Source organism: Eumetopias jubatus, unplaced genomic scaffold (assembly GCF_037043125.1).
Source record: "Eumetopias jubatus isolate StellerSeaLion01/CBP00866 unplaced genomic scaffold, mEumJub1_p1.0 scaffold_13, whole genome shotgun sequence".
Classification (NCBI taxonomy): Eukaryota; Metazoa; Chordata; class Mammalia; order Carnivora; family Otariidae; genus Eumetopias; species Eumetopias jubatus.
The window spans coordinates 12,926,062-13,205,113 of NW_028274819.1; the positions used below are offsets into that span (position 1 = coordinate 12,926,062).

Genomic DNA, 279,052 nt, shown 5'->3' on the forward strand with positions numbered 1-279,052 from the left:
TTGTTCCCCCTGGTGGTTAGAGAAAAATTTTTAACACCGCAGAATCTTGTTTTAAAATATTACCCAGAAGCCCGATTTAATAAAGCAGTTAGAAGCAAAGCTGTTAAAATGTGTAGGTGAACTGGTGTATTTTCTGTTCAGCCCCTCTCCCATCCTTGTGCCTGCTCAGGAGGCACCAGCACAGAACCCTACGTCTCCATGGTGGTTTTGAAACCCGTTTGCCTGTGTAAGACAGGAAAAGAACTTCATAACCCAAGCCCCACTGCTGCCGCCGCCACCCCCCTTGCTAGTCCTATTTCTTGTTGCTATTTACATGTCCCCATGCCTCGGCTACCTGGAACAATTAGCTCCCAAATTGGTTATCACCATTAAAAAACAAAAACAAAATCTTATTATGGGGAACTACAAAGAAACATAAGAATCAAGTAGAATATTATAACAAACCTCCATATACCTAGTCCAGCTTCAGCAGTTATCAGCTCAGACAATCTTATTTCATTTATACCTCCCCTCTACTCTTGCCTCATCCTACTTAGAAGCAAATTCCTCATAACATTTCATCCATTAAAATTTCATCGCATTGCTCAAAGTGACAAGAAATTAATTATAACCCACAATACCACTGTCACATCTGAAAAACAATAATAACCCCCTTGGTAGTATCAAGTATCCGGTGTTCAAATTTCTAATTATCTTCACAAAATATCATCTTTATATCAGGATCCAAATTAAGACTCACATATTGAGATGAACTGATGACTTTCTTTTCATCTGTAGGTATCCTTTCATCATTGTTCCTTATTAAATCATTATATCATTTTATAATGTTATCATTATAAATTGGGTCACTTGTTTTATAATTCCCCCATTTTGCTAATTGCATCCCCCTGGTATAGTTTAACACTTCCTCCATCCTCTGTACTTCTTATAATAATTGGATCTAGAGATTTGATTAGATTTAGGATATTTTTTTTCAGAACCAGTCTGCAGATAGTGTCTGAGTGGCTCTCTTTTGATGTTAGCAGCTGTTCATGCTCAATGCCCAAGATCTAGTTATTAAGGATTACAAAGTGATGATATTCTACTTTGATCACTCTGTCATTTATTAGATGAAATGTTTCTATAAAGAGAAACTTCCCCTCACCTAGGATACCCAGTGAACCATATTCCTTTTACACTTCTGTACTTCAGCACATTACACTTGACCTGCATGACTTCACATCTTCTCCAGTTGGTGGCATCCTAGATATCCTTTGAAACCAACCTAAATCACCACCTCAGTGAAGCCTTGCCCTCCTTCCCAGCAGTTTACCCCCCTTATAATGCTAGAAAGTCATCATTATAATAATGCTTATCTCATTAACTCAAATTTAATGCCTCCATCCCTAGGACTGGAACTCCTCAAAGACAGGAATGGCTTTTGGTTATAAAATAGTTATTGAACAAATACTTCCAGGATTAGTGAAATACTAATGGAGTCGGGATTTAAGTTTAGAAAAGTATCATTTCAGTGACATTATACAGAATGCAAGTTACAAAGCAACTGACTGGCAATGAGGTAACCATCACTGGAATGAGAATTTCTAGAATTCAAGACACTCTACAAGAAGTAAAGATGAAGTCAGAGCTGAGTTACCAAGTGTCCGTGGTCAGACATTATTAACCAGGCCAAGAGAGGAGCGCTCGAAGCCTGTCTTCTCAAAAGTACAGAGAAGACATGGTAAGAATCAGAATCAAGTGGGCCCAGGGTCCTAGGAATTCCATCAGTAGCGAGTCAGAAGCAGGCTGCAGCCTTCACATGGCTGGCCAGCCCTCAAAGCCAACTATGTCCTACTTTCTGTCTCTGCACTCAAATCATACCTGGAGATGGCAGGCAGAGCAGCTCCTCTCTTCAAATGAAATCCAAGTAAAAAAGTCAAAAGTCAAAACCCTCCATGTGTTCTGAGGGATGGAGAGGGTGCGATGCGTAGCATCTCTGCCCAGGGGCACAGAGCAGTAGGAAGCTTATTTTCAAATCCTCTGGGGAGGTGGGGTGATGAGGTGGAGAGGCTGAACCACTGAGAGAGGGACAGGCTGAGGGGAGGTCTGCTCACCCTAGCCATAGGATCATGGGCACCCAATCTCCTGAGGAATTGGACGGTTGGGTTCCATTTTAGCCCAGAAGCAGGAATGTGCCAGGGTCTAAATAACATTATGGCAGACTTATAGAAGTAAACTGGCCAATCATGAGGAAAGCAAGGGAGACCTAGATGTAGTGGAAAGATGTCCATGACATATTTTTATGGGAAAACACAAATCACAGAACAATTATGTAGAGCATGCATACATTAATTCCATTAGAAAGAAATATATCTTGTGTAAGCACATACAGAAAGACATCTGGAAGAATATGCAACAAATTGTTAGTAGTTATGCCCGAGGAGTGACATAAAAGGGAGTGAAGAGTTTTAGCTCAATAATCTGCTGTATTAAATTTTTTTTTTGGGGGGGAAGCTATATAAGCTTTTATCATTTAAACCAAGATTTAAAAAAAAAAAATCAATGTATGTGGCAGGATGGGGTTAAGGTATATGCTGCTGAATGTGCATGCCCTCTTGCAGGTGGAGATGCCTGGTGGTGATGGGCTCTGCCAGGAGAGGACACCCATTCATCTCTTCTATCACAGGTGGAGTCCATGAACCCCTAAATTCAGCACCCGCTATGCTCTGTGCTTGGTGTTTTACTTCTACTCATAGCTGGAGAACTGCCCTGCAAGGACAAGTCTCCAGCCTGCTGGTCCCATCTGATCCCTGAAAGCATGGGGTGATGTGGCAGGAAGTCTACTGTAACAGTGTGAGCCACAGGGTAAGGGCCCTGGATGGAAAGAGTAGAGGATGGATGTGTGTTCCCAGGTCAGTCCTGCCGGTCCTCGGAGATCCCTATCTGGAGTGAGCTGGGAATCTCGGCTCTGCAGGGAAGACTTGCTACAAGGGCAACCTCCCGTGAAGTAGCTTCCTTCTATTAGTCACAGGATGGAAGATGGCTTCACTCTATGGGCTATGCTCACCACTCTTAAAATGACAAAATTCTGAGCAGGGAGACATAGAACTAGAGATTTGTGATTCTTAATAGGCTACCAGGTAGTGCAGGTCTGGAGTAGCAGCAACCAGAGATATAGTGGAAGAGAAATGAAGAGGGAAAGCAAAGAAAGAGAGGGATCAAGGGGCAAGCAAGAGAGGAGTAGAGATAAGATAGGACAATCACGTACATGGATAGAAGTATGAAGAATCTGAGTTATTGCCCATTTTGTCCAACTGATACAGTGGTCCTTCAGGATACTGAACCTTAGTTTTACATCAGAGGGAGGAAGAGTTAAAAGATTGGATCCATGCCCTCTAGGGTTCCAAGACTCCAGACCCCAAACCTCAGACCAAGATCCAAACAAACACTAAAGGAAAATCAGAAGAAAAACAAATATATCATCCAAAGATGAAAGATCAAAGCAAACCCTACTGATTGCTGCAAGTTACTTCTCCTCATTGGAAGCCATGCAGGCTTTTTTTTTTTTTTTAATGATTTATTTATTTGAGAGAGAAAGTGCAGGGGAAGGGGCAGAGGGAGAATCCTCAAGCAGACTCCCCGGTGAGTGCAGAGCCTGATGGCACTCCATCTCACAACCCGGAGATCTTGACCTGAGCCGAAGTCAAGAGTCAGATGCTCAACAGACTGAGCCGCCCAGGTGCCTTTAAAAGAGAAGTGTTCCTAACCCAAACAGTTCTCTAGTTTCAAGCCCCTAGTGACATCATTCTAGGAAACAGATTTTCCAGACCTTATTTTAGTCTTTTTCAGGATCTCCCTTCCCTTCCTAAATATTGATGTGACTCCAGAGTTGGAATCTAAACCCTCTGCTCTTCTCAAATGAACACTCCTTGACCCATAGCTTAGATACCCCCATGGCTTAAAGTCTGACTTACAGGTTAACCTATATATTGATAATCAATAATTCTGTATTGCATATTTGAAAGTTGCTAAGGGATCTTACAAGTCCTCATCACAAGAAAAAAAAATTTTGCAACTATGCATGGTGATGGATATTAACTATTTATTGTGATGATCATTTCACAATGTATACAAATATCGAATAATGATATTGTACACCTGAAACTAATGTTATGTGTCAATTATACCTCAATAAAAAAATGGACAAAAAACTATGGGATTTAGAATCCAACAAATCCGGTCAAAGTCTGACTTTTGTCACTGTGTAACCAAAGTCAAGTTATTTAACTGCTCTAAGATTTCATTTCTTCATCTGTAAGATGGGGATGATCAGAGTTGTAGTAAATATTAAAGAATAATGCACATGAAGCCTTTAGCACAAAGGTTGGTCCCAAACATTTGCTATTACTATCTATGTTCATGTCATTCCCCATCTTACAGGGTTGATATGAAGATTAAATGATAATATACTCAAAGAATTCAACATCTCAGAAATAGAAAGCACTAAATATTAGCTATTCTTACCACCATTACCAAACAGACCTAAAATTGATAAACTTTTGTCTCTACACTATGGTCTAGTCTAAGCCACCATCTCTTGCCTTGAGTCTTGCAGCTCCTTCTAACTGGTCATCTTGTCTTTACCTTCCACACCATTCTCCGTAGCTAGTGACCTGGTCACTTCACTGCTGAAAACTCTATGCTCTCAGGATAGTTTACCACAAGTGCCTTGAGGACAAGTGTGTGTGGTCACTGCAACATCTCTATCACCAGCCTAGGACCTAGCATACAGCAAATACGTGTAGCTTCTCTTTTCTGATTAAGGTTCTTTATTCATTTTAATTTCATAAAATCTTTGCCTTGAAAAGTAACAGTAAAAAATATACCAAGATACCTAGACAAAAGCACTGACTTCCATCTAGTTACTATACTCATTTTTCTGTTGAATTCCTACACTGCTTGAATTCTTTATTTTAATTCCAATTAGTTTACAGTGCCTTATTAGTTTCAGGTGTACAACATACTGATTCCACACTTCCATACAACACCCAATGCTCATCACAAGCCCACTCCTTAATCCCCATCACCTATTTCACCCCTCCCCCCTACAGCCCCCCACACAGGTATTTTTACTCATTCTTTCCCTTGAATCCCTTCGTATCTCTCACGGATTCTGTATGAAAAGTACGTCTCAAGGTTTCAGACATACAGAAATACTGTGGTACCTCTGGTTCAGAGAAGTCTATGTGTCACAAGCACCACCAGCTTTAAGGGACACGTCCACCTGGGCCTGTGGCAGAGTAGTCTCTAAGCGCTTACTGTGAATTCTGTAAGGTTCATTCCTAAAGGTCCTCACATCTAGAATAGGGCTGGGACCAAAGAGTCCTAAGTACCCAGTGAGTGACTACCGCTGGCTTTTCCTCAACCAGAGACTGGACATGTGCACCATTTGCTTGTTATTTGGGTTGCCCTTGAAATCATCCCTGAAGTAGTTGGACAAAATAACTGAGCAGAGCAGTCACACAGCTAAACATAGATTATATATACATATATGTAGAAGACAGGTACCTGGTGATTGATAGAATAACAATACAGAAATAGTCTATGTGCCCACACTGTTCTAAGTGCAATTACATCATCTCATTTAATCTTCATAATGACCCTACTGGTAGGTATTATTATCCCCATTTTACATATGATGAAAGACACCAAAGGCTTAAGAAATTTGCCCAAGGTCTCACAGCTAAGTAGCAGAATAAGGACTTCGGACTCAGGCAGTCTGGTTCCAGAGCCTGAGTTTAGGTGCTCAGTTCTTTTATATATATTATCATTCTGAATCATCTCAAAAACCTGTAAGCCAAATTTCAGAGGTATTAACCCCAACAAAGAGAAAATAAATGATTAAAGCAATAGGCACTTGACAAGACATTAGCACATCTTGGTCTCATAGAAAATCTTTGCATTCCATTGCAGGTGCACATGCTTTAAGTGGATCAAAGAGAAAGAAATGTATATTACAAATATGTGTCACAGGGGTGCCTGGGTGGCTCAGTCATTAAGTGTCTGCCTTTGGCTCAGGTCATGATCCCAGGGTCCTGGGATTGAGCCCCGCATTGGGCTCCCTCTGCTTCTCCCTCTCCCACTACCCCTGCTTTTGTTTCCTCTCTGGCTGTGTCTCTGTCAAATAAATAAATAAAATCTTTAAAAAAAACAAAGCAAAACAAGTATGTTACAGAGATTTATCAACAACCCAAAATTTGAACCAACATCCCTGAGTCCTACACCCCTTAGAGCCCAGGAAATATCTAAGACCCAGAGATGAGGCTAGAAGAGTCCAGTGCAGGGCACTTGGGTGGCACAGTCGGTTAAGCATCTGACTTGGGTTCAGGTCATGCTCTCAGGATCCTGGGATCGAGTCCCGCATCAGGCTCCCTGCTTAGTGGGGAGTCTGCTTCTCCCTCTGCCTCTGCTCCTCCCAACCCATGCGTGCTAATGAAAAAGACTGGGGGGCGGGGAAGAGTCCCGTGCTCCCCCTTGACCTTTTCTAACCTAGAACCGGCAGTACCCACCAAAAGGTACATCTCCCTCATGTCAGAGAGGCAGCCTCCAGCCTTAGCCCAGCCCTACTCTTGAGTCGAGCCCTATTAGGATAGGGTGAGGCCACTCAGGCAAAGACTTTGTACTCAAGGGATCAGCAACTAAGTCAACAAAATATGAAAATACTCTGTCTTGACCTTCTGTCTTTAGGTCAGACTGACCAACTCACATACCAGCCAGCAAATAATCATTTAAATTTTAACTTCAATTTAATGGAAATTGCTTGAATCTATTCTTTTCCCCTTCTTACACTTCACTCATTACTCTTTCCCTACACATATCTACTTTGTTGACCACACACTATATGCCCCAGGGCTTTGAAATAGAGGTAGGCTCTTTACCTCCTAAGAATGGTTTGGAACTTAGATGTTCTATTCTTCAGCTATTTAGCTAATATGCACAGTTCCACACAAGTCTTATCTTTCCCCCTAAATGTAAGAACATGAAAATTAGTGCTGTAATCACCCCCAACTGACATGCTATTGTCCAGTATTTTCATTCCGGTCCATATCCCCCCTCACAAATTACATACTGCTCTAAGTTAATGCTTTCTTACTTTTACCAACATTTACCAGTCTTTTAGTGTCCTTTCTTGAATCTGGTTTGCCATTTGAGATCATTTTCCTTCTGCCTCAAGAACATCCTGTAGATTTTACCTTTTCTGAGAGGCAAACCCTGCCTTTGTCTGAAAATGTTAAGTTTAGCCCCCAAGTGTCATTTTCCATGATAACAGTTTTGTTCTCAACAGGATGAATGGTAAGAATTCCAGGTTTCTGGCTTTCATTGTTGACGCTGAGAAGTTACCCACTGGGCTATTTTCTACAGTTTTCCCTCTAGCTGCTCAAGATTTTAAGTCTTCTGCATTTCACCCTGTCTCTAGAAATGAATTGCTTTTTTTGTCTTGACTGGAATTCATTGGGATTCCTCAATCTGAGGTCTGGTGCTTTTCACCAAATCTGAATAATCAGCCATCCTGTCTTTGGATATTGCCTCTTCCTGTAATTTCCTCCTGGAGCTTCAGATAATGTGCATTACATCTTACTCTCTCGTCCCAACCTCAACATCATTGCTATTCTCCCTTCTTCCTTCTTCTTTCTTGTGTGTATTCATGCTGGATAATTTGTTGAGAACTATATTCCATTTCACTAGTAGCCCTTCAACTTCTCCAACCTATTTCATCTAAGTTTTTAGTTCAACTTTGTCTTTTTCCTAATTGAAAACGACTTTTTTCAAATCCGGATTGTTGTCCTCTCTTATTTTCAAACTTTCGTTTATAATCAAACGTTATTTCATTACAATCTGTGTGACAATGCCAACATCTCAAGTATTTAAGGATCAGCCTCTGTTTCTTTCTGTCCATCCTTTTCACTCATGGGGCCTTATTTCTTTGTGCATCATCATTTTGGAGCAGGACTGCTCATTTGCCTTAGGAGTATCTCTATGGAACTGAAGCATTACAGGGATTGGATTTGCTTCTGGAAATCACCTGGAGGCATGGCCAACTAAGTGCCACTTTAAATTCCACACTTACAATTTTTTTGGACCACACAGGCAGTGCACAGAAATTTGTACTGAAAACCCACAGAGAGCCATCTTGTGGTTATGAATTCTCAGGGAAGATACTGTACGTCTTTTTCCTCCCACCTAGCACCATGGTTGAGACAAGTACATTCCTTGCTGCTCCCTTCTATACAGTTCTTGTTTACCTTGACACTAAGGGTATTCCAGCTTTACCTGGAGTCACCTGCAAAACTCATTTCCTGTTTCCCATACCCTGTATAGTCACTAAAATAGATGCTTAAAGTCTGCTGAGTTTCGCAAAAACTCTGGGTAAAAGCTAGCTTTTAGCAATTGCTTACTTCTTAGGATTCCAGTTTTCATTTCATTTTGAAGATTCATAGATTTCTTATTTTTATGCTTGTTCATCAATGTGTTCTTAAGTATTATTTATAAATACATTTACCCAGCATCTTGCTTGTTTCTGCTGAAATGACATTTCAGATTATCTAATCCACCAAATGCCAACAGAAGCCTGAGCTAGTCCCAGCTATACGCACTACACTCCGCCCACCCTTGCTTCTGACAAGAGGTTATAAAAAGCCCCAGAGTCCAAAGTTCACAAAAGACCAGTGCTAACCTTCCCTTGCCTTAAATGTGAGGGGAAAAAAGGCGGGAAGACAAGAGCAGAGTTAAGTCCCTCACACAACTTCACCACAGATAACCCATACTTTTCCTCAGGCACAACCACCTTAGGGCATTCAGACTGTGCCCATTAACACTAGAGTATCTGAGGAAAGACAGCAAGGTAGTATTCCCTTCTACATCCTCACTGGAAGAACTTGTCCTTTTCAACAACAGAGATGTATACAGAGAGAAATGCAGCACTTTTTCCTCAGCTAAAAATAAAACACCATGCTTACAATAATGTTTATGGCTCTTACAATGTATACTAACAAGTTTAAAGCTCTTGACTCAGTCCACTTGTGGATAGCTGGCCCTGGTCACTTCAGACCACATGAAGAGGAGAAAAACTAAGTCAGGATTATGATAATGCAGACAGACCAAAATGATTATTTTCATGCTTTCCCTACCTCACTTTCTCCAGCTTTCTCTCATCCATGTCTGCCTCTAACTTCCAGGTGGGTCAGCTGAATAACTAATGCTTTAAGTGACTGTCAGACAACAGGAAAGTCAGAAGTCATAGGTGATGTGTAAAAGAAATCCCCTCCTACAATGTCTTTTCTTACTTTTTTTTCTGCTTTCTTGAGGTAGCCTGTCTTTGGGGAGTGATTTTAGTTTCCAGACACACCTCCTTGGCTTTGGCCAATGGGGCCACATGCTCCCCAGTCCAGGTACCCTTTGTAGCCAAAAGTGACACACTCGTCAAAGTCAGCAGCTCCAGAAGGTTCTCTCTGCACTACCAGGCCCCCTATCAAGGACTAGCCTCACCTCTCAGCAGCCTAGACGTTATCTGTAGGACACGACTTGTTAAGATAAGAAGTCTTTCCTACCTTCACACCAGCCTATCACAATTACCTCCAATTCGACTGTAAGCAATTCATTCCTTTGAAATGAAGTTTTCTCTATGAATTCTCCCTTACTATGATTATCATCACAACCACCACGGAACTAGTAATAGTGCCAGTGGAGTGGGAGACAGTCACCCCAGATTCCAGTTTGAGGCTAGAACCTTAAGCGAGTCATTAACCAGATTGGGGTCTCAAGTTGCAAATAACTGACCACAGGCATCAGAATAACCTAGATGACTTATCAGGATTTCAGATTCCTGAGTCGCTTTTATTCAGTTTTTGGAAATCGAACATAGGGATCTGCATTTTTCAAGCTTCCCAGGTAATTCTTGTGCACTTGTTCAGATCCAAAAGGTGAGGTCTAGTTGGTCTGTTAAGTTTATCCATGGAAATACCAAGATGAATCTCTGCCATCCTATACTTCAGATAAAAAGACAAAATTGAGAAATAATGATCTAGAAAGGCTGGTTGGTCCTTAGTTCTTCCTGGGGGAGATATTTCCACTTTGTAACGAAGTACTTTAAGTTCAGCAAGAAAGAACAAGTGTCCAAGTGAGGTCATAGCTTTGAGCTGCCAGAAAGTATGTCACAGAAGGACCCAATAGAGCTATTTCACAAACATGTTTAAAAGAAAAAAAGAAAAGCCTCACTAAGATAGAAGAGTTGGTGGAGCATCATCTATAACCACTCCCAGAAAACAACTCAGGCTCTAAAGGGTCAAGGAGTACATCAGCAAATCTTGACAAAATCCACAGGATTCCTAAAGTTGGTCTTAGCAGGAGGTACCAATAGGCTTCAAAAGCATTTCTAAATTAGTGTCAGGACACTTAAGAGATATAGGGGATTTACAGATCATTCTGTTTAACACCTTATTTTAGGTAGGGGCAGAGAGGAGAAATGTTTTTAAAAGCCCACAAATCAGGGCACCTGGCTGGCTCAGTTGGTGGAGCAAGCAACTCTTGATCTTGGAGTCATAAGTTTAAGCCCCATGTTGGGTTAGAGCTTAAAAAAATAAAAAACCACAGATCTTAACCACATAGGATTCTCATGGATTGTAAAGAGAAAGTGTCCATGTTTCATTCTCTAACCCTAACATCCACAACGCCTAGCACATAGAAGATGCTCAGTAAATATTTATTTAATGAAACAAATGGACCAACCCAGGGAGGGGGGAGAAGTGTAAGATTTGTTTATAGCTCATTATCAGTGGATAATAAATATAACAGAAATAAAGACTATTCACCAGTAGCCTGGTTCTTCCACAGAGCTAGAAAACCATCTCAAGTGAAGCTACCAAACCTCTTTGGAAAGCAAACTCTCATAGCTTTTTGGCACTGTTGATTCATCCTTCTAGTCTAAAACTACAACTGTTTAGACACAAGCTTTAAAAGGGACCAGCTACAATGCTTAGATTTCCTCACTAGCCCGAGAAAGTTTTCATACCCAAGACCTAGTTCAAACAAAATTGAGACATGACCATCATCAGAAGCTATAGATTTTTAATCTAAAGACTGGGCATACAGCAAACATTTTACATAAATTCTTGAGTTTTTTAATTATATAACAGGAAATAGGGGCCCCAGAAAAATAAGTCTCTTTCCACAGGTCTTAATCCTTGGCCTCTGCAGTAAAGACAATCTCTAGCAACCCTACAAGTGTTGGCTACCCATCCATATTACTGGTAGGACACAACAGCAGGTCTAGGTCTGTCCCTTGTCTTCTTACTAAAGGATTACGGATAGCCTGAAAAGCAACACTGTGGCCCAGTATTCAGTACTTATATACATGAGCCTTTTAATTACACATTTTCTTATTATAGGAGGGCAGCTGGAGTTGGTTCTAGTCATAAATGTTCAATGTTCAAGAGGGCCATGTATTGCAATGGGCTTTGTTCAACATTCATTTTATCAAATGTTGCAAAAGAATTCCAGTTGACTAAGAAAGTCATTAATTCCATATACTTCAGTTTCCTATCTCTAAGTGAGCAGTAAGTTTCCTGTGCTCTACTTAGCCATATTTCATTTTTAAGAATCTTAAGAAGAAAAATGTTTCACATGTAATTAAAAAGAGCGTTGCTTGGTAAGAGTTGGGACTGAGCTCACAATAAATCCATCCTGGTACAACCCCCTTCTGGCTGCTCTGGAGAGAAGGACACGGATATACATAAGGAAGTAACCAAGATGAAAAGGAGAGATGAGATACAGCTTAAAGTGAAGAAATGACACAGACCCCCCACATACACACTTTAAAAACTTTATTTATATAAAAAACTCATTTGTTTTTAAAAGCATTAACAAGAGAGAAAGAAAAACAGGAAAGGTATGGAGCAGAAGACATGCCCCTTAGTAGTGTTCGGTGGGGAGGTGGGATTTTTGGTTCTCTGGAATTGAATGTTTAGTGTTTTTATAAACAAAAAAGAAAAAAAAACTAGTTAAAGGTCCCCAAAAGCCCATGGCTGTTCTATTACCCACACCCCACCAAGAAAAAGAGCACCAGGAAAAGAGCAGAAGAGGACCAGAGAAACCAAGAGTGGAGCCAGGTCCAGATGGGGGCAATTTCCCCTGTGCAGTATGTTCTTAGGGTCAAAGAGGGGAAAAGGCTCCTTTTTGCCAGAAAAGGAGTGGGAAGAAATCGGAGGGGGAAAAAGGGTAAATAAGGGATTCTAATGCATAGAGGAAGGGAAGAGGGGTGGGTTGTGCACTTTTCTCCTACCCCATAGCCTCGATATATAAGGGGAGGTGGGGAGAGAAGGATAAAGATTTCCAGTTGCATTGAACAGAGCCTTTAGATTAAGGGGAGGAGTAAACGGCAAAAAAGGAGAAGGGTTAAAAAAAAACAAAAACAAAACCCAACCAGCATAGCAGCTGATTCCTCTAGTCCAACCCACTAACAAACAGTAAACTGAGAGGAGGAGGCGGTATTGGGGTGGGAGGGTGGGGGAGGCAGGGAGGGAGGGCTGACTTCCCTCCAGCCACTTCAGAGATGACAGTCAATTCTGGGCAACTAAGGAGAAAGAGTCGCACCACTCACTCCTCCCACATTTTGAGATTCATCAGAACAGGATCTTTGCAAAATCCCAACCATATACCATTGAGCAAAAGCTGAATGGCTGAAATCAGAGGCTCTACCAATTCCCAAAGGAGAATCTGATGTTCTCCAGGTCACCTCTCCTTTCTGCTATTTAGGGCCAATAGTGGGTAAGAAAGCAACAAAATATAATTTGCAAAATCATGAAAATGAGACCGCAGAGGCAAAGAAAGGCACATGGAAGGGAAGGAGGAGATGCACCCCAGGCCAAAGGCACAAAGAAGAGGCAAAACCAGGGGCAATCCCCACCTTTTAAGGGTAAAGGGGGTGGGAGTATGTACATCAAGTCCTTTTGTCAGCCAACCAATCCAGGGAAGAGGCAGGGGAGGGCAGGGCTATGAGGGGAGGAAAGGAGACATGGGGGGGGGGGGGAAGCCAGCTTCAAAGCTTCCTGCCAGTTTCAGACTAACTGATTCACGTACATTCCTACTAGCTCCTCCTAGAGGTTCTTCTCCTCCCCAGAAGACATCTTTCTGCTCCTTCTCACCCAGAAAGTCTTCCTTGATACATTCTCCTCTTTCTACAGCCTCTTGCAAATGGCCAGGCCAAGTCAGCAGACATTATCACAGGATGGGAGAGGAAGATTGAGGACAGCCTCGGTAAGGGGCAACGGCAGCAGCCCAGGGTTGGCATGAGGCTTGGAGAAGAGATGGAGTCTGTAGGTCCATGATGGTCCCTGCCCTGGAGATGAGGAGAGCAAGGTTTCTTAATCTCAGTTCTAGGAGACCTTCACTTACTCAAGAGCCCTTGCCAGGTGGAATGTGCCAATGTTGCCAGCCTTCTTTGATTCAAAAATAGTCATCAGGGATAAGGGAAGAGCTCTCACTTCCCATTCTCCAAAAAAATAAAAGTCCCTTCCCCACCAGGAAAAAAAAATCTTGATTAAGAATCATCAGTTTATCAGAGTGCTGGATACTGCATATACAGCCTGTAACTTCCAATTCTTCCCATGGCTTCCAGTGAGGACTCCCACTCGCTCCCCCCTCCATACAAGGCCAAGAGTTCCAGGGAGAACTGGTAAAAAGAGCTAATCTGCAGCAGTTTCTCGAGATATGCATATAACTGAGTCAGGCTTCTTGGGAGCAACTGTAGGGGATCTGGAGGGGGGAGGAGGGACAATTAAGCTTCACTGGAAGAAGTTAGGAGTTGGTGGAAAGAAGGTGGCCACTTGGGGCTAATAAGGGCAGGAGGCAGCCTGGCAGTTGGCACAATAGTCCAGCGAAGAAAAGGAAAAATCATCAGTCCATTTCACCACCAAAAAATAAAAGTACATATATTATAAGCTCAGATGTAGCGGAGATAGTGGTGCTAAATCTTCTGCTGTAGGGAAAAAAGAGAGAAAGATGTTAATAGGGTTGGGAATGCAAAGAACCAAACGACAGTTGAGCAAATCTGGAGGGAGGAAAGTAGCACATAATGAAGAATCAGATCACCAGAGGCATGTCCCAGCCTCATAGGAGGCAACAATCACAGAAGCAGCACCCCCCAAGCTCCAAGTGGCTGAGACTAGGGTCTCTGGCCTGATCAGATCAGCATGATTGGCAAAATGCTGGCACACAGGGGCCTCCTTCCTCAAGACGATCTTGGGGGTGGCTGAAGGACATACCATGGAGGGGTTAGACACTTGGTCCCCCTCATCATCCAAAACCAACACATCCAACTCTTCCTCCAGAGATTCCTGCCCCTCGTCCTGCTGTGAACACATGCAATTTGTTAGTATGAGAGTAAGGAAATAGAAACCTCGTGAGTATGTGCCAGATCTAGGGAAAAATCCCACAATTGGTCAACTCAAACAAAACAAGAAACTAGTAAGAAAAGGACAAGATATTCGAGAAAAGGCAGGGACAGGAAGAGGACAGATCAATTAGCATTAGTCACATCACCAATACATTTATCGTCTTCCTTCCCTTCACCTGACCATTGCAGAATTATGACCCAAGAAATCCCAATGTGAGTCAAAACTCCTACTTTACCTGAAAATCCCTACCAGGAAAGAATACTGTCTTTCACTACGTACTTTTTTTCCTATTTCACAAAACATGGAGGTTTCAAAACAGAACTAGCCTTAGAAGGACAACAGTATATAAAAGAGAATTTACCATCAGAGGTGTTCCCTTCAATGGCTCCATTTCACCTAGATCCCCGGATCGATCCAGTGTTCTGTTGTGATCCCCTCTCTCGTTCAGTGTGGAATAGTTGTTATCTAGTGAAAAAAGTACAACAGGATATTCCCTCTGGTGTATATATACAATATATATTAAGTAGAGAAGTGTGAATTAGGCACCCCTGTTGGGAAGTAAACTTTGTCAAATGTTCCAGAAAGGCATTAAGGTCTGGTCCTTGACTTAGGGTCCCAGACTTAAAAAGAACTTGTAGGACATAGAATAATAAAGCTAAACAGAAGCAAGCTGTCTATAAATGGTAGTGGAATTAAGGAGAGAGAGAGTGAGGTGCACTGTCAACAGTCAGGAAGGACCTAACAAAGGAGACAGGACTTAGTTAAGCCTTTGGGGATGAAGAAAATCTAGCAAAGCAAAGGGGAAGGGCATTCCAGTAGGAGGTATTACCTGAGCAAAATCAAAAAAGTATAAAGAGACAAAATAGCAAATTAGACCAGGGGGGCTGAAACAGAGTACATGGAAGGAAGATGGAGAGGGAGCCTGAGGCCAGCAGGTGAAAGGCTTTAACAGTTTAAGGACCCACACTTGATTCTGTAGTAGGTGGGGGTACGGGTGGGGAATGAAGTTTGTTTGTTTGTTTGTTTGTTTGTTTTTAAACCTTTGAGTATGTGGGAATGTGGAAGAAAGTTGATGGATGAAGTTTCACTAATCTCCTCATATCCTTACAAATGGAAATGTCCAGCCAATGAATGCTCTCCCAGGATGGTAAATGGTGAAGGTGCTAGAAAAAAACTGCAAGGCCAGACAGTTCTCATCCCAGTGAAATATTACTGTATGTCTTCAGGCAGGAATTCATCACCTACCTAATGATTTTGTGTTTGATCCCATACTGCTCATCTGAATTTCTTCCCGATCAGGTTTCTTATCTATACGGAGTCAGAAAGTTATCCAGGTCAAAAACCAACTCTTCAAATTCTATACTCATCATAAAAATTACTCTCTGGTCGGTCCTCCCTCCCTCTCATCAAATTTTTACTGAGCACCCACTATGTGCCAGACAGCAGACAAAGCCCTCGTGGGACTTAAAGAGATCCCTTTCCAAAGGACTCCTAACATGAGAAACCTTTCATGCTAAGCCAGCAACTGTCATATTATTTGGCCTCCAGACACCTTTACAGTCTTAAAAATTATGAAAATCCAAAAAGTGTTCACTGGTGTAGGTCATACGTTTTACTATTTTACTGAACTGAGAAATTTTAAATATTTATTTCACTTAAACGTAACAAGAAACTTATTCCATGTTAACATAAAACTTAATGTTTTTAAAAAGCAGGGTGGTTTGGTTTTGTTTTTTACATTTTTGCACATCTCTTTAAAGTGTGACTTAAAAGAAGATAGCTGGATTCTCGTATCAGCTTCTGCATTCAATCTGTGGTAATGTAATTTTAGTTGAAGTATATGAAGAAAATCCAGCCTCCCACAGATAAAACATTGGAAAAAGGAGAATTTTAACAATCTTTTCAGATAACTGGATATTCTTTGATAGTACACTAACATTCAACAAGTACAGTTCCTCTAAGGGTAGCAACAATATAGTATCTGAATCCGAATGATCTCTTCATACTTCACGAAATTAAAATGTCTCTTGCACTTTGAATGGGTCAATTACCCATGCAGCATTCTGAAACATCATGCATTGGTCACTTGGAAAATACTGGTTCATAGAGTAATGCAGATCTTCTAAATGTTAAGACATTTCATTATACAACATCAAAAAATAAAATAAAAAACACATTCATTACTATCATCACTGATTTCTTTAAAAAGTCTTTTCAGTATTGGGGTGTTCCCAGGCTCATAATGGCAGGTACAAGTTTGCCAAAGTTATTTTCACTTGAAAATTCAGGCAACAAGTACAGTCACTTATTTTTCCTCCAAGTGAGAAGCTCACTGCATTTATTTTTGAGAAAATATCTTGCAAATATCCAAGTCTAAATAGCTGTAGTTGGGTCTTTCTTTTTTTTCAAGGAAAAATGGCATTCCATAAAAAGAGTGGCCAGTCCACTTAGAAACTCCAACTATAGCACCAGTGCTTTTCGTCATGTCAACCATCACACTATGTATGCAGCACAGGATCTTTCGAGAAGATGCATACTCAAGGTTAGAAACAGTAAAATTAATTTTTACAGCCCCATCAACTACATTCTTAAGTGAAACTGGCTCTTTTTTCAAGTTGTGAGTCCATGGTAATAAAGACTGCGAGGACTGGTTTGGCCTGGCGTCGCCGCCAGTGTGCACCACCAGTGTGCACCACCTGGGCTTTTGCACAATCAGCACAAATGCCAACAGACACGGGGATCCCCACACATTTCAAGAGCCCTAAGGCAAAAGCCAAGTGTCATCAAGATAATAAGGGTTACAATATCCACTTCCATGAAAAAGAAAACATTTCATAAAACAAAATATGTAATTCGTCTTTTGGGAAAAAGTGTATTTGCTCACATAGCAAAAATGTGTAAAAGATAAAAACCACAAAGAGCAGCAGTTATCACTGGGTAATGGAAGTAAGTGGTTTCGTTGTTATTTTTCTGGTTGTCTGTAGTTTCCAATTTTTCAACAGCCCATATATTACTTATGGGAATTTAAAAAGCAAAAAATCATCATTAGGTGATATATACATATATCAAACCATTGTGTTGTACACCTTACATTTGTACAATGACAGATGTCCGTTCTCTCTCAAAGACAGAATACGGCAAGACTAGGGTTCACTGTCCTGTCACTCTAAGTCTGCAAATAAGGATAGAGGATCCCACCCAGGCTCCTGCCTCTTCTGTTTCATTTTCTAACGCTCAGGACTACCAGCTTCTGTGGTACCATCCCCAGGTGAAGTATTATTACCTTCTACCAAAAGACTAGCTCATTCAGTAATACATATATATTCTATTTCTTAGGTAGTCCGTCCACTAGAGAACAGCAGTGGTGGAATAAAAGCAGAGGGGTATGCCCCTGGATACTGCACCTGTTTTCTGGTTCCGGTCAATCAGAGGGAGAGTGCTGTCATCGTATGAATGACTGCTCTGGCTTCGAGAAGCATTGTTTAGATTCACCTGGAGGCAAACATAAAATGCAACAATGTCTCAGAATACTGAATTCACCCACATCTTATTCCCCAGTGGGCACAGACTGAGGTCCCTATTCTCAAATACAACTCTTACCGAAAGATGACTCATATAGGTTAAATAAATACCTATAGAGTGAAACAAACAAGGATGTTACAGCTTCTATTTATGTTCCCAATGGTGTTCAGGAGACAACAGAGGTACCAAACACTCATGCTATCAGAAGGTGACACAGTCTCCAGCAAATTCCTTCAAAGGGCTATGGCAGATTTGGGGGAAAGTCAAAAAGGCCACCTTCCTTCGTCACGACCAGCACTAACAGCATGCTGTGATGCAGAGGAAGACCACAACTGTTCGGGCAGCAAACGAAGCATAGGCACCACTCTTTTGGGGAGGAGGAGTAAGCCAAATGATTTCCTCACTAACAGAGACTTAGGATAAAGTAGGACTCGATGTGACAGTGAAGCAGAAGAAACCAAAGACAGAGTGGTACATGAGACCCAGGACAAAAAGGTACACGCCTCAGGCCCCAGAGCTGCTCTACCTGGAAGTCTGATTTCTTCCATCCTTCTTTTTCCAGTGGCTTCCGTAGTTCCTTATAGCCCCAGATTGTCTGTAATACAAGTGCTGCTGCTCGGACTTCTTTTTCTGATCGGTTCCTTTGGAGGAAAGTAATACCAGATGGAATTTGGACATTAAGACCAGGGAAGAAGCTGAGAACCTGTACTCTCTAATACAGTGTAACTACAGAAATGCCAAAATGGGCAAGATCAAGTATTCACCAAGTTCTGTATTCTGTCCACAACAGTGACACACAAAGAAGTTTGATGGACAAGCAGGTTATCATTGGATAGCTCAACGTTAAGACAAAAAAACAGAGCAACATCTCTTTACACTTCACATGTAAATAAGGGAAAATAACCTTAGAGAGCAAAAGGGGAGTGCTCCTTCCTAGCAGCTCCCTCTCACACTCAAACTCTTCCAGTTGTCATTTTAAGAATTAAACTCACCCTGATTTATTGATCAACACCAGCTTCTCAATGCCCTGTGTCTCTCGAAGCTTTTTGGCAGCCTCCAAGTTCTCAGCAATAACCTCGTTGATGGTGTTCAAGAGAGAGACCACGGTGTCCTCAGAGAAATTCTGGGAAGAGTTCTGCTGCCCTCCTGGCAGATTCTTTACCAAGTTGGGAATAGCATGTTTACCTATAGCATTAAGACGAAAGGAATGTGTGCAGGGAGAACAAGCCAAGTCTGGCTATGAGGAGCCTAAAATAAGACTTAACTACACTGATCATAGAAAATGCAGGTACTGTCCACAGGAATCAACTTCATTCTGCTACAGGATTATCATACCAGAAAAGCAAAGGACCTGGAATAGCCATGAATTTATGGTTCTTCTTATTCCTTTCTTTATTCTCTCCTCTAGTCACACTGAAACAACGTGAATACTTTGTATCAAATATGCTAGTCTTTTCAGAGAGTCATCACTTCTTGTCTTTCAAAGAACAATTAAACTAGAACCCTCGGAGTTGCAAACTACAGAGGGCTAGCTGGGATCCCTCCTCTGTCATTTCAATAATAAACTAAATAGCATCAGCCAAATGGAAGGCTCTGTACTAGATGCTGAACTAATGGTTCACATCCAACTCCTTACCAATGAGTTCTTTGTTGCGAGCATCCACAGCCAGATTTCTCAGTGCTCCAGATGCAGCTTTCACTACCCGCTCATGTTCATTGGTCAGGAGGTCGGCGATGGCAGAAAGAGCCTTCTCTTGACGCAGAGCAGAGCGAATGTATCGACCATACTAGAAGTAACACATGGAAAGAGGTGGAACAGATTACAAATGGCAGCAAACTAGTTAGCTGAGTTCTCCCACTCTGAATCCATTTTCTAAAAGGTACTCACTGTCCAGCGCCCAGCACACAAGTTCTGGATAGCTCCAGCTGAGGCTTCTAGGATGGCAGGAGTCTTGCTCTCCTTGAGGAGTGAGATGTATATCCGAACCACCTCTGGCTGAAATAAAAGCTCATAGCCTACACAAGAAAGGGCAGGAAAACAGAGGAGGCTAGTTAGTACCTACAACATGCCAGGCTCTGGCTGGTTGAAGTCCAGACTCAGTACTCTGGATTGACGGATTTATGCTCCTGTATCATTAGGCTCCCTATACTCTCCCACCCACCCAACAGCCAACTCAGAGGCTTGAGTCCATGCCTTCTTAAGAATAATTCATCCACGGTAAGAGAAGAACAGACATCAACTCATCATATGCAACTCTACCTCTCTCCTTCTACCTTGCCTCTTCTCTTGCAGTTTACTTTGGCCTTGGCACTCAGAGGGATTCATCTGCCCACTCATAGCACTCAGGGTTACAGATTCCTCATCTCAAATGAATGGTTTCCTAACTTAACTGAGTCATTCTGCCCACCTTTACTACGACTAAGTAAAAGGGCCTATCCTAGATTTAACAACATGTAAAGTTTTCATACCCATGAAGAGCTATGAATTTTAAACCCACTGTACTGATAAACACCCAAACTGTGAGAAAGAGACTTCTTATAACAGGTAATAATTGAGTCCTAAGAACTGTAGCAGTTACTTAGGGCACCTACATCTCTGGCCTAGCCTGTCATCAGGACCTTACCCGTCCTCCAGTAATCTAAAAAGTTGCCAAAACAAGTCATCCTGCTATACCAGTTTCCCAGTGCTTCACCATCACTCCACATCCAGAGTGGGAGGAAAGAGAACGGTGATCATACTGCACTAACGCTATCTGACACTCATCTGTGGACTATGTGTATCAGAGTCCTGGAGACTAAAAGGAAAAAGATAACTTACCTCGAGCTGGACTAGTTCTTTTAGGGAAATCCACTGTATCGTTTGCCGGATCCTCTGTGGGTTTTTTCCCTTTGGAAATTAAAAAAAGGAGAAAGGGGAAAAAGTTTGAGAAAGGAAAGAGTCCACTTGGTGCACTTTTTATTCTTCAGTCAAAATCTTTTCGGATCAGAGATGCATCAAGAGGAGCGGGGGGAAAAACACCAAAAAGAAAAAACCAAAAAACCAAGCTCCCCTCCCCCGTCCCGGCGGGGGCTGCGCAGAAACAAGGACAGAACACAGGCAGTGGACGGGTAAGATGAGCATGAGCACCGTGGTTTCTGTTGTCCCGAGAGCTGGCCACTGGAACTGCTGCCCAGGAAGAGCATGCCATGAGCCACTGGCTCCAAAGAGCTGAGCTTGTTTCAATGGTCTTCCTCAACTGAATTCTCCTACATGCATCCATAGGGAAGGGTTAGGAAATACTAGGGAAGCTAAAACCGAAGCATGCAAATTAGAAGTAGGGAAGCGCCTTAAAAGATTCCACTCACCTCTGGAGAACCACTCATCTTCCAGGGCGTCACCCAAGGTGGAAAGCAGAGAGAAAGGAAGGAAGAAAAATGCAGGAGAGCGATGTCAACAGGACCACGGGCAAGTAAGTAGGAAAGCAGAGAGGAAAAGAAAAAATACAGGAAACACAAAGGAGGAATGGGGGAGAAGGCCCCAGATTAGTTGAGTTCTTGTCCTTCGCTGCCCCCAAACTGATAACCAGTACCACCACCACCACCATTATCACCACCTTGAATGAGGCACACGACAAAGGGAAGCAGCTGCAGAGCAAGGAGACATCCTTGACTAGGCAGACTCACATACTGCTCAGCAAGTATTTTGTACCTAAAGCTAAAAGTGTTCCTTCCCTTTCCCGTCCTACGTTAAAGAGCAAGGAACAAAGAACCAGACTCACCTTTGCCCTTCTTGGCCCCAAAGCAACTGGCAGCATGCGGCCCAGTATTGTTGGCAACATTGGGAGGTGCCTCTTGGTAACGCTCTGCCTGTGGGATCTCCCGGTGAACTTGATACGACAAATTCCGAAGAAGGCAAACACAGTTCTCCACAAGCTTGGGAACACAAGATAAAGGGCTCAGTGAACGAGGAGAATGCCTATCGTGATTTCCCAACAAGTCCAGGTTTCCATGATTCAAGTATTAAAATACTGATCTCCAGAAGTATAGATAGCCCCATCCGTCATCACTCACAAAGCCTCTTAAATGCACCAAGCTTCTCAAAATCCTTGCAGCCTCAGGCTGATGGAAGGTTTCTGCCACCATTTGGTATGTGCACAAAACAGATCACCCTGACTTTTTCCTACTTAGGAAAATATATAACCTTGGAAATACAGCTAAACAGCTTTAAAATAAATGATATAGGTGAAGGAAATTCTAAAGAAAACTGTTTTCTTCTAAGGTGAACATCTACTTTAGGGAGCCAGGGCTGGTACAGTAACCTAATGTCACTTGAAAGCCTAAGATGGTGAGGTCTGCACTACAGGTACCTTCATGGTTGCTGTGAATGGAATTCACTCAGCCATTAACTCACCTTGCTGTCCGAATCCTTCTGCCCAATCTCAGCCTGAACAATGAAAATTAGGGCATCCACTAAACCATCACATTCCCGAAGTTTCCGGCGAGCTTCACTCCTCTCTGAGCTGACATTCCTGAGGGGGAAGGGAGAGGCTTCAAGATGACTCAGATCTAGAAATCCTCCCTTAATATCTTCAACATCTACAAGCCGCCTCCATACCTTTTCTTTTTACTATAACAATTAGTGAGTACTTGTTATAAGCAAGGCACTGCAGTTGAGAGAAAGCTGAGTAAGACAATTCCTGCTTTTAGGACATTTATAACAAGGCCGGGGTGGGGGAGACACACACACATGACTAGGGAGGGGCTAAATAAGGTATACCAACATCAATACTTTAAGATCAAATAGATACTTCTTGCATGGAAGTACAAATGAAGAATGGGGCAGAGCACACAGGGGTATATCCCAAAGAGAGAAAAAATATATTATAGCATTTATAGGATATAAGAAGAAATCAGGAAAACTTTCATGAAATAAAGGCACTTTTGAGTTTAGCCTCAAAAGATAAATAAGGAGGGGGTGCCTAGCTGGCTCATTCAGTAGGGCATGCAACTCTTGATCTTGGGGTTTTAAGTTTGAGCCCCAATTTGGGTGTAGAGATTACTTAAAATCTTTAAAAAAAGAGAGAGAGAGAGAGACAAGGGCACTGTGGTCTGAACGAAGAACACATTTCCCCCAACACTATTACCCTTCTCGTACTTTGTACTCCTTATGTTGCATTTGTTGCAGCTTTACTTGAAATATAGGTCACTGAGGACAGGGCCACAGACACACTCAAACTCAGGACTAGACAACTGCCTTACACGTGGTAGATATTGAACAAATGTTTACAAAATTAAATGAACAAACTCAAAGAGGCACAGAAGCGAGGATGTGCAGGGGAACAAGTAAACTGACATAGCAAAAGTATGGGCACACAAGCAAGCAGTGACAAAGGTAGAACAGGCTGGAGTCACAGTATGCAATATGGATAGGAATGGAAGTGGAATGATGGGCCAAAGAATTAAAAAAGAATTTCTTTTTTAAACTTAAGTTAGTCCTAAAAAATTCAATCTTCATACTCTCGAAGCCCTTATGTTACCTAAGACAGCCAGCTGTGTTGGTGAGCACTGACTCCCACTCAATATGGCGCGGCTTGCAATCTTCATTAGGTTCCCGCTCCCAACCAGAATGTGGGATGATCACTTCATCTGTCAATGCATGCAGTGCATGGTCCACAATCTCCATTTTGATTGAGTCATGGGATGAGAGATTCCACAGGGTTCCTGGCAGAGACAACTCATCAGATACCTCTCCAACACCCAAGACAGTATGTTTAAGGAATGCCAAAGAGAATCCCTTACTCCATCATTTCTCAGTCTTCCACAATGACCAAATACCTTGTAACGATATTCAAGCTTTTGTTTGTGACCCATGATAAGAAATATACATTATGGCTCAACATATTCATACATACATGTAGATCACGAAATAAAGTTTCATAGAACAATATTTACTATATATAAGCAATGCTCTCTGGGTTATCTACACCAGAGTTTCTCAACCTCAGTACCACTGACCTCTTGGGCCAGATATTTCTTTGTTGTGGGAAGCTGACCTGTCCGTTGTTAGATGCTGAGCAGTACCTATGGCCTTTGCTCCTTAGGTGCCGGCAGCACTCCCTCCCGCCCAAGCCAAGTTATGACAACCGAAACTGTCTCCAGACATTGCAAATGTCCCCTGGTGGCAAGATCAGCCCTAGTGGAGAACGAACAGTCTACCCCACTTCTTGTTCTTTCTTTCTCTTGAAATACTCACTGGGATCCACAAAACCGTGTTCAATACACACGAATGGATCATAACCCACAATATGAAAAACAACTCTTCTAAAGCAAGGATCACAAGCTCAAATGTCTACACATGCCAGGCAGGTGAGTCAGGACAAGCAGATATTTAAAAGAAATTACAAGAGAGTAGAAAAATAGCAAAAGACACTCAGCTTCAGTGTTGGGGAGACAACATGCTATATGGCAGTAGTTGGCTAAAGATAACGGCGTATGTTCAGGATTATTGCAAATGGGAGAACACGCCTACCAGTCAGTTCAGACCAACTACTGTCAGGTAGCAAAACAGATCTATTGTTGCCAGTTCTCACACATTTTTAATAGAAGCCAAGAACTTGGAATTTTAAATATCAGCAACAAATTCTTTAAAATTTTGAAAACCTTGTGTGATCCAAACAAATCAGTGAGATGGATCTGCCCCAAAGACTACCAGTTCACAACCCTGAGTCCAAATTAAAGGAATGAAAGTCCCTCTAGCTCTCGGGGCACCTGGGTGGTTCAGTCGTTAAGCATCTGCCTTCGGCTCAGGTCATGATCCCAGGGTCCTGGGATTGAGCCCCGCATCAGGCTCCCTGCTCCGCGGGAAGCCTGCTTCTCCCTCCCCCACTTCCCCTGCTTGTGTTCCCTCTCTCGCTGTCTCTCCCTCCCTATCAAATAAATAAATAAATAAAATCTTTAAGAAAAAAAGTCCCTCTAGCTCTCAACATCTCTAGGGGTCATAGTAACCCCAACCGAGCAGTTGCCTTTGTGCCCGTAACTCACCAGTAATGACTTCGGTGAGGTCCATATCCCGAGCTTTTCGGAGCAATCGCACAAGGGCAGGAACACCATCACAGTTTTTTATGGCAATCTTGTTATCCTGGTCACGTCCAAAAGAGATATTCTTGAGAGCTCCACAGGCTCCAAGGTGCACTTCCTTTTTGGGGTGATCTAACAATCCCACGAGTACTGGGATCCCCTTGAGCTTCCGAACGTCAGTCTTCACCTTGTCATTGCGATAGCACAAGTGCTGCAGGTATGCAGCTGCATTAGACTTGACGGCATCCAAGCGGAATCCTAACATGGCTATCACCTCCGGCAGCTCTGGCTGTCTCCAGTTGGGGGGCGGGGGCCCCCCTTTACGCAGGCTATCCAAGCTCGCTAAACTTCCCCGTTCATGCTGGGCCAGAGGAGCCCAATAGTACTGGTCCGACGGCACTTCCTCACCAATCATGTCTTCGTAGCTCCTGCAGTGTTGGAAGAACCAAGAGGAAAAGAATACATCAAGTTGCTGAGTCTGGTTTCCTGGTGAGCTCCCATGACCCCTCACCTCCAAGGCTGGAGGCAGGAGTAACTTCAACTCTAGTACACTAGATCTTACCTTTCCTTTGCATAAATGACAGACTGATCAATTTTTCTTAAGGAGATAAGGGAACAATTTTAAAGGCATCTGCAGTTAGATTAAAGCTACCTTTTTCCTGTCAAGTTTACTAGCTCGGATGATAGTAACAAGCATTCAGAGACATTAATCACAAAAACAGAACCAAATCCTGACTGCTTAGCACTTGACACCTGACAGCTAAGCTCTCTGGATAGAGACTGAAATAAACCTTCAGACGACAGAGTTAAACCGAAGAAGTCAGCAAACAATGTCTGAGAACAACTCTTACAAGCCTCAGCTAAACAGGAAATGAGGCATTTACACACAGGAAACAGCTGCTGCGATTAGACCCTTAAACACACTTATTTAAGCCTCTCCTTAGCTTACTTTGGAAATTAGAAAAGAGGAGGTGGTAAGAGTAAAACAGTTCAGGCCTTCATGCTACATCGTAGGGGGACCTGGCTTTGGTAGAAGCTTGAACATTAATTTTCACAGTTCATCCCAACGTCACCTCTGCTACTCAACAAATGTGTTCCAGATATGATTGCTAGCCTCCGATTTCTAAAGACAATACCTTGAATTCTGTCAAAACAGAGGCTACTGAACAACACAGCATTTGGGATACCCAACGAGTAAGAAAAAGAACAGAGACAAAGCAACGGAAGGTTTAGAGAGAAGTCTCACCAGAGAGAATTCTTCCTAATTTCAGTACTACCAGCAACCACTAGAGGGTGAATCTGTCACACTATTATTTATTCATAACCACCGGGAAGGAAGAGACCCATTATCTGCGAGCTCATCTCACCCTCTGGCTCCCATAGGAGAAAGGAGAATCTATTGTGTGGAACTCTCCAAATAAGCCTGTTGTTTGTTCCACAAAACCGCTCCCACTGTCACCAAACCCTCAAGGTTGGCTGCAGCAGAGGCCCTGCCTCTTAGCTGTCAACATCAACCACTCAACAGCAACTCGGATGGACAAAGCACTTAGTAAAAATCCCTATTTTTTAATATCATCGAAAAAAATGAATAGGTTATATAGCTAAGTTTTAAAAGGAGGCTACTGAACAGTAATGTTAAGGAAGATTCCATTTTAGTAGGGTAAAAATAAGGTCAGAGTATGTCGAGTAGGTCTACTGCATTAGAAAAAAGAACTCAAAGCAAGTGCACCAAAATGTTAACCATAGTTCTTTCTCGATGGCCGGTGTGCCTTTCTTCTCTAGTTTTGTAGTGAGCATGTTTTACTTTATTATTTTAGTATAAGCAATTACAAAAACAATTGCCACAACCAAGATTTTGGTCACTCAGTTGTATTTCCTTCTCTTGTAAGCAGTGGATCAAGACATTCTTTCCTTTGTCTTACAAATAACAAAGCTGTGCCCAGAAAGATTAAATGACTTGCTTGAGGCTATATAGCTAGTGGCAAAGGCACAACTAGAACTAGAAGTCTTCTGGTTCAGTGCTTTTTCCACTAAACATTCTGCCTTACTGTTTCCGTTTGACCTTGTATTACTCTCCTAGGCCTGGAACAGGAAGAAGCTAATGTTCTTGCTAGTCAAGCAGGTTTCCAAGTCCAGTGCCACCCTGGAATGGACCCAGAACCAGGCCCAAAACATTCTCTTTATGTCAACTGCCATAGCAGAGAATGACCTGGCCACCCACACCCACCTAGGTCCCAATCACTCTACTAATGAGGAAGTCAGAAAAGCAGACTTGCTAACAAGCAGACGGCCAACGCCCTGGGCAGACTCCTTTGGTGATAGCTGTTATCTACCACTGCTTCAAGTAGCACCAGCTGAAGTCTGGTGCCCACCCTGCTGCCCCCTGTCCCAATGAAAGGTGAGTCACATGGGAGTTGGACTAGGTGTCCAAATGATACAATACCTAAAAGGTGAATGACTCAGGCTTAGATAATGGGGCCTCTACCCTGGGCCCAGCCCAGTTCACTATTAACCAAAGCTACCTAATATGAGGAAAACTAGCACCAAGGCATTTGCTTTAGACTATGACCCCATACAGAAGTTCAACAATAGCTGCTAGGATAGCCTTACTACCAAGACATATGTAAATCTTCTCTTTTATTGATTATTTTTCCTTGCCTAGAAAACACTATGTCTCTGATTTATTCTAAAGCAGGATTGGCAGCCCATGGGCCAAACCTGTTTTTGTCCAGTCCCAAAGCTAAAAAGGGGTTTTTATATTTTTAAAAGTTTTAAAAGGAGAACAACAACATTCAACAAAAACGATATATGGCCTGCAAGCCTATTAAAATAGTTCTACCTGGTCCTTTACAGAAGAGGTTTGCCAACCCCCATTCCAAAGCACTCTTCCAAGGTAAACCTTCTACCAGCCCAAACATCAATCACTCCTTTTTTTCACATCATCAAAGAATCCCCAGGGATGTGTAGTTAGAATAGGCAGCTGCTCAGTGACCTTTCAGAATGTCACTAACATACCACCCTCAAAGGATGCCACCCCCATTTCACTTTATAATCAAATGTAAGAACCAAAACACAAAGTGGCAGGGGTTTGGTGAGATCAAGGTTTGTTTTTAACTTGAGACTAAAATCACCACAGAGAGGGTTCTCACATACACCCTTAACTGTCTATTCTGGCCCTGAAAACCTAAAACCCTCAATTCTTACTACCAAACCAGATGCTGAAGAAATTAACAGGAGCAAAGGAGTACCCCCATAGCCCTCAAGCACCAAGCTCCTTTGTGAAGCTATCACCAAAAGGGAGCCAGATCTGGGGCAGAAGTTGCAGCAACTCTTGGCATGGAAGCAAAGACCACTCTTCAGGATGTAGCCCAATTACAAGTCATTATCTATAGATAATTAGAATATAGGACTTTCATCATGAAAAAGACAAAAAAAACAGTATTTGGTAGTCACAGAAGGGAAGATGCAAGTGTCTCTGATTCAAAAAGACACTTAGAGAAGGAAGAGCTACCCCTTTTCACTGTCTTGGTTTAAGACCCTTTTCTTCCCTACCTGAGTCGTCGGCGAGGGTCAGAGGGTGTCCCAGTCCGACGAGCAGTGCCATAATCGGACATCATGCCGTAATCCAGATCATCATAGCCCATGCTACGCTGGTCATCCTCTAGCCCATAAGGCTCTGGGTGAAAACGATGCAGATCCACACTGCTCCCACCTACCCGAACCTGGGGCTGGGGCCCATACACATCCTGTCTACTAGGTGCCCGATAACCTTCCATGGTGGGCCTGTACCGCTCCTCAATGCGGGTCACCCGGGACAGACTGCCATAGTTGTCACTGCTACTTGGATAACCATCTTCATAGTGGCGGCTATATCCATCGGGAGGGTAGTGGAAGTTCCTGGGAAGGGTAGCAGTGCCTGCTTGCCCCACATAGGGACCAGGTCCCCCATTGCCATTCTTGCGGAAGTCACGCCCCAGAGTCTGGATATAGTTGTTAGAAACTGATGAGGCATCCACAGGCAGCCCATCTGGTCCCACAGGGACTGGCTGTACTGTCCGTGTTGTCACAGTCTTCACCACTTTCTTGACCTTCACGTAAGAAAAGAGAAAAGAGTAAATAATATAAGCCTACATTCTAGACCTCTCTAAGAAATGAAACAAACCCCCACCCAGCTCACTTTAACTTGAAATGCCTTACATTTTACCAACTACCCTTCTCTCTACCTTACAGGAAGTGCCCAGGCAGGAAATCTGTGCTGGCAGTTAACTATGCCCGTAAGGGAAGCTACTGTAGACCTTGCAGACTTCTCCCTTCCCCATTCCATTCAATTTTCCCATACCTCTTCTATCTTCCCCATCTGGCCAGAGATCACTTTCTTTATGCCTTCACTACAGATTAATACTTCTCATCCACCCTAAGTGCTTAATCTCTACCCCCCACCAATAAAGACCATAGGAAGACCTCCTCTATCATCCCAGACCTTATACAAGTCTTTGCTTACTGTGGTCTCTGTGCGCCGAGTAGTTCCATCATCAGAGGTCTCCACAGAGACAACAGACATGGCTCCCTCAGGGTCCTCCTCTGTGTAGGTCCCCACAATCTGCCCTGGCTCCTGCATCCTGGGAATGGTGCTATACACAAGGTGACTGTGATCCTGTATGAAAAAGAGGAAAAGGAAGGAACGACTATGAAGCCATATATATCAACAGTCCAACCCAATGAGAAGTAGTCTCCCTAGTGAGAGACTCCTCACGCATCTTCCATGGGCCCCAGGATTTTTAGTGGGGTAGTTGACCCCACCTTTTGAACTTGTACAAAAGAGCAGAAGGTATAAGTCCCCAGTTCTAATCATTTAACAAATACGAACTGAGGGGCGCCTGGGTGGCTCAGTCGTTGGGCGCCTGCCTGCCTTCGGCTCAGGTCAGGGTCCCGGGGTCCTGGGATCGAGCCCTGCATCGGGCTCCCTGCTCCATGGGAAGCCTGCTTCCCCATCTCCCACTCCCCCTGCTTGTGTTCCCTCTCTCCCTGTGTCTCTCTCTGTCAAATGAATAAATAAAATTTTTAAAAAGAAAAAACAACAACAACTATGAACTGAGTTAACTATAGCCACATCAACACCCAAGTGACAGAGACAGCAGATTTAACTTCCCAGTTCTGGTCATCGAAGTGAATATGAACTGTGTTAACTGTGGCTACATCTATATCTGGGTGATCCTTCAAAAAAGAAGTTCACCAGCAAAGAACTTTTAAGATGAACCAGAAAATCCCCCAAAAAACCATCTTCTGACCTGCTCTGTTACTCTTTAGAAACTGCCTAAGGCTCAAGACCAGCCAAATTTCAGGTAGAAACAGAAGCATGCCCATTCCAGAAAAGGGATGCAGTAAATTGAGGGATCAAATACAGGATCAGCGGCCATTAAAACTTATTCCAAAATACAACTACATGTATACATTTAAGCTCCACTATTTTATTTTCCTAAATGAAAGCAGCTAATTAATGGGTGGGTACTTACAATGTACCAGGCACTTTGCAAGACACCAATATGCTCTCATAGGGCAGGGAAGTTAAGAGAAAAATGAAGCAACCCAGACCTTGAGCCAAAGACATTACCTGGGGTCCGTTGAGTTTCAGATCTGAAAATTTCTGTCGCTCAAGGTCAGCATCGCCCACAAACCGGCCGTTCTGAAACATAGCCCACAAGAAGACAATTCATTTTGTGGCCTTCCTTTGCTCTATCAAATACAAGTAATCTTTTTTCCAAACAGGAAAAGAGCTTTCAAAAAGGTATTTGTGGCCTGGCGTCCTTCTGTCAAGTACTTATAAAAGAACCACATCACTCCTTAGTTTTAGCACTTTCCTCAAAAGTGGAACTGGGCCTGGCACTGGCAGACTGGGTCTCTGGAACATAAGAAGGTAAGCTCTATGAGGGCAGACAATTTTTTGTATTTTTATTTTTTGGTCAGTTTTGTTCAATGGTATATTTCCAGTACCTTGAAACAATGCTTGGCACATAATAGGCACTCAAAAACTATTTGCTGAGTAAATAGCTGAAACTCAGGTTAAGTCCTTAAAAATATAAGGAAAGTTAGAAAGGCTAGGTTGGGGAGTTTCCAAATCCTTCTTTATTGCTCTATGCATCTTCATGCTCTACTACCAACGGAAACTCCCACATCAGCCAGCTTTTTAGAAAGAGATGCAAGAGGGGCACCTGGGTGGCTCAGTCATTAAGCATCTGCCTTCAGCTCGGGTCATGATTCCCAGGGTCCTGGGATCGAGCCCCACATCGGGCTCCCTGCTTTGCGGGAGGCCTGCTTCTCCCTCTCCCACTCCCCCTGCTTGTGTTCCCTCTCTCACTGTGTCTCTCTCTGTCAAATAAATAAAATCTTAAAAAAAAAAGAGAGAGAGAGATGCAAGAGACAGGAGTCTCCCCTTCCAAGTAGGAAAATGAGTACCCCAATTCCCCTCAAGCAAAAACAGTTGTCTCAACATCATCACCACCAATTTTTAGAGCCACAGAACGTAAGCTGCTCTCTTTTGAGCAGCAGGAAATAATCTAACAACATTATACTATGTAAAAATACATTTGACTGCTCCTCTTCCAATAGGAAACAGCGAGATCCACCTTGGGAGACTTCCCCCACCCTACTCCCATTACATAGGGAGTGTAATGCTGCAGGGAGAGGAAGTTAAACATTACTTTCAGGAAGAAGGAAGGGTGTGGCTTCACTACTGAACAGAAGTTAAAAATAAAAGAGAGAAAGAGAGAAACCTAGTACTAAATCCTGGAATTCCCCACCACCTCCAAGCCCGAGCAGTCCTGCTCTCCCCTTTCAATATATACTTCTCATTCCTAACCCTCTATTCTGGTTCCCATAAAAATCCTAGAACGTTGCAAACACTGCCTCCGAGTCCCCTAAATGGGCTTTTGTCCTCTCACGCAATATGCTCCTCAGCATGAGGGACCTTCTGTCTTAAAAAATAAATAAGTAATCAATGGAAAGGACTATTGGAGCATAAGCACTGTTGTTAGTAGTTCCCACCGGAGATCTCTTAAGATGGAGTCTACCAAGCAAGGTGTACTACACACACACACACACACACACACACACACACACACACACACACACACACACACACACACACACACACACACACACACACACACACACACACACACACACACACACACACACACACACACACCTCAGACAGATTACATCACAGTGAAGTCAGACCAGAGAAACCATAGGAAACACAAGATACTTCTCATTTCTAACACCAACTCCCCCAAGTCACTCAAGAGTCAGCCAACCCAGAGACCACTGGCTCCTGTGGCTATCTGGGTTAAATAACAGCACGATGCTCCTCCAGCTCTAACCAACAGAATTAACAATGACCTCCTCCCTCCAAGACATGATTTGCAAAGTTAACAAAACAAGCATATAAGGATTATATGGAGCAGGAATACACAATTTATGGATACTGCCACACCTTCTGAGCAGACTGTTCCCTAAGGGAGCCTGAACTGCAGCTGAGAGTACAAGATGCCCAACCTCGCCAACCACCAAGCAGGCATTTACCTTCCTTTATGTTTGATACCAAGCTGAGGGAAAAAAATCAGAGAAAACCAAGGACCCTGAGTACAGCTCCAAGATATATGATCTACCATGACTAGAATTACATCCCAAACCAGAAACCCCACTCCAGCAAAACAGGAAGTCAGATAGATGCTTCTAGTAATACGCCATTCAACTCAGCAGAGCAACAATATTCCATCTCTTACATCAGTACTGGAAAGGTTCACCATGATACACGGGCACTGGACAGCCCATCACCATGAGGAAAGTAGTTTCCCAAGTAGGATCATAGCCTCTCTATAACCATGCCAAAGTCCTACCTGCAGGTCTGATGGAGAGAGGGGTTACCTGATGCCGGCGGGTGAGGGTGCCGTTGGCCATGAGTGGGTTGGCATCTTGTGGTGAGACCCGGACGCGTTCCAGTTGCGCCGAGACGTGGCGCCGTTCCTCCTCCAGCGCCCGGGTCAGCTTCTCAAACTGGGCCTCTTGTTCCTTCACAGAGGCCAAGATGCTGGCGGTCGACTCCACCTCTGAGTCGTCCATGAAGGTAAGGGGCGGAGCCGCCGCAGGGCAGGGTAAAAAGGAAGGTGTGGATCACAGAGGGAGGAGCAAGGAGGGAGAAGGCCCCCCTCACTTCACACTACCGAGAGAAGGTAAGGGAGAGGAGAGAAAAGGTCACAGGTCAGAGAAGACAGATGAATCATTAATCCCAGAGCCAAAGATGCCCTCTTGTGGTTTTACTGCAATGCAGAAAGCCAGCCACCACCAAGCCTAGAAGCCCATCACCAGTGTCCGCTCAAGCAGGATCCTTTGCCCACTACCCTTTAACACCTGACCAGAAATAACCACTTAATGGAAAGGTGCAACTAGATCCAAGTCTACACTGTTGGCAGGAGAGAGAGAATATGGCTAAGGGCTGTAGTCATGACAGGAGATTAATATTAGATTATTTTTCCCTGGAAAAATTTGCTGGCATTAACTCAATGAAAGTTGTTAACTCCACAGTACAGCCCAGCATTCACTGTCCTGCAGCGGCAAGCCATTTCTAGAATTAAGGGAGCAGTAGAGACCTACAGATCTTACTTACCTCCCCAAACCTTAACACTGAAATTGCCTCAGTGGTGGCAAAATTTACTAAATGAATATGCTAAATTAAAATGCCAATCAGAAATAAAAATAGTAAAAAACTTCCTACCATCAAACGCAGGTAACAAAATGAAGGCCCTCATATTGAATACACTTATGGAGTAGTCTTTCTACTTTTCAAGACCATACTATCATACTGAAGGCAAACCGTGGGCCTTGGCTAAAGGAGACAAGAGAGCAGTAAAACCACAAAAAATTCTGTGTGTAAAGAGGCTCCACTTGCAGCGAACTTCACCTCTTTGGGGAGTAGGAAAATGAATATTAGGCTCAAAATCTGAAATTGCCCCTCACTCAAAGTAGTTCACTTCACATTCTAACCTCCAGTCAATGGCTGGGAACTTCCTACATCCCTGTTATCCTGCAGAAAGCTCTAAAAAACCAACTATATTTTTACATCTTTATTTATTCCAGCTCAGGGTAAGTATCCAAGTATGTAGAGGATTTGTGTGCTATTTATACAATAAACGATTGTTATATAAAAATGAAGAGTTCCCCATACCCTACTGTATTAACTACAAACCGGCCAGTAAATGGAGGGGCACTGTAGTCACACCATTGGACTCAACAGGGTTTCTCGCTTACAAACAGGCTATAGGAGACTTTATGGCCAGTCCAACATATACCATGTCAAGAGGTTTTAAAATAAACTCCTCCCCTATTCCCCACCCTCTTCTCAACCCCCTAAAGAAAAAAAAAGGCACTTAAAAAATTTATTCTTAATAAACGTATTTCCATACACACCTGTTAAGAGAAGGTCGTAACTGATTGGTTTTAACACAGAGAACAGCCCAGTCTAGATTCAAAAAATCATGGGAGAAGCATCCCAGCCACCACAGCAAGGAGGAAGCAGGAAGGAGAGAGCTGCAGAAATATTTGGAGGAAAAATGAGATTGAGAGGAAAATAAAATATACACAAAACATTAAAAAATAAGAGGAATGGGGCAGGCATTGGGAGAAAGAAAATCTGGGAATGGAAGGGAGTCATGTAAAATATGACTTGGAATTGCTTAATGTGACAAATGCCCTTTGGACTTTGCTCTGTCTTCAGATACCTGGACCTTGGATGTAGTTTTTATTAAAACTGGGATTCTACTGTCATGGAGTACTTCTGCACAGAACCAGGAGTAGGTTATAATATGGATAAAAAGTCACTTACCCCCTATTCCCAGCAATCAAATTGGGGGGAAAAATTTCTGTTGTTGGAATGCCCTTCACCCCCCTTCCCACCTCTAAGGCAGAAACCTCAAAGCCCAGTCCCAGCATGCCCACAAAGACATTGAGAAACCAGTGCAATAGTCGTAGTGGGGAAGACATGTGGGGACTAGCCTAGGCTGAGCCTTTTGCTTCAGTTCCCTTTCCCACGCTCTCCAGGGCTCTACCAAACAAACACTTGGGCCTGCTTGCTTTAGAGTATATGCAGCATTCTGCAAGCAAGAGCACTTAGAGGAACAGATAGACAGGTGTCCAATAAACTCCCTAATTAATCCTCCATCACTAAGACTCCTTCCAGTGGATCAAGCACCGAAATCCAAGAATATGGCAGCCCTTCTCTAAATTCCTCCGACCCTGACTCTGGGCTCCCACAGTCACTTATCAACTCCTGTTCTTCTTTCCAGTCTGTTGCCGAGTTTTCCTATTCCCACCCTACACCCCAAAAGGCCACTCAAAGGTCTTTAAAAAGTATCCTCATTTAAAAAAAAAAAAAAATGCTGCTCCATCCTCATCTCTATTGCTTCATTTTAAGCATTGTCCTTAACCGCTATGTACCATGACCTATGAACCTTCCACACCAAGAGGACTCTTAAGCTCAGGAGAGATTCTTCAGTTCTAGATTTCAACAGGGCCTGAATTGCAGTTACCACTCTGGCAGGCTCCACCCTGTAATCTTCTTTGCTAATAAAAGCCCAAACTACCACTATTATGGGGCATACAGTGACAACACTCCCTGCTGCAGAGAAATTGTCATCGTGCCGTAAACAGCTACTTTTTACCCCTTCAATAAAGGGAGTTAAGGAAGGATAGTAGGAAAACTACCCAGGGCTCTAGATCAGGATGCAGGATCTTTTCCCATCCTTCATGGCTTTAAAGGCTGACCACCAGGCTCTAATTTGGAGAAGAGGACAGCACACTTAACCAGAAAGAGAGGATCAGATTCCTAGGCCTAATAGCATGGGGAGATTTTCTGCCTGAAAGAGGGCAGAAGCAGAGGCTGTGTAGGATAGGATGCAGAAGACTGGTCCCAGTCCTGGCTCTGCCACTAGCCAACAATGGCAGAAGGTCACTGCCATGTTCTCATCTGAGAGATGCCAACACCACCAGCCCAGTTTAACTGAGTTGCTAAGAGGATCAGGTGAGATAATGTATGTCATACAAGTGTGAGGTATTAAGTTGTTTCAAGAGCTAGTTTCTATCTCCCAATTATATTACTTAATGGTAATGCCTCAGCCCAAAACTATTTTGTGAACTAGTAGATGAGACTAACCAGATCAAAAGCATAACTGGGTTCTAAGGAGTGGATGAGCTGGTTCTCCTGCTTCAACTCTATTTACTAGGAGGTCCCACCTAGACCAGTGTTTCTGGGACATAGAGTGCAGCATTACACATCTGCTATAGTAAGTTCTTGACCCCTTATTTGAGGCCTTTGCAGTTTATGACCACAGAGAAAGGGAAGGTGAAAAGAACTAACAATTACTGAGTGTTTTACATTTATTATCATGGTAATACTTACAACCTTAAGGAAGTTTTACTGCAAATGAGAAAATGGGCTCTAGGTGAAGAAACTACCCAAGGTCTTGGTTAATAGCAAATTCTGAATTTAAACTCATATATCTATTCCATTCCAAAGCCTGTGTTCTCGTTCTACTACATGCTGTCAAGTCCAGAAAGTACAAGCCCAGGATAAGATGGACAGTCCAGTCCTTCTCCCCCATAGTCCTTGTACTTTCTGCCCAAACATCACAGGAAAAAAGTGGGGGAGGGGTGCTTGGGGGCTTCCATTTTTCCTTATGTTAAAGCGTTATTCATAATGTCTACATATAAGACTTAAGTGGGACAACAGAAACAAATGGAAGGAAAAAGAAAGCGGAAGCGGGGGAAGAGAATGAAGCTGCTGGCGAGCTCCAGCGCATGGCCTCCTCACAACTCAGACTTGAGGAAAGAGTCTTCGTCCGTGCGTCCGTGCCATACACAGAAACAAATTATGCTTTAGACCAGAATCTGCAAACCATTAATGGACTTTGGCAATTAGAGTCAAGAAAGTCATGGGAGTCCAGGCCAACACCTTTCTTAATATTTTCAAATGAATTACACTGGCTCTCACTATAAAAAGGCCGTCAAGGAATTCTCAAAGTGAGGAGGAGAGAAAGGCCACACATAAAGTGAGCCCTGCCATTCCCCTAAGTAACTGGTTTTACTCGTAACAAGCTGTAGGTCCTATAGACCTGTGAGTCTACAGCAAGGCTCCAGCATTCAGGCAATGACAATGGTAAAAATTCAGTCTCTTCTGTAAGAAACCCAAACCAAAAGTTAAACTGGATCAAATACCCAGAAGGACCAAAGAGACGATGCCAACCAGGTAGCTGGGTAAAAAAATATCAGCAATAACACAGTCCCTGGAATGGCCTATTCTACTGTAACCTGGCCATAGGAATGTAATTTGGAAATATGATTCTTAGAAGTTAAGAATACAGGCTTTGGAATCAGACTAGGTTCAATTCCCAGCTCCACTGCTTCTTAGCTGTAGAACTTTGGGCAAAATACCGCTTAATCTCTAAACCTCAGGTTCCTTTTCTATAAAATGGGGGAAATAAAATACAGCTAAGGGTAGTTGTGAGAAGTACGTGAGACAATCTACAAAAAGTGCTTAGGAAAATGTCTTGACATATAGCAAGCTATAAATATGGTTACTGATAGAAACACTACCACAAATAGCTAACCCAAGGGATTAGAGTTTGGTGGTGTTAATAGGACCTTTGCATAAACCACGCATGTCACCACATGCTCCCATCCCTGCTTTACAAGTAGCCCAGTAAACTACAGGAATTCTTCATACTCTCAAAGGGAAAAACAAAATAAAATTCCAGACTAGGGGTCAAAAGACCTGGGGTTCAAGTCCTGGCTCTGCCCAAAATTAGCTGTGAGAACTAGCTCGCAGGGGAAGTTATAACCCCTATAATCTTCACTTTTATTATTTGTCAGGGTTTAGCTTTAATGGGCTAATATATGTAAAACTATAGGCTAGGTGACTGAACTTCTCTCCTATATCCATGCTATTCTGATAAGTGTATCCAAAGACATGAACAGAATTAGGCAAGCTAACCCTTGTGGAAAGAGGAAAAAGTATTTGTCCTCAGGGAGAACTGTAAGCCCCACAAAATAGTCTTTGGGTTTCTTAGGAAAGAAATTTTATCTTCTGCAGCCAATCCCAAAGCCAGCTCTCCTCCTTCCTTCCTTTTTATTATGAAATCAAAACCAATGTCACAAAGTGATGCTTACCTTCAAAAGCAAAAATTAGCAAAACTCCTATGTCATCCTAGGGATTTCAAAAGGCTGGGGGTTTTTTGTTTTGTTTAGATTTTATTTATTTATTTGACAGAGAAAGACACAGCGAGAGAGGGAACACAAGCAGGGGGAGTGGGAGAGGGAGAAACAGACTTCCCGAGGAGCAGGGAGCCCCATCCCAGGACCCTGGCACCATGACCTGAGCCAAAGGCAAACGCTTAATGACTGAGCCACCCAGACGCCCCTCAAATGGCTGTTTTAAAAAAGCACACTAAGGGACGCCTGGGTGGCGCAGTCGTCAAGTGTCTGCCTTCGGTTCAGGTCATGATCCCAGGGTCCTGGGATCGAGTCCCACATTGGGCTCCTTGCTCAGTGAGGAGCCTGTTTCTCCCTCTCCCTCTACTGCTCCCCCTGCTTGTGCTCTCTCTCTTCTCTGACAAATAAATAAATAAAATCTTAAAAAAAAAAAAGGCACACTGAGCCTCACACTGAAGAATACCAATCAATAAAATATAGCACCTGTAACACCACAGAGCTGTACTACATAATGCTCAAGCCAACAAAGGTAGGTCTTCTTCATCCCTAAAAGGCATGTTTGCCTAAAATGGCATGTGCTCTAAAATTCAAAGCAATTATTCCTGTTCAACCATACACACAGAAAACCGCCATCTTATTTTTAAATTAAAAGAATATATTTTGTCAATAGTTTTTCTTTGGCTTTTTATCACCAAGAGTGCTAGTACCAGAGTCCAAGGTCTAAGCACCTCACCCACCACCTGATGTTCCACCATCCCAAGCTCAGTGAGAACAATTCCAGTATTCCCTCGCCTTTGTTGGGAAAACAACTCTCACACTAAGCCCAACTCCTTGGACGTAATCTGTAGTAAAACCTAGAGAGTACTCTGCTCACTTCACGATCTCAACTGACCACTTCTCAGAGTTACAAACTGGTATTCCGGAAATGGCCTTGTCTTAGGTGTTAGCAGTTTCTGAGCTTCCCTGTGGATCTGCCTGATGCAAGGCCCAGCTTCTCCACTTAAGAGCACCCAAAAGGCAGAGTGGGGACTTTCATTTTCACAGGGAAAGACTAGATCTTAATGTGTCCACCATGAACCTCTCTGATGAATTAAGTCTTTGACAAATCACTGTCCTCTTAGGAAAGAGTGATACTTCTGATTGAAGTTTCAGAGAAAAGAAGGAAAATGAATATATAAAAGTTACTTGTTAAAAGGAGGTTGAGTTGGCAATCTCCACACATCAACAGGACACCTTAAACTCACTTGTCTTATTATCCTGACCCAAACTTACATATCAGAATTTAGTTTTTACCGTGACTGTGACTTTAAAAGAAAAAAAAAAAATCAACTCCATCACTTTGACCCTAAATTCAGAAACCAGATGGAACATTCTCCTTGTTCTCTTTTCCCCTACCGAGTATTCTGGGAACCCCCCAAACCATAACATACTAAATGGCTGAATGCTGAACTGGCTTTTGAAGCAAAGGAAGGGTGTGGCTCTCAGCTAGTGAGGGGCCCAGGACTGAAAGGGTATGGAAAGAAACAAAACCTGCTTCTCTCTTGGGCACGTATGACACATACACAGGACTGGTCTAACAAGTCCTTCTGATCTCTCAGGCCAGGCCGCCTCCTTCTCCACCCCCATTACCCACGTGCTTCTCCAAGGCCCTCCACTGGGACAGACAACGCTGAATTTTCTCTCAATCCTGAAAGTCTGAGACACATGAGTTCCTTACCTGGATCCCTGATGCAACCCGGCCAAAGGAGCCTCACCTAGCCTTATAAGGAGAAAGCAGAGCTTTAGGGAGAGGCCGATAAGGAAACAAAGATAAGAGGGAGGGGCAAAAAGAAGGAGGTGTCAGACTGGAGGAAGGGGAGAGGCCAAATGCCTTTCTCCTTCCTACAGGAGAAGGGAGAAAAAGAGAGGGAGGTCAAGTACACAATGGGAAATGAGAAAAAGTCTAATCAGACTAGGAAGGTATTGTGTAACTCCTGTGTCATAAAACAGAAATCCTAAAATTAAAATTAACTAGGATACCTTATACCCTTCCCTACTCTAGGCTAGAAAAAAAAATTTCATGGAGGAAAAGCTTAACCTTAGGGTTTTCTAGAGGTCACCCAACTGTTTGAGCTCACATTCCTTTTTTAAAGAGGCAGCTCCTCACCAAACCCCCTTACTTTCTATGGCATTCTCAACATTTCCTTGTTCATCCTGGTTTTTTTTATTTTTTTGAGATTATTTATTTGTCAGAGAGAGGATGGTGTGGAAGCAGACAGATTTTTGGGTCTTACCTTCACTTTATTTTTTTTTTAAAGATTATTTGAGAGAGAGAGAGAGAGTGTGTGTGTGTGCGCACACGTGAGCTTGGGGAGGGGCAGAGGGAAAGGGAGAGAATCTCAAGCAGATTTCGTGTGCTGAGCTCGGAGCCTGACATGGCTCGATCTGACTGACCCTGAGATCATGACCTGAGCTGAAATCAAGAGTGGGGTGCTTAACTGACTGAGCCACAAAGGCGTCCCTGGGTCTTACCTTCACTTTAGTGAGCAAGAATTTACTCGATTCTGAGGAAGAATAGCTTGCACTCTACCTCAGACTTTCCATTTTATAAAGGAATAAGAATTCAGGAGGGAAGGTGCTAGGGGCAAAAGTAATACAACTTTTTACATAATCACCTATCCTTCCTCTGGAGGGCCTGCTCTGGAAATCTGGCTACATGCCACATTCTCAAATCATCCCCACCTCAAAGTAGAAAACCTAATCCCAAATATCCCTACTCTCATTTTTAATGTGGCATCTCACTAAACCAAAAGCAGAGATCAGAGCTGGGTAGGAAACAGAAGGAACTAGAAGCAGGGAAGATTGTGCTGGCCAGCATCAGAACAGAGGGGAGGGATTGTTCTAGCGGTATGTTAGCAATCTGCCTCTGGGGCAGCTGTCCTCCTGGGCAATCAAAGGCCGGTCTGTGTGTGTATGCTCAGGGACTAGCCAGCTTGGCAAGAGTTGAGGACTCAGCCACCCAATCCACAAAGTTAGAAGAGATGCCTGTTTCACAGCTGGAATGGAGGGCAGGGAAAACACAAAACAAGGGAGGAAAGGAAGAAGGAGGGGCACAGAGAATGCTACAGGTGCTATTTCAGTCTTGGGGGGAGGGTGGAAATCCCAGGAAACTACCAACCATTCCCTAGTTATGTGCAAACAATGAACTGCCAGTACCTCCCAATACTGAAATCAAAGAATGGGTAGGTTTCTCTGTGTAGTAGGGTGCCAATTGGAAGGGTATACCGTAAAATGCTGGCCCCAGCATCGCCTGTTTCTCTCTGTCCCTTTCAGGCCCAACAAAGTATCTGCAATATAGAGAGTGAATAAACATTATATAAACAAACATCTATCTCTTTCTAAAATTCCTTTCTTAATTAAATCCTAGAGATCTATAAATAACAGTAGCACACATAAAACTCAGTGAAATTCCCCAATGCTAGGAGATGGAGGCCATTTATATAACTCAAGTGCTGAGACGCAAAAGGCCACAGTCAGAATTCACACTCCCTAATCCCTCGGAGTAGCTAGATGCTCCCAGACCCATTAGACACACAAAGGCTGCTCTCTTCTCAGTAGAGCCCTGGAGCAGAGCTGCTCTCCAGGGACAAAGAGATTTCACAGGAGAACCACAAAGACATGGCCCCTCTCCGTTCCCCCACTCCCAGCTTTCTCACTTCCTGTCACAGTAGCACCAGACCACAGTCTCCCAGAAACAAACAAATACAAAGTGCTGGATTCTGGGCTGCAGGCCAACCGCATTCCAGGGCATCCTGTCTACCAATCACCAGTCGGAGCTCCCACTTTGCCCTGCTCAGTTCCTTATCATGTTCGGGAAAACAACCCTCCTCCCTGCCCCAAGCCAACACTACATAGGACAAAGCTAAGGCCTTTGAGAATCTGCAGAAAGATACTGTGTGTGGATTTAAGGGTTTGAAGCGGGTGAGGGGATTTGTAAGATTCCTACTTGGCAAGTCTCTTCACTTGGGAGGCACAGCATTGGGGATTTGAAAGCTGCTGCGGCGCTGATACTCAGTTCTGATACATGCAATACATCCCAAAGGAAACTTCAGGATGGCGATCGGATTGCCACTCTGGCTTCAGTCAACGGAATATTCCCACCTGGAGAATGACTTTAAAACATCCTGTCACCCATTCCCACTGCTTTCAAAGTCTTTCAAACCCTTTTCCCCACAAGCATAAAGTTGATTCTTAGAGGCCCCACAGAGAACAAACAAAGGCAGCAGGCTCCACCCTACCAAGAGGCAGGATAAGCACCAGCAGGTGCTGGGAGCAAAGTTCTCTACCTCCCTAGGGAATAAGGGGAGGACTAGAATTACACAGTAGTCCTGGAGGCAGAGAGGTCAAGACAGCAACCTTGGCTTTTCCTGCTCACTACTCCCCCTGGAGTGGGTCAGGGGCTGTAGATTTGGACTTTCTTGTGGGGGTGGGGCCTTCCTTTCTAATAAGGGTCCTCAGCTAATTCCAAGAATGGGATAAATGACGCATTCTTCTCTTATCTTGTACAAGCCCATTGGATGTTAGCCCTAAACCCCAGAAGCAAAGATTCAGATAGAAGTCAAGCTAATCTATTAGACTGAGATTCTTGAAATCCAAGGAACACCCTTTGCCCACAGGGCTCCATTCCCTTTGCATAAAGCATTGCACAGGCTCAGCACAGAGTTCTCCGAACAGGGGACTAGTATGCTATCATTTCTCATCATTTATTCTCCTTTCCTTGCTCCTAAAAACTCCTTCCCCCTTCTTCTTGGATCTGCTAGAAGTAGTCTGGGCTGGACCCTCATTTAGATAGTATATGATGTAAAAGGACCCTAAGTCTGAAACAGCACAACTTAGAAGGAATTAACTCATATCTGGATCTGACATAATCAGGTGGAAGGAGGTGGGGCAGGAATACACACAACAGTCAGCCATTCTAGGGTTGGGTAGAAAAAATGGGTATTTAGCAACGCTAGGCTTTAGAACAGAACTTCAATGGCAGAGCCTAGCCACTGCAAACTATCACTGAAGCACACACACAAAAGCTTAAGATCTCTTACCTAGCACTGAATCAGACTAACTCCCTTCTCTCAAAAATAACCGAGGGGTGCCTGGGTGACTCAGGTGGTTAAGGATCTGACTCTTGATTTCAGCTCAGATCATGATCTCAGGGTGGAGACACCTGAGTTCACTTTAGATCCTCGCCCTCTGCCCCTCCCCCGCACGAGGGCTCTCTCGCGCTTTCTCTTCTCTCAGATAAAATAAATCTTTAAAAAAAAAATGAAAAAGTTCCAATTGTTAGTATCCTTTTTTTTTTAGATTTTATTTATTTGAGAGAGAGAGAGCATGAGTGGGAGGGGCAGAGGGAGAGAGAATCTCAGGCTGACTCAGCCCCTAGTGCAGAGCCTGATGGCTGGGCTCGATCTCACAACCCTGAGATCATGACCTGAGCGAAAACCAAGAGTGGATCGCTTAACCGATGGAGCCACCTAGATGCCCCCAACTGTTACTATTTTTATCCCATTCTCCCTCATCATAGCCCAGGCCAAATAAATCAGTCAATTAAGTTAGTATCATGTGAGGTAATTACACAAAAGGAGACCAAAAAATCTAGGAGGGTTTTCACAGATATTTAAAAAAAAAAAAAAAAAAAAGAGGGCTGTAAAAGACTCACCCCAGAGGACTGACCCTCATCAAAGCTGCTGCTCCAAAAGGATGCTTAGTGGGTTCTCTGCCTCAAACTGAACAGGTGAGACAGAAAAGCAGTGCTGACTCAGAAATACAGTCAAGTCACCCCAGGGTGTGAGGGAAGGAAAGGGAACAGTATAGCCAACCGATTACAATTCAGCATGACTTCACCAAAGGTCCTGGTTCTAATTGTATCTCTGGCTGTTTGCAGACATATTTAGAAAACCCAACCAAAGGAGTAATGAATGGGTATGGAGAGAGTCAATGGAGGGGGGCCAAGACTTAAGCTGAATACTCAGTGGTTGGAAGAGCATGAATCTGTTTTGCTATCTAATTTCCCAATACCCCTCTTTCCAAATGAAGCCCAAAGCTGAAAGAATTGGGGTGGGGGGGAGGCAGAGAAAAGAATGTGACTGAAGAAGGTTTAGCTACATTCCAACTAGCCAGCATCCCACATGGTATTAAGAGTGCCTGAGAATCCAATCCCACTACATGGGAGTTGCTGGGGCTCTGCTAACATACATCCAATTCCTCCAATCCTCCACCCCCCCACCCCTAAACACTCTGAAAAGAAGCGTAATTGAGATAGCTTGATGAAGGCACCAGCTGTTTCCACCACTCTCCCTCCCCCCAACCCCAGAGACCACAGTTCAAACTCACATCAAACACTTAATACAATTGACTGGCCAGTAGGAAGGAGAAGCCTGGACTAAAATAGCAGGAAGAGTGCCAACTGGCCCCACTTAGAAGGAATGTTTTCCTGGCTCAATTTAAAAATAAGAAACCTTTGTCACCCACTCCCTTCTGCCCAATTATGTTCTCTTTTCCGCAACTTACCCCTCAGTGTCAAATGGATTTCAGTTTCTTCCCTACAGCTCCTTGATCTATTTTCAAATGTCAGGGAATACAGGGGAGGTATAAGGTTGAATGTAAAGTAATGTCTGGGAGACTAGGAAGCTTCCTGGACTGCAAGAGCCAACACAACACAGGGCTCTTACACAAGGGCAAGGACACAAGAGACCACACAGCATCCATCTCCACATTTCAAATGAAGAAAGAAAGGAACGAACATGATGTTTCCACACTTGAACAATGATGGTAACCTGATTTCCCAAGGCATGGGTAGCCAGTGAAAAGTATTAACATGATCAGCCCCTCCCCCACCCATATTAGAAGTTGGCCAGAGCTAGCCAAGGAGGAAGGGAAGGAAGCCAGCACTTCCTTTTCAGACAGGAAGTAACATTGGCCCTTCCTGTCGAGTTTTAAACAAATTGTCCAGCTGAGTTTCAATGAGAACATCCTCTCCTGAATCTGTTCCACAATTTCAAAATGGAGAGGGGAAGTGGAGATATGGTCTAAAAGTTTCCCTCCCTCACAACAGGCGAGTTCTCCATACCATGCTAAGTACTGGCATAACCCCCAAATCAGGCAGTGACATCTGTAATTCCTACACAATACAGCATAGAGGTAGAAAACTTCAAATCAGTCACCTTCTCACAATGTCCACTACCATGAACTATTCTTTTCTACTTCTAATACTAATTTAAATAACCACCCAACTGAGAAATCACATAGATATGTAGCTTAACTCAAATGTTCAGGTTTTATGGTCCTCAAACCTAAGTGATCAGAATCATCTGGAAAGGTTTTTAAGAAAATACAATCTTGGGGCACCTGGCTGGTTCCGTCTTAGGAGTATGTGACTGTTGATCTCAGGGTCATGAGTTCAAGTTCCACATCCAGTGCAGAGATTAAATAAACTTTAAAAGAATAAAAAAAATTAAAAATACAATCTCCCAAATCTACCTCCTCATCCCCCATACCTCAGTTTCTAGAGGGAATGCCTGGGAATTCATGCTTTTTAAAAAGCTCTCAAAATGATTGATAGTCAGCTGTTGAGAATCACTGTACTAGCCTACCCCTGACAACCCTCTGACCACCACACACTCCTCTAGCAAGAAGGGCACTTGTTATTAACAAACTATAGAAATGATCCCTGAAAGTATGTTAAATACTGTATTGGGCCTATTATTGTCCACCAGACAGCTCAGATCATTATTCCAGGCTGGATTAGAGGCTGCTGGAAAGCATGGGTTTAAATATAAGGATGGCTAGAATGACACAGTCCTAAATCCTGTACTCTAGACTCAGAACCTAGAAAAGAATTCTCATTTTTTGGAATCCTAAGCTGTACACTGGAGAGTATGTCCAGTTGCAGACTGGACAACCCTGATTATTTTTAAAACAACTTAGTTCAACTGCCCTCCAAGAAACGAAGAGAGCTGTGCCAACATTTTGAAAGACTGGTTCCAAATCCCATCCCAAAAGAAGTCCAAAGTCCCAAATCTAGAATTCACAACCCTAGATAATTCTAGTCCAGTTGAAAATACTGATTCAAGGGTTACCTCTGACACTTATTCAAGCAAAAGTCACTTTAACTTCTGGTTTGAGTAAGAGCAAGTGAGTAGCAAAATGTTTTTAGAAGGACCATAAAGAGAAATATTTCCACAGGAAACATGTGTCACTAAAGATTTAGGAAAGAAGAATGCCATTGAAAAACATACTTTCAAGACAACTACAAACACGGGGCGCCTGGGTGGCTCAGTTGATTGAGCACCCGACTCTTGGTTTCGGCTCAGGTCATGATTTCAGGGTCGTGGGACTGAGCCCCACATGGGGCTCTGCACTCAGTGGGGAGTCTGCTTGAGATTCTCTCTACCTCCCCCTCTGCCCCTCCCCATTCACGTGTGCACACCGCTCTCGAAAATATTTTTTAAAAAGACAACTACAAACATCTATAAATGTTGAAGTAATACGCATCAAGAAGTTATTTAAAGCAACTTCAAAATTAGGGGAATCTGTGATTGCCTAGAGTATTTCCTATGCAAGATGACACAGTTACTTGACCAAAGGAGAAGGGGATGGTAAGGAAATAAATGTTTCCTGATTGAGGTCATCTCCCAAGGATGATATTAAGTAACAGGATGACAACTAGATAGGTATAATTAAAGAGAAGGACAGAGGGTAACCAGGTCAAGTGCAGGGCTAAACTCCAAACTTAGAGAAAGGGCAACAGAGGGATTCTTTCACTGAAAGACAAGAGTAGCTAAACCAGATTATCTTGAGAGGGAAAGTAAGATTGGGTGATTCAAGACACAAGTACTCTAGAAATCAAATATCCTTTTACTTTCCCATATGTGGCTGCCATAGAACATCAATCACTAAACAGTTGGTGCTTATTCCTCAATCCCACCAAAGCCAACCAGCTCAGTATATGCTTTAATAACCCTTAAACCTTAAACATACATATGGAAAGGGAAACCAGTGCAAAACAGAAATATGAATATGATGACCTATAACGTGGTCCCTGAAGCCATTAAATACCAATGATTAGGACTTGGGGGAAGCAGGAGCTTTTTGGTCAAAGGAACAAAAGGAAAAGCAACAGATTAAGTGGGGTAGGCATATTTGGTCATAAACCAAAGCAACAAATGTACTCAAAAGGAAACTATACCAGATCTAGGTTGTCAGTTCTCCTGTTCATAGAAAATTGACTATGTAGATAAGAAGGTAGAGAAATATATTTCTCTAGGGAAGAAATTTTTATCTTACTTCCCAAACACATATAAGCTTATTTTAAGCTATTATATTCTCCAAGACAAGGGTCATCAACCTATGCAAGATCTGCTACTCTGCAAATTATGTGCTGACTGTACTCACATGAAACTTCTACAATGGGACAAAGATGGAGGCTGGGGGGGCGCCTGGGTGTCTCAGTCATTAAGCGACTGCCTTCCGCTCAGGTCATGATCCCAGGGTCCTGGGATGGAGCCCCGCATTGGGCTCCCTGCTCGGTAGAAAGCCTGCTTCTCCCTCTCCCACTCCCCCTGCTTGTGTTCCCTCACTCACTGTCAAATAAATAAATAATATCTTAAAAAAAAAAAAAGATGGAGGCTGGGTCAGGTATTGCCTCAACTCTTTACAGAGAACACACAAAAAGTCGTTACCAGCTGTTGTCTCTGGGGTCTAAAGTGGGAAGGAGATACTTTTTTGCATTGTACAGTGCATGACAAGGTCCTAAATTATCCCCTCTTCCCCCCAACACATATCCATCGAACCTCTCTGAGTAGGTCTACTTCTCCCATCTCTCTTGCTCACTGGTAACAACGAGCCTCAGGACCTTTGCACTTTCTACTCATATATACATGACTTCACCCTAGTATCTTTTAGGTCTCTCTCAAACATACCTTATTAAGCGAGGCTTTCCCCAACCACTCTCTATATATTTAAAAACTTCACTCCTACCCTTGCACTTCTTATTCACCATTCTACATATTCTGCTTTATTTTTTCTCAGTAATATCACCACACTGGGGAATACTATACATTTACTTATTATCTATCTCTTCCAACTAGAATATAAACTCTGTGAGGTCTATCTGGTGTACTGTTATATTCTAGTGCATAGCATACCACAGGCTCTCAAATTTTTTCTTTTAAAGATTTTATTTATTTATTTGTCAGAGAGAGAGAGAGAGAGCATGCGCACAAGCAGGGGGAGCAGCAGGCAGAGGGAGAAGCAGGCTCCCCGCGGAGGAAGGAGCCCAACGCGTGGCTCAATCCCAGAACCCTGGGATCATGACCTGAGCTGAAGGCAGATGCTTAACTGACTGAGCCACTAAGGTGTCCCTCAAATCTCTCTTAAATGAATGAAGATGTTTCACTTTTCCAATGAAAACAAAAAGTTAAATTTTAGAAAAATCAACTCTGTTCATTTTTCTTTCTATACTTTTGCACACAAAGGTTTATTCATTACATCTCGTTAGGAGATTTAAAAGATAACTACTGTATTGTTAAAACTAAGTATCTGGAGTAAAGAAATCCTGCCCTCTCCTGCCAAAAAAGTTTCTAGCAATAAAGTTCTATACCAAGGGCGCCTGGGTGGTTCAGTTGGTTAAGAGACTGCCTTCGGCTCAGGTCATGATCCTGGAGTCCCAGGATCGAGTCCCACATAGGGCTCCCTGCTCAACAGGGAGTCTGCTTCTCCCTCTGTCCCTACCCCCTCTTGGGCTCTCTTTCTCTCACTCTCTCTCGCTCTCAATAAAAAAAAATCTTAAAAAAAAAAAGTTCTATACAAAGAGAGTGACATATACATGTGCAAAACAATTCAGTCCTTAATTTTTTTTAAAGATTTTTTTATTTTTAAGTAATCTCCACACCCAACAGGAGGCTCAAATCTACAACCCCAAGATCAAGAGTTGCGTGCTCCACCGACTGAGCCAGGCAGGCACTCTTTCAATTAATATGTTGGGCCATATATTGTCTTCTGAGTCTTATGAATGGTTGCAAAACAGGTATTTTCACATGTATATAAAAGCTCCTGTAAGGTAGTAAGATAACAGGATGGGACAAAGAAAGAATGCTGTCATGTTTTCTTAAAATAGCCTAAGAAGGCAATTTTTTTTAAAAATAAAAATAGGAAAGAGTAAAAAGTTTCTTGCTTACTGTTGGGAGCCCTCTTTCTGAAAGATCTGTGATGATGCTTAATTTCAGAAATGCACTTAATGACATCTTTGATTTCCATTTAATGTAACTTTACTTTTTTTCTAATTGTGATCTTTGGCCCATCAGCTGGGGTCTCTTGTAGCCTGACCTGCAGATTTGGCTGACCTTCAGCAGGGTACACATTCAAATGACCAACTCTGCCCTGGTTTACAAAGTAGTCAATGGAGAAGAGAACAGCAGAGAGGTTACAGAACTTCCCCCATTCCAACACAGAAACAGTGGAAACAAATCAGATTGGCACTAATTTCTCCTTTAAAACAGGCTACTCTATTTTAAAGGTGTGCTGAATATACACCAGCTATACTGTTTCAATGAGATTCACTTCACCTGCAAAGAAATGGAAACTGTAGGTGCTTTGATAAAAGTACTGAAAAGTTGACCTAGTTTCTATAAAGTGTCTTATGTCCTCAACCATCAGAATATATTTTGGTTTCTTAAAATATAAGCTCCCTAAAACAAAAATCTTTTCACACCACAAAGCAGTCTGTCAATGTGCTACTGCATTCCAATAGAGAAAAACACAGGAAGCACACACACAAAACTGGTAATTTACTCTTGGAAAAGTACATTTCTTTTGCTCCACTGTCAAGTAACCCAAAATGAGTAATTAATTAGTAAATATGGATGAGATTTGAAAATAAAAAAAGATAAAAACTAATCTGAATTACTAGAAGAGATCTTCTTGAATCACAATTTATTTTAATCTAGATCTAACTGAATAAACCAGAAGCAGTATCCTAATACTTGTACCTTTAGTACATAAGTACAATTTATTCTATGATAAGAATCAGAAACTTCTTCCATATTAAGTGTTAGCAAGGCAAAACAATGCCCATGAAGACTACCAACCTCAAGAGAAAAGATAGGGGACACCAGAGATCAGGAAAGCAAACAAAAAGGAGAAAATGTAGAAGAATCAGTAGATGGAAATGTGGGTTAAAAAAATGTAAAGAGTTGGTTGGGGAGGGGCGCCTGGGTGGCTCAGTCGTTAAGCGTCTGCCTTTGGCTCAGGTCATGATCCCAGAGTCCTGGGATGGAGCCCCGCATCGCGTTCCCCCTGCTCAGCAGGAAGCCTGCTTCTCCCTCTCCCACTCCCCTTGCTTGCGTTCCCTCTCACTGTGTCTCTGTCAAATAAATAAAATCTTAAAAAAAAAAAAAATAGAGAATGATGTTTCCTGAACATAAAAGAGGCAAGTTTATTTCAAGAAAAGGGATGGTAAAAGCCTGCCTTCATTTCTATGTAATTTCCTGTACAACCATTCATAGCTGAATATTATTTTACAAAATCCTAGTGGGATAAAGAATCTGGTTCAGGGGCGCCTGGGTGGCTCAGTCGTTGGGCGTCTTGCCTTCAGCTCGGGTCATGATCCTGAGGTCCTGAGATCGCCCTGTGTCGGGCTCCCTGCTCTGCGGGGAGCCTGCTTCTCCCTCTCCCTCTCTCGCTGTCAAATAAATAAATAAGATCTTAAAAAAAAAAAAAAAAGAGGGGCGCCTGGGTGGCTCAGCCATGCCTCTGCCTTCAGCTCAGGTCATGATCTCAGGGTCCTGGGATCAAGCCCTGCATTGGGCTCCCTGCTCAGCAGGAGGCCTGCTTCTCCCTCTCCCTCTGCCCCAGCTTGTGTTCCCTCTCTCACTGTGTCTCTCTCTGTCAAATAAATAAAATCTTTTAAAAAAATAAAAATTTAAAAAAAAGAGAGAATCTGGTCCAAAGTCAAGAATAATAAGCCCAAACAAAGCTCTTCCAGTCCGTTCTCCGCAAAATTAAAGAAAGTTTACCCTTGGATGCTAGAGTGCTGTCTCTTGTAGATGGAAAAGATGGAAGAGGGGCACCTGAGTGGCTCAGTCAGGTAAGCGTCTGCTTTCGGCTCAGGTCATGATCTCAGGGTCCTGGGACCAAGCCCCACCTCAGGCTCCTTGTTCAGCGGGGAGCCTGCTTCTCCCTCTGCGTCTGCTCCTCCTCCCCCTAGCCGGTGGGCGCATGCACACCGGTGCGCACTCTCTAAAATAAATATTTTAAAAAATGGGAGAAACCTGTATGGCTGCTTTTCCCTAAAGTCTCCAAGTCTCTGAAGAAATTACTGTAAGATATTCAAGCTCTGCAATCTGTTTCTTTTCTCCCAGTAATGCCTCACTTTACTTTATTAAAAGCTATCCATCTCTATAGTTTGGACAACCCTGCCCAAATAACTCCCCAGACTTGCCTATTATTACACACTTTTTTTTCCCCATTAAAAAAAAAGTTAGCTTGGGGTGCCTGGCTGGCTCAGTCTGTATAGCATGCAAGATCTTGGGGCTGTAAGTTCAAGTCCCACGTTAGGTATAAATTACTTAAAAATAAAATCTTAGGGGCACCTGGGTGGCACATTCCTTAAACGTCTGCCTTTGGCTCAGGTCATGATCCCAGGGTTCTAGGATCGAGCCCCACATCGGGCTCCCTGCTCTGCGGGAAGCCTGCTTCTCCCTCTCCCACTCCCCCTGCTTGTATTCCCTCTCTCGCTGTCGCTGTCCCTCTCTCTCTCTCTCTCTCTCTCTAATAAATAAATAAATAAATCTTTAAAAATAATAATAAAATAAAATCTTAGAGGCGCCTGGGTGGTGCAGTTAAGCGCCAGACTCTTGGCTTTGGCTCAGGTTGTGATCTCAGGGTCCTGAGATGGAGCCCTACATCGGGCTCCCCACTCAAGGTAGAGTCTGCTTAAGACACCCTCTCCTACTGCCCCTCCCTGCTTCATGCGTGCTCTCTCAAGTAAATAAATCTTTAAATATAAATAAATAAAATATTTTTTTTAAAAACTTAGCTTACTCATCCAGGAAGCCCATTTATTCCCTAATACAAACATCTATACCCTAGAATATCAGGTTTTAAGAGACCTTAAAGGGTATTTATTTAGTCCAACAGACAAAAGATATCTGAATTCATTTAAAGCATCCATTCTAATAGCAAAAACTTACAAGGCATTACCATGAGCACCATTTTTACATTTATTAAATCACTTAAGCATCACAATTCTATGAGATGGATAATATTGTCCTCATTTTACCAAGAGACCAAAGCTTAGGGCGGTTAAACAATTTGCCCAAGGCAAACGCTAGTAGGTGGCAGAGCAAGAGTTGATCCCGGGTAGACTAGCTCAGGGATCCATGCTCTTAACCACTATGCTACACTGCCTTGCCTCTCCAGATGTGTGGAACTCCTAGACTGGAAATTCTGTTCGGTCAGCATATTGATAAAAAAATACAGAATAATGAAGCATTTGAGTCAAAAGGTTAACCATGGGTGTCTAGATGACTGAAGGATACACAGGAGTTCTTGCGCTATTCCTGGAACTTTCCTCTAAGTTTGAAATTTTTTTCAAGATTAAAAGTTTGAAGTTGCTTTTATCACCATATAATGGGATATCTTTTGTAAAAGTGATGACCAAACTACCTGTTGGCCAGCAAAGAAGGCTTTAAAAGAAAACGATCCTTATAATGTCCCCACGAAATGCCTGATCGAAACTGCCCACATCACTCCAGACTGAAGGACTCAACTGAAGAAATAGGCCTAAAAATGGGTAACACTGTCCCTGAACCACAACAGTAAATGCGGGCTCCATTCTCAATATTTAATATTTAATAACCAATGACATGTAATCCCAAATACGGGGGGGGTGCATTTACTCCCAAAAATACATTATACAATATAACCAAATACAAATCTATCCATACACTTATTTCCCCCTTGCTAGTTCTAACCAGAATATCAGTTCTCCCCACCTTCCTCTGTCCCTGCCAGGCTGTATCAATGCTCTCTATTGGAAACCTTGCAGGCAGCTGCATTTAGGCAGAGCGATCCATGTTTCAGCTTTATGATCAAGGCATTTAAATCATTGTGCAATGGAAGAAAACATGAAATCACATACTGATAACCCACGCATCATTCTTTTAGGCAAGTTTCTTGTTACTACCGTTCTAAATTACCCATGAAAACCAATTTGGGTTCTTAAATTCATAAACTTCCCAATACACTTCGTGAACAAAATCTCCTGAAGTTTCATGGCGGAAGCACTGATAAAAAAAAATACAATGATATCCGAACATACCTTCTTTAGAACACTGATGTTCAAAACTATCATCCCAAGCTTTTTATGTTTTTATTAACTAGTATATTTAAAACCACTCACTTCCAACATGTCTGAAAGCAATACGTCCCTGCTGCTGCCCTAGTGAAGTTTCAGGTAAGCAGTTGCCTCTCCCCTAGACAATGGCAGTATTTAAGGTTTCAGTGGTTGAAGTTAACAGCTGCCTAGATTATAAAACATTAGGACCCTTACTTTTTATACTATTCTTTGGACAGCTTTCCCTGAAAAGAAACAGAATTTTGTTTTTAATTAAAATTTTAAATCTTCAATTATCTCCAGAAACCTTAAAAATGAGAGGTAGTAAATGTGTAAAAGGTCGAAACTACAAACCACAGCAGAAGTTTCTAAATCACAATGTGATTTCATTAATCTAGGTTGTATTGCTTCCTATCTCAACTTCCTTTTAGCCTTCCCCACAAAAGTCCCTCAGTGATTCCCATCAAGTGCCTTATTTAACCAAGGCTTACTGACACCTCGGTATATACCAGACACTGAGCTGGGTGCTAAGAGGACACAGAAGTAACACAGCATCTACACTCAAGCAGCTCACAGTCTAGAGGGAAAGACAAAAATAAGTAGACAATTTTAACACAGTGTGATAAACATTTTTGAGCTACTGTTAGAAGCCTCTCCCTGCAAGTTGGCAAGATCATTCCAAACCACATCCCTGAAAACTGTCTGGAAGAAGAAATTTCACTGATAATCAAAAGTTGGGAGGCATTTCCGGTAAGTTTAAGAAATCAGGACAGCAACGATGAGCATATGGGAAGATCCCTGTTTTAAAGACTGAGATAATACCCATTCTAATATATTCGGCTCCCTATGGGATTTATGGAAAATGGATTTTTTACATATATTATCCCAACATGCAGGGGGTTGGAAATCTAAGTGGGGGCAGGCCTTCTGCAAAATTAAACACTTCTGCCTCTATCAAGGGCTCATTTTAGTTCTGGTTCTTGTTTCTGTTCTCTCCAGAGAACAGTAGTACATTAGTGGCTAAGTCCATGGACTTTGTAGTTAGTCAGACGAGGATTTAATCCTGGCCTTGGCCACTTACAGGCAGTGAGATTTTCAGCAAACCTCAGCTTCTCTGAGGCTCACATTCCTTAAAAAACAGTTGTGGGAAATTAAGTAAATAGTTTATGCAAAATGCTTAGCATGCAGTAAAAAACAACAAGGGGGTGGGGGGAGAGGGCTGGAAGTAACAGGGGACCATCAGGTTCTAAAATAGAAAACAATAAATTATACAGAGCTAATCATTTTGTTATTCCAACTGTATAGTGATCTATGCTTAATTTATTTGCATCCCTCCTGTCTCACCCATCCCTAGAGAGCAACTACCTCATAAACCTAAGGCTGAATTGCAATTACTCGGAGTTGTTTTTTTTTAACATCTCCAACAGTCCCAATTTTTATACTCAGAGAACATATCCTTGTCCCTGTGACTCTCCATAATTTGGAACCCTAAGAAAGACACTAGAACTCTAACCACCCAAGAGAGACACCCACCTGGAATACACAGACCGTACCTTAGTCATATAACAAAGAAACCAACAGTATATAGGAGTCAAACAAAAAAATAAAACAAAAATCTGCACAACTCATACTTACTTGTCATTTTTTACCCAAAAACCAAACTGAGGAGCAAAACAAAACACAAAAGATTTACTTATTTGCACCCCTTATATTTCCTGAAAGAACTAGTAGAGGTGAGGTAAAAGACAAATCTTCCATCTTATCAACCAAAAGGCTCTATAGTACACACCAGTCAAAACAAAGCCTCAGTTGTGGAAATAGTCCTGTACGCTAGTTACTAAGATGCTCACTGCAGCTACACAAAGCCCAGTACTTAAAGCTGGAACCAAATCACCACCACTCAGTCATCCAGAACCTATTTTCAAACTGCCTTTGTACTCCTCCTTCAGATTCCCTTATCCCTCCCCCTAAAGGTTGAGTGGAAAACCGACACTGGCAGCAACATGACCAACCCTCCGAAGATCCACCAAGAAACCTCCCTTAGGCTGGAGTCAAGGCAGAGAAATGTTTGAAAGAAAATTTGGAAAATATTAAATGAGAACTACAGCCCAACAGACTCTACACATTGTCTTTTTCCTTTCTTTTTAACTGCACTTGCTATAATTATGAGATCCAGATATCAAGATTTTACTGTAGCCCTCGAATAGCTTATATTAAAAGAAGGAACAAAGTTGTTTCCTCTGAAGCCACAACCTCACAAGGATGAAATCATCTTTCAAGAAACACTCTCATTCTGGCAAAGAAATTCAAGGAAGTGTTGTGGTCTAAAAAGAATGGGGGGAGGGCACAAAACCAGAGGATTACTAAAGATACATACCAGTTTAAAGCTAAACAGCAGCTTATCTATTAAGGCCCATCTTGTTACAATCAGGACAGTTTATCTATTCCAGCTATAATTTTCAGACCGATTTGCATTTTCAAAGACAGAAAGAAGGGAACACTCAGTTTTCAGCTACTGATGAGTTGGCTATATAATTATCTACAAACAGTATTTTTGCAAGAATGTATCTGCAAAAACAAAATCAAAACAAATCTTAAGATTAAATATATAAAAGCAGTCATGGGCCTTCAGCTCTTACAGATTTCTGATTTCACAGCAAATTAACCAAACCAAAAAACTCACCTCCGAAAAACAACTTTCAGATGGCTTAAAAATAAGAATTCCTGTTGTGCTTTCTTAAATGCATTCTAAACCCTAAAGTTTGCATTGTTTTCTCTTAGCCCCAACTTATTTAATCCACGGCCCTTTCAGAGAGCACAAAGCTGAAAATATTTCCAGGTGTGTTGCCACTTTATTCAGGTGAACTGAAAAGGCATGATTAGAATTTCCTTATCCCTTGAAACACATAAACCAAACGTTATGATACTTGCAAACTGAACCTACGACACCTCCACAAATCTCTGCCATCAAAGATAGTCTTAGGAAGAAATGGAATGGCAGTTTAACATGGATCCATTTGTTTTCTTTTATAAAGCAAAGCAGGGAGGCTATGTCTAGCAGGAGAATGAGGCTCCCACCCACCGCACCTGGAAAAGTAAGAGAGGGATCCACCCAGGAACAGCAGGGCTGAAACTGATCTGGGCTGTTCAAACTCTATGGGGGAAAAAAAAAACACCATTTAAAGCTGCAAAGCTCCCTACAACTTTCCACTTCCATAAATCTAATGATAACGGGGAAAAAAGTTTTGAAACATACGAAGAACCATCTTATAACTAGCTTCCGACCAGGACAAATTCCTTTCCCAACCCACACGCAACATGCCGAAAAACCGAACTTTTGGTTTGGGCTCTGAAAACAGAAGTTTGTTAGCTTAAACCAGAAAAATATAAAATCAGAGAACACACCAAAATGTAAATTTACATGTAAATGTAAATTTGCTCTCACCCCTCTGAATCTATTCATCTCTATATTAGACCTAGAAGTTTGTTTCTGGGTCTTGAATATTTTACTTTTTAATATAATACCCAAATTCCCCAAAGTAGAACGAAAAACTAATAATTGCTTAAAAGTCACCCGTCAGCAGAGCAGATTCTCTCCTTTTTAACTTCCCTCTGGTTACCGTAAGACAAAAATTCGACTTGGCTTCTCCTCCTTTACCCGTCTGTACACACATTTTTTAAAAAGGCACACACCTCAAATGTTGACTTCTAAAAACCACTCCTTTAAGAAAGAAACCCAAGGCTTCGTCAATGTGCTGAGAAAGACAAATCCAGCAAGGTACTTGATTTTTCGCCACCTCTTCCTCCTTTCAGGATCTTTCCTGCTCTTCTTTCTCTCTCTCTCCCTCTCTCTGTCTCTCTTTTTTTTTTTTTTTCCTCTCAGATCCAACACCTAAAATGGAAGTTGCACCCAGCCAAAGGCTAGGGAGCCTGGGTGGTGACAAACTGATCTGGCAGCCCTACCCCCTCGCTTTCCTAAGTGATGTCAGCCCCTGAGAACTTCCAATAGGAACCAGGCATAAATCAGGGAGCTGATTTTATCCAATAGGAAACTTCATTATAGGAAATTAAAAAAATAAAAAGGAGAGAGGGAGGAGGAGAGAAAGAGACAGGGGAAGTTTTATATATATATTTATATTTAAAGTGGAGGCTACACAATCTCTGAGGAATTGCTGCAGAGCTCCGGGCGGGAGGGGGGGATGCCGAAGGAACAAGGGCTTTTTAGGATGGCACGCCTAAGCTTCAGTTCTCTTTGATGGTCGGGTTCTTGCTCTCTTTCCCTTCCTTTCCGGGTAGGGAAATAGAAGAGCTGATTTTATTTGCCTGCTATTTGGTTTGTTGTTTTCAACCCCCAAGGCATTTTCCCAAAAGAAGACAGGAAGGGAAGGAGAGAAAAATCCTAGAAATAGGACTATTATGTATTGATCGGGATGGTAGGGAATATCTGAGGTAAACTCTCAATTTCATTGTCTTAATTTAACTGCATTAGAGCTAATGAGAAAAAAATAAATGCCTGGACTTGTTAACAGTTTTTAGTGTCTATACTTTCAACTAGAAAGAGGCTGAATCCACTGGGCTGTTGAGGAAAATCACTGTCTTCCCATTTGTCTCCAAATCAAAATAATGTGGGTTTGAGGGGGAGAATAAATGGAATTCAATAAGCAAGCAATTTATTTAGAGGGGATAACAGCATATGTAAGAAAAAACAAGTCTCCTGTTAAGAAAATTCAATTTCTCTGTGCACTTCAAGCTCAAGATGCTCTAGTTCGTACATTCTCTTTTTACATTTAACCCAAGTAAAGGATTATACGAGTATTCTTTTCTTGAGTTAAGAATTATACTTAATATGTTCTTACACTGTTACACCATGAAGGACAGAGACTGGATTTTTTTTTTAACAGGCTTGACAAAGACTAGTATTTTATGGTCACTTGGTGGTTACTAAACAAAGATTGATAATGATGAATTCAAAATTTCCTTTTTCTTTCTTACTGAAAAATCTAAATTCTATCCTGTAGACTGTTGCCAAATGGATCTTCATAAAGTTTTCATAATCTAAAATAATGGTTAAGAGCTTAGGTTCTGCACTCAGACTGCCTGGCTGCAAACCTTCCTCTGCAAGAACACTTCAGTAAATGTATTACTATGCGACCTTGGACAAATTATATAACCTCTCTGAGCCTCTGTTTCCTTAACTATAAAATGGGGATAATAACTATATCTCTCTCACAGGACTGCTGTGAGAATTAAAATACACATAAAGTTCTTAAAACGTACAGCATTTGGTTATAAACTCACTAAGAATGAGTTATTATTACCAGTACCAACCCTGCCCCCAAACCTTCAGTGGCTCACCAATGCCCCATAAGAGCAAACAATAACAGAGCATCTATCATGTGAAAGGCACTTTGCACTCACTCTCTCTAACTTCTAAAACAACACCATGGAGATAGTACTACCACCATTTCACAAATGAGGAAATCAAGGTTCAACAAGGTGAGGAAACTTGCCTGAGATCATCTGGCTGAGAAGTGAACCCCTCATCCATCTGACTCCAAAGTCCATGTTCTTTCCATCACTTTACACTGTGGTCAGGGTAAAGGCCAAGTTCCTCGTCTGCTTTCAAGTGTATTCATTCAATACACTAAAGTCACATTTATTAACCATAATCTGACTTTTCCTTATCTATCTAAACTGGAATTCTACTTCTCCTCAGTATGTGCCCTTCTAATTAAGCTGATCCAGTCATTATCCACCCCCTCATATTCTGTCTACAGTTTCACAGACCCTCATATTTGATCCCAAGTGGCCAAGAAAAGGACTTCTCTCAAACAGGCATCCCAGCACTTGTTTGGTGGGCTTTAAACAAACCAGACTGGGAAATGAATACATTTAACAGAGAAATGAACAACCTTTAACTCTCATTATCTAGGAATCTTCTACTATCTTATCACATCTTTCTTTTTTTTTAAGATTTTATTTATTTGAGGGCGCCTGGGTGGCTCAGTCGTTAAGCGTCTACCTTCGGCTCAGGTCATGATCCCAGGATCCTGGGATCGAGTCCCACATCCGGCTCCCTGCTCGGCAGGAAGCCTGCTTCTCCCTCTCCCACTCTCCCTGCTTGTGTTCCCTCTCTTCCTGTCTCTTTCTCTGTTAACAAATAAATAAAATCTTAAAAAAAAAAAAGATTTATTTGAGAGAGAGAGAGCACGCGTACGCGTGCATGCATGTGTGGGGTAAGGAGCAGAGAGAGAGGGAGAGGGTGAATCAGACTCCCTGCTGAGCAGGGAGCCCGACTCAGGCTCAATCCCAGGACCCTGAGGTCATGACCTGAGCTGAAGGCAGACACTTAACCGACTGAGCCACCCAGGCATCCCTCTTCTCACATCTTCTACCTCTACTTTCCATCTAGTATCCTGATCCTCCATAGCAAGTTCAAAAGCCAAAGATGATTGCCAAAGGAAAACAACCAGCACAAGAAATGTTTGGGGGGGGGGGGAAAGAAACATTTGTTGCTTCATTGATTCCTAGATCAGAACCATATTCTAGAATATTCTATGATCGTCTAGCGATAGATTGGTCTTGTTTCCTTCACATCACCACTAAAAACTTGCAAGTATTTTGCCTTCCTTTTGTGTTTGCTTTCCTGTCTCCCTCACCAGAAGATAAGCTCTATGAAGACATGAATGGTGTCTTTCTAGTTCATGGTGTATCCCCAGAGCTCAGCCTAATGTTTCACATTTAGCAACAGATGGATGAGTAAATGAAGACTCTTGGCTTACCAGTTATGTAATCCTGGGTAAGTCATTTTATATTAATGAATTTGTAGATAACATTTGAAATAAAGTTATATACAAATCAAAAAAGATAACTCAGGGGGCGCCTGGCTGGCTCAGTTGGTAAAGCATGTGACTCTTAATCTCGGGGTTGTGAGTTCAAGCCCCACATTGGGTGTAGAGCCTATTTAAAAAAAAAAAGATAACTCAGTGGTGAAAAACTTGTTAAACCTATCTGAAACAGCTGTCTTCAAATAAAGCATCACAAGGATTAATACTCAGTGGGAAAAACTGTTTTTTACACCTGAGTAGACTCAGGTGACCCAAAGTAAAAAGACAAGTTCCACTTGGGTTATTTTGAGCACCTACTATGAGCCAGGTACTCTTCAGATAATGAGTAGACAGGTTCCCTGCTCTCAGAAAGCTTACATTCTAGTGGAGGGAGAGAAGATTAATAAATGTCAGATGGAACACTAAGCAGAAATTTAAAACAGACTGATGAGAATGACTTGTGACTTGTGCTACACTGGATGTCAAGGACAAACTCTCCAGAGAGTTTCACATTTAAGCTGAAATCTGAATGGGAAGAAGCAGCCAACCATGAGAACATAGGAGCAATGGTAACTACTAATGCCAAAGCCCCCAAGCATGAGGCTGAAACCTGCTGGATCCAGCAGAGTGTCGAAATGAGGAGGGAGTGATAGAAATATGAAGGATTCTACAGGTTAGAGAAAGTTTTGACTAATTTATTCTCAGATAGAGGGAAGCCTATGAGCATTTTCAACAGCAGAATAACATGATTTAACTCAGATTTTGAAAAGATCTGCCTGCTTATGGACAAATGGAGTAAAGAGGGGCAAGGGTGAAAGCAAGGAAATTAATTTGAAGGTCAAGCTGCAGTATATACGGAGTTGACCACAATGGTAGCAGTAAAAATGGAGAGGAGTCAATGAGTTGAGGATATGTTCAGAGATGGTTGTTTTTTATTTCGGGGTTTTTTTTCTTTCCTTTGTTTTCTTTCTTTCATTTTGTTTTGTTTTTAACGCATGGAATATTACATTCAGTGTTCGGTTTTACAACTCTCAAAGTGTAATCCACCCCCCCAGCCCACCACAGCCATCACCACTTAACACACAAAGAAAAACAAGATTCCATAAAATGGTAAAAGATTAGGAAAGAGCTGGGAAATAATTTTGTATTCAAAATAGAAATATTAAAAATAAATAAATTTAAAAAAATTTTAAATATTAAAATTATTATGTAGGGCTGAGTGCTGTGCTATCTCTACTTCTAAAATAGCTAAAACCATAAATGCCAAGGAGAAGAAACGAAAAAAAAAATCAACAAAAAGCACTGGCTATCCATACAAAGGAAGACAAAATATTTTTACTCGTTTCTACCCTCTGGTGGCTACACATTACCATCGAATGTTTGGCACTTTTAAAGCCCTGGGTAGGATGGCCGTTTATCATTCCCTTTAGAAACTCCACTATCATAAGATTTATCTAAATGGTGTTGGATTAAAAAAAGAAAGAAAGAAACCAAGATGTGAGTCCTATTTCCTGAAAATTAATCGTAGTAACAATAAATTCATGAGAGGATATAATAATTCTATTTTTCTTACAAGTCCACAGAATCACCTCTACTGGTATTTCACCTGCCCACTCAAGTCTTGATTCCACAGTAAGATGCGATAAACAAACATTGTTCTGTCTCGTCCTTTTTTTTTCTTTCTTACTTGCTTGTGTGTGTCCTCTTTCTGCTAAGTTTTATGTCCCTTCGCGAGTTGCTTCATCTTCAAAACACAACTGCAACCAAAAATGTGTTCTGTTCCATGATCTTTTTTCCACCTTGAGAGCAGGCCCCAAACTAGGAAAATATTACCTGACTTGGAAATGCACCCTACCCCCTATATTTCACTCAACCTTCCCAAATCCTTTAAAAATATTTAATTATAGTATAATTGACATACTCCTCAAATCCTTTTTGAAAAGGTGTTAGATATCAACAAAGGCGTATTTGAGCGCACGTACTACTCACCTCTCGACACTCTCGTCTGTTCCTTTGCAGGGTCCCCTTCTCTCAGGCATCTTCCCGTTCTGCCTCCAGCTGGCCTCAGGGGAAGTTGCTCCGTTTTAATTCACCACACTCCGTCACCAGTGGCTTCGGATTCAGCCATCTTCGTCTAGAGACACACACACACACACACACGTAAGAACCGCTGTCCATATTTATAACGTGGGTTGGCATTCTCTCTAAACGTTTAATCGTGAAATCATTTAACTTTTTTATATCACCCCTGAAAACAGCTGTTTCCAGTCAGGTGCGCTAAATAAATCACCCCTGGAAGGACACCCGAGGCCACCCCACGCGGGAAGCTCTGCAACCCCCTTGGTCGCACCAGTTCTCCGAGATTCAGGGTGGAGTGGAATCTGTGAAAAGCCTGAATTCAGACCCTAGCCTAAAGACCTCTTCCCGAACATCCCTGGACTAAGGATCTAACGAGCGTAGACAGACCTGGGGAAGGTTGAGGAGAACCAACCACGGGCTTTCTCCTCCAGGAAGCCTGCGGCGCTCTCACAGGCCCAGGGCCATTTACTGACAGCCCCTTCAACGGGAAGACAGAGGTGTCCTGCAACCGCCTTGGAGCCTGCCCTAGTGGGGCATCCTGACTCTCTTGTCACTGTGATTTCGTCCACTGCCGACGAAAAAGACGGCCTCCATCAGGATCCCGCCCGAGCAGGCTCCCCTGCCTACCTCTCACAGCCCGACCATCTTGGCTTAGCCCTCAAGTCCCTCGAGACTTAGCCTCCCGCCCAAAGTGCTCCTGTCCCTGTGATTGGCCGTCCGAGGGGCCTTCGGCCAATGGGGATGACGTATTCAGGCAGACGTCAGGCTGAGGGCTGGGGGAGGAGGAAGGACGTCGGGCCCCGCGACGCGCCGTGCGCGAGGACGGTGGCGTGAGGTGTGTGGCGCGGGTCGCGTGGCCTCAGGCCCTCGCTGTCACCACGTCCCCGTGCAGGAGGGTGGCGGGGCCCGCGGAGGTAAGAGGGTAACAGGGGGTGGCTGCAAAGCCCGTGCGGCCGGGCGCGGTGCTGACGGTGAGCCCTGAATTCGGGCCTCCGGGAACCCCACGCTCCATTCCCAGAAACCTTCGCGTCGAGAGGTCTCTCTTCAAAGGAGTTGGGCCGGGGCTCCCAGAGCGTGCGGGACGCCCAGCATTGCAGGGCCTTCCCTGACGCCCAGGTTTCTCCGCCCACCCCGATTCCTCGGTTCTGGACGGGGAGAGGAACCCTCAGGCCATTGGCCCACCTGCCCTGCTTTGCTAAACCTTCCCGCCTGAGGCTGGACTTGTGGAGGAAGCGAGGCAGGCTGGACAGAGGACCCAAGCACAAAGAGGTCGGCAAGCGCAACTCCGACTGCAGAGCTCTTCCAGGTTGGGTCTGGGGACAAGGCCGGGTCCTGGTGGGTTGGGAAGCTTCCCCAGAGCCTCTGTTTGGGACCTTGCAAGAGCAGCCATCCTCCGCCCCCATCTCTCTGGCTGAAATTGGAATTGAGCCTACCCCCTTCTTAATTAACCTTTCCACTCTTTTCTTTCCTGATAGTTTGACGGGAACTGTTCAGATCCTCAGTGCCGCCTGACGGAAAACTGCATGCCAGGAAAGGAACACCAGCTGTGCAGTGAGTGTGGGGGTTTCAGTGCAAAAAGCTGGAAATGGAGTAAGCCTGAATTCAGAATATCCAGCTTGTATCAGGAAGGGTAGAATGCCTAATTATCCCTGCTCCGTTGTTAGCCAGGCGATTAACCAGACTGACAAACCTAAAGGCCAGATTCTTTGCCCATTTCCAGGCTGCATTAGGCTCGCTTTGGTCAAGAACATCTGAAGCAAGGGTGGCAGCGTCCTTATTTCTGTGAGAGATTTTCCCACCAAGTCCAGCACCTGCTTTTCTTTACTGTGCACCCTCTGCTGGTTAGTGTGATAGAGTGAGCTCAAAGAAGAGGTGTGTACCAACTTCCTAGAGAATTTTCCATTCAGTGTTGTTTCTTTAAAAGTTAAATTGAGGATTATACCTATGGAACTCAGAAGTGTGTTGCTCAGGAAGAATATGAGTTGTCAGCACTGTAGGCACTGAGTCTCTGGCAATGTGAATGAAGAAGGCTTAAGGATAACAACAATAGCTACCATTTTAGAAGCGATAGTTATTATGTGTCAGGCACTCACAGCGCTAAGCAATTTTACCTGCATTGACTCATTTAATCTTTAAAACAGCCCTACCAGGTAAGTACTGTTATCATTACCATTTCATAGATGAGAAAAGTGAGACTCAGAAAAGTTAGGTCATTTGCCTGAAATTATACAGCTAAGCTAATAAATAACAGAACTGAGATTCAAATCTACACTTGCTTCTAAGCTCCCACATGCAACCACTATGATATTTCTTGAGAGACCCTTGGCACAATTTCTGGGCTTATGATAACTCAGCTCATGGCTATTTCCCATTTTCAAGATTTCCCTACCATTTCAAAGACAAAAAACAAATTAGGTACAGCGATTCTTCTGAAATATACTTTCTCGTCCACAGGAATCTGATCTGTGAAAACCTAGAAGGTTTGTTAAGAGACCAACATGTGTTCTCCCGCCAGTTCCAAAATCCTATACAGGAATCCCCGGTTTCTCCGGTTAGCTTTTCTGCAGCTTCATCACCAGCAACAGACTGGTGTGTTCTGTGATGTCCTTCTGCAGGCAGAAGGTAAGACACTAGTGGGGACTTAATTGAAAAGTCACTATAGAATACTCACTGTAGAATAAGATAAAATGAGTTCAGGGCCAGGGAGTAGAGCACAAAACCAAGAAAATGTATTATTGCCCTTGAGCACTATAAGTTATTTGGTAAAGAGCTGTTTGTTTCTAGGACAGTTACTGTTTCCAAGAGTGAAAATGAGACTGTGCTCTTTTTCTCTTAAAAAATGTAAGTGGGGGGGGTGCTTGGGTGGCTCAGTTGTTAAGCTTCTGCCTTCAGCTCAGGTCATGATCTCAGGGCCCTAGGATCGAGCCTTGCATCCGGCTCCCTGCTCCGCGGAAGCCTGCTTCTCCCTTGCCCACTCCCCCTGCTTGTGTTCCCTTTCTTGCTGTGTCTCTGTCAAATAAATAAATAAAATCTTTAAAAATAAATATAAGTAGGGGGGTACCTGGGTGGCTCAGTTGGCCAGGCATCTGTCTATGGCTCAGGTCATGATCTCCGGGTCCTGGGAAGGATCCCTATGTCTGGCTCCCTGCTCAGTGGGGAGTCTGTTTCTCACTCCATCCCCACCCTCCACCCCCCGCCCCCGCTGGTTGGTTCTTTCTCTCTCTCAAGTGTATAAATAAAATCTTCTTAAAAATTGAAAGTAATGGGGGCGCCTGGGTGGCTCAGTCATTAAGCGTCTGCCTTCACCTCGGGTCATGATCCCAAGGTCCTGGGATGGAGCCCCGCATCGGGTTCCCTGCTCAGCCAGGAGCCTGCTTCTCCCTCTCCCACTCCCCGTGCTTATGTTCCCTCTCTTGCTGTGTCTTTCTCTGTCAAAGTCAAATAAATAAAATCTTTAAAAAAAAAAGTAATGTAAAGTTTAGTAGGCATAGAAATTCTGTAAAGGTGGATAATAATGTAATGATTGTGAAGATGGAGTTAACATACACACGGCACTTAGCACAACGCTTTTAATATACTAAGCACAATATAAGTGTTAGACAATACTATTACATATTTTCCCATTTTCTTGCCAAGCTTTTGATTAATTTTTCTCATCTTCAAATTGATGGTTTTTGTTGTTTGTTGTTAGACCTAAAAATATATAGTTTATTTCTACCCCTTTCCTTTACACTTGGAATGTTCAGTCAGTATGAAGTAGAGCCTGGTATCATGTATTTTTGTTGGTTTTTTTTAAGTAGGCTCCATGCCCAGTGTGGAGCCCAGTGAAGGACTTGAACTCATGACCGAGATCAAGCTGAGATCAAGAGTCGGACCCCTAACCACCTGAGCCTGGTGTCCTATAAAAAGCCCAAAACTAGGAGTCAGAGTCTTAGCTTTGTTACTTAGAAGCTGAGTGACAAATGGGCAAGTCCCACTTCATCTCTCTAGAGCTCAGTTTCTTCATTTATAAAAAAGGATTATGACAACCATTGTCGTGTAGCACTCCATACTTTGAAGAGTACGTACAGTATCATCCAGTGTCTCATTTGATTCTTACAACAGCCTTGTGAGATAATGTTATATGATTCCAGTTCTACAGATGAGTTAATTGAGGCTTTGGGAGTTGAGTGACTTGCCTGTTTGTGCTCTTAGTAAGTAGAGTTGGGATTCATTCATTAATTCAAAATAAAAAAAAAAAATCCATTGCCTGTTGTTTGTTAGAACCGTGTACTCTAGCATGGGCATACAGTATGTATGAAGATAAAATCCCTCCTTGTACAGACATCATGAAAAGGGGAGAGAAACCCTGAGGTAACCAGTGGATCCGAGTGACTGTGCAATCTAACAACATTGGAGTAAGTAAAGGCTGATACAGGAGCACAAGAGAGGGGCACCTTCCCAGACGTGAGGAGGTTGGGGGACAGGGGTTAGGGTGATTTTCTTGGAGAAAATAACCTCTTAGTGGAGATCTGGAGGACAAACAGGAGTCGGAGGAAACGGGGAAAGATTTTCCCAGGCAGAGAGAACAGCGTGTACAGAGATTTAGATACGACCAAGGATCTGTGAGTGGCTCACTATGGCTAGAGGGCAGACTCCAAGAAGTGTATTGATGAGAGATACGGCCAGCGAAATTAACAGCAGTGTGTAAGTTCTGAAGTGTTATGCAAAGGAAGTAGGTCGTATCCTGGGAACGTTGGGAAATGTATTTTTTTGAAAAATTTATTTATTTTAGAGAGTGTGCGTGCAAGCAGGGAGGGGCTGAGGAAGAGGGAGAGAGAGAATCTTAAGCAGACTCCCTGCTGAGTGTGGAGCCTGATGCAGGGCTCAGTTCCATTACCCTGAGATCATGACCCAAAATGAAACCAAGACTCACAGACACTCAACCGACTGAGCCACCCAGGCGCCCTGGGAAATGTATTTAAAGGTATTAAGAAGGTGGTCATGATCAGATGTCTACTTTAGAAATAGCACTTGGGCTGCATGAGAAGAATTATTGGATTGTTGTTCAGTCCAGATAGGAGGCCATTTTGGAATCCAGAGAGGGAATGGTGGCCTAAAACTAAGGCATTGAGAATAGAGAAAAATGTATGGTTTATAAACAAAAAGCATTTACAAAACTTGGGGCAGTTAAGGGCATAGGCTCTGTAACCAAACTCCCTGGGTTCACATCCCCTCCCTGTGACTTGCTAACTGTGTAATTGTGATGGGTATGTTACTTAGCTATGCCACGGTTTACTCATCCGTAATAACAGCTACTTCACAGAATTGCAGTGAAGAGTAAATGAATGAATACTGGTAAAACGCTTACTTAGTACATTACATGGCATGCAGTAAGGACTCAAGAAATTGTTTTTTTTAAAGATTAATGTTTGAGGGGCGTCTAGCTGGCTCATTCAGTGGAGCTTGCGACTGTTGATCTCAGGGTTTTGAGTTCGATCCCCATGTTGGGTGTAGAGGTTACTTTAAAGTAAGATTAAAAATAAATAAAAATTAATGTTTGATTAGACACAGTGGGTAAAGGAGAACAATCAAAGATGACTTGTAGTTTCCAGGCTTGGGCAGCTGGATAAAGTGGATACTTATTTTTTAGTAAGAAATGGGAGGTTTTGGGGTTAGGGAATGGAGTTCACTTTCTAGAAAGGTTGATGCAGGCTCTGGCATGTTTAGTGTCTCAGGAAAAAGTTATCTGGGCAGAAGTAGGACCTGGGAGTCAGCAGCAAGCCTTTGGAAGTTGAAGCCAGACTGAGATTGCCAAGGAAGTGCCCATAAAGAAGGTGGCTGAGGATAGATGACTGCCTGGCAGGCAGTGCCTAAGAGGGTCAGGGGAGAATTGAACCCTGATTGTGTATATCCAAAGCTCACATTCTATTATAAACAGCTTGTATAAAATTTTTTAAACTCTCATGTGAGTCCAAAAAAAAATTTGATCCCCTCCTGTGTGTCAAGCAGTGGGTTTACCTCAGAGAGCAAGACAGATAATACTCTTTGTCCTCATAGAGCTTCACTTCAGTGAAGGAGGTGACACTTACAATATGGATAGCTAAGTGCTCTGAGAGCTAGAGTACCTCTCTGTGCCCGGAAGCACCTAACCTAGACTTGAGGTGGTTTGGGGAAAAGCTTTCTGAAAGAAGTAACGTCCAAACTAGATTTTCAGGGTTTGTTTTTAAGATTTTATTTATTTATTTGAGAGAGAGAAAGAGCAGGAGCGGTGGGGGGAGGGGCAGAGAGGGAGCAGACTCCCCTCTGAGTAGGGAGCCTGACGCGTTGCTTGATCCCAGAACTCTGAGATCATGACCTGAGCCGAAGGCAGACAGTCAACCAACTGAGCCATCCAGGGCCCCTAAACTAGGTTTTGAAGGATAAAATGGAGTTAGCTGGGTAATGACAGAAGGTTCCAGGCAGACAGAAGGAACAAATTTCTATTTGAACTCCCATGGAGGAAAACACAGAAAGGGCAGCACATTTGGGTAGTAAAGACCCTGCTTAGCCCATGAACATGCCAGTTTGCATGAGATAACAAAGTGGATTTCCTTCCAGGTGAGGCAGTCCCAGCTCATTGCTGCATCCTGTCAGCCTGCAGCCCCTTCTTCACGGAGCGCCTGGAGCAGGAGAGGCCAGCTCAGGGTCGGAAAGTGGTGCTGGAGCTGGGGGGCTTGAAGATCAGGACACTCAGGAAGCTGGTGGACTTCTTGTATACCTCAGAGATGGAAGTATCTCGAGAAGAAGCCCAGGATGTGCTTTCTGCTGCCCGTCAGCTCCGTGTATCTGAGCTAGAATCCCTTCAGCTAGAGGGTGGGAAGTTGGTGAAGGCCCCCCAGAGCCGAAGACTGAACCGGGAGTGCTTACAGCCTCCAAGTGCTGCACCAATCTCTGCCAGGGTGGTGGCATCTAGCCGCCGCCCTCGGACTCCACTGCCTGCAACCCAGACTCCTTGTCCTCTTCGGCCAGTAAGATTGAAGTCCTCGGGGAAGGAGGAGGGGCCCTTGGAAAAAAGCAACCGACAGAATGCAGAGAATTTGTCTGGCAATCTGCTCAAGAAGAAGGCCAGAGCTTGCCCAACTCCACAAGAAAAAAGCTCTTCACCATCAAGCCACAGTCAGGGACCAAGAGAGGACAAGAGTGACCCTGCCCTTGCTCCTACAGCACTTTCCCCACCTGGTATGTATCCCTCTGTGGATGAGCGGCTATTGCCCAGAAAGATCAGACTGAGTCGCTCAAAGCCGTCTCCTGATACCTGTACATCGAAGCCTTCCAGCATGGTAAGCGGACCTAGCTCAGTACCCACAGCCCCTGGCCGGCGCCTTTGGCGGCAGAAGAATATCAATAAAGTACCAGAGGACAAGGAGAAACCGGGGGGAGCTAGTCCTCTACAGAGCATCCCAAGCCCATCTGGCCTTGGAAAGACAGGTGGGAGCAAGAAGCGGAGCCCTGAAGTCAGGGCACCGAACTCAGACTCTGCAGAAGAGGGGCAGGTTGGAAGAGTGAAACTTCGGAAGATTGTCAATGGGACGTGCTGGGAGGTGGTACAAGAGCCTCCCCTCAAAAACTCTCAAGATAGCCCTCAGATCCCAGAACCTCAATACTCAGAAGAGCCTGCGAGTACTCAGCCATCCTCACTTAATGAGCAGGAACAGTCATCTGCTCCAGTAGACCTGTGTCAGGACTCCCCAGTGTGTTCTAGGCTACAAGACATTCTGCTCTCTGCTAGCCACTCCCCAGACCACCCAGTGGTGAAGTCTGAGTTCGGGTCCAGTCCAGAACTGGTAGGGAAGGAATCTGGGTTGGATATTGACTGCAGAGAGCCCTATGCATTTGACACAGCCCTGCTGGGGCAGCCCTGCGAAGCCGAGGAGTACCGCATCACAAGTGCTGCTGCCACCAGTGAGCTGGAGGAGATCCTGGACTTCATGCTGTGTGGCTCAGACACTGAGCCCCCCATGGGGTCTCTGGAAAGTCCTGGAGCCCAGGGCTGCAGGACCCCTAGCTATCACCTGACAGAAACAGGAAAGAACTGGATCGAAGGGGAGGAATGGTGTTTGCCAGACATGGAACTCTGGCCCAGGGAGCTCACGGGACTGGAAAAGGAACCTGTTGGTGAGGACAAAGAACCAATTGAGCCCTTTAGCCCCCTTGTTATGCCCTCTGAGAACAAAGAGCCAACTGAGTCCCTTAGCCCCCTTGTCATACCCTCTGAGGTGAGTGAAGGGGAGGTACTTTCAGTAGGACGCTCTTGGACTCCAGATCTAGAAATTACCAGTTCCCAGCCACTGGATGGTCAGAGAGATAAGCTTCATACTGACTCTCTTGACCTTCCCCACAGGTCCTATGAGGACCTCTCACCTCCCTGTTCAAACTGTGTGGAGACTAGGCCAGAAGTGTCCCTAAGTATGGATGAGGTATTGTATTCTGCTCCAGAGGCAGGCAAGGAGGTACTTGGCAACTCTGAGTTGTCGGACCTACTTCCTGCCAGCTCCGAAGAGGAGGAGATTGATGTGGTGGACTGGACATCAGAGGGGAGGCTGGTGCCCACAGGTATTCCCTCTGTGTGGCCCGACCCTTCCTCAGAGTCAGACACAGAGGTGGACATACTGACGTAGAACAGGAAGTACAGGTTAGGGGCAGCGGGAGGGTGGGAAATGTTGGCTAGCAAAAGGTTTACTGGCAGAGGCTAGCACGTGCCCTGTCCTCTTAGCACAAAAGGCAGGTGTACTCCTAGTTCTCTTTAGGTCCCTTCCTCTCCTCCCTAGGCTTTGGGAGCCAGGCAAAAGTAGTACCATGGGTACAGAATTATGCACTTGAACCATCTTATTTCTTTGTAGTATATTTTCCAGTTAGTGATAAACAAGTGAAACTATAAACTGTGTGGTCCCCAACTCTACTGGGTCATAAATAACAACGAACACCAGGTCTCCTAAGTTATGAGGCATCTAGTCACTGCTAATTCAATGATAAATGAGAAAGAATACCCTCTGTGAAACAGAAAATGTTCCAGAAGGTGTGAAACGGTGCTGGGGTGGAACAAGTGGGTAGGTGTGTGGCTTATTCAATCCAGCATGGTGGGTCTAGCCAAACCTCTGCAGAGACCAAAAAGACATAACTTCCATCATCACTTCCAAGAAGTGAGTTGAAAAAGATAGATGCTTTTTAAAAAAAAATAATTTACTTTTTTTCCCCCCACAGTTTTTGCAAGTATTTCACATGATCTACCAGAGAACCTAGGAGCTCCAGGTTAATTTGTGACCTCAATATGAAAAATACAAGGGGAGCCAATCCCACAAAAGGCTGGTTTTGTCCATTTCTTACCATAAGATTGTTTTACTTTATTATTCAAATACTTTATTTCAACTTTTATTAAACCAAATCCAAGAACTTTTCAATGCCTTACGAGAGGGTCGCCTCACAACTGAACCATCCTCTCTGGAGGGGAAGAAACCATGGCTTCAGGTACATGACTGAAGTTTGGCCATGTTCCATCATAAATGCTCCAACATCACCAGGGACAGGAGGCTGTAAACATGACAGGTGAAAAAAAGGTTAGAGAAGGGGCCCAGGCAATCCTAAAGCCTGAGGAAGCTGTGTCCCCCACCCTAGAACCCACAAACCCAGGGGGAGTTCAAGGATTGCATCCTCCCCCACATTTCACTCAGCATATCAAGTGCCTGACAACATGTCCAAGTACTAGGGATAAAGACCAGTCAAATCCTTGGGGCCACGAGTGACACTACTGTAGTTTTCACATGGGATTAACAAAAACATACTAGGAGCAAAAACAAACACAAAAAGGTAGGGTAGGGGTAAGCACACGTGAGATGACACAAAAATTGTGCCATTAATAGGGAGAAAAATAAAAACAAGTGTCAACGATTTTAACTCACAAAAGAGGAAACGGGGGGGGGGTTTACACCACCAGCTTTAAGAAACAAGTGCCATCAGGTGTGCAAAATAAATTTCTAACAAATACAAAAAGGGTCCGTACCCCGCCCCCGCGCCCCGCGCCAGGGCAATAACCGCATCTTCAAAGGGCACAACTTGCATTTCTGTAAAAAGCCATTCACATTACCATCAGCAGCCTACAACTTAGCCCAAAGACAGTGAAACATGCAGTTAGCAAAGGGCACTGTAAGAGGAAACAATTTTACTGCCGATTTCTATTTTTCCTACCAGCAGAAAGGGGAAATCCTGAGCAAGAAAAGAGTTACAAGTTGTAGACCATGTGTAAAATGAGAGGACTGTGAGGGCTGCTTCGCAAATACCCCAAATCCACCCCTACCCCCCCTTCATACCTCAGCGTGAGGACTTCTGCCCAACACACCCTAGGAAAGGTGCTTCTTCAGTTCCTTCACCACCTCTTGAGGCTCAGGGAACTTGAGTTTGCGTGGGGGCCCCTTCTTAATCCCAGTCCAGAGCTCCACACCTGGGAAATGACCGAGGAAGCTTAGTCACTTTGGAATACACCAGCAGGTCCCCCAAATGACGAGGTGCCCGCGGGCTGAGACCAGCGCCTCCCGCCTGCTCCCGGGCCGCCACTCACTGCTGCCGTCTGGGCGCAGCAGCGTCACCTCGAAGCTGTCCCTCCGGGGCTTGGCAGGATTCACCTCCACCGGTAGCTCCGGGGTCTCCAGGCGCAACGCCTGGCTCAGGGCCGCGGCGTTGCGCCCGTAGACGCGTCAGCTCGTGCTAGAGAGAGATGGGGAAGGTCAGAGGCTGGGGCCTTGGCCTGCGAGGCCCTGGCCCGCCTCCCCGGGTTTCTCTAGACCCCTCACCAATGCTCGATTACGACGGTCGCGGCCTCCACTGCCTTCCGGCCGCCCGCCGGCTTCTCCTGTTTCGCCGCCGCCGCGACCACCGCCACCTCGGCCTTCCGCTTTCTCCCGCGAGAAGCCATGGGCCTGGAGCCCGGCAGGGAGCCGAGCCGAGCCGAGCTGGGCGCGAATAGGGGTCCGGCCAACGCCGCTCCGAGCTCCAAACCACAGGCCAGGAAGCCCGCCGCCGGGACAAAGCTTCTCCCTAGCTGCGCAAAGCGTGGCCGAGAGCACACGTGGTCTGGAGGCGGGCTCCCTGGGCACAACCATTCTGCCCGCGGCGGGGGGGAGCGACAGGGAGCCCCAGACCGAACCACCCGCGCTTGTGGAGGGGCGCGGACTAGGCAGCTCCGAAACAAGCCTGGCTTCACACAGGCGTTTCTGTAAGCCTCCGTCGGGCCAAATAGCGTGGACCACGACACACAAACCCCACCCCCGCCGACACACCTGCTCCCTGGAAACCTCGGGCCAATCCCAAAGCAAACCCGCAACCTAACTCGGCGAGGTCAGTACTCCGTCCGGGATTACGGTAACTAGCATTCCCTGACTCTCCCTGATCCTGGGGACCAATGCCGGGCAGCTGGAGAAACTCATCAGGATGGCCTTTGAAGTTGAGGAGGAGATAGCACTTCCTCCGCAATGGCCAGGCTTTTTCTAATGGGCGAGGAACACACAAAGGCGCAAACAAAAGGCAATCCCAGTTCCTTTATTACGGAAAACCATCAACTGGGTGTTGGGAGTAGGTAGGAGAGTAAGTGGAAACCCCATTCCTGCCCAAGGGCTTTCTCCGGGAGGCCCCACCACACAAAGGAATGTCTCAAACCAATTCCCCTTCCTCCCAAACTCCAAAACATAGGGGGATTATTCAATATTATCTTCAATGAGTACACTCAGTGGTTAAAGGTGTCTCCTTGGGACCAGTGGCAAAATTAGCCTTATACTTTTTAAAGAAGGCCACAGACCAAGCCAGAAGTGCCTAAATAAGCAAGGGTCCTTGAGGGAAAAATCCTAGCGCAGACTCCATACAGAGGCATCTTCTGTTAGGTTGAATATAATCTAAGCAGACTGTGTAGGTCCACTAAGAGGAGGGATGAAAACACAGCATGGTGGAGACATGTGAGCGGTGGACAGTAACTGATAACTGACCCAAGCTTGGAGGGAAAGCATTTCCTCATCCATGGTAGATTTCTCCCTTCTTCCAGTGAAAGTTGGCCACAGCAGTGGAGGCCGTCCTGGAGGATGCCTGTCAATTCCCCGAAGCCTCTTTAAAATCAGAAGCAGCCAGTCCCCTGCCCCACTCAGGGATAGCCGAAGGACAAAACATAAATAAAAGGCCCAGGCCTCAGGCAAGGCTTGTGGTTACAGGAGGGGCAGCGCCTCAAAGGTGAGGAAGTACTGACAAGGCAGGGATTCTATTTGTCCTTCTTGCTTTCCCCATCTGGCACTTCCGTGGGGGTCGAGGCCACAGGCTGCTCCTCAGGGGTATTATCTCCAGCCTTTGATAGCTTCTTGGCCCGTTGATATAGTTCATTCAAATTGAATTCTCGGATCACATTCTCCTGCACAAAAGAGGTACATACGCACATCAGGGTTCTGGTTGGAGAGTCCTTACTGGGAAGTAAGAAGTATTTAGACACAGTCTAGGAAAGAAGGAAGGAAAGGACAGAAATCTACTCTAACCTAACTCTCCTTTTTTGGGTACCTGGAAGAGTCAACCCTGTACAGTTGAGTACCCATTATGTGACAATCACTGTGCCAAGAAATTACAGCTACATTATTTAATGTCCTCTACAAAACCACCCTGCAATCCAAGTGTTACTCTCTTCAATTTACTGCTAAGGAACCTCAGGCCTACAGACTATACTGACAAGGGCCTTTGAGACTGAATCTTAATAACTGTTCCCCTGTACTAGGAGTTCTGGCACACGGTAGAAACACAACAAATTTGCTAAGTGAATTCGTGAATGAAATCTGGTAACTAGTCCACACTCTCAAAACTAGTGGGCCAAGTGGCAGAGCCAGGAATCAAACCCAGGCTGGGCTCCAAAGCCCATTACTGTTCTACACCCTTCTCCAAACCACTCGCTCACTCTTTCAGATACCTCAGAGAAGGTCCAAGAGACAGCGCGTCCTTTCTTGTCAATCTGTGGTCGCCGCATGACCTCCTTGCCACCTTGGAATAGGATCAGGGTAGGGAGCTGCTTGGTGAGGGGCGACGTGCTCACTTTGTACCTACAGGGCTCAGAAAGTACTCCATAAATGCATCTGTCTACATCACTCCAAGTGATTTACGGCTCAGACCCTCTGTCCAGGCCCTTACATACCGTGTACTAACATCAGTGTAGCGTCCAACATCCACCTTCCCAAAATTTAGCCCTGTACAGTTGTACCTAAGAAAAATATATTATTTAACATAATGAAAGAGAACGGGTCAAGGGAAGTGGAAATACAGATATTTGCGGAGCGGGGGAGAAACGCCTTTGGTTACAAGGTGCAGAAATCAGAGCCAAAAACCATGAGAGGGAAAGTACAGCACCTCTGCTTCCATCATCCCTCCCTATACAGTACTCACTTGAGGGAGAGGTCAGCATAGATAGGAGCAAACGACTGGCAGTCATTAGACCAATTGGCAAAGAACTCCACAATCCAAGTGACCCTCTTGTCCCGCTCTAGCTCTTCCTGCCACACACAGGGAAGAAACAGTGAGCTGGATCACACAGGCTCCCAGAAAGGTTCAGACTTGAGCATCTAATTCCTCGCCCTGGCTTTCCCTCCCCAGTCTCCCTAGCTCCAGTAAGGAACCACAGTGCTCTTGACTTCCATTCTGAAGCAGTTACTCCTCCTAGTGAGTAAAAAGCACAACTACAGAATCACCCACAAGGGACCCAAGAAACAGAAGAGAGGAAGAGAACTCACATCAATGGTTTTATCATTGAAGTACTTGATGTACTCAGGGCCCATATACAGGGGAGGTTTGCACGTCATCAGGAACACTAAACACGGAAAAAAGATGTCAGAGGAAACATATAAGGCCTGCAGCAGGGGATTTACTTTCAAACTGAGTCAAAGATTTTAGGCACCAAAGAATACACTTTATGGACATATGCAGACCACTGATGCATTCTCTTCTCCTTAAAGTTTCTGTAGATTCTTATCACCTGAGCCACATACATAATTAATGAAGTACAAGAGATGGAAGAAGGATATGGAGAGACCTGTCTGGGGTTGGAATTTGGTTCCCACAACCAGTCTCCTTACCTATGCAGAGTGTGATGTAAAGCAGGCCCATGCGAACATCCAGACGGAAGAAAAGAATTGCATTGGCCACTTTACTAAACATGAAGATGTTGCCTATATGTTGCTCCACAGTGACTGAAACACAAAGATGTCACAGGTCAGGCTGGGCGGCATACTCCCATATCCTGTTTTGTCACTCTTCTTGTGGTACTTTGAAATGGGAGAGGGGTAAGAGGATAGAAGTCCAAGATCAAATTCAGCCCTGGCATGGAATAAGGGACTCATTCACCAAATAGTGTCCCTCTCATAACAAGAATGAAAGCAGCTCCGGAGGGCATGTGGCCTAAGCTCAAGTAACTGAGGAACAGGCTACACTTACTGGATCTGCGGTTCTTCATCATCACAATGGCACTGAGGAACATCAGGATCTCTACTTCTCTCTGGAACAGAATCAAAGTGACAGGAATGCCATAAACACCGATGCTTTGGGTGGGTAAGGGAGCCCGATATGGAGTAAAAACCAACAGAGATCCAAACTGGGAACGGTACCAGTAAAGAAACAACTGGAGTTGGCGAAGATGTGGTGGGAAAAACACCAGTCAGGTTCTACCCTGCTACAAACTGGCTGGTGCCCTTTGGCAGATCACTTCACCTCTGAGCTTTGCTTTCCTCAGTGGAACAGTATCTGTCTCAAAATATTACTGTGAGCAGTAAATGAGATAATGGGTATGAAAGAACTGTGTAAAGCCTAGTACCGTATAATACTGTAAGACAATATTACCGACTCAAAACAAAACAAATAAAAGTTTTCCAGGGAACCTTCTGTAATATTCCATTAATACAATATCTGGCTATTCCATTTTTTGGGCTTTGTTTACATTAAATCATTCCTCGCCATCCAATATTTATAGTGATAATCCATGCACTTTTTTAAAAGATTTATTTATTTATTTGACAGAGAGAGAGAGAGACAGTGAGAGAGGGAACACAGCAGTGGGAGTGGGAGAGGGAGAAGCAGGCTTCCCGCGGAGCAGGGAGCCCGATATGGGGCTCGATCCCAGAACGCTGGGATCATGACCTGAGCCGAAGGCAGACGCTTAACGACTGAACCACCCAGGCGCCCCAATCCATGCACTTTTAATAGGATTTGAGAGCTGAAGGGGGCCTCTCAGAGCTTTAGAAGGCCATTTTCAGTACCTCGGGCTTCCAGTTCTTTCTCACTTTCTAGGCTCTAAGGTCTGTGAGACAAACAATAATCATGACAAAGAAACAAACAAGGTAATTTCAAACAGTACAGACTGTAATGCATAACAAGGACCCTGTGAAAGAAAGCATGGTAAGGGGGGGGCAACTAGAGTCTAGATGGTCTGAGGCCTTCCAGACCTTTTTGTTTACAATACAGGAACCCAAATCACTATTTCACACAGAACCAATCAACTACAATTTACAGCTAGAAGTCACGGACCTTAGGTCCTGGGTTTTTAGCATCAGTCTCCAACAAAAAGTAACCCACTGGCTTTAGCAATAGACACGTAAAGAGCGGGTTAGGGAATATGACAGACCTTACTAAATACACCTGAGCAGAAAGCAGCACATTTTCACAAATGAAATTGGGTTACAATTGGCATTTAACAAACGTGGAAAGATGAACTTAAAAGGGGAAAAAAAAAAAAGGACCTGTGGTCAAGCAGGAGACCAAATGTAGGAATGAAAGGAAGAGTGTCTAAAGACAGTGGGTCAATGGCAAAGACTGGCTATGTATGCTCCAAACCCAGTTTGTTTCCTCCTGTGCATACTGCGGCTGGACACTCAGTCTACTTGCATCCAAGTAGCACTGTGTGACTAACATTCCTGTGTGGAATGTGAGTGGAAGCGATGTGCCACGTCTGTGCGGGGCAGGAAGCAAGCACGTGTCCTCGCGTTCCAGCTTCCTGTCGTCATCTGCTGGCTGGCCGATGATGACATGACCCTAATGCCATAGGGGGAGGCGAATGAACCTGGGTTCCAGACAAACGGCATGAAGCAGAGCCCCTTTGGTTGTTCTGTTTGTTCCTTGTTTTTAAACCGTTTATTATGGAAAATTTCAAACATACATAAAAATAGAGAGGATACTAAAAGGTAGCAGAATGTGCCCCCCAAAATATGCTACTTTGGATTATTCTGCATTAAAATTTTCAGCCTAAAAGCAATTAAGAAATAGATACCAAAAAAGTTCCTTGCTCTCCCTCTGTCTAAAAGCAAGACATATTTTATTTTTAAATTTTATTTATTTATTAGAGAGAGAGAGAGAGCACGCGCACAAGTGTGGGGAGGGGCAGATGGGGAGGGAGGGGAAGAGAATCTCAAGCAGACTGTGCACTGGGCTCGGAGCCCCACAACCGGCTCGATCTCACAACCCTGAGATCACAACCTGAGCCAAAACCAAGAGTCACAAGATTAACTGACTGAGCTACCCAAGTTGCCCCAAAGCAGGACATAAATTTTTGAAAGTATTCCTCCAACCCTCTCTACCACGACAAAAGTTAATCAAGGGAGACGACTTTAGACCCTATCAGCCTGGAGACAGCACCAGAGGAAACTAAAAAGACAAACGAGAGTCTTTATCTACCATTAGTTTACCTTCCCACAGTTTGCTGTCCTTGGAAGCCTTTGTTCAGTCATTTCTCCAAAAATGTATTGCTCTTTGTTGAGGATGTGATATAAGCCAGAGTTCTAATCCACCTCTGAGTTTATTCATTTTCCCTGGATATCTCCCATACATACATGAGGTATACATGTTAACAAACTTGTTTATCTTTTGTTTTTATCTTTTATTACAGGGGTCTCAGCCAAGACCTCAGAAAGGTAGAGGAATGGGGGCACCTGGGTGGCTCAGTTGTTAAGCGTCTCCCTTCAGCTCAGGTCATGGTCCCAGGGTCCTGGGATCAAGCCCCGCATCGGGCTCCCTGCTCAGCAGGAAGCCTGCTTCTCCCTCTCCCACTCCCCCTGCTTGTGTTCCTTCTCTTGCTGTGTCTCTTTGTCAAATAAATAAATAAAATCTTTAAAAAAAATTTTAAAATGTAGAGGAAAAATTAATTTTCCTCCCCTACAATACTTTAATCCTTACTACTCAGATTTAACAGTAACCTTTTGCCAAAACAGTTCCATTTCATCTATGCTACCCATTTTTTTTGGAAAAACTTAAAGCAAATTCTAACTATATCATTTCACCTGCAAATACTTCAGTGTGTATCTCTTACAGATAAGGACTTTTTTTTTAAGGTGCGGAGGGGCAGAGGGAGAGAGAGAGAATCTTAAGCAAGCTCCACACCCAGGCTGACCCGAGCAAAATCAAGAGTTGGATGCTTAACCAGCTAAGCCACCCAGGCGCCCCAAGGACTTTTTTTTTTTAAAGAAGCCCCCCTTTTTAAAGTTTATTTGTTTTAGTAATCTCTACTTCCAATGAGGGACTCAAACTCACAATCCCAAGATAAAGAACTACATGCTCTTCCAACTGAGCCAGCCGGGCGCCCTGGGACTTTTTTTTTTTTTTTTAACAAACCAAAATACCATTATCACACTTAATACAATTAATAATTCCTTACTGTCATTTAATATTTGGTCCTTCTTCAAATGATCCCAATAATTTCAAATTGTCTTTGTGCAGTTGTTTGTTCAAATCAGGAACAAGCAAGCCAGATCCACACAATGCATTTGGCTTATGCATTTCTTTGGGTCTTCTTTTATCTCTAAAGACTATCTATTCTTCCTTTTTACCCCAGGCTACTCATCTTTTAAAGACATTGAGTCAACTGTACTCTCAACTTTCCCACTTTCTGGATTTGGCTGCTTGCAAACTTTTGGTATGTGTTCTTCTGATGATGATTTTCTATCTCCCATATTTCTTGTAAAGTGGCAATGAAATCTAGAGGCTTGAATACAATGAAACACAAATCTTTTGCCAGAAATACATCACAGGTGGTGCTAGAGACTCCCTATTGCATCCCTTCAGAGGATGCATCAACCTTTCATCTGATGGTTTTAGCATCCACAGATGATCATTGCCTAGGTTTATTATTTCACCAGGGGTTGAGAAATGCTTTTGTTGTTGTTTGGTTGGATTTTTTATTTTTTTGTTTTGTTTTGTTTTTTTAGTAAGCTCTATGCCCAATGTGGGGCTTGAACACATGACTCTGAGATCAGGGTTGTATGCTCCACTGACTGAGCTAGCCAGGTACCTCTGCTAAATGATTTTTAAATTTTATCAATCCTTGGGATGCCTGGGTGGTTCAGTCAGTTAAGTATCTGCCTTTGGCTCAGGTCATGACCCCAGGGTCCCGGGATCGAGCCCCACACCCCTCCCTGAGCAGGGAGCCTGCTTCTCCCTCTGCCTGCGGCTCCCCCTGCTTGTGCTCTCTGTCTCTGACAAATAAGTAAAATCTTTAAAAATAAGTAAATAAACTTGTGTTACATCCCTGAAAATTTGAGGCTTATTTTATTTTTATTTATCTGTTATTGCTAACATTATTTACCTTAATATCCTAACTTCCCAGTCACCAAGGTAAATCAGTAAAACATGGATTTTCCAGGAAAACAAACACTGGTTATGAACTCTATGTAATTAATTTTAAAAAAATTCCATCAGAGAAATAGTAAAATACAAAAAATTCCAATGTTTTGCATATTATTAAATGAGAGTATACAGAGAAATAGGTTATATAAAAGATCCCTATACTTATTAAAATCTTTACTACTGGGGCGCCTAGGTGGCTCAGTTAGTTAAGCGACTGCCTTCGGCTCAGGTCATGATCCTGGAGTCCCGGGATCGAGTCCCACATCGGGCTCCTTGCTCGGCAGGGAGTCTGCTTCTCCCTCTGACCTTCTTCCCTCTCGTGCTATCTCTCATTCTCTCTCTCTCTCAAATAAATAAATAAATAAAATATTTAAAAAAAAAATCTTTACTACTACCCACTTACATCTTTGAGTCCCATTTTGGTTAAATCAGTATGGAATACAGTAGTCCTCCCTTATCTGTGGTTTTAGTTACCTTCAGCCAACCACAGTCTGGACACAGATCATCCTCCTGACTTATCAACAGAAGGTCAACAGTAGCCTAATGCTGTGTTACAATGTCTATGTCATTCACCTCACTTCATGTCACCTCACTTTATCATCTGATATCATCATCATCAGAAGGATGAGTACAGTACGATAGGATATTTTAAGGGAGGGAGACAAAGAGATCCCATTGACATCATTTTCATTAGGTTACTTTGTTATAATCGTTCTATTTTATTATTAGTTATTGTTGTTAATCTCTTACTGTCCCTAAATTGCAAATTAATTTATCACAGGTATGTATGTATAGGACAAGACATCATATATATAAGGTTTGGTACTATCCAGGGTTTCAGGCAACCACAGGGGGTCTTGCAATGAATATCCAGCTGCCCCAGATAAGAGGGGACCACTATAAAAATAGGATCTTCGGAAGTAGCATGACTACACTTGAGCTTATCAGTAATACTGTCTGGGAAAGGACAGAGGAAGTATGAAAGCGTTAACAAGGAATGGAGAATAAAAATAAGGGAGTGGGTTCTGGTACAAGTCAAGACTCACTTTGGGGGCTGGGAAAAAAGACAAAACCTCGGGTTGACCCTCCTCCCTCAGAACACTGCTGCGGCTGTACAGCTGAGAGCACAGAGCTTCAACTCGTTTTTCTCCGCTCTTACTCAAGTACAGCAAGACTCTCGAGAGAGATTTTTTTTTTACAATTTCTTTCAACGGGTCTAACACTTGTGTTCATTTTTGCATCCTCAGGATGCAGCAGAGTGCCTAGCAGATAGTGCATGCTCTGGAAATGTTAACTGAATTAAGAGACGGCTGATGGAGTATGCAGGAACTATGGCCAAAAGAGTGGTTTCAGGTCGCGTTCACTCACTGGTTGACTCATTAGTGACTAGTTTGGCAACTCGCCTAACCACGCCGAGATCAATTTCTCCATGAATAAAACGGGAGTACTACTACCCTCCTTGTTTACCTCACTGGCTCAAGAGGCTTTATATAATGGGTAGCCTTGTAAAATACTGAACATGTGTAGAGTTTGGGTACAACTGTTGAACAGCATGAATGGTGAGATGGAAAGAACCCTGGACTCAAGAATCCGAAGAGCCAGGCTGCTAAGCAAGCTCACCGGCTGTTTTCCCATCTTAATTAAGCACGAAGAGGTTTAGGCTCGATGATGGTCCAGGCCCTAACATTCGAACAGTCTGTAAGTCCGCTACAGGCTCGGAACCTCAGGTATCCTCAAAAAGGGGAACCTCGGGGCTCCCGCATGCAACCTCGGGGAGCAGGGACAGTGAAGGTCGCGGGGTCCGCTCACCCAGTCAAAGTCACACGGGTTGCCGTCTTCGCGTTGCGTGGGGAGACTGTTGCAGAGAGGGGGTAGCTTCCTCACGAGTAGGAATGCAACAGAAAGCAGGGCTGACAAAAGATAGTAAGGTCGGGCCAGCCATCGTGAAAGCCGTGGCACCGAATACACCAGAGCAATTAAAGGTGCCAGGACCGCCATCTTTCCGGCCTTTGCAGCGCCCGCCCAGCTTCGGCGTCTGGAGGTCTGATCCCGCCTCTCCCACCATTGAGACTTCCTTTGGGTCTAGTCTCGGATGCACTGCCTCTGCGCCCGGAAGTATATCTCTGATTGAACGCTGCGGAAGGTAGGCGGATTTGACACTTTATTGGTCGATCTAGCTGTCGCTTTCTCTAGTTAAGTCATTTTATTGGATATGCAACCGTGGCGCTCGGAGACTACGGAAAAGAATTTAATAAGTTTAGATAGCACTTCCGGAACGTTCTCCTAAAGCGACGGAAGTAGTTACCAGAAAAAGGTAGGCGGGGTACCCAATGATAAGCGGCTCCTAGAGGAAGAGGGCGGGACATCGTGAAGGGATTGTCCAATGAAAACGACCGACGCCAGACCCCGGGACCGCGCCGGGGCGGAGAAGACGATGGAGAATTTCTCGGCACTGTTCGGAGCTCAGGCTGACCCACCACCACCCCCAACCGCACTCGGCTTCGGACCAGGAAAGCCTCCACCTCCGCCTCCCCCTCCTCCGGGCGGGGGCCCCGGCACGGCCCCGCAGCCCACTGCGGCCACGGCCCCTCCCGGCGCCGACAAGTCGGTGGCTGGTTGTGGTCCCTTCTATCTTATGCGGGAACTTCCAGGTGAGTATTAGGCCTGGCCGAAGGTGGCCAATCAGATCATAGCAAGGAGGTGATGGGCGTGGCTCCCAGCCCGCCCGGGTAGGTGTGAGGTAGCCTAGGCAACGCGTGTCGGGACCTTGGAGCTCAAAGTTGGAAGGGGTCGGAGGATTCACCACCAAAGGGATGACATGAATTTTTGGCCTGCATTGGGAAGGGGGAGAGAATGCATTTCCGTGACCATGTTTCACACCATATTTGGCTCTGTCCCTGATACTGGTTTATGGTTCCCTAGAAATTAGAGTTTGAGTTTGGAACTCGAGAGGCCTGATTTAACATTCCTGCAGACCTAAGGTTTTCCAAATCTGTCACAAGCATGCTGTTGGTTAGAGGCATGTTGCCCTCCTTTTTTTTTTTTAAAGATTTTTATTTATTTATTGAGAGAGAGAGAATGGGAGAGAGAGAGCATGAGATGGAGGAAGGTCAGAGGGAGAAGCAGACTCCCCGCTGAGCAGGGAGCCCGATGCGGGACTCGATCCGGGGACCCCAGGATCATGACCTGAGCCGAAGGCAGTCGCTTAACCAACTGAGCCACCCAGGCACCCGCATGTTGCCCTCCTTCTGAGGGCCTCTGCCTGTCTTCACCTGTCGGAAGGAGGGATTAGAATCGAACCAAAAATTTGTTTTGTTGAGCACCTACTATGTACCAAGCACTGTTCTAAATGCTTAAGATACAGCTGTGAGTAGGACTGACAAGATCTTTGCCTGTTTTGGAGATTACATTTCAGAAGAGGCGGCACAGAGTAGTACACTAGATAACATCAGATAGCGGTTAGGGCTACAAGGAGAAAATGTGATAAAGAATTGAGGCAGAACTGCTTTAGCTAGAGTGATCAAAGAAGCCATCTCTGAGTAGATAATATTTGAGCGTAAATGTAAAGAGCCAGTCATGTGTGAATGGGAGAGATAAGATGCAAGAAATGAGGTCAGAAGCCGTGGTGTGAGGGAAAAGCTTGGAATATCTGAGGGTCAGAAGACCAGTTGGACTCCAGTGAAGTTTCAAGGGAAAGAGTGATAGGAGATGAAGCGGGGAGGAATAGGTAGAGGCCTTTGTAAAGTATTTAGATTTTAAGTTCAGGGGGAACCATTTTATTTATTTGTTTTTAGTAATCTCTGTACCGAAAGTGAGGCTCAAACGCACCACCCGAGATCAAGAGTCGCATTCTCTACTGACTGAGCCAGCCAGGCACCCCTCAGGGGGAGCCGTTTTAACAAAGGAAAGTGACATGATCTGATTTACTTATTTTTAATCATCCAAACAGCTACATTAAGAATGGAAAGTGAGGAAATCAGTCAGAAGTTACTGCTTAGTAACCCAGGAAAGAGATGATGGTTTGGACTAGGCAGTAGTGGTGGAGGAGAGAAGTGAACTGATGCAGGATAAATGTTAGGGATAGAGCTTATGGGAACGAAGTATTGAATCTAGAAGTAGAGAGGAACTGAAAATACTTGTAAATTCTGGGGTTGAATAGTTGGGTGGATGGTAGTGCTGAGACCAAGAAGGAACAAGTTTGAGGAGATGGAAATCAAGACTCATTTGGGACATGTTAATTCTCCAGATGGCCTTTCAATTCCTCCCAAGTCCTACTGCTACATCAGGAATTGAGGGAAATAATAACGCATATTGGTACAGTGCTTTGAAGGTCACAGTGCAGTTATATATGTAATAGAATTTGATACTGAGAATAGCCCCTTGAGGTAGGCATGTTACAGTTGAATAAAACTGAAGCATAGAAAGGTTGACTTTCCTTTGGTCAGTTAGTGGTTGATGTGTACCAGCAGTTTCTCTAACTTTATGATTGTACCTATTTTTATCAAGCAGTCGACAGATAGTATTTGTTTTGGGCAAATGCTGGTTTATGTAGGAAGGGCAGCATGTGGTGAGAAGGGGAGAGAATATGTTTAGTCCTTGCTTTTTTTTTTTTTTTAAGATTTTATTTATTTACTTGACAGAGAGAGACAGCGAGAGCAGGAACACAAGCAGGGGGAGTGGGGAGAGGGAGAAGCAGGCTTCCCGCCAAGCAGGGAGCCCGATGGCGGGGCTCGATCCCAGGACCCTGGGACCATGACCCGAGCTGAAGGCAGACGCTCAACGACTTAGCCACCCAGGAGCCCCAATAAATAAAATCTTAAAAAAAAAAAAAATGACAGAAAGAGTTGTCCACTTGAGCCAGACATCGAAAATTTCATATTGGTGAAGAAAATTTGGAAGAATTATCTTATAATTACATCAGTTTTCCTAAAACAAACTTCCTAAAAGGAAATGAGAAGTGGGTTTCTTAGGAGATAATGGAGACTCATTTGGATGGATTAGAAACATAGCATAGGTGAGTAGTGGTTGATCAGGCCCCAAAACTAAGTTACAGTAAGATGTATTTTACCGTGAGTGCCAAAGGAATTTGAGCTTTTTCCTGAGGATAATAGGAAACCATTGAGATTTACGGACCGAGGAGTATTGCTTCTAAAAATATCCGGAGAATATGGGTGCCCTGTATTGAAATAGAGAAGCCCTGAGTGAGGTGGGGAAGATTTGGGAGTTTTAAAAAAAATGAATCTCCATGGAATTGACTAAGAGGAAGTTGGAAGTGTAAGATTAGTTTTTAGGAGGCTGGGGAGAGAGGTTTATAAATCATCTTCATGGAACTGATAGTCAAAACAGGAAGTTGGATGGACTCATAAAGTGTTTAGGAAAGGCAGGAGTGCCTTCTCACCCGGGCCTTGAGGATGACGCCCCTGGAAGAGGAGAGCTGACAGAGGTGGGAAACAGAAGGATGCTAGCATGGCAGGAGGCAGCGCCTAGTTATGAGGAGCGGTACTCTGGCGCTGCATGTTCTGCCGTTACAGTAGACCATATTTCTGAAACGTTTGGCACGAGAAGGGAAAAAGGGAAGGATAGGGTAAGGCCTTGGGGTATGGAGGGAAAATACCTTGCTCACTTAAAGTTACTGAGCACCAAAGATGTGTACTGTGTTTGGCACCGGTGATACATGTACAAACAAGAACGACACTGTCTCGGCCCCCAGGGGCCTCAGATCAGAACCTGGGTTTTTCCAAGTGAATGGTTCTGAACAAGCCACTTTCATCATCATTTGCATTCTTCGTGTTCATCATAACTGTAGATGAAATTGTAGGCTAGCTAGCTCCACCCTTTGCCACTAGATCCTTACTAGATTACTAACAAGCTTCCATTTTTTGAAAAAAGTCAGCCATGCAATATTTATACCGATAGTGCCTTGCATCTGTAGAATACTTTATACTTCTCAATGTTTTCATTTGCACCTTGAAAAAAAAAATTAAGTGTGCTTAAGATAGCTGTTACCCCACTGCAGAGATAAGAGAGGAAACTGAGGCATAGAGCACTGCTAGGATTAGACTTCTAGTTGTCCAGATGCTAAGGGAACATTTCTTTCTTTGAGGCAGAGTATTATACTTGGCATTATGAGTAATGGAGATGGTGGTAACAAGTTAGTCAGCAGTAGCTAAAAAATCCCGTTTCCTGTGTAAAGGTAATTAATGTTTCTTGCTAATAAAAAAAAAAAAAAAAAAAACGGAAAAAAAAGTCCTTGACCAGACACTGAAGCCATTGGGTCATATTTGGCTCTTACCTTGATGGTGGCTGAGCTCTGAGGTAATATCCTGCTGTGTCAGAGAGTATAATTTCTCTCTAGTATATTATATGAGAAGCACTCAGAACAGTGTTTAGCACAGAGTAAGCATCATGTTAAGTGTGGTGAGTCCAAGTTGGGGAGAGTGTCTCTTGCTTTGGGGTAGAGTAGTTTCCATCTGTGCCCTCATTGGACGTTTGCGGATTTTTCTCCTCGTTCCAACTTACCATTCTATGGTATATATTTTTAGTGTTTATTATATGTTGTTATTTAGTTTTGCTGTTTCTTACTTAAAAAAGTAAGTTCAAATCTTTCTAATTCTCACATAAAAGATTCCCTATTTAGGCTAAAACATAGTCCTTCACTTTCCCTCTGGGTGACTTAAAATTCTCTACTCTTGGGACTAATAATTTTTTTGTTCTTCTGTGTCCTCTAGGTAGCACCGAGCTGACAGGCAGCACCAATCTGATCACACACTACAACCTAGAACATTCCTATAATAAATTCTGTGGGAAGAAGGTGAAGGAGAAGCTAAGTAACTTCCTGCCTGACCTGCCAGGGATGATTGATCTGCCTGGTTCCCATGATAACAGCAGCCTCCGCTCTCTCATTGAGAAACCCCCTATTCTTGGTGGCTCTTTTAATCCTATCACAGGGACTATGCTGGCTGGCTTCCGCCTCCACACTGGCCCGGTGAGTCCCCTCTTGGGGAGGAAGAAGGCAAACGGGGAGGCCTGAAAGGCGTGGAGGTGGTTTTTCTGTCCAAGTCTGTTCCTTCATAACTTACTGAGCAGAACAGACGATGGGAGCAGGGCGTTTCCTCCCTCCACTCACCTGGACCTTCCTTTGGTTCCTTCAGTTACCAGAGCAGTGTCGTCTGATGCATATTCAGCCTCCCAAGAAGAAGAATAAGCACAAGCACAAACAGAGCCGTACCCAGGACCCTGTCCCCCCAGGTAAGAAACAGTTCGGTTCAAAGCCAGAAAACCTGGATCTGGTCAGACCGTACCCAGTTAAAAACTCAGGTTCCTTACAGAGCCCCAGACTCCCAGTTCTCTTGAAACTGGTATAAAGGTAATTAGTATTTCCTGCAAGTAGGTCTCCTGGGCAGGTAGAAAGCTGGAATGGTGCTTTAGCAGTGCCTCCCTGTCCTCTCTGGCCTTTAGAAGAGCAATTGCCCGGGCGCCTGGGTGGCTCAGTTGGTTAAGCGACTGCCTTCGGTTCAGGTCATGATCCTGGAGTCCCGGGATCGAGTCCCGCATTGGGCTCCCTGCTCAGCGGGGAGTCTGCTTCTCCCTCTGACCCTCCCCCACCTCATGTGCTCTCTCTCTCTCTCAAATAAATGAATAAATAAAATCTTTACCAAAAAAAAGAAGAGCAATTGCCCTTGACTAGGTTTTCCTGTGGTCTTCACAGAGATCCTAGCAGTAGGGACCTTTGAGCTCTACAGTAGGGAATTTTGAGAGCACATACTGTCTCCTACAGAAACACCATCTGATTCTGATCACAAGAAGAAGAAAAAGAAGAAAGAGGAGGATCCTGAACGGAAAAGGAAGAAGAAAGAGAAGAAGAAAAAGAAGGTAGGGTAGGGACCTGCTCCTGCAGCCCACTGAGTCTCCGCGTCTCCCCCTGTCCTCGATGGTCCTTTGCCTCAGGTGGGACCCACGACTGAAAATCCAGGGCATGTTGCAGTTTTTTCCTGTACAGCACTGACCAAGGCCACGGCCACGGCTGCCACGGCCACGGCTAGGTCCTAGTCGTTCTCTTACCCCTTCTTCCTTGTCTTCCCCAGAACCGACACAGTCCAGACCACCCAGGCGTGGGCAGCTCTCAGGCCAGCAGCAGCAGCAGCCTCCGCTAGCCGGGCTCTGCCGGGATGGCTTTCCCTGCTGTAAGGAGCCTGCTGATTAAAGCCGCCTTCCAGCTCGGACACTGCCGTGGGGGCGTCCCATGCAACCGGGCCAGGAGCCAGCTCTGACTGCGCTGGGCTAAGATCAGTGCATTAGAGGAGAGAAGGGCCATGCTTTTGTAAGGCTCAGCCCAGTTGGCTTTCTCACGGACATCTCTTCCTCTCCCAGGAAGGTTTCTTTTCATCTCTTTTGTGCAGTTGGTCTGATTTAGGACATTGTCTGATCTGTTAGGGTTTTTCTTTAAAAAAAAAAAAAAAAAATCTGCATTTATCAAACTGGCTGAACTGTGGCTGCCTGTTAAAGAGGTAAGTGCCTTTCCATGTGAGAGTCAGGGTTTAAGCCAGGGCGTTCAAAGATCTGAGGGGAATTTGGGTCTTACCATTACATTATTAGTAGGCAGGGAGACCACCAAAATGAGATGGGGGAACATGGTGCAGAAGTGAGGCAGAGCTTGCTAATACGTGTCCACAGCAGACACTTAACACTCTGCCCATCATGTTGAGGACCAAGCACCTGGATGAGGCTCCACGGGAGGAGCTGATCCAGTTAAGGCTCATCTGTCTTCTAGGTCAGTTTTGTGTTAAAACAGAACAGCCACCTGAAAAAGCACCCACAATCACCAGTGTATTTCAACAAGGTTGATTCCTGGTGAAGCCTGTGATTTTTTTTTTTTTTTTTTTTAAATTTCTGGCAAGCAAAAGTAAATGCTTCTCCTGTCTTTATAGGAATCTTTGCCCTGCCTCATTCCTTAAAGAGAATGAAGCTATTAGGCTGATGCAAAAACATTTCTAAGCTTCTAAGATAGCCACAGAAAGGCAGCCTAAACTAGCAGAATGTGAAAGAAATTCCTTCAGTCTTTATAGCAGGCCAGGTAACTGGAAATGTCCATGAGAAAACCCAAGCTATTGTAATCTGACTTTAAATAAATTTGACACAGAACAGTTAAAATCTGTTGCTATGAGCCAAGGTTGTTACTAGATTAGTAGGTGGAAAACCATTCATTGAGCTACAGTTTTAATCTGGGATTTCAGAGCAAGACTGTATACACTTAAGTCATGGACAGTGAAAATAATGGGTTCTGGCCAGTTTCTGGAGATTTAGTGTCTGAGGCAGCCTATTTAAAATTAGGGCATAGCCTTTTTGCTTTGGACAAACAGAAGAGACACCGTGAGCTATCATATTGAAGTGCCAGCCATATCCAGGCAATCAGCCTCTAACAGGCTTTCATCCCTCAATCACCCACTGTCTCACCTCTGACCACATCCAGAGATTTTTACTTTCCAGAGACGAAATTCTGTATTAAAGAACTGTGGCAGTCGAGAGTTCTCTAAGCCTTAAAACAACAAGGAGCTTAGGTGGTCACAGAGGGTTTCTTCTAGGAATTTTTGAATTAAATCACCAAAATAAAAACAGGACCTGTTGTTTTAAGTGGTTATTCCCACTACAGTGCTGCCTAAGGGTGGGCCAGGACCAGAGAAGCTTACGAGGTTTTCTTTGTGACCTCCCGCCAGAGATCATTCACCTTGCCTTAACCAGACAAAATAACACAAGTCAGGGGGAGCTGGTTAGATCAGGATTTCTTTTTATTCCTTGTTGGTTTAAAATGGCTAATCAGAATAAAAAATAAGAGGGCCTCTGTCTAGAGGCTGGGGTCTCCCCTTTTTAGAGGTTAGAACCCAGGTACCCCCACTACCCAGCACCATACTGAGGTGGGCTGAGGGGTAACCCCCAAGGGACAATCGGAGGGGCCTAGGCCTGCCACTCCTTCTCTCTATCCCGTTTTTGGCATGTGATGAAAAATATTGCTTTTTGGATTCATCTCTCCCGGCCTTGGATTTAAAAATAATGTTAACCGTGTGAGTTGGGGGAAGGCTCTGAGGGGACTGAAGAAGCCCACCCTAATCCCTCTCCCCCAGGAAGGGGGGGCGTTATCCAGTATTGTTTCTGGAGCTCAGTCAAGCTCTTGTCCTGACCGCACCACCACCAGGGTCATGGGGCTGTGACCCCTTTCCTGGGGAAACTAAGTGCCAATGAACCTAGAAAACAAACTCTCCTCCCGAATCCTTCCTTCCTCTGACCAAGACCCCAGACTCGCCTCTCCCAAGGTTTCTTTCCTGATCACTACGCCCCAACGGCAGGGGGGTGCGGTTTCCTTAGTTGGTAACTGGGACAAAAGAGAGGGAACCACTGGGAAGAGGAAGACTTCGATGGATGTCCCCGCTGCTTTCCTGCTGGTCTGAGGAACGGGAAGAGTAAGACAGCCCTCCTACGTACCCCTCCCTCATTTTCCCATCCCAGGATAGATATATAATTTCTTTGATATTTATAATATATATATATATATAGAGATATAGATATATATATATGTACACACACACCTGGTAACGCAGAGAGGAAAAAAATAGAATCCGTAACAATAATAAAAAAAATTATTTCTGGTTTAAAAATGATCTGGTTCCCTCCAGGGCGAGCAATTGCACAAATGTCCACTGAGTCTGGTCCAGGGGTTAACGAAGGGAAGGTCTTAAAAGGTGAAGGGCGTTGCTACCCCAGTCTCAGGGCCCCAACTCTCCGACTCCCCATCCCCATTGCATTTTATAAAACGCTCCTCATCCTCTTGGAATCGGTGGTTTAAAAAAATGTCCATGCAGGGGAGGGGAACCCCTTGAGGAAAGGAAGGTGGCCACCTGGGGCCCTTTGGTGTAGGCGCAGAGGCGTGGGGGGAAGGGAGGTGCCGAAGGCTCACACGGAAATCTCATAGGTGGTACCACCCACCCCTGACACCTTCTTGACTCCGCCCCTTGTGGGGCTGCTGAGAGGCGGCTGGCCTGGGCCAGAGGAGGCAGAGCCTATACTCTTGGGCTGCCCATTGGATTTGCTGTAGGCGGTCTTGAGCTGTACTTCATCTCTAGGAAGAGAAAAAGAGGTAGGTGTCAGGAAGTGGGACACAAAACACAGAAAAGGGAGACCGTTTTATAAGTTACGAGAACAAACTGACATACTTTTCTATATACGTACTTTCTTACCCAAACATTCCCACCTGTTTTATTGCCCTGCTTAAAACAAACCTGGTGCCCTATCTCCTCTCTTTATTCCTTCTCTCCAACAGCAGCTATCTTTCTTACTCTCAGGCAAATACATACGTTTTGGGAAGACAGGATTAAGAAAAAAGTATTAATCAGCAGCTAGAGTGAAACGAGCGATCTACAAGCAGGCCCCTCTGAGTCCACTTGCACACAAGTGAAGTCATGATACCTTCTGTAGGACGCTATGCTAATTTTGAGTCCACGGATGGTCAGGATGGACTTATACTTACTTGGGTGTCAATAACGGCTGCAGGGCTACTTCCTCTGCCTCAGAGACACCAGCTGGGGTGACACCGGCTTTTTGGCTGCTGTAAGACACAGATCGGCCCAGGTATGGGGCGGCTGGGCCTGGTTCAGGGGACCCCAGTCCCCGGCCCCTTAGCCCATCTGGCTTGCCAAAACGGGGGGCGGCTGGGCGTCCCAGTGGAGTCTTGACCAAGGGTGATCTCTTTGAATCATCTGAGGAGGAACTAGTGCGAGGGGCATGGCCTGAGCCCGGCGTTGACTGAATGCCTGAGTCCCCCAAGCCTGGTTCTTCCTCGCGGCCTGGGAGTGGGGGTGACTGGCGTAGCAGCTTCTCTCGTTCCTGAAGGGAGGCCACAATATGGCGCGACAGATTGTCGTACCGGACTGGGGAGGGCTCTCGGTGTGTTGGGCCGGTTGGCACCAAACGTGGGTGCCTCTCGGCTTCCCGCTGCTGGGCCAGCCGGGCTGACAGGAAGGGAGAGGTGTAGCCTAAAGGTGGGTCGGGCTCAGGCCCTGCCTGCACGGACTCGAAATCAGGGCTGTCCGAAGGAGTGAGTAAGCTGTCGTAAGATAGGCTTCCATTGCGTGTCTGGTTGGCCAGGCTCTTATAGGAGGTGGAGGTTGTGCCCTCTGAACGAATGGACTGCAACTGGCCCAGCTCAAAGCCAGTGCCCTGGGCTGACTTGAGGCTGGAGGAGCGTGAGCCACTGGATAGGGGCTCGAAGTGAAAGCTTTTGCCAAAGGTGGGAGAACGGAAGCTCTCTGGCTCCAAGCTGGGCTCCGAGCGGTAGCTGGGATGGCGGCTGCTCTCTGCAATTGAGGTCGGCTCCTTCAAGCTGTCCCCACGACTCAACTGAGGGAGAAACGACAGCATGCTCTTAGTGCTCCTCCTCCTGGGACAGATGCTAGGCCCCAGAGCCCAAGCAGTCATGTCCCACCAGTATGCTTAGAACTTTTTACACACTTTCTCTTGTTCCACACCTAAAGCAAACCAGCGAGCTGGAACAAATAGTATCTCATTTTAAGATGCAAAAGATGAGGCTTAAAGAGGTTAAGTAACTTGCCCATGATGGGTTTTGAACTCAGCTACGATGCTGCAATCAGTGCTTTTACCTAGTATGCTACATTGCCCCTCTCTGATGAAGGACACACTGTCAAGGAGATTAAATCCCAGTAATGTCAACAATCAGTAAAATGTCTGGTTTTTTCCCTTCCCTCTGCCTCTCTTCCTTCCCTCCCCCACTATTCTTTTTCCCAGAACAGCTGACATACATCACAACCCTCCTCCTTCCAGAGTACTCAGTACCTTGGCGCTGGAGGAATGAGGCATGGCGGCTGACGTACTGCTGCTACTGTAACCCGGCCGGTACTTGTACATGGTAGGTGTGGGAGGGCTGTCCTTGCCCAGGAGGCTGCTATCTGCAGGAAGAAAGGCCCAGGGAGACACCACTTTACAAGCCGTTCTCCTGGCCAGAGTTCCTTAAATTACAGAGGGAGAACAAGGTAGGAATGGATATACCAGCAAAAGAAAAGTCCCAGGAACCTGATTTAGCTGCAGTCAAGACGACAGACGCATACCGGCCCAGAACGCAGAGTGAGAGAATGCACAAACATGTCTAGGATGTTCTCTGGTCCATCTGGATGCTGACCGTCCCCGCCCCACAAAAGCCCAGTTCACTGCCACTAGCTACATGGAATTGCCTTTCTCCTCCCCTAGCTGTCCAAAGTGGCTCAACGCCCATCTGTTGGGTTTTCTCAGCCACGATGCGAGTATCACCTCCCAGGCCTTGCCTGCCTGTCTTCTCCACAGCACACAGTAACCTTCTCGCTCCTGCCACTGCTCTTACCCTCATTAGTAGCCAGGCTGAGGTGTGTTCGTAGCCCCGTGTAACGGCTCAGGTCCGGCTTAGGAGGAGGTGGGGGTTCAGCATCTGCAGACTGGCTCTCTGTGATCTCCAAGCTTCCCTTAGACTGGATAAATGAGGGAAAATCAATTTGGAGAACTGGGTATAAGGACAACTCAAAGTATTAAACTGGTATTAGAGGGGTGCTGGGGCGCCAATTATATATTTCTAAACTGGGACTAGAAGACAAGGGATGAGAGCCATTTTGGGGATGACAGTGGATAAAGAAAAATTTTCAACAAGGGTTTAATTCCGTCACTTATGTGTTCATGTCCACCAACTATTTGTTGAGCTCCTACCATCTGAAACTGCTACATTAAGTCCTATGAAAACATGGAAATGAAGGGACTCCACTTCTGTCAGTGGACTTACAATCTAATGGAAAAAAGAAGATATGTACTTAAGTAATTAAAAAAAAATTTTTTTTTCTTTTTAAGTAACTCTACACTCAACATGGGGCTCCAGCTCATGACCCCAAGGTCAAGAGTCGCATGCTCTACCAACTCAGACAGCCAGGCACCCGCGTACTTAAGTAATTTTTAACACAAGTTAATTGAAATTGAGAAATCCTGTAAAGGCAATGTCAACTGAAAGCAAGTTTCCATCTCTTTGCCATGAAAGCCCCCAAGTTACCTACTTTACTTCCCTAAATTCCTCACCTTGCTTCTCCTCAGCTCTCCCTGGATGCCATTGTCCATGATCTTCACCGTTATCTGCCCATCTGACACTTCTGGTCGAAGGAAGGGAGGTCTGATGACAATCGTCTTCTCTTTCTTTGGTCTCCCCAAATACCTGAGTGTCAAAAAATGAGAGGACTTTCATTCATTCATTCTAAGATAGCTAGTGGATGCCTATCTTATATAAAACATTCTTACAAATACAAGAACAGTCTGACCAAGACAGCGAAAAGCTCAGCATTGAACTGATTTCTTAGATTCCATGAAGAACGGCACCAAGACTAGGCTTCTGGGCAGATACCTAGTTCAAGACACTCTGGAGGGAATCTCACCCTCAACTCTCAAAGAGAGTAGCCATAATACCTGAAGAATAGCAACTGAATTCAGGGGGTCCACTAAAGGATGCCACGGCTCTCCCTTGCAGGCACTTCCCAGGCTAAGAGAACCCTCCCTGAACGGCAGTCTCCCACCCAACCCTCCCTGAGAACAAGCCCAAAGACAAACGTTTTGACCAAGAGTGAACACTAGACCAAAGGGGTAGGTGTACCTGGGTGCTGGGGAACTGCAGAGCACACGGCTGACATTGTTACAGCAGCCATTGGTGAAGGGGTTCACACCTCCTCGGAATTTACCCGTAACCTAGAAGAAGGAAAAACAGGCCCTATCAGTCAGACGATGGACCTTGACCTCCAAAGGCCAAAACACAAATCGATAACCAATTATTGTGCACCCACTATTTGGGAGATAGAAAAATGAGTAAAACACAACCCCACCATCAAGAAACTTATAGTCATAATGGTTAAGAATGGGAGCTCCAGAGTCAGGGCCTTCAGTTTGAATCCTAAGGCTGCCTCATAGTAGCTACCTGACCCCACACATCAGTGTTATGTGAAATGGGGATGTACAGCTCACTACTGAAAACTAAGATAATATACATAAAAGGAAGCAGATAAGGTCAGCTTTATTATAAGTACAAGAATAAGCGTTTCTCTTTAAGCGGCACTATGAGCTTCCTGAGGGCTGGCCTAAGTCTACTATTGTTTCTGTAAGCTCGGAGCTCAAATTGTCCAGTATACGGTGAGCATTCTGCAAATGTCTGTTAACTAATAAATGGTTCTGGGGTGCCTGGGTGGCTCTGTCAGTTAAGTGTCTGTCTGCCTTTGGCTCAGGTCATGGTCCTGGGGTCCTGGGACTGAGCCCTGTGTCGGGCTCCCTGCTCAGTGGGGAGCCTGCTTATACCTCTCCCTCTGCCTGCCTCTCTCCTCTCTCTCGCTGTCACATAAAGAAATCAAATCTTAAAAAGAAAAGAAAGAAAGAAATGGTCCCGTTCTTGTGCTTTCATGAGGAGCATGGACACTATATCATAACAAATATTCATTGGGCATCCATCTATGGAAGCACTCCACAACTCATTAGAGGGCGAAGATTCTCACGCCCAGCTCTACAGGGGGTCTCCCATCACTTCTCCCCGTACCTGTTCATTGGTTGTGCGTCCCCTAGCCACCAGCACCACATGAAATCCCGTGAGGCCAGCTACGGGGATGAAGAATAAGCCAGCCACACACATCACTGCCATTCTAAACCCAAAGAATCAAGGAGAACAGAGCAGCATGATCTCACCATCCCCAGCCCCTACAAGAACCACCTTCCCTTTGACCCTCGCTACCACAATGCTCGACTTTCCTCCTCCTCCCCGCTCCCGAGCCCGCAACCCACAGAAGGATACGTGACAGCCGTGCGGACCCCTGAGAGTTCCTCCATGTGGTAGAGGACATAGAGGAGGCCAAAGCCAAACACACCCATGATGTGTGCTGTCAGGGAGAGGAGGAAAAGGAAGAAATAGCGGTAGTTCCGGCGACCGATACAGTTGTTCACCCAGGGGCAGTGATGGTCAAACTCCTAAGGGCAAAAAGAGAAACACTGAGAAGCATCCTTGGACCACAGCCCTAGATCACTTCAGTCAAGAAAGGGACCAAATGTCAGAACTGAAGCGCTGCTTTCAGTAACAGGCCATCGTGTTCGCCATTTAGTTGCCAAATTAACAATAAGCTCAGGCACTTTATCTTGCTCTATCGATCAGTAAGGGGGAAGACCTTCCAGAGGCTGATTGAAGGCCAAGGCCCTCTCTCAAGAGTTTATCCAATGTGACCAAGGAACTCTGAAAGGGATGAATATCAGAGGCTTTGCAAAAATATCAAGATTCATGAGAAAGAGAGGCCTGGAAGGAAAATCTGGCAGACAACTGCTTAGAGTGAAGTAAAAACTGATTGGGGGAGGGGCAACTGGGTGGCTCAGTCGTTAAGCATCTGCCTTCGGCTCAGGTCATGATCCCAGGGTCCTGGGATTGAGCCCCACGTCGGGCTCCCTGCTCCGCGGGAAGCCTGCTTCTCCCTCTCCCGCTCCCACTGCTGTGATCCCTCTCTCGCTGTCTCCCTCTGTCAAATAAATAAATTAAAATCTTTAAAAAAAAAAATTGGGGAAAAAAGGTTAAAAATAAAAGACAGGGGATGCAGAAGGATAAGCAGGAAGAGAAATATAGCTGTAAGATCTGAAGGCAACAGACAGCATGATGTAGTGGATGCAAGAGGTAACACAAAGCCAGGACAAATAACCAAAAAGATGAGTCAGGAAGGCTACAGAGTTGGGAAAGCCTATGCCCACTTGGGGTCCCTCCTATAACAGAAGAATATTTATGCTCTACCTCTCATGCGTTCATCATTGATAATACTTTATTTCCAATTTCATCTAAATTATAGACATTAAATGTCTATATCCATATATACACATAAGAGTGTTTGCTATTTATAGCTGTAATATAATCTAAGACCAAGATAAAATTTTTAAATCAAGTTTTAAATTTTAATTCCAGTATAGCTAACATACAGTGTTCTGTTAGTTTCAGGTGTACAGTCTAGTGATTTAGCAGTTCTCTCCATTACTCTGTGCCCATCAGGATAAGTGCCCTCCTTCATCCCCATCACCTAGTTCACCCGCCCCTGCCCTCCACCCCTCTGGTCACCAGCAGTTTGCGCTCTGGAGTTAAGAGTCTGTTTCTTGGTTTGTTTCTCTCCTTTTTCCCTTTGCTCATTTGTTTTGTTTCTTAAATCCACATAGGAGTGAAATCATATAGTATCTGTTTCTCTGACTGACTTATTTCACTTACATTATACTCTCTAGCTCCATCCAGGTCGTTGAAAACGGCAAGATTTCCTTCCTTGTTATGGCTGAATAACATTCCATTGTGTCTATATACCACTTCTTTACCCATTCATCTAATTGGTAACACTTTCTGAAAGAGCTAGAATACAGCCCAGATAGCCAGGGCTATACTGCACCCAAGACCCAGAATGCAGAGGATTCGATTCTTATTCAATGGGTAGGAAGAAGAGAACTTAGATTAGGCATCTAGGCCTACCCCCGTCAGGGTTCTTACCTCCACACAATTGTCACAGACACTGCAGTGGGAACATCGAGGAGGACGGTAGAAACGGCAGGTGGCACACCACTTCATGCGCACCTGGATGCCCTTAATCTCCACTGTTTTGTAAAGGGGAGCTCGGAAGTCATCTTCCTTGTCTTCATCCTCCTCAGCTGCAGGGGAAAAAAATCAATTAAAAAACAACTATGCCAGAACTGTACTAGGCATAAGGGATGCAGTGGTATTTAAAATATGGCCTCTGCCTTCAAGGAATTCAGTCTTCTGGGGAAGAGAGAACAGGAACTAATAACTAATACTGTGAGATCAGCCCTGTATACGACACTACTGGAACACACTGAAAATGAGGTTCAAGAGAATATGACTCAGAGGTAGCTCTGATATGGGTATGCTGACACTTGGTTTACATACTACGAATATATTTGTAAAGAAATAATTTACATATCAAAGCACATATGTAATGAGTTTGCATAACAGTACAATGTCTACAAGTGCACGAAAACTATAGCAATCCAAGAGAGGAACTAACAGCAACCCTTTTTTTCCATGCACAAACCCCTTCTCCAAAAGATCTTCCCCAACTCTATTAATTCCCTATACATTTCAGTATCGTTTGCTGGCTCAAGCCATTCTCCTTACCTGAATGCCCTTTCCATTTCAATTATCAGAAACTCACGATCCTACTTCAAAACTTAAAAGGCACTATTTGCCTTCTCATCTACAGTATACAATTTTTATTTTTTATTATTAATCTAGAAAAAATACACATGGGAAGGAAAGTTTAAATAAATGAAGGAGCAGGGATTAAAAATTAAGTTTCCAACTTTCACTGACTGGGGAAATGCTTTAAAATATAAATAGGTGAAAAAAATGCAAGGTAAAGAACTGTACAAACAAAAAGATCCCATTTGGAAAATAGAAAACAAAAATACACACACGTAGGGACGCCTGGGTGGCTCAGTCAGTTAAGCATCAACTCTTTTGATTCCGGCTCAGGTCATGATCTCAAGTCATGACATCATAAGATCAAGCCTTGTGTAGGGCTCCTTGCTCAGCAGGGGTCTGCTTGAGATTCTTTCTCCCTCTGCCCCTCCTCCCCTGCATGTGTGCACTCTAAAATAAATCTTAAAAAAAAAAAAAAAAAAGCACATACATTTGCTATAGATAAGTGCTATATGTAAATGTTATATATCTAAATTTTCAAACCACTGGAAAGAAATAGGAACAGTTATCTTTTTATTTTATTTATTTGAGAGCGAGCAAGCGCAAGGGGGGGTGTAGGGGGAGAGGGAGATGGGGGGCTCAATCCCAGGACCCTGAGATCATGACCCAAGCCAAAACCAAGAATCAGTTGGCTCAACCAATTGAGCCACCCAGGCGCCCCCATAGTAGTTACCTTTGGCTGTGAAATTACAGGTGGTATTTGTCTTTTTTATGCTTTCTACATAATGAATATTTACTACTTATTAAAATCTTTACTTAAAAAAAAGAAAGTTTTCGGGCACCTGGGTGGCTCAGTTGGTTAAGCGACTGCCTGCCTTCGGCTCAGGTCATGATCCTGGAGTCCTGGGATCGAGTCCCACATCGGGCTCCATGCTCAGCGGGGAGTCCGCTTCTCCCTCTGACCTTCCCCCCTCTCCTGCTCTCTCTCATTCTCTCTCTCAAATAAATAAAATCTTTAAAAAAAAACTATTAAAAAAAAAGTTTTCTTTTAAAGGAAAAAAAACTAAAATGCTACTTATTTTGAAATTTCTGATCTTTCCACACCAGAAGTGAGCACCTTCTCTTCTTAAAGTACTATGTGGTTCTTAGGTTACGCTTATAACTTAGCACAGTACAGGATATTTATTCATAGAAACATCTTCCCTATCTTTCTTTATAGACTGAGCTATTTGAAAGCAAGAACCTTTAAAAAAAAAAAAACTAATCCCAAATGACCAGGATAATGCCTTTCATACAGATCAATAAATATTTAAATTATGAACAATAAAGGCTCACTAAAATAGCCCTCCTTGGGGCATCTGGGTGGCTCAGTCGGTTGAGCGTCTGCCTTTGGCTCAGGTCACGATCTCAGGGTCCTGGGATCGAGCCCCGCATTGGGCTCCTTGCTCAGCGAGGAGTCTGCTTTTCCCTCTCCCTCTGCTTGCTGCCCCACCTTGCTTGTGCTCTCTTTCCCTCTCTGTCAAATAAATAAATAAAATCTTTAAAAAAAAAAAAATAGCCCTCCTTGGTGCTAGGGACTCCCAAGTTCCTTAGGTTCAACTAATCTTTGAGACAGAAGTCACAAATAAAGCACAGTGATACCGGCTTTGTGAGCACAATGATCTCAGGAAAACCTCAATGTCTCCAAAGTTGTCTTCCAGATTTATGCCTCACCCTTACAAGTTAACTTCACAGGTGAGAGAAATACTGGTTATCAGCACCAACTCTTACCAACTTCTCTCTACCTCTACTGACAGTTCCTGACTCTCACCTCCTCTGCCAGAACAGCCTGCTGCTTCTGTAAGCTTAACCCTTCCAAAATGCACGGGAAAGCACATCCTCCCTCTAGGAGGTAATTCTATTATCCCCCTTTTCCAGTTCCAGCTTCTCTCTCTTCTCCACTTCTATCTCCTCAGGCTACCAGAGTGCTTTAATCTTCTCTATCACAAAAAAAGAAAAAACAAAGCCCTCTCTCTCTCCTAAGACACTGCATCTTCTGCCTTCTCTGCTTAACTTCTTGAAAGAGTAATCTGAATACTCACGGGCTCTGCTTCCTCATTGCCCATTCACTGCCTTCCAAACCATCACAGTTTCGCTAATTTAACTGTATTTTTCCCACATACATACCTAAACACACTATTAGAACTATTCCTGTCAAGATCATAAATTCCTTAGTTACCAAAACGATGGGCAATTTTGAGTTTTCATACTATTGGATCTAATTTCTGATACTGCCAACCATCATGAACTTCATGAACCTTCCTTAGTTCCCACTTTGTCCAGTTTCTTCGCCTACTAACTTTTCTTGCCCAATCACTCTCCAATGGCTCCTCCTCCTCTGCTCATTATTAAAATGCCAATGCTGGTCAGATCTGACCTTGATTCTTTCCTAATCTCGTTCTACTTTCTCTGTAGACACTCTTACTCCTGTTGCTTCAAACACCACATGGCTGAAGCCTCTGAGACCAAGGTCTCTTAGTCTGACTACTCAATTGGCCACTGGGCAACTATATCTGAATGACCATACTATCTCGAGTTCAACATGTCTTAAGAAGCTATCTTCCCTCCAAACATGTTCAACATTCCTGTAACGCCCATCTTGGTTTATAAAAATCAGCATCCAACTTATCTCCCAAGTTAGGAGCCTTGGGACTACCCTAGACAATTCCTTCACTCTCTCACTCTCCCCCAATAAGCAAATGGTCATGAAGAAATCTGTTGAGTCTACTGGTTGAGAACTTCAAGTTCTCATCTGGTTTACATTATGGCAATAGCCTCCCAAAAGGTAACTGTACATTCTTTCAAGAATTTTTTGTAAAAGGAAATCTGATCCTGAGATTCCTCCAATTAAAGACCTCCTACTGTCCAAAGGAAGAAATATAATCTATTTAATTTAGCACACAGTCTTTGACAATTTGGCTCTCATTTACCTCCTACTACCCCTTCTGGCCCCACCATGTGCTTTATCTTCCACCCCACAGAGTTCGGCATCGTGGCACATGCTGCTTCCTGGACCCAAAATGTGCTTCCCGGCCTTCCTCCACTGAAAGTTGTTCCTGCCTCCTCCTCGCAACATTTCCCCAATTTACTGGGGCAGATAAAGTGCACCCTTTTCTATGGCCTCAAAGAATCTTGTTCATGCCTTCACTACAGTTCACGCCACCCTATTATAACTGTCTAAATCATACTAAATTATTATTGTGCCTAGGGATAACACCTGACCCATATGCTCAAAATGAATCTCTGCTGAATGAGTAACTGAAAATCAAAAAGTTGACCCAATGTGAATGAACCCAACTAGAAGTTATGACACCTACTCTGGAAGACTCTGACCCACTTTTCATCATTAGACTATTGAAGTATCCCAAAACCCTCAGAATCCTAAGGCCCAGGACCAAATGCGTATGTCCATAACCCATTATTTTTCAAAGATAGTTGAGGAGTTTCCGAGAGAGAAGGAGATCTTACCTCGAGGGAAAATCCCTGGGTCCATGAAGGTGGCCATGCTGAAGTTGGCCAGCACAAAGAGAAAAACAATCGCATTGTAGATGGGCACTGCAGGTGACACATAGAGGCTTAGTCCTGGACAGCTGCACAGATAATAAAGAAAATGAGGGGCTGCCCCTAACGCTTGGGACACCAACCATATAAAAATCTGAAAGGTTCAGCCCCCATACCTATAAATCGTGTGTGCTTCACCTCTGCTGTCTCAAATTATCTTCATCCTTCACAACAAGTGGGTCTAGTTTCCCCACAGAAATGCTTCTTTTAGATCAAGGTACAAGACTCAGAATCTCTCCTACCATAACCCCTTGTACTAAAGGTCTGTGTTCTTCAGATTCCTTCTTCCCCTGTGGATCTTTTCACATTTTAGAATCTATCCTTATCTCCTTTTAACCAGGCAGAAGAGCTAGGGACGAAGTATGTAACTGGTGCCAGCTACAGTCCCTTCTCCTGCGCAGGCCAAGGCTGCTGGATCTCAGCCATGCCCCACTGACCTGCACATTGGCACAAAGCATGGGATACCACCTGCCTCTCTGGCTCCCCTTGCCTCTTCCCAGCTGGCTTCCAACCACTCTTAAATGCCTAAAATTTCTTCACTGCATCAGATAGTCCTGAGAGATCTATTCAACTAAAAGCTAGTTCTCAAGGGAGACAGGACCACACAGATAAATATGGCTATCAAGATCTAGAACTAGTAAATCAAGTAGAAGAGTAGGGGAGAGAAAAAAAGGGAGCAGACCAAATCAGCCCTAAATCCTATAGGAAAAAGAAACTGGCCAAACATATCCAATATTCCACAGGGTCCAAATCAAGAGATATGCTTTAGGTAACTTTTCTTTGACCCCCCCCCCCGCAAAAAAATAGAGGGGAATGCCCTAGTCCAGGATTAAACTCAGTTTCTCTCAGGATATGAGTCTTAAGTAGGAATGCTGTAAGAACTCTTCCTTTCTGCAGATTTCCTGGGAGCTGGAAGTTTCCAAAAAACATCTGAGTGCTGGCTGCTTTGTCAGTACTATCAAATGCCCTCTCTCTCCTATCTCAGTTCCCAAAGAACTTCCCTTTACGAGAGAGTGGCTAAATACCCTAATCTGCTTTGTGGCTGAGAACTTAATCTCCAGAATGAGGACAGCATCTGACCTTGTCCCCTTTATCTAGACCAGCCAGAAGTAAAGGAAGAGTTCATTGAGAGGAAGAAGGAGCCTAGAGAACAAGACAGCAAATGAGTCTGGAGAATGAATCCGCTGTAGTCCTGGATTCTGTTGAGAGAGGTCTGTCTCCATCAAAACAAAAAGCACAGCCCTGAACAGTGATTCAAGACAATTCATAGCTACTGAGCTCCTTATTCAGATATAAACTAATAAGAGACAAAATTGATTGTCACAAAGCATCTCACAAGCCTTTACCACCTCCCATCTATTTATTCAAATTCACCATTCATTAAAAAAAAAAATCAAGTAAATATTTATAGTGTGGTAGGCTTTCCAGATAGTAAATATCAATGAACTCTTTGCTTCTCTGGGTAGGTGAATACGTAACTGGGAAACAAAATAATGAAGTGAGGTGCAGGCACAGATTTCAGGGGGAAAACAGACCCTCAGTCACAGCTCTCGTTTTCCTCTAGCCACGTCTCCCACAGAAGCCTCTTCCTCTGGGGGGTTCTCTGGTTCAGAAAGGAGGTCCCCAAACTCCGGCAGGGTTTGGGGTAGAATACAAGCAAGAAGAGTCCTTACACAGCCCCACCCAAAGGCTGACCTCCTAGGCTCCTTAGGAGGGAGGGACAGAAACTGAAAACCAGTCATCCAGGTCAGAGCCCCTCCCTAGCACTTCGCTGTCGCTTCAATTTCCGCCAGGGGAAGAGGAGAAGGGGTGACTCACTTGACTCCTACAGCCTGGGAAGATAATTAGAAGGGAAAAAGAAATTAAATCCTTATAACACTGAGGTGCCCATGATTTAAAAGTCTCATTCCTAGAACTGACGACTATAGTTACAGTGGCCTCTTGAGCTTCTGACAGACTAAAGGTTCCTCGATCCCTGAGGGGAGCTAAGGTGAGAGAATGAGATGTCAGCCCCTTGCAGGCCCAAATGGCACTCTTTCTGACCCCATTTTTTTCTTCAGTTTCTGCATTTCCAAATGAAGAAAATCGCCCAACTTCTTGGGTACGCTGCCACCCACCCATCCCTGGATAATGAATGTCACCCCTGCACTCTTTCTTCCCCCCCCCCGCAAAGATTTTAAAGTAATCTCTACACCCAACGTGGGGCTCAAATGCACGACCCTGAGATCAAGAGTTGCACGTTCCACAACTGAGCAAGCCAGGCGCCCCGCTCCTGTGACATTCCTGATACCGACTCATCCCAGCTGAATCGTGTAATCCTACAATCCAGTTTCAGTATCTGTTGCCAAAATAAGCCTACCCCCACAGTGGCAGCATCTAGAAATGATGCAAATAACTCCACTTCCCAGGCAGCATCTGCCCCTTGACTGAAATCAAGGACCCACTGCTTCCAACCTTCACACTCCAGCTGATGGAACACCCCACCAAGGAGAGGCGTGAAGCAGAGCCTGTTCCTGCCACATCCCATATTCTACTTGGCTCAGGGAGGGGCTTGCTGTTGCTACAGTACTTTGCCAAATTCCTAGGCGACCACTCCAAGTGGCCTGTCTGGATCTGCGGCCTCTGAAGAAAGACGACGAGGCCTGGACTGAGGAGGAGCCGTCAGGGCTGGTCCTCAGCCTCCGGCAATAATCCCAGAGTTCCAAAGCAGAGGGAGTGGCTGGAGCCCAGAAGGCTGGCTGACTCACTGATGAGACTCCCAGACCTATACCAACCCAGGAAGAACAGGTTCTTCTGCCCACCCATCCAGCACTTCTGTTTTCAGAGAGAGTGGGTTTCAATACCCACACTTCTGGGGCACCTGGTTGGTTCAGTCAGAAAAGCATGTGACTCTTGATCTCAGGGCTGTGAGTTCAAGCTCCATGTTGGGCATGGAGATGACTTAAAAAAAAATAAACTGGGGTGCCTGGGTGGCTCAGTCGTTAAGCGTCTGCCTTTGGCTCAGGTCATGTCCCAGGGTCCTGGGATCGAGCCCCGCACTGGGCTCCCTGCTCGGTGGGAAGCCTGCTTCTCCCTCTCCCACTCTCCCTGCTTGTGTTCCTGCTCTCGCTAACTCTGTCAATAAATAAAATCTTTTAAATAAATAAATAAATAAAACTGGGGGCGCCTGGGTGGCTCAGTCGTTAAGCATCCTGCCTTCGGCTCAGGTCATGGTCCCAGGGTCCTGGGATCGAGCCCCGCACAGGGCTCCCTGCTCAGCAGGAAGCCTGCTTCTCCCTCTCCCACTCCCCCTGCTTATGTTCCTGCTCTCGCTGTGTCACTGTCAAATAATTAAAATCTTTAAAAAAAAAATAAAAAATATCCACACTCCCGAAAAATCTGTTTCCTAGCCCTAATACTTCCTATCATAAAAAAATGGTTAAGTTGCTGGTAAGAAAAAGTAGGAGTCAAGAAGCTTTGGATCTTAATCCCGTCTCAATCGATGCTTTGCTATGTAGCTTTAGGTAATCTACAGAAAACTCTTCAATCTTATTACTTCAGCTACATAATACAGATGTTAGAATGAAGGAGACAATATCTGAAAAGATCCTGGAATTCTTTTTAAACCAGCTAGCTTACTACTGAGCATTCACTGGATAGAAGACACGCCCCCCCATTATTAACTATCACCATCATCATCAATTATCATTCCAGCTCCACCTTCATCCCTAATTCCACTTCCCCTATGTGAGGTACTAGAAATTCAAGAACACTTAAAACAGAGGCACTAAGCTCCTAAAGAACAGGTCTAAGCATTCCGCCCATGCCTAGCACATAGTTTGACTCTACGGCTAGTGTTCCTTGTTGATGAAGCAAGGCTGGAATGAATAGCCCACTTCCTGCCCCTGGGGATCCTCAAGATTCCATGGGAAAACAATTTTTCCTCTCTTAGGTGGGGAAGTTTCTCCTAAGATACCTGATATGTCGTGTCTTACGCACACTTTTAAGCAGCTGAGTGCAAGATGTAGGACTTGGGCACTTATTCCTGGATGAAAAAACAACGTGGGAAGTAAAAGGAACATCCACTGCTCAATTAATGCCCTAAATCACGAGGCTGCTCCCACTCAAATCAGGTGCTAGCACCTCTGCAGTCAAGAAAAAAAAGGACCAGAGGGAGAGGCACTAGGGTTACCCAACTCTGTGGGTAAAGGGTTGGGAGGGGCCAGAGGCAGAAACTGAAAAGAAGAAAGCGCTCTCACGGATGGGTCACTGGAAAAGACCATCCTGGATTTCTGGACAACCCTGACATGTATCCTTCCCACAGGGGACAGCTTGCAGCAGAAGATTTTACCACTACGCCCTCCCTACCAACTTTAGAACTCGACAATGAGACACTGGCTGACTTAACTCAGAGCTCAAGGAGATTTTAGGGAGGCAGTTCAGTGATTTATTTCAAATGGCACTGCCGGGAGCTCTAAGACTCAGGGGTCCCCAGAGAGGCAAAGAGGAGACACCAAGTGGCTGGGCCTCCACATACCAGCCTCGCTTGACCCAGAGCAGCCCTCCTCTTGTGTTTGACACACTGGGGTTCCACGTAAGATCTCACTGGAAAAAGGGGCACTGTGCTTAAATAAACTACTCTCGGTCAACCTCCTCATTTTACAAAGAACAGATTCACAAAGGTTAACAGACTTTACCAAAATTAGTTTCCTGACCCCCCAACAGAGCTGATTCCTCTTACTTAGCACTGCCCCCTACCCTTGCCAATCACAAAAGGGGATTAAACTAAGACAGATGAGGATCCAGGCCCGTTATCTTAAACACAGGGTCTAGGATTTAATTGGGGGGAGGAGGAGGGTTAATTTAGCAGACACTCTCCTTCCCCAACAGAGGAAAAGAATTAAAACAGAATCCCCAATAATTCTCCCACTTACTTTTGGTACGGGACAAATTCAGTGAATGGGAGGGATCAGGGTTCTGGAGGGAAGGCCTCAACTGTTCTATTCAAGCTTCTCCAGGGCAGATCACCTTTTGGCGACCAAACCCAGCTGATAAATTCTGCTCACAGCTTTCTCTACCTGCCAGAGAAACACCAAGGGTAAATTGTTCCTAATGAGTTGAAACCTACATGCCTCCACTAATTATGTCTGCCAACTGAAAGGGACTCTCCCTCCTACTCCCAGTCCTCTAGGTCCGGAAGTCATTCCCACTTGGGACTTAGACTGATCTAAGAACAGACAGTTACAGCCTGGTGAAGAGAAGAAGAGGATGACAGAACAGTTACAGATTCAGGGCCCCAAAGAGGAGTTGGTTCAAAGACAGCCTTCCTCTGGGGCACTTGGCTGGCTCAGTCGGTAGAGCAAGTGACTCAAGAGATCTCGGGGTTTTAAGTTCGAGCCCCGCGTTGGGAGTAGAGATTACTTAAAAATAAAATCTTAAGGGACACCTGGGTGGCTCAGTCGGTTAAGCGTCTGCCTTCGGCTCAGGTCACGATCCCAGGGTCCTGGGATGGAGTTCCGCAGCAGGCTTCTTGCTCAGCAGGGAGCCTGCTTTCCCCCTCTGCCTGCTGCTCCCCCTGCTTGTGCTCTCTCCCTCTCTCTGACAAATAAATTAAATAAATAAATAAAAATCTAAAAAAATTTTTTAAAGTCAAAAACACAAAACCAAACAAACAAAAGAAAGGCTTCCTCTTGTCTACTTGAAACCAGAAATTGTTTTTTAGGTTGCATATAGTTTTAAACCAGGGGAGGGGGCTTCCTCCAAGGAACTGAACTTCAAAAAGGATATAATCTGTGGGGGAACAGTTTTTGACAACAGAGGCAGCTCAGCCCAGATATATGCTTGTAGAGGAACTGCTACGGTCAGATGTAAAGGAAGAGATGAGAACTTCACAAGTTACCAAGAGCTAGGTGATAAAAAATAAACAGGGTGTTTGTCTCCATGAAGTGGGTAGGGGAGACTGGAGGAAGAAAAGAGCCCAGAGGAAACTGCCAGGGGAAACTCTAGCTATGACTAGAAGACTAAGTCTCTTCTAACTCTGGATTAGAGTCAGTAATTCCAAAGTCCGTTACTGTCCTCCAAAATTCTTTCTCCTGGGGCTGAGACCATGGAATAAGGAGGGCCCCTATTTCTCTGGCACCAGGGAATGAGAAAGTAGGTTAAATAGCTTCAACTATCAGTCCAGAAAATGCCTATGTCAGGACAACTCTTTGTGGCGAAACTGGTATAACCAGCCAAGCACTTCAATGGCTTCAGATTAACAAAATAAGAATGAGGATTCTGCTTGCTCTATCTCAAGAACAGATGGGTTGAAAGAGAGACCACTCAGGCCCCTGAATTTCCTAGCTTCCCAAAGGCCTTGCCTTTTTTTTTTTTAAGATTTTATTTATTTATCTGACGAGAAAGAGACAGTGAGAGAGGGAACACAAGCAAGGGGAGTGGGAGAGGGAGAAGCAGGCTTCCTGCCAAGCAGGGAGCCCGATGCGGGGCTCGATCCCAGGACCCTGGGATCATGACCTGAGCCGAAGGCAGATGCTTAACGACTGAGCCACCCAGGAGCCCCAAGGCCTTGCCTTTTGAAGGAAAACAGACCCTCCTCAATCAAGCAGGCCTAAGGGTATCAACCTGGTCTTGTAACACACCCCCCTGACACACAACCACAACGGCTACAAGGATACAAAGATCTCATATGACCAACCCTTGGTTAAAATACTGATTCTAGGGCGCCTGGGTGGCTCAGTTGGTTAAGCGACTGCCTTCGGCTCAGGTCATGATCCTGGGGTCCCGGGATCGAGTCCCGCATCGGGCTCCCTGCTCAGCGGGGAGTCTGCTTCTCCCTGACCCTCTTCCCTCTCGTGCTCGCTCTCATTCTCTCTCTCTCTCTCAAATAAATAAAATCTTTAAAAAAAATAAAATAAAATAAAATACTGATTCTAGGGCACCGGGTGGCTCAGTTGGTTACGAGACTGCCTTCAGCTCAGGTCATGATCCTGGAGTCCCTGGATCAAGTCCCGCATCAGGCTCCCTGCTCAGCAGGGCGTCTGCTTCTCCCTCTGACCCTCCTCCCTCTCATGTGCTCTCTCTCTCTCCTTGTATCTCAAATAAATAAAATCTTTAAAAAAATAAAATAAAATAAAAATATTTATTCTAGGGGCCCCTGGCTGGCTCAGTCATTAAGCGTCTGCCTTCGGCTCAGGTCATGATCCCAGGGTCCAGGGATCGAGCCCCGCGCATCAGGCTCCCTGCTCAGCAGGAAGCCTGCTTCTCCCTCTCCCACTCCCCCGGCTTGTGTTCCCTCTCTCGCTGTGTCTCTGTCAAATAAATAAATAAAATCTTAAAAAAAATAAAATAAAATACTGATTCTAGGGGCGCCTGGCTGGCTCAGCCGGTAGATCATGTGATTCTTGATCTAAGGGTCGTGAGTTCGAGCCCCACACTGGGTATAGAGATTACTTAAACATTAAAAAATCTTTTAAGGGGCACTTGGGTGGCTCAGTTGTTAAGCGTCTGCCTTCGGCTCAGGTCATGATCCCAAAGTCCTGGGATCGAGCCCCGCATCGGGCTCCCTGCTCCACGGGAAGCCCGCTTCTCCCTCTCCCACTCCCGCTGCTTGTGTTCCCTCTCCCGCTGTGTCTCTCTCTGTCAAATAAATAAATAAAATCTTAAAAATAAATAAATAAAAAATAAAAAAATAAAAAATCTTTTAAAAAAAGGCTGATTCTATTTGCTGGCCATAATAGCAGAAATAAAAACAAGTCTAGGGCCCCTGGGTGGCTCAGTTGGTTGAGCGACTGCCTTCGGCTCAGGTCATGATCCAGGAGTCCCTGGATCGAGTCCCACATCGGGCTCCCTGCTCGGCGGGGAGTCTGCCTCTCCCTCTGACCCTCCCCCCCCTCACATGCTCTCTCTCTCATTCTGTCTCAAATAAAAAAAAAATCTTTACAAAAACAAGTCTAAAACTGAAGACTCACATCTCCTTATTGACAGTCAATACATGAAGGATAGAACACTAAACACGCTGAATTTAAGCAAGAGAAAAAAATTATGAGAAAAGTCAGATAAAGAAGAGTATAGACAAGAGTAGGGCTGCTTTAGATCCTTGAGGGAATCAACAGGCATGCTCAGGCTAGAGAGCTGGGGGCCAAAGAATCCATGACCTCTACCCTCCAGAAGAACGGGTAAAAAGCAGGATGATGCTCATACCTTAGATAAGAGATTCATTTTTTTCTTGTTTAAAAACTCAACAGAAAAACATCATTACTTTACTGACTCTGTAGGCCAAACAATCCAAATCTTTTAGAATTCCTTTTGATATATGAAGCTCAATTTAGGGGGGAAGGGAGGGTTTCCTCCCCTCCTCAGATAATATCGGTTCTTAGGTTTCTCCCCATAATAGTAACTGCCCCCTCTCCAGCAATTCCTGCTTCATTCATCCTTCAATGAGTCCAAACTGCTTTTATTCCCTACCACTTCAGTCCATTTCCTTCCTCTTCCCAGCAACCTCCCATTGCTCTAAATAGCATCTCACAATTAGGTTTGAGCCTGAAATCATGGCAAAGTGAACTCCCCAGAAAAATCTAGCATGCTCTGATTGTTCCAAGAGCTACAACTAGAACACTAACTCAGTGACTCAACAGTTTAAGGTTCAGAAGCCTGCTACACGTTAATTCATAAACAGGGAACAGCGAAGAGGCCGGCCAGGTGGTCAACAGCTAAAATACTGTGGGAAGAGGAAAGATAAATCAGTCTCCTCCAGTGACCGGCAGATGAACAAAGTCTGAATATCTTAAGCAGGAAATCTTCGGTGGCAACCGCTTTTCCTAACAGGACCAGGGAATGCAGGAATGACTGCCATCCCTCCAGCAGAAAGGGATGTGAAGGCAGCCTGCCGGGACTCTTCCTAAGTAAAACCTGCCCCTTCCCAGTGGCCTTCACTGGTCCAGGCTTTGGCTCTTAATGTGCAGAGAAAACCATCTGAGCAACAGGAAAAGCCCAGCTGTCTCCTTGGTCTATCTCCTAAATCAATTCTGCAATTCTCCAGTACACTCAGCTCGACATCCTGGGGAAAAACCATTACTGTTTGAAAAACCTCTAGTTCTTTCTCTCGCAGAACCAATTGCTTAAGCTGCTTCAAGCCTCTCTGGTGGTTTCCTCCTACTTCCTTCCTAGTTCACGATCATCTAATGATGGAGAGCTGGGTAAGAAAACACAAAGACATCTGTGATGCCCAAGAAAAGGAGGCAGGGGAAGGGAGATGATTCAACAGAGTAAAATTTCTAACAAGGCTGACAGGATAGGCCTTTCTCTCTGTGCTTACCATGTCTCTGAGATGTGTTGTTGCCTCTATCAGACATTAAGACACCCAGGCACATGGCAAGTAACTAGCAAAACTCATGTGACAAATAACCCCCTCACCTCCCATGGAGCCCCCCAAAAACCACCACTGGGAGAAAACTCACGTAAAGGCAAAGAAGAGGGTCGTAGCTCCCACTAAGAAGACGGCGGCTGCTGAGACCGGAACATACTTGCTGGGCTTGAATCTCTTTCCAGACTCTGCGGGCATGTTGGAGCTCTGATGGGAGGTCTGCCCTGCCGCATAGCCCAGGCCCACACAGCGGCAGAACAGACAAGAAAATGGGATGAGGGGAACAACGGAGAAAAGGAGTACAGAAGGAAACCAGGGAAACAGAAATCTAAAATTATCACCCTTCCCCCTCCCAAAAAAAAACCAAAGGTCAAAAGATCTCAAATGAAGGAAAACACATGGGAGGGGGAAAGGTGATTCCAAATGATGAATAACCACTCCCCAGAACAAGGCAAGAGGGAGAGATTAAGAAACACAGGTTGTACAGTTTAAAAACTGGAGACAAACAGGCTGTACACATACAAATGGTTGCAGGTGGAGAACATGGGCCGTCAGACAGGTCAGGGAATAGCTCATGGATGGAGGCAAGTCTTCAAAGGACAAGCAGGGGAGAATATCAGGGTAGGGAAGACCACTTCGGGCAAGGAAAAATTCTTCTGAGGAGACACTCTAGCACCTCCACGACTACCACACTCCACCAGATGTGAGCTGCACCTAAAAGAGGTGTGCCCGGTGTTTCTATTTTAATCCAAAAGGGAACCTGAGGCCCCTTCCAGTTTTAAAGAGAAGCTTTTTTTACTGCAGTCCTGGTCCCTTTTAGGCAGTTTTCTCAATGCCACCAATCCCACACCTTGACTTCAGGGCTTGTAGTCTGGCAATGGTGGTTTAATTTTATTTATTTTCTCTTGATGGCTAAAGCTGGGCCGCAGCTGTTACAAGGTTGAGTTGTAAATCCTTTTCTTCCAAGGGGGAGGGAAAACAGAAAGAGAGAGCACGAGCAAGCTTGTCTGTCTTCAATCTCTTCTTGTTATTCCCAAGCCCTTTAAGGGCTCCGTTTCCTATCGAGTTCATGCAAAACTAAAGGGAAACGTAAAATCCCTGAAGCCATGTTCTTCCCAATTAACAAAATAAGATGAAGAAATCAATTCCACTCAATGATAGTTCTAAAACAGTACTGTGGATGAAAGCAAAGTTCCAAAAAAGTCCCTGTTTCCAGGTTAGTCAATGTCTTTGATCTTCTTCAGTCTTGGGCTTTCTAGATGCAGAATTCAACTGGGTTACAGTGCCTCACCTGGGAAACAACAAAAAAAAAAACACAAATATCTTCACCAGATAAATTCTTTCAGCAAATTTCTTAAGAACATCAAGGCTGACACCCCACAGGCTACTCTGTTTAAAAAGTGCCTTTTTATGGCATACACTTCACTTATGTGCATGTGGGAAAGGATTCAGAATCCTTCACTCTTCTAAGTGCTGTTCATACTGGAAAGAGAACATGGTTTCACCTGGCCTGAGGTCATCAAAGCATTAGCTCTTATAAGGGGTGCATCTCACCTGACACAAATGGGCAGTTACAAATATCAAGAATATCAAAATCTAAAAACAAACAAGGGCACAGCAGTGAAGGGCAGTCCTAGAAAAGAGATTCTCTTTGGACAAAGTATTTATTGCAACAATGAAAAAAGAAAAAAGTAACCTCAAAATTAGGACAGTATGTCTCATTTCCCTTCCATGTATGTCTCTGTCTCTTATCTCTCTACGCTTTTTAGTTATAACCCTGAAGAGGCAAAAGCTGAGTTTTTGGTCTTCTGGAATAAGCCATGAAAGGACCTGGGTGAAGACTGTCCTTGAACTAAAAGGTGAGCTGCTCTGAGAAACTGAGTCAACCACAGAGGCTGGTCCTTTCCTTCCCAATTCAACAGTTTATTCCTACATTGGCCTATCAGAAGTCAACTGAGCCCCACATTCCCCATATGATTAAGAGTAACAATTATTTCTGTTGACAGTAGTAGCCAAGTAACACTTTGGATTTTATAGGATGCTTTTCATCTGTGATCTCAAAGCACTTAACTCACATTATCTGGTGACACAGTCCCTTACCCCACTCAATAAAATTGAAGGCTAGAGAATGCCTGAGGCCATTCTACTTAATCACTTGAGCAGTCAGGTTAAGAACCAGAGTTCACATGCCCCTTTGCCAACACAAAGCCTTTCTACCACTTTCTCATCCACTACACTACTTGCCCAGTGACTGCATCTTGGAATCTGCAGACCAAAAATTTTACTTGTTAAAATTAAAAATAAAAGTTTATTTGACCCAAGCAGTTCAGTATTTCCCTTAATACCGGTGGCAGAAATTCATACGTCAGAAGATTCAGACAGTGAAATACAAATGTGCCCTGGAATTCACCACTTCCTCTCTTACCTGTGGCATGGAAGGCAAAGACACCTTCCTTCAAGATGCACTGTCTCTCTCCTTAAAAAAACAGAGTATTAGAGGGCCAAAGAGCAATATTAGAATAGAGTGAACATTCAGAGAGTACAAGAAATTGTTAAAGACCTAAAAAAAGATAAACCCCCTCTAGCCCCTGATTTTATGATTATTTAACAGTTTCTATAGGAATCAAAGCCCAACCTTCTCAATTTAGGCCTAAGTAACTTTGTGAACAAGAAGCAAATTCTTGGTTTGTGGGCAGTACTATTAAAGTAAACTTTCCGGGCGCCTGGGTGGCTCAGTCGTTGGGCATCTGCCTTCGGCTCAGGTCATGATCCCATGGTCCTGGGACAGGGCCCCGCATCAGGCTCCCTGCTCAGCAGGAAGCCTGCTTCTCCCTCTTCCACTCCCCCTGCTTGTGTTTCCTCTCTCGCTGTGTCTCTCTCTGTCAAATAAAATCTTAAAAAAAAAAATAAAAAATTTAAAAAAATCAAAAAAACCTTTCCCCTCAAAACCCCAAACAGTAGAGAAGATGGAAAGCTACACTGCTACAATTTTATCTAGAGTAAGTAATATCATTTAGACACCATGTATTATTTCAGATTATATTTTCTGACAGGAGAAAAGTCACATGGGATAATATTGCCATAGTAATGCAGGGTCATAAAAGGCAATACAATTTGGGGAGTACGATACAGGGAAACAAAAGTGATCAACCTTTGAAATGTTTAGGGAATATACATTAGAAGGGAGATGACAAAAACGGAACAATTTATTGGGTATAATAAAGACGCACCAAGTCTTTGCAGAAGAATGTGCTGTGGGCAGTAGGGATGAGACTGCAGGGTGAGTGTGGTTCATCACAACCAGCAGTCTGGATCTGTACCAGCATGAGAAAGGTGTACAAGAATGTGTGTGACATACTCAGGCACAAAGTAACTATGGAATGGAAATATGTACATAGAAAATAAACTACAGATCATATTGTATAAATATTTAATACAAGTAGGTACCTCAAAGGGGTGAATGGAGATCAGCAGTACCACCAATAACACAAGTTATCATTTGTTGAAATAAAGTAGTGTAACACTGCAATATAGTAAATTTGAACACAAAGTAATCAAGGTATCATGAATAACCCAAATGTCAAGATGTTGGTTGGAATCAAGCAGAAGTTTAATAAGGGTGTTATTACATACGGAAGTAGCCAAGTACATGGCAATACAATTCTTATAACCATTAGGTGGGTTATTAAAAATGAGTGATACTGAGCATTCTGAAGAGATCTGATCGAGTACAAGGGATACTGGGATAAAAGGGCAGCGATGTGAGAGAAGATCAACCTAGACAAGGTGGCATTAACCAGGAAGTGAAAAATCCAACGCAAAAAATGGTCTAGGGTATAACACATAAACGATCCTACACCTCTTTCCATAACTTTTAAGTCACTTTCTTACTTCTCATTAGCGTGTTTTCATTTGGCTAAGTGGGTAAAACACTTTCCACCTCCCTGTCCCACAAAGAGATCCCTATAGGTAAAATATTGGCAAACGCATTCCAGCTCCAGTGGCAAAAAGTACAAAGTACTAAAAACACGGAGCTCCCAACTGGTGGGGGTAGGGAGGAAGCGGATGGATGGGAGAGAACAGGTAACAGGATGAGGCTTGAGCCAAAGTAAGTATCAGCAAAAGGGGGCAAGGGACCTGAAATGCGGGGAGGTAGAAGGGGAACAGCACCCCGTCCCCACCCCGGGGCTGGGGTAGGGAGAATCACCATTTGGGGCAGAGCTGGCTGAGACCGAGAAGACGGAATACGCGGCGGTAGGGCCCACTGAGGCTGCGGGAGACGGCAGAGCCCCGGGGCGCAGGGCCGGGGGCGGAAGGGGCGGCGGCCGAGCGCCAGGCGCGGAGGTCCCGAGCCAGGACCGGGCGACCGGGCACTAACCCGTTCAGTGCCCCGGCGGCCGCGAATCCCCGGCCTCTACTCGTCGTCCGTTTCCGGGGCCCACGGGTCCCGCCGCAGTTGGATGACCCGGCCCGGGGGTAGGAATGGGGCCTCAAACCACCTCCCCCCCACCTCGGTCCCCCTTCCCTAGAGGTCACTCTCCCCTCCCACCTCACTGGCCCGGCACTTCCGGTTCCGCAGGGGCCGGTGTCCCCGGTACTCACCCCCGGCGCGGTTCCCGTCACCGCCGCCGTCGCTGTCGCCGCCGCCTCCTGGCAGTGCCGTCCGGCCTCTGAGAGGCCGCGCGCGGCCCCCGCACGCTCCACGCCCGCCCTGCTACGCGCGCCCCCGCCCGGCGACGCTCGTCTTCGAGCCGGCGCGCGGCCGTTGCCCTCAGCGCCGGGTCTCGAGCCCTCCCAGCGTTCCCATTGGCTCCCTGTCCCGGGCGCGCGCGACGTCTCGCGCGGGGCCCGTTTCTCTCATTCATGCGGCTCGCGACGCCGCGCCCGCCTCCGCTCACTCTCCCATTCACCCATAGCCCCCACCCCCACTCCGCTCTAGGGCGTGCGCGCGAACCCGGCGACCGCGGCGACCTCGCGGCCTGATTGGCTGCAGAAGCACAGCGCCGTACGCACGCTAGAGAACGAGCGCGCGCGCGCACGGCCGTCGGGTTCCGCAGACGACTGGGACAGGAGGACTGGCGTACTGCGCAGGAGTCAGAAATGGGGAAGTGGCTGGGCGAGTCTTTCGTTTTCCTGCGTCCTATTTTCAATTCCAACAGTATTCAAGAAGAAATCCTCGGAAGTAAAAATAGTTATATGTGAGTGCTGGAAATACTCAAAAGCGAGGAGCCATCCTCATTCTCCAGACCCCCTCCGACTAAGTGTGGTACGGTCCAGACAGGCTTCCAGCACAACCAATCATCGGTCGGCCCCGCAGTCCTCCCGGATCAGCCCCTTCGTGCATTGGCCAACCGCTTGGCGACTGAATAGCTCCCACCCTCCCACCGCCTTTTTTTATTTTTCCGATGGCGATAACTTTATTTAAAGCGATCTTAATGGAGGCGTCCTCGGTGGAGCGAGCTACGTGTTAGCGGCGGAATCGCGGGCTAATGGAACGGTCTGGCTGTAGCTCCCGCATGGAGGGGGCGCCAGGACTGGTAGGGTCGTGTGGGGCGAAGCTCCTGCCAAAGGCCCGGGAGGAAGAGGAAGGACATCGGCGAGAGACTTGCAGTCCGCACAGCTAGTGCGGTCCGTGGAAGGAAGCGCAGGGAGTGAGCGCCCCCTGAGGCGGTGGCAGCCCCCCAGAGCGCGAGCGGGCTCTTGGCTTCGTTCCCTTAGTTTCTCACTGCAGCACAAGGGATGGGCGCCCGCTTTCCTAACTTCGCCCCAGGCCGGGAACACAGGCTGGAATCTGGCCGTCCCTGGCGAGCTGCTGGCTGTCTCTACAGATTCGAGAGCCATACTTTTGCCCTAATTAGCCCTACCCAGCTGTGAACCCAAGAGCAAGGTCAGGTGTTCTCTCCTCATTTAGCTCAAGGCCATTTCTCTTTTGAAAGGAGCTCTGGCTATTACATAACAGTCTTTCAAAAAAGTGTTCCAGCAGCCACTTCTCTGAAGCCAAAGTTGCTCACCTGTAAAGTGTGATTCTAATTCCTGCGGTCTGTCCTCGGGTTTGGTGTCAAATGTTCTTGGTTTAACTGTGGTCTAATACTTTAGTACTAGGCAGCAAGGTAAAGGGGAAAAGGTCTACCTTCAGTTTTCTGGGGTCTAGTCTACCTCCTCTGACATGGCATATGTATCAGGGTCTCGTTCATTCTTGTTAAGGACTTCAAGCCACCATTTATTGCAACACACTAGAGAGTTCTCTTTTAATGACCAGTGTGTATTAAAAAATGAAATCTTTAAAACACTTTAGCTCATATGAAAGGTAAAGTTATTATTGGAGATACAGTATTACAGAGACTTTTCTATCCGGTTAATTTGTTTCCTTAGGAAGAAATCAAATTTCATTTTTCTACTGTTTATTTTTCTTGGATTTTAAGACTTCCATTTCCCCAACTTTACAAGTTAGGCATCTTTCTTTTCCTACTTTCAGCCGTCTAAGAACCTGTAAATTGTCTTGTCTTTTGACTAGACACTGCCAAATGAAAATAAAAATTTGATCTTTCACCAACCAACCACACACACTAAAGCTCTCCTAAGACACTGGACTACTGGATGCCAACCTTTTAGCTAGATGAGCACTAAGGATGGCATAATCACTATCCCAAGGTTGTTTTTTTTTTAATTTTTTTAAAGATTTTATTTATTTGTCAGAGAGAGCACAAGCAGAGGGAGTTGCAGGCAGAGGGAGAAGCAGGCTCCCTGCTGAGCAGAGATCCTGATGCAGGGGCTCGATCCCAGGACCCTGGGATCATTACCTGAGCTGAAGGCAGATGCTTAACCGACTGAGCCACCCAGGCATCCCTTAAGATTTTATTTTTAAGTAATCTCTACACCCAACGTTGTGGACGCTGTATTTGGGAAAAATACAGAAAAAAATAGAATGATGTCAAGAAGATTCTCCTCCCCATCATTAAATTCTCTCTCTAGTCTGTTGATATGCTGAGGCATCCTATCTAAAAAAAAAATAACAACAAACCCTCCCTTGACCCTACATCCAGCCCCTCCCTTTCTTAGCAAAGCTTCTTGTCTGTAGAGGTTATCTCTGCTTCTTCAATAATATATGTTTCAATAGAACTTTTATCCCTACCATTCCAAAACTACACCTCTAAGGTCAATACTGACATCCATGCTTCCAGATCCATAGTCCAGTCTCCTTTGCTAATTCCCATTACACTTCACTTCACCTCTTATGTTTGGAGTGCCCTGAAAGTCCATCTCTGTCTCCTGATTTCCATTTACAGAGCCCCTAACTGACTTCATCCAGTACTACTGCCTTAAAAAGCCTTCTGTAAGCCAACAGCTCCCCTGAACCTTCAGCCCTAACTTCCCCAAACCTTCTAGCTTCTTGTTTCCATGTGTCCACACAGCATCTCCATATGACTAGTAGACTGAAACTTAATATTGCTAAAGTAGAACTCTTGATATTCCCTCATCCCCTGATTTCCCCAATCTATCCAATCTAGTTGCTCAGGTAACAAATACAGGAATCAACTTTGATTCTATTTTCTTTTTCTCACCACTCCCATCAGCAAGTCCCATCTTACTTCCAAAAGATCCCAAGGCAATCTACTGTCCTACTCCACCTCGGCTGGTCTAATCCCACCCCCCCCCATCAATTCTCACATTGAAACTACCACAAGTCTCCTCACATATCCTTGCTCCTACTCCTCCCTCTATAATCCATTCTCCACACAGCATCTTTTCAAAATCAGAGCCATTCCTCTGTTTAACCACCTGCTTTGGTCTGGAATATGTCCCCCCAAATTAATTATGTTGAAATCCTAAGCCCCAAAGATGATGGTGTTAGGAGGTGGGGCCTTTGAGATTAGATCATGAATGTAAAACCTTCATGAATGGGATTAGTGCCTTTATAAAAGAGGCTCCACAGTGCATCCTTGGCCCTTCTGTGTGAGGACATAGCTAGAGGTAGGCAGTCTGCAACCCCAAAGACAGCCATCATCAGAACATGACCGTGCTGGTGCCTTGACGTTGGAATTTCCTGCCTCCAGAACTGTGAGAAATCTCTGATGTTACGCAGTCTGTGGCATTTTGTTATATAGCAGCATCAAGGAACTAAGACACCACCACCCCTCTCCCATCCTCTGCCACTGCTCTTATAGATTACAAGAGCCCTACATTATCTGGTCTCTGCTGCCCCCTCCAGCCTCAATTTTTACCCATTGCCCCTTGATGCACCACACCAGCCTTTCCGTTCATCAAATACATCGTTTTTGGGGTTTTTTTCCCCCCTTCTTAGGGTTTTGCACTGTTCCCTCCAGCAGGAAGATGTCCCAATTTCACACAGCCATTCAGGTCTTAATGTGAAATGTGTTCAGGGGAGGCCTTTCCTGACCACCCAATCTAAAGCATTTTCCTAGTCACTCTGTCTCAGACCACCCAATTGTAACTCTGCATAGCACTTGCCTTTTTTGTTTGTTTATTCTATGAAAGCTCTGTAAGACTTTGTCTAACTTGTGCCCCATCTGGAATTGTTCCTGGCAAATAGACGCTCAATAAATATTTGTGAAAAGAATGAATGGATGAAGGGCTTTAGATAGTATTCAATAAGCCAGTCTAAACTAGGAACACAAATCATTTGCAAGAAATCAGAGAATGGGGCTTTCCCAGTTTGTTACCACCTGAAAGCTCAATTTACACTGACCTAGGGCCCAGTTCCAATCAGACGGACAATAGAAAAATTGCTGCAACTGAGAGCAAATGGGCTATGTCTGGAAAATGATTAGACCAGAAATCTCAATCCAAGCTTATCACCAGCCCCTGTAGCTCCTCAGAGTAAACCTGGCATTGATAACAGATTTAGCATCTATTTACCTACGAGGAAAGGAGAGGAGAGCCATTATAAAAATTCACCTGCTTGGCTCACAGGTGGGCTCTTGGCTTTCCTCTCCTCTAAGCATTTAGCAATAACTCATTCCAATAATGTTTCCATCTTGCTTGGGAAAAAACAAAATTTAAAAAAATTATACCAACTTCTGTGATATGGCAAAAATATTTATTAAAATTTTCCAAGTTTGAATTTTATTAGAAACAGGCCTTCTGATTCAATCTTTCATCCTGGATAAATGAGATAGTAAGTGCTACATACAGAATATAAAGCAGTGATAATAAAAAAAATTCCTCCTAAAAATCAGTCCACCAAGTAGCATAGTGGAAGAAATGGGATTCTCTGGGACCTCAGAGAATTCAAAGTGGTACCTTTGGTGATCCCAAAAAACCAATTATGTTCTCATGGTTGTCCTTATGGTTCAAGATCAGAAGAGTTGGGTTTCCACCACCTGTTTTAAGAGGTAGAAATATGCTATCTACTAGTTCACTATTTACTCGTCTGCATGGCCTCAACAGAGTCTCATACCTCAGTCTATCTGCCTTTGGTGATGGCCACAAGATCTCTAATGCCCCAGGCAGCAAGGCTTCTTGCCAATCCCTACTTAAGATCCATGAACCGGATATCCATGATGAGAAGGAAGTTCTTAGGCAGTGGGCGGGGGGCTGGAGAGAGAACAGTAAACACCTGATGTTCCAGGTCCACACTGGTCACCACAATGAAGCCAGCCACACTGGTCTCAGAAAGGTTTTCCTCTGTGCCCTCAGCAGTGCTAACACTCAGGAGGTGATGCACCATATCTCGGCCAGGTGTGACAGGTACTAGCTTAAGCTGATTGTCCTCCTGAGACATGCCCAAAGGCAAACAGGAGTCTGGAATGGTGGGTGCCCCAACTTTGTAGATTTTCACATCTGAAAATTTGACATTGAAGGCATGGGGATAGAAACAGCCCCGGAATCCATAGAAATACTCACGGATACGCTCATCCCTACATTCCCGCCGGAAGTCTTTGGAGCGTTCAACCACACCCCCCGATTTGGGGAGCAGCACAGTGCGGACAAAGTGAGGCAGGTCCCGTTTTAGTTCATTGTACAGTCGTTCTTGATCCAGAACCACAACCACATCTACCTCAAAGGCTGAGGCTGCGTGCACCAGGGCCTGGTACCCAGAGCCCTTGACCCAGCCACAGGTATTAATGACACAGCCACTCACAGAGGCCCTTCGGTTCACTTCACACCTTTGATTGAACACGTCCGCTAAACGAGATGTAATCTGCAGAAGAGAGCATCAAGGTGAGGAAAAGAAACAGAAAAAGAACAAACTCATAGCTACATAGAGTAAGTGGCTATTAGGTACAAGAAAAAAATGACATTCTTAATGACTGTGGTTTTAACTCGTAACATGGATTTCCATTTTTATGTTGCTTCTTCTACAGTTTCATATCCTAAGTAGAAATTTAGTAAGTTACTTCAGAACAGGGCCACACAAACGTTTAACAATCTGACGTTGACTTATATTTGAAAATGTCTTTTCCGAAACCATGTGGCAGTAATACCAGCTCAGAGGGAGCAAAGAAATGGTCATAGACGGTTTTAATTAGCACACTTTTGCAAAGCTTCCTACCCTGATAGCAGCCCTTCCCTCCATCCCACCTTGGCTCTGGCTCTGACCTTATTATAAAGCTTGATGTTGGTGCCAGGAGTGGTGGAGCCAAAATGATACACCAGAGGGGCTTGGATAGAGAATCCCTCTTCAACATCCGCTGGCCGCTCAATGTAGAGGGCCCCCATCGTACCAGGGATGGAAACAGAGCCCTGGCCCACATCCAGCTCCACGTAAGTGGGACGGCGGCCCAAACGCACTGCGTAGTTGAGCAGTAGACGGCACACTGTGGACTTGCCCACATCAGTGGGGCCCACTACCATCACCCGGGGGCCTCGCTCTTCTTCCTTCTCCGCCTGCCTCCTCATCTGTTCCAAGGCTGTGTGAGTGTTGAGATAAAGCAACATAGGTGTGTCCTTGGAGACATAAGCCACCTCGGTGCGGCCACTCAGCTGTAAAGAACAGCCATGCCAAGTGAAAACAGCCACCTTGGCACCAGCATCAAAGGTGAATTTCTTGTTTCGGGTCAGCTCTGTGCCAAAGATTTCTGCCATGCCAGCCAGCAGCTCCAACTGAACTGACTGAGATGCCTCCACCTCAAAGCGAAGTTCTGTTTCTCGCTCTAGTTCAAATTTAGTTGTTGGCTTCTTGTCATCATTGGCCTCCTCTCCCATCTTTTCTGTGTAGCTGCTGTGCCTAGAACACAAATTAATTATCAGATCTAAACGGAAGTTAGGACGCTGTTCAAAATCCTCCCATGGATATTTCCCCTTACCTTGCTTTATTTTTCTCCTTAACTGTGATCACCACCTGTCTCGCTAAATATTTGTTTATTGTCTGTCTACCCCCACTGGAATGTAAGGGTTGGGCAGTTTGGTTTGCTGCAGTATCTCTAGGATCTAGAAGAGAATAGGGCTTGACAACCCGAAGGCACCTCAAAAATACACCGAGTGAATAAATGATTCAGACATAAGAAAATTATATCTACACATTGACCTTAAGACTTGATTTTATCACCTCCAGAGAAGGCAACAAATGCCCACTCCCCAACTCTCTTAGTCAACAAGAAAGGGCGTCTGCAACCTGGATGCAAAGCAGAGAATACTGGGTTTGGACTTAGAAAAGAGCATTAACGCCCCGCCCGCTCAGCAACTGCTAGTACTGTCATTAGACAAATCACCTTATCTCCCTGGACCTTTTCCTCCGCTCTCAACTGGAGGCACTTACGCTTCCTCTCACAAAGTGTTGTTCTGGGGACTGCTGAAGGGAAAAAAATTACTTCGTAGACTAGAAAACGTCGAGAAAAAGTGAAGAATGATTTCCGATCGCGAACCGCAGCTGTTAAGTCCGGTTTCTGTCCGGGCACCCCCAGACGCCGAAATCTGTCCTGGCCCTAAGGGGGCGACGGTTGCATTCCTGAGCTTATTATCTCACCTGCGCAGCCACAAAGCCAAAACGGTAAACCGAGGAGCCCCGGCACCAGCTAAACCCAACTGCACGCCACACTCGCCCAGATCCACGCCGGAAACAAAGGCGGTTCTGCACTTGCGCACTGGAGAAGCTGCGGGCGCGCGATGCCCCTCGGGATGTGTAGTTTTGCCAGAACGGCCTCCGGCTGCTGGGCTCGCGCAGCCGCTCGGCCTTCTGGGAGTTGTAGTTAAAGGACTGTTTTGATCGTGACGCCAAAGGTGGGCGGGGCGGCGGCGCTCATTGTTCGCGAAGCTGGAGAGCAAGAGGTAGGAGTGGCGGTTACGCCCCGCGCGAGGCGGGGATCCGCCGAGGAGCCTATGGTTGCCGAGGCGCGGCTGTTGCGGGCTCTCGCCCCAGAGTTCCCGCTCACCTGTAGCGGGGGAAAGAGAAGGGCGGCGGGAAGGGGAGGAGGGGGCGGCTAGGCTCTCCATCTGGGTCCCGCGACCGTCTGCTTGCCTGGATCACAAGCCAGGAGGTGGGGAAATTAGCAAAACCCCACGTGGAACACGAGGAAACCTGGGAGTAAGGAAAGTGGTGGAAAACAGCCTGTCAGAGGCCAACCTGGGCTGTCATCCCTTCCCTGACACAGCGCTTGGCACCCAGAGGGCATTAAATTTTTTGTTTTAATAAAAGAATAAATATCCAAGAATTTCTTCCAGTCATTACCCAACAATGTCTCTTCTACTGAGAGGGGATTTCTGTTGGTTACTCGGTTTCCTTCCCTGAATTCCTGACAGTTCTACAAGGCCAATCATTTATCCTGCAGGCAACAGTTTGGGCCACATCTATATTCCTCAGGAGCTTGGGCTTTGGAATCTTGCGCTCTGCTTTGCCACTTTCGCGCTCTGTGACTTTGGGCAAATCAGGCTTAAACTCTCTGAGAGCCAGTTTCTTGTCTGTAAACAGGGATAATAATAGTACCAAACCTCTTAAAGTTTTAAAGATTGAATGGGATGATACTGTAAAGTACTAAGCACAATGTCTGTAACATAGCATCTGATGTTAGCTTTTAAGCTTTTATTGGAGGTTGAGGAGGGGGAGCTCTAATAATGCCATCCATTTGTACAATAGTTTAAATTTTTCACAGCCCTTTCCAGTGTCTTCTTTCACAGCCAACCTGTAAAGTCAGTTTTATTATCTCCAATTTCAGATGAGGAAGGAGACTAAGGTAGGTGAAGGGACTTGCCCAAGTTAGGACTCAAACCCAGGATTTGGGAGTCTGAGTCCAGTTATTATAGTAGCAAACACATAGTGTTAGATGTCAGGTACTGTTCTGTGAGCTTTACAGGTGTAAATTCATTTAATCCTCACAGGAATCCTGTGAACCACATACCAGAATTCTCACCCCCCACTTTTCAGATGAGTAACTTCCTTCAGTCCAGCTCCCATGGTTACTCTGGATCAAGAAACCTGGGACTATTATTTTCTGGGTTGCCTCTTTCACACCGGCCCTACCTTAGCACTCATTCTGTCCACAGTGCCATCCTCACTTTCCACGGTTTATTCCTTAATGGTTTGCTTTAATTCATTCATTCACCATGCATGCATTAGTTCTCCAGTGAACTTTCAGGTACCCTGTAACCTTTCACCATTCTTCAAAAATTCAGTTCCAGGCTTCTATTTGCAAATTCTCTCCCTGAATGAGCTCAGCCTTTCCTCTTTCCCTACAGTCTATTTCCCAGATCTGTTTCTTCACCTCCACACTCTCTCCCTTGAGGCAATTTCTCCCAATTATCTGAAGGTCATCTTTATTTGGCTTATTTGTATAGCCATCTCAAGCTGAATTTAGGGAAAAGAAACCTCTCCCCACCTTTAGACTATCTCCATTTCACTTCTTCTTCTTCTTCTTCTTCTTTTTTTTTTTTAAGTAATCTCTACCCCAGTGTGGGGCTCTGACTCACGACCCTGAGATCAAGAGTCGCATGTTCCTCCTACTGAGCCAGCCAGGCGCCCCCTCCAATTCACTTTTTTTTTTAAAGATTTTATTTATTTATTTGACAGCGAGAGAGGGAACACAAGCAGGGGGAACAGTAGAGGGAGAGGGAGAAGCAGGCTTCCCGCTGAGCAGGGAGCCTGATTTGGGGCTCGATCCCAGGACCCGGGGACCATGACCTGAGCCCAAGGCAGACGCTTAATGACTGAGTCACCCAGGCACCCCTCCAATTCACTTCTTAAACAGAATGAGGGCACAACATTTCCAGCATCCACGCTTGCCTACACTCGCTTTTCTCCCTTGTCATCTTTCACCAAGCGTTCCTGCCATCTCCACCCCCACCCCCAAAGAATCCTGTCCTCACGTCTTTTTCATTCTCCTCTCCAGCTAAACCCTTGATCATTTTCTTCCTGAGTTAATTAATTGGTATCCCCTTATTGCTTCTAAAGTTTCAGTCCTTGCCCTAAGAACTACTCACGTACCTTTTTCCCACTTCTCACTGTTTTCCTCAAGAATGGTTCCTCAAATTCCTCCCCCCAACTTACCTTTTCTCTCTCATCCGCTTCCCAGACAGAAACACTTCTTTCTTTACCCAATTCTCCCTCTCATTTCCAAACTTCTGGTGATACCACTCAAGGCACTTGCACTGTTTTCAGAATTTATCTTAAACCCCAGACTCTTCCTGATTAAATATTCATAATTCCTGGTATTTTTTTTTAAGATTTTATTTATTTATTTGAGAGAGAGAGCACAAGCAGGGGGAGCAGCAGGCTGTGGGAGAGGGAGAAGCAGGCTCCCTGCTTAGCAAAGAGCAGGATTCGGGGCTTGATCTAAGGACCCTGGGATCATGACCTGATCCAAAGGCAGAGGCTTAACCGACTGAGCCACCCAGATGCCCCTCCTTGTATTTTTTCAGACCCAGCGAGCAAAGCCTCCCATTACCCTACTCTTCCCTGCCTTATATGTGAAAAGACAAAATGACCCAGAGCTGTCCTGAGTACTAATCTTTGTCACACTTCATTTTCTAGATGGTAGCCTCTGTTAGAAATTGGGGCTTTTATCTTAGAGGACAGGTTCCACGTCCACATACGTCAGAGATATGCACAGGACGGCACTCCATGAGAAACAGAATCTGAGTCAAATGAAATATAATTGGAAGCTGATAGAAAAATAGCACCGAAAGATGGAAGTTCTTCATAAGATATCAATTTGGTATGTGTCTCTTGAGATGTCAGAATTTAATAGTAAATCCTCTCTGGGTTTAAGCGTATGAAGTTGAGAACACTGTTTTGAAATAACTACCATTTACTAAGTGCTGATCATGTGCCAGGCACTTTTCTGGTGTTTACATGTTACCTCACTTTACTTCACATCTCCATGAGGTAAATATCATGAGCTTCACCTAGCAGGGGAGGAAAGCTGGCAGCGCAAAGAGGATCAGTAACTTCCCCAGGGGCTCCTGGTGAGTATACTGACAGAGCTGGCATTCAAACTCAGGTCTCTTTGAGACCAAAGCCAGACACTTGGACCACGTCTGAAGATGCAACTCAACTGCTGTTTGGGGATCATCTTCTACAGGCAAGGTTCTGCGCTAGGCATTGCAGTCCTGGGATGCAGAGAGGAGTTTCCCAGAGGACCTTTCTCAGAAAGTTTACAGCCTGGTAGAGAACCTTATGTAATGTGGGTGTCTCTGTTCTCAAAGCACAAGTAACTTGGAGGTAGCTGAGAAGAGGTTCCTGCTTGTGAGACGTCATAGCCCATCTATGACTCCTTCAGGGGCATTAAGCTGACGCTTTGAGGCTTGGAAGTGCCCGGTTCAAGCTTGGGGGGCACAGCGTAGCAATTAATATGTCTTTCTGTTTTTTGTTTTTTATTTATTAGGGAGAGAGAGAGCATGAGAGGGGGGAGGGACAGAGGGAGAAGCAGACTCCCCGCCGAGCAGGGAGCCCGATGCGGGACTCTATCCCGGGACTCCAGGATCATGACCCGAGCCGAAGGCAGTCGCTCAACCAACTGCGTCAGGGCTGGCATCCGAGCTGAGACGGGAAATGTACCATCTTGAATGTGTGTGCACACGCCTGATTCTCTGCATCCATCTCTCACTGTCACTGCCTGGCCACCTCCTTTCCTCCAGCCTGCCACCCGTACTCCATCCTTGCCCAGCCCTGTCCTTCCCCCAGGTTCCTTCTGTCTCCTTGGCCACACTGCCTTCCTCCTCAGCAACCAGCCTCTCCTCTAGCATCCCTCCACTCCCACCCCGCCTCCCTCCCCTAGACCCATCCCTCGATGCCTGCCCCCTCCCTTCCTCCCAACCCGCCTCCTGTGTCTCCCAGCCCTGCTCTGACGTGGGAGGTGAGGGGGTGGGGGGATGGATGACTCACAGTGTTATGATGCAGTTCCACAACACACAGCTACATTCACCCACAGACCGAGGTCCAGACGAGAGACAACCTCTGGCCCCCCAGCAGCTGGCCAGCTTGGCAGCCCCAGTCTCGAGCCCCTAACTACCCTCCCCCGCCCCCATCTCCTTCCCAATTGAAGGAGCGGAGAGAGAAGAGAGAAGAGTGAGCAGAGAGATTGAGAGAGAGAGAGAGAGAGAGAGAGAGATAGACGGAGATCTCTGGAGCAGACCTCAAGGTGAGGGGGCAGCCCTTCTCCAAATGAATTTTTTTCCCCTTTGCAAATTTCCCCCTCCTGCTGCGTGTTGCTTTCTCCCCATTGCAAAAGCATTATTCATCCACCCTTTGTCCTCCCTTCCCCCTCCCCGCTGCCTCTGCTCCTCTCTCAGCTCCTCCATCCCTCTCCGAGCTCTGACGGTTCCCGCACTTATTTCCCGGCAACTTTGGCGCTGCATCAGGCCTCACTGTTTATTGTTTTGCTGCTGGTGCAGACCCCCCGAAGCCCGCCCGGGGAGCTGGCTGCGCTGCTAATTATTTGGACCATACCATGCCGAGAACGCCAGCCCGGGGTGGGGGGGCGCGAAACCTCGGAGCAGATGAGAAAATCCATTGTGAGCAGGTGTCGTGTCCCCCCCCCCCCCAGGCACAGGATTCGCACCTGGTTCCTCGAGCCTTCGCCTGGGCGCCTCTGCTGTCAGCGCTGGTTGCTCAGCACGCCCCCCCACCCCCAGCGCTCCCTCTCCCCCACCTCCCACGGTCCAGCCCCGTCTCACTTGGGGGAACATCCTCTCCCCGGCACTCAGCTTGCCTTTGTTTTTTCCGTCATTTGCCCAACTTGATTCTGCCTGTGATCGGAGCCGGGGAAGCAATGACCCCTGCTCCCCCTCCTGTGAGTGATTCTCTGGCCTTCTGTGCAGCCTCTCCTTGGCCTGCCGGGGAAACAGGGGAGAAGGAGGGAGGGAGGCGTGCCGGAGGCCGGGGAAGGGGCCAGAGAGCAGGGACCCAGCCTGCCCACCCCACCCCCAGCCCCCGCCCCCGCCCCCGGCTGGCCGGGGGCCCCCGGCAGGTGCACCACCGGGAGCTCAGCAGAAGGGAACTCACAGGCAAAGTTGGAGGCAGAGCTGGGAAGTGGGCGCTGAACGGTGGACGCTGGTGAGGAGGGCCGGTCTCCTGCGGCCAGAACCCAATGTCACCCTGAACTCGGCTCAAGGTGTCTTTCCGGGGCCCAGCCAGGGCTAGAGGACCTCAAACTGAAGATGGGCTCTGTCCGGGCTTCTGTGGAGAGACTGCCTGGCGGCCCCAGGAAACACTGCAACGGCTGGGGCGCCAGTGGCCACCACAGAGGACAGGTCGACAGCCTGCTTGCCCTGGCTACTCACAGCCACACCACCTCTGCTCTGCTTAGCGGCCTTGCCTTGCCAGAGAACCCAGCTGGTACCTTGGAACCGGACTTGAGCTAAATCACCCGCAGCAGGCCTGAAGGCCCCATGGAGGAGAAGACAGAACCTCACCCGCTTATCAGAGCCAACAGAGGACCCCTCCCTTCTTATCCGCTACTTATCAGAGCCAACAGAGGACCCCTCCCTTCTTATCCGCTACGTCTAGCACCGTCAGCCACTTTGGGGCTGAGTCCTGGCAGATACTGAAATCTCCAACATTCCTAATCAGAACCCAGCAATTTCATCTAATGTCACCCACAGAGTCACTGCTGTTTGTCCCTACCCCAGAGAGAAGGTGGAAACGTTCTCCACCTTGTACCCCCGAAGCATAGGTTTTGAAAATAGGAGTCCCCCCACTTCTGCAGCGGACGTTGCTCCCACACCACACCACACAGCCCAGGAAGGCGGCCCTCCCTGACTTGATCCCCATTTCCCGTTGCTTCCAGCGGTTAGATTTGCCTGAAGGAAAGATATTTTCTCTCCTAGGGCTGGATGGCCAAGTCTTTAATTGAGCCTCAGGCAACAGTAGAGACCGAGGGGGCTCAGAGGCTGAGAAAAGAGTCAGTCGCTGTTTCTGAGCTGGAGGGAGTGGACCCAAGTGCAGGGCTGGCGAGCGGCCACGTCTGAGGTCTTTGGTACCAAAGGAGACATCCACGAAGTTCTAGTTCCCGGAGTGCAGGACCCCGGCCCCAGGACAGGGCTGAGCAGGGTGTGTGTGCCTGTCTGCCGGCCTCCCCCCACCCCAAGAATGTATGAACGCCCAATTGCATTGCAAATGGAGGCCGCAGAAGAGAAAAGCTGCCAGGCTTCCCCAACTTGTAAAAGGCTCTGAACCCGAGCCTAGCAGCACACGTGGGATGCAGACCCGCACAAAAGGGCTGAACCCCAGGAGAGGACACTTGCAGATGACGTTGCTCCCATGGCAGCGTTGATACCAGCGGGCTGCTCTCGGTGGAAAACGGTGAAGGCTCCTCCCGCCCCAGGAGGGAGAGACACCACCTCCCCGGCTGTGGCACCATAGGCCTGGAACGCTGCCAGTGCAGCCGGGAATCCGGGGCACAGGGAGATGGTGCGACTGGCGCGCTGAGGGTCCCTGGTGATGGGGGAAGTCGAGGCAGGGGAGAGCGGAGCCCATCTTCCCCATCCACCCCCCAACCCCGGGGAGGGGCTCTTCACCAGGTCACGGCTGTCCTGATGCACTCTCTCCTCTTCCCAGGTGACTTCGATTTCTATCTGGTTCACGTCTGGGGGGGCCCTGGCCGGGCAGCCCCCCCACATTTCTCCCGCCCTGAAACACGGCTCTAGCCAACCTGCTCCGCTGCTTCACCTGCGACCGACTGTGCGGGGGCTGCACAGCGCCAGCCCCTCCGGCCCGCCAGGGCATCGTCCTGCAGCCCGTCATGCCCAGCTGCGACCCTGGCCCGGGCCCCGCCTGCCTCCCCGCCAAGACGTTCCGCAGCTACCTGCCCCGTTGCCACCGCACTTACAGCTGCGTCCACTGCCGTGCACACCTGGCCAAACATGATGAGCTTATCTCCAAGGTACGCCAGGTGGGGGACCACCACTTCTCTCTTTTCTCCCCTACCAGGCTCGTCCCACAAAGCCCATCCGCCCTCCTCCTCCTCCTCCCCGCCCCTTGGGGGGGGGGGCTCAGGCAGAGGGGCCGAGGGCAACCCAGCAGTCACTGTCTGTCCTGTCTCCACAGTCTTTCCAAGGGAGCCATGGCCGAGCCTACCTGTTTAACTCCGTGTGAGTCTACCTCTCTCTTTGTGTGTATGTGTGTGTGTCGGAGTAATTGTCCAGTGTGGAGAAAGGGGTTGAGCCATCAGCAGGTGGCCTTGCACCTTTGGATTTTGCCTCTCCTTCTGCCAAGTGGTCCAGAAACTCAGTGCACAGTTCTCTTGTGGAGAGTCTGGGCAGAACTGGGACCACCACCCGGGAGAGAGAAGGCGCAGGCCCTAGTCACACTGGGGTGGAGTGTGGACAGCAGGGGCTTCCAATGGGGCGGGCTCAGCACCCTCCAGGTGGAAGTTCCTTCGGGCTGTTTGGGGGCTGAACTGACAGAACGACTCCACTGGTGCTGGGTTCCTTCGTGTTTCCTGAGACAGGGTCAACGTGGGTTGCGGACCAGCGGAACAGCGCCTCCTGCTCACGGGGCTCCACTCGGTAGCTGACATTTTCTGTGAGAGCTGCAAAACCACCCTGGGCTGGAAATACGTAAGTACCTGGACAGGGGGCCACCCTCTCAAGTGGACGGTCGCCATGGCCCTCCGCGCCCCAGTGACCACTGCAGGTTTTTTGCATGGTCCAAAGAGGCAAGAGGGAGTCCGTTACTGGGTCAGATTAGGCAGGGGCCGTTGGGGGCAGGGGGCAGGGGAACATGACCCCTGCTTAGGAGGAGCTCCAGGAGGGGATCTGCTTTATCCTACGTTCACTGCTTCCCCTCCACCAGGAGCAGGCTTTTGAGACGAGCCAGAAGTACAAGGAGGGGAAGTACATCATTGAAATGTCACACATGGTGAAGGACAACGGCTGGGACTGAGGGGCGCAGGCAGGCTGTGCCCTTCCTCCGCATGCCCACCCTCCCCACACCTGCCCCCTGGCCCTGCCAAGCAGTCCATACCAGCATGAGTACTGCCCCACCCCTGGGGGGAACCCGGCTCCCGCCACCCCTCCCCTCCACCTCAGCACCCCAGGCCCCTTTGGAATGGGGACCTCGGGTACCCCAGGGGTGTTCAAGGCTCAGGAATGGGCAGCAGTCAGGGGGAGACAGAACTGAGAAAAGGGGATGGTTGCGGGTCCTTCTGGCCCTAAGGTCCTGAAAATGGAGGTGACAGCCAAGTGTGGGTCAGGCAGAGGACCACGGAAGGATCCGTCTCTGCCCTAACCTCTTTTTTGAGTGAATGGAGGACAAGCCGTAGGCATGGGGCTGGTAGGTCCCAGGCCACAGGACAGCAGATGAGAAGGGACTTGAGTTGGAGTGAAATTTTGGCCTCAGACACCGCAAGGTACCAGTCTCTGAGGGTGAAGTTTCCTGCCCCCGTTTGTAGGAGAAAGGATTCGGGGGGTGGAAGGAAAAAAAAAATCCCAGATCCCAAGCCCTGGGAAATAAAATCACAGGGGTTTCCATTTCACTCCACTTGTTAGTTCATCTTGGCACTGAAGAGGCACTTTCGAGTATCTAACCTTCGCCAGTGGGTGGGGTGGGGAAAGCCGCTTCTGGAACAGCCCCCACCCCAACCGGCTGTTTCCAGAGCAAGCAGGCTTTCCGGGCATTCTCTGAGGCCCAGCCACTGCTCCCTGGGACCCAGTCCCTTGGAGGGGAGGTGGGACATCAGCGCCACAGGGTCAGGCTTCCTCGTGGCTGCCACCAGCGAACGAAACTTTTGTATGATACATAAAGTGTTTGGGTCTATTTTTAATAAAAAGGGGAAAAGCAACTGTGAGGCACTCTGTCCTCTTGACTCTCCTTCCCAGGTACCTACCACATACACTGTCCTGTCACCACCCCCCACCCCCCCTCAGGGGCCTGTGCCTTCACGCCACTAGAGGGCAGCAGCTGCTTTGTCTGTGATAAACACCCCACTTGTGCTTCAACCAGGGGTTGGGTCTTCAGGTGAGGTTTGCTTAGTGAAGAGGGAGCTTTTGTGAGCCGTGTTCCAGAAGGCTCACCCAAGTCAGCTCCTCTTCCAGAGCCCTCGACAATGAATCTGTTTTTGGCCTAGATCCAGGCTTGGGCACCTGGAAGGGTCTCATCCCTGAACAAGGGTGTTCTTGGGTCCTACGGCCTTTCAGCCTGGTTTTGAAATGTTTCGGTCAGCTCATGGCCACACTTAAGGCTAAAAGGAAAATCGATCAACCAAGGTGCTGCCCCAGCACAGTGGAGACGAAGTGGAACGAAACGGCTCAAAAATCCCATCAGTGCAACCGTGTGACCCATGTGCAATTTTTGGCAGTGATGTGAAATCCCCATTGTTGTTTGTTGGGTGACTGACAACTGCAGGGAGAACTGTACACATCATAAAAATACCTTTTTTTTTTTTTTGGTAAGCTAGCTTGTTATCCAGATTCATTCATTGATACTGCAGATCTTTGTAGAGCACCCATGACCCGGCAGGCATTGTGTTCAGCACTGGGGATGCAATGGAGAGCAAGGCAGCCGTGGCCTGACTTTGGGGGACGTTCAGTCCTTCCTGCTAGGGAGGACAGACAATAACCAGGCAATTCCAGGAACAGGGGACAAGGGCTCTGGGCAGCAGGCTCGGGAGCTCCTAGGAGAGGCTGAGCCTAGATTTGAGGAGTCAAGGAAGACTTCACAGAAGTGATGACTGATGGCCCGTGGAGGAGCAGCCCTGGGGTGGGCACAGGGGGAAGTGGTGAGGGGGACTGTTACAGAATTGTGTGTGTCAAGTGGTTTGAGCTTAATTTGAGGAGGGAATAGAAGTTTCCCAGCGCTGGAGTGGAAATGCCAGTGGGTGAGAGAGAGGACACAGGAAAGACAGACCATTTAGGGATCTAGATTTCATCCCAAGGGCATTGGGAAAACACTGAAAAATTCTTGTTTTTTGAACAAGAGTGGAGTGACTTCATCAAATGGCTGATTTGTGCCCAGAGAAAGAGGCTCAAACAGAAATGTTAATACACCGAAGAAAGGAAGGGACATAAGCTACCTGGACTGTCAAATGATACAGAGAACGTCAGCACGGAGAGGCTGTCTGGGCAAAAAGGCAGGAGAGAAGTAGAAGACCCAGAGATGCAAGAAGGCAAATTCAAGCCACGAAGGAATGATGTCCAGCCCCTCCGTCTGAGAGGCCTCAGAGGAATCTGTCCCATTGTTCAGTTTCTGCGCATCCGGTGTTACCTAGAGACGCTGCTCTCAGGCTCCCGCAAGGGACCCAGAAACGCTCGCAGTCCCACTTACTGCACCAAAGCCCAGGAAGGCTTCCCTTCTCAAGCCCCAAGCACTAACCCTGAAAATCAGGCACAAATTAGCTACCTTAAAGCTCCCCAAATCTGCCCCCCCTTCTGTTTATTTTCACAAATGTTCATTAACTGGGCACTGTGGGAAACAGAGAAGTAAGTGGTGTAGTGACTACTCTCAAGTTCTTTGTAATCTCTCTGGAAGGAATCGTTCTGTGGCCTCTATTTAATCTCTAAGGTCAGGCCATGGGCAGTGCTGTCCAAACCTGGGATGCCCAGACAGGTGTACCCTGGAGAAGCAACATTATCAAATACGGTGTATTTCCCAGCGGGGTCGTGCTGGGAACTGCAGGCAGAAATAAGGTCTCCCTTTTACGCCCTAAAGGCTGCAGGTGCGGAATGCCAGGGGCACACGGTCCTTGTCCCTGGTGAGCAGTCCTTCCAGGTTAGCCCCTCTCCGTGGCTGTGCATCCACTTTTTCTCATGGAGGTCTACTCTGGTCCTATCGGTGATACTCCCAACCTTCTCCACCCACCCTCCAATCCCAGGTTGAGCCTGGGAACTCTTCCTCCTGAGACAAGCCACCACTTTTGTCCTTAAAGGTCCTTAAAGGTTTTGGAAGATACCCTCATACAACCAGCAGGTGGCATCAAAACCTTCCAACCCTCCGCGCAGGCAACCTCCCAGGGGACAGAACCTACTCAAACCTCTCCAGATAGGTCTACAAAAAAAATGGGTGAGCTGGCAGACTTAGGACAGGGTTATATCTAGGCTCTGCAATCCAAGAGCTGTGTAGCCGTGGCCACAGTGCTTAGATCTGTCTGGCTCTCAGTTTTTTCATCTGTAAAATGGGGGTGTTACTTGCCAAGAAGTTATTCGGTTTCATCGAGGATGAAGTGTCTAGCACGTGGAAGTGCTTCCGTACATGTGAGCTGTTAGTATGACTACCAAGAGGTTTCCCAGATTCTTACCAGGAGGATAGCTGATTGGCGCCCAGAGGGGAGAGGAAGTCTTGATGCTGAGGAGGCAGCCGGCGCTGGGTAGCACTACGCGGCCAATGCCCTTTTAACATTGCACTGCTAGTGGTAGGTGCAGACAGTAGCACAATGTGAAAAGAGCTCCGGCCCGCAGCAGAGGCATGCCGGCACTGCCTCCTCGCCCCTTCTCCCAGGCCCCGGCCCACTCAGCTCTCTTGGCCTCCCTCTGCCCCTTCTCATCTTCGAGACCCCTTTCCTCCGTCTCAGTGCTAACCCTCTATTTCTTGTTCCCCTCCTCCTTTGGCCTCCTTCCTCACACCCTTCCCAACAGAGACTGCCTTTTTCTTAAGGTTTTGGGTGGTCGGGGAGGGAGACAGGGTCCATGGAGGCAGCTAAAGGGGAGACCTCGGTACTCAATTGGAAGGGACTGATAGCAACCACAAAAGTCTGGGGGACACTCACGTGGAACTGTGTTCCACTGCACTTGATCTGTCAGCTTCTCTTCCCGAGGAGCTTGCTGAGCAGGAGCACAGCACCCTCTGTTCTTCCCTACTTGAAGGCTCTCCCTCCTCTTAGTTCAGATAAACAGGAGTTCTAGGCCTCAAGGGGACAACCTCAGATGGACCTCCAGGACCAGAGTGTGGAAGAGTAGAGTCACAGGTCCCAGCAACACAGTGAAGCTTTCAAGTCTAGGGGTGGAAGCTGCAGGAGAATCCCCACCCCTGCCTCTCCCCTCTGAGATCATCAAATCCACCATATGGATTCAACATCAAACAAAATCGTGAGGGCGATTCCCTCTCTTGCAGTGAGGGTTGGGGATGGGCTTTCATGGGCGGTGAGATCAGAATCTGAGCCATTCCTGATTTTATCCAGGGACTCCCCTTAGAGTCTTCAAGCTCACTCACAACTTCACCATCCTATCCCATTCAAGGGGACTTAAACATTGGATGGACAATCCCGAGACTGATCAAAACCCAAAGCCAAAGGTTCAGAGCTCCAGCGGGGCCCGTTCCTGGCTAAAGCGCTGGTCTCAGAAGCCTAACTCCAGTTCTGACCTGGTAAACAGTGTGCCCCCCAAATCGGGCAGAGGCTGGGGGGCTGATTCCTCAGGCATACCAATCAGTGAAGGCCTGCATGGGATGGAGCTGTCTCTGGGAGATGCCCTCCTCCCCACTCCACAGCCAGCAGGAGGCACGGAGGGCAGGATTCCAGTTAGGAGCTCTTCCTCTGGGCTTCCCCTCCAGCTTCCTCCCACCCCCCCAGGAAGCAGGAGAGTTTGCTCCTGTGATCTGCAGACACGGGGCCCCGTCCCACAGTTTGCACAGTTGCAATGACGGAAACCAAGGCCCCGCTAGGGTCAGTCACCAGGCCGCTGTGTTGGGCAAACTGGATCAGGCCAAGAGGGAGCAGAGGAGTAGAGACAGGACTGCCCAGCCTGCTTCAGGGAGGCTGCTGGAAGATTATTCACCAAGGAGTGCCCAGATCTCTCCTTGGGCAGAGCAGGGAGAGGGGGCTAGGGCCAAGATCCCCTCAGCTCTCACACCCAACTCCTTCCAGAGCGGGCCCTGCGATTCACCAGCCAGCAGGGCCCCTCCCCCACCTCGGGCCCAGGAGCCATCCCCCAGCTCCTTCCAGAGGCGGGTGTAGAGACCGAGGAGGAAATGGGGGAGGGGAGGCCCCGGCTCAAGTTCTCTCCACTCCCCCTCCTCATTGGCCACCATCTTCCGGCCCCTGCCCCCCAGAGCAGCAGGGGATGGGGCCCAGCCTGTGGAAGGGAGAGAAAGGGCAGGTGGAGGGTTAGCCGGAGCAGCAGGGGCAGGGGCTGGCCCCAACTGTCTCCTCCCACCCCCTCCCCGCAGCCATGGCGACAGGCGGAGGAGACCAGGAGGGTCCTGAAAGCCATGTTCTGTGAATGGGATGAGAGGGGCAGGGGGAAAGTGGAGGGTGAGGGGCTCTCTCCCTCAACACCCAACTGTGCCCCCCTCCCCCCGCACACACACACCTCCAGGCTGGACCACACACGCGCGCACACAAACTCCCAGCCATACTTGCCACACAGCTCAGCCCTTACTCCACACTTACCCAAACAGCAAGCTCTGGAGTGTGAGCACACAGCTCCCCCGCAATCCCGCACCCCTTAATACCGCACACTCTGAGCTCAAGAGCGGGCCTCCCACCCACACACAGCCCCTTGGCTCACCCCACAACTTCTCAGGATGCATAACTCCCTGCCCGGCTCCAGCCCTCCAGCCTCTGCGTCTCCCTCCCCGCACACCCCGCCAGGGCCCCCGTGCCCCGCACCCCCACACCCTCCCACACACGCCCGGGCACGGACAGATGGCCCAGCCTCAGCCCTGCCCAGCCGGGCCCCCCGCCCCTTCCCCACCACACCCCCCGCTGGAAAATGACAGTGAAGCCACCCCGGCGAGACATGCCCAGTGCTTCCCAGTTGCAGTGGTTTCGAAAGGAGCCCCAGAAGAGATGCCCACGAGTGGGGGAAAATGAAGGGGGGAACGAGAAGACGAGAGAAAGAGCCCAGACCACCCCCTCCCCGCCCGAGAGAGAAGAAAACCGAAAATCGGTGGCGTTACCCTTCTGGGAGCTCCCGATACCTACACATTGCTCTTCGTTACGTTCCTCTGCCTGCCACCTCCTTCTTCCCGGGCTCTTTCTCTGCCCTTCCCTCCCTCCCGGCTTCCCTCCCTGGCCTCGCTCCCCCTCTCGCACGCCCTCCCGCACCCCGCCTGCCCCTTTCCCGGGTCCGGCTCCGGGCCCCCGCGCCCGCCCCGCCGCCCGGGCCGAGTCCCGAGGCCGGCCGGCCGCGGCGCCCTCGCCTCTGCCCAGCTCGCTCTTCCCCCCTCGCCCCCTTTCTCCTTCCACACTCCCTGCCGTCCATCTTGAATACTTGGGATTCTTGAATGGAGTGAGCAGGATCCGCTCCCCCAGGCTCCCATTGGCTGTGGGTTAACCCTTTTGAAACGAGATCCTCCCTCCCATTGGCTGCCAGGCTCCCCTCTTCTCCCCCAACCCCCATCCCCTCCGCCTCCCAACAGCCGGCGGGGTCAGGGCGCTCCCGGGAGCCCCCTCCCCCGGCCTCTCGCCCCCTGCCCCCACCCCGGGAAGCCCCTCTGCCGGCTCTTTCCATCACCCCCCCCAACACACACACAGGGCTGCAGGTGGAGGCAGGTCCGGTTCCCGCCAAATGCGGCCCCAAGGTTGGGCCGGCAGAAACCCTGTTCCCAGATGCCCCCTGTGCTGGACTTGGAGACCTTGTTAGATGTAGGGGTGCGATTTCCCGTCCCCCTGCAGCCCCTCCTGGAGCAGAAGTACCTCTCCAACAGGGAATCCGCCCAGCTTTTCAGCCTCACCCGGGAGAGCAGAGAGCTGCGGAGCGCTCCCGAACCGGGCAGCCCCCTGGGCTGGGCAGGAAGAGAGGGCAGCTCCGGAAAGATCTGAGGCTCTTCAGAGAAGCTAATTCCCTGAGTGCCGCGGGGCAGGTCTGACCCTACCAGGAATGCGCAGCATCTGGAGCTCTGCTCGGTCACAAACATCCCCTGGGACCAGCCCGGCCTGGCCCACGTGCTGGGCCCACTAGGGGCTCTGAGTTGGGGGAGCCCAAACAGGCATGGGGGAAGGAGGCAGCAGGGAATAGGGTGTGAGTCAGACCTGGCAGTGGGGAACCTTTGTTCTAGGCCCACGTCCGCCCATAACATGCTTGGTGATGTCCTGTCTGCTCGCTGGGTCTCAGTTTCCTCATTTGCAATAGACTGGTCTAGCAGAGCATGGTCCTATAGAAGTTTCTGTGTGGAGATGGAAATGTTCTCTATCTGTATCATCTGATATGGTAGCCACTAGCCACATGTGGCTATCGAGCTCTTGAAATGTGGCCAGTGTGACTGAGAAACGGGCTTTTTAACTTCATTTAATTGTAATTACTTTTAAGATTTTTTAAAAGTAGGGCGCCTGGGTGGCTCAGTCGTTAAGCGTCTGCCTTCGGCTCGGGTCATGATCCCAGGGTCCTGGGATCGAGTCCCGCATCGGGCTCCCTGCTCTGCGGGGAGCCTGCTTCTCCCTCTCCCACTCCCCCTGCTTGTGTTCCTGCTCTCGCTATCTCTCTCTCTGTCAAATAAATGGGTAAAATCTTTAAAAAAAAAAAAAAAAAAGGTTTTTTAAAAGTAATCTCCACACCCTATGTGGGGCTCAAACTTTACAACCAACCCCGAGACCAAGAGTGGCATGCTCAGCTGACTGAGCCAGCCAGGCGCCCCTGTAATTACTTTTAAATAGCCGCATGTAGCCTGTTGGCTATCATATTGGACAGTGCAGGTCTAGAATCCTTGTGGTCTTGCTGGTGAATAACATTCCATGATTCTTGGTGGGGGAGGAGCGGGAACAAATCCTTTCTCTTCATCCTCAGATACAAAATCCTCTAGATCCAAATCACAAATCACCAAGGGCATCAATGTCCAGGAACTGAGGTTCAAATCCTGGCCACCTCTGTCAGGAATCCTTTCCTCATGTTAATCTCTGCCTGACAAGGGAGCTGAGATAGGATACCATGGAAGATTTGGGCTAGCAGGGAATTTGCAGGTTGGCCCCACCTTCTTGTTTTTTCAGGGATGGAAACCAAGATGTGGATGGGGTGAGGGTAGATGTCCCTGGCCCAAGGGCAAGCCGCAGGTTATTTTGCTTTACAGGCTAACACACACCCATACATTTAGTGCCTGTCTCTGGGCTTCTGCACTCCATCCCCCTCCCACCCCTGCCCACATACATCATTAAGTTCATTCATTAAATGTATTTCTCTGACCCGGGACAAATGTATGGCTGATATCAAGGGATAGTCGGCTCCATGGGAGGGCCAGATAGGCTCCTGGGTATGCCGGGGTTACGAGAACATGGGCAGCCACCACACCCCGCTCCCTCCACCAATGTGATTGAGTGACTCCGTTGTGCCGTCTTCTACCATGAGGAGAGAAAGCCGTGGGGTAGGAGGGTGGCTCTGGGTTCATCCTTGGGCTGACCAGAAAGCAGAACGAACAAAGGGGGGCACCCGGGTGGCTCGGTTGGTTAAGTGACTGCCTTCGGCTCAGGTCATGATCCTGGAGTCCCGGGATCGAGTCCCGCATCGGGCTCCCTGCTCCGCGGGGAGTCTGCTTCTCCCTCCGACCCTCTTCCCTCTCGTGCTCTCTCTCTCTCTCATTCTCTCTCTCTCTCATTCTCTCTCTCTCAAATAAATAAATAAAATCTTTAAAAAAAAAAAAAGAAAGACTGAACAAAGGGCTGGGGCTTCTGGAAGAGGAGGGCTGCAAGTTGTCCAGAATTCTGGTGGCTACAGGCTCCGATTGGCACATCCAAGGCCCTAAACCAGCAGAGAAAGAACCGCTGCAGGGAGCTGGTAGAGAGCTCTTTATCCACTTCATCTTTATCCACTTCCACTGCCAGATGGCCTCTGCCCGGGTAACGTGCCACAGGTGAGCGGAAGACAGGAGAATGGCTTCTGTCTTCAAGACTCCTTTACTGCCAGGTGAAAATTGCTAAATGACTTCTCCGGGGAACAGACAGATAAGGAGATCAGAGGAAGAGGGATGGCCTCCCGTGGAGAATGGAATCTAAGAAGGCTTCCTAGAGGAAGTAGCTCCGAAGACTCGAAGAATAGAAAAGATTTAGAGACGAGAAGGTGCGAGAAAGGAGGAGTGTTCGGGCTGGGTGGGAAATTCAGTGAGAACCTAGGATGGATGAAGGGGAATAGCGAGGAGGATGGAAAGCAGACTGGGGAGGATCATGGAGGGCTCAAACTCTTCCCTCTGGCCTCTACTCAGCTCCGAAGACCCTGTTTTGCTTGAAGGTGCTCTTCTCCTTTTTGCCACCAAGAGATGCCTCCCACTTCTTCCTCCAGCTGCCTGAGTGCCTCCACCCTCAGCCCTCTGGTGCCCCCCCCCGACGTTGTCTGCAGGCCCCCTATTTATGTTCCACGAGCATTCTTCCCAGGACACCGTGGACCCCAGTTCCCCATCAGGGGATAGACTCTCCTCCGTCCCTCTCGGCTCAGTCTGCAGTCTCTGGATTTCCCCTGCCCAGGAATGGGCTGCACGGAGAAACCTTCCTTTTTCGCTTACCACCTTCCAAATCCCTGCCTGGCCCGTCCATCCTCAGGAAAGAGTTGAAAAGGAGGCCGGAAACAGCCGGACATGGTCCAACCTGTTATAAGACTGCGAAAAAAAAAAAAAAAAAAAGAAGATCCAGGAGCTCTTTGGCTCCTAGCCACCCCACCCCACCTCCTCTGGGAGTTTCCAGAATGTCCCAGGGCTTTGTAGTGGTCTCCCTTTCCCACTGTCCGCACGGCAAGTCCGGGATCATTCTGGAGGTACTCCCTTTGCTTTCCTCCCTAACCCCCAGAGTCCTACCCCAGGGTGCACCACATGGAATTCTGTAATTGTGAGAAGGGGAGACCATCTGCCCCAATTCACCTCTTGGAAGGACTGAATCGGAAATGTTCGGAAGAGCTGCCTCCCTGCTTCAACATCAGTGGGGGTAGCTTGGCTGCTAATCAGCGCCTCCTAATTCGCTGAGATGATAACAGGCCCTTCCACGGGAGCCTCTTCGGTTTCCCCTCCTTCCAGGATAAGGGACCTCTGTCTTTTTACCATCCTGCTTCTCTCCACTACTTATGTGTCTGAGCGCTTCCTGTGGAAGGCTCTGGAATCATTGCTAGGAAACATTCCTGGCCCTGAGGTGCTCCCAGTTGAGGAGTACAAGGCGGACACATGAAGAGGAAGTCAGACCATAACAGGTGCCCAAATAAATGTTAAGAACTTCCTTTCTGGGGCGCCTGGGTGGCTCAGGTGTTAAGCGTCTGCCTTCGGCTCGGGTCATGGTCCCGGGGTCCTGGGATCGAGCCCCGCATCGGGCTCCCTGCTCGGCGGGAGGCCTGCTTCTCCCTCTCCCACTCCCCCCTGCTTGTGTTCCCTCTCGCTGTCTCTCTCTGTCGAATAAATAAATAAAATCTTAAAAAAAAAAAAAAAAAGAACTTTCTTTCTGAGGCAAACCCATTGCCTTGAGGTCTTAATCCTATTCTTGCTTCATCAGTTGTGCCATGTATTGCACCTCCAATCCCTTTCCATGAGCCTAGAGCGAGGGTCAGCGAACTCCAGCCTGCGGGCCAAATCCTGCCCTCTGCCTGCTTGTGAAGAAAGTTCAGCAGAATACAGCGGTGCCCGTGTGGTTAGGGACGGTCTCTGGCGGCTTTCACACTATCGTGGCAGAGCTGAGGAGTTGTGACAGAGGCCACATGGCCAGCAAAGCCCTAGAAGAACAGGCCCTGTATAACAAAAGTTTGCCCACACCTAGGTCGCAGGCCGTTTTGGACCCTGGTATCTCAGCAAGCTGAAGCGGCACTCAAGAAAGGCGGCCGAGACGGGGGCGGGGGGACACAGCCCAGACTTTCATCCTCAGCCTACACACGTACTCAGGTGTCCCACAACCGACCAGGAAACTCCTCACCGTGCCAGTCGGCTTTTGACCCCCTCGTTACCAATCGCATTCTTTTCTCCATCCCCATCACGCGCAACCTCTCTGAAGCATTTGCCTCTCTGGACTATGTCAGAAACGCCCATGGCTTCTGGAAGACTGGTCTCTCTTGGGTCGCCTCCTACTTCTCCCACTGCCCCATCTCCGATCCCTCCCCGTGGGCCCTCTTCCTTCCCTCACGCCCTACATACACACAGTCTGCAAGGATTTGTCCAGCCCTCTCTCCCTCCATACTCAGTCACTGGGCAAAATCATACACATGCCTGATCTCAACAGTCAGAGAGAGAGAGAGTGAGCGAATGGGGGTGGGGGTGGGGGAGCAGAGGCAGAGGGAGAGTGGATCTCAAGCAGACTCCCCACTGAGTGTGGAGCCCGACACAGGGCTTGATCCCACAACCCCAAGATCATGACCTGAGCCAAAATCAAGAGTCCGCTGGTTAACCGACTGAGCCCTCCAGGGACCCCCAACAGTCACTTCTATGTGGATGGCGGCTTCTCAATATACAACCTCTGAACTAAAAGCCCAGATTTCTAACAGAAGTCAACTTCTGTGCCTCCTCAGATGTGTGTCTCACTGACCAAAGTGAAGTTGTCCAGCATCGAACATGTCTTCCTCTCTACCTCTCTCCTCACTTAATCACCTTTGCTCTCATAGCATCTGCCCCTTCACGGTTGCCATTCCTGAGATCGGCCCTTGACCCTTCTCTCTTTGGGGGCAACTGTATCCATTCTTACAGTTTCAACAGTCACCGATGCATGAATCACTGTCAAATCTCTAGATCCAGGTATGTTTCCAGCTGCCTCCCTACATTCTCAAACATCTGTGGGAGGTAGACATCGGATACTTTTGCCTACCCAGATTTCATTCCCCTTCTGGTAACTACACCTTAGCTTTCCTTTGTGGAGACACCTCTTCTCTACTTTCCATCCCCATGATTCACCTGAGGCTGACCTCATCTACCCCTCCAGGGGCAATCACACAACCCAGGTGTTATTAGTTGTCTGTTGCTATGTGACCAATTAGCCCCAAACCTAATAGCTTAGGACAACACTCATTTATCTTCTCGAATTTTCTGTGGGTCAGGAATCTGGGCAGGGCTTAGTTGGGTCCTCTAATCATGATGTCTCATGAAGCTGCAATCAAAGTGTCCCCCAGGGCTGGGTTTCCTCTGAAGACTCAGTGGGCGAAGGAATTGCTGCCAAGCTCAATTTCATTGTGGTTGGCAGGATTCCATTCTTTGAGGGCCTCATTTCTTCGGTGGCTGTTGGCTGGAGGCTACCCTCAAGTTCCTAGCAATGTGGCTGTGTCCAACAATGGCAGCTTGCGTCATCGAAGCCAGCAAGAGAGAGAGTCTGTTAGCAAGAGGGAAGTCACAATCTTTTGTCGCCTAATCACAGAAGTGACAACTCCTAGGGGCACCTGGCTGACTCAGTCAGAGGAGCCTGCAACTCTTGATCTCGGGGCGGTGAGTTCAAGCCCCACACTGGATTGGGCATAGCGATTACTTAAAATAAATAAATAAAATGAACTTTAAAAAAAGTGGCAACCCCTCAACATTGCCATATACTATTAGTTAGAAGTAAGTTACTTTGGAGAAGGGATTATGCAAAGGTACAAATACTAGGAAGTACCATCACCAAAGGGCCAACTCAGAGACTGTCAACCACAGCAGATTTAGTCAATTAAATGACAGTCATTGATTCAAGGGTGGGTATCCAGTCAGAGCCCGTCAGAATTAGGCCCGAGAGGTTGGCTGGAACCTTTGGGACAGGGGCATGGCTGCGGTTGTTATGCTGTTAGCAGGTAAGCTGGAAACTGCTGGTGGGCCTGACTGCTGCAATGTGGAGGAGAATCCGTCTAAAATGAAAACATAATAGAGAAAAAGGAGGCAAGAGATGGCGAGAAACAGATGCCTGATAACATTATTTGAGAACCTGATACAGCCATGCCTGCAGTAGGACCTCTTGAGTTTTTAGTTATTTTTTTTAAAGATTTTATTTATTTATTTGACAGAGAGGGACACAGCGAGGGAGGGAACACAAGCAGGGGGAGTGGGAGAGGGAGAAGCAGGCTCCCCGCCGAGCAGGGAGCCCGACGCGGGGCTCGATTCCAGGACCTGGAATCATGACCTGAGCCGAAGGCAGACGCCTAATGACTGAGCCACCCAGGTGCCCCGAGTTTTTAGTTATATAAGCCAACACAATCCCTCTTCTATTCACATAGGTTTCAGGATGCTGTCACCCACAACCCAAAGGTTCCCAGCTGATAAAATGTCTCAGAGATACCTTGGGGGCACCTGGGTGGCTCAGTCGGTTGGGTGTCTGACTCTTGATTTCGGCTCAGGTCACGATCTTGGCGTTATGGGATCAAGCCCAGAGTCAAGCTCTGCACTCAGTGGGGAGTCTGCTTGAGATTCTCTCTCTCCCTCTGCCCCTCCGCACCCTCCCCCCAAATCAATCAATCAATCAATCTTTAAAAAAGTGTCTCAGAGATACCTTGGATTCAGTTTGCCCACACCCAGTTTGATTATCAAACCCTCACCTTTCCCACAGACCTGCTTCTCTCCCTACGTTCTATTTCACCATGAAAATCATAACACAATAACTCCAGCTGAAAACCTTGGAGTCCTCTTCACCCTTCCTTATTTGTTGTGGAGATTGGAATAACCTGTCCCACGTGGCTTGTTTCTATAGAACTGTAGGAGATACCTTCTGTATTTACAAAGGTCGGGGAGGCTCTGAGGTGACCCACTGAAACACCATCTTCCTATAGGTAAACAGGTAACTCTAGGGTTCTTGCTAAGCCATTAGGATCTTACAGAATTTCTGGATGAGAATCACATGATGTAGAGGATGAGAATAGTGTGTCTGACTCTCCCATCAAAACGCACCATAGGCTAAAACGAAATTCTGGCAAACTGCCTAGTAGCTTGTGGTTTGAAAGGCACCCTGGGCTGGATTTGTGAAAATATTCCTTCTGTCTCTGGCAGATTAAAAGAAATTATGCAGATAGAATGTCAACTATACCTCAAAAATAAAAATAAAAATAAATAAAAAAGCAATTGTGTCATTTAAAAGTCAGTCCCATTTCTTTTATATCTTCTTCCTTAGAATTCTAGCCATAATTCTAAACTTTACCTCTCTTTTCCTATGCCACTTTCATCCAATTGCCCTAAATCCTGTGCATGCTACCTCTCAGATGGTCCTTTTTTCTCCATTCCCCTGCCGGCTGAATATCCCTCTTGGGGGTTTGTATCAGCCTCCGAAAACTCTCCCCTAACCACTCCCCTCCCCAGCCGGCTCCATCAGAGGGTGAATCCACAACACAAACTTCAGATCTTTCATCTGCCCCAAATTGTGATGGCTCCCTAGTACTTCCTAACCTTTACTGGATCATGGACACTTTTTTTAAGAAGGTGATGGAAGTTTTGGGTAACTCTTTCCAGAAAAATCTGTGTCTTGTTTTGTGTTTTGGTGTACATCTCAAGGGGATAATGATCCCTCTGGACTCCATTTACATATATTTAAATTTATTTATTTTTTAAAAGATTTTATTTATTTATTTGACAGAGAGCGAGAGCAGGAACACAAGCAGGGGGGAGTGGGAGAGGGAGAAGCCGGCTCCCCACTGAGCAGGGAGCCCGATGTGGGACTCGATTCCAGGACCCTGGGATCATGACCTGAGCTGAAGGCAGACGCTTAACGACTGGGCCACCCAGGCGCCCCATACTTTAAAAAATTTTTTTAAGATTTTATTTATTTTTTTTGAGAGAGAGAGAGAGACTGTGCACAAGCAGGGGGAGGGGCAGAGGGAGAGGGAGAGGGAGAGAGCATCTCAAGCAGACTCCACGCTGAGCATGGAGCCCCACCCAGCGCTCTATCCCAGGACCCTGAGATCATGACCTGAGCCAAAATTAAGATTTGGACATTTAACCTACTGAGCCACCCAGGTACCCCTAGGTTAGACCTTCTTAAAAAGTATATAGTCCTGGGGCACTTGGGTGGTCCAGTCGGTTAAGCTTCCAACTCTTGGTTTGGGCTCAAGTCTTAATCTCAGGGTCATGAGATCTGGCCCCCAAGTCCGGCTCAGCATGGAGTCTGTTTTAGACTCTCTCTCCCTTGTGGCACCTGGGTGGCTCAGTCCTTAACCGTCTGCCTTCGGCTCAGGTCATGATCCCAGGATCCTGGGATGGAGTCCTGCATCGGGCTCCCTGCTCAGCGGGAAGCCTGCTTCTCGCTCTGCCTCTGCCACTCCCCCTGCTTGTGTGCTCTCTCTCTCTCTCTGACAAATAAATAAATAAAAAAAGGATGTAGAACTTTTTTTAAAAAAAGGATGTAGAACAAAGTTTTTAGCACAGCATTCACGGCCTTCCAAACTTGTCTCTACCTGCCTTTTTAGCTGCACCCTCTGCCTTGTGCAGTTATGGTGTTTTGTTTTGTTTTTTAAGATTTTATTTATTTAGGGATGCCTGGGTGGCTCAGTGAGTTGGGCGTCTGTCTTCCGCTGGGGTTGTGATCCCAGGGTCCTGGGACTGAGTCCCTAGTTGGGGTCCTTGCTGAGCAAGGAATCTGCTTCTCCCTCTGCTTGCCACTCCCCCCTGCTCGTGCTCTCTCTCTCTCTGTCTGACAAATAAAATAGATGAAATCTTTAAAAAAAATTATTTATTTGAGAGAGTACGAGCAGGGGTGAGGGGCAGAGGGAGAGGGAGACGCAGACTCCCCACTGAGAGAGGAGCCAGATGCCAGGCTGATCCCAGGACTCTGAAATCGTGACTGGAGCCCAAGTCAGATGCTCAACCGACTAAGCCACTCAGGGGTCCTGGTTGTGGTTATTTTATATCTAATTCCCCACCACACCGAAAGCCTCCCCAACAGCAAAGACTGTGCCCTTCATTTTCCCTTGTTATATCTCCCCAGATGGAATGAAAATTTCTCTGAAGCACTAATCAGAACACCTAGCTTCGTCTAGATAAATTGTTGGCTCACTGCTAGATTTTTATTTTATTTTATTTCACTGTGCTAAGAACTCTTAACATGAGATCTACCCTCTTCACAAATTTACAAGTGGCCAATACAGTATTGTTGACTACAGACACAATGTCTTACAGCAGATCTCCAGAACTTACTCATCTCGTTTAACTGACACTTTAGGCCAGTTGATTAGTAATTCCTCATTTGCCCTCGCTCCAGCTCCTGGCAGCCACCATTCCACTCCTGGATTCTAAGAGCTTGACTATTTTAGATACCTCGGAGAAGTGGAATCATGCAGTACTTGTCTCTCTGCGTCTGGTTTGTTTCACTCAGCATAATGTCCTCGGGGCCCATCCATGTTGTTGCCTTTGCAAAATTCCCTTCTTTTTTAAGGTTGACTAGTATTCCATTGTATATATAGCTAAACCACATTTTCTTTACCAGTTCTTTTTTTTTTTTAAAGATTTTATTTATTTATTTGACAGAGAGCACAAGTAGGCAGAGTGGCAGGCAGAAGGAGAGGGAGAAGCAGGCTCCCCGCTGAGCAGGGAGCCCGATGCAGGACTCAATCCCAGGATCCTGGGATCATGACCTGAACCAAAGGCAGACAGACGCCTAACGATTGAGCCACCCAGGCACCCCTTCTTTACCTATTCATCTGTCGATGAATATGTAGGTTGTTCCTTCATCTTGGCTATCATGAAGGGTGCTATAATGGGCTGCTGGGTTTCTAGTAATTTTTAGCAGCAACAGGATTTTAGAGGGATGGGCATGGATAATATGATACATGTCATAGGTTCCCAATCTATATTCTAGTAGGGTTCTGAGTTCAAAACCTTTCCGTTTTCGTGGACCACATGGGTATGGGATCTTCTTAGACCTTGTGACATGATTTTGGTTTGGAGAATGTAGGTCCCCACTAGTGAACTTACCACATTTGCCATTACTGTTACCAGGAATCCTTGTTTGGTAGCTGGGGCCCTCTGGGGCCCCAGAGAAACGTAAAGAACTGGCCCAGTTGGTGGAATCTTAGGGGAGTTTATCGATTTCATATTGTTGCCCTCACCCAATCCTAACCCCCAACACGGGCCAAGGCAGGAACATCCCCCTATGTCCCTGCAAAATAGATATTCTGAAGAAATCTGGGGCAAAAGAAAATTGCTCCTCCTTGGTCACATTTCAAAATCCCTCCCACATTTTGGTCCTCCCCCAGCACCCTTTACATATACCGGGACATTTCCTATCATGTGGTAGAAAATGGAAGGAAGACGGTATCTGTCCATAAGAGCACATGTGCTGAGGGGACAGGGACTCTGTTTGTCTTGTTTGACACTCTATTTTCAGTGCCAAAACAGGGCCTGGCAGCTAGTAGGCTCGCAGTTAATACTTACTGAAGGAATGAATGGGACATTGGGAGAAGTCAATGGCCCTTTGCTTCCAATCGGTAAATGCCTTGTGATTTCATCCATTCATAAGCACTGAAGGATCAGGATCATACTATACATGGCAGCACCAGTGGGATGCCTTCAGATGTCCCCCACATGCAGCATACGCAGCACTGATAACTCACATGTGCTCACTGTGTGCCAGGGTTTCACATGATGGCATCAACACGCTGTGGTTTGAATCATAGGTTCAGATTTGATTCTACCTCAGGACCCACAGTGGCTACTCAAGCTCCAGCCATCATGTTTTTTTTTTTTAAAGATTTTATTTATTTATTTGAGAGAGAGAGAGAGAATGAGAGATAGAAAGCACGAGAGGGAAGAGGGTCAGAGGGAGAAGCAGACTCCCCGCTGAGCAGGAAGCCCGATGTGGGACTCGATCCCAGGACTCCAGGATCATGACCTGAGCCGAAGGCAGTCGCTTACCCAACTGAGCCACCCAGGCGCCCAGCCATCATGTTTTAAAAATTCCAGCCTGCACAAGAGGAAGGACTAAAGAAGGGTGTGCCCCTATGTTAAGGACCCCTCTCAAAAGTTATCCTTGATACCTCTGCTTACATCCCACTGGCCAGAACCTAGCCACATGTCCACAACTACCTTCAGGGAGAAGTCTTTAGTTCCGTTGGCCAAGTCACCAGCTGAAAACCAGGGGTTCTATTACAAAGGAAGAAGTCGGGGAACATATATCGGGGGGCACCGTTGATATGGTTGGGGAGGTGGTTTGCATGGAAAGTCTGGCCTTGCAACACCAGAGAAACCTGTCTGAACTCACGCCCCCAACTCACTGCTCTTACCTGGAGAGTGATGGTCAGCAGGCCCATCCCACCTGCGGATGGAAGAGTAGGCTGCTTGGGTAGAAAGCGTGGCTGCTGAAGCCAGGTGGCCACGGGCTCAAATACGTCTCCGGACTTCTCCTTTCCTTCATGTATGAAGCAAGGAAAACAATACCCATTGAATGGGTTGTGGTGAGTATTTTACCAAGGAAATCCCTGGGACAAAGTTGTGACCCAGGAATGGTGCTTTTTTATTATTATTGTGATAAAGCACATATAACATAAAATTTACCCTTTTAACCCACATTTAGTGTACAGAACAGGACTGTTAATATATGTACACTCTCATGCAATGATCTCTAAAACCTTTTATCTTGCAAAACTGAAACTCTGCATCCACTGAACGAGAACCGCCCCCCTCCCGCCTCCTCCTACCACCCCTGGCAACCAGCATTCTACTTTCTGTGCCTAAGAGCATGACGGCTTTACATAACTCATATGTAGAACCATGCAGTATTTGTCTTTTTGTCACCTGCTTCTTTCAGTTAGCATAATGTCCCGAAGTACAAGTTCATGTAGTAGCATTCGGCAGGATTTCCTTCCTTTTGAAGGCTGAATAATATGCTATTGGATGTATACCCCACATGTTCTTTATCCACACATTCTTTTTTTTTTTTTTAAGATTTTACTTATTTAGGGGCGCCTGGGTGGCTCAGTTGTTAAGTGTCTGCTTTCAGCTCAGGTCATGATCCCAGGGTCCTGGGATCGAGCCCCGTGCCTGGCTCCCTGTTCGGTGGGAAGCCTGCTTCTCCCTCTGCCCCAGCTGGTGTTCCCTCTCTCGCTGTGTCTCTCTCTGTCAAATAAATAAATAAAATCTAAAAAAAAAAAAGATTTTACTTATTTGTCAGAGAGAGAGAGCACGCACAAGCAAGGGGAGCGGCAGAGGCAGAGGGAGGAGAAGCAGGCTCCCCACCGAACAAGGAGCCCGATGCAGGACTCGATCCCAGCACCCTGAGATCATGACCTGAGCAGACACTTAATTGACTGAAGCCACCCAGGCGCCCCTATCCACACATTCTTCATCCAATGGACATTTAGGTTAATTCCACCTCTTAGCTATTGTAAATGATGCTGGAAGAATGGTGTTTCCGAAAATAAAAAAGAATTAAAAAAAAAAGAATGGTGTTTCCTACCCAGAACTAGTTAGTATCAGAAACTAGTTCTCTCCTTTGGGTCAGCTTCATGGTTATTTGCTTTTTCTGCATGTAAATACTTGTTAGGTTACACATCTCAGGTGTTTGGGCATGAGAATTCTATAGATACTACATATCAGTGAGAGGGAAAAGGAAAAGACCCCTCCCCCCCAGAACAATAACAGAGTACAGATTCTCTTTAGGTGGCCCATTTGACTAGATAAGGAAAGACGATCTATCTGCCAGGCTGTCACAGTGTTTAATCCTACAGCTAAAATTCCAGACTCCAGATGTTTACTTCCATGACGGGTACAGAACCATCCCCCCCCCCCCCCCCCGTTCTGACTGAAGCAGCCCATCCATGGAGTCCTAAATCCTGACCCCAGGGATCAAGGGTGGGGCGGGGGGTGGGCAGCAGTGAGGAAGAAAGACCACCCAAACACAAATGTGTAATGCCCTGGTTGAGAGATAACTTGGAAGGCAAAATTCTGGCTGATAATAACCACAAGGAACTGTGCTTTGGTATTCCTTCCTCTAGTGGTTTCCTGAGGAGATACATTAACTAAGAATAACATCAATGTCATCATTATAAAGTAAAATCTTTACCCAAATATGGACATTGTACACTTTGTGGGTTTAAAAGCAAACAAACAAACAAAAAAACAAAAACAAAAAAAACCAACCATTTTTTTTTTTTTAATGAAGTAAGCTCTACACCCACCTGATGTGGGGTTTGAACTCAGGACCCCGCGGCAAGAATCTCACGCTCTACGGACTGAGGCAGCCAGGCATCCCTGGATGTTGTACACTTGGAATCAAAAGCATTTGCTGCACATTTATAGGCACAGAAGGTGCAGGGTACAACAATGTAAGTCAGGTTCCCGAGGAGCTTCCTAGTAGCTGGAGTGAAAAGGCAAACACTCACGGCCATGTGACAGATTATACAAAGCAATGGATGCTTAGCACCGTGTTTGGAGGAGGGGGAGAGCCATTGGCTGGGAAGAGCAGAGCACCCTGCTGGGGGATGGGGGTTTGCCCTGGACTCAGAAGAATGGCAGCATTTCAGTAAGTGGACAAGGTTCTGAAAGGCACTTATTGTCGTTGTGCTTGGTTTTGTTGTAGCTGATACGCACTGAGTACCCGCTCCGGAGGTGCTGGGCTCCATGCTTGAAGCCGGGGATAATGACAAAAAGACATGGTCTCTGCCTTCAAGGAGGCTTTCAAAATTATTTCAGCAGGGGAGCAGATTTTTCCAGGGAGGCCCACACTGATCTGGCCCCAGAGACAGCTCCAGCACACTCAGTCCCCAGGAAGCAGAGCTAGACGGCCGGGGGGTTGGGGATCCAGGGCTGACAGGCTTGCTCTGACACCATGTCCAGAAGCCAGCCGAGTCCCGCCAGTGCGACCACACCAGCCTGGCCTGCAGTGGAGTCACCGCTAGAACCTTGCCCATCTCATGCTGACTGGCTCAGTTGCCAGGCATCTTCCGCTCAGCCCCTCACCTTGGCCCTTGAGGCTGGTATTTGGTCTCCCAACTTGTGGGACTCCGTCAGACTTTGGCTCTTTAGCTGATTTAGGAGAGAAGATGAGGAAGAAGTGCCCAGTAGGTCTTCCAAGAGGAAATGTCAGCAATAAGCAGCTGCAGGGAGGTGGGGGGCAGTGGAGGGGGCACTGAGATCCTGGGATATGCAAGTAGCCAACTCTGGTTTGAACACCTTTGCTAGCCCTCCTAGCTAGGTGACCCCGAGCAAATGATTTCGTCACAGGTTCCTTTTCTGCATTTGTAAACCTGGCAAAACAATATCAAGTCGCAGGATTATTGCAAAGTTTCAGCGAAATACTGAAAACGAAGCCCAGTGAGGAGCACATGGTACGACGCATTTGGAAGGGGGTAATGCATGGAAGGGGACTGGGGCAGTGTCCCAGGAGCTCCCCCAGAGGGCAGAGAGAAGAGGTGCGAGCTAGCAGCGGAGCCAGGGCGTGCCCCTAGTTATGATTTTGGACAAGACCGAGGCTACCACGCTTGGTCCTCGGGGGAGACATTCTGCGGTCCCTCAAGGAGAAATGGAGTGCAGTGGGGGAGGGGCCCGGGAGGCGGCTGCACGGCGGCCAGCCTGTCGCTCCGGGATGATGGATGAGCCTACTCCATGCTTTGTAATTAGTGCTGACTGGCTCTGAAATTCTCACCGTGGGGGAATGTTCCCTGCTCCTCCATGTCCAGGAGGCCCTTCTCCGGGATTGGGGCTGGGTTGGACTGCATGTAAAGTTTGCCCTGACACTCTGGCACACCCTCCCAGAGGCTGGTGTGCACGTGCTTTTGTACACATGAGTGAATGTGAGTGTATGTGCGTATCCGTGACTCTTGTATCAGCCTATGTGTACATACACATATGAACAAAAGTATGTGTGTACTTACATGTCTCTGAGTGTGCACGTGTGCTAAGTTGCTTATCAACAGCAGGATTAAATATGCAAGGAACTTTTGGCTTTCGGCTGGAAGGAGGCGAAGGTGCAAAACTGTCTTCTGTCATCACGAATCCGGGTTCACCCGACACCAGCCACCTCCACCCTGCTGCCTAAGTTGGACCCCAACAAGATCAAAGTGGTATACCTGAGGTGCACGGGTGAGGAAGTTAGTTCCGGGTCTGCCTTAGCCTGGTAGATCAGCCCCCTGGGTCTGTCTCCAAGAGAGATTGGTGATGACATCGCCAAGGCAACGGGTGACTGGAGATTGGAAGGGTTTGTGGATGACAGTGATGCTGATCGTTCAGAACAGACAGGCTCAGATTGAAGTGGTACCTTCTGCCTCTGCCCTGATTATCAGAGCCCTCAAGGAACCGCCAAGAGACAGAAAGAAGCAGACAAACATGAAGCACAGTGGAAATATCACTTTTGATGAGATTGTCAACATTGCCTGACAAATGCGGCACCAATCTTTAGCCTGAGAACTCTCTGGAACCATTAAAGAGATCTTGGGGACTGCGCAGTCTGTGGGCTGCAATGCTGATGGCCACCGCCCTCGTAACATCTTAGATGACATCGATCGTGGTGCAGTGGAATGCCCTGCTAGTTAAGAACTGCAAAGGAAAATATTTCAATAAAGGGTCATTTGAAAACAAAACAAAACAAAAAATGCAATGAGAGGAATTTGTAAAATGCTAGTCTTTTGTCTTGGTCACTTGAAGCTGACTTTCTATTTCAAGAAGTCACTTGACTGGCCCCTCTTAGTTAACCAGATGGTAGGCAGCCCCTGTCCTGAAGGAAGAAATACCAGAAGCGTCCATGCCTCTCTATACAGGCTGCCCCTCCCTGAGTAGCCTCAGTAGGCAGGAGGGAGGAAGTGTTCCAACTTGTATAAGGGTTTTTCTGGAATAAGGGGATTCATATTTCCCTAACATTTCTTCCTAAGATTCAAAACTGCAGAAAGCTTTTGGTATGTATGAGTGGAATTTCAACCAAGGCTTAGGGCAAGGAATATCAGTAAGTTCTCAAAGATGAAACCATCTTGGGGGGACGGGGGAACCTGGCTGGTTCAGTCCATGGAGCACACGACTCTTGATCTCAGGGTCGTTAGTTCAATCCCCACATTGGGCGTGGAGCCTACTTAAAAAAAAAAATAAAATGAAATCTTTAATAAAACTAAATAAATACATAAAATAAATAAAATGAAATTACCTCGAGAGAAAGGGCACCTATGTTACTAAGCACTGGGGTCTACTCCCCACTCTGTCATTCATCAACCATGAGGCCTTAAAGGAGTAGATTAATGGCTTTCTTTTTTTTAAGTTTATTACTATATTTTTAGTAATCTCTACACCCAATGTGGGGCTCAAATGCACCACCCCGAGATCAAGAGCCACCTGCTCTTCCAAATAAGCCAGTCAGGTGCCTCTTTGTAGATTAACTGCTTTCTAAGACCTCATTTTTCATCTACAAAAAGGAGATAGAATGGGAGTGGTGCTTTATATATTATGTAAATTTGAGTTGAGCAAATTTGAAAAACTGCAAATCCCCCTAATTTTTTTTTAATTTTTAAAGGTTTCATTTTTAAGTAATCTCTACACCCAACATGGGGCTTGAACTCACCACCCCAAGATCAAGAGCCACTTGTTCTTCCAACTAAGCCAGCCAGGTGCCCCTTTGTAGATTAATGGCTTTTTTTTAAAATTTCAATTCAATTAAATAATATATAGTATATTATTAGTTCCAGAGGTAGAGGTCAGTGATTCATCAGTCTTATATAACACCCAGTGCTCATTACATCGCATGCCCTCCTTAATGCCCATCACTTAGTTACGCCACCCCCTCACTCCCCCTCCCCTCCCCTCCAGCAACCCTCAGTTTGTTTCCTAGAGTTAAAAATCTCTTATGGTTTGTCTCCCTCTCTGACTTCATCTTGTTTTATTTTTCCCTCCCTTCCCCTTTGATCCTCTGTTTTGTTTCTTAAATTCCACATATGAGATTAGCTGCTTCCTATCTAAGACTTCATTCTTCATCTACAAAAAGGGGATATAATGGGTGTGGTGCTATTATGTGAATTTGAGTTAAGCAAATTTGAAAAATTGCAAATCCCCCTAAATTCTTTTTTTTTTAAAGATTTTATTTTTAAGTAATCTCTACACCCAACATGAGGCTGAAACTCACAACCCTGAGATCAAGAGTCACATGCTGTACCGACTGAGCCAGCCAGGTGCCCCCAAATCTCCTTAAACTTAGAAAAAATCACCAAGGTTACATGATTTCAAAATTGGTGAGTCAAGAGGGCCTGTGCACTGCGTTCACAATCATTGCCACGTGGCAATGTCCCTTGAGCTGGCAAAAGTAAATAATGGCTATGAATGTTCGTTTTGAATTGTTGAACCGAGCCATTGTTTATGTACATACGTCATAACTTCTGAGAGTGGATGCTAATGACTAATGTGCTGTTGTTTCATATTCAGCATTATCATTTAAAATATTTTCTGCATCCTAGAATGATATTTTCTCAGAGCTCATTAAGTGCCGGCATGAGTGCCAAAAAGACACAGTCCAAAATCAATAACTTTGTAATGGAAGTTAGATAAAACACTATGAAAAAGCCCCAAGAACTGTCGTGACATGCCAAGCAGTTAATTTAGGAGCCCCTGCGCCATGAAATATTAGAGATTTTAGTGTTTAGTAAATAAAAAATAGCACAAAGGCACAAATATTCTGCAGTGGTTGAAGATTCCTCTCCCCACCGTTTTATAATGATTCTTCTGGAAAAGACAGTGTCAAATTACTTAAGTCTTGAACTATCCGACGTCTTCAGTAGCATGCCCTTTCCATAAGGTGTGAGCTCTCCTTAAACGAAATTATGTAATCCATGAAGAATTCTTAATATGGTGCCCGTGTTTGTTGCTGCTGGGGTTATCAAGCGGGTCCTGAGGGTTTGCAGGGACTGGGCTGGTCTGGACTCAGCATGTGGCTCAGGTCGGAGGTGTTCTGGAATCCAGGCAAAACCTGAGGGTATTGATCTTTGGGAAATAACGGCTGAAGGAGTATAAACCGTATACTTTACAATGGAAGTTTAAATCCCCACGTTGGCTGTGAAAGCATCCGGAACCTCGCAGGAAATCGGTGTCCAAAAGGCTATGCAGGACAAAGTTTCAACAGCGCCACCATGTGGTGACAAGGGCTAACTGCAATGAAACCCTAATCACACTTTCAGGGTCCTTTCTTAGACTGTCTTCAATCAAACCCATGTGTGGAGGAGGGTTGTGTAATTGGGAAAAGAAGCAGGTCCTTGGAACTAGGTGGGCTGACATGCAGAACTTTGTCTATACAATAGGCCAGCAGGGCAGGGTGAGCGTGGGGGTCCCAAATGTGTGTATGACTATGTGTTTATGACCTTCTGTCTGTCTTTCTCAAGTGACATGTGTAAGTGCAGGGGCCAGAACTTGTTGACTATGCCATACTGAGGGCAGCAAGAGGAAAACTATATGTAAGCACCTTGAAACTTCACATAATAAATCATTTCTGAAATTATAATGATATAGACAAAAAGTCCTTGATTCTTTAAGGAAAATCTCAGAGCAGCAAGTTGCTTGGGAAAGTTGCTAATAGTTTCTCTCCAAATATGTAAGACCACTACTGTAGATTGGGAAAACGGCCACAGTGATTCATGCTTTCTTATATCCATGGTCTTCGCAGAGTGACTTTGCAGGTCTTCCAGGAAGTGGAGACTTTTTCCCTACACTTTGATTCTGAGCTGATCTCCAACGAGGCAGGTGTGATGTTGTATTACTTCCTAGCTTCCGACTCAAGAGAACTTGTGTGCCTCTGCTCACACGCTTAGACCCCTACAGCCTCCACGAGTAAGTGCAGACTAGCCTCCTGATAGATGAGAGTCCTCATGGAGCAGAGCTGGTCAGCGGATCCATCTCAGCCAAGATTCAAGACACGTGAAAGAGCCTCTATGAGCTCAGCAAAGCTAAGCGTCATCGGACCTTCCAGCTAAGTCCCCAGCTGACGGCAGTAGGCACATAACCAAGGCCACCTTAAAACTGTAGGGCCCACACTGACTCAATGACTTATAAATGTGTATCATTTTAAACAAACAAAACTTTGGGGCACGTGGGTGGCTCAGGTGGTTAACCGTCTGCCTTTGGCTTGGGTCATGATCCCAGGATCCTGGGATCAAACCCCGCATGGGGCTCCCTGCTGGGTGGGGAGTCTGCTTCACTCTCTCCCTCTGCTGCTACCCCCGCTTGTGCTCTCTCTCTGTGTCAAATAAATAACATCTTTGAAAAAAAATAAACAAACCTTAAAAAACTGACACATGCTCTTTTATAAGAAAAGCCTCAGAACAGAAATATTTCAATTCTCTCCACTTCCAAATTTAGATTTTCTACTCTTTTCTTGCTACCAGGATGTGGGGATTCATTCATTCAGTCATTCAATTGTTTCTTTTGCTTATTTGTGTGTGTGTGTGTGTGTGTATGTTTTAGGGTAAGGCGCTTTAATAGGTTTCATGGGGACACATGGTGCAGAGCATGAGAAAATACAGATCAGGGGGTGCCTGGGTGGCTCAGTCGGTAGAGCATTGGACTCTTGGTTTTGGCTCAGGTCATGATCTCATGGGTCATGGGATTGAGCCCCGCATTGGGCTCTGCATTCAGTGGGGAGTCTGCTTGAGGTTCTTTCCCTCTGCCCCTCCCCCACCTGCGTGTGTGTGTGTGTGTGTGTGTGTGTGTGTGTGTGCGCGTGCGCGTGTGTGTGGTGGTGCGCGCACACACATGCTTTTTATCTCTAAAATAAATAAATGAGGTGCGCCTGGGTGGCTCAGTCATTAAGCATCTGCCTTCGGCTCAGGTCATGATCCCAGGGTCCTGGGATCAAGCCCGGGGTCAGGCTCCCTGTTCGGCGGGAAGCCTGCTTCTCCCTCTCCCACTCCCCCTGCTTGTGTTCCCTCTCTCGCTCTCTCTCTCTCTGTCAAATAAACAAATAAAATTTAAAAAATAAATAAAATAAAATAAATAAATGAATCTTTTTTAAAAAAGGAAAAGAAAATATAGATCAAGGGGCACCTGGCTGGCTCGGTTGATAGAACTTGTGACTCTCGACCTTGAGGGTTGTGGGTTCGAGCCCCACGTTGGATATAGAGATTACTTAAAAATTCTAAAAATCTTTAAAAAAAAAAAAGAAAAGAAATCTGATTTAAAGTCTAGTTTGGGAAGAAAAGAAGGAAGCCTGGTCAAATAAGCTACCTACTGAATTTTAATTCAGAGAACGTGGGATCAATTAACAGCTGACTGACCTTTGGATAGTTATTTAATCTTTCTGAGTTTTAGCTTCCTTATCTCACAAACAGGAATAATACCTGGCTCTCAGCATGGTGGGGAAGGTCCAAAAAATTGGCAAAGGTCTGTGCCTGTGGGTCAGAATCACTTTCCAACTCCCGACTCTGCTTGTCCGTATCTCAGGTGGGCACTGAGCCCCATCTTCTTCTTCTTCTTTTTTTTAAGATTTTATTTATTTATTTGACAGAGACAGACACAGCGAGAGAGGGAACCCAAGCAGGGGGGAGTGGGAGAGGGAGAAGCAGGCTTCCCACTGAGCAGGGAGCCCGATGTGGGGCTCGATCCCAGGACCCTGGGATCATGACCTGAGCCGAAGGCAGACGCTTAACGACTGAGCCACCCAGGCGCTCCTAAGCACCATCTTCAAGTCAAGATCACCCCAAGGAGGGAGGAATCTTCCTGAATTTAGGAGGTGCCTTTACTTTCAACACCCCCTCACATACAAATCACCTCACGCTACATCCGCCCCAGGCCATAGCAAGGGGAACCAGCCTGAAGGGTGAGAGCGGGTGAGCCTGGCTGCAGGCCCCAACTAGCTGAGTTTTTGCACTACCACCCTGTCTGTGCCTCAGTTTCTCCTTGTCACCAGGGTATTCCTTGAGAGGAGGATGGGGAAGCCAGATTCTACAGGCAGCTTGAGTCCCTAGCAGGAGACAGCGGTGATGTGAGCACACATTCTGGTGGCTCTGATGGTCTTAGGAAATCACACACCCTCCAGAAACAGCTCAGGCAGGGCTGGCTTGACCCAAGTTCAGACCCTGCGGGGACATCAAATCTTCCTGTAGGGCACATGCCTGATGAAGCTCTGTGGAGCAGGCGACATCCAGAAATTGGGTCTCATGCTTGGCTTGACAACACTGTAACGGCAGGAGGGGAAGAGGGCTGGTGCAGACACCCTCGGCGGGGGAATAGGGACAGGGGACCGAGATCAAAATGGGATGAGAAGGGGGAGAAGGGGAGAGAGGGAGGTAGAAGGGCTAAAAGTTGGAGGGACCGTCGGTGAGTCAAAGGGCAGAAGCTAGAAATGAGAAGAACACATTGAGACATCTTCAGAGCTGAAAAGAACACTCGGGGGGCGCCTGGCTGGCTCCATGGGAAGAGTGTGCGACTGTTGGTCTCAAGATTGTGTGTTCGAGCTCCATGTTGGGTGTAGAGATTACTAAAACAAATAAAACTTCAAAAAATACTAAAAAAATAAAATCTATCTTCCCATTTGTGCCATCAAGCTGGACGTTTTGAAGGCAGGCAGGAGGGTTAAGTCATCTTCACACTTTTGCTGCTTAGCATCGTGCCTGAACGCAATCCTAGGCACTCGGTGAACAAATCAGATATTTAAGAAAAGTCAGGTTTTCCAGACAGAAGGTCAGAGAGTTAGAAGAGAGTGGCTCTGAACTTCAGAGTCAAAGCCACGCTTTCACATCCCAGTTCTGCCATTTCCCAACCACGTGATTTTGAGCAAGACTTCCCCTTGCCGAGTTGTCCATATGACGTTGTAGTGAGGAGCAAAGGCCTGCAAGGCTCGTGGCAGGCTGCCCAAGTTAAGTTCCCAACAACGTTAATGACTGCTTACTGTCATAGTTGTTGCAGATAAGGGACACGGGGGGTGGGGGGGGCTGCGATAAATGCAGGGCCCCAGGGCGCCTGCGTTGCTCAGTTAAGCGTCTGACTTTGGGTTTTGGCTCAGATCATGATCCCAGGGTGGTGAGATTGAGCCCTGCATCAGGCTCCGTGCTGGGCATGGGGACAGCTTAAGATTCTCTCTCTCCTGGGGCGCCTGGGTGGCCCAGACGGTTAAGTGTCTGCCTTCAGCTCAGGTCATGATCCCAGTGTCCTGGAATCAAGCCCCACATCGGGCTCCTGGCTCAGCAAGGAGCCTGCTTCTCCCTCTCCCTCTGCTTCTCCCCCTCCTCATGCTCTCTCTCTCTCTCGCTCTGTATCTCAAATGAATAAATAAAATCTTAAAAAAAAATCCTCTCTCCTTCTGCCGCTGCCCCTCCCCAACTCACATGCATGCATGCATGCAAGTGCACAAGCTTTCTCTCTTTAAAAAAAAAAAAAATGCAGGGCACAAATAGCCCCCGATTAATGACCTCATCTGTAACTTTGTAGTGCCTTTCCCTTCTAACTCTAGGTCCAGCCAAGGGACTTGCTCTGGCTGCTGGGACAATGGTATCCACTTGATGCAAGCAAAGGTGTGGAAAACACTGCTCCTTTCTGAGGCATCCGGGGGGCTTAGTTAGCTGAGTGTCTGCCTTCAGCTTGGGTCATGATCCCGGGGTCCTGGGATCGAGCCTGGCATAGGCCTCCCTACTGGGCAGGGAGCCTGCTTCTCCCTCTCCCTCTGCCTGCCTATCCCCCTGCTTGTGCTCTCTGTCTGTCAAATAAATAAATAAATAAAATCTTTAAAAAAAAAAGACAGTTCCATTCTGAGGCCTTTCTTGGAACTCTGCCATTGCAGGGTAGCCTGATGGAAGGATGCAGGAGATATGCAGTTGAAGCCATTCTAGATCAGTCATCCCCCAACTATTACAGATGCATGAGCAAGTCCAGGGAAAGTCAGCTGGGTCAAACCAGATCAGAGAGACCATTCAGCCAATCCCAAGACTTACATGAAATAGCAAATTTTAAGCCACTAAGTTTAGAGTGACTTGTTACACGGCAATACTAGCTGATACAGGGGTCATGGTTGCCCTTGTCCTCTAAAATGGAAAGGTAAGTAAGAGAGGAAGTCATGGTCTGCTGGGTTTTATTTGTAGAGTCTGGTGAACATGAACCAGAGGAAGCTGTAAAAAGTGCTTTGGGGAGCCACAGGGAAGAAGTAGGGCCCTTCACCAGACCCCGAGGGAGCCCTTCACATGGAGAGCAGGGCGCCCCAGAGGCAGGAGGTGGCTGGGGGGCAAGTCCAGGCAGGGCTGCCACTGGAAGAGCGTGGCTTGAGGGGGACGGCTTGCCTTAGCCTGGTGCCCTGTGGGTCTCAGACCCGGGGGTCATACACCCGCCCCATGAAGACAGGGAGCCTGTGCCGCTGGTCCCAGAGCAGGAAGAGGAAGGGCTGATGCACTTCGAAGAGCAGCAAATTGCGGGCCACGGAGATGGCCGAGGCCGCCGCCGCCTCCACCCCAGACTCCGTCAGCTCCAGCGTGGTCTGGTGCTGCATCGCAGAAACCTGAAGATCCATGTCCTCGGTCAGCCCGCACAGGTTGAGGTCATAGAAAAAGTCAAAGAATTCTAGAGCATAACCAGACAAAAACAAAGAGTCAAAGAGGAGCAGGAGGGGCGCCTGCCTGGCTCAGTCAGTGGAGTGTGCGACTCTTGATCTCAGGGTCATGAGTTCGAGCCCCACACTGGGTGTAGAGATTACTTTAAAAAAAAAAAAAAAGAAAAGAAAAGAAAAGAAAAAGAAAGACCAGCATGAAAGCCTCAGCTACTGGAGACATTTGTCCTAAATTTTCCGGGTTGGTCCCAAGTCCCAATATTCTCTTTGTCCTCCTCTCTTGCTTGTTACATTATATATTGTGCCTTCTGGTACAGTTCATGGCATCCTCCATCAGTGAGCCCATCTTCACTCCAACCACCACCTTCTCTGAAGAGGTGAGAGGCCTTGCCCCACCCCCCAAAGAACCCTGAAAAATGATGTCCTTGTTTCCAAGGACCTTAGAAGTGAGGTAATGCATCAGAAAGAGGTCATGTGTTGGGTGCCTGGGTGGCTCAGTTGGTTAAGCGACTGCCTCCGGCTCAGGTCGTGATCCTGGAGTCCTGGGATCGAGTCCCGCATCGGGCTTCCTGCTCAGCGGGGAGCCTGCTTCTCCCTCTGACCCTCCCTCCTCTCATGCTCTCTTTCTCTCTCATTCTCTCTCGCAAATAAATAAATAAATAAAATCTTTTAAAAAAAAAAAGAAAGAGGTCATGTGTTATCAAATGAGGTCATATACAAGGGTGTAATGTCATATACTAGGAAACAAGTTCACCTCATTAGAGTGTCAAGTTTTATAACAGAAAATGAAGTGGTATATCTGGACGTGAGGTCAAAGATCAGGAAGTGAGGCCAAAGGTTAGGTAATAGAGAGTTGCCTCCTCCAAACTCAGAAGTGCCCAGACTGCATTACCCAGATAGCTTCTTGCATAATCCATGGGGTGGTTGAGTGCTATGAAAGGTCCCCAGGGAAGGAGCGTCTATGACCCATCCTGGCCACCTGTCCTAGTGTCTTTGTCACAATGAACCACAGTGGAAATAGTCAAGCTGGAGACCTGGGCTGGTGTTCTTGCTCACTTCTACCTAGCTCAAGGGACCTTGGGTAAGTCTGGTAAACTTCGAGTCTCACTTTCCTCAATGATCCAAAGGGATAAGAGCATCTGCCCCTCTAACTCACAGGACTGAGGAATGACCTGATATTATGGGTGTCTAAAATACTCTAGAGAGGGGTGCTTGGGTGGCTCAGTTGGTTAAGCGACTGCCTTGGGCTCGGGTCATGATCCCAGGGTCCTGAGATCAAGTCCCGCATTGGGCTCCCTGCTGAGCGGGGAGCCTGCTTCTCCCTCTCCCTCTGCCTGCCGCTCCCCCTGCTTGTGCTCTCTCTTTCTCTCTCTCAACTCTCTCTCTGGCAAATAAATAAATAGTCTTAAAAAAAAACCTAAGCTCCAATAACCCTATAAAAAAAATACTCTAGAGAATGCTAAACCACACTTTTAAGGACACCCCCACCCCACCCAGTGGCCTAGGAGCAATCCTGAGCTGCCAGGGGCTCACTCAGTTTCTCCATGATCATCAGCATGTCCTGGTTGCTCTTCACTTTGATGCGGGGCAGCGTCAGGAGGGTGGGCTGGAACTTGCTCATCTCCAGCTTCTTCATGATGGCCTTGAAGACAGTGGGGTTGAGAGCCTTCTCCAGGTCTTCGAGATGGTGTTTTGTGCTCTGGGGCACCAGGATCACCAAGCTCAGGTTGTGGGAGAGCTGCAGCTGCCCCACCTGGAGAACAAGAGATGCACCTTATCCGTCTTCCTACCCCAGCTCTCCTGGATCCCACCCCCTACGTCCCAAGGCTTATCCTCAGTCTGCTGCCACCATGCGTGCTATTGCAACAAGCCGCAGCTGGACCTGGGCTCCCAAGCTTGGTGACAAAATGGGGATGCCGGCTGGGTGAACAGTGTTGGACTAACTCCATGCACGTGAGATATAGAGGAACAAGTATGGCTTTCTGATCACAGAGGCTGAGGACTACACCCTGACGCTACGGCTGACTAGCTATGGAATATAGGCAGGTGATTTGATCTCTCTGAGCCTTGTTCCTTCCCGTTCCAGTGTGCTGTGCATAAAATATGTAACATGCAGGGGCACCTGGGTGGCTCAGTCGGTTGAGCGTCTGCCTTTGGCTCGGGTCATGATCCCAGGGTCCTGGGATGGAGCCCTGCATTGGGCTCCCTGCTCAGTGGACAGCCTGCTTCTCCCTCTCCCTCTGCCCTTCTCCCAACTTGTGTGCTCTCTCTCTCTCTCAAATAAATAAATAAAATCTTAAAAAAAAAAAGATTTTATTTTTAAGTAATCTCTACACCCAATGTGGAGTTTGAACCCACAATGCCAAGATCAAGGATCACGTGGTCTACCAACCAAGCCAGCCAGGCACCCTGGTCCTTTTAAAGACTTTTGCTGGCTCTTTACAGCCTGCAAGATTAAGTATAAATCTCTCAGTATGGCATTTGAGACTGTGGACAAGCCAATCCTAGCCTACCTTTCAAGCTTGCCATGAAAAGGACTTCCACCTGGTGATCAGACAAAAGTACGACACAGGTATGGGACCCATAGGTCTAATATATAGGGGTTCTCAACCCCGGGTGAATTTGCCCCCAGTGGGCACTTGACAATGTCTAGAGACATTTTGGTTGTCAAACTGGAGGAGAGGGGACTCACAGGGCTGCTGGTGTCTAGTGGATAGAAGACAGGGATGATGCTAAATCCTACCCAATGCCCAGGATCATCCTCCTAACAAAGAATTATCTAACCCAAAATGTCAATAGTGCCAATAGGTCCTGTGTACAGACCTTGAATCTCTCACCAAAAGATTACCATGCTGTGGTCTTGACTTTTCCAGCCAGTAAACCCTAGCATACTGGAGTTGGTAAATCTAACCTCCTTAGTTGGGTAAATGCTCTTAAGTCCCAGAAAGATTTAGAATTAAGTATGGGTATGACAAAGTAAACCAACTCCGTAGTATTTTTCTTATTCCCTTTTTGAGAGAGAGAGAGCACGAGAGCATGAGCAGAGGGAGGGGCAGAGGGAGAGGGAGAGGCAGACTCCCTGCCGAGCTGGGAACCCAACACAGGGCTCAATCCCAGGACCCTGGGATCACAACCTAAGCTGAAGGCAGATGAGTAACTGAGCCACCCAGGCACCGCAACTCCATAGTATTAACATCAGGGTGAATTGAGGGTAATCTGTGTGTCTGTTATTCAAAATAGTGCTTATAATTTTTAAGAGAATCAGACATACTAGTTTTATGCTTTGAAGCAAAAAGGTGTAGGATAATTAAATGTGAGAAGGATATTAAGATTTTGGTGGAAAGCTGATTTACCCTTCAAATTTAATTTTTATTTCATAGTGGCCTTTCGGTGCTTGGAAGATATGGCCAAGCAGGGTTGTAATTCAGCTCTGGTGGGTAGCTGACATGCTTAAAAAGAAAATCAAATATATTAAACTTACCCACGCCATCTGGTTTTGTTAGTTATGAGTGGTCAACTATATTGGATAGGCATAGATGGGTGGGTGGAAAGGTGCATGAAGGGTTAAGAATGGTCAGAGGTAACCTCTTCTCTGAAGCCTTCCTGGACACCCCTAAGTGGGTTATACCCTTTACCACCCTCCAGTGATTTCATTCATTTATTCAGCAAACCTATAATGAGCAGTTATTATATGTGGCATTGTTCTAGGCCCTGGGGATAGGAAACAAGGCAGGTAAGGTTTCTGTTCCCGAGGGGAGAGACAATATTTCAGGGAGACAAAGAATATTGTAATAAAATAAGCAAATAAACAACCTAATTTCTGATAATGAAAAGAACCATGAATATAATCAACCAGGGCAATGTTTCAGGGTGAGGAGGGAGCTACTTTAAGAAGGGGAAGTTCTCGCCATCAAGGTGACCTTTGACCTGACACCCAGGTGCACAGAAAGAACAAGTTATGTGAAAATCTGAGTGAGAAAGGGTCCAGGCAGAGGGAAAAGTTAGGGAAATCTCCCTCCCATGGTTGAACAAGCCTGGCATTAAATCACTGGGTATTCTCCCATTGTTTTCTATCTCCCAAATCTGTGTCTTGCTGTCCTAACAAGGCAAAAGTATCTAGATATATCTAGAAATAATTAGAATCTTCTGGGCTCCACAGTCAATCTTCCCTCCCTCCCCATCCGTTGCAATTCTACTGTTCAATTTCTGCGAAGGAACGTGGGTAAGCCATTTACCACACGTACACCTGTCTACACCTACCACATCCATGCACACACGTCTACACCTACCACATGCACGCACACACATCTACACCTACCACATCCATGCACACACGTCTACACCTACCCACAAGCACACACACGGGTCTACACCTACCACATACACGCACACACGTCTACACCTACCACATCCATGCACACACGTCTACACCTACCACATGCACGCACACACGTCTACACCTACCACATGCACACATACATGTCTACACCTACCACATCCATGCACACATGTCTACACCTACCACATGCACGCACACACGTCTACACCTACCACATGCACACACACACGTCTACACCTACCACATCCATGCACACATGTCTACACCTACCACATGCACGCACACACGTCTACACCTACCACATCCATGCACACACGTCTACACCTACCCACATGCACACACACGGGTCTACACCTACCACATACACGCACACACGTCTACACCTACCACATCCATGCATACACGTCTACACCTACCACATGCACACACACGGGTCTACACCTACCACATACACGCACACACGTCTACACCTACCACATCCATGCATACACGTCTACACCTACCACATGCACGCACACACGTCTACACCTACCACATCCATGCACACACGTCTACACCTACCACATGCACACATACATGTCTACACCTACCACATCCATGCACACGTCTACACCTACCACATCCATGCACACACGTCTACACCTACCACATGCACGCACACACGTCTACACCTACCACATGCACGCACACACGTCTACACCTACCACATCCATGCACACACGTCTACACCTACCCACATGCACACACACGGGTCTACACCTACCACATACACGCACACACGTCTACACCTACCACATCCATGCACACACGTCTACACCTACCACATGCACGCACACACGTCTACACCTACCACATCCATGCACACATGTCTACACCTACCCAGACACGTGTACACCTATGTACACATGCTGTTCGTGGGCACACACATACACACAGGACTTACTAAGCCACCAGGAGCTCCTGGTGGGTTAGACAGGAAAGAGACACCGATGAACAGACTCACTTTTTGCCATTTGACGCAGTTGAGATGAAGAAACTTTAGAATCCGGCTTTCCAGCCTAAAATAAACAATGCCTGCCTCGGCCAAGCTAGAGAGGGGAGAAGCAGAAGAGATAGGGTAGAAATAGAGATGGAAGGAGCGGAAATGATGAATTCATAAGGGCATACCCCCAAATTGATGGGGCCACAGCAGGAAAGACATCAGGACCCGCCAGAGGCTCTGAAACAAGAGTGGGAAGGGCCAAGTACATACCTTGGCCTTCAAGGTCGGGTCAGTGAAATGGGCCACCGGGTATTTCTTGCTGTTCATCATCAACGCTTTTATCACAGAGGACTTGAGGTAAAAGGGCTCCATCGAGGTTCTTTTCGGATCAAATGTTGTCTTCCACTTGGCTAGCGGGGAGGGGAAGGAGGGTTACTCTCATGCAGGTGAGAAAGGATGAAGAGGAACGAAAAGCTGCATTGGCAAGCGGTGGGGTGGGCTTAGTGGGACCCAGTTGTGGAACTCGGGGTTGTGTGGGTTTTGAAGCCCGGAGGAGAGAAAGGACCCGGGATGGAAAGATCACTGGGTCCAGGGCTCCCTTACCACTCAGGTAGACGGCGTTGAGGAGGACAAGGCGCGTGTCAGAGGGCAGACTTTCCAGCAGCTGTGTGATCTTGTGGTTGGTCTTCTCTGCCACCCAGGCATTGATGAGCTCCGTATTGACATCACTGTCATTTCCCAGGACTCTGGGGCTGCTGCCATACAGGCTCTGAGAGGCATTCACAAAGCTGTCCCTTATGACCAGGTCTGGGGGAAGGGGGCAGGTGGAGAGAGGGAGACATGAGTCCCCCGAACATCCTCTCCCTTCTAAGAGTAGGCTTTGGGAGGAAGCGTGTTTCCTATTGCTTTCAGCTTGCTGCAGCAAGCACAGCAGGTTGGAGCTGGGGTCCAGCCCACTCCTCTGACAGATACGGCAACTGTGGCCCCCAGAGGGCAAGCCCTGGACTTAAGGCAGGACCCCTCCCAGGCCCTGGCTTCCTTTTCTGGCCATGCATCTGTGGCTTGGCTAAATAACTCTCTGAGATACTAACTTCCATCTGCCAGTGTCTTCCCTTGTTTCTTCCCTTAATTCAGCAGGGAACCCACTCTGCTTCTCAGCCTCAGTGGAAGTGCATGGCAAGACGTCCTGGCTTTTGTTCTCCAAAGGTCAAGTCCACTAAAGGACACAGTGTTTGAAAGAGAAATTTTTCCTGAACTACACAGATAATATTGAATGCAGTTGTATTTTCTACCAATCTAGCAAGACAGAGGATTAGGTGTGATTTAGAACCAATAAGTAAATGCAGTGTTTCTTGAACACCTCCGACACAGATTTTTCCCATCTCTAAAAGAGGGTGTTTTTTTATTAAGAGAATGGGCTGGTGAGTTTCCTTTGTTTCTTCTTCTCCTTCTCCTTCTTTTGCTTCCCTGTGTTTTCTGGGGGTTTTTTTCTTTTTTTTTTTTTTAAGGTTTTATTTATTTATTTGTCAGAGACAGAGAGAGCACAAGCAGGAGGACCAGAAGGCAGAGGGAGAAGTAGGCTCCCCGAGGAGCAAGGAGCCCGATGTGGGACTTGATCCCAGGACCCTGGGATCATGACCTGAGCTGAAGGCAGCCGCTTAACCGACTGAGCCACCCAGGCATCCGTTTTCTGTTTTCTACAATGAATGAATATTGCTTTTAGAGTTAAAAAAAAAAAAAAAACAGGAAAAAATTTTTCCCTTTAAAGAAGGGGGGCAGGGACGCCTGGGTGGCTCAGTTGGTTAAGTGTCTACCTTCGACTCAGTTCATGATCCCAGGGTCCTGGGATCAAGTCCCACATCGGGCTCCTTGCTCAGCAGGGAGCCTGCTTCTCCCTCAGCCTGCTGGTCCTCCTGCTTGTGCGCACTCTCTCTCTCTGACAAATAAATAAAACCTTAAAAAATAAAATAAAGAAAGGGGGCAGACTAGATCTGTAGCTTTCAAACCTTTTTAAGGAGCAGAACTGTCCTGAAACAGTCATATCTGAAGCCCAGGGCTAGAAGGGCTCTGGTTGAGGCTGGGTGAGGGCTCAGAGCCCACCTGGTTCCATCTGCTTCCCACAGGAAGTCGTACCCCCGCACCCCACTCAGCCTCCCTGATCCCCCTCAACTCCCACCATGACTCCTGAAGCAGTTCAACAGAGAACCCCAGGGCTCTGGGGAAGAAAATTTGAAAATAAGTGTATCAGGTCATTTCGGAAACTTATTAATCTATTACGTACTTAATAATGCAATATGTGTAAATGACCACAAATTCACAGAACACGAAAGTACAAAAAACTAGAAGCCTCAGGATTCCCCTGACCCACGTTAACGAACATTGTTTATCTTGAGCTCTCTGGTTTTATCTATGAATGAATGAGGAGGGACATTCTTATTCTAACCAGAGCTGAGGAATGGAAATGACTTGCCCAAGGTTTCACCAGATGAACCATCCAGCTCCTGGAGCCAAAGGACATTCCTGCTGAGGTCCTTACATGCTCTGCTGTCCATCCCTGATGCTCTAACATCCCCTCTGTCCTCTTTCCCCAGGGTCGGGTCCTCCTCAGAATCCTCCCCAAATCCTGCTGGGCAGCTGTTGCCCTTTCCCAGGGCGCTCACCTGGGCTGTGGAAGATCTGAGAGACTGTGGTGAAGCCTTTGGATGTGAAAGCCTTTAGGGCCTGGTGGACACAGGCAAAGTCCTCAGGGTAGGAGAGGAGGCTCTCCAGGTTTCTCTTGGTGCTGTTCCCAGCCCCTGCAACACAGGGCAGAAATGAAGAAAAACTACAGGGGCAGGGCGGGAGGGGGGGGTGGGGTGGACAGGATGTGACGCCTGCCATGCAGGACCAGGATTGAGGGAGCAGGCTGGAATGGGTCGGGTGAGTGGGGGCTACGGAGCGGATCACAAAGCATCGGAGCTGGGACGATGGGTGTCCGAAGACAATCCATACGTCAGAACGAAAGGGGTGGGGGAATTATGAATCATCAGTTAGATTTTTCCAGGGCTTTGACTCCTCTCTGTTTCCTACCTAATTTTAACCCCACACATCACGGAAAGCCCAGTCCCATCATTGCCTGTTCCACATGAGCGATGATTTAGTTGGTTAGGGTTTACAAAGGGTTACCGTCTAGGCAGGGACTCTAGCTCACTATCAAGAGGAGAAATCAGAGGATCATAAAAGGAGATAGATGCTCAATACCCTTTCAGTTATTCATTAATAAATATTTATTGTGCCCATCTACCATGTGGCAATAGACAAAATTTACGGGAGCACTTACTTGGTTCCAGGCATCACAAGTGATCCTCCCATATTAGCTCACTGAATCTCCACAATAACCCCTTTCACAGAAGGGTAATTCCTCTCCCTATTTACAGACAAGCAAACTGAAGCTTCAGAGATTAAGTGATCTACTCTACTCAAGATCATCACAGAGTTAAGTGGAGAAGGGAGACAAGATTCAAGGCATACATTCTGGGCGATAAAGAAATTTGCCAAAGCCAATCAACTGAAATGTGCCTCCCAGGGGACATCTGGCAGTTTTGGTTGTCCTAACTGGAGAGTGTAGGTAGAGGTTTATCCCATGGGACTTAACGACATCTCTCAGGAAGGCAGGGGATTAACATTTTTTTGACCTCCCTCTAAGCCAGGCACTAAACTCTCCACTTTCTTTTTTTTGAAGTAAGTACAACCATCTCCATTTCACACCTGAGGACTCAGCCTCAGAGAAGTTGAGTAACCTGCCAAGATCACACAGCCAGTAAGCAGCATTACAGGATTCTACCCTCTGTCTTTCACTTATGGTTTCATCTTCCTTGTTGCCTTACCCTGACACATGGCTGGGGACCAGGACCCTGTTTTCTATGTTCCTGTGTAGTCCGTGGGGGTTTGTGAGCAATGGTGCCCGTTAAATCACTGTTAAGTGAGGGAATAAATGAATGCTCACCCTCCCCCCAAACGTAGCCCAGTTTTATAGCCTTCTCCCCAAGGCATGGCTTTGTAGGCATCTGGGTTGGGGACCCTCATGGGAGGGTCCAACATACAACTTGGAGAGAACTTAGGTTCTTACCAAGCAGGACCTGGGTTAGGAGGCTGGCAATGCTGAATGGAGAAAAGGCTATGTTGGTCTCTGCCTTCTTCGTCGCTGAGAAGGCATGGTAGAGCTTCACAGAGAAGTCTATCAAAGCCTCCCTCAACTTGGACTCTGCCCAAGGAGTCTCCAAGTCAGAGCAGGAAGTGTCAGGCTCTGGGCAGAAGGGCCCAGTAGTGGGCAGGATGGGCGGAACGGTGGACCAGATGAAGGGCTCAGTGGTGGCTCCAAGAGTGGCATTTGTTGTTACGATGGTCGAGTTGCTTGTCGACAAGGTGGAAGGGCCCACGGTGTGTTCAACCGTGGTGATCTCTCCCTCCAAGATCTGTCCTTCGCTTTCCTCTTGCCAGCTCTCTGCCGTGGATTTGGGGCTAGTAACATTCAGATTTGAGGAGGCTCTAACCTGTGGTTCAAGATACTGAGTTTCATTTTTCTGACCATGAAACACAGTCCCCTCAAACCCTCAAAGCAGGAAGGGAAAGTGGGGATGTGGAAAATGTCCTGTACCAGAGAATGATTCCTGGGAAAGCCTGGTGGGTGAGGGACCCGCCCTGAAGCTGCCACCCACTAGTTCCTCTGGAGAAGGGGCAAGGCAGGAGCCAGTGGGGGTGGAGGCAGAGGTAAGGAGCCAGCAGGGACTCTCTTATTGCTGAGGAATCACTGCCATAAGGGCAGCTGTTTCCCAAACTTTGGGGCTGAGGGTCCATTGCCATTTACCTATGTTCTTGGAATTTCTTTAAGTACCTGTCTGTCTTGGCTCACCTGCCAGGCCAGGAGAGATATTTGAGCTTGTGACCTCTGCACGAGAACATTGGTTTTTCCAATTGTGGGTTGCAAAGCCATTAGAACCATTGGGAGAAGGTGGGTATAGAAAACCATCAGCATTCTGGAAGGAAGGAAGGAAGGAAGGAAGAAAGGAAGGAAGGAAGGAAGGAAGGAAGGAAGGAAGGAAAGAAGGGAGGGAGGGAGGAAGGGAGGAAGGGAGGGAGGAAGGAAGGAAGGAAGGAAGGAAGGAAGGAAGGAAGGAAAGAAGGGAGGGAGGAAGGGAGGGAGGGAGGAAGGAAGGAAGGAAGGAAGGAAGGAAGGAAGGAAGGAAGGAAGGAAGGAAAGAAGGGAGGGAGGGAGGAAGGGAGGAAGGGAGGAAGGAAGGAAGGAAGGAAGGAAAGGGGAGTGAGTCAGAAGGGGATGGGAGGAAGGAAGGAAGGAGGAAGAAATAGTATAGACCAGTGGCTCTCAGTCAGAGACAATTTTAATCCCCGAGGACTTTTGGCAATGTCTGGAGGCATTTTTGGTTATCCTGGGGGAGGGAAGGAGGTTGGGGGTAGGGCAGAGATGTTACTGGCATCTCATGGGTAGAAACCAGGATAGGGCAAAACATCCTACGATACACAGGATAGCTCCTCATAATGAATTATCCAGCTCCAAATGTCATGGTTTCTGGGTTGAGAAAGCATATTATCCCATTTCACTGATAAAAGAAACCGATGCTGAGATAGTAACTAGCCCAGGGTCTCACCGAAGCTGATGATCTGACTCTGATTCTAGATCCCTTGCTCATCATGGGAGCACCTACAGATTCTCTAAGGGCACTACCCGGGCCAACTTCCGCACACGATCCTGAACAGACAGGCCAAAGCAGGTGTCCACCTTCCTCCTGACTCCCATGCCCCTGGGACCTCTCACCGCGATCGGCCCCCACCCAGACCCAGGGGTGTCGGCAGCCTCTCCTGGCGTTTTGACAGGCGCTGCTCGGGAAGGGCCTGTGTCTCAGCAGCCAGGGCCCCACCCCACAGCTCGGCCACAACCCCTTGCTCTTAGATCACAAAATACTGTCCATCTCCTGGCTCTCTCCTATTCTCCACTTTATAAACCAGCACAGGTAGGCTCGGAGAAGGGACTTGCTCAAGGCCACCCAACTGTCCGGCAGCGGGCCGGGATTAGAACCCGGCTCTTGCCTCGCTCTCTCCGAACCCCGGTGCAAGGACCACACTTGCCGATCCCAAGAGGCGCTCTCCTCATTCTCCGGGTCCAGAACAGTTAATCCTCAGCCCCCCGCCCCCTCGAAGTGGCCACTCACCCCAGCCAGCAGCAACAGCAGCAGGAGGGTCAGCGGGGTCAGCCTGGAGGCCATCTGGGCGGCGGCGTCAGCCCGGACCTGCGGAGCCACACAGCAAAGTTGTCAGCGCCGAGCCCTGGGGCCCTGGGGGCCTCCACTCCACTCCCCCCTCCAGCCACCACCCTGGGCCCGCCCCCATTCCATTCCAGGGACTTAGCCCCGTTGCGCGAATTCCCTCCCCCTTCTCCTCCTCCCCCCGGGCCACCTTCTCCCAAGCTCCTCCCCCTGTTTTGTTTTCCCCGAACCGCTTCCCTTTCCCGGCACCCGCTGGCCCTTCCTTCCCCCCTCCGAAGCCCGGGTCTCCGTACATCTGTTCCATCCAGAGAGTCCTGCTTCAGCCTAACAATGACGCCAAGAGGCAGGGGGGGCAGGGGAGGTCCAGAGGGGGCTGGGCACCACAGCTCAGGCCGAAGCGGGGGGGCACCCAGGGAAGAGGGGCGCGGGGGGTGGGTAGGACAGAGGTCTTCAGTGGAAGCAAGCCCAAAGAAAGTTCAGAGATAAAAAGGGGGCAGGAAACGGGGGGAGGGAAAGAAGGAGACTGGGGACGCCCCACTCCCCAAACCCCCACCCCATCACCAAACCTGCTCCAAACTCCTGGTCGCTGGACGGCTTCAGTGCAGACTGGGTGGATAGTCCCACAGGGTCAGGGAGGTGGGATGTGTGGTGGGGTCAGTCTTGGCTATTGGCTGGCCCAGGACACTGCCCAGTTACAAATTAAGGATGATTGATCGCTGATGTGAGTTCCCGTAAACGAGGATGGGACGGACCGCTCACGCTCGGGCCTTGTGGGCTGGGCCAGAATTCAGCCCCAAGACCCTTGGGAGCCAGGGGTGAGGAAGCTTGGGTGTAGCTTCTCAGCTCTAGGCAACCGAAGTTCTTTCGCCTTCATGGGTCCTGATGAAAACTGCAGAGACCCAAAACGTGCTCCCTAGTTGACAAACTTTTCAGGAATTGCTCAGCTCAGCTAATCCTCAAAGTGACCCTTTGGAAACAGGTCCCATGGTACCCATTTGATAGTTAAAAAATCTGCACCTTCAAGCAGTTAAATGTGGGGTGGGTGATCACCCTCACTTGGAAGACAGCCTGGACTCTGACCTAAATGCCCTGGGGTCCTAACCTCTGCGCCGCTCTCCCCTGTGCTGTGTGAGTGTTCTGTTTCTCCTGTTGGAGACCTGAAACCGGTAGTGCTTCCCTTGTAAAGCAGACAAAGAGTCCGAGGCTCCCAGCCCAGCAAGCATTCCTCTTATGTAAAAGGCTGATAGGTGGGGCCAATCCATTTGGGGCAAATGAGGGTGGCGTGCAGTAGCAGGGAACCAGCAGACCTAGCTTTGAGACCTGGCTAGATGTGTGACCCTACGTTATTTCCCTCTTAGCACCTAACCCTCTTCTCAGGGTTGCCAGATAAAATACAGGAAGCCCAATTAAATTTGAATTTCAGATAAACAACAACAACAAAATTATTTGGAAGGATGTCCCATGCAATACTGGGACATACCTTAAAATTTTTTTCTCATTTACCTGAAATTCCAAATTAACTGGGCATTCTGTATCTTATCTACTAAATCTGGCAACCCTACCTCCTTTGCAAAGCAAGGAGGTCTCTGATGACCTAATATAGCTCTAAAGTTCTATGATCATCTCACTGCTGGGCCTGTCCTGTTTGGAACAATCAGGAAAGTTGGCTGCTAGCCTCAGACCTGCTATTCGATGGGACTGACCAAGGACAGAAGGAGAGAAATGGTGTGTGTCTCCTTGGGGATCGTCGGAAAAGATCCATAAAGACTGCACCAGCTTTGTGAGTGCTCCATTCCCTACGCCAACTTAGGAACCTTCTGAGCCATGGGGAAGTTCCTTCAGTGCAGGGACATACACAATGCCACTTCCCCATCCCCAGGCCTAAGCTGGGTGCCTGGAAGGCTCACTGAGCTTGTGGATTCTGGGAAATGGGTCAGCCAAACCAAAAGAAGGCGGTGGAAAGCAACCTCCTTCATCCTTATTCCCATAACAACTCTGAAGTGGGTGCTAATATTAAAATCTCTTAAATTTAAAAAGGAGAGAGACTCATAGACATTAACTGGTCCACCCAACATCATCTAGCAAGTAAATGACGAGCCAGGATGTGGATCAAGTGGATCTGAGCTACCAATCTTGTATGAACCCCCATAAGTGACTAACCTGAAGCAGCCACCAGAGTGAAGATCCTGCTGTTCTGTTTATTAACTATCCAAGGGAAACTTCTGGGAGGAGTCAGAGCTCCAAATCTGACATGGGGTTTGTACTGTCTCTCCCACGGGGTCATTTTGAAGATGAAGTAAGAGAGGTTTGAAAAGCATCTAAAAAGTATTTGAAAATGACAGCAGTTGTGGTTAGATTCTTACTAACAGCTTTTGAAGGGTGATGACGGATTTCTTGTAATGTTCCAGAAAAAGCACCGTTTTTCTTTCCCATTAGAATGGTCATAAACTGATTGTTCATGGATGGAATTTTACGTAAAGGGCGGGTTTGTTTCTTGAACAGAGCAGGCCTGGAGGCCCCAGACTTTTGTTTTCATCTTCCAATGAAATGCATAAGGATCTGCCGTGGCTGCCTCTAGTCTTTGTGTTTGTAAGGTTAAAAAAAAAAAACACTATAGTGACATATAATTCATAATGAAAATTACATAAAAAACAAATATACAATTTAACAAAAGATTATAAAGTTTGCATCCACTGCCCACCACCCAGTTCAAGAAATAGAATGTGGGGCTCCCGGGTGGCTCAGTTGGTTAAGCGACTGCCTTCAGCTCAGGTCATGATCCTGGAGTCCCGGGATCGAGTCCCGCATTGGGCTCCCTGCTCAGCAGGGAGTCTGCCTCTCCCTCTGACCCTCTTCCTTCTCATGCTCTCTCTCTACCATTCTGTCTCTCAAATAAATAAAATCTTAAAAAAAAAGAAAGAAATAGAATGTGGCTGGTGGGCTAGAAGCATCCTGTTCCCCTCTTAATCATTACTCTATTCCCTACACAAAGCTATGACCCAGATGAGAAGGTAACCAGTTTCTTACTTCTCTTTATTTTATTATCATTTTTTTAAGTAGGCTCCATGAGCAGCATGGAGCCCAACATGGGGTTTGAACTCATGACCCTGAGATCAAGAGTTGGACACTTAACCGACTGAGCCACCCAGGTGACCCTGAAGTTTTTTTTTTTTTTAAGATTTATTTATTTATTTGAGAGAGAGAGAGAGCATGCATGCACGAGCAGGGGAAGGGGCAGAGAGAGAGAATATCCAAGCAGACCCCCCCTAAGCGTGGACCCTGACACAGGGCTCGATCTCATGACCCATGAGATCAGGACCTGAGCCAAAACCAAGAGTCAGATGCTTGACCAACTGAGCCACCCAAGTGCCCCAGAGATTTTTTTTAAGTAGGCTCCACACCCAACACAGGGCCTGAACTCAGGATCCCGAGATCAAGAGAGTCTGTGCTCCACCTGAGCTGGCCACCCACCCCAAAGATTTCATTTCATTTCATTTCATTTTTAAAAGATCTTACTTGTAAGTAATCTCTACACCCAACGTGGGGCTTGAACTCACGACACTAAGACCAAGAGTTGAATGCTACACCAACTAAGCCAGCCAGCTGCCCCTCATTTTTATTTTCTTGATTATTGATGAGATTGAGGGCTTTTTCAGGCTCATTGTCCACATTTGGACTTTTTCTTTGGTGAAATACCTTGGGGCATAAACTGATAAGCTGTCCACCAAAGTTGTTTTTTTTTTTAAGATTTTATTTATTTATTTGAGGGAGAGAGTGCAGGATGAGAGCGACAGCAGGAACAGGGGGTGAGGGGCAGAGGGAGAAGCAGACTCCCCGCTGAGCAGGGAGCCCAATACGGGACTCTATCTCAGGACCCTGGGATCATGACCTGAGCCCAAGGCAGACACTTAACCAACTGAGCCACCCAGGCACCCCCACCAAAGTTGCTTCTTTCTTCTCCTGGCCATACAGGTAGACCACATTTCCCTGCTTCCCTTGCAGACACGTGAGCTCATGGAATGCAGGTGGAAGTGACGGGAGCCACTTCTAGGCCTGGCCTTGACAAATCCCCCACCATGAAACTCTTTTCTCCCTCCTCTGCTGGCTGGATGCTCATGTCCAGGATGACTTTGGAGGCAACATATTGATGACAGTTGACTATCAGCCAGGGGATGTGGGTGACTTTGTAGAGCAGAATCTCCTCCGATGAGGAACATTAATTTTGGACTTTACTCGAGCAAGAAATAAAGTTCCACAACTGCGATCCTATAAGGCACTGAGATTTGGGGCTTGACTGTCCTCACTGTTAGTTCATCCTAACTAATATTTGCCCATTTTCCTATTAGGCCTTCTCTTTTGATTTAGGAGTTCTTTTGGGATGCAAGTCTTTTTTTTTTTTTAAGATTTTATTTATTTATTTGAGAGAGAGAGAATGAGAGATAGAGAGCACGAGAGGGAAGAGGGTCAGAGGGAGAAGCAGACTCCCTGCCGAGCAGGGAGCCCGACATGGGACTCGATCCTGGGACTTCAGGATCATGACCTGAGCCGAAGGCAGTTGCTCAACAAACTGAGCCACCCAGGCGCCCCGGGATGCAAGTCTTTTGTCAGTTATACATGTTACAAACACATTCTAGCCCTCAGTTCACCTTTTCATTCTATCAATCCTGCGTTTTAAAGAACGAAAATTCTTCATTGTAATATGATAAAATGTGTCACTCTTTTCCCTTATGATTAGTGTGATTTTGCATTTGTTCATAAAACTTTTCCACCTGGGGGCGCTTGGGTGGCTCAGTCGTTAAGCATCTGCCTTCAGCTCAGGTCGTGATCCCAGGGTCCTGGAATCGAGGCCGCATCGGGCTCCCTGCTCCGCGGGAAGCCTGCTTCTCCTCTCCCACTCTCCCGGCTTGTGTTCCCTCTCTCGCGGTGTCTCTCTCTCTGTCAAATAAATAAATCTTTAAAAAAAAAACAAAAAAAAAACCAAAAAAAATAAAAAAATAAAAAAACTTTTCCATCTGGGGTTAAGAACGTATTCTCTGGTTTTGTTTTCTAAACTTTTTTTTTTAAGATTTTATTTTTAAGTAATCTCTACACCCAACGTGGGGCTTGAACTCACAACCCCGAGATCAAGAGTCAGTCACATGCTCCACTGACTGAGGCAGCCAGGCATCTCCCCCTGTCCCCTTTTTTTGGTATGGTGTGAAGTAGGAGTACAACTTTGTTTTCTCTTTGTGGATGTGTGAATATCAGACTGTGACAGCATCATTTTTTTTTTTTACGATTTTTTATTTATTTGACAGGGAGAGACACAGCAAGAGAGGGAACACAAGCCGGGGGCGGGGGGGCAGGGTGGGAGAGGGAGAAGCAGGCTTCCCGCCGAGCAGGGAGCCCGATGCGGGGCTCGATCCCAGGACCCTGGGACCATGACCTGAGCCGAAGGCAGATGCTTAACGACTGAGCCACCCAGGCGCCCCGATCCCTGCATTTCTATACATATTTTAGAATCAGCTTGTCAGGTTCCGCAAAATAAAGCAAACAGAAAATCCACTGGGATTTTGACTGGTATTACTTGACTTCTATAGCTTATTTGGGGGGAGAATCGATAACTCTTCCAATTAATCAGTATATTACAGCTGTCTAGTCATTTGTGACTTCTTGAACATCTCTCAGTACAGTTTATAGTTTTCTCTGCAGATGTATTCCACTTGTCTTTGCTCGTTTTATTTGATGAATTTTAACTATCTGATAAATTTTATGCTGTTAAAACACAGGTTATATTTTAGTTCAATCTGCTTCATTAAAAATAATTTTTGGGGCGCCTGGGCAGCTCAATCAGTTGGGTGTCCGACTCTTGATTTCAGCTCAGGTCATGCATGATCTCAGGGTTCTGGGATCAAGCCCCATGTCGGGCTCCACCCTCAGTGCAGACTCTGCTTGAGATTCTCTCTCTGCTCCTACCCCGACTCATGCACACACTCTCTCTAAAATAATAAATAAATCTTTTCTTTAAAGATTTTACTTGTTTATTTGACAGAGGGAGACACAGCCAGAGAAGGAACGTAAACAGGGGGAGTGGGAGAGGGAGAAGCAGGCTTCCTGCGGAGCAGGGACCCCGATGCGGGGCTCGATCCCAGGTCCCAGACTAAATTGTCCTATCATGCCTTCTAGCAGCTCTTTTCTCCTACACACCCATCCCGACAGTCGACAGTCGCTCTGGCAGTTTCTCCCGGAGGCTGGTGGTGCCTGTTACCTCCTCTAAAGAGCTGATAAGACTGAAGAGAGGAGAGACACAAAGATACTATGTGGGGAGGGGGAGAGCAAGCCCTCCCCCAAATTCCAGAGAGACAGCTGTGCCAGGAGACCATTAAAAATTCAAGGTCAAGGCATTTTCTTTATTTCTCCCACCCCAATATTCTCCAGTCCTGCTTTCCTCCTGACTGCTAGACCCTGGGTTATTCTTTTTCCTACTAAAAACACCACTTCATTAAATAGATAAGACATTTAAACATTAACATCTGAAGTCTACATTTACCTGTAGAGGACATGAAAATGATCTTTTGGTAAAAAATTTTTAAATATTACAAATAGAGGGGGCGCCTGGCCGGCTCAGTCACTGGAACGCGTGACTCCTGATCTCGGGGTTGTGAGTTCGAGCCCCACGTTGGGGGTAGAGATTACTTAAAAAGAAAATCTTTAAAAAAATCTCTTTTAAAAAAAGAAAACTTTACAAATAGGGCTGCATTGACGCTTCCTATCTAAACCCACTGGATTCTATCATCACTTAATTTCATCCCTGGGTTTACCTGCCAGTTTTAGGATTCATTTGGGATTCAAACCCGGTCCAGTCTTTTGAAGATTTATTTATTTATTTTGAGAGAGAGAGAGAGAGAGAGGAAGAGAGAGAGTACAGTCTTTTCATTCAGTCAGATGCTCTTGAGGACCTTTCTGGCCCACCCTTCAGGCCGCAGAGCACCTCAGACAAGTGGCAAAAGCTCCCAGCCCACAGAACTCTACCCCTGTCCACATTTTCAGAAGCTACACTTTCATCTCCCACCACCATTCTCATCTCTGCCACCTGGAGAGCTGACCAGGAAAGCAGACCCACTGGTGGCTTGGGCTCTGCTGCGTTCCTGTGTGGCCTCGGGCCTTTTCTCTTCAGCCTCTTCTCCAGGGAGGCTAAAATGGAAGTGAGAGAACAAAACCCTGGGGGGAGGGGCAGCCAGGGCCCCTTCCCTCCACCTCCGCAGGTGGCCTCTGATCAGGACCTGGTTACCTGGGTGACAAGAGTTGGTCGTCAGGCTTTGGGGGAGGCCCCCTAGTCAGAATGCTAATTTACTCTTTTTCAAATCTCCCTCAATTCTTTATTATTTTTCTTTAACAAGGTGCTGCCGCCTGGATTTAAAGGGACTTGATCCTTTGTTGGCCTTTCAGAATGTTTTTTAAAGCAATGTTCTGATGGAAACACCCCGCCCCCCCCATCTGAAGTAGTTTCCTCACAGAGCTTAGGGCTTGGCTAGAGTGGACTCTGGGGTGCGTCCACCTGGAGATGGTCCACGCCTGCCTGTGGGGAAGGGCCGTCCCAATCTCAGGAGTGTGCTGGAGGAACCCAGGTGCCCCATTACGAAATGTCCTGAAGGGCCCAGAAGGTTTAGGAATTCCAGTCCTGGGCCCAGGAGGCTTTGTACTTCTAGACCCCCAGTCTCCTCATCTCTAAATGAAGAGCTTTCACTTCTGCCACATTCTTAGATGCCTCTGTGCTTTCATGTTAGCTGTAAGCCGAACAGTGTCCCCCCCACCCAATTCCTCTGTCAAAGGCCTTACCCCGAATGTGACCATATCTACAGATGGGGTCTACAGGAGGTAGTCAAAGTGAATGAGGTCATAAGGGTGGGGACTGAATCTAATAGGAGGGAAGCCTTGTAAGAAGAGGAAGAGACACACATGGGCACCTCTCCATGGGAGACACAAGAAGTGTGTCTGCAAGCCAGGGAGAGGCCTCTCACCAGAACTCGACTCCTCCAGCACCCTCCTGATCCCAAGACTTCCAGCCTCTAGAACTGAGAGAAAATACCACCCTTGTTTAAGCCACCCAGGCTGTGGTATTTTGTTATGGCGGCCAGAACTGACTAATGCAAAATTGTTTAAGACTCGTTTTGTTTACTTGAATACACTTATATAAAAAGGACACTTGACTTTCCCTTTGTAATTGAAAAATCGGAAGCACTCACCATAACTAGAATGAATCAGGGCTAACCAGGCACAGAACCTTGAACCCAGGATACGCTTAGGGGCCTAGAAAATGCGTTAATGTAAATTTCTTTTAAAATCAGAAGAAAAGGGGCACCTGGGTGGCTCAGTCGTCAAGCGTCTACCTTTGGCTCAGGTCATGATCCCAGGGTCCTGGGATGGAGCCCCGCATCAGGCTCCCTGCTCAGCGGGGAGCCTGCTTCTGCCTCTCCCACTCCCCCTGCTTGTGTTACTTCTCTTGCTGTGTCTCTGTCAAATAAATAAATAAAATCTTTAAAAAATAAATAAAAATAAAATCAGAAGAAAAAGAAATACAATAATGAACCCAGCCTGGATTATATTCTTATTTTTCACCAATACAGTCACAAAATATAATTTTTAATTCTTCCTTTCTTTTTTTTTTTTTAAAGATTTTTATTTATTTATTTGAGAGAGAGAGACAGAGATAGTGACAGAGAGCATGAGTGGGGAGGAGAGGGAGAAGCAGGCTCCCTGCTGAACAGGGAGCCTGACATGGGGCTCAATGAGATTGAGATTATGAGCTGAGCCGAAGTCAGAGGCCCAGCCAACTGAGCCACCCAGGCGCCCCACTGTCTTTCTTTCTTTTAAGGAAGGAAGGGGCCCACCAAGGCTAAAATGCCTAGGACCCATGAAAGTTAGAATGCAGCCCTGGAATGAATGTACCTATAAAAGAAACAGAATGATGTTACTAACTTCTAGCAGATTCTGCCCACTGAAAATTCTTTTCATTTTTTTAGAGAGAGAAAGAGAGAGAGCAAGCAGGGGTGGAGGGGAGGGGCAGAGGGAGAGAGAATATCTCAAGCAGACTCCCTGCTCAGCAGGGACCTGACATGGGGCTGGATCTAAGGACCCCAAGATCATGACCGGAGCTGAAATCAGGAGTCGATCATCTAACCAACTGAGCCACCTAGGCGCCCCTGCCTGCTGAAATTTCTCTATCTCCTTTCTGTGATTCCTTAGTCCTTGTTAAAAAAGGAGATTAAGATGTGTTAGGTTTTAGCTAGTAAAGACTACTGGCCCCAAATTGATACTTTGTCCTTGAGAAATCAGGAAGGGTCAAAAGAAATTGAAAAAAGAAAACCTTTCTCAGTCTGTGATTTTTTGTTATCTGTACACCCAAAATTGCTTGACAGCCCTTCCGTGAGTTCATCCTGTACTGGGGAGACACTGGGTTTGATGATGATGATGGTGATGAAGATGATAATGTTGGTTATCATAGTCCTGTGGTCCAGGTTTGGTATGAGTGCTTCCTGTATTTCAGGCCCTGGGCTAGAAATTTTCGTATTCAAATCTCACATAATCCTCACAAGGACATTGGGAACACAGCACTGTTATTTCCCTTTTATAGATAAACTAAAGCTTAGACAGGTTAAGTAACTTGCCCAGAATCACTTAGAAAATGTCAGAGCTTTAAATCCAGGGCTGATTGGCTCTGAATCCCATGTTCTTTTTTTTTTTTTTAAGTTTATTTATTTATTTATTTATTTGACAGAGAGACAGAGCGAGAGAGGGAACACAAGCAGGGGGAGTGGGAGAGGGAGAAGCAGGCCCCCCGCTGAGCAGGGAGTCTGATGCGGGGCTTGATCCCAGGACCCTGGGACCATGACCCGAGCCCAAGGCAGACGCCCAACGACTGAGCCACCCAGGTGCCCCTGAATCCCATGTTCTTTTTTTTTTATCTTTTAATTTTTTATTGTTATGTTAATCACCATATATTACATAATTTGTTTTGGTGTAGTGTTCCATGATTCATTGTTTGTTCATAACACCCAGTGCTCCATGCAGAACGTGCCCTCTTTAATACCCATCACCAGGGCAACCCATCCCCCCACCCCCCTCCCCTCTAGAACCCTCAGTTTGTTTTTCAGAGTCCATCATCTCTCCTGGTTCGTCTCCCCCTCTGACTTACTCCCCTTCATTCTTCTTCTCCTGCTATCTTCTTCTTTTTCTTTTTTCTTAAAATATGTTGCGTTATTTGTTTCAGAAGTACAGATCTGTGATTCAACAGTCTTACACAATTCACAGCGCTCACCGTAGCACATATCTTCCCCAATGTCTATCACCCAGCCACCCCATCCCTCCCACCCCCCACCACTCCAGCAACCCTTAGTTTTTTCCCTGAGATTAAGAATTCCTCATATCAGTGAGGTCATGTGATACATGTCTTTCTCTGATTGACTTATTTCACTCAGCATAACACCCTCCAGTTCCATCCACGTCGTTGCAAATGGCAAGATCTCATTCCTTTTGATGGCTGCATAATATTCCATTGTGTATATATACCACTTCTTCTTTATCCATTCATCTCTCGATGGACATCTTGGCTCTTTCCACAGTTTGGCTATTGTGGACATTGCTGCTATAAACATTGGGGTGCACGTACCCCTTCGGGTCCCTACATTTGTATCTTTGGGGTAAATACCCAGTAGTGCAATTGCTGGATCGAATGGTAGCTCTATTTTCAACTGTTTGAGGAACCTCCATACTGTTTTCCAGAGGGGTTGCACCAGCTTGCATTCCCACCAACAGTGTAGGAGGGTTCCCCTTTCTCCACATCCCCGCCAACATCTGTCGTTCCCTGACTTGTTAATTTTAGCCTGAATCCCATGTTCTTAATCCCTAGGTTACACTTCCTATTTTTGTTTCCCTCTTTTCCATTAATTTTCTTAAAAACAACAACACACACGCACATTGCAGGGGTGCCTGGGTGGCTCAGTTGGTTGGGCATCTGACTCTTGGTTTTGGCTCTGGTCATGGTCTCAGGGTCTTGGGATCAAGCCCCAAGTCTGGGGGAGTCTGCCTGAGATTCTCTCTCCCTCTCCTTCTGCCCCTCCCCTCACTTGCGCGCGTGAGGGTTCTCTTTCTCTCTCTCAAAAAAAAAAAAATCTTAAAAAAGCACATTGTATTTGTTTATAGTTTTGAATGGATAGTTATTTACATAGGATAACATTTTTAAGATACCAAAGAGTGGAAAGTAAGTCTCCTTCCCACCCCATCCCAAGATAGTTTCCCTCACCAAACTGATGAACGACTCATCAGTTTCTTTCATTCTTTTTTTTTTTTTAAAGATTTTATTTATTATTTGGGAGAGAGAGAGAGAGAGCATGAGTGGGGAGTGGGGGCAGAGGGAGAAGGAGAAGCTGACTCCCCACTGAGCAGGGAGCCTGATATGGGGCTCTATCCCAGGACCCTGGGATCAGGACATTAGCCAAAGTCAATCGCCCAACCAACAGCCACCCAAGCACCCCCACTCATCAGTTTCTTAAGCATCCTTCCAGGTTAGTCTATAACTGTTTAAAGATAGTTTCTAGAAAAAAGCAAAATCATGACTCATAGAGATATAAAATGGACGCATATTAAAGATTTCATTCTACTCATTAATCAATGAAGGAACCAGGCAGATGTTAGAATCACTGAATCTGAAAACAGACACATTTATAGATCAAAAGTATTGAAATAAATATGCAAATAAAGGCAAAACTGGTTTTCCAATGGGGTGGTGGAAAGGAAGTCAATTAAACCTCTATTGGACAGAAAGAATTTGCATGTCTATAAGGATATTTTGCAAGCTATCAGCTACTACAATTTACAGAGTTGTATAATAACTCAAAGACAATGAAAGGCAGACAGTTCGGAAGGGGTGCGCTGAATATAGACACATTTTTTTCCCTCCCAAACTGATAACTACTCTATTAGGTTCTTAAGTACCCTTTCTGGTTACTCTCTAACAAGCAAACATAAATGTATACTCTGTAGTCTCTAAACACACACATTTGGTACCATACTGTCCATGGTGTCTGAAAAGTATTTTTTCCCAACTCCTTTTCAGTTGATCTCTGAGACACCTTGTCAATGACGGAACTGTCACAAAGGAAGGTTTTGCCTTATCAAAGGGTAGAAGGTGACAGTTCTCCACCCTAAAGCCCCTGGAAGGGTCCTGAGCAGAGAATAGGCACGGTATATGTACACATCTGGGTTTGCAAAGGCCACAGGCATCACGAAGCAAGGAAAACCCTGATGCTGGGGAAGAAAGAAGAGTTTGCAGGTAGGAATATAGTATCAGGGAGGACAAATTTTATTCCACCGTGGTCTAAGAAACAAAATGACATGAGACAGATTAACAGGAGAAAATCAAACAAAAGTTTAATAACATGTATAATTCCCTTATACGAGGGAGAAACCCAGGAAAACTAAGTAACTCCCCCAAATGGCCAAAGCCACCACCTTAAATACCATCTTCAGCTAAAGAGAAAAAATGGGGATGGAGAATCCGTTATGGGAGGTTACCAAGAAAAGCACAGTAAACGAGGTTAAAATTATTACACAGATTTACTTCCATGCCTGATTCATTGATAAATCTCTAGAAATTGAGTCATCCGCCTCTTCCTGGTGTAGAGGGAAACACCTTACAAATGGAAATTTCTCTTCTTTTTTTTTTTTTTAAAGATTTTGTTTATTTATTTGACAGAGAGCAGGAACAGAAGCGGGGGGTCAGGGGAGTGGGAGAGGGAGAAGCAGGCTTCCCGCCAAGCAGGGAGCCTGATGTGAGGCTCAATCCCAGGACCCTGGGACCATGACCTGAGCCAAAGGCAGACGCTTAACCAACTGAGCCACCCAGGTACCCCCCCCTTTTTAAAGATTTATTTATTTGAGAGAGAAAGCCCATGTGCATGGAAGTGGGGAGAGGGGCAGAGAGAGAGAGAGAGAATCCCAAGCAGACTCCCTTGCTGAGAGTGGAGCTGGACATGGGGCTCAATCTCAGGACCCCAAGATCACGAGCCCAGCAGAAATTGAGAGCTGGGCGCTCAACCAACTGAGCCACCCAAGTGCCCCCGAGGATTTCTCTTCTAAATGTGAATGTCTTTTACAAAAGGCTAACTTCTACTTGGTTTCCAGAACTTCTCTTGAGTCTGCAGTTTCTTAAAAATAACTAGCTTAAAGCAATATGTCAAAAGATAAATCAGTATGCCAAAGAGCCATATCTTGGGGTGGCAAAACTTGCTCCCTACAGTAGCAAATACAAAGAGACTCCAGAGTAGGGGTTCCTTACAGGACCAAGCAGCTGAAAAAAGCAGATGAAATTTGGTAGGCCAGGAGAAACAAGGTGGTGAGGGCAATAAGCAGGGGCATGAATTCTGCTCTAAGGGAGAAGCCCCTACATGGCTCCAGCCAACCATCGCCGAGACTGAACATGGGCCTCTATCGCCAAGTGCCTCATTTTCCGAGATAAGCCAGAAATAAAAATTTTAATGTAAAAACCTTTCAGTTTTAAAGGAAGAATATCTTTTTTAAAGATTTTATTTATTCATTCATGAGAGACAGAGGGAGAGAGAGAGGGAGAGAGAGAGAGAGAGAGAAGCAGAGGGAGAAGCAGGCTCCCAAGGAGCAGGGAGCCTGACGCGAGACTCGATCCCAGGACCCTGGGATCATGACCTGAGCCGAAGACAGACGCCCAACCATCTGAGCCACGCAGGTGCCCAAAGGAAGAATATTTTTAAAAAATTTTATTTTTAAGGGTGCCTGGGTGGCTCAGTTGGTTAAGCGACTGCCTTCGGCTCAGGTCATGATCCTGGAGTCCTGGGATCGAGTCCAGGGATCGAGTCCCACATCGGGCTCCCTGCTCAGCAGGGAGTCTGCTTCTCCCTCTGACCCTCTTCCCTCTCGTGCTCTCTATCTCTCATTCTCACTCTCTCTCAAATAAATAAATAAAAATCTTTAAAAAAAATTATTTTTAAGTAATCTTTATGCCCAATATGTGGCTTGAACTCACAACCCCAAAATCAGGAGTCACATGCTCCACCAACTGAGCTGGCCAGGTGCCCCTAAAGAAAGAACATTTTAAATTTTATTTATTTATTTATTTGAGAGAGAGAGAGCACAAGCGGAGGGGCAGCAGGCAGAGGGAGAAGCAGGTTCCCCACTAAGCAGGGAGCCCGATGTGGGACTCAATCCCAGGACCCTGGATCATGACCTGAGCCAAAGGCAGATGCTTAACCAACTGAGCCACCCACGCACCCCGAATATTTTAAATTTTAAATGTTATTCATTTTTGAAGAGGTTGATGAGAGAAAAACTCTCTAAAGGCCTGATATACAAGAAAAACCATTTTAGATTTCTTTCTAAGTCAACACGACTATATATAAACTTTGCTCAAATCAAAAGCCTAATTTATGGCCGGCCACACAAGCATTGTACATCTGTTTTGTGAATGAGTCACCTAAAGGAAAACCATTTTGTCCTGGAGATATCACTCAATGCTCCCATTTCCTGCATTCCTTTACGATAGAGCTCGTGATTCCTTACTATATGCTAATCTATAACCTTTGAGCTTTTACAAGATGTCAAAAGTATATAACCTGTAAAATCCATTCATTCTCCAGAATGCTTTCTTCCCTGTGAAGAGCAGGTTTCCCCAGGCATCTGTCTTAACTTTGGTTCGAATAAAACTCTCTTTTCTACTTTTGGAGATTCTAAAAGGTTTGCTCACTTGCGTCAATAGGTAGTTCATTCACATTTTTCAAAACTTTAAAAGGAAATGAGGTTTATAGTGAAAAGACTTCCTCTCCCCTCAGTACCCAGTTACCTAGTTACCCTCACTAGAGACAAACACAGAAATCTTGCATCCTTCCAGAGATGTTGTGGGCATACACAGGCAAATACTATTTTTCCTCTACTTACACAGATTATAACATACTTTTTACATTGTACCATATATTTTTTTAAAGATTTTATTTATTTATTTGACAGAGAGAGAGAGCACAAGCAGGAGGTGTGGCAGAGGGAGATGGAGAAGCAGACTCCCTGCTGGGCAGGAGTCGGATGCGGGACTCCATCCCAGGACCCTGGGATCATGACCTGAGCTGAAGGCAGACGCCTAACCGACTGAGCCACCCAGGCGTCCCCACATTGTACCGTAGTTTGCTTTTTTCCATAAAGTTTATCTTTATGAGCCTTCTCTATCAGTACATAAATAGCTTCCTCATTTTTGCTTATGGCTGCTTTGTATTTACTTGTATGGATATTCCATACTTTATTTAACCAGATCCCTCTTGATAGTGATTGTTTCCAAAGTTTTGTTGTAATAAGTAAATCTGTACTTACATTATTTCATACATTGATAAAATAAAATTTCCTACATCTATAAAATAAAATGCCTAGAAGCAGAACTGATGAATCAAGGGGATGCGTATTTATCATTTTGCCAGTTACTGACAACTTGCTCATCGTAGAGACTGTACAAATTTACATTTCTACCAGCAATATGCAAGTGCCTATTTTCCTACACTCTCCCAAAGATGTATACTAATTATTCAACTTTTAAAATTTTGCCAGTCTGGGGGCACCTGGGTTGCTCAGCGGTTAAGCGTCTGCCTTCGGCTCGGGTCATGATCCCAGGGTCCTGGGATCAAGCCCCACATTGGGTTCCCTGCTCGGTGGGAAGCCTGCTTCTCCCTCTCACACTCTCCCTGCTTGTGTTCCCTCTCTCGCTAGCTCTCTCGTCAAATAAATAAATAAAATATTTTTAAAAAAATAAATAAAATAAAATAAAATTTTGTGAATCTGATAGGTGAACAAAAGTACTTTGGTGTGCTTTTCATATATACATTTATCCTATTGTAAGCATAGCCACTGATCTTTCACGTTTTTTATTTAGAATTTATTTATTTAAGATTTTATTTATTTATTTGAGAGAGAGAGAGTGAGAGACAGAAAGCACAAGAGGGGAGAGGGTCAGAGGGAGGAGCAGACTCCTGCTCAGCAGGGAGCCTGATACAGGACTTGATCCTGGGACTCCAGGATCATGACTTGAGCAGAAGGCAGTTGCTTAACTAACTGAGCCACCCAGACACCCTTAGATTTTATTTTTTAAAGTAATGTCTGCATCCAATGTGGGGCTTGAACCCATAACCCTGAGATCAAGAGTCACATGTTCCACTGACTGAGCCAGCCAGACACCCCTCACATGTTTAAGAACAATTTCTTCATGCTTTTCATTGAATTTTTTCATATCTTTTGTCCATTTTCTACTAGAATTGTTGAATTTTTATTCAAAGGTACTCTTTATGCATTAGGGGTACTAACTCTTTGTTTGCAATAAGTTGCAAATAAGTTTTCTACTTTGACACTTAAGTCTTTCATTTTTAAAATGTTGCACCATATTAAAAAGAATGTACAAGCTACATAAAACATATCTGCAAAATTGACTGCATTTCTGAGCCACCAATTTGCCCTATTTTTTTTAAAGATTATATTCATTTATTTTAGAGGGAGAGAGAGTGAGGGGGAGGCGCAGAGGGAGAGGGACGAGCAGACTCCATGCTAAGCGTGGAATCCAACATGAGGCTCGATCCCACGGCCCCAGCATCATGACCCGAACCGAAATCAAGAGTCAGACACTCAACTAACTGAGCCACCCAAGCACCCCCAGTTTGCCATATTTGTTAGTCATAAGACAACAGATGGGAAAACAAAGGTAGGGAGGCTATAAATTGCATTGACCAGAGTCATGCAGATAGGAGCATGGAACTCACCATACCCCGGTTCTGGACCAGGGAGTAATTCCTAATAACCAGCTCTTCCTGATGGCAACACAACAGTCCAAGGGTGTGGAGATTACTTAAAATAAATAAGCAAAAATTTGTTTTAAAAAAACAATGTTAGGGGCGCCTGGGTGGCTCAGTCGTTAAGCGTCTGCCTTCGGCTCGGGTCATGATCCCAGGGTCCTGCGATCGAGCCCCGCATCGGGCTCCCTGCTCCGCGGGAAGCCTGCTTCTCCCTCTCCCACTCCCCCTGCTTGTGTTCCTTCTCTCGCTTTGTCTCTCTCTGTCAAATAAATAAATAAATAAAATTCTTTAAAAAATTTAAAAAAATAAAACAATGTTAAAAGTAGTAAAAATAACACTAATAAATATTAAAATGATGTTTGGTCGCTGCCCAGGAGCGAATATGCTGGGTTGGAGGAACAGAGATGTCTGAGTTTGTTCTCTGGGAGCAATGGGAATACTATCTTCCCAAATAGGAGAACCCTTTATCCTTCTCTCCCATTCCTCCTTTCTACAACGTGTATTGCGTGTGTATTGAGCACTTACCAGGGCAGGCCCTGGGTGGAGCAAGACAGTGGCTGCATTCTTTCTCTCTGTCTAAATAGCCTGAGAGCTCCTCAAGGACAGGGGACCCCACTTTATTTATTTATTTAAGATTTATTTTTAAGTACTCTCTATACCCAACCTGGGGCTTGAACTCACAGCCCCAAGATCAAGAATCACATGCTTCATGGACTGAGCCAGCCAGGCGCCCCAGGGACCTCACCTTCTCATCAGGGTGTTCCCCAAAGGCAGGGCCTGGCACTCCATAGTAAATGCTCATTAACGAAGATGCACGATCAGAGGTAGGTTCAAATGCCTTTCTTCCCTCACCTTTCCGACAGTTTCCTAGTCACTTCTGGCATATAGAAGATGCTTAGTTAGTTTACTGAATTGAATTAAACAGAATTAATCGTTCAGCAAATGCATCCCACATCTGAGCAGAGAAGTTACTTAGTTCTAACACAGATAAAAACTATATGGGGTACAAGCTCAGAACTCAAAATATGCCGATTTCCTTCCTCATTTGGACTTTTGACAGGGGTTGGTCAGTCCTCCCAAGGAGTCCAGTGTTACTAGGAGATTCTTTCCCAGATACTGCTCCGTGCTCGGGGGCTGCTATTCCATGGTGGTCTCAGGGTCCGGCTAGGCGAAAGGTCTCTGCCCTTGCACAGAGGGGTGGAGACCCCAAGCTGTGTGTTGGGGTCGCACATTGTAGGCCCATAAGGGAGGCCGAGAAGCCTCCCCGGAAGAGAGGCTCCTGAAGTCCATCTTGGGGCTCCCGCCACCCAACTGTTTCCCAAATTAGCACATAGTGGCCCTCACTAAACATTAAACCCAGTCAAGGACCGAATGAATTGTGGACGGAATCCGTAAAGCGAGAGGAATGGGTCCAACAGCTCCCCCTTGCGGTGCTCTGCACCCAAGCCGCCAACTGGGAGAAGCGTTCCTGCGGTCCCACCAGCGAATGCTGCTGGACACCACAAAGAGCCGAGCTGCCAGGGGATGTCGTCCAGCCACCCCCCATCCATTTTTAGAGACGGGGCACTGGGCCCAGGGTGGGTAAGTGGCTTTTCCAGCGGGGCCCCAGGAACGCGCTCCAGCGGTTCAGGGCGGCAGTCTGACGGCGGAGGCCGCGGGCGACCTGCGGCGGGGCTGCGCTGGCACCGCGAGCAGCCTGTGCTGACTCACGGAGTGTCCTGCAGGTGGCACGGAGAGGCCCGTGGGGATGCGGGGTCCCGCGCGGCCGCCGGCGCCGGAGCTGCAGCTAAAACCCGGAGGGGCGGACCGGCGCCGTGCCCGGAGCGCTATCCGCCCGGTGCACGGCGCCCCCAGCGGGCGCAGGGGGCCAGGCAACGCCGCGTGCGCACGGGTCCCCGGATCCCAGCCCCTCGCGCGGGACCGAGGGAACCCGAGTCCTCGGCGCAGCGGGGGCGGGGCTCTCGGGGGCGGGGCTCCGGGGGGCGGGGCTCCAGGGGCGGGGCGCACCGAGGGGGCGCGCCGGAGCTCAGTCCTGCTGGAGAGCACGGAACTCCCCCCACGCTCGGTCCCGAGATGATGGCCAGCAAGCGGGTGGCGAAGGTAACGGCGGTCGGAGACCCCTTTCTCACGACTCCCCTTGCCTCCCTTGCCCTGCCCCCTGCATCCCTCTCCTGGCTCTCGGAGCGCGGTTATTTGTCGCTGTCACCGCCGCCGGGTCCGGAGGAGTGGGTCTGCGAGAGGGGCGGGAACTGGAGCTGGAGGAAGCCGGGGGGGTTTCGAGCGGGGCTGTCGCTGCCTCCCTGGGCTGTGCTGGGGATGGGGATGAGCCGGCTCTCCTTGAGCCGAACTGGTTTCGGTTTCTTTTCTCCTGCCAGAAACTTGTGATAACAATTGCATGCGTCTCACGGAGGTGCTGGAAAGATTCCAGGAACCAGGCGCTCTGCTGAGGCGGGGGGCGGGGTGTGTGTGTGTGTTTGTGTGTGTGTGTGTGTGTGTGTGTGTTAGGAACAGAGGTAATGAGAACAAGGTCTTTGACTTGGAGTAGCTCCTGCCCCGCCCCGAAATTGGGTACCTACATTTCTAGAGTCCCGAGAAGTATGGCGTGTTGAGTAGAAGCCAGGAACAAAGTTCCCTGGGTATTCTCAGGAGGAAAAGATGCCAAGGAGGAGCTGGAAGGCGTCTTGGAGTAGGTGGCGTGCACTCATTCCTTCTACAAATGTTGTCAAAAGCCTGTTATGTGCTGGCTCCTGTTCTAGGAAGCAGGGAGGCAGAGATGAGCACAAATCTTGCCTCCCCATCCCCCTTGAGCTTTCTTTCCAATCAGGGACACAATTTGAAGATTTATTTATTTTTATTTGAGAGAGAGAATCCCAGGCAGACTCCACGCTGAGCACAGAGCCTGAGCTGGGGCTCGATCCCATGACCCTGAGATTATCACCCCAGCAAGTGGAAATCAAGAGTCCACGCTTAACTGACTGAGCCACCCAGATGCCCCTCCAGTCAGGAACACAATTTGAAATGAGGTCTGGGAGGATGGGAAGGGGGCAAATTCCCCGGGAGGTGGGAAAACCCAGGGTGTTTGAAGGACTGGGGTGTAGCCCAGAGGTGGGCATAGGTGGGGAACGAAGAGCACTCATGGTGAAATGGGTCTGACATGCCCCAGACTTTGACTCTCTCGGAAGCACCCCTCCAGTGTGTAGAGTGGGGGTGAGCTTAAGGGGGTGAGGAGGGCTGCCGGCTCCCCTCCACCTTTGCGAGATAGAGGGTCTCAGATTGGGGCATAGAGCTGGCTCAGCCCAGAAGATCTGAAATCTGGAGCTTAGCAACAAAATGGGGCAGAAGGTCCTTCTAGCCAAGCCTGAAAGAGCTAGGAGCCAGTATTTATCACACTGGCACCACGAAATGCCAGGCCACTTCTAGTTTGTAAAATTCCCACAGCAGCTCTGTGAGATAAGTCTTACACCCCCATTTTACAGATGAGGACGTTGGGGCTCAGAGAGAATAACTTAGTTGTCCAGGGTCACCCAGTAGGGAGTGGTGGGGCTGGAATTGGAGCCCTGGTTGGTGGGGCTCCAACCCACAGGCTTGTCCAGTAGCGTCTTTACTTTCATTTTCTTTTCCTCTGAGTCAGGTGACTTCCTCACTGGCCTCAGGAAAGAGCCGTGTGTCCTAGCTTTTGTTTCGGTATCCTCAGGCTTGCAGAATCTTTTGGGAGAGCTCTTCTACAACAGAAAAGTCCAAGCGATCTCAGTTACAGTAAAGTCGGGAAAATGTCCTCTCCAGAGCTCTGTTTGACTTAGGGCTTCATTTCTTGCCAAAGAGTCATAGATGACGCTGCAGCGAGGACTCTTGGGAGCAGATGCTTCTACTTTTGGAATGAAAAATAATTGAGGATTTATAGACTGGGCAGAAGGCACGAGAAGCAGTTTGTGGGTATGAACAGAGACAGAGTATGAGCTGAGACAGAGGCGATGGGGCCAGGGTTTTGTTTATATGTTGGGGGTGCAGAGAAAGTTCATGTGGTCCACAGTCTGAAAAGGCCCTCCCATACTGTGGACTGGGTTTGAGCTTTCTGTCTGCCTTTGTTTATACCACGGTTTCTCAACCTTGTCACTGTTGACACCTGGGGCTGGATAATTCTTTGTAGGATGTCTATCAGCATCCCTGGCCTCTGCCCACTAGATGCTGATAGCAGTCTCCCAATTTGTGACTACCCGAAATGGTACTAGACATTGCCCAAGGTCCACTGGGGGGTGGGGTCAAATCGCCTCTGGTTGAAAACCAATGCTTTATACCCATTTGGTGTTCCAGAGGAATATGACTTGCCCTTGAATGTCTTTTTATTTGTTATTGTTGTTGTTTGGTTTTCCAAAGAAAAGATCCGTTGTCCTGCAGGATGAACCCTAAAAGGGAAGAGGGGTTCCTTGGTCAGATAGGTGTGAGAAGTACTGTATGCTGTGGGCTCACATCTTGGAGATTCACAATACGCTTTAGCTTTATGTTTTCCAAAGTGCTTGATCACGGAACCCTTTTCCATCAATAACTAGTAAGCTTGCATGAGGCACACTGTGCATATTTGCTCTCACTGGGCCCTCTGCCTTGGTGCCTCTCCCCTTCTCTGCATGGTGGACTCCTGTTTACTCTGCATGGCCTGGCTCAGTGCTCCCCTGTCCTCCTCTAACCCCAGTGTGTATCAGCACACCTTCACACAGTCACATTCACCTTTCTGCCATTACTCCAGGGAAGGTCTTGAGGGCTGGGCCCTTCTCACTCAAGCCGTCAAATAGAAGATGCTCTGTAATGCGCTGGAGGGAGAATGCAGTGATGTCCCGGTCACTGGGCTACATGTGGGGGCAGGGGTGGGCGTGTGAGTCACTCCTTGTCGCCTTGTTTCTCTGCTTGGTGTGTAGTGTTCTCCTCTGCTACAGTCGGCCTGAACCATCTCCCTCCCCCAGCCCTGGCCTGGAGGAGTCTGTCTTTGCTGCCCTCTCTGCCATGAGCACCGGACGGGTCTGTCGTCATGCTGGACATGCAGTGGGTGCCGTGGGAAGAAGGGAGGGAGGGCGGGAATTAGGACCTTGTGTCTCTCCAGGAAGAGAGCCAAAGGACGGAGGTGTAGTGTAGTATCTTGGCTTTAGAAAGAAAGGCTCCAAAGAGAGTAATAATGTCTGGAAACAAGGATCTCATCTTCCCTCCCCACCTAGTACCTACAGAGCTTGGTGAGACTAAAGGCACCTAAGTCACTTAAAACACTCAGCGCTGTGCCTGACACATTCTTTTTTTTTTTTTTTTTAAGATTTATCTATTGGGGCGCCTGGGTGGCTCAGTCGGTTAAGCGTCTGCCTTCAGCTCAGGTCATGATCTGAGGGTCCGGGGATGGAGCCCTGCATCGGGCTCCCTGCTCAGTGGAGAGCTTGCTTCTCCCTCTCCCTCTGCCGCTCCCCCTACTTGAGCTCTCTCAAACTCTCTCTCTGTCAAATAAACCTTTTTTTTTTTAAGATTTTATTTATTTATTTGAGAGACAGAGTGCGTGCAAGCAGGGGGACGGCCAGAGGGAGAGAAGCAGACTCCCTGCTGAGTGGGAAGCTGGTTGCAGGGCTCAGTCTCACGACCCTGACTGAGATCGTGATCTGAGCCAAAATCGAGAGTCAGACGCTTAACCAACTGAGCCGCCCAGGAGCCCCTGTGCCTGGCATATTCTAAGTGCTCAGTAAATGAGGTCTCTGACTTGGTCAGCGTCTGTCCCTAGGAGGTCCTTTTTGGGACCTGGGACAGCTTTCTGCTGGGACAGGTGGATGGGCGGCTGAAGTAGGGGAGGCTAGCCCCCTGCCCACCCCTGTGCCCCCTGCAGGAGCTGGAGGATCTTCAGGAGAAGCTTCCCACGTACCTGCGGAACCTGTCCAGCGATGATGCGGACGTCCTGGTGTGGCATGTGCTCCTTCTGCCCGTGAGTGTCCCTGGGGACCATGACCTTCCATTGGCGTGGCAGGCCAGGGCCATGGGCAAGGGAGGCTGAGGACTGGGCCAGAGTTTCCCCTGCCTTAGAGTCCTTTTTTGACTGGAGGTCACTCACTGGTAGAGGTCTCTGCATTGACTGCTTCTGAGGTCGAAGCAGGCTGATGAAGGGCCAAAAAAAGACTTCTGGATTTCGTAGGAGATTCTCTCCTCAAGCCAGTGGTCACCAAGCCCGCCACAGAAGCGTCAGCAGACAAACGGCCCCGAAAGAAGAAAACAGAACTCCTGGACCTTTGTCATGGGGTAGGGGTAAACTTCCTGTTTTTCACAGTTGGCGGAATTTGCCCTCCCCAACCTAAAATGTATTCTGTTTTCTTTTAAAGATCATATTTCAGACAACTTTTTTTTTTTTTTTACTTCAGTATGGTTCATAGAGAGTGACATATAAGTTTCGGGTGTACACTATAGTGATCAGACAACTACTGTTACGTAGAACAATCTGAATAACTCATCTCTACTATTCCGATTTTTCTCCATTTATTAAATCTCTCTCAGTAAAATCTCCCCGCGAAAACAGTATTCTAGAGGACCTGTCTGAGTGCAGGATTTCTATTTTATCATTAATAGACTGATGATATTTTCTATGGGAAGTCATCTACACACCTTTAGTTACATGGACATAAAAATTAAAACAGTGAAACTTTATGGTAGTTCTTTGGAATATCAAGAGAACAATTCATTTGATTATTTAGGATTTGGACTTTTTTATTTTTAAGATTTTATTTATTTATTTGTCACAAAGAGAGAGTAGAGAGCACAAGCAGGGGGAGCGGCAGGCAGAGGGAGAAGCAAGCTCCCCGCTGAGCAAGGAGCCCAATGCGGGACTCGATTCCAGGACCCTGAGATCATGACCTGAGCTGAAGGCGGACATCTGTCAAGCCCTGTGGGCCGCTGGGTTGAAGCAATCCATTTACCTGGCTTGAAGTGAGGACCCCTACTCTGGGCCTCGAGTGCCAGAGGACAAAGGTGCTAGAAGGTGCTCCAGGGACGGATTAGATCCCCAAGGAGGCTAGCTCTGAGGCGGATGAGAGTGAAGGTGGAGGAGCAGGTCAGAAGGAAGAAGGTGGATGACAGGGAAACCTAGGGAAGGTCAAATTTCAGAGTATACTGTGAAATGAGAGGACCCTAATGGTTGGCAAAACCGAGGTGGCTGGTCTTCTGGTCTGAGCACAATTCCAGCTTGTGGAGGGGTGACCCTTGCCCCACCACCAAGCAATTCTCAGGACACTGGCTGGGTGTCCTATTCTTTAACTCACTTCTGACACGATCTACCTAGAGATAGAATCAGATCCCACAGATTAAGGGCTCTGTCCCACAAGACTGTCCCCCCTGCACACACGCCCCCGCCTCCCCTCAGATGTCAGTCTCGAATCCAGGCTGCTTCTGACCCGAATGGTTATAAATCAGAGGTTCCATGACCCCTTCCTCGGGTTCAATTACTTTGCTAGAGTGGCTCACAGAATGCAGAAACATTGTCCTTACTGACCAGTTGATGATGAAAGGTTATATCGCAGAACAGCCAGATGGAAGAGATGCACAGGGAAGGCATGGGGGAAGGGCACGGGGCTTCCCACCCTCTCTTGGCATGCTACTCTCCCCAAATCTCCACGTGTGCACCAGCCCAGAAGCTGTCTTGAACCCTGCCCTTTTGGGTTTTTATGGAGGCTTTATTACATAAACACGATCGATTAAATCATTGACCATTGGTGATTGAACTGGAGCCCTTCTCCCCTCCGACCCTTTAATCCCAGGGTTGGCTCCTCTGTCTACAGCCCCCAACCTTAGGTGCTTCCAAAAGCTACTTCATTAACATAAAAAAAGACATGTGCGTCACTCTCAACACTTGGGAAATTCCAAGGGTTTTTGAGAGCTGTGAGCTAGGCACTGTGGACAAAGACCAGATATATATGAGAATATTTCTGAATGACCAAATATCTATTTCTTATAAATCACAATAGCACAGTAGGTGTGTCCCCAGGAACTAGCCAGAGGTCTCTGGTCCAGCCATACAGGGGTCCTGAACAAGCATGCTAGTTGGGAAGAGTCTGGGATTGGGGGGGTCAAGGGTTGTTGTAGGACAGCCAGCTAAGGGGGCCCAGAGGTGCCTGGTAAAGCCATAAAGAGGCATGGTTGGCGGGCAGGGGAAGGAGAACCCAGGAAGGTCTGTGGGACGAGCCGGCGGATTGCCCCCAAAAGCTCAGTCTCAGGGGCGCCTGGGTGGCTCAGTCGTTAAGCGTCTGCCTTCGGCTCAGGTCATGCATGGCCCCAGGGTCCTGGGATCGAGCCCCGCATTGGGCTCCCTGCTCAGTGGGGAGCCTGCTTCTCCCTCTCCCACTCCCCCTGCTTGTGTTCCCTCTCGCTGTCTCTTTGTCAAATAAATAAATAAAATCTTAAAATAAAAAAAAAGCTCAGTCTCAATATACACGCTCACCAAGGTGGCCCCACTTGTCACCTTGTAAAAAAGCTGACAGCGGGACGAGCCTTTGAAAACTCACAGTAAGAGTTCCATTCACTGAGAACCCCCTGTGGACCGAGCCCTGTTTCCAGGACATTGCATGAGCGTCATACTAAAATCCTCTCAGCCACCCCACCAGGAAGACTGACACCTTTCTACAGTTGAGGAAACTGGAGGCTGAGGGGGTTAGGTGACTTGTCACACAGAAGGTCACACAGGAGAAGCTGGCAGAGCTGGAAGAATAGCCGAGTGCTTTTTCTAAACCCAGAACTCAGGAGGAAATAGGGCTTTCTCAGCTGACCCCAATACGAAGCTGTTGGGTGGTCTGACTTCTTCATGTTACAGATAGGAAACCGATTTCTGGAGGAGCTCCAAGCCACGCCCCAGGCTCGGGGCAGAGCTGGGCTGGTTCCCAGCGCCCCCCCCCCCCCCCCCCCCCCGCTCCAGGGCTGGGCAGCCTCCTTCCTCTGTTAGGACCCAGGAAGCCCCACCTGCACCCCTGCAGACAGGACACACGGACTTTCTCCCATCCCTTCCATGAGGCCTCACCCTTGACCCTGTCTCTACTTCACAGGCCCCGGGCTCTTATTATCAAAAATGGGAATGCTAAGACTTCTTCCTTCTCTGCCCTGTATTGGCCCTCCTATCTCTGACACACCCAGGACCACCATGGCTCCCATTTTGTCCTCTGCTAACCAAGAGGAGCTCTCGTACAACCTTGACTCTGGGCTTACATCCATATGTCGTTCTGCCTGTCTTTGTCCTGTCTTCTTGGTAACAAAATTTCTGAAAGTATCTGGACTTTGGAACCAGCTGGGAGCCTCTGTGCTCTGTGCTAGGGTCACCTGAGTTCCAGGGCTCTCTGCTTCTAGGAGCGTAGACTAATGCTCACGTGTGGAGACGTAGAGTTGGTGGCACTGGGTTCCCACGCGGCACTCCGCTGTGATCCTGGGCAAGTTATAGACATTGAACTTGAGTTTCCTTATCATAAAATAGATGCTAATAGTGGTGAATTCTCATAATCCTTCCTGTAGTAGCTGACACAAAGGTAGTGCTTTCCAGGTGCTGGGCCCTGTTCTAAGCCCTTAACATAAATGAACTCATTTAGTCCTCACATAAGCTCTGGGAAGAAGTCTATTATCATTCTCATATGGAAGCCCAGAGAGGTTAAGTTATTTGCATAAGGTCACACAGCTAGAGAATGGCAGAGCCAAGATTCATACTGAGGCAGGGTGGCTCCAAAGTTCATGTAACCCCTATTGTCCGCTGCATGGACTAGTGTGTGTCAAGCTCTTAACACAATGTGGCACGGGCTAAGTGCCCAGGAAAGTTTTCAGGTTGCTCGAAGTCCAGAGGGTCTTCTACTGGCTCCTGGCAACCCCTTGGCCACCTCAGCCCCTGAGTTCTTTCTTTTTAAAACATTTTTTCTATCACGGTAAAAGTACACAATAACAATATTTACCATTCTAACACTTTTTTTTCTTCTTAAAGATTTTATTTATTCATTTGAGAGGGAAGTCGTGGGGAGGGAGATGGACAAGCAGACTCCATGCAGAGCTCAGAGCCTGACATGGGGCTCGATCCCAGGCCCCCGAGATCAGGACCTGAGCCAAAACCAAGAGTCAGACCCTTCACCGACGGAGCCACCCTGGCGCCCCCCTTCTTTTTCTTTCCTTTCTATTGTATCTATGTGAGAAGATTGATGTTAACTGAACCTACTGTGCTCATCACTTTACCATGTATATAAATCAAACTGTTAGGCTGTACACCTTAAACTTACACATAAAACTGGAAAAAAGCTAATTATAAAAAAAAAAAACCACAAAAAAAGCCGAGATAGTCCTTAGAGCTCGTCTAATCAAACTTGCCGCAGTCTTCGATGAGGAAACGGGCCCTAAGGTGAGAGGCGGCTGGTCCATAGTCAGTTGTACAGCTTGAGCCGGGATCTGACGTTGGTGTCTCCCAGGCCAGGATTCTTCTGTGACTCTACTCTTCCACAAATCCGTGGCACGGTCACCAAGTGAGTGCAGGTGCCACCTGGGAGTGTATCAGAGAGGATGCCTGGGAGCCCGGGGTGGGGCAGAGAGAGGGGGAGAGCCAGACCGAGGTCCTAGGAGGAAACCGGTCTTTTCAGAGCAGACCTGTTTTGGAACAGAGCTTGACCCCTTCTCTTGCACAGGAGAAACCACCCTACAACCTCAAGGCCTTCCACCTGCGCATCAACTTCCCCAAGGACTATCCGTTCAAGCCCCCTACAGTGACATTCACCACCAAGATCTACCACCCCAACGTGGACCACAACGGAAGCGTTTGCCTGCCCATCATCAGCCGTGAGAACTGGAAGCCTCACACCAAGACCTGCCAAGGTGGGACTGGGCCTCGCTTAACAGGAGGGACTGATCCGGGATGTGGGGTTATGGGACTGATTTTGAGTCAGAAAAGCCCAAAAGAGAGGAGATGAAAATTGCGGGTCTCAGCTGAGCCTTTGTTTTTTTTTTTTTTTTTTAAGATTTATTTATTTATTTATTTGAGAGCGTGAGAATGAGAGAGAGAGTACACGAGAGGGGCGAGGGCCAGAGGGAGAAGCAGGCACCTCGCTGAGCAGGGAGCCCGATGTGGGACTTGATCCCGGGACTCCGGGATCATGACCTGAGCCGAAGGCAGTCGCTTAACCAATGGAGCCACCCAGGCACCTCTCAGCCTGTCTTTGGATAAAAGGGATGCATCCTGAGACGCTGGACTGGCTGACCTGGTCCTGCTCCTGCTCTTCTACCTGGACAGGTGCAACAGAGCAGCGTTGCTGTGGGTCATGGGAGAGAGAAGCATGGGCTGTGGAGGAAAGGGCTCTGCTGCTCTGTCTGCAGACCTTGGTGAGGTCTGTTCCTTCCCAGGCTCAGTGCACTAAATGACAGTTGAGGACACTGGCCCAGTAATGGCAGTACACATCGATGAAGCACTTTGAGCACCGTGCTAGGAGCTTCGCACACCGACTTCATCTGATCCCAGCAGCCCCATGAATGGTGTTCTCATTGCCTCTTGAGTCGATGAGGATCCCGGGGCACATGACAGCTAAAGCACTTGCCTACCGTCATATAGCAAGTGGCCGAGCGGGGCTTCAAAGCCAGGCTTGGCTGACTTTATTTGTTTTTTTTTTTTTTAAAGATTTTATTTATTTACTTGAGAGAGAGAGAGAGAGAGCAGGGTCAGAGGGAGAAGCAGACTCCCCGCTGAGCAGGGAGTCCGATGTGGGACTCGATCCCGGGACTCCAGGATCATGACCTGAGCCGAAGGCAGTCGCTTAACCAACTGAGCCACCCAGGCGCCCCAGGCTTGGCTGACTTTAGAACAGTGCTACCCAGCAGAACGTTCTGTAGTGATAGAAATGTTCCATAGCTGCACGGTCCAGTTCCTGATCAGTAGCCACGGGTGGCTACTGAGCACCTGAAATGTGGCTAATGTGACGGAGGAACTGAATTCCTCATTGCAGTTAATTTTAATTCATTTCAATTTAGGTATATACATGGTGGCTAGTGGCTACCTTACATAGTGGACAGTGCGTTTCTAGAGCCCATGAGTGTAATCTGTGTGCAGTCTGTCCTGCTTCTGGACCAGCTCAGGAGTTCTTTTTTTTTAATTAATTAATTATTTTTTAAGAGAGAGAAAGAGAGCGTGTGTGTGTTTGCACGAGTGGGGGTGAGAGTCGGGGGGAGGGAGATGGAGAGAATCTCAGGCAGACTCCCCACTGCGTGAGGAGCCCGATTCAGGGCTCGATCTCGTGACCCTGAGTTCATGACCCGAGAGCACAAGCTGAGCTGAAATCAAGAGTCCGAGGCTTCACCGACTGAGCCCCCCAGGTGCCCCGACCAGCTCAGGAGTTCTTAGCCTTTGGAAACAGGGGTCCCCAGAGGGAAAGGAGGAGTGATCCAGGGGGACTGTGGAGCACTCTTAATGTAGAACCACATGTTTGTGTGTGTTCATATGTGCACGTGCCTTGCGCGATGGACCACTGCCTTCACTGGGTTCCCAGAGCCACAGGGCAATAGTGGTTTCCAGTCTTTAGCCTCAGAACCCTTTTTCCCAAATAAAAGTTGATTTGAAATCCTAATATCAAGCAGAAAAACAGAGTGGTTCTTGTTGAAAAGGGAGTGGGACCCCGAAACCCCAGTTATCTCATCGACCCCCATGATGGGAAGCTTCTCTGAAGCATGGAACATAGTTTGAAAGCCCTGGTGTAGCCAGTCAGGGCTTTGGGCATCATCAGTGAGGAACGAGGGGCATTTGACTCGGTCATAGAGTCAGCCTCATCCTGAGAGATGGAACCTCCCCGGGAGTCCCCCGCGGAGTGAGTGTGAAATCCCGGGGCATCTGGGGGTGGGCTGCCATCGCCTCCTTCCCCGGGTTTTTCTCTCATCCTGCTGTCCTGATCTGGCCTCTCTCCCCAGTCTTGGAGGCCCTCAGCGTGCTGGTGAATAAACCAGACCTAGGGCAGCCTATTCGGGTGGAGCTCGCGGATCTGCTGACAAAGAACCCGGAGCTGTTCAACAAAGAGGCCAGAGAGTTCACCCTCAAGTATGGAGCGGACCGGCCCTCCTAACCGTTCTCACCCATCCTCTGTGTGATGGACGGACATGTGTCGTGGACTGAGGGCTGGAGCCCCTCTCCTTTGTTCCATATTTTCCTTCATAGATTGTTAGTCATTAGTCTGTGTGTGTGGTGTGTGGACCCTTTCCCAGGTTCACCTGGCCACAGGTGGGCGTTTCCCGCTCTCTTTCTCCACCCCAGAGCCAGAGGAGTTCATGACAGTACAGTTCTCCAGATTTCTCTGGAAATCCTGGTCTCACTAATTGCTCTTACAGACACAGGTCACCTCCAGGCCAGCTGGCAGGAAATGAGCCTAGAAGGCAACCAGAATCCCCGCAGGTCCCAGGCATCAGGGGGCAGAGGGCACGTGGGGAGTATGCATGGGAGGCTAGGGCACTCAGAATCATATTTACAATTGAGCAATTTGTTTATTGAGTGACTGAAGTCGGCCAGACTGCTAATAGGTATTACATGTCTAGATTTAGGTGCTAAACCTTTCCTTTTCCACTGATAAATCACGAAATGAAGAATCTCCATCCTGAAAATCTGACTACGTGGTTTTTTTTTTTTTAATTTATTATTTATTTTAGAGAGAGAGATCGAGCACACGAGTAGGGAGAGGGGCAGAGGGAGAGGGAGAGAATCTCAAGCAGACACCCTGCTGAGCACAGAGCCTGACACACGGCTCCATCTCACGACCACGAGATCATGACCTGAGCTGAAACCAAGCTCAATCGACTGAGCCCCCCACGCACCACTGACTACATGATTTTAAACTTTTTTTTCCTTTTTCTAAAGATTTTATTTATTTATTTATTTATTTATTTATTTATTTATTTGGAAGAATGTGTGCACGAGCAGAGGGGAGGGACAGAGGGCGCGAGAGAGAATCTCAAGCAGATTATACCCTGAGCGTGGAGCCTGATGCGGGGCTCGATCCCACAACCCTGAAATCATGACTTGGGCCAAAACCATGAGTCAGACGTTTAACCAACTAAGCCACTCAGGTGTTCCCTGACTACATGGTTTTAAAACCACTTGCTATCCCCTTAGGTTACTGGTTTCTGGGGGCTTACCTTCAGGCTGGGAGGAGTGTCCCCCCCAGCTTCCAGTCCAGGGGGACCACAGAAACCATCTGCTTGTCCACCCATTAAAGTCACAGATGAATTTGGAGGCTGGCTGAGTGTTCGTTGAGAGGATGGGGTGGTTTCATTGGGAGAAGGTGAGGCTGAGGGTTAGCTGCTCTCTACTACAAGGTGTGACCCTGCTCCCTAAAATGGACGGCTCGCTAGGCTTCAAGCCTCATGTAACCCCAAACGCTGTGGGGAAAACTGCCCGTAAGGGACTAGGCTGTCAACCCGTCCACAGGGGGAGCACCCCCATTTTACAGACGAGGCAACTGAGGCACAGAGTGCTCCGTGGATGGCCGGGTCTGCCCTGCCAGTCAGGGCAGGATCCACACCTTCGGCCGCAGCGCCAAGCTGGCTGGTTTTCTTTTCCATGTTTCTCATGAGCTGTTCTCGTCAGCACACGTGCTCCGAATGGCTGATAAAGGCAGACAGGCCTGTTAGCAGGAAATTATAAGCAGCTCAGGGGAGCATCTCCAACGAACAATGGAAAATCAAAAGCAGGCCAGAACTTCAGCCCAAACAGAGGGATTAACTTAACCCGAAGGAAGGACCTTCAGGGAGCATCAGTCTAAGCTTCTGGAAGGCCGCTGCTTGTAAGAGACAGAGTGCACGGTATCACCCCCAGGCCCTGCTGACCTATCTTGTGATTCCCAGAGAATCTTCTATCCCAGCACCTAATCTGGGAGAAGTGTGGAAAGAGGGAAGAGAATCAGGAAAAGCGCCACCAATGGCTTGAAATGTACGAATGCATTTACTTTTGGCCTCACTTAGGGAACACTTAAGTGACAGGCACCAGGCAAGGCTGTTTGCTTGTTTCGTTATCTCATTCAACCCTCACAACACCTCCATCAGGTTTGAACTCCAGTTATCCCTGTTCAGACCGGAAGCTGAGGCTCAGAGAGATTAACTCACTGGCCCAAGGTCACACAGCTGCGTAGTGGGGGGGGGGGGGGGAGGCTGGGTGGTGCCCAGGCCATTGTCCTTTCCCAAATGGCCATCCTGGTTGTTGAGAAGATCGTGTGGGGGGAGGAACCCTGGCAGCTGGGGTTTATTATTCCAGAGGGAGCAAGGTTCCCGGGGCAGGGCGGGGGGGTGTATGGAGGGTGCACTGAGGGGCCAGACATGATTTTATAAAAAGTACTTTTAATGCATTTAAGACTTGTGCCACCTGCCCTGGCTCGAGCCCCAGCTCTGCCCACCTCCACCCACAGGGCCGGTCCACTCCTCATTTCTTCTTGGTCTTCACCAGCCCCTTCTGCACAAGGCTGCGATAGAGCTCCTGGATGTAGGTGTAGACGCACTTGGAGTCAGGCACCGCCAGCCGCACCATGTCGTCCACCTCCAGCAGCTGGGCGCAGTCGGCCAGTTTCCTGAGGGGTAGAGTCAAACCTGAAGGATGCGGGTGCCAAGGGGAGGGGCGCAGACCAGCCAGGGTGAAACCCAGAGAATCGTGTATGTTGGAGCCGAGAGGTCATCTAGGCCGACCAACCCATTGTACAGATGAGGTCACCGAGCCCCTGACAGTCCAAACTCAAACGCAAGATTGAGGGGCAAGATTCAAATTCTGCAGGTCAACTCCTCCATCCTGTGGCCCCACGCATCCCTACCAACAGCCTTCCCTTTTCACTGCTGCCTGATGCCTCCTGGCAGCCCAGTCCTCGTCGCCTGATTATTCATCTTGCCTCCTCCAGGCTCTGCCTGGCTTGGAACCGAGGCAAGGCAACTGCAGGAGGACAACGACCTGTGTCCTGCGGGCCAGGGACACTTGGTTCCTGGCGTTCACTTACAGCTCTCAGCCTCGACTGGGAGTTTCACATCTATGTCACAGCTCTGCCAGGACCTCCTGTATGAACCTAGGACATCGAGGGACCTCACTACTCATCCGCCCTCTAAGACTGCTAAGAACATAGAATGAGATGATCCAAGGAAAGCTCTTAGGAGGACGCCCGGCACCTAATCTCCCTCAATTCATGGGGCTTGTCATCATCATTAAAGGTGCTTCTGAACCCAGAGCAGGACCTGGCACTCCTGACCCCCTCGGCTTCCCACCCCATGGTGCTCACTCCATCCCTTGGCAGGAAAATGCAAAACTGGAAGGGGTCTTCTGGAATATCAAGTCTGGTGGTTTTCAAATTGCATCCTTGGTGCTCTAGGGCCCCGTACACATGCCTCAGGGAGCATCTTGGGAAGGGTGTTGGGTGCGGAGCTGGTGTGCTCCAGGAACCCCTCCCAACCTAGAAAGGTCCCCTTGTGAGTGATGATACTGATAGACCATGAACTCGAAGCTGGGGAGTGAAGACATAAGGAAGCTGACTGAAAGTGGAAAATGGTGAGGTTACCGGATTAGAAGTCCCCATGGGGTTAAAAATCTCTTGGAGTGGGGCTGCTAACCTAAGTGAGCTAGAGAGGGGAGGGGTGGGGACAGGGAGAGAGCGCTCAATGTATGAAACCAACATTTTGAAGGTGATACAATTACTGGCAAAAACTAGATCGTAACCATGAGCAGGTGGCTGAGAAGAGTGATAAGCTCAAATAACCTAGAGGCCAGTGGTTGTAATGATTCCTCTTAACAGGTCACTTTATCCAACGTCATCCAGGCTACAGACAATTTTCATTTGGGTTAAGACATGCTTTGGGCCTTCTGTACCAGTTTCACTACATACAAGTTACAGCCATGAAGTCCAACCTCTAGGAATGAGCTAGTGTTTTGAAGCAATATGTACATTTCATAAGAAAAATGTTAATTAGTTCAATGAAAGTTTAAAAAAAATAAAAAGGTCCCCCTGTAATCTATTTTATACGTCGGGCATTCACTTAATATTTTGTTTGAGGAATCTGCTGAAAAAAGAAAAACCCATTTGCAAAGCACAGCTCCACATCCATCTTCCCCTTTTGCCCCCGGGGGACACGCAGGGCGAGAGAGGGGAACGGTGCTGCCCCAGGCTTCCCTGCAGGTTGGTGGCCAGGCCTGGGCTAGACCAGCGGGCTCAGCGTTCCAGCCCCAAGTGTTGCTGACATCCCCAGGGACTCCCTCCCTGTCCTGAGGCTTTGGAGGTGCCCTCATCTGTCCACTCTGGGGCCTCAGAGTTGACCTCACGGGCAACATCCTCTGCATAATCCATTTCTACCAGATGGCTCAGAAGCCTCTCCCTGGGGCTGGAGAGAAGAGGTGCTCCTGGCATGCGCTCCTTGGGAGCCCTAAGGCCATCAGAGTGCATTCAGGCCTCCAGGGTAGGTAGAGACAGAGGCTTCTGTCTGAGGCTGGCTCTGGTACTTTGGTGGTGGGCGCACCTCCCCTCACACCACCACCTAGCAGCCTCGTCTTTGCCTCTCAGGTTCTTCCTTGGGCCACACTGTTCCTCACACTCCTGCTTTTCCAGTACCCCTTTCTCCAGCCCACCACCACCACCACCCCTGGCATTCAGCGGAGCAAGCCTCAGCAAGAAATCCCCCAAAGTGATGAATAATTATTGTAAAAACTGCTATCATCCATCATCATATAGGAACAACAGCTCAGATTCTTTTTTTGGAGGGTTTGCTCTGGGTTAGGCACTGCTATAGACTTCACCTAATTATTTACTTAACTCTCGCAGTAGCCCTGCAGAAGAGTAAACGTGCCCATTTTAGAAATCAGGACGTGAAGGCTCAGAGAGGTAAAGGAGCCTGTTCGAGATCACACCGCTAGGAAATGGCAGAGTCAGACCGTGGCCCCAAATCTCGGCGCCCACCGTGTCTAAAACGGCAGGCCTGCGGCTCTTCTACGGCTTGCCCTGCCTGCGTTCTCTTTAGGGCACGGCCCCCTGCGCCCCGCGTTACATTTCACACGGAGGGCTGTGCTTATGATCCGTCTCGCCCTTTAGACTCTAAGCCACGGCAAGCGGGCGTTCTGCCCAGTTCACCCACGGCTGTGTCCTGACACAGTTCCTGGCGATCGAAAAGCGTCTGTTGGATGCATGACCGTGTGGCCGAATGACCAGCCCGCTCCCCGCCCCATGTGAATCCAGCGCGCGTGCGCGGCCCCCCAGCCTCCTCCTCCCCCCCCCATCCCCCGAATGTGGTCCGCCGCTGCCGCTTACTCTGCGGTGGAGAAGGCCAGGGTGAAGTTGTGCCGGCGCTGCGTGGGCTGCAGCGCAGCGTAGTCAAAGGCGTCGGGGAAGAACTTGTGGATGAGCGCGCAGAAGGCCATGCCGCTGCTCCAGCTTGAGGAGAAGTTCTGGATGTCCACGTGCTGCCGGTGAGCGGGGCCCAGAGCAGGCCTTGGTGAGCCCCTCGAGCTCTGCGCCACCTGCCGCCCCGGGGAAGGGTCCCCTGCCCCACACGGCCCCTGCTCCCTGCCCACCTCGTAGTTTCTGGTCATGGCCCGGCACCACTCCAGGAGCATGTTCTTGACACCGCCGATGGCTGCCCCGGCTGCCTTCGTGTTTCGGAACAGGGCCGTGGGGCCCGACGCTGCCCTGCAAGGGGGAGGCACGGAGAAGGCCCGGCCAGAGAGGTGAGAGGCCACAGGACGCCCCATGGGGGAGGAGCCCCCGCCCCAGACATCGGTCCTCCCACCTGGGCCCGGGCAGCTCCCACGCCCTCAGGCCTCCCCACCGAGAAGCGACCCTTCCGCGCGGAAAGCCCAGCCCAGCCCAGCCTGCACCCTACCCGCCAAACTTGTCCACGATGGCTTTGCGGTTCTGTGCCCGGGGCCCCCGCGGCCGGGCAGGGGCTGACACCCTGCGCTCTGGTGCCTTCTCTTTCTTCTTCTCCTGGGAGGGAGGGGGCTCTGTGGGACTCTGGGGCACCTCGCTGGGTGAAGACTCACTATGGAGAAGGTTCAGAGCAGTGTGAGAAGGGCTGGGACCAGCCGCTCCAGGGCATAGGAGGGGGCAGGAGGCAGGGGGCCGGCTGCGAGAGAGCTCCCTGCAGTCAAAAGAGGCATATGAAGTTGTGGCCCCCCACTCCGGGCACACCTCTCCTCTGTGCCCAGCACTGGGAGGGGATCGAGGCCGAATAACTGAGGCTCAGTCTAACTTTGGGGAGCGTGTGGTCTGGTGAGATGTGTAGGCAGAGCTAAGACAAGTCTGAGGTCTGACCTGAGTCTGAATCCTGGCTTTGCCTCTTATTTGCTGTGTGATCTTGGGACTGTCATGTCACTTCTCTGAGCCTCAGCCTCTTCATCTGGAAACTGGGCACAAGAAGAGCTACCTGACACGGTGGCTCTAAGGCTCGAGAAAGAAGGGGAGTGGAGAGCACCCAGCTGAGCCTGCCCCATAACGGCCCGAGTGAACATGCACCCACTATCCTTCCCTAAGAAAGTGGCACGGAGGTGAATCTCGGGTCAAGACAAAGGATGATTCCTCCAATGAGTCGAGTTATACACTGGCAAGAAGAAGGCTCTCGGGCGCCTGGGTGGCTCAGTTGGTTAAGCGACTGCCTTCAGCTCAGGTCATGATCCTGGAGTCCTGGGATCGAGTCCCGCATCGGGCTCCCTGCTTGGTGGGGAGTCTGCTTCTCCCTCTGACCCTCCCCCCTCTCTTGCTCTCTCTGTCTCATTCTTTCTCTCTCAAATAAATAAATAAAATCTTAAAAAAAAAAAAAAAGAAGAAGAAGAAGGCTCTCGCTTTACCAGCACCCACCAGGTACCAGGTACTGTGCTCAGGGCTCTATACTGTTTTTTATAAAAGTAATCTCTATGCCCAGCCTGGGGCTCAAACTCACGACCCTGAGATCAAGAGTTGCATGCTCTACCAACTGAGCCAGGCAGGCGCCCCATGTGCTTTATACATTTTATCCCATATAAGCCTCACGCTATGAGGTAGGTATTGATTACGGGGCCCACTTCATAGAAGAGGAGAACAGTGACACGGCCAAGGCCACACAGTTGGTAAGTTTTCTGAACTTGGGCTTTCTGCTCACACTCTGTGGGCAGGGCTGACGCCACGGAAACGTGCTGAGGGACAAGATGAGGAGCCCCGTGAAGCTCTGCCAAGGACGCGGAGGAGGAGGCTTTCCTGGTGGAGCGGGAGTGGTCCCTTTGCTCCCAGCCTCCGGCTTCTTTGGTTTCCTGGGCTCTGCCCTGGGGCAGGGGGCTGAAAGCCAGGAATCCTGGAATATCTCTAGATCAGGCGCCAGGGAGACCCAGGCCCAGGCGATGGTAGACTTGGAAGGGAGCGTGCAGTAGAGGGAGTTGGAATGGGGGCCCCCGATTCTGACGTTACCTGGCTGAAGGACTGGTCTCTCCGGAAGCTGCTGTGTCTGGACCCAACCCATCTGGAGGGAGGGAATGGAAGGAGGGAGGGAAGCTGGAGCTACCTTGACATGCTGTCTGCACACCTCCTCAGAATAGCTCCCACAGCACCCCACGGCCCCCTGGACTCACCTGGGCGGAGGCCACTGCCCTCCTCTGTGGGGCTCTCAAGCCATTCCTCAGGGGAGCTGGGAGTCAATCCTGCTCCTTCCTCTGACTCTCTCTCCACACCCTGGTCCTGCTCTTCCTTGGGACTACCTGGCTCCTGGAATGAACATGATCTGTGTGGGCTCATGGTCCCACAAGCACCTGCCTGAGGTTTTGTGAGGACTTCAGGAAGAGCCGGAAGGCAACCTGGGGCCACGGGGCTATACCCCCACCCCAGGCTCTCGATGTCATTGGGAAGACTGGACTTTCCCAAAGGAATAAAGCCAGGGGTGGGGGGCTTACTTCCTGGGGTGCAGGGGACTCCAGAACACTGTGGGGGCCTCCTCCCTCCTCTCCTTGGCCTCACTCACCGCCTCCTCCTTCACGTCAGCCTCCCGAGGTTCAGCGTCCGCCTCCCCTTCCACAGCAGCCTTTGTCTGAAGGTCTGACCTGGCTTCTGGGGCACTGGCTTTCTTCTGGGCTTCAGCCACGGGCTCCTCTGTCTTGCTGCTCTTCTCTTGAGAGGCCACTGTGGCCTCCTCCTTCCCATCAGCCTCCCTGGCTCCAGTCTTGGCCTCCTGCGCCCCAGCAGCCTGCTTGGGCTCAGCCTCAGCCTCATCATTCCCACGGGCTTCCTCCCTAGATTGGGGCTTGGCCTCCTTCTCATCAGCTTGCTGCTTCTCAGAGGCCAGCGTGGTCCCCTGTGCTTCCTCAGCCTCCTTGGGGTCAGGTTGGGTCTCTTCCTTTCCATCAGTCATCTCCTGAGGAGCCTCTGTGTCCTCTCCCTTCCTGCCGTCCTCCTCGTGAAGTTCAGCCTCCGTTTTGGATTCCACCTTGGCCTCATCCAACCCATTGGCTTCCCCCTGAAGTTCAGCTGGCGTGCTGTCCTCGGCTCGTGCTCTTTCCTGCTTTCCTGCTCCATCCGGAGGCCCCTCTTTGACGCTCAGCTGGGTTGTACCTTTGGCCTCTTCTGCAGAGGCTCCACCTCCCTGCGTCACTGGGGCCTCTGGGGTTGGGGAGACAGTGGTCCCGTCCTCAGAGGGCTTCTCTTCCTTCTGCTCCATCTCTGGAAAGTGGAGACAAGCAGACCTGGTCATGTCATGCCCCATTCCTGCGTGAGGTGAACACCCCGCCCTCAGAGAGCCCTGGGAGTCTGGAGGCCTGCTGCTCAGTCCTGGGTCCCCCTCGGCCCCACTGCTTGGACATGTGACAGGAGCATCCACGTTCCCTGCGGTAAAATGAAGGGGTCCAGCGCTGCTTCCCCAAAGGTGAGGTGTTGGGTCACATTGACTTGCCCTGGGATGGTGTTCACCTAACAGCCCTCTGCAGACTGTGGCTTGGGCTTTAAAGCACGTTAGGTCACGTAATGCCTCTTCAAGGATTTTGTCTCTTTCCGATTAAGCCAATGAAATGGTTAGAACGGGATCCTGGCCTTCAGGAACACCTGTGGAGCAGTTGCTCTTCTCCCTTTTTCAGGGAGGTGGTAGCTAGCCTCAGGGGCAGGCAGGAGTATCCGGACCGAACCTAATAGTACCTCTTTGTTTCCGTTGTATTTCTTTTTACGGTTACTTTCTATTTCTGGCCAGTGATCTTGAGTTTCCATTTCCAATAGTGATATAAACTTTCTTTTAAAAATATATTTGTTGAATTTAAAAATAAGTTACTTCAAAGGAAGGCATTCAGGAAAGCAGGACACAGGTGGCGCAGATGTGCCTAAATCCCCAGGGGTGGCATAAAAATGCCTGAAATTCGGGAAACCCTGGGCCAGCTGGTCTCTGGGGCTCTTCCAGCTTCACCAGCCGCCACCACTCTGTCACAGCTCTGCTAGTGGTTCTCAGACAAGGAGGGCCTGGACGTGGGAGAGTTTATCTTGGTCAAGAATCGAAACGTACTCTCCCTAACCTCTGCCAGAGAAATCTGACCCTCTAACTGCCAGGCATGGGGTGGGGGGCGGGGAGGGAGGTCATGATACACTGACATGAGCTTTCCTATTCGAGTACTGTATATACGGTAGGATCTACAAAGACAGGTGGGCGGGGGGCCCCGGGGTGGGGGGAAGGAGCTACTCCCAGCAGGAGTAGCTCCTTCATCCCCCTGCCCTTCTTGGGTGTCTGTTTACAAAGAAAACAATCCTCCAATAGTGTTCAGGGCATGACTCAGGCAGTAAGAGGAGGTACTCCTGTCACCGGCTAAAAATACCTCCTGCCCTCTGCCGTGCCATCATTCTGGGCGACAGTACCCAGAGCACCTGGGCAGTTGGGACAGAGGCAGGAAGACAGACAGACTGGTGACAGGACTCCATTCCATTCCTGCCATCCACTCGGGTCTTGCTGCCCCCAGTCCAGGGTCCCCGAGGTCCCTGGGTTTCGGTTTCCGAGGAAGCAGGCTGGGATTTGCAAAGATGCTCATACCCTCCTCCAACTCCACCCCTCCTGCCAGAGCCCCTTCATGGTTCAGCAGCTCCGGCAATGTATTAGCTGGGAGCTAACCAGCTGGGGATGGAATGCACATCAGCGGGGAGCCAGGAGGCCGGGGAGCCAGATCGGCCCCCATCTCTTAGTCGCTCACTCTGAGACCTGAGCGGTCCTTTGCTGCTTGAATCCTCGGTTTCTACTGACAATGACAGGACTGGTCTAGATCAGATTCTCCAAACTGTTCTGTGGAAAACTAGCGTCTCCTAAGACATTAATAGGAGCTGGGGTCAGGGAAATGTATTCTCTGGCTATGGCTGTTCCAGAACAGCCTCCTGTTTACCATTTTAGAGATACTCAACTTCATTAGCACGGAAGGGGATTTTAGAGACTCCATAGTAAAGAAATCTTAACTTTGCTTAGCTTTATTTAACTCACTGTTCCCCAAACTTATTCGACCATGGATTTATTTTTTCTTGCTTTCTTTTCTTTTTGCTTTGCTTTTCCTGAGACGCACCTACCGCCATCTTGAGCAATGCCCCGTTTCCCAGAAGCAAGTATGACAGATGTTGGCCTAAATGATCCACCCAACCCCAAACTCCATGCTCGTGTTTGGAAGGTGGTGTGGAGCAGTGGTGAAAATCATCAATTCTGTGGGAGTCTTCCCACTGTTTGCTAATTGTGTGATCTGGAGCAAGCTACCAGCCCTCCCTGTGTTGTGATGTGTAGAGATAGAAATCACCCTGTAGGGTGCTAGAGGGTTAAGGAGGCCAGTGCATAGAAAGTCTTTTGAGGTGTGCCTGGCATGAAGGGGGCACTCAGGACTTTATTGTAGTGTGCTCTACGGCTGAGCCAGCCAGGGGCCCTGAAGGGGGCCCTCAGTACGGAGCAGCTTGTGTGGTTGTAGGTTGGCCTCTGCCCGTTAATGTTGGCCCTGACCCAGCCATGAGGTCAAAGACAAGGCAAAGAGGACTGAACGGCAGTAAGATGACAACAAGCCCCTTTTATACCTCAAGGTGCGGTAGTGCTTGGCTAAGACTTAGCAGAGCGCAGTCGCCATCCTTCCCTTCGGCTACATGCTACACTCTGTGGGGGGTGGGGGTGGGAGGGAAGGAAGGGCAGGTGCATGTGTGTGCGCACACGCGCACACACACAGACACACACACACACACCCCTCTGCCGTCCTGCATGTTCATCACCTCAGCTTTCCACACCACCCCCCGGCTTGTCATAAATAGATAAGGAGTGAGGAACCCCAAAATGTGAGAAGCCGGGGTGGCACCACCGACCCCAACACTGACGATTCTCTAGCAGGTTTCCAGCTTACCCCACGGTGCCCTGCAAGACCTCACTCATTCCTCGCTCTGGCCCTTTGCAATCAGTGTTACCGGCCCCATTTTACAGATTAGGAATTTGAAGTCCCTTGAGTAAAGTCACAGGACAATGAAAGGGCCCAACCATACCTAGAATCCGGGTCTCCTGACAACCGGTCAGGCGCTTGTGCCAAAGATGCTGCTCCCACCAGCTCCTCAGCCAGTGTCCCTTCCGAGGCTCTAGCCCTTTCCTCCCTCCCTCCCTCCCTCCCTCCCTCTCCACCTCCCCTCCCCCTTCCTCCCCAGCAAGCCTACGGGCACCCTGTTTTGTATCCAGAGCAGCACTGCAGACCGAGCTCCTTCCCTCTCCGTGTTTCTCTTGGCTGACTGGGAGAAAAAGAACCCAGAAGCTCAAGTTCCAAGCCCCAGAGAGTGTAGATGACACTTGATGGTTCTGTTAAAACCTCCCCGGGCCCCTGACACCTAGTTTGTCTTCTGGTGGTCCTGAGGCTGCTGCCGTCCCCCATCCCAGCCAGTGACCCCGCCTTGGAGAAGTCACTCTCAACTGCCTAGAGAGTCTGCCTCCCACCCCGACCAGACCAGACTCCCAAGGCCCTCTCTGCCCCTGTCAGGTCCTCCCAGGGATGGCCACCTGCGGGCTACTCTGTAGGTGATCTCGAGTTGCCCAACACCCTAGGGCTGGGTCCCTGACCTCTGGCATCCAAAGAGAGTTGACAGAGAGGTGGAGAGAATTAGCAAAGAGCCTGGATTTCTCCAACTCTGGGGCTCTGCATGGAGGCTCCAGCCTTTGGAAGGTGGGAGAGGGGTTGGCAGCTGGAGGGTGGCACCTAGAAGGGACCCGGGGTTTCTCCTACCTGTGGGGCCTCTGCCTGGGGGCTTGGAGTTGTCTCCTTCCTCCAGCTGAGCGGCCTTACTCCCAGGCTGCCTTTAGCCCCAGCCAGTGGCCTCTAGCCCCCAGCTATTCTGTCTGCCCGCCTCCCCCTTTCCCCCCCTTCCACCCCGCCCCACCCCCACCTCAAGAGCCTTCAGCCGAAGAAGAGCATTGTTTACCGCCCTGTTGGTACAACACTTTCCCTTGGCCTAGGAGGCTCAGATTTCCTGTGAAGATCTGACAGGTGGCACCTTTCAATCACAGACCGTCTTTCCTGCCCTGACCCCGGCGGTATCCATCCTGTGGCTACCTTTCTTCCCAATGTACTCGCCTGTCCCTGGTGACTCCGAAAACCATTTGCAGGCCCATGTGGAAGATGGTCACCAACCCTCTGGCCTCGCCTGCCCATCCAGAGCCCAGACTAGGCCTCCTCTGCTCCCTTTGCCCGCCCCCACCCCATATTCCTTTAAATAGTCCTTTACTCTTCCTTAGACAGAAACAGCTGCTGATGGGTAGGCTGCAGAGGGGGTGAACAGAACAGCTGCCCACAGGGGGATGTCTCGGGGCTCACACAGCACGGGGAGATGTGGGGGGGGTCGAACAGGTGAGGAGGCACAGCCCGAGCCGATGCAGCACTGGGCTGAGGGTCTAGAAAATACAAGACCGAGTTCTGTTTTAAGCTGAAGTGACTGGTACATAGGAGTCTCTGAAATTTTCATACCGAATTAAGATGTATTTTTAAGATTTTATTTTATTTTTTTAAATATTTATTTATTTGAGAGAGGGAGAATGAGAGAGAGAGAGAGCACATGAGAGGGGGGAGGGTCAGAGGGAGAAGCAGACTCCCCACCAAGCAGGGACCCCGATGTGGGACTCAATCCTGGGACTCCAGGATCATGACCTGAGCTGAAGGCAACTGAGCCACCCAGGCAACCCTTTAAGATTTTATTTTTAAGTAATATTTATGCCCAACATGGGGCTTGAACTCACAACCCTGAGATCAAGAGTCACAGGCTCTACCGGCTGAGCCTGCCAGGCGCCCCTGACTTGAGATTTTGCTCAGGAAAACAAATCTGTACCTTCTCTCTGTGTCCTGTGATCTCAGACTGGTACTACTTTGGGAGAATGGGTGCGGGGGACACCCCTATCGCTTAGAGAGCCTGGGACTCCCCGCAACCACCTCCCCCGTTCCTTCCACATCAGCCACACTGGCCTCCTTCCTGCTTCTGAAATAAATCAATCCCTTTCCACACTCAGGGCTATGTGGCTTCAGTCCCTCTCCATCATTTCATCCTGGTTTATTTTCTTCATAATATTTACTGGAATCCAAAGTGAGCTTATTCATTTCCTTATTATCTGACTCTCGCTGGACTCTAAGATCCTCGCAGGCAGAGACTTTATCTCCCATGCCCATGGCCATGTGGCCAGGGCCTACCTGATTGCATGGTTCACATGAGGTGCTCCATACATATATATGGAATAAATAAATAAGTTAATAGAAGGTCATGGCAGGGGCAATCCTGTGGGGCTTAGAGGCCCCTGTCAGGATGTTCACTTTTGCTCTTTGATTGGAAGCCAGTGGAACATTTCAGGTTGTGAAGGGACATGACCTAACTTTAGTTTTTGACAAGATGATTCTGGTTGTCATTTTGAGAATAGACTAAGGGGGGAGCATGAAGTGAGGTGGGGAAACCAGTCAGGACATTACCGCCGTAAGCCAGATGCAAGACGGTGGTGAGGAGACGTGGTGAGGAATGGTAATTGAGGATGACAATGACCAAGACTGAGCCAGCTTTGTCTCCAAACCACTAGAATGACCCTTCTGTTCAAGCCACTGACATTCTTGCTCTCTCATCTCCTGCTCTTCTCCAGGGAGTCCTCCTAGACCGTCTTCATAGTCTCTCTCCTCTTATAAGTGGTCAGGGCCCATATCAGATTCTGGGTGACAATCCTGCATCCCTTTCTATGGGGTTGGGGTCCCATCCAAGAGGACAGTACTGATGCATGGTGAGTAGCAAATACACAACTCCCTTTCTGGAGCCTGGGAGGCTGGGAATGGGTGGATCATGGTAGAGAGAGAGGCCAGAGCCTCACGGTGGTGCTGACAGAGGTCAGCAACTTTAGACGACGTATCTGGATTCCAAAAAGATCTTGGAAGGCTGGGGCTGTATAAACTGTTTTTGTTTTTGTTTTACAAGAAGAAACTTAATAGGAACAATTGGAAATTCCTACTTATGGGTTCTCAAATCGCCAACTCTGTAAGTATAGGAAAGAAAAGACACAGTCTCATAGTAGATAATAGCCATTATATCATCATCAGTAAGAACAGTGATTACCTTAGGCACTGCGGGGAGGGGAAAAGTGTGGAGTTGTTCAATGGGTATAAAGTCTCAGGTGTTCAAAATGAGTAAGTCCCCAAGATCTGTTATACAACATTGTGCATACAGTTAACAAAACAGCATTGTGCACTTAAAAACTTGCTTAGAGGGTAGATCTCGTGTGAAGTGTTCTTGCCATATAAAAAAGGGCCATTTTTGGGCGCCTGGGTGGCTCAGTTGGTTAAGCGGCTGCCTTCAGCTCGGGTCATGATCCTGGAGTCCCGGGATCGAGTCCCACATCGGACTCCCTGCTCAGCGGGGAGTCTGCTTCTCCCTCTGACCCTCTTCCCTCTCGTGCTCTCTGTCTCTCATTCTCTCTCTCTCAAATAAATAAATAAAATCTTTTAAAAAAAAAGGGCCATTTTGGGGGGCGCTTGGGTGGCTCAGTCAGTTAAGCGTCTGCCTTCGGCTCAGGTCATGATTCCAGGGTCCTGGGATTGAGCCCCACATTGGGCTCCCTGCTCCGCAGGAAACCTGTTTCTCCCTCTCCCACTCCCCCTGCTTGTGTTCCCTCTCTCTCTCTCTCTGTGTCAAACAGATAAATAAAATCTTAAAAAAAAAGGGGCCGTTTTTAAAAAAAAGATTTTATTTTCAAGTAATCTCTACACCCAACATGAGACTTGAACTCACAATTCCAAGATCAAGAGTTGCACGCTCCTCCAACTGAGCCAGCCAGATGGACCCCAAAAGGGGTTATTTTAAAAAAAGATTTTATTTATTTATTTGAGAGAGAGAGAGCGCACGCGCACGCCTGAACAAATGGGGGGGGCAGAGGGAAAGAGGGAGGGAGAAGTAGACTGCCTCTTGAGCAGGGAGCCCAACGCGGGGCTCTATCCCAGTACCCCAGGATCATGACCTGAGCCGAAGGCAGACGCTTAACCGACTGAGCTACTGGGGGGCCATTTTTGAGAAATTGGGGGAAATTGAATATGTGCATAAGATTACATTAAGAAATGACTATAATTGGGGCGCCTGGGTGGCTCAGTCGTCCTGGGATCAAGCCCCACGTTGGGCTCTCTGCTCCTTGGGAGGCCTGCTTCTTCCTCTCCCACTCCCCCTGCTTGTGTTCCCTCTCTCACTGTGTCTCTCTCTTTCAAATAAATAAAATCTTTAAAAAAAATGACTATAATTTTGAGAGTATGAAAAAGGCACTGTGGAAAAGGACTTTATCTGTGAGGTCAAAATGGATGAAGAAAACATGGCTAAATGTTAACAACTGTTAAAGTCTGGTGACGGGTATGTGGAAGTTCAATATACTGTGCCCTCCACTTTTCTGTATGTTTTACATTTACTCTAATAAAAGTCTAAAAATTAAAAGGAATGAGAACAATGACTTCTTTTTACTGAGCATCTGCCATGGACTAGGTGCTTTACGTACATTTTTTGTTTGTTTTTCTTTTTTGTAATGATTGTTTTAACCTTTATTTTGAAATAATTGTAGGTTTACAGGAAGTTGCAGAACAGTACAGAGAGAGTACTGAAAGTCAAGTCTTACATAACTATATGCAATATCAGAGCCAAGAAATTGACACTGGAGCAATGGTGTGTATAGTTCTATGACATCTTACCACATGTTTAGATTCCTATAAACCCCTCCACAATCAGGATGGATAACCATCCCATCACCACAAAGATCTCCCTGTTCTACCCCTTTATAGGCACACCTACCCCCCCAACTTTAACACTAGGCAACTATAAATCTCTTTGTCTCTATAATTTTGTCATCTTTTTTTTCTAAAAAGATTTTGTTTATTTATTTGAGAGAAAAAGAATGAGACAGAGAGAGCATGAGAGGGGGAGAGGATCAGAGGGAGAAGCAGACTCCCCGCTGAGCGAGGAGTCCGATGGGGGAATGCCCCTATAATTTTGTCATCTTGAGAATATTATTTAAACAGAATCGTACAGTGTGTCACCTTTTGTAACACCTAATAAAAATCCCATCAAGGAAGCGGATTATTCTTGTAAGAACCCATCTCCTTTTCCCATGCAATTTCTTAATATTCCATAATGTGTTGACTATATTATCAAAAGCAAAAACCAGGGGCACCTGCCTGGCTCAGTCAGTTAAGTGTCTGCCTTCGGCTCAGGTCATGATCCTGGGGTCCTGGGATTGAGCCCTGCATTGGGCTCCCTGCTCAGAGGGGAGCCTGCTTCTTCCTCTGCTTGCTGCTCCCCCTGCTTGTACTCTCTCTCTTGCTCTCTTTCTCTGTCAAATAAATGAAATCTTAAAAAAAAAAAACAAGCTAAAACCAGTACAACATGTGTCCACTATGTACAATAATATTATATGTCCAATATTACATAATATTATATGTCCAATATTGTCCAATATATACAGTAATATTCACGGCAGCATTGTCATAATAGCCTCAAACTGGAAACAACCCAAAAGTCTATCAACAGGTGAAATGATAAATGAATTGTGGCTTATTCATACAAACAAACACTAGACAGCAATAAAAAAGAATGAATGACAGATAAACACAACAATGTGGATGAAATCTTACGGACATTACACTGAGCTAAAGAAGTCAGGCACAAACCAGCAAATAATGTATAACTTCATTTACATGAAGTTCAAGAGTAGGCAAAACTAACTGATGGCAATAGAAGTCAGAATAGTGGTTACTGGGGGTGGGAGGGATGGGGTGGCTGGGTGATGGACATTGGGGAAGATATGTGCTACGGTGAGCGCTGTGAATTGTGTAAGACTGTTGAATCACAGATCTGTACTTCTGAAACAAATAACGCAACATATTTTAAGAAAAAAGAAAAAGAAGAAGATAGCAGGAGAGGAAGAATGAAGGGGAGTAAGTCAGAGGGGGAGACAAACCAGGAAAGATGATGGACTCTGAAAAACAAACTGAGGTTTCTGGAGGGGAGGAGGGTGGGGGGATGGGTTAGCCTGGTGATGGGTATTGAGGAGGGCACATTCTGCATGGAGCACTGGGTGTTATGAACAAACAATGAATCATGGAACAGTACACCAAAACAAATTATGTAATATATGGTGATTAACATAACAATAAAAAATTAAAAAAAAAAGAATAGTGGTTACTTTGGGCGCAGAGGTATTGACTGGGAAGGAACCAAAGATAACTTTTGAAGGTGTTGGAAATACATCGTATTTTGATCTGAGTGGTGGTTATAAGAGGGGGAGGGAGAAGGAGAAAATCTCAGAAGAAAATCTCAAGAAAATCTCTGCACTGAGCCAGGAGCCAAGGCAGGGCTCTATCTCACCACGATGAGATCGTGACCTGAACAGAAAACAATAGTCCCACGCCTAACCGACTGAGCCACACAGGCACCCCTACCTTAATTTTAAAGTATCGGGGCACAGGGCTTGAGAGAGATGAGTTCTTAGAGCAGAAATGAGGACCAGTATTTAAAATCTTGACTTTTATTAAAACCTTGGGCAATTAGGGAAGCATATAGTGACCAACCAGCCCACCTTCGCCAATGGGCAGTGTATGCTTGCACCATTAATTTGCATCTTCTAAACTTCGTTTACTGGGAAATGCCTTGAAAAATCAAAGGATTGGGGTGGGTTTTTGTGGTGTAGGGGTGCAGATCAAGGAACACATGAAGTCTGGAAAGATGAAGAGTTCACAAGTATTTTCCCCTTCCCTCGCTCAAATACACTAGGTTAGCTCTCATGGCAGCCAAAATCGCTCCTATTCATCTCGTTATGTTCCAGGGCGTCCAACAGAAGAAGCTGCATAAAACAGACTGTATACATGTCTCGTTTTTCTGTGAGCAGGAACCGTGCCTCGCTTCTCTGCAACCCCAGGGAAAACTTAGGACCTACATGCAGCTGTATTCCCACAGTCCCTTGGAGAACTGGCTCTCAAACTTGGCTGCACAAAGAAATCACCTAAGGCACTGAAACATTTACTGATGCCTGGGTGCTACTCCCAGAGGTTCTGATTTAATTGGTATGAAGTGAGGTATGGGCATCGGGATATTTTAAAGCGTCCCAGGTGACCTTAATTTGCAGCACAAACAGAACTGCTCTTTAGGGGAGTCCTTCCTTCTCCGTGCCTGGGTTTGTGCTGGGGCGTCAACTCTCCGGGGCCGGGGGCGAGATTCACCACGCTGTGCCCTCTGGCCCCTTTCTACAAAACAGTTAAACTCCGATCTCTCCGCGATAACCCAAGGGACTTGACAGCCAGGCTGCAGGCGCTCTGCACTCCGCCCAGCCTCTATGGTATTTTGGCGTCCTCTCTAGCATTTGCAAGGCGCTTTCGCCTTCGGCCACGGCCGGCGGCTCCCTCTCTATGGTAGCCGATTTCCCAGCGCCGCCTCGTTGGTACTTCATTCCGGAAGCGAGTCCGATCAAAGAAGAGGCGGGACTTCCCTCCCGGAAGTGACCCATGTGCTTCCGCTTTATCTTACCTGGTCGCACGGTGAGTTTCTACTGTTTACCCGAAGTTGGGGACACCGCGGGGATTGTGACTGGCCGCAGGCCGTGGTAAGTGACTTCTCGCCTCATGGTGACCCTGATGATGGCGCCGCCATTTCAGAGGTGCAGCCCCTGAACCGGGACTTGTGCACCTTAGCTACGCGTGTTTTCGAATTCCCGGGGCCCTGGAGGTTCAGGCCCGCGGTTTAGTATTCCTTTCCGGTCTCTAGATCTTCTTCTGGGTAAGGGCGACCACGAGGGACTGGGGCGCCAGGGCTCGATTTCCAGCCGTTCCATTGACATGCTATGTGACCTTGGACTAGGCAGTGTTCCCTTTCTGGGCCTCCGTTTCCACATCTGTGAGATGGGGTGGTTGAGCTCACTGAGGTCAGTGACCCCTGCCAGCCCCATGCCCTGTGAATCCTCCGCATCCTCTACCCTCCCTGGGATGGGAAACGGAACGGGAGAGGTGGAAGCTGACGGTGATGTCTGCTCCCAGGACTAGGAAGCCAGAAGGAGATCTCTTCCACGGTGCAGGGCTGAGATGGATCCGCTCAGGGCCCAGCAGCTGGCTGCGGAGCTGGAGGTAGAGATGATGGCTGATATGTACAACAGGTAAGGGCGGACAGTGCGCTCCCTTGTCTTTGAAAATGATCCTAGGTCACCCTTTCTCAGGGTGCCTTTTGGAGGGTACCCACCCCCACCTACACTCCTCATGGTTGAGGGCTAACGCAGAGGCGGTATGGGGTCACTAGAACGAGTTGGACATCTGGATTGGGATGCAGTTATCGAGCCAGTAGCTGAGCAGGAAGAGAAGCACCAGTCCAAGCTCTGGTCGGGTTCCAGGAACAGTTGAGCGTTTGCCTTTGTGACAAACAGAACATAGCCTACTTAGTGGTTAACATTTCTTTCTTTCTTTCTTTCTTTCTTTCTTTCTTTCTTTCTTTCTTTCTTTCTTTTAATTTTATTTATTCATTTGACAGAGAGAGAGACAGTGAGAGAGGGAACACAAGCAGGGGGAGCGGGAGAGGGAGAAGCAGGCTTCCCGCTGAGCAGGGAGCCCGATGCGGGGCTCGAACCCAGGACCCGGGGATCGTGACCTGAGCCGAAGGCAGATGCTTAACGACTGAGTCACCCAGGTGCTCCTGTGGTTAACATTTCTTGAACTCTTACTCCATCTCAGGCACATGCTGAGCAGTTTACATGCCTTAATCCTTTTTAAGCTTCAAAATGATCCACTGGGTCAATTTTAGTTGTCCCATTCTAAGGTGAAGACATTGAGGCGTCTAGAGGTTAAATGACTTTCTCAGGGCTCACAGCTGGTCAGTAGCAATGTCAGGACCAGTACCTCAGTCCAGTTCCAAACTAGTGCCCACAACCATTTGGCAGATTTGGGAACAAATTGTAACTGCACCAATCACCACTAGTTTGACCTGGGGTAAGTTACTTGGCTGTTTGATTGGTGGTTTTCCCCTCTATAAAATGGAGGTAGGGGGCGCCTGGTTGGCTCAGTCTGTTGAGCATCTGACTCTTGATTTCAGTGCATGTTGTGATCTGAGGGTCACAGGATCAAGCCCCACATTGGGTTCTGTGCTCAGCAGGGAGCTTTCTTGAGATTCTCCCTCTGCTTCCCTGTTCACCCGCACAGTCATGCCCGCGCACATGCTTTCTCTCTCTCTCTCAAATAAATAATAAATCTTTTTAAAAATAAATAAAATGGAGATAATAATGGTACCTACCTTGTGGAGATACTATAGATGTTAAATGTAGAAACGTATGACAAGCTCTTAGTATCAAGCCCAGCACACAGTAAGTAGTCCACACATGTTTGCTGTTTTTATTGGCTTAAGCCCCCTGGTATTTTCTCTTGATGGTTTATCTTGGAGGCTATATATTAGAATACTTCCAAATATTTTTACATAATTTTAAAATGCAGGCTGCGAGATCAGACTCCGTGGGTTTATATCCCAGCTTTACATGATCCTGAGGCTCTCCATGCCTTAATTTCTTTATCTGTAAAATGGGGATAATGATTGTGCCTACCTCATAGGGTTATTGTAAGGACTGCATGACAAGCTGTGTCAAGCACTTAGCATGATGCCTGGAACATAGCCAGTACTCAACTAATTGTTCCTATTTAAATAAACATGGGCTCAGATCAGGTGAGCACTCTCAAGGACCTCCTAAGATGGTTGAAATGCAAACTGAGGGTTTACACTGCCTTCCTGGGAGATGAAGTCAGCATAGCAGGGCAGGAATGATGGAGAGTTCCTTGTATGCCTCAGGATGCTGCTGACCTGATCTTACCCTTCCTTCCCCGCCCCCCCACCCCAGAATGACCAGTGCCTGTCACCGGAAGTGCGTGCCTCCACACTACAAGGAAGCAGAACTGTCCAAGGGCGAATCTGTGTGCCTGGACCGCTGTGTCTCCAAGTACCTTGATATCCATGAGCGGATGGGCAAGAAGTTGACAGAGTTGTCTATGCAGGATGAAGAGCTGATGAAGAGGGTGCAGCAGAGCTCTGGGCCCGTGTGAGGCCCCAGACGGTATACACCCCAAGGTGCGCCCTGCCCCTTCCCACTTGTCTAATAAAAGTGCCCCCATTGGGTGTCATCTGTGAAGACTGCTGGGCCTTGGCTCCCTCGGGAGAGCCTCGAGGAGCCCAGAATATGGTAGAGTTACTTTCCTGGTTGAAGAAGGGGTATTTGTCACACTGCGATGTGACTGTGTATGTAAATGTATGTGTGTGTGTGTGTGTGTGTGTGTGTATATATATATATATTAAAACAGGTTTCTTGACACCTACTACATGTAAAGCAGTGTGGCTGGCACAGCCTCTACCAGCAGAGGGAGTCTCGTGGTGTTGAAAAGCACAGACTGGTGCGATGTTCTGGGTTGTATCCCAGGTCAGCCTCTTGCTGTATGACCTTGAACATGTCACTTCACTGCGTGCTTTAGCTTCCTCATCTGTAAAATGGGGATAATCATAGGGCCGTGGTGAGGTTTAAATGGTTTAATATGTGTCCAGCATTTAGAGTAATGACTGGGACGTAGGAAGTGCTCAATAGATACGAGCTGTATACATGACAACCTAAAATTTAAGTGGAGTCAGGCGGGCATTTTTCCAGATATAAAGGAACATTTAGAGGAACAAGTGAACAGGAGATGGGATTTGAGAGGGAAGTAGCCAACCCCTGGGTTCTAAGTGGCAATATCCAAACACGTGAGGGGACCAGGTTCATGTGTGATGTGAGTGATCCAGGGAGGGGACTGAGTGAAAACCGCTGTCATTCACGGTTTGCCTGAATCAGGGACGGCGTTCCTTACCCTTCATACAACATCCGGTCTAGCTCTTTCCACCATCTTTCTGTGCCGCCATAATGGTGCACATGAATGTCCTGGCAGATGTTCGCAAGAGCATTAACAATGCGGAAAAGGGAGACAAACGCCAAGTTCTTATTAGGCCGTGCTCCAGAGTCATCCGGTTTCTGTGATGGTGAAGCATGGTTACCTTGGCGAATCTGAAATCATTGATGATCACAGAGCCGGGAAACTTGTGGTCAACCTCACAGGCAGGTTAAATAAGTGTGGAGTAATCAGCCCCAGATTTGATGGACAGCTCAAAGATCTAGAAAAATGTCAATAATCTGCTCCCCTCCTGCCGTTTGGTTTCATTGTACTGACAGCCTCAGTTTGCATCATGGCCTGTGAAGAAACAAGACAAAAACACACAAGAGGGAAAATCCTGAGATTCTTTTTCTAGGGATGTAATGCATGCAGATAAAACACCTCAATGGGGGAAAATACCTGATCTAACCCACTCAGCTGGGCTCAGGGGCCCTATTAGGCAGTGGAGGCCCGGAGCGCTGGTTGCTTGTTGGAGGTCTCACGAGAGGAGTGGGGGCTGACTGCCGCTCTTGCCTTCTCCTTGAGGAGACCGCTGCCTTGAATTCCTGAGTGTCCTGGAGAGCTTTGCGGCTTCCAGAATGTGTGGCTCGCTCCCTCCAGGTGAGATTTTGGTTGACGTTAGTGCCACTGTGGCAGTGCCTTTGTAGTAGAGAAAGGTGGGTGTTGGGGATGGAACCTCACCAGGTCACTGGGCATGGAGTAAAGGAAGCACTAGCGGCAGCGAGTTTGGGGCTTAAAAGGGCAGGCCCAGGGGCTCCGGGGTGGCTCAGTCGTTTGAGCATCCGACTCTCGACTTTGCCTCAGGCATGATCTCACGCCTGTGAGGTCAAGCCCTGCCTTGGGCACTGTGCAGGGTGGGCATGGAGTCTGCTTAAGATTCTCCCTCTCCCTCTGTCCCTCCCTCTACCTCTCTCTCCCTCTGTTAAAAAACAAAAGAAAAAACAACAAACTGCCCAAGCCAGACCACCTGGGGTGGAATTTTCTAGCTGTGTGATCACGGGTGAGGCGTTTACCTGCCGAGTGCCTCAGTGACCCCATCCATAACATGGTAGTAGTGGTACCTGCCTCCTGGATTGAGTGGTGTGAAAATGAAACAGTTAATAACTGCAACACTTAGGAAAGTGCCTATCTCTGTCAGGTTAAGTGCTTGATAATGTTAGCTTGTTTGTTTGATTGTTACTGCTGAGTTTGGTGTGAGAAGACACGGGATAAACCCTGGGAAACTTTTTTTTTTTTTTAAGATTTTATTTATTTGACAGAGACACAGAGAGGGAACATAAGCAGGGGAGTGGGAAGGGGAGAAGCAGGCCTCCTACGAAGCAGGGAGCCCGATGCGGGGCTCGATCCCAGGACCCTGGGAACACGACCTGAACCGAAGGCAGACGCCCAACGACTGAGCCACCCAGGCGCCCAGACCCTGGGAAACTCTCAAAGCCAAGTGCTCTGACCCTAGCGGCAGGCAGAAAGTGAAGGCTCCTTTCTAGGTACTGAAGTGCAAGCTTGGGTCAACAGGTGGCGCTGTGTGCTCACAGGCTCAGCAGGGCCGCGGGCAGTTTCACAAAGGCCTATTTGCCCCTTGGGTGCCGGCGGCCTCTTGGTAGGGAGAGGGGAGTGATGAGAAAGATACTGTGCCTGACCTCGGGTTTAGCAAGGAACATCAAAAATTCTGATAGTGCCTAGCGGGAACATCTAGGAGGGGTGGTAGGAGCGGAGAGAAGAGGTTCCAGCTGGAGGGAATAGTACTTGCAAAGGCTTTGAAGTGGCAGAAGGTGTGGCGCGTTCAAGAAACAGCTTCAGTGTGCCTGGAGTGCCGAGTGTGAAGGGAGGTGGTGGTGAGAGATGAGACTTGGGGGCTGGGCAGGCAGAGCTCCAAAAGAGCCTTGAGAAGCTGTGTTAAGGAGTTTGGGATTTTCTCCTGCCCAGGGCAGCCGCAAACTGTTGGAGGATGTAAACCCTGGCAGTGAAAGAGACAGATGTGGGTTTCCGAGGCTCTCCCCGACTGCCAGTGGGTGGGTAGTGGAGGAGGGTGGTAGGGAACAGATTAAGGGGAGAGGTGCCCGGGAGCCAGTAAGAATAGCTCTTGGGTTGCGGTGGTGTGCTAAGAAGTGTATTAGTTCACTTAACGCTTATAACAACTCCCAAGCAGGTATGGTTTTTCTCACTTTACAGATGAAGAAGCTGAACTCTGAAAAGTTAGTTACTTGCTGAAGGTCACACAACAGACAAGGGACAGAGCCAGGATTCTAGTCTGTTCAGACAGCAGAGCCCACTTTTAACCACTCCTCTAGAATTGGGGGGGGCGTGGGGATGCTCCCTCAAGAGGTACATGTCAGCAATTTCATATTTCATTCGACAATATTTATTATCGGCTGCTACATGCAAAGAGCTACAGAAAGTATCCAAAGTGAATTTGCTTGGTCCCAGCCCTCGTGAATATTGTGGGGAGCGGGGAGGGGGTACAGGAGAGGTGGAACACACATACAAAGGGTGGTAGGATAGTTTAGGTTCTTTCTGCCATAGAGCGGAGTCCAACACTCCTAAGCCTTGTGTATTTTTGCTAGATTATCAGTACTTATTTATTTAAAAGATTTTATTTATCTGAGAGAGAAAGAGGGTACAAGCAGGGGGAGCTGGAGAGGGAGAAGCAGGCTCCTCACTGAGAAGAGAGCCCAATGTAGGGCTCAATCCCATGATCCTGGGATCATGACCTGAGTCAAAGACAGATGCTTTAACTCACTGGTACCCCAACTAGATTATCAGTTTTAAAATCAGGAAATGTTGGGGCACCTGGGTGGCTCAGTCGTTAAGTGTCTGCCTTCGGCTCGGGTCATGATCCCAGGGTCCTGGGATCGAGCCCTGCATCGGGCTCTCTTCTCAGCGGGAAGCCTGCTTCTTCCTCTCCCTCACATGTGTTCCCTCTCTTGCTGTGTCTCTCTCTGTCAAATAAATAAAATCTTTAAAAAAAAAAAAATAAAATCAGGAAATGGCTCTCAAAAATCTGGATTTGACTTCTTTTTTTTTTTAATTTTTTTTAAAGGTTATTTATTTATTTATTTATTTGACAGAGAGAGACACAGCGAGAGAGGGAACACAAGCAGGGGAAGTGGGAGAGGGAGAAGCAGACTTCCCGCAGAGCAGGGAGCCCGATGCGGGTCTCGATCCCAGGACCCTGGGATCATGACCTGAGCTGAAGGCAGACGCTTAATGACTGAGCCACCCAGGTGCCCCTGGATTTGACTTCTTTTGAAAGTTTAGAATATCTAAACTTTGGAGTTTAGATATTAGATGGTCAGCCTCCATTCCTGCTTGGCAGTAGCCAAGGATGAGCAGCAAAACTCCCACTGCTAATTTCTTCCCTCATCCTCTGCTTGACCTGTAGGCATTTGGTCTGTGCCTGCTCCGGGCTTTCAGGTGAGCCGGATGCTAGATGAGAACACACGTGGATGTCTGGGAATAGGCAGGCTCTCGATGGCGTGCAGGGGTCCTGCCCGAAGCCAGTCGTGCCTGGTACCGTCTGCTTCCCCTGAGTGTGCACTAGACCTACAGACTGGCTTCTAACACCTCAGCAGAGACGACAGGATGCCGTTTCTGGGGTTAAGGTACAAGAGATCGTGAGGGTCTTGTTCGTTCTCTTCTCTTGCTTCCCATGACGAAGCAAGCTTACATCTTGTGAGCTGCCCTGTGAATAGGCCTGTGTGGAAGGAACTGAGGGTAGCCTCCAGCCGGCGAGGAACTCAATCCTGCTGACAACCCCACAAGTGAGCTCAGAAGCAGACACTTCTCGGGGCGCCTGGGTGGCTCAGTCGTTAAGCATCTGCCTTCGGCTCAGGTCATGATCCCAGGATCCTGGGATCGAACCCTGCATTGGGCTCCCTGCTCGGCAGAGAGCCTGCTTCTCCCTCTCCCACTCCCCCTGCTTGTGTTCCCTCTCTCGCTGTGTCTTTCTCTGTCAAATAAATAAATAAAATCTTAAGAAAAAAAAACAAAAACACATGCTTCTCCAGACGATTGCAGCCCCGGCTGACACTTCACAGCTCTGCGAGCCACCTCTGAGGCAGAGGACCCCTCTGAGGCAGAGGACCCCTCTGAGCTGCATCCTGACTGCTGACCTAGAGAAACCAAGATAATGAATGTTGTTTGAAGCCATTACACTTTGCGATAATTTGTTATATAGCCATTGCTAACCAACACATGTACAGTTCTCACAACTATTACAATTGAGACTATGGTCTTTCTGCACCTAGAACCGGCACGGGCCAGGCACCGTTCTGGGCATTTGGGACATATCACTGAACAAAACAGAGAAAGATCCCTGCCCTCTTGGAACCTGTATGCTAGTGGGGACAGTTTTGCATAGTAGAAGTCTGGGCTGCCAGTGCTGTTTTGAAGGAGAGACCATCTTCAGCTCCTGGGGGAAGGTTCTTAACTTCTTTCAGGTCTTACGCCCCCATGAAACTCCAACAAAAGCCAGGGATGGTTCTTTAGAAAATGTACATGCACATAGAATTTTGCATACAATTTTAGGGATCATCATAAAAATATCTGTGGGCTGACCTGAAGGGGGTGTTGTGATGAGCATTGTTTTAAGTTCTGGAGCAAAGAGAAACGATAAAAAAAATTGAATGTGGAGACATACTAAAACCAGTTGCTTTTGTAATTGTGTTAAGTGCTACAGGAAGTAGCACCACAGGAGATGTTCGGGAGCTCTGGGGCTATATAGAGGAATGTGCCTCCAAGTCTGGGCGCTCAGAGAAGGATGTCCCCCAGAACGTGGTAAGTGAGATTTGAAGGATGAGTGGAATTCGGCCGGCAGGGGCCAGGTAAGTGGTAGGTTCTATGTTAAGTGGTGGGAGGGTAGTGGTAAGAGAGGCGGGCATGGGTCCTTGCCCTCCCACGCGTGCAGTCAGTTGGACAAAACAGACACATTTTTTTTTTAAGATTTTATTTATTCATTTGAGAAAGTGAGTGAGCAAGCACAGTGGGGTGGGGAGGGGAGCAGCGGGAGGAGCAGACTTCCTGCTGAGCGGGAGCCCAACGTGGGGCTCCATCCCAGGACCCCAGGATCAGGTCCTGATCTGAAGGCAGATCAGATCAGATCAGATCACGGAGGCGCCCCCGGAACAGACACATCTTGTTGAATTTCATCAAAAGTTAGATCACATAGCAAGGGGATTTATTGCCGGAATCGGGCAAGGAGCTTTCACCCAGGAAGTGACCGTTAAGCCATAATCTGAAGGATTAGTTAGATAGGCTGGGGCAGGGGAATGTTCCAGGCCCAGGAGAAACTTGAGATGGGAGAACGTGGGGTGTTAATGGGCATGAAGAGGTCACCATGGTGAAAGCATAGAGAAGAGAGAGACCAGAAGGGAGGCTGGGGTTGCAGGTGGGGCCCAGACGGACTTGGGAGCATTGTTGGGGGTTTGTATATTTGCCCAAGGGTCATGGGAAGCTTGTAAGGAGAGCGGTCTGATCAAATCCATGTTTCCAGAAGATCATTCTGACTGGACCGTGGGGTCACGTGCACAGGTGGAATCAGAAAGGCTGGGTGGAGAGGAGCGCCTGGCTGGCTCACTTGGTGGGGCATGTGACTCTTGATCTGGGGGTGTGAGTTTGAGCCCCATGTTGGGTGTAGAGATGACTTAAAAGTAAAATCTTAAAAAGCCAGATTTAAAGGGCTGCGGGAGTGGAGGTGTAGCTGCTGATGACCTGGGCTTCGGGATGGCAGTGGATGAAGACGAGAGATCTTTAAAGATAGGGTCCAGGGCGCCTGGGTGGCTCAGATGGTTAAGCGTCTGCCTTCGGCTCAGGTCATGATCCCAGGGTCCTGGGATCGAGTCCCGCATCGGGCTCCCTGCTCCTTGGGAGCCTGCTTCTCCCTCTGCTTCTCTCTCTCTCTCTCTCCCTCTGTCTCTCATGAATAAATAAATAAAATCTTAAAAAAAAAAATAAAGATAGGGTCCACAGGCTGTCTAGTAGGTTGGATGTGGAAGGTGAGGCAGTGAGGTGAGCAAGTTGGGTAACTCCTGTTTTGTGGCTTATGTGACTAGGTGGCGGGTGGTACTTTCACTGACACAGGCAACAACGGAGCAGGAGCGGGTTAGGGAAGAGGAAGGTCATTTGTGGTCATTATTGGGCACTTATTATTTTAAAAGGATTTTTTTTAAGATTTTGTTTTTAAGTAATCTCTACACCCAACATGGGGCTCAAACTTACAACCCCAAGATCAAGAGTCCCGCACTCCACTGACTAAGCCAGCCAGGTGCCCCCACTTAATATTTTAGAAGATCTTTCCAGCTGCATCCTTACACCACAGTCCCTCGTTCTGTGTGCTTCATCCATTCTGGCCTTCATTCAGCACTGAATGTCTCCGGCATCCTCCTGCCGTAGGACCTCCGCACGCACTGTGTCCTCCTCTTGGGGGTTGCTGATAAATCCTGATTCAGACGTGGGAAACTATCTTCAGATCAGAGTACAAGCACACTGACCTCCAGTCTAGATTAAACCCCTTCCCCAGTGATAGGTTGACATAGCACCCTATGTCTCTCTTCTTTGGCACCTCCTTTAGATGCAATTACACCTTCTGTGTAATTATTCAGCTCTACCTCTGTCCCATTGGACTTTGCATTCTCTGAGGGTAAGGTCTGTATCCTACTCACTATCGAATCCTTAGTGCCCTACACATGCAAAGGTGTGTGTGTTATTAATTGAGATATAAGTTCACATATCATAAAATTAAATATTTTATTTTTTTAAAGATTTTATTTATTTGCTAGAGAGCACAAGCGGCGGGGGGGGGGGGGGCGGGCAGCAGGCAGAGGGAGAAGTAGGCTCCCCTGGGATCATGACCTGAGCCGAAGGCAGACGCTTAACCAACTGAGCCACCCAGGTGTCGCATACATATTTTATTTTTTTTAGGATTCCATTTATTTGAGAGACAGTGTGAGAGAGCATGAGAAGAGTGAGTGCACACAGGCAGGGGGGAGGGTCAGAGGGAGAAGCAGGCTCCCCATGGGGCAGGGAGCCCGATGTGGGACGTGATCCCAAGACCCTGGATCATGACCCGAGCCGAAGGCAGATGCTTAACCAACTGAGCCACCCAGGCACCCAAGAGGAAATTAAAATTAAATATTTTAAAGATTTATATTTATTTCTTAATGTAATCTCTACATGGAAACTGGGGCTCGAACTCACAACCCCAAGATCAAGAGTCGCATGCTCCAGCAACTGAGCCAGCCAGGCGCCCCTTTTCTTTTTTTTTTTAAAGATTAAAAAAAAATGTTTTTTTGAGTAATTTTAAAAGTAGATATTTTAGGGCGCCTGGGTGGCTCAGTCGGTTAAGCGACTGCCTTCGGCTCAGGTCATGATCCTGGAGTCCTGGGATCGAGTCCCATATCGGGCTCCCTGCTCAGCGGGGAGTCGGCTTCTCCCTCTGACCCTCTTCCCTCTCGTGCTCTCTATCTCTCATTCTCTCTCTCTCTCAAATAAGTAAATAAAATCTTTAAAAAAAAAAAAAGTAGATATTTTAAAGTGTAAAATTCAGTGGATTTTAGTATATTCACAAAGTTGTACAACCATCACCCCTGTCTAATTGCACAACATTTTCATTGCCCCAAGAAGAAACTTCACACCCATTAGCCACCACTTCCCATGTTTCCCTCCTCCAGTTCCTGGCAACCACGAATCCACTTCTGTCTCAGTGGATCTGCCTATTCTGGGCATTTCATATAAGTGCAGTCATACAGTATGCGGCCTTTTGTGTCTGGCTTCTTTCACTGAGCAATGTTTACAAGGTTCTTCCATGTGGGAGCAGCATGAATTGCTATGACCAAATATGATTACATTGGAGATTAGTACACACACATTGTGTTTATCCACCAGTTGATGGACAATTGGGTTGCTTGCACTATTTGGCTCTTCTGAATCACGCCGCTATGAACGCTTGTGTCCAAATTTCTGTGCCTACGGCTGTTCTCAGTTCTCTGGGGTATATTCCTAAAAGCGGAATTTGCTGGGTCATGTGGTAACTCTATGCTATCTATGTGAGGAACTGCCAGCCTGTTTTCCAAAGTGGCTGCACCATTTTATTTACATTCTTCATGCAAAAGTTTATAATAACTATTTATTAGAAGAAATAAGTTCTTACACAGTGAACTGGATACCATTATTTCCAGCACTTAACGGACTAGAAGAGTGAGGCTCAGGAGTGTGCATGCCTTGGGCAAAATCGCACAGCTCATCAGCTGCAGATTCAGGATCAGGACCCAGCCTGCGTGACTCCGGAGCGGATACTGCTGCTGGCCCGGCTGCGAAGCAGGCTGCAGCCAGCAGGAGAACCCATGTGATTGGGGGTGGTGTCAGGGAGACAGAGTCGAGAAAAGGGTTACCACTGGGGTAGGGAGGGGGGGCTGAGAAATCCTATCAAGTCTGATACAGAAATGTATCTTTGGTCTCTTCCCTTTTTTTTTTTTTTTCATCTGAACTATTACAGTGGCTTTAAGGTTTTTAAACTGTCATAAGTTCTCTCTCCTTTCCAATATATCCTCCATTCATTAAGCACACTCGACCACATCTATCACCACCCTTAAAAGGAAAAGAAAGGAAAGAGAAGAAAAGGAAAAAGAAAGTAAAGGAAAAGAAGAGAAAAGAAAAGAAAAATGAAACAAGAAAACACAATCAAAACACAACCCAGGAGCTCCTGTGGGCCATCTCACAACACTGGAAGTCCTTGGCCTTGCAGAGGTCCCCCAGCTTATTTTTTCAGCTTCATGTCCCACCACTCCCTTTGATTTATTCAACAAGTGTTCCCCGGGGCTCGTTACATGCCAGGTGCTGGGATAGGAGGCAGGCCTACACCTACCACGTGGCTGTGGGCCCCCAGGAGATTTATAGCTCACGGGGAGGAGGCAGACAGCTCAACCAACGAGTCAAGGTCACTGGGAGGCCTTCAGTGGAGGTGAGACTAGTGTTTTGGGGAATACATGCGCAGGGACCCAAGCCCAGCTTAGGGGACCAGACAGCTTCCAGGAAAAGGTAAAACGAGGTGAGTTGTGAAGGAGGGGTATATTAGAAATGAAGAGGGGAATCTGTCATGCCCACAAGAAGGAAGAGCAGGTGCAAAGGCAAGGAGGTATGAAACCAGCTGTCTTCACACTTCATTCCACAGGTGCTTGCTGAGGGCCTCTTAGGGGCCAGGGGCTGTTCTAGGTGCTGGGGATACAGAAGGGAACACAGCAGACCAGGCCCCGGCCCTCATGGAGCTGACCGTCCACGAGGGGAAAATGTGGAAACGTGTTGGGGATGAAGAAGGGCAAGCATTAAAGCCATGGGGGCCCATGAACCTCTAGATCCCAGGGGAGGGGACCCACAAAACCCTGAAATTTGAATGTGAAGATGTGTGTATGTGTGCTCATGTTCACACATGCATTTTCACAGGGAGTGGACTCACAACGTTGTATATTGTATTCTCAAAGGGATCCATGACTGTTTTGGGTTAGAACCCTTATTCTAGGGCACCTTGTGTTAAGCTAAGGAGTTTGACCTTCGTCTGAAACTTCTGGGAGCCGGTAATGAATTTTAAGAGGTGAAACCATCAGAGCCTGCCAGAGAGAACTCCTTGTGCCTTTTTCATTGCTGAGCCTTTGCTCTTGCTCTTCCTCCTGGCCTGGAGGCCCGGAAAGGACCATACTTAAAAGCCAGAAGATCTGACTTTGCATCCTGCCTCCACCCACCACGTTCCAGCCCCCAGCCACTAGCCTTCTCCTGTTGTGAAAAGCTGTGAGGTTGAGGTGAGCCCATGGTGTTTTGAGGATTTAATAGTTTTTGTTTGGCAAGTGCCCAGCATTTGGTAGCCACTCAGCAAATGTGAGTTCCTCTCTGGGCTTGGTGGCTTAACTGTTGAGGGATCCCCTCTTATCTGAGGTCTTCCTGGGCAGTTGCTCACTTTGCCACAGAGCTTTGTGGGTATCACCACTCACTCTTAACACGCTGTGTTAAGCTCACATCTGTATTGACTGGCCTTTGCCTCATCTCATGAACCTACACCTCCCCTCTGTTTTACCAAGAGCAATATGAGGCTCAGGGAGGAGTCAGGAAGTGTCTGGAAGCATCCTATCACCAGGTCTGTGGAAATAATAATACTAAAAATAGCCATAGCAGTAACAACAATGAACCCTTGCTGTGTTACTGAGCACCGTGCTCAGCATTTGCCCTGCAGCACCACAAGCCCCAGTTCCATCCTTCACCTCCCGCCTCCTTAATTAGGTACTGTTACCTGAATTTACAGAGAAGGAAACCGAGGCTCAGCGAGGTTAAGCAGCTTGCCCAGGGTAACCCAGGCCAGTCACTTCCAAAGTCCAGATGCAGACCTCCAGCTGACTAACCCGTGGAAACCCGTGTCATTCTGCTTCTCGGAAAACACTACTCCCAACTGCACAGTTCAAAACCCCACCCAAGCCCGCCCTTGCATCGCGGCCAGTCTGCTCTGAGTCGTTCTCTGTTTTGACCAAGGATACAGAGGGCGCTGCCCAACTCATCTGGGGGGCCCGAGGGAGAAGGTGAGGGTGAGGGTGTGAGGGTGAGGGTGGAAATATTAGGTGCTGGGGCGTGTGCCGGGGGACAGTATCTGGGGACCCGACTGCGAGTCACGTGCGCGTGAAACTCGACCTAGGGGGAGGGGAAGAAAAGGGAGCCCCCGCCCCTACCTCAGGGCGCAGCCCGGGACGAGTGTAAATACAACGCTTAACTCAGTGGATCCACTTGGTCTATGCCCCACCTCAAGAATCCCGGGTGCCCGGCGGGTTCCCAGCCCCCCGACTTCACCCGAGGGGACTGAGGAGGCAAGGACACCGGACAGCGGCGCTGAGTCCCCGAGGCGGCCCGGCCCCGGCGCGCAGAGAAGTCCGAGCGCCCGTGCGGTTCGGAGCTGGGCCCGCGGGACAGTGGACGCCGAGTGTGGACGCGCCCTAAAGGCGCTGCGCTCCCGGAGGCGTAGCGTCCGCGGCTGCAGGAGGCGCGTTTGCCCCCAGACCAGAGGTGAGCAGTGGATGTGGGTGGCGGGTCCCCAACTGCGGGTCCGCTGAGAGCCCCCCCGGGCCGGCTCCCACCGACACTCGCAGGCTCCCCAAGAAAAACCCGCTCCCCGAGCCCGTGGGTCCCGCGGCGCACTGTCGCGTCTCTCCAAGTGTGCCCCTCCCTCCCCTTCCCTCCGGCCCCTCGGACTCCCCTCTTCCTCTCGGCCTGGTCGGCTTCACTTCCTCAGTTTGGAGCAACAGTCCTGTCGGAGTTTGAACGGACCCGCGGGCGCGCGGGAACCCAGAGCCCCATTTCACAGATGAGGGTACTGAGGCCCGGGGAGCCGCATCTGGTGTCCTCCGCCCCTCCCTCTTGCCCTTCCCCCCCTTCCCCTTCCCCGTCCCTCTCCTCTCGGCGGTGTCCGTCTCCCCCCTGCCGCTCCCCGCCTCCGCGCCGCCCGTGTCCCGTCTCCTCCCACGGTGGTGGCGGCGGCCGCGGCGGGGGGAGCTGGGGCTCCTTCCCTCCCTCTGGTAAACACACCCGCCCGCCGCCGGCCGCTGGCCCATCCGCCACCACTGTCCTTATAAAGTCAGCGGCCGCGAAGCTTCCTGGCGGAGCGCGAGCCCCCTTCCCCGGCCCGAGAGCGCGGGCTGGCGCGGATGCGTGCCGCGTGGTGGTCCGCGCCCCGCCGAGTGAGTGAGGGGCGCCCCGACCCGCCCTAGGTCCCCATCCACGTGGCAGCTGTTGTCCAGGACCGAGAGACTCCAGAGACACGGGTCGCCCGGTGCGGAAAGGGGGAAGGTGGAGGGGGGGCTGGGGCCCGGCCCCGGAGCAGAGGAGTGGTCTTACCCGGGCAGCAGGAAGGGGGGGTGTCTTAGGCGAGCCCCAGACTTCCCCTTCCTCCTCCTGCTTGCTTCTGGGGGTCCTTCCTGGAGCGGGCGGCCGGATACTGGCCAGAGGTGGCTTCAGAGCGCGCTGTGCCCCTTGCTGACCTTTGGGGACTTGGGGAAGTGCGGATTTGGGCCCGGGCAGCGGGGCTCTGCGCGTTCTGGCCCGGGTGGAAGAGGCCGGCAGCGCGCCAGGAATCTGTTGCGCTCACACAGGACCTTCCTTGTTTCCGATAGTGTCCCGGCGGGAGCCCGGCGCCGCGTGAACCGCTGGCACTGCTGGTGCGCCCAGAGCCAGGTTGGCGGCACCCGCCGGGAGCCCGGGACCCTGGGGCCTTCCCGGGCTGGTTCGAGGGGTCTCGGGAGCCACCATGATGCGAGACCCTTCCCGGGGGCCGCTGCGGGGGCGGGGAGGGGGTCCCCTCGCTCAGCGCGGTGTTCCTGTGCAGGCTCGCGGCCAGCATGGCCCCCACGCTGCAGCAGGCGTACCGGAGGCGCTGGTGGATGGCCTGCACCGCGGTGCTGGAGAACCTCTTCTTCTCGGCTGTGCTCCTGGGCTGGGGCTCCCTGCTGATCATGCTCAAGCAGGAGGGCTTCTATTCCATCGTGTGCTCAGGTATGCCCGAGGAAGGGCAAGTCCGGCTGGGGGAGGGGCAGTAGAAGGGCCAGGTGGACGCTGGAAAAGAACAGGTGGCCGAGGGGACAGAAAGCAGGGCTGCCTAAGACGGAGCACTGGGCAGGAGTTGGACAGCCCCACTTCTTGACCTCTTTACACTTCCCCTAGAGAGTGGGTGGTGTTCTGCTCACTCTACCTCGTTGATCTAATCCAGTCTTCACGGAATGCCAGGTATCCTGCTGGGTATTCAGACACCAGGACTGACCCGCAGAGCCCTAAGTCTTTGGCAGCCTCAGGTCTAGCTAGAGCAAGATGAAAACCCCTAGAAGGAGAGCTGCTGCACCTAGCTGGGTGAGGGAATTTTTTTTTTTTTAAACCAGGGCTCCTGTAAGACTAAACAAGACAAAGGAGCGCCTACAGAGTGCACTTGAACTTAATAGGTCTGTGCCCATCCTCTTCTAAGACTTTGAGCCCCCAGGGGTTCAAATCACCCATCTGCCAAGGTTAATAAGCCTGCATTGTGGAGGGACCCTGTTTTCCATTTCAATTCCTTTGGCTTCTGAGCGGCCCCTAATGAGGAAGTAGGAATTGTAAGGCTCCTGAGTGGAGGGGAGAAGTCCAGGTCCCCTCTGAGTTGTTTATGCTGAAGACTGGAGAGGACCTGCTCTTTGTCACCTCCTGTTCTTGATGCTTGCCACTGCCCATCCTGTACCTCCTTCTTGCCTTACTCCACCTGTTTGGTTTGTTTTTTTGTAATCAGCTTTATCGAAGATTAATCTACATCACACATTTTGATGAGACTTGACAAATGTGTGCCTCAGGAACCATCATCCACCACAATCAATATTTAGAATATTTCCATCACCCCCAAACTCCTGCTTCTCTTTTGCTGCCCATCCCTCCACCTGTGCTTTTTTAAAAACACGTGTGAAAACTTTATTAAGATCTAAGTTGTATACCCTACAATTCACCCATTTAAAATATACAATTTTTAAATTTTTTTTTATTATTTTTTAAAGATTTTATTTATTTATTTGAGAGAGAGAGAGAATGAGAGAGAGAACACGAGAGGGGGGAGGGTCAGAGGGAGAAGCAGACTCCCCACTGAGCAGGGAGCCCGATGCTGGACTCGATCCTGGGACTCCAGGATCATGACCTGAGCCGAAGGCAGTCGCCCAACCAACTGAGCTACCCAGGCGCCCCTTAAAATATACAATTTTTTTTAAAGATTTTATTTGAGAGCAAGAGAGCAGGAGCAGAAGGGAGGAGCAGAGGGAGAGGGAGAAGCAGACTCTGCTGAGCAGGGAGCCCAACTCGAGGCTCGATCCCAGGACCCTGAAATCATGACCTAGGCCGAAGGCAGCCGCTTAACCGACTGAGCCACCCAGGCGCCCCTAAAGTATGCAATTTAGTAAGTTATGCAGCCATCATCATAATCAATTTTAGGACATTTTCTTTACCCCAGAAAGTAATCCTGTACCCATTAGCAGTGCCTTGGTTTACCTAGGACAAAAATAGATTTTTTTAAAAAAAACACTTGTTACCATTTAGTAAACCCCCAGCCTCCCACCCCTGGGGCTTCAAGCTACCAGGACACAGCCACCCCTCCCCCTTAATCTTCTTTTCAGCTCTTCTGTTGAAAAATTTGGTCTTCCCAATGATGGGCGGCTTTGCGGAGCCCTCCCTTTCTAGCACTCTGTAGCAGCCTGATTTAACCCATCAGTGATAGGTGCTGTTTGAATATTTCATCTATATGGCATCTTATAAGTGGTCTTTTGTGACTGGCTTTTTTTCACTTAGCATGATGTTTTCAGGGTTGATCCGTGTTGTAGCAGGTGTCAGGACTTGGTTTCTTCCCATTGTTGAATAATATTGCACTGTATGGATCGACCACATTTTATTTATCCATTCATGAGCTGATAGGCATTTCCTTCCATTTTTTGGCCATGATGAATACTTCTATAAACACTTAGGTACAAATTTTTGTGTGGAGCTAGGCTTCCCTTCCTCTTAGGTATTTACCGAGGAGTAGAATTGCTAGGTCAGAAAGTAACTCCATGTTGAACCAGACTGTTTTCCACAGTGGCTGCCCCGTTTTCCTTCCCCACCAGCGGTGTAAAGGGTTCCAGTTTCTCCACATCCTTGCCCACACTGATGATTGCTTGTATTTTTTATTATAGCCATTCTCGTGGATGCAAATATCATCTTTTGATTTGGAATTCCCTAATGGCTAATGATGGTGGGCAACTTTTCATGTGTTTCTTGGCCCTTGGTATATCTTCTTTGGAGAAATGTCTGTTCAGATTCTTTGGCCATTTTTTTTTTAAGATTTTATTTATTTATTCATGAAAGACAGAGAGAGAGAGAGAGAGAGAGAGAGAGAGAGGCAGAGGGAGAAGCAGGCTCCCAAGGAGCAGGGAGCCCGACGTGGGACTCGATCCCAGGACCCTGGGATCATGACCTGAGCCGAAGGCAGACACTCAACCATCTGAGCCACCCAGGCGCCCTCTTTGGCCATTTTTAAGTTGGGTTATTTGCTCTTTTATCATTGAGTTGTAAGAGTTCTTTATATTCTAGATACAAGTCCCTTATGAGATCTACAGTTTGCAAAATTTGGCTCCCCCTGTGGATGGTCTTCTCACATTCTTCATGGTGTCCTTGGGAGCACAAAAGTTTTTTAATATTGATGAAGTCCAATCTCTCCTTTTCTTTGCCATTTGTGTTCTGGTGTCATGAATAAGAAATCCTTGCCTAACCTACAGTCATAAAGATTTATGCCTGTGTTTTCTTCTAAGAGTTTTTATAGTTACAGCTCTTACATTTATTTTTTTTATTTTTTATTTTTTTTAAGATTTTATTTATTTATTTGAGAGAGAGAGAATGAGAGATAGAGAGCACGAGAGGGAAGAGGGTCAGAGGGAGAAGCAGACTCCCTGCCGAGCAGGGAGCCCAATGTGGGACTCGATTCCGGGACTCCAGGATCATGGCCTGAGCCGAAGGCAGTCGCTTAACCAACTGAGCCACCCAGGCGCCCTACAGCTCTTACATTTAGATCATCGGTCCATGTGGGGGTATTTTCATCTGGTGTGAGGTGTCCACCTGGTGTTTTGATCTGTCCGGAAGTGAGTATGCGTCTGAGCCCGGTTGTCTGGGATCCCTAGAGGTGACCCAGGCGAACCCTCCTTCTTTCTTAGAACTTACTTGTCCACTCTTGGAAAGCAAGGCAGAGCATGTCTCTCTTCCCCCGGCTCTCCTTCCCTCAAGTGACTTAGCCTAAATCCTTGAGCCATCAGGCTGATTGGGGGTGCTGTACCCTCAGTCATGCTGCCCTATCAAAAGTGGTTATTTTCTGTTTCTTTTAAACATTTTTTTAAAGATTTTATTTATTTATCTGACAGAGAGACAGTGAGAGAGGGAACACAAGCAGGGGGAGTGGGAGAGGGAGAAGCAGGCTTCCTGCGGAGCGGGGAGCCCGATGCTGGGCTCGATCCCAGGGCCCTGGGATCGTGACCTGAGCCGAAGGCAGATGCTTAACGACTGAGCCACCCAGGCGTCCCGCTTTTAAACATTTTTTAAAAAGATTTTCTTTATTTGAGAGAGGAGTGAGCACGAGAGCGAGAGAGCACGAGTTGGGGGAGGGGCAGAACGAGAGGAGAAGCAGACTCTCCAGCTGAACAGGGAGCCCCGATCCCAGGACCCCAGGGCCCCAGGATCAGGACCTGAGCTGAAGGCAGACGCCCAACTGACTGAGCCACCCAGGCGCCCCTATTTTCTGCTTCCTGAAGCCACATTCACAAGGACACCGAATCAGACCAGGAATGTGTGTCCCCACAGTGTGTGGAAAGAGCCAGGCAGCATGGCTTCCGACTCTGTGTCTCTTGGCTTATTTTAGGTGTTTACTTAGCTTTCTGAATATCTCAGTTTTCCCTTATGTAAAATGGGACCAATCATCCCTACCCCATGGGACTGCTGTGAAAATGAAGTGAGAACAAGCATGTGGACTACAGGTGGAGGTCATTATTATGTGCTGGACCCAGTTTTGCTGTCATTTGCCGTGTGACCTTAGACAAGTCACCCATCCTCTCTGGCTCTCCACTTCTAAGTCTGCAAAACAGAGTGGTTGTCCCTCATCCTTCTTGCCACAGAGTAATGATGTGAACACCAAATGATGGCAGTTTAAAAATGTGGAGTTCATGATTGAGGTGTTCACTAGTGTCGGCCTTGGGCGTCCCTGGCCACACCCTCTGTATTCTCAGTGTTTTGTTTTTGTTTTTTTTAAGATTTTATTTATTTATTTGAGAGAGAGAGAAAGCACATGAGAGGGGGGAGGGTCAGAGGGAGAAGCAGACTCCCTGCTCCGCAGGGAGCCTGACGCGGGACTCGATCCCGGGACTCCAGGATCATGACCTGAGCTGAAGGCAGTCGCCCAACCAACTGAGCCACCCAGGCACCCTTTCTCAGTGTTTTCTGTTCCCCCTCGAGTTGTGCCCTGGGGTGGGCGGTCGAACCACCTCTAGGGGTGTCAATATTTGAAGAGGGCTCTGTTACTCAGAATTCAGGCAGGGGCAATTCAATTTAACACATACTACCATATATCCAGCAAAAGTTCCAAAACAATAAAACAACACCTAAAGTTCATCAAACCTTTACTGTTTGCTATTTAGATCTTCAGTCCTCACAGCAGATCTGTGATCTAGGTATTATTATTAACATATTTTGTAGAAGAGAAAGCTGAAGCTCAGAGAGGCTAAGTAACTTGCCTGAGGTGACACAGCTAATAAGGGGCAGAGTGAGGATTCAACCCCAGATCTGACTCCACGACCTGTCTCCTGGTCCTCATGGGAATAGTGTAGACGTCTCCAACCTCCTTTAGCTTGGAGTTCTCCTGGGGCAGTCCTGCCATAGACGAGACAACCAGCTAATCCTACAGGTGTTTGGTGAATGTGACTGTCAACTGCAGAAAAGTGAAGCATCAGGGTGTGAGGATGATGATATCTTTTCTGTGTCATAGGTACTGTTTACTTAATGCTTCCTTTTAAATCAACCCATTTAGGGCACCTGGGTGGCTCAGTTGGTTGAGCGACTGCCTTCAGCTCAGGTCATGATCCTGAAGTCCCGGGATCGAGTCCCGCATTGGGAATCCCTACTCGGCAGGGAGTCTGCTTCTCCCTCTGACCCTCTTCCCTCTCGTGCACTCTATCTCTCATTCTCTCCCTCTCAAATAAATAAGTAAAATCTTTAAAAAAAATAAATAAATCAACCCATTTAAAAAAAATTCGCCGAATTTTAAAGTTTAATATCCTTGGACTCTTGGGTTTGATTGTACTTACCCATACACACACATCACACACATATGTGTCTGATACATACACATATGTATCTATATGCATCAGAAACACATATACGCACATAGATATGTGAATATATTGGAAAAACATATGCAGGTTTCTTTTTTTTAACTTTATTTTTTTAAACATTTTTTTATTTTTTATTTCTTTTTAAGATTTTTATTTATTTACTTGACAGAAAGAGAGTGAGCACAAGCAAGGGGAGCGGCAGGCAGAGGGAGAAACAGGCTCCCCGCCGAGTAAGGAGCCCGATGTGGGGCTCGATCCCGGGACCCTGGGATCATGACCTGAACCGAAGGCAGATGCTTAATGACTGAGCCACCCAGGAGCCCCATATGCATGTTTCTTTCTTTTTTTTTTTTTTAATGTTTCAGTTTATTTATTTTTTAAGATTTTATTTATTTACTTGACAGAGAGAGAGATCACAAGTAGGCAGACAGGCAGGCAGAGGGAGAGGGAGGAGCAGGCTCCCCACTGAGCAGGGAGCCCGACGTGGGGCCTGATCCCAGGACCCTGGGATCATGACCTGAGCCGATGGCAGACGCTTAACTGACTGAGCCACCCAGGCGCCCCCATATGCATGTTTCTAATGTACATATACATGCATACATTTTTCCAATATATTTACATATGTATGTGTGTATATATGTGTGTTTCTGATATACATTGAAATGGCTAATAACTATGAAACATCAAAATCCATTCCCTGTACCCCCTAACCCATCTTGAGTATCCCACATGCTGTGCATACAATTTGGGAAGCACATTCTTTTCTAAGGCTTCAGCTCTACCACTAACTCAATACATTTTCCCTGTCCCACCCCATGCCTCACTTTACTTGCCTATACAAGTGGGGCCGTTGGATTTCGACGACCTTTTCTGTTGTAATTGGCATGGATAGAGTTCTAAGGAGCCTTTGCAACTTGGGCTGGCTTTATCCAAGAAGTCTGGCTTTAGCCAACTACCAGAGTGATCAGGCCTCAGGAGCTAGCTCATGTTAGCCAGGCTCATAAGAGGTTGATGATAAACCAGACAGACTGGCGCACTAACTGACCTTGATTACTAGCCGTCCACAGGCCTGGCATGCTCCACGGATGGAGGAACACGTCTCACCAGCACCAACACCAACACAAGCTTGGGAAGCGCCCTGAGCTGCTGCATTCAGGACCGAGGTGTCCTGTAGGGGACAGAAGAGTGCTGGCCTTGGGAGACTGTCTTGAGTCCAAATGGAAGCCTGCCTGTAGGAAGAGGTGTGGCTGGGAGTTGCCAGCTTCTCAGAGCCTCATTGTCTGTAAAATGGGGATCATCGGGCTCACTCTGCAGGGAGGTTGTGAGGATCGGATGAGATACTGTATAAAAAAGCCTGGCACAAAGTAGGTGTTAATTAATCCAGAGCTAGTGGGACGGTGTAAGGGAAGGTGCCATCTGATGGTGAAAGACTGAGGAGTGGGGCCAGGGTCTAATTTAGGGGCTGCACGCTCATATGCCAGCAGGGGTCAGGCAGGTCATAATAACTAATTAATAATCAGAATTTAATAATCATAATAAAGTAGGGCAGGTGTAAGATGGCAAATGTCCGGGAGCTACAGCAGAGGTGAGGACTTGGGTGGCCTAGAGAGGGCAAGCTGTGGTGGGAAGGGGTGACCCCCACTCAGCGCCAGCAATAGCCAGATCTTCTGGCTTCTTTCTCTCTCTCTTTTTTTTTAAACATTTTATTTACTTATTTGAGAGAGAGAGAGAGAGAGAGAGAGACAGCATGAGCAGGGGAAGATGGAGAAGCAGGCTCCCTGCTGAGCAGGGAGCCCGAGGCGGGGCTCAATCCCAGGACTCTGGGATCACGGCCTGAGCCTAAGGCAGACACTTAACTGACTGAGCCACCCAGGTGCCCCGATCTTCTGGCTTCTTAAAGAGAAGCCAAATTGTTTGGGGATACGTCCCGATTTTAAACTGCACCCAGTTACAATTTGCATGCCAAGCAAAACACGTGTGTAGGTCACTGCTGGTCGCCTGTTTGCTGCCTCTGGCCTAAATGATCTTTGCATCTTTCCATTTCTTTCCACTTCACCCACTGCCCCAGCTCGGTGCCTGGCATACAGTAGATGTTCCGGAAGTACACGGAGACTGAATAAAGTGAAGCAGACGAACCTGGTGGAGAAATGAAGAGTGATCGTGACCACCACGAAATTAAGGGGCTAGCCTGAATCCTAAAGGCCATGGTCTGAGCCCCCCCACTGCTTCTCCCACGGGCCTGAGCACTCTCCCCCAGTGTCCCGGGCAGCTGGTACTGTGGCCGGCTCCCCGTGGCCTGACGTGCCTCCTCCCCCGGTTGGCCAGCACTCATGATCCGAAACTTCTTCCTCATATTCTTCCTTATGTTAACACACAGGTCACTTCACCCCTCTGCTGCCTGCAAGCCCTTCGGATATCTGAAGTCAGGAGTCATTGTGCCCACCCAGGGCAGGTGCTTTCCCTCCCAGCATTCAGGCATCCTCACGTCCTCCTGTGTTCTCTTGACAGCACCCGTCACTCTTCACTTTCCTTTTTCCTTCCTTCCTTCCTTCCTTCCTTCCTTCCTTCCTTCCTTCCTTCCTTCCTTCCTTTCTTCCTTTCTTTCTTTCTTTCCTTTCTTCTTTCTTTCTTCTTTTTCTTTTTCTTTCTTTCTTTCTTTCTTTCTTTCTTTCTTTCTTTCTTTTCTTTCTTTTCTTTCTTTCTTTCTTTCTTTCTTTCTTTCTTCCTTTCCTTCTTTCTTTCCTTTCTTCTTTCTTTCTTTTCTTTCTTTCTTTCTTTCTTTCTTTTTCTTCCTTCCTTCCTTCCTTCCTTTTTCTTTCTTTCTTTCTCTTTTTTTTAGTGTAAGCCTTATGCCCAACATGGAGCTTGAACTCACAACCCCAAGATTGAGTCGCATGCTCTACTGATTGAGTCAGCCAGGCGCTCCAAAAGCACATGTCACTCTTTCATTCAGGGTCCTTTTGTTTACTTGTTTAGTATCTAATATAAGTCCCACAAGAGCCGAGAGCTTCCGTTTTTATTCACTGTGGGATCCCCAGCACCTAGAGAAGAGGCTGACCACATCGAGACCCCCCGGGAGGGCCACCACCTACCCCTTCATCAGCTGTTTCAGGAGAACCTTCTCTGGGCCAGGCCCTGTGCCAAGCTTATCTTCCCCAGCTGAATCTCCTAAGGAACCCATGGGTTAGGCCTCCTCCGCTCCCTGTCACAGGCTAGGGGCCTGTGGCTCAGAGAGAGGAAGCAACTTGCTCAAGGTTGCCCAGCCTATAGGGACGGCAGTGGGAATTCAGACCCTGGTTGGGCTGCCCTCCTGGTGCACCCCCGAGTGCGCCCTTGGCAGTGATGCCTAGGCAAAAAACGGGGCAGGGAAGCAGCCACCTCATGACTTGGTGAGCACTGAGTGAAGTGAATTGCCCTCCTTCCCCTTAACCTTTTTTATTAACTTGTCATGACTCCAAGTTAGCAGTTTACCTTGAGGATGAGTCCTCACCAGAGTAGATAGGACTCTGGGCCACACTCAAAGTTGCCAGGTTGGCAGGAAGTCCTAAGCTCAGGAGCCCCGGCCCCAGGCCCTTCTGTCCTGCGCCCAGCAGCTCGTGCTGCTGTGTGCTGAGCCCTCCCTTGCTTCCTCAGCTGAGAACACCACCAACATCACCCAGGATGAGCAGTACAAGTGGCTGAGCTGTGACGGCCAGGAAGAGATGCTCAACCTGGGCTTCACCATCGGCTCCTTCGTGCTCAGTGCCACCACCCTGCCACTGGGGATCCTCATGGACCGCTTTGGCCCCCGGCCCACGCGGCTGGTCGGCAGGTGAGGCAGCTGGGCCTGTTGGGGGCTGGAAGGCGGGCTGGCACCACAGGGCGAGGAGAGGCTCAGAGTGTTCACGGGCAACTCCTCCCCCTGCCCTGGGTCTCCACAGCGCCAGCTTCGCTGCATCCTGCGCCCTCATGGCCCTGGCCTCTCGGGACACCAGAGGTGAGCTGTTTGGCCTCTCGTGTGCCCACAAGAAAAGAATGGGTGGATGCAGGTGGATCATCTGCCATCCCAGCTCCTCCCTTGGCCTTGCAACAGCTCCCCAAATGCCCTCACCCATCCCTCTCCCCTTCCCAGTTCTGTCTCCGTTGATATTCCTGGCGCTGTCCCTGAATGGCTTTGGTGGCATCTGCCTAACGTTCTCTTCACTCACGGTGAGTGTGACAGGCCCCACTTGGCAGCAGGGCACCCGGGAGTGGGGTGGGGGTAGAGGTGAGTGAGGGGGAGAGTGGGTGAGGGAGGGGCCAGTGGCTGCAGAGCAAATGCTTGTGTGGGTCTGGAGCCGTGTAGGCTGCAGCTCAGGGTGGGTGTGAGGCTGTGCACGTGGGGATGCGACAGTGTGTGAGTGTGGGTGTCAGGCTGTGCGCGTGTTCCGAGCACGGAATGCCTGCCCGGCTCTGTTCTACACACTGGGGCCACGGAACAAACAGAACTGCCAACTTCCTCACCTTCCTGGAACTTCCGTTTGGGGGGTGTTGAGCGACCAGGCAACCCCCCAAACAAGTAAACTCAGAAATGATGTCAGTAGTCCTAAGTGCTGGAAAGAAAATAAAATTGGGTGTCGCGATGGATAGTGACAGGGAAGGAGCAGCTGGGGTGTGCGTTTGCCACGTTGTGTCTTGTGTGATGCTCTAGATGGGGAAGGGCGTGTGTCCGTGAATGTATTTGTGAGTGTATGAGGTTAAACCGTGTGAACTTGCCGGCGCTTGACTGTGCTGGACCTACAGAAACAGCTTTTCCCATGACTCCGCCTCTTACGTATGTGTGTTTGGTGTGCGTGTTGCTCTGAGTGTGTATGTTTATAGATGTGAGTGAGCGAAAGGGTTAAAGGCTTCTGAGTGTGTGGTGGGGGAAGGGTTCCTGGCTGGGCCAGCCTCAGGCTGTTTATCCCTGACCGCCAAACTGGGTGTTTTTGGCTGAATTTCACCTCACCCAGCAGCCGCCTTTAATTCCAGCCTGGGACATTTCACAACTCTCTAAGGAAGCGGATCCCTTCCTCCCCGCCTCCCTGCGCAGCCCCTTCTCCACACTGCGCAACTTGGCTCGGGCCCTGAATCCCTTCCCTCCCTTGCCCTGCCCCGCGCTGCGGGGCGCCCAACCTCGGACCTTGCCCTGGCCTGCTTGGCGGTCTCTGCCCGCCGCCCCGCCGCTCCTCCCCCTGCCCCGCCGCTCCTCCCCCTGCCCCGCCGCTCCTCCCCCTGCCCCGCCGCCAGTAATCTCCAGCCAATAGCAGGGCCCGGCGCCCGCCCCGCCCCGCCCCCGCCCCCGCTCCGGGCCTCTGCCCTAGCCCGCCAGGACGGACCCAGCCGGCACGTCCAGTGCTGCCCAGCCCCTCGGCCCGGGTTAGCCAGGTCGGCCTCGCGCCCTGCCCCCTCGCGGGGGCGCCAAGGGTTCCGCCGCTCTCCGGCCCTGGCCCTGGCACTTTCCTCCTGCGTCCTTGGCGGCGTGCCTTGCAGATACTGGGTGTCAGGGAAACCTCTGCCCCAGTGAGGGTCAGCCTGGTCCCACCCCCTTTTCATAGCCACTTGGAAGGTGGTGGAGGACTCCGTTCTGCGTGTTTACCATCTTCCTTTCCCAAGGTATTTGACGTCCCCTTCTTGGCTTCGGTTACCCCCTTTGTAGAGAGGGTTGAAGTTTGGTATGGCATCTAAGGCCCTTCCCAGCTATGGGATCTGTTGACCTGGGGAGGATGGTGGGGCCAGAGGGGGGTGTACACAAAGGGCACCGTGACTTTGCTTTCTCCTCCCCGGAGGACCTGGCTCAGGCGGGTGAGCAGAACATATGATCAGTTCTCTACTGGTGGGAAGTCTGGGCCTGCTCTGGACGTCAGAGCCGCCTCTCCTAGACACCTGGCCTGCCCCTGCCCCTCATTTAGCTCCACCCTTACCTCCCTGGCACCTCCTATGATTTGTCCTGGCTCAGCAGACTTTGGCGTCACCAGGAGGGTTAATTCCAGAGCCAGCCATGGTCACAGCCTTGGGGCCTGGGAAAGAGCAAGGATCTCCAGAACAGGGGAGAAAGTCAGTAACTAGCTCTGTGAACTTGAGTACATTTCTCTCCCTCGCTGGGCCTCAGTTTTCTCATCTGTCAAATGGGTTGCACTAGATCAGTTTTTCTTAAACACCCATTGCATGGGTTATTAAGAGGCGTCACCCTATAGAAGGTTTCCATTAACAACTAACTTTGGAAACCCCAGGGGGTTAAGCAAAATTGACAAATTTTTGTCTTTGAGGGCATGTCCGGGAACCTTTCAGATGCTAAAGTGCATTGGGAGTCTCTAGGAGGCTGTTGGCTAGTTTCCAACCGTGATTTTGCCTTCAGACTTTTCTGCAGCATCTCCCGGAGCTAGTGTTCCTGGAGCTCACTTTGAGGGCTGTGGGGCTGGGTGCATCCAGGCTTTACCCCACGGGGCTGGGCAAGGGGTGCCCTGGGTGGCTGTGAGGGTCCCCCGGCTCACTAGGGCTGCTTCCCTCCCTCAGCTGCCCAACATGTTCGGGAGCCTGCGGTCCACGTTCATGGCCCTCATGATCGGCTCCTACGCCTCTTCTGCCATCACGTTCCCGGGAGTCAAGGTATTGGGAGTGTTTGGGAGTGGGGGCAGTGAGGTCACTTGGGTTTTCTTTTTGCCTCGACACAAAAACTCGGCGGGGCTGGGTGAGTAGTGGCTGGCGTGTCTGAGGATCCTGTTCCTGCCGGTTAGAGGTCCGTCCCTACCACGATGGGGCAAAGCACTGAAGCGTCATGGGGAGAGCCCGGATGTTGCTGTGGACCCACAGGTCTGACCTCCCTGCTTTGCCCCCTTCCCTTTACTGCTGCCCCAGGCCAAGCCTCCATCCTCTGTCCTGGGCTAGTTCAAGCCTTCCTAGCTGGTCTCCCTGCCTTTGACCTTCCCCCTCTCCAGTCTGTCATTCACATGACTTCTATTTTTTTCTATTAAGATTTTTACTTATTCGAGAGAGAGAAAGCGAGAGACAGAGCACAAGTGGAGGGGGAGGGGCAAAGGGGGAGAAAGAAGCAGACTCCCCTCTGAGCAGGGAGCCGGAGCGGGCGGGATTCCAGGACCCAGGGATCACGACCTGAGCCGAAGGCAGACATCTGCCCAACCAACCGAACCACCTAGGCAGCCCCTCACATGACTTCTAGAATGCTCTTAGTTGGAGGCCTGGCTCACTGACAGAATCAAGTCCAACTTCTTCAGGAATGCATTCAATGCCCTTGACCTCTCTGGCCTCACCCAGGCTTTCCTGCCACGACTCCTTGTCCTGCCCTGGAGAGACTGTTTGCCTTGGGTCCAGGGTCATGAATGTAGTCCATACCGGGCTGGAGCCTGGACAGGTCCGACTGGTGGAACTAGAACCAAAAGGCCTGAGTTCTAGCCTGGGGGCAAGCTTGGGGCCTCATTTCTTCCTCTGATATCAAAGGACATCAAGGCGTGATTTCACCTGGGCCATCGCATACCCTTCAGATTGCACCTGGGGTAGTCACGTTTGTTAGTTTAGAAAGCACGTGGGCGCCTGGGTGGCTCAGTTGGTTAAGCGACTGCCTTCGGCTCAGGTCATGATCCTGGAGTCCCGGGATCGAGTCCCACATCAGGCTCCCTGCTCAGCAGGGAGTCTGCTTCTCCCTCTGACCCTCCCCCCTCTCATGTGCTCTCTCTCTCTCATTCTCGCTCTCTCAAATAAATAAATAAAATCTTAAAAAAAAAAAAAAAAAGCACTTGCTAGGCATCCGGAAGGAGTTTGAGAGTGCATTGGTGGGGGTGGCCATCAACTGTTCAGGTAGCACGAGGCATGGAGGGTGGCAGGTTCTCCCTTTTCTTTGAAGCACTGTCCCGTCTGCAGGGAAGAAAGAGCATCCAGGCCCCAGGCTGAGGAGGAACAGAAATGCTCCCAGGCTGCACGGGAGCTCTGAGCCAGAGCCCGAGCGGACGGCAGATGTCAGTCATCCCAGGCAGGGAAGACAGGAGGAGGGACACCATCTCTGTGTACCTGGCTTCCCCGTTGGCACCGAATCCCAATCAATTCAGAACCTACTTGTCCTGGGGTGGGGAGGCCTTGGGCAGAGCCCTTGCATGTGTTCCCATACACACACACAGTTGTCCTGTGTACCTGGGAACACCTGTGCAAGGAGAGATAAGGCTTCTCAGATTGGGTTTGTCTTTCCCTCAGGGAATGTGCCAGGAAGGGGAAAGATAAACACAGTTAGGCCTGGGAAACCTAGAACATTAATTTTTCTCTTTTGTACATAAAATGAAATGGCATTTTTGTGTGAAAGCCAACATGCGCATGGACTCATAGGCACATTTGTGTGCCTTTTTTAGATAGTAATTGAGATTTCAAAGACCTTTTGTGCTTGTGGCCAGCAACTTCAGCTCCCTGTGGGAACTGTTTCAGACCTCGTTAGGGGGCTGGGGTTACAAAGGAAGAGGGTGGTGGTCTTCTGGGTCTGACTCTTCACTTCTGGCCTCAGCTTCCTCATCTGCAAATCAGGCACAAAGAACGGGGTAAAAGAAACCTTGTCTCGGGCCACTGGGGCCCGGGCTTGGCCTTGGGCTGGAAGAGGTGGGGCCTGGCAGCCACCCCCATGGGCCTGCCCCCTCCTTCCACAGCTGATCTACGACGCCGGAGTATCCTTCGTGGTCATCATGTTCACCTGGTCAGGCCTGGCCTGTCTCATCTTTCTGAACTGTGCCCTCAACTGGCCCGGCGAAGCCTTTCCGGCTCCTGAAGAAGTCAACTACACGTGAGTGGCTGTGTCAGGAGGGGGGCTCCCCTCCCTGTGGAGGGAGAGATGGGGGGGCGGCGGCAGTGGTTGTGCAATGCACAGAATCAGCTTTGGTGTCAGAGAGACCTGCATTTGCAGATGGCCTCTGTTTTCTCATCTGTACAATGGGCTTCATCCTCCCCACCCACAAGTGTTTGAATAGACGTGGCATCTAACAGGTGGTCAGAACAGGGTGACTGGTACTGGTAATGTCCTTTCTGAGTTTGGAGGGTGGGATCAGAGTAGGAGGGATCCCAGCAAGGGTGCCGTGTGCCGTATGGTCCCAGGAGGGGGATACAAAGACTCAAATACCCCACCCTTTATGGGGCAAGCTAAATGCCAACTTTTCCCCACGCCCTATCAGTTCAGTGGGGGTGGGGTGATGCTCCACAAGGAAGCACATAGGGTGCCGGTCGAAAGCTGATGTTTTTCCAGTGTCTTCTACAGGCCAGGCACTGTGCGTAGCTCTCATACCATTCTCAACAGTCCTATGATGCGGCTTCTGTTATTAACTCCGTTAATAACAAAGGCTCAGGGAACAAAGTGACTTTCCTAAGGTAGTACCACCGAAGGAGGGTGAGGTAAAGCTTGGAACCAGGCTCTCTGACTCCAGAGTCTGAATTCTTAATGCTGCCTCCATGGCAACAGCCCAGGTTGCCTCACGACTCACCCACCCTTCACTTACTGGGCGCCAAGCTGGCCCCTGGCCTGGGCTCTGAGTGACAGACGCAGTGGGCACATCGGTCAGTGCTAGGTCCCGGGGTGCTCAGCATCCCTGGGCCCGACTAGCACAGACCTGGAGAGGCAGGCTGTTGAGGGCAGGGTCTGCATAGCTGGTCCCCACATGCCCTGGCCTGGCTGCCGGCAGGAAGAAGATCAAGCTCAGAGGGTTGGCCCTAGATCACAAGGTGACAGGTGACCGCTTCTACACCCATGTGACCATCGTGGGCCAGCGTCTGAGCCAGAAGGCCCCCAGCCTGGAGGAGGGGGCTGACGTCTTCATCTCATCCCAGGATGTTCGTGGCGCTTCAGAAAGCCCTCCTGAGAGTGAGTTGTCTGGTCAGGGAGGGTGGGCCCTCAGGCTCAGTGAGCACTCATCCTAAGCGCTCATTCTCTCCCCTTGTGTTCTCTCCACACCCCATGATGTAGGTGGGCCATGCTCCCCATTTACAGAATGGGGGGAAATCAGAGCTCAGAGAATTCTGGAAGTTCAGACTCAGGGGTACTCTGCTGGATTCCTGGGTGAAGGAGGGAGGGAAGAGCTTCCAGAAGGGCAGGCTCTGCAGGCCTGTGGGGCAGTCGGAGCAACCCTCTGAACCGCTAGCTTCAGACCCTGACTGCTCCGTGAGCCCGCGGCCAGGCCCGGCCCTCCAACGCCCGGCCGGCCGGCTGGCTCCCCCTGCTGGCTGGACGAGGAGCTGCAGCCTCCTGCCTGGGCCACTTCCCAAGGTATCAATCAGCTCCCAGATTAGGGGAAGGTACACCCGCCTTGGAGTCAAGAGATGGGGGTTTGAGTCTGCAGGCCATGTGACCTGGGCAGGTCCTGTAACCCTGCTCTGGCTTTCCTTATCTCTTAAACTAGCAGCAATAACACCCACTGAACAGGGAAGTTAATCGTGAGGATTAAATGATCCACGGATGTGGAAGCTCTGTTCCGGGCCCAGGGGTGTGCAGGTGTGAGGGCGTTACCCGTGCCGCTGGCCTCTCATGGCAGAGTGAGGCCGGGCAACCTGCTGCTTCCAGCCCCTTGAGCTTGAGCAAGTCACTGAGCTCTGGGCCTCAGTCTCCTCAACTGTAGAATGTGCTAAAGAGAGGGTTTTGTATGCTTTGAGTAATGGGATCGTATGTGTCAAGTGTGCGGCACATAGTGCTTAATACATAGTAGCTAGAGTTATTATTAGCACACCAGCGTGGACATCCAGAGGTCACCAAAAATGTTCTGTTGCAATCATTATAAAACTGGGCAAGAACCTGGAGGCCGGTGAGTCCAAACAGTCCTTTGTGAAGAAACCAGTCCCTCCAGAGTGCCATAGTGCGTGTCAGAGCCCCCTCTGGAACTGCATCCGCTGGGACAATCAGAGGGAAATGGAAGATCGGGAGGCTCAGGGGCGCCCTCTGCTGTCTCCCCAGAGTCCGTCCCCTTCCGCCAGAGCCTCTGCTCCCCCATTTTCCTGTGGAGCCTCCTCACCATGGGCATGACCCAGTTGCGGGTCATCTTCTACATGGCCGCCATGAACAAGATGCTGGAGTACCTCGTGACTGGGGGCCAGGAGCATGGTGAGGTGCTGCTGAGCCCACTGGGGGGCCGGGGGCACGGGAGGGTCACCCTGCTGAGCTCCTCTCACTCTGGCTTCGCTCCCCACGCCCCATCAGAGACGGACGTCCTGAGAAAAAGGGCGGCAGAGACAGGTAAGGGGGTGAGGCCCGGCCCACACCCGGCCCACCACCGCCTGCTCCAGAGGGGGCCTGGGCCCACCCTCGGAGCTCTGGTCACTCGGGGCATCGAGGAATCCGGGGGCGGGGGGAGGCCCTTCCGGCACCCCCTGTCCTGCCCCGCAAGTGGGCTGCTGGCCTCCGTCGCGCCATCCCCGGACTCCACTTCTCCTCCCGTCCTGCCCAGTGGGGTTCTACTCCTCCATCTTTGGGGCCATGCAGCTGTTGTGCCTCCTCACCTGCCCGCTCATCGGCTACATCATGGACTGGCGGATCAAGGACTGTGTGGACGCCCCCAGTGATGGCACTGCCCTCGGAGACGCCAGGTGACCGGCACAGGGGTGGCCACAGCTTGTCACTCTTTCTGCGCGTTCACAGCCAGCATCTCATTTCATTCTGTCCAGAGCCCTGGGAGAACAGGAGCCTCTCCCCATTTTACAGAGGAGGAAACTGAGGGGGGTGGGCACGGCTTGCTCGATAATAAGTGTAGCCCACCTCAGGTGCTGACTGAGCACGAGGTACCTTGCGTTGTCCTGTTGAGTCCTGCAACAGCTCTCTGAGGGAGGTGTGGTGTCCTCATTTCACAGATGAGGACGCTGAGACCCAGAAAGGTTAAGTAACTTACCCAAGATCACACAGCTTTTGTTTATTTTATTTTAAAGATTTTATTTATTGGAGTGCCTGGGTGGTCCAGTTGGTTAAGCGTCTGACTCTTGGTTTTGGCTCAGGTTGTGATCTCAGGGTGCTGGGATCAAGCCCTGGGCCTCCCTGCTCAGTGGGGAGTCTGCTTCTCCCTCCCCCTCTGCCCTTCCCCCCACTTGTGTGCCCGTGTGTGTGCACTCTCAAATAAATAAATAAAATATTTTGTTAAGGGATTTTATTTATTCACTTGAGAGAGAGAGGGCCCAAGCAGAGGGAGGGACAGAGAGAGAGAATCTCAAGCAGATTCAAGTATGGAGCCCAACACGGGGCTCAATCCCAGGACCCAAAGATGGTGACCTGAGCGGAAACCAAGAGTCAGCCGTTTAACCGACTGAACCACCCAGGCGGCCCCATCACACAGCTTTTAGTAGCAGGTTGTAGAACCTATGTTATAAAGGGTATACCCTAAAGCCTTCTTTAAACAGCTAACATTTATTGTCTCATATAGTTTCTGAGTCAGGAATCTGGGAATGACTTAGCTGGGTGGTTCTGGCTCAGTGTCTGTCTGAGTCTGTTTGAGCTGCTATAACAAAACACCACCAACACATTGGGTAGCTTAAAAACAATAGAAAGTTAGTTCTCACGGTTCTAGGAGCTGGAAGTCCCAGATCAGGGAGCCAGTGGTTGAGTGAGGGCCCTCTTCTAGGTGGCAGACTTCTCCCTGTGTCCTCACATGGCCTAAGGAAAAGAGAGCTCTGTGGTTCCTCCTTTATAAGGGCACTAATCCCATGAGGAGGGCTCTGCCCCTTGTGACCTAATCACCCTGCAGAGCCCCACCTCCTAATACCATCATGTTGGGCATTAGGATTTTCAGCATACGAATTTCGGGGGCGCACAGCCATTCGGACCATAGCAGGGTCTCATGAGGCTACGGTCTGGCTGTTGGCAAAGGCTACAGATATCTGGGGTGTTGACCAGGGTGGGAGAATCCATTACTGAGCTTCCTCACGTGGCTGTTGGCAGAAGAGGCAGCCCCTTTCCACTTGGGTCCCTCCAAAGGGCTGCTCACCACAGGGCAGCTGGCTTCCCCCAGAGCCAGGGGTCTAAGGGAGGGAGACCAAGATGGAAGCCTCTGTGTCCTTCAGTGAAATCTCATGAGTGACGTATCATCGCTTCCGTAGTGTTCTGTCGGTCACAGAGAATAACCGGTCTGGTGTGGGAGGGGACGACACAGGGTATGGCTAGCTGGAGGTGGGGCTCACTGAGGCCCAGCTTGTTGGCTGGAGACCACTGTTGGGTCTTGAACTGGGGTTTTCTGACTGCGTGTGTTCTTTTTGTGTTTGTCCTGAGAGGATAGGAGGGAAGGCATCTTAAGGAACAATCCAGTGGCTTCCCTCCCCAGCATTGGTGCCCCAGCCCTGGCTCCCAGCCTCCTGAAGTCAGGGCCATCTGTGTAGGATAGATGGGCAGCCTGCCCTCATCTCAGCCTACTGACCTCTCCCTTCTGGGGCAGCCCTCAGAGCCCTTGATTGTGCCAGAGCGGGGCTTGCTGGACAGTCAGGGGCCAAGCTGCTATCCCCAGAGCAGCATCTGCTTTTGTCCAGGCTGATGGGCAGAGACGCTTTTGTAGGGGCTTCCTGTGGGAGGTGGTGTGAGAGCTCCCAGTTCTCCATCTTCCTTCCCATCCTTGAGCCTCAGACTTCAGTGTGTGTGAGACATAGCTGGGCTGTTTGTCCAAATGCAGATTCCTGGGCCCCACTCCTGAGATTCTGGAGGTGGGAGCCTGGAATCTGCATTTTAAAGAAAGGCCCCAGGTGATACTGGGGTCGGAGGTGGGGGAGCCACATTTCGAGAAACAGGGCTGGAGAAATGGCCTGCTCCCTTGGCTGCCCCCACGGCAAAGGCACAGCAGAAGAGGGGAGGCCAGCCCGAGAACCAGGGAGCTGCTGGGGAGGTGGAGGCAGCGGCCAGTGAGATACCCTGTTCTCCTCAGGGATGGGGTTGCCACCAAGTCTGCCAGACCCCGCTACCGCAAGATCCAGAAGCTCACCAATGCCATCAATGCCTTCACCCTGACCAACTTTCTGCTGGTGGGGTTTGGCATCACCTGCCTCATCAATAGCTTACACCTCCAGGTACCCACTTCCATCCTCCCCGCCCCCTTGCCTCCCAGGACCCTTCCAGAGGGACATTTCACCCAGCGCCTTGCCTTCCAGGAAGCATGGTTCTCATCCTCTGGGTCTGTTTTCTGGGGGCTGGGTTATCAGGGGCTCAGTGTCCCTCTTCACCTTACCCATCCTTTCTCCTGCCTCCACACGTGGCTCTTCACCTCTTCCCTCTCTCTTTCTGGTTTCAGTTTGTGACCTTCGTCCTGCACACCATGGTTCGAGGTTTCTACCACTCAGCCTGTGGCAGCCTCTATGCAGCAGTGTGAGTCAACCCCTGCTGACCTGCCTTCCCGAGCTTTCCCTCCATAACCAGAGAACCCCAGGAGCAGAGTTGAAAGGGCCCCGGATACCCCTTCACGCCCTCCCTGTGCTCCACTGCCCCCCCCTGGAGTGCTGACTGACATCTCAGTCAGCGGGGAGCTGGGAGGCTGTCTGGGGGGGCCGCCCTCTCGGAGCTTCCCTGGTGGTGGGGCCCCTGCCCCTATCAAAGGCAGCCTGCCCCACCACCAGCCGACTCCAGTGCCAGGAGGTCCTGCCTTAGGGGAAGCTGAAATTCTTGGTTTGATGACGCTTTGGTCCTATGTCTGCTCCCCCCCCCACCCCAAGACAGCCCTGTAGAAATTTCCAGACCGCAGTCTTGCCTGCCGTATCACTCTCCTGCTCCATCTGGGGCAGCCCGCAGTTCCCTTTCCCCTCGCCCTTCTGGTTTCCACCGCCGGCGCTGCTCAGTGACTCCGGTGTGTGTGGTGACAGAGTGGTCACCATTCTCAGGTGCTTCCTCCATGCGGCACGGCGCAGGACCCCTGACCAGTGTCAGCAGAGGGCAGCCCTGTGTCCTTCACCTGCTCCAGCCAGAGCCTCGGAGTCACCCTTGATTCTGCCCTTCCTCACACTCCACGTCCAGTCCCCAGCAGTCGGCCAGTTCCCCATCCACAGACCGAAAATGCAACCCTCTCCTCCTCCCCACTGCCACCCCCCTGCCCCGGCCGAGCGCCGCAGCTCCCGGCGGGCTCCCCAAGCCTGCGCTCGCCTCCCTTGGTCTATTTTTAACACAGGCTGGAGACACCTGTTGGGACATAAGTCTTTTCCTGTCACTCCGTGGCTTCCTGCTACACTCTCAGAAAAAGCCAGAGGCTTTGTTATGGCTGAACAGGCCCCCCTATTGACAGGTTCCCCTCCAACCACTTCGGGACGCTGACGGGCCTGCAGTCCCTCATCAGTGCTGTGTTCGCCCTGCTCCAGCAGCCGCTTTTCATGGCCATGGTGGGACCCTTGAAAGGAGAGCCCTTCTGGGTGAGAACTGGGGGTGGCATGTGGGGAGCCGGACCCCCTTTCCGGGGGGTTCTGAGGAGTTGGGGCTGGGAGAGGGGGGCTTGTATCTGATAGAATCCCTGACTTCTATCTCCGACTGAAGGTCTCTAATCGGGGGCTTCCCAAGCTGGCTACCCATCACAACCCCTCACAGAGTGAAAAATAGATTCCCCAGCCTGCCGACTCAGCGCCTCTTGCTCCGGGCCCAGGAGTGTCTCTGGAAGAAGCTCCAGGCGCCTGGTGAAGTGGCCCAGTTCTGATGCCATCTGGTTTCACCCAGGGCACAGATGCTCTCTCTCTCTTAGCACCTCTGGAAAGGGGAGCCTCCAAACCCTCTCAGCTCAAACACCCTCAAGACGGGGCAGCAGCCTTTGGTATGGTTAGAAGGGTTTTTCCTTCCACCGACCACACGTCTGCCTCCCCAAAGCTGGTCCTCTCTCTGCCCTGTGGGGCCACCTGTCCCGTAACCCTTCTCCCAGCAGAACGATCAAGAAAGGACAGTCACGGTTTGTGGGGTGCTCACGACGTGCTGAGGTCATCTTTGCCCTGACGAGGCACTTAGAGTCAAGGCGATTTGCCCAAGTCACACAGCGCGAGTCATGCAGAGCGGGATGTGAGCCGAGGCCACGCCCGTGTGAGGGCCACTGTCCTGGGCCTTCCGCCCCCCGGCTGCATGCCTGGGCTCCTTTCACCACTTGCCAACCTCTTCTCACCAACCTCAGTGGGGATCAGGGGGCTCCTGTCGTCAATGTCCCCAGCCCAAAAGGTTGCATTTCAGAAGGTGCCCTGGATTGGGCACCAGCCCAGACTTCCCCAGTATCTCCCCAGAGGGCACCAGCTCGTGTGGGCACTGGCCTTAGGGTTCAGACCGCACTCTGATACTTTATGAGGCTGTTGAACATTAGGTGAGATATTGCTGAAATGGTGATTCAACACGGTACGTGCTAGCCATATTACTCATTCTGGCCCAGGACCTGGAGTGAAAATGGCTGCCTCCTCCTCTCTGTTGGAAGCTGAGGAGGGTCCTTGAGGGTGAAGAGGGAAAACTGGTACCTACTTGACTCCTGTCTCTCTCTCCTTGCCCTCAAGGTGAATCTGGGCCTCCTGCTCCTCTCACTCCTGGGCTTCCTGCTACCTTCCTACCTCTTCTACCACCGTGCCCGACTCCAGAGGGAGTATGCCACCTACTGGGAAGGCCCAAAGAAGGTGCTTGGCGGCTCTGAGGTGACCGCGTAGACCTCTTAAGGCCAAGGGACCTGGATGACAGGCAGCCAAGGCCTGAGCAACCAAAGGGAATGCCTCATGGGGCTTTTCTACCTGTAACATACACACAGAGCTGGGCCATGGATTTATAAATACCAAGAGAAGTTCTATTTTTGTAGGGACTTGCTAAAAGGGAGGAAAAAAAAAAAAAACCTAAAAAAAAATTTCCCCAAAGCAATGCTCCATTGACTGAAGACAGCCCCTGTGCTAGAAGGATTGGGCCTTCTTCCTTCTCAGATTGGCGGATACCAGGGTGTGGGGCTGCCCTTTCTCTAGGCCTGTATCCTAGGGGCCTGCCTCCTGGTGCCCCCTGGGGGCTTGTGGGATCAACAGGCAAACAGGCTACCCCTAGGGTTCCAGCTAGGCAATGCCCAGAGCCTGCGTGTGTTATATGCTCACGTGTGTAGGTGTGTGTATGAAACAACCTTCCCCTCAGAGGAAAGGGGCCTGAGGTGCTTGCTGTGTCTTGGATGGGGTGGGGGTGGGGGTGGGGTAAGCCCCTTCCAGGGGCTGGAGGGCGGGTTCCCTCCATGGTACTGCTTTTTGCAGGTCTTAGAGAAAAATTAAAAGGGAACTGAGAGACTGGCTGGTGTGTGCCTGTATCTTTGGGCATTAAGTAGGACACCTGAAGTGTCAGCCTGTCCACCTCTGGCTGTCTGGCTCATCTTCCGGTTCTTAACCAGCCCTGCCCTTGGTGTCCGGAGGGAGTCCACATCCTCCCTCTGCTCATACCCTCCACTTCCCATGGTTTGAGGTGCATCCAGGAAGTTGCCTTTCTCTGTACGTGGGATCAGGGCAGGATGCTTTAGAAATAATGCTGAGGGATGGTGGAGGTTTGTTGAAATGTACACTTTTTTATAGACTCCTATTTTATCTTAAAACCTCATGCAAATTTGGAGCTTCACTTTATACTATATTTATACTTATTTTTAACATCGAAGTGAGGCTTTAAAATTACATAGGTAAAGACACCATCTTTGAGAACAAGGGGCCCTCCAAGAAGATGTATTTTATTTTCCCCAGGCCTACACTTCTTCGTGTCCCTGGGACATAAGCCTTAGAGGCTTAGAGTAAGTCACAGAATGGAGGGATGGGGCCCAGAGGGCCACTGACATTTGTTGGGGATCTGCGTGTGCTTCACAAGTATCTCATGTTCACAATGTTTTGTAGGTTGAGGAAAGCCCGGGCAGGTTAAGGCACAAGACTAGTTGGTAGGTGGTAGAGCTGAGCTCAACTCTGCTGAGTCCCGACCACAGGGCTACCAGGGCAGTCAGGAGCAGAAAGGAGGTCCCAAGCTTCTCAGGCCAGCTCAGCTGTCCTCTCAGGGCTGAGAGTGACCTCAAAGGCCCTAGTCACAACCCCCCTCCCCAGGGGGAAAAAAAAAACCCAACTTTGGAGAACCCACAAATGTTGATGCTGAAGACAGTATTACAGACAAAACTGCCCCTTTGTCTTAAACTCTCTTTAGAAGTTAATGAAACAGACTGATCCACCCATTTCATGGATGAGAAAACATGTCCAGAGGGGTCTGGAGGCTTGACAAAGTCACAAAGACTCCTGGCTGCTCTCAGCCCAGACTCCTGGCTTTCAACACAGTTTCCTTTTTGCAAAATACCAAACCAGAATTGGACAGCACCCACTAAGGAGTTGGGTGGGTTCCCGGAGGGCCTGCCTGGGTCTCACTGTGCTCACCGTCCCGGACCTTGACCTTCCAAGTAATCTGGTGGGGAGTTTGATCACGAGCGACGGATCCCACCGGGCCAGGTTGGGTTAGGGTTAGGGCTAGCAGAGGAAGCAAGGCGGGCGCGCCGGGTGCTGGGTGTGCCCAGCAGGCGGCGCTGCGGGGCTGCGTCTGGGATGGGGTGGGGGTGGGGGTGGGGAAAGGGGGCTGAGAACCAAAAGGGAACCCCTTCCCCCCCGCCACACACGCACACCCCTTCACGCACACAGCCTCCCCCCTAGCTGGTCCTTCCTGGGCCTCGACCCCCAGACTCCTCCCCTGGCTTGCGCTGCACTCTTTGGACCACTTACGCCTTCACGACCCCCACCCTTTCAAGAGTTATCTGCACCCGCACCGACCCTCGGACGGCGGGAGGGGCTGGACGCTGGCCCCTGCCCAGCTGGGGGCTTCGGACGGGGTGGGAGTTGCCGCCAGAAATCTCGGCCTCCCGGGGGAGGGGTGGAGAGCTTGGGGAGGGGGCTGGGCAGGGGCGGAAGCGAGCTAGAGCCGTGTTTGTCGCGGCGCTGCCGAGTGGAACAGATGGCTGGGGAGGGGAGAGGGTACGTGGCGGGGGGATTGGGGGGAGGAGGGGTGCGGGGGCCGGAGGATGAGGAACGAGGAATTTCGACGCCCCGAGTCTCCCAGGAGAAACCCCCCTCCCCATCTCTTCCCTGCAAGAGTGGGGGCCAGCGCCGGCCTTTCTCCCAGAGAGCCCGGCCTCTGGCCTGCCGCGGCTCCCGCCGCGCGCAGCCGGCCGCCCCAGGGCGCGCCCCTCGCCCCTGGGTCCGCCCCCCTGCGCGGTCCCCGCCGGCTGGGTCAAGGCCGCCGCGAGCCGCCCGGGGCGTTAGGGTTAACGGGGCCGCACCCCGAGGGGCGAGGGGGCGTCGGGAAGCCGGCTCCCGAGCTGGGAGCGAGTTCAGGGATCGTAAATAGCTGAGGGAAAACGTCTTAATTGGAACTTTATGCAGATGAGCTGGGACCGGGGGCTGGGGGTGGAGGGAGGGAGAAGGTCACGCGGGTGCGGGACCCGAGCCCAGTTCTGAGGGCAGGGGAGGAGGGCTCTGGCCCGGGAGGGATAGGTGAGTGTCCTGACGTCTGGGCGTTGGCCTCCGGGGAGGGCCGCGGGTCGCTGCAAGCGAGCCTTCGTCCCTGACCCGTCCCCCCCCCACCGCCCCAGAAACCGAGACGACTCTTCCAGCGTGTCCGCATCCCGCGTCCAGAAGTCCAGGGTCTCAAATCGCCGCGAGGGTGGGGGACACCTTGCAAGCGTCTGTTTCCGCTAGTGGCTGCTTACCTCGGGTCTCACTTCGGCTGTGTCCCCGCCCCCATCGGTCTCCGCGTCCTCCCTCTCTGCCTCCTCCCTCCTTTATTCCCGATCCATGGCATCACCCTCTCGGCGCTGGAGAGTCGTCTGTTACTTTCACCAAGTGTGCCTGCGGTGGGGGTGGGGGTGGGGGTGAATCTAACTTTTCTCCCTTTGCTTTCCCCAGTCTGCTCCCCCTTCCCTGACGCACCCCACCTTTGGGATGTTTCTCAGCCTTTAGAGTGCTGGGTAACCAACCCCCGCTTGTCTAAAAGGAGTTCCAGGGTCCCTTCGTGGTCTAATTCAGCAGGGCTGAGGGGCTCAGGAATCTGCATTTTAGCAACTTCCCACCTAAATCAGATGTAAGAGACCCCCGTTCTTAAAAACCACTGGCAGGGAATTGGTGGGCAGGAAAGACTGGGCAAGCCTCCTTCGACAGCACCACCCTTCCTCCTGCCAGCCCTGCCTCCATGCTCCTGACCTCACCTCTGCTCAGAAGGCCTCTGGTGTGATTGGACCAGGTGTGGAGAAGGTGCCAGGAAGGAGGGAAGGAAGGAGAAAGGGAGAAAAGGAAAGAAATGAGCCTGCACCTAGCTCTTCTCTCTCTGAGTAGGGTCTTCCCCTTCCAGGCAGCTGCCTGCTTCCCTCCCCTTCACCTCAGCTGGACCATCTTCTTCTCTTACACCACCAGCCTGGCCTCAGCTTCTCACTTCCTTTACCCCTCTTCAGCTGAAGTTTCTAGAAAGGCCAAAGGATCTTAGGGGGGAATGGCAGAGCAGACCAAAGCCCCCACCTCCAAAAGAAAGGGGCAAGAGGCACCCCTGGGGTTGGAAGGAAGAAGGGGAGGGAAGCTGGACTTGAGGGAAGATAATAATAACAGCAAATATGTAGGTCACTTTTCCACGGGGTTATTGTACTTACTCCCCACAGCAAGTCGATTTAAGCAGGTGCTATCCCCAGGTCACAAATGGAAAAAACAAAACAGACATTCAGAGAGGTTAAGTAACTTGCTGAAGGTCACACAGTAAGTGGAAGAATAACTAGGTCATTCACCTTCCACTTCCCCAAAAGCATTTCTCCAGAGGCCACTGGTAGCTGTCCCAGGCCTGTCCTCCCTGCCCTACCCCCAGGGGCCATGGGGATTGGGGAAGGGCACGGTGTACAGAAATGAAAGGAGATGCTCAGGTTTCGGAACATCTGACAGGTCTGGCTGGAAGCATTAAAAATTCATGTAGAAACCTGACCCCAGCCGGACCTTGGGTCTGCCACCTGGACTGTCCCTGGCCTGTGGCCTCTCAGAGCCTGGTGGGCGAATTTCCCTTCAGCAGTGGCCCGAAAGCCCCAAGTCTTTGTAGCTCAGAGGAGAGGGGTTCTCTTAGGGATTAGGGGTCTGAAGTCAGGTGCCAGCAGTTCCAAAAGCAGGGCTGAGAGCCCTCCCCGCTACTCTGAGTTTAAGAACCTTAGAGGCTTAAGGGCTTATAAACCCCATCATCTGGCGTCCTTCTCCTGTTCCGCTCCCCAGGCGGGTGGATGGATGCTCACGCTGTTGACCCTGACTGGAGCCTGGCTGTGATTCCCAAGGTGGCCAGTCGGGGGCAGCCATCTGCCTGGAGGCAGCCTGAGCCTGAGCCTGAGCCTTTACTGCCGCTTTGAAGGACAGTCAAAGAACCCCCACTGATAACGTCAGAGAGGTGCAGAGACTGTGCCTCAGGGAAGGGGTCTGGAGTCTGTCATCTGAGGAGAAGGGGAGAGGCTTCCTAGTTCGGGGGAGATCGAGGAACTTTAGGGAGAGTTCAAAGTAGGTTTGTGGGTTGCAAGTGCATGGTAACTGACGACCAGCATGATGGACTCATTCTAGCTGGAGTGAAGATTTGGGGCAAGGCCATGAGAGAAAAGGCTAGAAAGGCAGTTGGTAACCGACTCTGAGGGATCTTTGGTGGTCTGCTAAGGCATTTCATCTTTAACCTGTAGGCAGTAAGGAGGCATTGTAGGTTTCTGAGGGACAGAAAAACACAATGCAAATTTTGGTCAGCTGAATCTGGCCACCATGGGCAGTGGGTGGGAGGGAGAGAGACTGAAGGTAGGAAAACCAGAGAGCTGGGTACTGCTATTTTCTCCTCTATTCTAGGCATGAGGTAATGAGGAGATGGAGCAGGGAGGTGGTAGGGGGAATGGAAAGGGAGGGATGGGTAGGGCCAGGAGGGGACTGGGTAACTGGGCAGATTCGGGAGAGGAGTTAAGCACAGCACGCCTGGGGGACTGGCAGACAATTCAGGTCGTGGGTCTACTCACAGAATGCAGCAGGTGAATGAGCTTTGTTTTGTTCAGGGGTGGGGGACTCTTGGACAAATCCCTTCCCCTCTCTGGGCCTCAGTTTCCCCATCAGAGCACTGGTGGTTGGATGGGATGGCCTTGACAGCCTCTCCTGTTTCAGAGTGTGAGGCTCAAGGCTGTAAATCTGAGTTGTCTGGAGTCGCTGGGAGGGGGGGTGTATGCGTGAGATCTCTGGAGGTGGTCTCTGTGCAGGGTCCTGCTTAGGCGGCTGTGTGGCTATACGTGTATGCATTTGGGGTGCATCTGCCTGTTTGTGGGACCCGTGGGTGTCAGCTTGCCTGCACGTGCTCCACAGCTCCATGTTGTGCGAGTGTGAGAGAGCGTGTGAGCGTGGGTGTGCACGTGATGGGCGTCTGTGGGTCTGTCTGGGCTGATGGTGGTGGAGGTGGGGGTGGTGGAAAGAGGCATTGCTGTGGGCTTCTTCCTGAGGCTCACACACTCCTCTTGCTTTCACTGTTCTGAAATAGCATCTGGACCGAAGGCCCATGAATATTTCACAACGATAATTCTGTGACCTGGACAGCCTGCTTCTGATTTCCCAGCATCCTCCCTCCCCCTGCCCAGTCCCCAGCAGCTCCTCCTCCATCAGAGCTCTTGCCCCCCATCCCGCTCGCTAGCCTCCCCAAAGCCAGCCTGACACAAGCTCCCCGTGAGGCCCCAGACCCCAGGAGCTCCCCAGGTTCCTCACTCAGGCTGTTTTCACTGTTCCCCCACCCACCGCACAGTCTTATCCAAGGTCCACCTGCCTCAGGCCTTCAATGTCGACTCCTTCCCGTTTCTGCCTCCTCCTCATGCCATCCTTCTGACTTGACTGGCCAGAGTCACAGGATCTCAGCATCCCTGCTCTCTGAGCCCTGGCATCCAGGTCCCCTCTCTTTCCACCCCCCGCCCCCCGCAGTTAGATTCTTAATCCTAAATGTAAACCATCAAACTTCTCCCCAGTTGCTCTGATGAGGCTTACCCCTAACCTCTATCCTAAGTTCTTCTTAGTTGGGCTTTTTCCTTCCCCAGGCCTCCCTAGCCCTAACCCTAACCCTCCCTTTCACACACTGGAAAGATGAGGCTTCAGATCATACCTCAAGCCAGCAGGGTACCCCAACTTGGGATTCATGTCCCTCTGGTCACCCTAGGACCTTGGTTTCTCCTCTAACCTGGTTGCAGAACTGCTTCTCTGACCTGGCCTGTCCCACCTCACTGGAGCCAAGGGAAAGAGACCATTGATCTATAGGGTTTTTGCGTACAGCTCAGCAGGCTGTACACTGCACAAAGACACTCAGCCAACGGGGCGAGTACGAGCTGAAATTCAGCCTTAGGCTCTGCTTGCTAAGGTGTTTGTTGTGCTCTGGGGCTGGGTTCCCCTGAGGATGAGGTGCCTTTTTCAGATTTGCCTAAAGCCATGTTTGGGCTGGCTGTGACCCTGGGTGTCTGTTATTTCTCCTTGCAGGGTAAGATGGGAAATGCTCTTCCTTCCTGAAGGAACAGGGCCTGGGAGGGAGCCGTCAACCAGGCTGGAGGCCTTCCCCAGCCTCAGCTCCTCAGGTGCCAGACAACTCAGGGTCATCTGTAGCTGCTTCCCCGGACCAATGGGAGGGCTGAGGTGATGTCAGCACCCACTCTTGGCTGTCAGATTTCACCAGATTTCAGTGGCCTGCTTGGGACTCGAGGATCACCCCTCTTTCTCAGTCTTCAGCTTCTCACCATGGGGGAGCAGCTCTCCAGCCAGCAAGAAGCACTTTGGTGGCCTGGGATGGGTCCCCTTTCTCTAACCCTCCTGGCCCTGGAATCCTGATGGTTCTAAGCCCTCCTCCCACTTTTGAGGTCCTGAGCCAACAAATCTTACAGAAGAAGATAAAATAATAGAATTTTTTAATAAATTTTTTTTTTTCCCCAAACAACTTCTGTTGATCTTCACCACACAGGGGCCACGGTGGAGAGGAAAGTTCTCTCCAGGCACCCTAAAAAGTGTCCTGGGTAGACTTAGGAGAAAAGTATTCCTCCAGTGTCGGGAGGTTGAGGGGGGCTAGGATAAGCAGGGGCCTAGGGTTAGCCTGGCCCCAACTGAGGCATCCCTCCAAAGGGCTCCAGGGTGGGGCTCCCTTCCAGGGAGCTTCCAAAGGCTCTGCTGGTGGATGATGCTCTGCAGACAAAAGCCCCCTCTCGAGTCCACGGTGGGCACTGGGAGAAGGGGTCAGCGGCTGCCTGGGGTGCCCCATCCCAGGCTTGGGGAGGGAAAGAGTTAATGGCCGGACTTGGGGAGAACAGGGCTCAGCCACCCGAGGCGACCCCGTCCTCAGCCAGCAGCCCAGGAGGCAAGAAGAGGCTGCCGGTCTGTCCCTGGGGAGGGGACAGGAAGGCCGGGGCGGGACGGGGTAGGAGGGCGGGTGGCCCGAGCCGCAGCTGGGGGCGGGGGCGGGCGGGGGCGGGCGGGGGCCACACTGGCCTCTTCAGTCTCAGCACCGCAGTCAGAGGTGGTGGGGCGCCAGGAGCAGGAGGCAAAGCAGAGGGGTGGGCAGCCCGGCCGACAGCGCCGGGCCGCGGGAGTCCGGGGGCGCCTGGCAGGCGGCGCCCGGGCACGTCTGCTCCCCCCGCTGGTCCTCGCCCCCGTAGCCCCCCCAGTAGTCGTCCTCCGTGGGCGCGTCCCCGCCCTGGCGCCCTCGCGGGTCTTCGGCGGGCAGGTCTCGGTAGAGGGTGGAGGGGTCGGCGGGCGGCGCCCCGGCCTCGGCCACGCCGTACAGGTGGTTGGAAGAGCTGTTGCCGCGCGCGCGGCTGCCGGGCCGCGTGGGCGCCGCGGGCGGGCACGCCTGGAAGTCGGACTCGCGGAGGGCGCGCAGGTCGCGGCCCTGGCGCTCCGGGGGGGTGGCGCAGGTCACGTCGGAGCTGGACACGCGCGCGCGCTGGAACCAGGCCCAGAGCGGCCGCGCGCGGCAGTCGCACGCCCAGGGGTTGGCGTTGAGCCGCAGGAACTCGAGCGCAGGCAGGTCGGCCAGCGCCTCGCCGGGCAGCGAAGCCAGGCTGTTGTTGAATAGGTAGAGGATGGTGAGGCGGCTGAGGCCGCGGAAGGCCGCGCGGTGCACGCCCTGCAGCCGGTTCCCGTGCAGCAGCAGCCGGTCCAGGCTGCCCAGGCCGCGGAACACGTGCTCCGTGAGCAGCCGCAGGCGGTTCCCGTGCAGGAAGAGGTGGCTCAGGTTGGCCAGGTCCGCGAACAGGTCATCCTGGGGTGGGGGCGGGGGGGGGGGGGAGAAGAAGAGAGCGGTCCTCAGAGGCAGGTGGGGAGGAGGAGAAGGAGGAGGAGCATTGTGCTAGAACGGAAAGGGTTTGATGGTTTGATTTGGAGACTTCTGGGTTCGAATCCTGCCTCCCCTAACCTATTAAGAAGTTAATGTGGGGAAAACAATATCGTTGAGGCCAGTAGGTCTTAAATGCTAGTGCTTTGAATCCCCTGCAGAGCCCTGCGTGCCCCCACTCCCCGAGTTTCTAATTCAGCAGGTCTGGGGTGCGGCTGCAGGATCTGTTCCCAGGTGGTGCTGATGCTGCTGGTCAGAGGACCACACCTGGAGAATGAGCACCCCCGCTTTGCTTAAGCATGCAGGCTGGGCGCCCAGACTTCCTGACTTCAAATCCTGGATCTATCAGTACTGACTGTGCCACTCTGGGCAAGGCTCAGTATCTCTGACTCCGTTTCTTCACCTGTAAGATGTGGAGATTAAATGAAGCAACATCTATTAAGTTACTTAGAACAAGATTTCCATGAGGTAGGCATTCGGTGGGTTGGCCACTGTTAACTTGGCCAAGCCAGTAATCTCTCTTAGCCTGTTTCCTCATCTATAAAGTGGGGATGAGTGTACATCCTCCTGCGTTGGTGCTGAGGATTAAGGAAGACAATCCACACAAAGAGCAGATGGGTGAAGTGCTGGGCCCAGTGCCTGGCACATTGGGATTCGGTCCAGTGAAGCCCACAGGCTCAGGAGTGAGAGCCCGGGGCTTCAGATTCAGCTTGCCCTCTTCCCAGCTGTGTTATTTTGGGCAAGTTATTCAGCCTCATCCAGTCTCAGTTTCTTTAGGATGGATAGCTCAGCGGGCTGAGGGAGGGTTAGGTGAGATCATGCTGAAAGGATATGGCACCTGGTGGGCACATAGACCACCATCAATAAATAGTGGTTGTTACGACAGTAGGATCTCAGTTACAGTTAGGTCCATCCCCATTCCTCTAACAGAGGAGATCCCTGGGGCTCAAAAGTTCTGCTGTTCTACTTCAATAGGATATTAGACGGGCCAGGTGTCAGCTCCACACCCCCAGAGGCAGCAGAGGGCGGAAGGAAGGCTGTTGTCTGATGCCCTGCATCACTGGCCCCCTTAGAGGGCTGTCCCACCTGCCTGCCTGGGGCTGGGGAGTCCCAGAATCAGGCCTTGTTAGTGCTGGAAGGATTTTGAATGGTGATTCAGAATTAATGGGGGTGCAGGAATAGGTATAGGTTTGCTTCTTGGCGGGGGGTAGCAGGCTGGGAGCTGCATTCTGCATTTTTAACCAGCTCACCAGCTTGGTGGTGGTTAGCCAGACTTGGGAGTTAGTGCTTCCGGGCCCACTGGCCCAGCCCCACTTTTTATGGAGGAGAGCACTGAGACCCAGAGAGACCAAGGGCTTGCCAGAGAGGGGCCCAGAGCCCCAGTACGAGGTCTCCCCTCTGTGCAGGACATCACTGTGGTCCGCAGGCCCAGAAAGTCTGGTTCTCAGGGATGAGAGCATCCGCTGTGTTGAAGCCTGTTTACCCCTGGGTCCTGTTTCCGGGCTGTTTCCCACCCTTTCCTGGCTGGGGGATGATCCCGCCCTTCCCACCCAGGAGCCTGGGTCTCAGGTGGGGGGAGGGCGTTGACTCCCAGCCCACACCCACAGCCTCCACCTTCCTGTGCTCCTGTGTTTTCTCGCCCCCTCCCATCTGCCTTCCGCCCTCTCCGCTACAGGAACTGAGCCTGCCAAGAACCCTCCGCTTGGCCACATTGAGATCCGTCCCCTCAACCTTCTTGGCTGTCTCTGACACCAGCGTTCTCTGCCCCCTGCTGCCACCACCCCATGCCCAGCTCAGTGGGTTCTCTGCACGCCTGTGGACTCAGCCTGTCCCAGCTTCGCCTGGTGCCCTTGTCCGTCTCTTCCCGGCCCCCAGGGAGTGCATTCTGAAACCCTTCCACTCAGACACCTAGTTAGGGTTTCCCCTTTTTATGGAGTGTCAGCCGTGGGGGGATACACCCGGAGATACCTGGTCAGGATCAGTATGGGGTGGGGGTGGAAGCAAAGGTCATCGGCACTCTGGGGACTTCCAGAGGTCAGGAAGGGAAGACCAAAGGCTCAGACGCCCCAGAAATTCAGGCACCTTTGATCCACAGCCCCAATTTGGGGGCTACAGAATCCTTTGATCTCAACCTCTTCTTCTTCCCCCTTTTCCCTCTTGCAAATGTCCTGGCCCTGCCCTCGCTGAGCCTCTGTCTGGGGGTCCATACCCCTCCCTTCATCCAAGCTGTTGCCAAATCCCACAGCCACTTCCTGGGCTGCAGCTCTCAAATCTGGGCCTTCCTCTCCCTGTTAAAACGTTCTCTGTGCATTAATAAGCTCTTGACTTTCACAGCCCTCGCCCTCCCCACCCTGCGCCCCCTCCCTCTGGGCTGAGAGCGGCTGCTAAAGTCATCCACTTCCATTTCGAAAACCACATTTCCCTCACCTCCCCGCAGGTCGGTTCACAGCTCTCCGCATCCATTTGGAATCTCAACGCAGCATCCCTGACCGCCCCCCCCGCCCCGCCGGCCCCACAGCATCCAGCACCCTGCTCTTCAGCTTGCCTCCTTCCACCCTCCCCACTCCAGTCTCTGGCATTTAGCTGCTGGGCTGTGTGACCTTGGGCAGTTCCACAAACCTCTCTGAGCTTCAGGTTTCTTCATCTATGAAACAAGGGACATGAGACAGTTGATGATTAAGATCCAACCTCATCTGATATTTATGAGTAAGTGAGTCCTGGAGTGTACCTCATTCATTCAACAAAGCTGTATTGAGTGTCTGCTCCGTGCCAGGCACCCCCACTCACAGTGCTCACCAATCTCTGCCAGGTGTCACCGTCATTGTCTGCGTCAGCCCGCACTGGGTGCCAAGCTCTGTGCTACCCAGATCCCATGTAGTAACTGAATCATCACAGCCCCACGAGGCAGATAATATTATTACATCCCTTCCGGAGAATAGGAGAGGGAGGCCCCCAGAAGGCAAGTGACTTGCCTAGGGTCCAACAGCTATATGTGGTGAAACGTGGGCATGAACTCTGGAGTCAGGCAGGCCGGGGCCTGGTTCTAGGCTGTGCTCCTAATGGTCGGGTGACCTTGGACTGGTGCCTGGACTTCACCGAGGCTCAGTGTCCCCAGCTGTGGAGGAAATGATGCTTACTCTGAACGACACGTTGTGCTGAGCCCTTTGCAAGTAGCATCTCCTTTAATCCTCACAACAAGGCTCTGAGGCGCAGGTCATTTCCTCCGCTTTACAGATGGATCCATGGAGGCTCAGAGTGGTGAAGAAACTTGCCCAGAGCCACACAGCAAGCCAGAGGTGGGCCTGGGATTCACACCCAGGTCTGCCTGAGTGCGAAGACTGCCCTTATATACCATGCAGGCTGTCATGATTGAAGGAGAGAGCTGGTGTTTCTATCCTCTGGTTCTACTCAAGTAGGAAATAAGCTCCCGGAGAGCAGGGACGCTGTTTTTGCTCACTCTTGAATCCCTGGCACCCAGAACACCGCCTGACACGTAGTAGGTGCTCCATAAATACCCACTGATGAATGAACGCCCCCTGGTACAGTGCCTGGCCTACAGCAGACAGTCCTTGAGAAACTCCGCCCCACCCCACCTCCACCTTCACCTTCCTCTTCCTGAAAAGCTGTGGCCCCTCGCCCCCTCCAAAGCTCCCCTCTCGGGAGCTCCATCTTTGGTCACACCTGCATCCTGTGGCTCTCACCCCAGCCACACGTTTCCTCACCTGCCTGTATCATCTCCTGGCCTGGTTCTGCCAGGCCAGCCCCAGGCAGAGGCTGGCTCGCTCTTTCTTCTCTACGAAGGGGCCAGGTGCGGAGATGCTCCCTCCCTGTGATGCCCCGCACCATTCACACCATGGGGTGCAGGTCAAGCACTTCCCGTTTCAGAAGGACACCCCCACCCCCCACGCCCTGCATCCAGTCAAGGCCCCCCTTTGCCCAGCCCTTTCCTGAGCCCAGGTGCTGGCTGCCATTCGTGGCCTGAGAGACAAAGGGTCAGGTCATCATGACATGATTTATTCTGCACTGAACTACGTGCTTTATATTCACAAACTCATTGGCTTTTTATAGCCATTCTTTGTGGAAGGTCTTATTTTTATTTTTCCCATTTTATGGATAAGGAAACTGGGGTTCAGAATGGGGAGGCAACTTGCCTCCAGTAAGTCGGAAAACAGCAGAGCAGGGATTCAGACTCAGGCTCCCTGGCCCCAGATTCGTCATTCTGAACAACTAATTGTATCGATAAGGAGCTCAGGGTGTCAGTAGGAGTGGTTGTCCAACTACTAGGAACAATACGATCATGATAGCGCCCGTATGGAGGGTGGCTCTGGGCTAAATTTTAAACCTTACAGAGCTTCTTAGATAAATGTCAAGTACTACCATGATTGCCATTTTATAGATGAGGAAATGAAGATGGAGAGGTTGAGTCATTTGTCCAAAGCCATACAGTAGCCAGGATTTGAACCTCGGTCTGGCAGGCTCCAAAGAGTGTGCTTTCAAAGACCAGCCCACACTGCTGTCCTTCCTGACCCCTGCCCCTGGATGGAGCCTGGGGAAGAGGTCTGAGGGACAGAAATTCCTGAAATGTCATCAGACCCCGAAGGCTCCAGTACCATGCTCTTCCCGGTCGTGTGGCCCCAGGAACTTCTGTTCCTTGTCCCTACTGCCCCTAACTGTCCCCTACTACCAGGCTGTTGTGAAGGTGAGACACGCAAGCCCCCAGTCACGTGGACAGTGGTTTAAGAGCGTTGATGTGTAGAGGCCTTCTATCTGCAAAGTCTTTGGGGTCCTGGGCCTCCGCTTCCTTATCTGTAAGGAGACAACCTCCAAAAGGGCGGTAGACGTGAGACGAGGTGGCTGAATATACTTTGTAAACCCTGAGGTGCTAGGCAAATTTTGGAAGCAAAGGAAAGGGAGGGAGTATTCTGGGACCCACTCGTGGCCTCAGTATCATCCATGAAGATGACCCAAATCGCCAGGATCAGGTCCAAGATGGGCCATTTCACCAAGGCCAATGTTAAATGAGGCTTGTTTCTCTTTTTAAAATAGTATTTTAACAAGCATTTATATAGTGCTTACCGTATGCCAAGCACTATTCTAAGTGCTTTACAAATTATTCATGCCCTGAACGCTTATAAAATCCCTAGGAGATGGGGGGCTGTTGCTGCCCCCATTTTACAGATGGAAACACTGTGGCTCAGGAAGGTTAAAATTTGTCACACGCCTGTAAATGATACCAGAGTCGATGCCTGTATAGTCCTTAGCACAGTGCCAGGCACACAGTGTGCCTCCTAAGTGGTAGTGGGTGCTACTGTTACCATTATTTAGGCAGTAATAATGGCCATGACAGAATTTTCCAGCAGACTATGCGTTTTTCTTGTCTCTCTCCCTGACTAGAATGCTATCTCTGAAGGTAGGGAGCTTTGTCTGTTTCCTTCACGACTGTCTCCTCAGCAGCTAGCACACAGTGGGTGCTCGATACATTTGTCAGGCTATTACCACCTGTGTCATCATCACTGTCAATATCAGCACTGACCTGATGTGCAAATGAGCACATTGGTGAGACCAGGCAGGCACCTGACCGCAGATGGGGAGGAGCAAGTGCCTTCCAGGCTTATGTGGGGACCGGGGCGGGGGGTGGTGGGGGTAGAATTTGGAGGTCTTTGCCCCCTTCCAACCAGAGGCTGTGTAGCCCAGGGAGGAATTTCTTCCAGAGTGGTTTGGAGGGTATGTGATTGCTTCCTGGGGAAACAGAATGGGAGGATTTGGCTGTCAAACAGTCAGCATAACAACAACAATAAACAATATTTAGATCAATGATAATAACAATAAATAGCAATTACTGTTATTCCTTCCGTTTCCAGAGCATCCATTTTCCAGCTACTTAACCGCTCTTTACCCTTTTTTTTCTTTCCCCCTTCTTCCCGTGCACAGGGATGACAGGTTTGGGGGGATCTGGAAAGGATAGGGCTCCCCCTTGTCCCAATACACAGTGAGCTGGAGAGAGGCGGAACCTTCCATGGGGCATAATTACAGGGGCTCTGCCCTCTTGTTCCTCCTCCCCGAGAGGCGGGAGAGTGTAGGGGTGGGTGAGAAAAGCAGCCGCTAAGGCCTTCGGGCTGGGTGCCTGGGGCAAGGCCGACTCTCCCGAAGGCAAACAAGGGGGAAAGGAGGGATCACGGAAAGAGAAACGTCCATACACCCAGACAGACATGGGGGAGTGTGTGTGGAGTGGGCGTGTGAAGGGAGACAGACAGAAGAGGCACAAGAAGACAGACGGGGGAGGCAAGCTAGTGAAAGAGGCAGAGAGGGACGGAAAGGGATAGACAGACAGACAGACAGGCAGAGGGAGACAGATGGGGGGGTTGGAGGGTTAGGGAGCGAGGCCGCGAGGGACCCAAACGGGCATAGGCAGGGAGCTATAAAGAGAGAAGATAAAGAAGAGCCCCTGGCGAGAGTGAGAGGGACAGAAACTTAGGAAAGGGGCGGGGAACTAGAGAAGCTTTGGCAGGAAGGGGGTCCTCCTGTGCCCCCCCCCTCCCCGGGCCAGAGGAGACGGAGAGGCCCGGGGAGAAGGGAGAGCGGGCCGGGACTGCGTGCGCATGCGCCCCCGGGCGGGGCGGGCTCACCTGGAGGTGGAGCAGGCTGTTCTCCTGGAGGTAGAGGTACTGCAGGCTGACCAGGCCGCGGAAGATGTTGCCGGGCAGGCTGCTGAGCTGGCAGCGGTACAGATGCAGGGACTGCAGCCGCTCCAGGCCCTGGAAGGTGTCGGGCTCCAGAGAGCGCAGGTGCCGGTTGTCGCCGAGGTCCAGCTCCTCCAGGGCCTGCAGGTGGCGGAAGGTGCCCGGGTAGATGGCGGAGAGGTTGTTGGAGAAGAGCCACAGGGTGAGCAGGTTGGGCCCGAAGGTGCCGGGCCTCAGCGTGCGGATGAGGTTGTTCTGCAGGAAGAGGCGCTGCGTGCTGGGCGGCAGGGACAGCGGCACCGAGGAGAAGTTGTTGGCCTGGCAGCTCACGGTGGGCGGGGACGAGTAGCAGGTGCAGAGCATGGGGCAGCTGGGGGCTGCTGGGGGCAGGGCCAGGAGCATCAGCAGGAGGCAGGCCGAGGCAGGACCTGTGGGAGAGGGAGGCCAGGCGGTTCTGGGGTCGGGGGTGGGCTGCGGCCAGGCCTGCTGGCCAGGGGCCCGCCCACCCACCCCTAAGGGCAGCGCTTCTGGGGGAGGGGTTCTGGGTGCAACCTCAGGGTCGCAAGGAGCCCTGGCCGCGCCATGTCTGCTTTTTGAGGCTTCTGGTGTATTAAAAGGTAAAGAAATGCCAAGAGGAGACGGTGGAAAGCGAGGTTGAAAGCTGTTGGGAGGAGTGGTGGCCTTTTTTCATTGGTCTTCACTGTGGTAGGTTTGCCCTTGTAACTGTCAGGGCTTCTCCAGCTCGGGGTGGTAGGCCTGATGGCTCTTGGTTGTAGGGGGCAGTCCTATACGATGTCTTATTTAGCATGTTTAGCAGCATCCCTGTCCTCTGCCCACTAGATGCCAGCAACACCTGCCCCCTGGTTATGATAACCAAAATGTCTCCAGACATTGCCAGATGTCCCCTGGGGGGCGAATCGCCCCCATTTGAGAATGGCTGGAACTAAATTGAGAACCTTCGTGAATCTGAGGTTCGTGCAAAACGGCCCTCGGGCTGCCCCGGGGTCTGGCCTTGCTAAGCCCAACGGTGCCTGCAGCCCCCTCCCTCACCTTCCAGCAGCTTTCCCCTTAGAAGAACGGGGGCCTGTCCAAGCTGGAAGGGCCCTGAGGGACCAGGGGTCAGTGCATTTCTAACTGGGGCCAGCAGCCACCTGCAACAGAATCAGCCAGGTGGTCCCGGAAAGCAGGCAGAATCAGAATTCCTGGGGCGACAGCCTGGGAATCTGCATTTTATACCACAGGCTCCCCTCATTCCAAGTCACTTAAAAATAATATATATATTTTTCCAAGTAACTTCTGAATGGTGGAAATCGTTCTGCCTTCTTATGATAGGGATGGAGAAGCAGGCCCAGGGAGGCCCGAGTGCCTGGGGCTGAAGAGTTGTGTCTAGGCCCCCCTGTATCCCTGTGCTATAGTAGGGGGTGCAGGACCCCCTCATCCATCCCTGTCCCCTGGCCTTCTTGCCCTCACTGTAGCTGATAAGCTTCCGGGCTGGATCTAGCTTGACCTCTGCCCTTTGTCCTGACTTCCAGATGAGTCCTGGGATTTTCTCCTGGCAAGTCGGCCTGGGGAAAGGGAGGCCTACACCCCACAAACCGGGCAGTGACTTCCTGGGTACACATTGACCGAGAACCTCCTGCTTCAAGGAGTGTGGGCAGAGGAGAGGAAGACAGGCCCTTGGACCCAGGACCTGAGATCCTGGGCCTCTGTGGGTTCCAGAGACTCCAGGGGAAGGACGGAGTGTCTGTGGCTCTTAAGTGGTGCCTTGCGCTCCAGAGGTTGCTGTGAGTGACTGTGTGTGTGTGTGTGTGTGTGATCGTAGGTCCAGGTGTGAGCTGAGTGCTCACTGCTTGCACTGCTTGCTGTGCTGCTGAGCCTGGTGTGTGCCCCTGGCACCGGCAGGTCCGAGTGTGGCACGGACGGCACGGATGCTCTGCTGTACCTCCTGCCCAGGTGGGGGGGGGAGGGGGCGGGTGGGGGGAGACACGCCCTGCCGGTGTGTGTGGTGTTCCCGCTCCTCGGCTTTGGGCCCCCCCTGGGTGCCACCAGTCCTCCGCGTGTGTGTGAGTGCGGCCCCGTGCGTGTGTAGGCTGGGTGTGATGTAATAGCTCGGTGACACAGCGGCGGCTGTTCCGTTCCTTCACACCACCTCCGCGTTTCTCGGCCCTTCTCACCCCTCCCCCGTGCGGCGTTTCACGATTACTTTCTCCTCCCGAGTTTTTCAGAGCCACGTGGGGTGGAGGGGCCTGTCTCTCACCCCTCATCCGAACCAGGCCGAGGTGGAGAGCAGGAGCGCAGCAGGGCACCCTGGGTGGGTTTCGTGAGGCCTGGGGCTCGGGGCTTAGAACAGGAGATTTCAGAGCTGGAAAGGTCCTCCAGATTCATGGGGCTCAAGTTCTTGTGCTATGCAAGGGACATGGGGGCTCAGAGAGGGCAAGGAACTTGCCCAAGGTCACACAGCAAAGTGATTGACTGGGCAAGGACCAGAAAGGATTCTCCTGATGCCTGGCCAGGACACTTCTGTTTCCAGCAGTCACCCTCTGAGCTTGCTTCCCCAAGGACTTGA

General features: G+C 48.4%; 14 protein-coding genes, 1 long non-coding RNA gene and 2 pseudogenes across 26 annotated transcripts in view; 7 read left to right on the forward strand and 10 right to left on the reverse strand.

Moving 5' to 3' along the window:
* Positions 1 to 11,086: 11,086 nt before the first annotated feature.
* Positions 11,087 to 57,563, reverse strand: CTNND1 (catenin delta 1). 6 transcript variants are annotated; one of them, XM_028111163.2, is made up of 20 exons: positions 57,328 to 57,563; positions 34,473 to 34,592; positions 32,934 to 33,225; positions 30,619 to 30,690; positions 29,509 to 29,661; positions 28,560 to 29,095; positions 24,972 to 25,435; positions 23,468 to 23,651; positions 22,342 to 22,459; positions 21,710 to 21,863; positions 20,770 to 20,838; positions 19,840 to 19,967; positions 19,588 to 19,738; positions 18,944 to 19,136; positions 18,478 to 18,592; positions 17,834 to 17,921; positions 15,675 to 15,737; positions 14,791 to 14,894; positions 14,298 to 14,384; positions 11,087 to 14,011 (listed from the first exon to the last, which is right to left on the reverse strand). In XM_028111163.2, the coding sequence occupies exons 3-20, from the start codon at positions 33,126 to 33,128 to the stop codon at positions 14,000 to 14,002; spliced, it is 2,886 nt and encodes a 961-aa protein (XP_027966964.1). In that variant the 5' UTR covers positions 33,129 to 33,225; positions 34,473 to 34,592; positions 57,328 to 57,563; the 3' UTR covers positions 11,087 to 13,999. The 6 variants fall into 6 exon arrangements, with proteins under 6 accessions (XP_027966964.1, XP_027966965.1, XP_027966961.1 ...); XM_028111164.2 differs by lacking the exon at positions 14,298 to 14,384; XM_028111160.2 differs by lacking the exon at positions 11,087 to 14,011 and having other exon boundaries at positions 14,018 to 14,384.
* Positions 45,914 to 45,985, reverse strand: LOC148162607 (small nucleolar RNA U3; annotated as a pseudogene).
* Positions 57,564 to 65,038: 7,475 nt separating the features above from the next.
* On the forward strand, positions 65,039 to 71,188 carry BTBD18 (BTB domain containing 18). Its single transcript, XM_088017480.1, has 2 exons — positions 65,039 to 65,162; positions 69,120 to 71,188. The coding sequence occupies exons 1-2, from the start codon at positions 65,039 to 65,041 to the stop codon at positions 71,177 to 71,179; spliced, it is 2,184 nt and encodes a 727-aa protein (XP_087873606.1). The 3' UTR covers positions 71,180 to 71,188.
* Positions 71,189 to 71,865: 677 nt separating this feature from the next.
* SELENOH (selenoprotein H) lies at positions 71,866 to 73,651 on the reverse strand. The gene is made up of 4 exons (XM_028111169.2): positions 73,346 to 73,651; positions 73,114 to 73,259; positions 72,866 to 72,996; positions 71,866 to 72,089 (listed from the first exon to the last, which is right to left on the reverse strand). The coding sequence occupies exons 1-3, from the start codon at positions 73,465 to 73,467 to the stop codon at positions 72,896 to 72,898; spliced, it is 369 nt and encodes a 122-aa protein (XP_027966970.2). The 5' UTR covers positions 73,468 to 73,651; the 3' UTR covers positions 71,866 to 72,089; positions 72,866 to 72,895.
* A 423-nt stretch (positions 73,652 to 74,074) lies between these two features.
* On the reverse strand, positions 74,075 to 83,265 carry TMX2 (thioredoxin related transmembrane protein 2). Its single transcript, XM_028111167.2, has 8 exons — positions 82,983 to 83,265; positions 77,001 to 77,061; positions 76,643 to 76,756; positions 76,301 to 76,377; positions 75,957 to 76,063; positions 75,709 to 75,774; positions 75,487 to 75,616; positions 74,075 to 74,943 (listed from the first exon to the last, which is right to left on the reverse strand). The coding sequence occupies exons 1-8, from the start codon at positions 83,169 to 83,171 to the stop codon at positions 74,797 to 74,799; spliced, it is 891 nt and encodes a 296-aa protein (XP_027966968.1). The 5' UTR covers positions 83,172 to 83,265; the 3' UTR covers positions 74,075 to 74,796.
* Positions 83,266 to 83,528: 263 nt separating this feature from the next.
* Positions 83,529 to 90,803, forward strand: MED19 (mediator complex subunit 19). The gene is made up of 5 exons (XM_028111146.2): positions 83,529 to 83,824; positions 87,902 to 88,158; positions 88,325 to 88,421; positions 88,951 to 89,045; positions 89,258 to 90,803. Exons 1-5 carry the CDS (start codon positions 83,557 to 83,559, stop codon positions 89,324 to 89,326), a joined length of 786 nt encoding a protein of 261 aa, XP_027966947.1. The 5' UTR covers positions 83,529 to 83,556; the 3' UTR covers positions 89,327 to 90,803.
* A 137-nt stretch (positions 90,804 to 90,940) lies between these two features.
* On the reverse strand, positions 90,941 to 117,234 carry ZDHHC5 (zDHHC palmitoyltransferase 5). 2 transcript variants are annotated; one of them, XM_028111145.2, is made up of 13 exons: positions 116,933 to 117,234; positions 114,756 to 114,806; positions 112,425 to 113,621; positions 102,895 to 103,016; positions 98,722 to 98,879; positions 97,015 to 97,187; positions 96,763 to 96,865; positions 95,836 to 95,927; positions 95,271 to 95,403; positions 94,555 to 94,678; positions 94,014 to 94,126; positions 92,692 to 93,560; positions 90,941 to 92,283 (listed from the first exon to the last, which is right to left on the reverse strand). In XM_028111145.2, exons 3-13 carry the CDS (start codon positions 112,526 to 112,528, stop codon positions 92,118 to 92,120), a joined length of 2,157 nt encoding a protein of 718 aa, XP_027966946.1. In that variant the 5' UTR covers positions 112,529 to 113,621; positions 114,756 to 114,806; positions 116,933 to 117,234; the 3' UTR covers positions 90,941 to 92,117. The 2 variants fall into 2 exon arrangements, with proteins under 2 accessions (XP_027966946.1, XP_027966945.1); XM_028111144.2 differs by lacking the exon at positions 114,756 to 114,806.
* On the forward strand, positions 116,396 to 118,188 carry LOC148162608 (uncharacterized; annotated as a pseudogene).
* A 3,186-nt stretch (positions 118,189 to 121,374) lies between these two features.
* Positions 121,375 to 124,339, reverse strand: CLP1 (cleavage factor polyribonucleotide kinase subunit 1). 3 transcript variants are annotated; one of them, XM_028111402.2, is made up of 3 exons: positions 124,257 to 124,339; positions 122,891 to 123,518; positions 121,375 to 122,492 (listed from the first exon to the last, which is right to left on the reverse strand). In XM_028111402.2, the coding sequence occupies exons 2-3, from the start codon at positions 123,494 to 123,496 to the stop codon at positions 121,821 to 121,823; spliced, it is 1,278 nt and encodes a 425-aa protein (XP_027967203.1). In that variant the 5' UTR covers positions 123,497 to 123,518; positions 124,257 to 124,339; the 3' UTR covers positions 121,375 to 121,820. The 3 variants fall into 3 exon arrangements, with proteins under 3 accessions (XP_027967203.1, XP_027967205.1, XP_027967204.1); XM_028111404.2 differs by lacking the exon at positions 124,257 to 124,339 and adding an exon at positions 124,050 to 124,244; XM_028111403.2 differs by lacking the exon at positions 124,257 to 124,339 and adding an exon at positions 124,003 to 124,244.
* Positions 124,340 to 128,751: 4,412 nt separating this feature from the next.
* YPEL4 (yippee like 4) lies at positions 128,752 to 132,636 on the forward strand. The gene is made up of 5 exons (XM_028111395.2): positions 128,752 to 128,862; positions 131,280 to 131,604; positions 131,769 to 131,812; positions 132,172 to 132,280; positions 132,516 to 132,636. The coding sequence occupies exons 2-5, from the start codon at positions 131,464 to 131,466 to the stop codon at positions 132,603 to 132,605; spliced, it is 384 nt and encodes a 127-aa protein (XP_027967196.1). The 5' UTR covers positions 128,752 to 128,862; positions 131,280 to 131,463; the 3' UTR covers positions 132,606 to 132,636.
* Positions 132,637 to 150,357: 17,721 nt separating this feature from the next.
* Positions 150,358 to 156,143, reverse strand: LOC114215309 (uncharacterized). Its single transcript, XR_003610555.2, has 3 exons — positions 154,289 to 156,143; positions 152,594 to 153,661; positions 150,358 to 150,825 (listed from the first exon to the last, which is right to left on the reverse strand). It is a non-coding gene; the product is annotated as an uncharacterized LOC114215309 (long non-coding RNA).
* A 6,278-nt stretch (positions 156,144 to 162,421) lies between these two features.
* On the reverse strand, positions 162,422 to 174,616 carry SERPING1 (serpin family G member 1). Its single transcript, XM_028111245.2, has 7 exons — positions 174,434 to 174,616; positions 172,336 to 172,759; positions 170,888 to 171,022; positions 168,831 to 169,034; positions 168,498 to 168,637; positions 164,440 to 164,659; positions 162,422 to 162,920 (listed from the first exon to the last, which is right to left on the reverse strand). Exons 1-7 carry the CDS (start codon positions 174,485 to 174,487, stop codon positions 162,667 to 162,669), a joined length of 1,431 nt encoding a protein of 476 aa, XP_027967046.1. The 5' UTR covers positions 174,488 to 174,616; the 3' UTR covers positions 162,422 to 162,666.
* Positions 174,617 to 193,321: 18,705 nt separating this feature from the next.
* UBE2L6 (ubiquitin conjugating enzyme E2 L6) lies at positions 193,322 to 204,912 on the forward strand. 3 transcript variants are annotated; one of them, XM_028111155.2, is made up of 4 exons: positions 193,322 to 193,416; positions 197,168 to 197,263; positions 201,966 to 202,152; positions 204,229 to 204,912. In XM_028111155.2, exons 1-4 carry the CDS (start codon positions 193,390 to 193,392, stop codon positions 204,378 to 204,380), a joined length of 462 nt encoding a protein of 153 aa, XP_027966956.1. In that variant the 5' UTR covers positions 193,322 to 193,389; the 3' UTR covers positions 204,381 to 204,912. The 3 variants fall into 3 exon arrangements, with proteins under 3 accessions (XP_027966956.1, XP_027966957.1, XP_027966959.1); XM_028111156.2 differs by lacking the exon at positions 204,229 to 204,912 and adding an exon at positions 202,568 to 203,891; XM_028111158.2 differs by lacking the exon at positions 197,168 to 197,263.
* A 1,810-nt stretch (positions 204,913 to 206,722) lies between these two features.
* SMTNL1 (smoothelin like 1) lies at positions 206,723 to 212,940 on the reverse strand. The gene is made up of 7 exons (XM_088017899.1): positions 212,209 to 212,940; positions 211,862 to 211,994; positions 211,701 to 211,752; positions 210,145 to 210,303; positions 209,837 to 209,951; positions 209,574 to 209,725; positions 206,723 to 206,867 (listed from the first exon to the last, which is right to left on the reverse strand). Exons 1-7 carry the CDS (start codon positions 212,938 to 212,940, stop codon positions 206,723 to 206,725), a joined length of 1,488 nt encoding a protein of 495 aa, XP_087874025.1.
* A 10,301-nt stretch (positions 212,941 to 223,241) lies between these two features.
* Positions 223,242 to 230,417, forward strand: TIMM10 (translocase of inner mitochondrial membrane 10). Of its 2 annotated transcripts, XM_088017900.1 has the most exons (4): positions 223,242 to 223,341; positions 223,772 to 223,887; positions 225,607 to 225,833; positions 230,061 to 230,417. In XM_088017900.1, exons 2-3 carry the CDS (start codon positions 223,817 to 223,819, stop codon positions 225,806 to 225,808), a joined length of 273 nt encoding a protein of 90 aa, XP_087874026.1. In that variant the 5' UTR covers positions 223,242 to 223,341; positions 223,772 to 223,816; the 3' UTR covers positions 225,809 to 225,833; positions 230,061 to 230,417. The 2 variants fall into 2 exon arrangements, with proteins under 2 accessions (XP_087874026.1, XP_027966868.1); XM_028111067.2 differs by lacking the exon at positions 230,061 to 230,417 and having other exon boundaries at positions 225,607 to 225,894.
* An 8,598-nt stretch (positions 230,418 to 239,015) lies between these two features.
* On the forward strand, positions 239,016 to 261,603 carry SLC43A1 (solute carrier family 43 member 1). Its single transcript, XM_028111241.2, has 14 exons — positions 239,016 to 239,194; positions 248,185 to 248,362; positions 248,472 to 248,527; positions 248,663 to 248,739; positions 251,065 to 251,157; positions 253,194 to 253,327; positions 254,217 to 254,395; positions 255,479 to 255,625; positions 255,722 to 255,757; positions 255,969 to 256,107; positions 258,417 to 258,558; positions 258,780 to 258,853; positions 259,761 to 259,884; positions 260,992 to 261,603. The coding sequence occupies exons 1-14, from the start codon at positions 239,041 to 239,043 to the stop codon at positions 261,136 to 261,138; spliced, it is 1,680 nt and encodes a 559-aa protein (XP_027967042.1). The 5' UTR covers positions 239,016 to 239,040; the 3' UTR covers positions 261,139 to 261,603.
* A 7,381-nt stretch (positions 261,604 to 268,984) lies between these two features.
* Positions 268,985 to 279,052, reverse strand: part of RTN4RL2 (reticulon 4 receptor like 2) — a 13,601-nt gene continuing 3,533 nt past the window's right edge. The window contains exons 2-3 of the mRNA XM_028111069.1: positions 276,433 to 276,914; positions 268,985 to 269,734 (exon numbers count right to left, since the gene is read on the reverse strand). Coding sequence (XP_027966870.1) covers positions 268,985 to 269,734; positions 276,433 to 276,914 — 1,232 coding nt within the window. The remainder of the gene's footprint in view (positions 269,735 to 276,432; positions 276,915 to 279,052) is intronic.

Bases quoted from the DNA above. Each gene is read 5' to 3' on its own strand.
- YPEL4 (XM_028111395.2), top strand. From the start codon at position 131,464: ATGCCCAGCTGCGACCCTGGCCCGGGCCCCGCCTGCCTCCCCGCCAAG. The intron at 131,605-131,768 runs GTACGCCAGGTG...CTGTCTCCACAG, and splicing joins ATGATGAGCTTATCTCCAAG to TCTTTCCAAGGGAGCCATGG. The intron at 132,281-132,515 runs GTAAGTACCTGG...CCCCTCCACCAG, and splicing joins CCACCCTGGGCTGGAAATAC to GAGCAGGCTTTTGAGACGAG.
- TMX2 (XM_028111167.2), bottom strand. From the start codon at position 83,171: ATGGCGGTCCTGGCACCTTTAATTGCTCTGGTGTATTCGGTGCCACGG. The intron at 76,757-77,000 runs GTAAGTGTAGCC...TTTGTGTTTCAG, and splicing joins GATGAAGAACCGCAGATCCA to TCACTGTGGAGCAACATATA. The intron at 76,064-76,300 runs GTGAGTTCTCTT...TGTGTGTGGCAG, and splicing joins TCAATGATAAAACCATTGAT to GAAGAGCTAGAGCGGGACAA.
- SLC43A1 (XM_028111241.2), top strand. From the start codon at position 239,041: ATGGCCCCCACGCTGCAGCAGGCGTACCGGAGGCGCTGGTGGATGGCC. The intron at 256,108-258,416 runs GTGACCGGCACA...TGTTCTCCTCAG, and splicing joins ACTGCCCTCGGAGACGCCAG to GGATGGGGTTGCCACCAAGT. The intron at 258,854-259,760 runs GTGAGTCAACCC...CCCTATTGACAG, and splicing joins GGCAGCCTCTATGCAGCAGT to GTTCCCCTCCAACCACTTCG.
- BTBD18 (XM_088017480.1), top strand. From the start codon at position 65,039: ATGTGTTCTCCCGCCAGTTCCAAAATCCTATACAGGAATCCCCGGTTT. The intron at 65,163-69,119 runs GTAAGACACTAG...ATTTCCTTCCAG, and splicing joins TGTCCTTCTGCAGGCAGAAG to GTGAGGCAGTCCCAGCTCAT.
- SMTNL1 (XM_088017899.1), bottom strand. From the start codon at position 212,940: ATGGAGCAGAAGGAAGAGAAGCCCTCTGAGGACGGGACCACTGTCTCC. The intron at 210,304-211,700 runs GTAACGTCAGAA...CCTTCTCCATAG, and splicing joins GAGACCAGTCCTTCAGCCAG to TGAGTCTTCACCCAGCGAGG. The intron at 209,952-210,144 runs GTAGGGTGCAGG...TCCCCCTTGCAG, and splicing joins ATCGTGGACAAGTTTGGCGG to GGCAGCGTCGGGCCCCACGG.
- TIMM10 (XM_088017900.1), top strand. From the start codon at position 223,817: ATGGATCCGCTCAGGGCCCAGCAGCTGGCTGCGGAGCTGGAGGTAGAG. The intron at 223,888-225,606 runs GTAAGGGCGGAC...CCCCCACCCCAG, and splicing joins ATGGCTGATATGTACAACAG to AATGACCAGTGCCTGTCACC.
- ZDHHC5 (XM_028111144.2), bottom strand. From the start codon at position 112,528: ATGCCCGCAGAGTCTGGAAAGAGATTCAAGCCCAGCAAGTATGTTCCG. The intron at 95,404-95,835 runs GTACACCTACCC...TTTGACACTCAG, and splicing joins TGCAGTTCCCCAGCACCCAG to GTATTTGGGGAGACCAAAGA. The intron at 92,284-92,691 runs GTAAGTATAAGT...TTCTCTTCCTAG, and splicing joins CAGCCGTTATTGACACCCAA to AGATGAAGTACAGCTCAAGA.
- SERPING1 (XM_028111245.2), bottom strand. From the start codon at position 174,487: ATGGCCTCCAGGCTGACCCCGCTGACCCTCCTGCTGCTGTTGCTGCTG. The intron at 168,638-168,830 runs GTAAGGGAGCCC...CCTCCCCGCTAG, and splicing joins CAACGCCGTCTACCTGAGTG to CCAAGTGGAAGACAACATTT. The intron at 164,660-168,497 runs GTATGTACTTGG...CTTGTTCTCCAG, and splicing joins ACCCGACCTTGAAGGCCAAG to GTGGGGCAGCTGCAGCTCTC.
- CLP1 (XM_028111402.2), bottom strand. From the start codon at position 123,496: ATGGGAGAGGAGGCCAATGATGACAAGAAGCCAACAACTAAATTTGAA. The intron at 122,493-122,890 runs GTCAGAGCCAGA...TCTCTTCTGCAG, and splicing joins ACATCAAGCTTTATAATAAG to ATTACATCTCGTTTAGCGGA.
- UBE2L6 (XM_028111155.2), top strand. From the start codon at position 193,390: ATGATGGCCAGCAAGCGGGTGGCGAAG. The intron at 193,417-197,167 runs GTAACGGCGGTC...TGCCCCCTGCAG, and splicing joins CCAGCAAGCGGGTGGCGAAG to GAGCTGGAGGATCTTCAGGA. The intron at 197,264-201,965 runs GTGAGTGTCCCT...TCTCTTGCACAG, and splicing joins GGCATGTGCTCCTTCTGCCC to GAGAAACCACCCTACAACCT.
- MED19 (XM_028111146.2), top strand. From the start codon at position 83,557: ATGAAAACGACCGACGCCAGACCCCGGGACCGCGCCGGGGCGGAGAAG. The intron at 88,159-88,324 runs GTGAGTCCCCTC...TGGTTCCTTCAG, and splicing joins TCCGCCTCCACACTGGCCCG to TTACCAGAGCAGTGTCGTCT. The intron at 88,422-88,950 runs GTAAGAAACAGT...TGTCTCCTACAG, and splicing joins CCAGGACCCTGTCCCCCCAG to AAACACCATCTGATTCTGAT.
- CTNND1 (XM_028111161.2), bottom strand. From the start codon at position 33,128: ATGGACGACTCAGAGGTGGAGTCGACCGCCAGCATCTTGGCCTCTGTG. The intron at 22,460-23,467 runs GTAACATAAGGG...CTTCCCCCTCAG, and splicing joins AACACAGCTGGCTGTCTTAG to GAATGTCAGCTCAGAGAGGA. The intron at 14,385-14,790 runs GTAAATTCTCTT...ATGTGTTCACAG, and splicing joins TGAAGGGAACACCTCTGATG to CAGGACGAGGGGCAGGAATC.